The sequence below is a fragment of the Pelobates fuscus genome, chromosome 3, assembly GCF_036172605.1.
Source record: "Pelobates fuscus isolate aPelFus1 chromosome 3, aPelFus1.pri, whole genome shotgun sequence".
NCBI lineage: Eukaryota > Metazoa > Chordata > Amphibia > Anura > Pelobatidae > Pelobates > Pelobates fuscus.
Window position 1 is genome coordinate 277,336,589 of NC_086319.1, and position 288,358 is coordinate 277,624,946.

The 288,358-nt window shown below is 42.3% G+C and overlaps 2 protein-coding genes across 3 annotated transcripts; both read right to left on the reverse strand.

Moving 5' to 3' along the window:
* Positions 1–5,162: 5,162 nt before the first annotated feature.
* Positions 5,163–161,870, reverse strand: KCNIP3 (potassium voltage-gated channel interacting protein 3). Of its 2 annotated transcripts, XM_063445569.1 has the most exons (9): positions 161,796–161,870; positions 110,579–110,744; positions 37,757–37,881; positions 31,216–31,285; positions 23,497–23,567; positions 21,556–21,663; positions 7,222–7,326; positions 7,076–7,138; positions 5,163–6,976 (listed from the first exon to the last, which is right to left on the reverse strand). In XM_063445569.1, the coding sequence occupies exons 1-9, from the start codon at positions 161,799–161,801 to the stop codon at positions 6,929–6,931; spliced, it is 762 nt and encodes a 253-aa protein (XP_063301639.1). In that variant the 5' UTR covers positions 161,802–161,870; the 3' UTR covers positions 5,163–6,928. The 2 variants fall into 2 exon arrangements, with proteins under 2 accessions (XP_063301639.1, XP_063301640.1); XM_063445570.1 differs by lacking the exons at positions 110,579–110,744; positions 161,796–161,870 and adding an exon at positions 58,206–58,583.
* Positions 161,871–174,813: 12,943 nt separating this feature from the next.
* On the reverse strand, positions 174,814–247,173 carry PROM2 (prominin 2). Its single transcript, XM_063445571.1, has 23 exons — positions 246,822–247,173; positions 243,677–243,726; positions 241,421–241,614; positions 230,408–230,528; positions 222,443–222,506; positions 213,400–213,489; positions 212,338–212,537; positions 211,665–211,739; positions 210,545–210,608; positions 210,285–210,444; positions 209,232–209,384; positions 206,208–206,331; positions 206,022–206,113; positions 205,341–205,425; positions 204,373–204,519; positions 203,412–203,483; positions 200,270–200,362; positions 181,752–181,805; positions 179,720–179,800; positions 179,543–179,611; positions 179,187–179,276; positions 176,683–176,780; positions 174,814–175,100 (listed from the first exon to the last, which is right to left on the reverse strand). The coding sequence occupies exons 1-23, from the start codon at positions 247,102–247,104 to the stop codon at positions 175,043–175,045; spliced, it is 2,517 nt and encodes an 838-aa protein (XP_063301641.1). The 5' UTR covers positions 247,105–247,173; the 3' UTR covers positions 174,814–175,042.
* Between the last annotated feature and the right edge of the window lie 41,185 nt (positions 247,174–288,358).

The following is a 288,358-nucleotide window of genomic DNA, read 5'->3' on the forward strand; positions in this document are numbered from 1 at the left end:
GAAGTTTACATCTCCTGTTCTGTCAATTAATCCCACACAGTGTAGGCTCCTACAGGGCATAGGCTAACAATGCAGAAGATCAGAAATTCTAAATTAAATAGAATGTGCAATAAATAAAGTTAAAAACATTAGATCTCTCTTTACAGGAAGTGTTTAAGAAGGCTCTGTAAGTCACAGTCAGAAAGTTATGAATAGGGATGTAAAAACAAAGTGATTTAATTTCTAAATGGCACAGAATTGAGCAGTAAGACCGAAAATGCTTAATTAAGCTAAAGTTTTTTTGGTGTCCTTTTAATCACACACAAGAGGTTCATGTAGAGTTAAATAAACTATCAATAGAGCAGGAGATGCAAATTTCTAAATTAAACAAACAGTGCAATAAAGGAATTTGAAACATTAGAGCTCTCTTTACAGCAAGTGGTCACAAAGGCTGTGCAAGTCACATGCTAGGGCTGAAGAGATTTATCTCCTAAAAGGCAGATAATTGAGCAGTGAGACAGCAGGGACATGATCTATACACCAAAACTGCTTCATTAGGCTAAAGTTGTTTTGATGCCCTTTAAGTGTCCCTTTAATAAAACTGATAGTATAACGCAGGGGTAGGCAACCGTTTAACATCACGGTGCCAATACCACTATTTGACTTCCCATGGCATGCCAACCCTTTTTATTTTCAAGTGTGTGTGTTGCTAAATTCTGCTTGGGTTATATATGCATTCTGCAATTGATTTTTATGGTTGTATTTGTGTGTGTGTGGGCTGTGTTATATTGTGCATTTAAACAAACAGATTGCCATGTTGTGTGTGATACATATGTATGTGGGCTCTGTATCATGCTGTGTTTGGGGTGCTGCTTGTGGTATTGTGTATTGTTATGTGCAAGTGTGGGTGCTGCGTGAGTATTGCTTATGAGAATGAATGTACGTGTCTTGTCAGCTGTGTTATGTTAGTGGGTGTAGCATGTGTTTGCATGTGGGCTGTTAATGTGTGTGGCTTATTCTGCAGTTGTGTGTGGCTTCAGGAACAGGTCAAGGGCAATGGCTTCTGTGGGCTGGTCTCCTCCACTGTAAATTATTTTTCACTAGCACTGTGAGGAAGTGATCTATGAAACTCCTCCAAGCACTGCAATACGTAAATTGAGGACTGCCCCTCATAAGTTGCTGCAATCACTGCAGGTGCCGCACCTTGGCACAGGTAGTGATCTGAAATAGTCCCACTAAGACCCCTGATGGCCCAGCTCCAGGGGAAGTCCTAAGATATCTCCATCTGGTTTGGGCCTGACATTCTATCTATTGCCAGATGGACTGATTGCTAGTGTAAAAGGCCGGTTGTAAAACATTTAGATCGGTCATCTCCAGTTATCTCTAAGACTATCTAAAGCCCAGAGATTAATATCAAACAGCTCTTTGTTATACCCTTCAACAGATACATTAACTGTGAAGCTGTTAACTACATACACATATAAAATAAATTTTTGCCAAAATTAGTGTTGCAGATGTTTTTCCTCTTCCAAGCACCGAAGACTGCTTGCAGCTACTCTATTTAGCTTTGCCAAACTTGAGTTCTGATTGGATGTTGGAATTGTGTATTCAGACCCCATTTAGAATAAATACAATCACATTAAAAAGTACATGAAGATTTAAAACATGCACTACATAACTCGGCATCCCAAGCCTTCAAAGGAACTTAGTTAAAGGACCACTTTAGTGCCAGGAAAACAAACTAGTTTTCCTGGCACTATAGGGATATTAGGTCCCCCCCACCCTCAGCCACTTACCTTAACCTAGCGCCGAGCTCCCTCGGCGCTGGGGAACTCTCCTCCTCCTGCCGACGTCAGCCCTGCATGCGCGGCAAGAGCCACACACATTCAAACCACCCATAGGAAAGCATCACGCAATGCTTTCCACAGTGAGAAGACGCTGGACGTCCATAGGAAAGCATTGCTTTCCTATGGACGTCCAGCGTCTTCTCACTGTGATTTTCACACTAGAGGCTGGATTAACCCTCAGTGAAACATAGTTTCTATAAAAATGCTATGTTTACAGCTGCAGGGTTAAAACTAGAGGGACCTGGCACACAGGACGATAGGGACATCAGGGCGAAGCTTACTTTAACCAAATACAGTGTTTTATGAATACATTATTTTTTGGTTGGAATTATCCCTTAAAATGGATTAAACAGCGGCCCGGCGTGCTTCCGCCTGCCGGGCGCCCCAACGGGCACAGTACCCCCACCTCCCACTACCTCCCCCCCCCCCCCTCACCCGTAACTCCCAACCTACCCTATCCTACCCCCTTTCAGTACGACTGATCAGTACCGCAGAGGGCTTGACATACCAGACAAGTACGACTACCTCAACTGGGTAGAATAATGCACTACGACGCAAAAGGCGATTAGTAACTGTGTTAGTATACAGAGCACTACCTCGCAAACACAGACACTCCACGCCCACCAGCAGATTGCCAGACCCAAATAAAGTTAACTGGTAAACGTGATACGAAATGTGGTACAGAACTTTAATAACCATGTTAATAGACACTTAGTTTTATTTTTTCTTTTATGGTATGTTTCATTTTGATACTTGGGCTACCAACGCCCGGACTATGGAAAACCAGCGCCGAGCGGCATAACCCTTTATACTCATGTATAATGACACGATATACATCATGTTAAAACACTGTATTACATGTACATGAAAGACCCCTGCGTGGGTCATCTACTGTATTTTTTGATGCCGTTACGGATGCTGGAACAAAAATAAAGAATTAAAAAAAAAAAAAATGGATTAAACAGAGATCTGGCTGAGGAGGTCAGCTTTGCAAAACTAGAGTTGCTGCTGGATTCTAGCACTGAAAACAATCAAGCACAGTACACTAAAAATAAATGTATAGAAGAATGGTAGATAATATATATGTAACACGTGATCATCTCCATGTTAAAAAAAATAATATCCTCACCCTATCAAAATCACAAAATTTTACATAAAATGTTTAGTTAACAAGTAGTATAAATGTATTCAAAAATAATATATATAAAATAAAATGTCTAATAAATGTTTTGCATCAAGGACAGGCCTTGCTTCACAGTAAGTGATTCTGTAAGTGTAGAATTTTTTTACATTTTTTTTTTTACCTCTCCTTATCAATAAATAAAGACAACATTTTGAGTTCAGTGCATTTTCTCTTTATTTTAATAAAATATACAGTGACTGACCATCAGGTGGTGACACACAGACACATCCTGTAGTAGTGTGGTGAGTGCATATAAGAGAAACTCCTTACAACATGCATCCATTCCTATACATGCCCTCTGTGGGTCTAGTGCAAATTTCCTGAAGCTGTGTGGTTTGGAATTTGGTACTGGAGCCTGTCAGATCAAACACACTAACATGAAACGTAATATAATTTATTATATAACTCAACTGCTTCTAAAATAAAAAAATAAAAAATGAAAGGTATAAAGGGCTATAAGGGGAGATACATGCTATACTGACATACTGGGAACATAATGGAATTACCCCAGAGGTCTGAATTTGAAATCTGATTACTGAGTCTCGTGGACAGATTCTTAAACCCTGAGTGGATTGGTATTAATCTGGGACCTCGGTGCCAAGCTCATTTTGTGGGTTTCAAAACACATTTCTGAAAAGTCCTGCTATCTTCCAATTTACTCAGATTAGTCTCCTGTGTGGAACACTTGGCCTGCATCCAGCTCTTTGGAGCAATAGGAAAACACACAGATACAAACAGGCAATGTGGTGGAATTACATGAAGCAACAGGACTTATAGGTAACATTTATTTAGAACGCTTTACAGATTTGGAAATCCGATTTCTCTTTTTGATTAAAAGATATGATATATAGATCTGAATTAATATGAAAAGATTTAGAAAGAACGACACATCTATCACTTTATATTATCTCACTGTGTAGGCAAAGTTATGGAATAGTCATTTGGATCAACAGATAATAAAATTACAGAGAACAATAAATGAGTTAAATATGTTGAAATAGAAAAGGTTTAAAATAGGCATTGCCACTTGCTTTAGACTATTTTACTGTGTATTATCCCAATAAACATTATTCAAGTGCATTTGTGTTTGTTTGTTTTTACAATCCGCAAGCAGGTTTGGATATGACACATAGTTCAGTTTTCTGATGCGTGTTTATGTGCACCACGGTGTTCAAATTTTACTTTTTTTTTTTTTTTTATGATTCTTAATTTTGCAAGTTGTAACAAAATGATAAGATTGGCACATTTTGACATTGTCTAGATGAGCCCATGTAGTTTGTGGGAAACCAGTGTAATGTAAAGGAAATCCCATTGAGTAATCCTTACGTATGCTTGTACATAAATTTGGATGGTGGTGGGGGGATGGGGGAGTGTTGTCAAACTTACAATTGCAAGCACAAAGGAAGCATTCTGAGGATGAAACTACAAGATATACAACATGATTGGCCACACATTCAAACGGAGACATGGGCATAATGCTTAAGGATTTCCGAATACAGCCAGGGATGTTAACACTGATTTATATTCCATGTAGACGTTTGTCATTTAGATGCATGTATTTTTGTTAATACAATATGTTCTATTGTGTCTTGTCGTTATCGGTTTATTTTAAAGAATCCTTTCCCAAAGAATAGAATAAAAGTCCAGATAGATTTCAACAGAAATGTATTTGTGATTTACTGCAGTTTGTCTTATATGAGAGAGGAATCATAGAAATTAAAGGTGAACTTGCATTAAATGCCCTTGGATGTGCTAGTTAACAATTTCTTTCACCAAAGTGTGTACCAGGCAATGTATTGGCCCAGGGTCGATTGAGGTTGAAATGTTGCTTGGATCACACTCCAGTGTCTTAAAATATTCATAGATAACGTTGACTGTTGTTGTGGGTCTGTTACTATTTATGCTGACTTTTGGGACTTGAGACACCACTACCAGTGTTCACTGACGGAATGCTGACCTTTCATGTTTGCTTTAGGTGACTTTTAGAAGGTAGTTAAAATGTCACAAGGAAATTTTATTAATCTAAATATAAAAAAATAGAACCTTTAAAAAAGCACTTGTAATAGATACTTTTATATACTGGATTAAAAAGCTTATAGATTTAGTCAATATGATAATACATTATTTTTTTTTTTACAAAGTTGCAGATGTTCCCCTCTGAATGTCATTATTTTGCAGCAAATTCCCTGGATGTTCCTTCTCCACTGACATTCTCTCCATTGGCATTTTATGTGAGAGCAGTTCTATGAGCTTTTATGGAGTTCCTATAAACTACTGCACAGCAGGGGTTTATGAGAAAAAAAGGCAGAAGCCGCATGCATGTTCAACATACTGGTTGGTATTTCATTATAAAAGGATGAATAGAAATCTTTATATTTTGTTTGCAAACACCATTGTCTGTAGTGCCCTTTTATGTGACAATAGTAAAAAAAAACAAAAAAACAAATTTTTACAAACAATCCTAATAATAATAATCATCATCATAATGAAATGTTATTATAGAAGTAAGAAATCTAATGAGAGGGATTATTTATCTGTACCAGGCTCCATTGTACTGATCCATCACACTGGCCACCCCATGCCTTGATTTAGATTTGTGCTTTGATAAAAAGACTGTAAGGTAAACATGTCACCCTTATCCTATAGCCAATAACTAACCAATACTAACAGGTGTTTCCAGGAGTAGTGAAAAATTGCATTTTTGCAGAGCAGGAAGTATTAACAAAAGGTATGTCTTCTGACAAAAGTTACAGTGAGCAATCAATATACACACTTTATCCTCTCCATCAAAATCAGATTAAAGTATATGTGTCATCGCTAACAAAGGACCCCAAGCTCTTTGAACTTCTTTCATTGTCCCATTTTAAATTATAGATAGATTTGAAACACAATCTCATAATGAATGCTAAAATTTGTTTGTTTAAGGCATTCCCTTACTTCATTCTCCTTTATATTTTTAATGGTGACCTGGCATCTTCTTATAAGTTGCTGAAGTGAGCATAAACCATTTATTTTTACAAAGAGAAACCTGATCTACATTAAGCCTGGGCTTTCTCAAGAAATTGTCTTTTGAAGGTCATCTACAAAGACATTTCCTGTTTATGTGCAAAAGAATAGAACAAAGAATACAAATTCAGATCTTGATTAGAATGAACATCCCAGGTCATTGAAATAAAAAGGCTATATCATTCTTAGAATTATGCTTTAAAATGAGACAATAAAAGTCATGGTTTGAGGGCTTGGGGCCCTGTAGAACATAATTAACATCCAACAAATTACACAAGGAAGACTTGACTCGGTCTAATGGAAGCATTGTGTCCTGCACCTTATCTCATATATACCATTGCCGGTGCATTTGGTATGGTATGCATTGCTGTGTCCACAGCAAGTAGACGTAATTTCAATTTCAATTCTAAATTATGAGAACACCACTTTAAGGAGAATTTTGGCAGGTCTATGGGAACAGCATACCATGGACTTCTATGTACAGTGTACATACAGGCCCATGGCACATACACATACATACATACCTACACAGTTTCAACCACAGTGGGCTCAATGGCACCTCTTTTATTCAGCTCCCTCCTCAAATATGCTCTCATGTTGAGGCTTCAGGCAAGAGCAGTGTTCTGTAAAAATCCCTGATTAAGAATCCTGGCTCTTGCAGAGATATATGTGCTTTGTTCTTTATTATAATAGTATAAAACTGTCCTTATAAAGGTGAGTTTATGGTGACAAGAAGGGGTCAGTGCAAACAGGCAGGCAGTAAGTAGGATCCTCTGTTCCCTGGGAGAGTTATTACAACACCATCCATCATTTGTGACACCAGGAAAGCATGGTGGCGGTGATCTGAGTGTGGGGATATGCATTTGGATGGGTCCTTTCTAGTGCTGGCATGGGTGGAGTGTCTCATTCTCTTCTAGATGACATTCTCAAACAGCTGCATTGACTTCATGATATTTTCATCCTGAAGAAGGGAAAAAAACAAAAAAAAATTTTTGACACAACTGCTGTAAAGTAAAACCCCCCACCCCCCAAACTTAATACTTAGAAAATGTACCATTACCTTTTGACAGGTTTCCAAAAATTCATCAATGGTAACCACCCCATCATGATTCCTATCCATCTTCTGAAATAAGGAATGGAGTTAAAAAGTTGGGATAGGGAAGACTGTTGGTTAAAATCTATGTGCAATGCATTTAGTTTACTTACCTGGAAAAACCTCTCCACATGCTCTATAGGGGCATCATCCCTTAACATAGGGTAGGTATAACGTCCCATCATATCATAGATGGATTTCATTATCGCCAACATCTCCTGAAATGAATGTATAAATAGCATTAATGAAACCTATGCAGAGTACAAACATTGCATTTTGCAAAAATGGCATAGCAGCTCTATTACATATTTTTCATTGAAGATGTTTAGGGTTCCCTGCTAAAGTATTTGCAATGTTTTTTTTTTTTTAATTGAAACTCCAGGCTGGAAGTTTGCAGAAACAAATTTAAAAACAAACCACATCGTTTATGCATACACACGCAGCAGTAGAACGCCTATACCCATACCAAGAAGACGTTTCACTAATAAGGAGAATACATTTATTTTGGGGAGGGTATGGTACTTAAAACCAGACGATTAGCCATCTCCTGGTCCAGATACCTTGAGCGGAGTTGGTGCAGTGTCCATGCTGTGTGTCATGGTTTTCTTGAATATGTATTCCTGTCAGTGGTGGAACTAACAAGGAGATTGCCCTAGTGCAAGAATTTTTGTTTTGCTCCATCCAATAGCAAGGGTGGCCAAAAGGCTGGTCCCCATTGTCGTACAACTCCCACAATGCACTGCAGCTTGGAATCTACCATTTGTCCATCCATGCAGGGTATTATTTAGCACTGAGCGGTGTTTGTGTGTTTAAATGTAAGTTTGCTTTTGTATGGAGTATGTTTGTGTGAATGTAGGGATGTATTTCTGTACTGTTGGCATTTAAATGCAGTTATGTTTTATGTACTGTTGCTATTTGAAAACAACGGTGCACTTGTGTGTAGTTTGAATGTAGGTGTCTGCTTGTATGGCGTTTGAATGCAGGGGTGTTTTAAAATATAATGTTGGTATTTTAATACAGAGGTATGTTTGTATGTAGTGTTGACGTTTGAATGCTGAGATGTATGCACATATACACTGCAAAACACACACTGACAAACATGCATATACAAAGATACAAATAGAGAAGTAGACCTGGTGGGTCAGAAAAAATTGGGCGCCCCCTAGTGGAAATCCATGCATATATACAGAGGATAAAACATAACCTTTAATGAATGCTGTATAAAAAAGGTATAATGTACCTACAATAGGATCGCAAATCAGCGAAAAAAGAAACTAAAAATGAAAAAAAGGGAGGTTATAATTCAGAGAACACGTTGGATGGGGTAAAGTATCCTAAAATAGGTTCCCTGAAGGATACTTGAATAGTCCCCCCAACGTGTAAATTGAAACCAAAAAACCGGGATCAAAGAGGGTGAACAGAGTAGCAAAAAACTAGCATACTCGGGAGGGAACTGTAGCAACAGGAAATAACAGAACAAGGTCAGTATACCATGTAATTGAACACTGCGCAGATAGTGGCGCCGAAACACGTGTCAGGCAGGCAGGGAGGTTATCCGGTGACACTGTTCTCGGCAATGATCAGTTAGCAACTTAGGTGATTCTACGAGTTACACTAGATGTCTGGAATTTGAGCTAGTCGCATTAGAGGCAGAAGGAGGGTAGGGACGACTGGGTATGGGTGGGGAATTCTGTTCAGCACAGTTTGCTCTCTCTCCCACAAGTTCTATTCCCCTGGCCCCCTGAGGCTATGCTCCAGTAATCAGATCGCTGTTTCAGCAACATTGTATATATCCTGGACAGTGTTCAATTACATGGTATACTGACCTCGTTCTGTTATTTCCTGTTGCTACAGTTCCCTCCCGAGAATGCTAGTTTTTTGCTACTCTGTTCACCCTCTTTGATCCCGTTTTTTTGGTTTCAATTTATGGGTGCTGACTGTAGGGTTCCATATAGTGTAATTGCATCGAGTTACCAGTGCACTTGAGAGATATTATACACGTTGGGGGGACTATTCAAGTATCCTTCAGGGAACCTATTTTAGGATACTTTACCCCATCCAACGTGTTCTCTGAATTATAACCTCCCTTTTTTTCATTTTTAGTTTCTTTTTTCGCTTATTTGCGATCATATTGTAGGTTCATTATACCTTTTTTATACAGCATTCATTAAAGGTTATGTTTTATCCTCTGTATATATGCATGGATTTCCACTAGGGGGCGCCCAATTTTTTCTGACCCACCAGGTCTACTTCTCTATTTTCATACATTTGTGTAAGGGTTACCCCCTGGTCTGGTCGCCCCCGGACACACATGAAGTTGTTTCCTCTTGTTGGGAACCCAACTCATTCTTCCTCACCTACAAAGATACAAACACTAAGATACATAGAGACACATGCAAATACTGACGCATTTGAAAATACATACATATACACAGACACAATAACACACATGTAGATACACAGACACAATGAGACAAATACAGATACACAGAAACCTGCATCTACAGACACAAATATACACACAATAACACACATGCAGATACACACTGACAAACATTCAGAAACACAGATACAAGAACTGATATACATACAGATACTGACACACATGCAGATACATATAGATACAAACACTGACACACGAAGATACACAAAAAGACACACTGCAACACATACAGAAACACACATTGATTCACAAAGCCAATGCTACACTCTAAGACAAACATACAGATACACAAAAACACACAATGACACATGCAGATACAGACCCACACTGACACAAGTGCAGATACACAGACACAAGGATGCACACACTGACACATGCAGATACAGACACACGTACAGATATGCAGACACAAATATACACAGACAAACACTGACATAAATACAGATACAAACAATGACACACAAGCAGATACACACATACAGATACACAGGTACAAACACTGACATAAATACAGATACATAGACACAGATACAAACACTGCCATAAATACAGATACACAGACACTGATACAAACACTGACATAAATACAGATACATAGACACAGATACAAACACTGCCATAAATACAGATACACAGACACTGATACAAACACTGACATAAATACAGATACATAGACACAGATACAAACACTGCCATAAATACAGATACACAGACACTGATACAAACACTGACATAAATACAGATACATAGACACAGATACAAACACTGCCATAAATACAGATACACAGACACTGATACAAACACTGACACACATGTAGATACACAGGTATAAACATACTGACACACATGCAGATACACAGACACAAATACATATACACAGACCCAGATGCACACATTGACGAACATATGTATATAAAAGTATACAAGAAGACGCTTCTTATGGATCAAGTACTGATAATAGAAGTGAGGTCCCCAAAACCTAATTTTGTAACTGATATACAAAGTGCTTCCCCAAACAAACACAGAGTGACACATATAAATATAACAAGATATCGGTGTACATAGAGTCACCAGTATTAAAGTGTATGGTATAAAAACACAGAAAATACAACCACATCACTAGAATCCACTGGGATATCACAGAATACCTAAAACAAAATTAAAACAACATAGTGTGTACTGTATAAAAATATAAAACGTGGGGGGGCGGGGCCTGACAGCCAAAATGGCCGGACGTGCTCTCTAAGAGCTCTTGCACTGGAGGGCACAAAAACGACAATCCTGGCAAATCCAACCATGCCAACAGCCTACAGTATCCAGAAAACGATAGAGAACCACACGAGGAACAAAACGGTACCGGTCATGCACTACAACGATACACGAGCACATGAACCGGCCATGCGGCCTATACTGCAGCGGAACCCGAAGCCTGGGGGAGGCGGCCGATCGACCAGCAAGGGACCCGCTCGCAAGCGAGAATTGCAAGATGCCCAGCTACCCCCCCCTCTGGACCGGCGGGGGATATCCCGGTCCATGCTGGGGGTGCCCAACCCCGCAAAGCTACGCAAACAAGCAACAAAGACGGCGGTGAAACGAAACTGCCAGGGCCCAGGCAAGATGGCGCACACCCGTCTGAAGCCACCCAAGCATACCTTAAACTTCTTCGACCAATTCTGCGCGAGCCTTTGGACGAAGCTCAGTGCCAACGGTCATGCCTTCCGGCGAGCGAGGAGACTGGCAGCGGCATGGATTCGCCCAGCAACCCGGCGACACCTGTGTGGATCCCCGCCAGGCACCGCTAGGGCGGCCTCCCGATGGCATCGACAAACACGAGGGCGGGAAAGGGCAACATGTCCCGCGGGCGACAGCGTTCACTCCCGCTCACACCGGGGCGAGACCAGCCAGCATGCCCAAGCTGTCAACCGCACGGAGACTTCCGACCTCCACGCTAACCTCACCAGCCCCCGAACCCCAGCCTGCGACAACAAGACTCACCAGAACGGCGAACATCACCCAGGGACCTCGGGAAGGGCCCGACGAGAGGAACGATCACAAGCCTTAACCACTGGGGCGCTGGAACCCGAGCAGCCCCGCCAAGGCAGCCGTTCAGGATGCGACCAAACAAGGAGCTGTACGCCCACAGCACTCCGGAGAATACTTCCCAAAGAGTCCATACTGCCCTGCAAGCAGATGACCAAAGCAGCTCCCAGTCATGGACACAGCAAGTATCCACTACTGAGGCCTGACACAGGCATAGGCTGACAATCTCCCTAAAGGCAATCCATAGCCCCCATCTGGCTTGCATTGTTTGCTTTTATTTTTACTACAAGTTTTTTTTTTTTCTTTTCCAGTCACTCTGGCGATATTAAGTAACCTGCCCCACGTATTGCCACCTGGTGGACTCTTGCCTCATGTATCTGAGGATGTGGTGACACATCTTGTTTATTTTTATCACCAGCTTAAAATCTCTGCTCCATGATTCATAATTCTTAACGTTTATTATACCTTGTCTGTTATCACTACAACCTTACCTACTGTTGGTAACCATATTGTTATTACTTAAATACAAAGTTATGTTTAGTTCACATGTTCCCACCTCAGATGACTAGACAAGAATGTACCCTGCAACATGTTAGCTTACACATTAAACCTGTAATGATAAGACCGTCAACCTACACAGATCTCAAGTAGCCCACTGTGACAAAGGTAGTTATAACATATCCCTATAAATAAATTTATTTTTTAAATTTGAGTCCTTGACCTGCATCCACTTTTCCTGCTAACAAGAAGAGCAGTGCCCTCTTAAAGGCACATTGTCCATTTAACTGAGAGCCCAGTTCGGATTGGCTCATTTAAAGGTGAGCAAGTTTCTGTATTTGTTCAGATCCATTTTTTGTGTTGAGGATAATACACTAGGACTTTGGTCCATTGTCCTTCTTTCTCCCTTTCTCTGAGGATCGATATACAGCCATTGAAGAAGCTTGGTATTTGCTTTAAAATACCCCTGCGCCTATGATTTGAGCCTATCTCTTTCAGGCTCTGTACCATGTGAGTTTGTTATCATACGACTCTTCTCTCCTTATCCACCTAGTCCAGATATACTACACCATTATTTCCATTATATCTCATTCCCTTTAGATTTTTCTACAATTACATCCCTTTATAAAAGGGTGAGTTGATATATTTTTTAGCGCTCCACTGGGTCCTGTTTGTTGTGACCTTTCCACTCTCATCACCCCACTGTTTTGCATGTTATTGTGTTAAGGTTTGGAGGTACCTTCACGTGTGTTGAGCTGCTTAGTCACACTAGATTCTTCATTTTATCATTGTTTGAGCGCCTCTATAGCACGGTTTTTTTGTTACCATTTTCTATTGTTTAAATTACCTCCGTACCTGTGCAGGCTGCTAATTGTAAAATGTCGCTATTTGAAAACAGAAATAGATGCAGTAAAAATATTGATGCTCTATTTAACGATGAAGAACATGATACTATCAATATCAATCAATCTAAGAAAATACAACTACAAGATTGTAGATTTATGTTAGAAAAATCATTAGGTAAAGAGATTAAGAATAAATGGGAAATAGCAACCCTTGAAAAATACAATAGAGAGAAAATCACACCAAGGGGACTAAGGTTTTCAAAAGATCCATCCTTTGACCAAGAGGAGGAAGATTTTATGACCGAATGGAATAACAAATTAGAAAGTTTTTCCTTCGGATTAATGGACTTAATCATTGAGAGGCGCCGATACAATCTGGCGAAATTAGATAAAAAAATTGATGAATTACAGAATTATCTAATTAATAACACGTCCTCAGAAGAATATACTTCTATTACAGAGGATATAAAAAATAATCTTGAAAAAATGGAGAAAGCCGTAATTGACACCAAAAAAAGAAAATATTTGAGGGACAAAAACGACTATGCCAACAATAGAGTTAGAACATATTCCAAATATAACCATAACAACATAAATGATTCCCGAATAACCAAACATCCCAAAGGGAATAATTTTGACAGGAATAGACCCTACCATTCCAACACCTATAAAGATTTTTCTGGTAGGAAAGATCTTAATAGGGATCGTCCTCTTCACAAAGAACTTCGAACAACAACTATAAATAGATCCAGATATAGACCAAGTGAGAACCACAGTTATGGTAGAAACAATCCCGTTTCTCCTAAAAATAAAAGGAATTATCACCCTAATGAAAGGGATATGTATAGAGAGAAAAAAACAGGTACATATTTTGATAAACATCGATCAAATTCTAGTAGACCTAAGAGGAAAGAGGATGAGAGTGTTCCTCTATACAACAGATTCTCACATTTAGATCGGTCACCAAGACAGGAGGATTTTTGGGAACTCCAAGAGAGGGAGAGGTACAAATGCTCCCCACTGGGAAAAAGGAGGAGATCCCTAGAGGAAGGGGAACTAGAGGAGGAGTATCTTTTCAAAAGAGGAAAAAGAGATTAAAAACAATTAATAATGGCATATTCAATCTTACAAATAGAGTGCTTTCCAAACCACAATTATCACTACTCGAAAAGGGCCTTAAATTTGCCCCGACTAGAACATTAGATAAATTCAGCACCTATTTGGACCTAAACAGGTTTAAGAGAAAAATGTGTCTAAAAAAGTTCTTTCATAAAAAACCATCACCAACATTCACGTCAAGTGAAATAAGTGATGAATTTGTACATACGGAACTGAAAGATAAATCTCATTTTTTTCCCAAGTTTTGCATCTCTGATGAGATGTCAACATTTGAAAAAATGGTTATGAGGGACATCAAACATATCAGACCCATTGGGAAAAATGAATATAACCTGACTTTTCAAGAGAGAAACAGTCTTAAGGATTTCAAAAATGACAGCACATTGGTCATTAAACCTGCCGACAAGGGAGGGGGGATTGTCCTTATCGAGAGGAGTGATTATATTGTAGAGTCCAATAGGTTACTCGAAGACACCACAACATACACTGTTCTTAATAGGGACCCTACCAGCGAAATTAAGGTCAGTTACACTAGACTGATAGATAAAGGCAAATTAGAGGGTATCTTGAATAAAAAGGAATCAGAGTTCCTTAATATTCACCATCCTAGGATCCCCGTTTTCTATTATTTGCCAAAGATCCATAAACATCTTACTAAGCCCCCAGGACGTCCCATCATTTCGGGGATTGGATCTATATCGAGCAGGCTTTCCCAGTACATTGATCAATGTATACAGCCCATAGTCAAGAAATGTAGAGGTTATCTGAAAGATACCATCAATGTTCTTCAGGTCCTTAAAGATGTAGTATGGGATGAAGATTGCTGGCTAGTCACAGCTGACGTTCATTCCTTGTATACCATCATACAGCACAACAAAGGATGCGAAGCAACCAGGTTTTTTCTTGAGAAATCTGAACTTTTTCCGCAATCCCAGATTGATTTCATTCTGGAAGGAATCAATTGGATACTTCATAACAACTACTTTTGGTTTAATGAGACATTTTATCTGCAGATCTGTGGAACGGCGATGGGCACCAGGTTTGCACCCAGCTACGCCAATTTATTTATGTCATACTGGGAACATCTGTTTATATTTGGCGACTGTAGGTGGGGTGCAAGCCTGGTGTCCTATCATCGTTACATAGATGATATTTTTTTCGTTTGGAAGGGCAGCAGTGAATCCCTTAACCTTTTCTTTTCATCTATTGAAGATAATGATTGGGGTATTAAGCTCACCAAAAACAGCAGTAAAAATAAAGTTGAATTTCTAGATCTCAATATCTTCATCGAGAATAACACCATCAAAACCAGTACCTTTTTTAAAAAGGTCGATGTAAATAGTTACATCGAGGGCAATAGTTGCCATTATTCACCCTGGCTCCTCAACGCACCGAAGGCACAACTTCTCAGAATACGACGTAATTGTACTGATTTTACTGTGTTTCACAATCAATCACAGAAAATCATGAAAGACTTCTCGGATAAAGGTTATAATAAACAGCTGCTAGATAATGCCTATAAGGAGATAAGTCTCAGAGAACGAGAATCTCTCTTACAATATAAAGTAAAACCAACAGCTTCTACAGATAGGGAATTGGCCTTCATTTGTGATTTCAATACACAGAGCCAACAAGTTAAAAAAGTAATTCAGAAACACTGGCCTATCCTTAAAAATGATGAGATATTAAATACCCTCCTACCTGAACAACCTAAGATTATCTATAGGGGGGTTTCCAACTTAAGGAACAGTCTCTCCAATAACAATTCAACTAGAGCCAATGTAATTTCAAACCCCTTTAAGGAGTCTAAAGGTTTCTATGGCTGTGGAGTTTGTGGGGCTTGCAGGAACACCAGCAATCCCAAAAGAGTAATTAGGGAATTTACGGACCCTAATAATCCCAAAAGGAATTATAAAATAAGGGACATCATTACTTGCCATACCAAGAGAGTAATATACATGCTGACGTGCCCGTGTGGACTCCTGTACATCGGGCGGACAATACGCCCTTTGCAGGTGAGAATACAAGAGCACGTCAGAAATATAAGAAATGGATTTGTAAAGCACAATGTATCATTTCACTTTAAAAATACACATAACAGTGACCCGAAAGGTATACAATTTATGGGAATCCAACAAGTAGTCACAGACTGGAGAGGTGATGACTTAGTGAGAAAAATGGGTAAAGCTGAGATGAAATGGATTTTTGATTTAGATACTTTACACCCTAAAGGTCTTAATCAAGACTTTGAGCTTTGTCATTTTTTATAGGTTTATTTTTTATTTACTTTTTCTGCCTTTCATCTCAGCTATCCCATGATCTCCACCATGATGGGTTGCTATGTTGTTCACTATATTTACTGTTGTAAGATGCATAACTACTATTGTATCTCTTTAGGACAATGACACTACTGAATATTTTTTGTAAATATTGTATATATACGACTATCTACTTGATTATCTGATGTGTGTGTAATTTTTTCATGATTTATACACGTATATTTCAATGGCAAGGAATTGAGTGTATATCCCTTTAAAGTGGGAGTGATGTTGGGCAGCTACTTGCACACCTAACATCTGATGCAATAGGTTACAATGGTAATCAATCCACACAGCAAAGAGATGTTGCTGTTTAACTGAGGGGAATCCATTATATTCCCTTTGCACATTCATTCATTTTGTGTCATTGTCTTATTGAGTATATACATGGAGTCAAGATGCAAACTGATCTCCTTTTTTCCTTTTTCTTTATGTTCATCTATGTTATGCTGAATACACTGATACAATGAGTGAGTTCGTGGCTTGCCAATGACTAATATGGCGGCCACGATCTAAACGGAAGTGACGTTGCGGTAAACGCGATACGTCACTTCCGGTATCACGAACTTACACAACAGCTGATGGTAATATCCCTCGTTGTGTTCGGAAAACCGGAAGACATCATTAACCAATTGAAAAGGACTCTTTGGGTATTTAAACCAGCAGGAAACTCAAGCAGGACACCGATTGAAAAAGCCTTTTGTACAAGGTGAAACGCGTCTCGGGAGAGGACTCATTTCTGCACCATTTATTTATGGGAGCTTTTTATTTGATTTTTATGTAAGTGTTTTACAATAAATTTATTTTTTAAATTTGAGTCCTTGACCTGCATCCACTTTTCCTGCTAACAAGAAGAGCAGTGCCCTCTTAAAGGCACATTGTCCATTTAACTGAGAGCCCAGTTCGGATTGGCTCATTTAAAGGTGAGCAAGTTTCTGTATTTGTTCAGATCCATTTTTTGTGTTGAGGATAATACACTAGGACTTTGGTCCATTGTCCTTCTTTCTCCCTTTCTCTGAGGATCGATATACAGCCATTGAAGAAGCTTGGTATTTGCTTTAAAATACCCCTGCGCCTATGATTTGAGCCTATCTCTTTCAGGCTCTGTACCATGTGAGTTTGTTATCATACGACTCTTCTCTCCTTATCCACCTAGTCCAGATATACTACACCATTATTTCCATTATATCTCATTCCCTTTAGATTTTTCTACAATTACATCCCTTTATAAAAGGGTGAGTTGATATATTTTTTAGCGCTCCACTGGGTCCTGTTTGTTGTGACCTTTCCACTCTCATCACCCCACTGTTTTGCATGTTATTGTGTTAAGGTTTGGAGGTACCTTCACGTGTGTTGAGCTGCTTAGTCACACTAGATTCTTCATTTTATCATTGTTTGAGCGCCTCTATAGCACGGTTTTTTTGTTACCATAACATATCCCTAGCCTGTAAAAGTCTCATTAACATGTAACTTCTTTTGTAGCTACATGCCTGTGAACTTACATGCACAACACAGGAGCCTACTCTCACTAGTACCAGTAAAGCCACACACTCACAGAGGGAATGCTGCCACACTAGCAAAGCACAAACCATGGTGACCACAATGCAGTATATCCCGCGAAATCATATAGAATCGCCCAAGCGAGCACCCGCATATCTGTAAACACCGCACTACAACATTGAGCGAGATCACTCTTAACATGCACACATTTACCATGAATGTCTTATAGCTTGTTATCTTCACACAAAAAAAAAAGCGCTGTTTAACCTGTCACGATCTGTAATGTATATGAAACTGCTTGCAGCAGCTGTCGTGGCGCTGCACGCTTACTGTCATTTCATGCGCAAATAAAATAAAGAATCATAAAAAATAAAAAAAAATAAAAAATAAAAAAATATAAAACGTGGGATATAAAAATAGGACTACCACTCACATGGCCCGAAACCGTCACAGTCTCTGTATTGCAGGCTCGAGGGTGCCAATACTGGCTACAGGGTCCACGTTATCACAACAGGAGACTGGACATCAGATGCTTGGCAAAATAAAAACTTTATTCCAGGATACATAAACTTTAAATGTTTTAAAAGAAAATATTGGATACTTCAAACTCAGGTGGGTGTGAAACCTACTGGTAAAGTCACACTTACCATCGAGATCAGTAATCCTCCTAGTAATTAGTACAAAATATAAATAGCAAACCCATTTCGGCTCCAAATGCCTTCTTTAAGTGCTGTAAAAGTCTCCTTTTGATTTTCCTTTTATATAAATATATATATATATATATATATATATATATATATATTTTTTTTTTTTTTAATTCTTTATTTTTGCAGTGCATATGTATAGTACAAGCAGTCAAGAGGTGCCCCAAAAGCAGTCCTCAAGCATTTCCCACGCTCAACATGCGGGGCACAAGATGAACAAGCACATTTTTATGTTAAAGACAATTGTAAGCAGTCGATTGTAAGAGCAGATTTAAAGTATATTTAGGCTGGGTCAGTGCGTTGACTTTGCTATTAATGGTCTAAGTATTGCTGTTACATAACATTTACCATGGAAACAGGCTAATACATTAAGATGATAACGTGACATTCTGGCTAAAGCTAAGTAAGTCGCATTATTAGATTTTAACCCTGTTGTATCGGGGCTGTCCAAGCCGCCCCAGCAGGGGGGGCCGCCAGCATGGTCCCGAGCTCTCACCGGCATAGGAGTCCCATCGCGTCCGACACCCGCTCTGCTGTATCTGTGCAGCCAGGATTGAGCATCCGTCTGAGCGGGTATCAGAGCACAGTCCTTCCCCTGTACTTAAGGTGGTTTGCTGAAGTCTCTCGGGTTGTAGCTGCAGAGTGGCGTGCGTGCCTCTCATGGTTATATCTGGAGGCTGGTGTCAGCAATAGTAGGGGGCTTGATGTCGGCTGCACAGGCTTTCCGGTCCTTGGGAGGAGGAGGTTGGCTGGTGCGCCGGCATTTCTCGCTTGGCTGCAGGCTCTGTGTTTTCGGGCGGGATCGTTTGCCGTGCGGTGTTGTGCCATCCCCTCACTGCAGCCGCTGTCGAGGTTGGTTGGTATGGCTATGGGGGTATGTGAGTGATGTCCCGCTTTCCTGTATGGCACGATCGGAGTGTGGGAGCCACGGTGACCGCTGTGAGTGTGGGGAGGGAGCTGGTCTCCCCCTCTTCCCCCGCACACATGGCGCCCGCCATCTTAGACGCAGATGTCGGGCCCCCGGCCCCGCCAGAGGCAGTTCGGCCAGGGCCGCAGGGTGTGGACCGGGATCACCCTCACCGGTCCAAAGGGGGGGGAACAGGGCTGGGTCCACTCGGATTGGCACCGCTGGCTGGGAGCTTTGTTCCAGGATAGTGTGGCAGCGGCCGTCTGCCCCACTCACCGCCAGAGAAGGCCTCTGTTGGGGCAATGGAAGTTTCTCCTCCAGGGGACTGAAGCCCGATAGGCCAGCCTCTCCCTGGATCCAGTGGTCCCTCTGTTTTGGGCACCCTTGCTGTCAGTCTATTTTCGAGTGTGAAGGCATGTTATTTTGGTAGTATTTTGCTTTCTTTAGTTAAATGTTGCAGGAGCTTCTCATGCTTGCGACCGTCCAGCTCGGTGGTCCAGCCCCGCCCCCCTTTTACATTTCTTAATGTGCTGTGCATCTGTGTCCAATCTTCCGGTAATTCTACTTCAGCAATTATGTAACCGGGGCTCTGACGTAATTTCCGTAACAAAACGTGGTTGGAACGCAGCGTTGACAGCTGGAACGCAGAGTCTATTTTAATTACTAAGGAGGTGGTAACTTCATGAGGATACTCAGTCTGCATTCCTTCTTATTGTCATTGAGCAAAACGGCTAACAAGTGTAATGTCCTTATAGTCCACTTATAACATAAGACATAATAATATAAAATAAAATACATAATTAAAACATGAACCCCTTAAGGACGCAGGACGTTTTAGGGGGGTGGCTCTAAACGCCACAGGATGGCATAGAACGTCCTGGGCGACCTTGCCGCACGTTGCCGGCGGCATTACCCCGCTGCAGTTCTCGGGCGGGCCCCCCTCAGGCAGCCCCCCCTGTTCCCAGTGACCGCGGACTGCAGACTCTGATCGCAGTGACAGGCTGCGATCGGTATTTACCATGTGTCAGCCGATTTTTTAAAATCGGTTGACACATGGAGCCGCTGCATTTTCCGCTGCAGATCGCAGTCGGGGGACATGCCTGGCCCCCCAGGCAGTCCCCTGCGGTCAGGGACTGCGATCTGCTCAGCGTGATCGCAGTGACAGGATGTCTCTGTGATCTGATCGCAGAGACAGCCTGTCACTGCGATCAGAGTTACTATGTGTCAGCCAATAGTAACTGCAGGCAGGATCCCCCTGCAGATCGTGGTGGGGGGCATGCCTGGCCACCCAGGCACTCACCCTGTGGCCAATTACCGCGATCTGCAGGAGGTGATCACAGTGACAGCCAGTCACTGTGATCACTGATCCTGTGTGTCAGCCAGTGATGTGAAATCACTGGCTGACACTGTCTCTGCCCCTCTCCTCCCCTCTTAACCCCTTAGGTTAAAAATAAAATAAATTACAGTTACAAATAAAATATACTTAGATCATATATATATATATATATATATATATTAAAGGGCCACAGCACACGACTACGCCCCTTAAGACACTTGCTCATTGGGTGGCCCTAAGTGCATGGTCCACCCTATGGGTCCCCTCAGCATGCGTTCCCAAGTGCAGCCGCACTGGCAGTAGTTCCGCCACTGTTTCCTATAAAGGGGAGTTTGAGACAGAGCAGTTAAGGCTAGGCAAGCACATAGTTTGAGGCACAGCAGAAGGAGATTGTTTGATGTAGCGAATATAAAAGAATAAATGTGGATGAGTAAAAAAGGGATGCTAGCAGAAATCAATTGCAGCAAGCTGTAATAATAACTGAATGAACAAAATTCAGAAAGATTCAAGTGAAAGTTGTAAAAGTGGAGTAATCAGCAGATAACCACATACGGCTACAAATTTACCTCATGATCTTTTATGGTCCTCCTACCATTCAGCTACTAAATGTTAGATTACTTCTATTCTGACTGAAAGTGACATTGATATTATCTGGCAAAATATATTAGGTTTAAGTCAAGTTTGGGAATTTAGGGCAGATTTAACCAAAGTATAAAGCTACAAGTCAATTTTCATACCTCCTTAGTGATATATCCATCCTTATTAATATCATACAGATTGAAAGCCCATTTTAACTTTTCATGGACAGTTCCTCGCAGAAGGATAGACAGGCCCACCACAAAGTCCTGAAATACACAGAAAGAAGACACAGAATTGTGAGCTCAATCATGCACATTCTTCATTGGTTTATAACTATTACTGTGCAGTTCTTCTAATACAGCAATTCATGTAGGATTAGGAAGCTTTTAAAGAAAAAGCAAAAATAAATTGTGACAAAATCCCTATTTTGTGTGTGCCTTTGTATACTTGTATGGCCATACTTGGAGGCGGCCATCTTAAGCCGCAAGTATAATGAACGGTGTTTGGTCGTCGAGTTCACGGAACTCAAATCGGACACTCGACGGCAGGAACACTGCTAAAACGTTACCTTCCATGGAGGTTTGGCTATTCGAACGGGAGTCGAACGGCGTTCGGTAAAAAGAAACACACGAACAAGAGTCATACAATGACTATATCCACAAACTGCTTAGTTCGGTAATTCAAACGTTATTTTGAATCTTCGAAATAGACCGGCCGCACAGCCTGATTCTCTGGAACTGTTTTGGGCATGAAATCATGCGTGCGGTCAGTCAAAAAAAAGTCTGGGTGATTTTGGGATATGTTGGTCACCCAGATCAGGGCTATCAGGGATTTTATGTGTTTTGGGTTTTTTATAAAAATGTGTTTTTTCTGCCTGGAGCTAATTGGGTTAATGCAGTATCTGACTCAATTATCTCCCAGGCAGAGAGGAGGGATTGTATGGTTGTATTGGGAGTATCACACTTTGTGTCCCTGTCCCTAACAAGGTCCATGTGGGTGTCACCCTTGCATGGGGACTTGCATAAATGGCCAGTGTGGCAACCATTAAAACAGATTGCTTTACCCCTTCATGAAGTCTTGGCTCATGTTTGGGGGTTGGGAGTTATAATCACCATAACTTCTTCTATGCTTGGATGTCGGGAGATTGTACACGGATGTACTCAGCCGTAGTGTAGGTCATTTTCAGTTATTTTAAGTAAAACTGTCACTTGTTGGGTCTTTGAAGTTTCAAAGGAAAGACCATATCCCATGTATGTTTACATGAATGCTCTGGGAAGAGAAGGAGAAGGACTTATTCTTCCCATTATTTCTCCGTCTTCGTTACAATTCTAAACTTCTTTTTTATCTTCAGCCTGAGAGTACAAAAGGTCTACGGAAAGTCCTGGGAGATAGTACCTAACACACATCTTCTCATGTATTTTCAATGAGATGTCAGTACAGGCAAGCCGAGGTTTGTTAGAAGTTCACCCATTAGCAGGTTTTGCCAACACAAAATGTGTGCAAGAGCCGAGGTGTCCCTACACTGCCTTGGGAATATATCTTTGGATTTATAGGTACTTTCTAATATCGTGTATTGTTCCAGCATACCTAAATTGACAATTTTAGGTACTACATTACATTGAAATTAGATTTTTATTCAAATTCATCAGTAATTTAGCATATAAATTAACAGCCAAACTAGAAACATCAATTGCACTGCAGGCGTGGAACTGAACAGTTAACTTATTCTGGCAAGAAATTTCTTGAATGGTTTGACCCCTTGTGGTAAGAAACCATCAGGAACATCCTGGCAACATAACAACTTAATTGCTATGGTGCCCAAAGTGTTCCTCCAAGAGAGAATTCAATGTGAATTTCAGTTCAAATTTAAGACCAAATTAGCTAAACTGGAAACATTCTCTAAGTCATTTGTGCTACCAAATTTTTCTACTTTAGCCTCAAATTTGAAATTCACTTTTAATTCTCACTTTAGTGAATAATCCAGTGTGTATTATTACGTAACAAAAATAGCCAATTTCCCATTATATATGCATACAATATATGTTACACTGTCTACAATACCCACGGTGAGTCTTCTACTGTCAAAAGACTGCTGTTACCTCAAACCGAATGGCCCCAACTCTGTCCATGTCAAAGGCGTTGAAGAGAAAGTGTGCGTACATCGTGGCATCTGAAAGAACAGGAAGTGTGCAATTATATTCTGATTTTGTGTTTACTAAATGTGCCCATTTTTATTTAAAAAAAACTTTTATTTTAGATCAAGTAATACAGATAGCACAATACAAAATGAGTATTGCATGGGAATGGGCACACAGAAATCACTCACAAAATAGCTTATTCCAGTCAAATCTGACCATTTATTTAAAGAATCACTATAGGGTCAGGAACACAAACATGTATTCCTGACCCAATAGTGTTAAAACAACCATCTAGCCCCCCCTGGGCCCCTCATGCCTCCATAAATATAACAAAATATTACTGTATTCAAGCCAGAAGATGTAGCTCTGCATGCTGTTTGACTCAGAAAAAAACAAGCAGTCTGATCCAGTCACAGTACTTCTTCAAAGGATTGGCTGAGACTGACAAGGAGGCAGATCAGGGGCAGAGCCAGCATGATTCAAACACAGCCCTGGCCAATCAGCAAATCTCTATGAGGAAAGTTCAGTGTCTGCATGCAGAGGGAGGAGACACTCAATGTTTGGATGCATTTTAGGCAGCCATGACCCAGGAAGGATCTCTAACAGCCATCTGAGGAGTGGCCAGTGACGTTATCACTAGGCTGTAATGTAAACACTGCATTTTCTCGGAAAAGACAGTGTTTACAGCAAAAAGCCTGCAGGTAATAATTCTACTAACCAGAACAAATTCAATAAGCTGTAGTTGTTCTGGTGACTATAGTGTCCCTTTAAAATGTATATGTTAAAGAAACATTTTTCTAATAGTTAAAAATTGGTAAAGGTTGTCAGAATAAATCTTATACGGGTGCTATCCTAAAGTGGCATCCCTGTCATGCCAAATTACCATCTATCTATATACAAAAGGATGCAAACAAAATAAAATAACTTTATTATACAATCAAAAATATAGAAAAAAACAAAACAATACAATACTACAATCTATCAGTGATAGAGGCTATAAATAATCAACTACACAAAAAAAAAAAAAGGAATGAGAAGATAAAGCCTCAAAGTGCTAAACGCATTTAGTATTATTATTATTATGATATTTATAGAGCGCCATCAAATTCCGCAGCGCTTTGCAATGGGTGGATGAACAGACATGTAGTTGTAACCAGACAAGTTGGACACACAGGAACAGAGGGGTTGAGGGCCCTGCTCAATGAGCTTACATGCTAGAGGGAGTGGGGTAAAATGACACAAAAAGGTAAGGATAGTATTAGACTAGTGACAGTTGCAGAAGAGGAATCAGTTGGGAGCTATTAACAGTTTAATTGATACGCTTTTATGAAAAAGTGGGTTTTTAACGATTTTCTTAAGGAGTGGAGACTGGGTGAGCATCTAACGGAGGAGGGAAGCGAGTTCCACAGGAACGGTGCAGCCCTCGAGAAATCTTGAAGGCAAGCATCAGAGTTGGGAGTACGGACAGAAGATAAGACGTAAGTCTTCAGCAGATATTACAAGACTGTACTACAAGACCCCCAACATTTTGGCACCAGCAATCGTACATTTCTCAAGAGACAATATAAAGAAAAAAAAAGAAAATTCACAATGTTATGTGCCTCATTTAATATGCTGATGCCTCTAATAGGTCTGGTTTAATTTTGTTATGTAGATTCAAGCTATAAATATGCTAGTGCTGTAAGATGTGCATCTCATAGAACACGGGGCTCAATCCCAAAATGCATTTTCGGTAGCCGTCAAGTAAAGACCATGAAGTCTATGAATAATTGTATGCAGAAACACTTGTAAGCATCACAGGGCTGTCTGGAGTCCACTGTTATTCCAAATGGATCAATAAATGTTATGTTTAACTTCAGAGTCCAGCATGCAGCATTTAGTAGTGCCTAGAAATTTTGTTTTGCTTTTTTTTCTGATTAGCTTCTGATATAACTGCAGTAGGAGAATCTGACTGTCGACCTTGAGCCCTGCTACTCCATTTATATATAGATCACATAGAGGATATGTAAGGTAGAACTGTACAGATGTGCTGGAGGAAGTCATAAACCACAAGAAATGGTTTACAGGGGTCTCCAAACTATTGATTTCATAATTTTACCTTAACTATTCATACAATTTTCTTCTTACAACAGGTTTTCTATTTTTGCAAATCAACATGAGTGTCAGAGTTAGTCACTCCACTCACTGTGAAATTATACTACATTACACTACCACAATAATAATCTTCCCATAGTTCCTCAGGGTGGAAAAGGAGCCTATAACAGGTTAAAGAACTATAATACCTGCCTAGAATTCTGGGACTCATGAGAAAGTGAGTCATAGTGGAAGGAAGATTGGGTGGAGGTACATCAAAAATAAACAGCCATATATATTGCGGTACGTTACTTTACTTTATGTACAGTAACATTCTAACATTAAAAATAAATATGCCCTAAACCCATGTAACATAAAACAAAGAAAAAGGCACACATATGCCTTTTCAGTGAAAATCATCAAGATTGATCTCCGCCAAGCCAGTGGAGCATGGGCGCTGCCAACCACGACCGGACCTGTGTGGTGCTGAAAAAAGGTGAGTAAATCACCTTTTTAACCGAAGGTTAAGGGATTGCCAGGGGCCTAAACTGTTGTTCAGACCTATAGTGTCAGGCATACACATTTGTATTCCTGACACTATAGTGTTCCTATAAGTATGGCTGTAAAGAGACTAGGTAGCTGCTGTGACCTAATATATAGGTCTGATAATTTAATATGAAGCTGCTAACTAGACACTCCCTTTAGGGTACCTAAACTAAAGAGGTAAATGCATAGGCGTGCACATGTGGTGTGCCTGGGCACACCCTAATCCCCACGGCACGCGTATGGAGTGAGACCTACATAAGGTAAGAAGGGAGGGGGGATATTTATTAACTAATCTGCCCCCACCTCCACCCCCACAAATACCCCAAACATACAGCACACACATCACCCACACACATACAGCACCCACACACACACAGCATCCTCACAAATACAACACACATACAGCACCCACACACATACATCACCCACACACATAGCACCCTCACAAACACACACACAGCACCCTCACACACAGCACACTAACAGTACCCTCACAAACACACAGCACCCTCACACACACACACAGCACGCAAACAGCACCCTCACACACACACAGCACCATCACACATTCACACAGCACCCTCACACAGCACAATAACAGGACCCTAACAAACACACACACAGCACACTACCAGTACCCTCACACACAAACAGCACCCTCACACACAGTACATTAACAGCACCCTCACAAGCGCACACACACACACAAACAGCACCCTCACACACAGTACATTAACAGCACCCTCACAAGCGCAAACAAACACACAAACACCCTCACCCACATAGCACACTACCAGCACCCTCACACAGCACACACACAGCAATGTATGTGTGTGTGTGTATATGTGCGTGTGTGTGTGTATATGTATATATATATACATACATATATATACGCAGCGTGTGCTTGTGCTTTAGGGTGCACACCCTAATGCAATAGGCTGCGCACGCCTATGGGTAAATGTAACTGATCTAAACTGTGCCTTCGTGGGCATCTAAATTGCAGGTATATAACTACTGCAAACTAAAGTATCTAAAAACTAAGAGAAGGCTCCCATTCCTTAACCGGCAAACATTTCAAGACAAAATATATTGCTGCAAGAGGATTGCTATCTAACGATATTGGCTAAACATCTCCATTAAACTATTACACTGCCAAGGCTAAAGAGTAAACTGAGCCTTGATGCGCGTTTCGCTGGTCAGACAGCTCTTCATCCTATATATGAGGTCAGCTACCTATTCTCTTTACATTGATACTTTAGTTACCCTTCAAGGGTTGATTGGATGTATTACACAAACATGATGCTGTATACTTTTGACTAAACTTAATTATACAGTTCCATACCAACCATAGACACCTTTCTTTCATTTAGGTCTCCTGACTGCAATTTATGTTAATACACATGATTAACTGATGTGTGTAGTTTTTTGTTGTTGTTGTGATTGAGTTTAAGGGATTTTTTATTACATCTTATTAAAAGTAAAAAAAAAAAATTAATTCCAATTTTTCACTACCAGCATTTCTGGATAGCTTAGTTATCTCTTGCTTATGTAAATACTTACTTTGTTAATTTCACATGAATTAAGCTCTCTTTTTTATTTTCTTAAAAATAAATATATTTATTTTATTTACATTTTTTGTTGTTGTAGTGTTCATTAACAGTCAGAGTGTGCCATCCCCCCCCCCTTTTTTTTTTTTTTTTTTTAAATGCAGCTTTTAGTACACCGAAACCACTTTATTTTGATTAAGTTGATTTGGTGCTTAGATTGTCCCTATAAACTTTTTTCCATGATCTAGAATCATGCAATATTTTACAATGCTAAAATAATTATACTAACTCATAATACAGCTATTCCCAGAAAAATAGGACTGAGATTAGGCTGTGACAGTATTTGATAAGATGTCAGAATTCATCAGGAACATCGTGGCTAGCTGAATTGCGATCTTGAACATGTCGGTTTTTTTCTGAAATAAAATGCACCTATTTATACTTTTATGACTAAAAATGAAGACTATAGCATTAGTAATCATATTCTGTATAGTGTCCTTCTCCCTACTGCTTTCAAGGTGTGTAGCCTCCCCCCAATGCCATTAAAATGTATTAAATAAAAGATATCTCCATCTCCAAAGCTCTCTCAGCACTGGTCACCTCTCCTCCTCATTTGTACTAACATTCACTAGAGGAAGACTAAACTAGGCATATGCATGGGAAAATTTTTCGTTTCGGTTCGGCATTCCGAAATTCGGGACTTCGACACTTCAGAAATGCAGTAAAAATTACTTAGTATTAGTAAATTGCGCCCCAACTCGCTATACTGAGCCTAATTGCAGGGCGGGGATTATTTTTGGGGGCGCTCGTTTTTTTGGGGGTTTTTTTGTGCGTCGGTTATTATGGCTTTTTATTTGCCCTTTTTTGGATTTTAGAGGAAAGAAAACATCAAATGTTTTTTTTTTTTCAGGTACTTAATTAAATGGTCCACTCTCATTATTTTTAGGGTGAGGGGGGTAGGTAGGGGTTAATTTTTTTGGGGAGGGGGGTGACTAGGGGTTTGGGGACCCCTAGTCACCAGGGGAGGGGCGGTTATTTTTATTATTTAGGGCCCCCACCCACCGCTCAGGGGTGGGGGCCAGGGGGGAGGACATTAGGTCCCCCCCTAATTAATATTTTAGGGCCCCCACCCACCGCTCAAGGGTGGGGGCCAGGGGGGAGGACATTAGGTCCCCCCCTAATTAGTATTTTAGGGCCCCCACCCACCGCTTAGGGGTGGGGGCCAGGGGGGAGGATATTAGGTCCTCCCCCCTCATTCTAATTTAGGGCCCCCACCCACCGCTCAGGGGTGGGGGCCAGGGGGGAGGAAATTAGGTCCCCCCCTAATTAGTATTTTAGGGCCCCCACCCGCCGCTCAGGGGTGGGGGCCAGGGTGGAGGACATTAGGTCCCCCCCTAATTAGTTTTTTAGGGCCCCCACCCACCGCTCAGGGGCAGGGGCCAGGGGGGAGGACATTAGGTCCCCCCCTAATTAGTATTTTAGGGCCCCCACCCACCGCTCAGGGGTGGGGGGAAGGGGGGAGGACTTTAGGTCCCCCCCTAATTAGTTTTTTAGGGCCCGCACCCACCGCTCAGGGGTGGGGGCCAGGGGGGAGGACATTAGGCCCCCCCTAATTAGTATTTTAGGGCCCCCACCCACCGCTCAGGGGTGGGGGCCAGGGGGAAGGACATTAGGTCCCCCCCTAATTAGTATTTTAGGGCCCCCACCCACCGCTCAGGGGTGGGGGCCAGGGGAGAGGACATCTCCCCCCTCATTCTAATTTAGGGCCCCCACCCACCGCTCAGGGGTGGGGGCAGGGGGAGGACATTAGGTCTCCCCCATTAGTATTTAGGGCCCCCACCTACCGCTCAGGGGTGGGGGCCAGGGGGAGGACATTAGGTCCCCCCCATTAGTTTACTTTAGGGCCCCCACCCACCGTTCAGAGGTGGGGGCCAGGGGGGGCAATAGGTCCCCCCTTCAGGTTAGGAGGGAGAGGGGGGACTTTTTTTTTAACAGTGAGCAGCCACAGGCTGCTCACTGTTTAATAGACATGCCCCTACTCGCGGTATAGCGAGTAGGGGCATAATTTACTAATACTAAGTAATCTTTACTTAGTATTAGTAAATTTGGCTGAAAGACCAACTTTTAGTGGATAGCTCCCTAATACCGTGGGAATTAGGTAGTTATCTACTTATTCATTCCTGTCATTACTTTGACTGGCCAAGTAACTTACATTTTATATGAATGTATGTTACTTGATTGTTGTAAGTGTTGCAAATGCTTACAGGTGAATCCTGGCTATGTTTGTATACTTTTTATTTAAAATTGTATACAATGTAACATTCTTCTTCTTCCACTGGATAAGTATATTAGTACTTAGGCAATACTGTGCTTCGGAACTTTGGCAACTTCGGAACTTCGGTACTTTAGCACTTCGGAACTTCGGCACTTCGGAAATTCGGTAATTTCAGAACTACGGGGCCTCGGTAATTCAGCACTTCGGCAATTCGGCACTTCGGCTATTCGGAAGTACCCGAATGTCCGAATTGCCCGAAATTCGTCTGAATTCATATTTGGCCCGAAACGAATTGCACATGTCTAGACTGAACCCTCATTGCAGTATCTCAAAAACTGCAATGTTTTACATTGCAGGATTAAGGGGACAGATACACTTCACCCAGACCACATCATTAACATGACGTGGTCTGGGTGACTGTGGTGTTCCTCCAATAGCTCTTGTGTTGTACATACCATGTTAAAATATATTAACGCAAGTGTATTTTGATGTACATATTAAAATGAATATTATTTGTGAAAGAAGTCATTACCTCCTATTTAATGTTACATAAAGTGGTAAATGGATGCCAATATTAATTCTGAAAAAGTATATGAAACTTTAAATCTGGAAATTGTACTCAATGAGTTGTGTGTGTTGTGGGACACAGAAGAAAGTGAGTATGCTATAAATGTTTTTTATTTATTATGTGCAAACTTTTCAAGCCATATCATTGAGTGCCCACTGAGTGAGGACTTTGTATTTTGTTACATGCTAGCCACATTGTCTTTTGCTTTTTGACCATACTGACGCAGCAAAACCCTTTATTAATTATGTTTTCAACTCTTGTTTTTTTTAAATTTATTTAATGTCTGGGTTTTAATAGCTTATTGTAGAGGATATGGTGCTTAAAAAGGCTTTAGGCAGCATCTCACGACTTTAAGTCAAATTGTTTCCCCATGTTTTTACGGTGGTTTAACTCTCCTAACCAATCCAAATAGGGTCAAACATTGCTATTGATAAAGCAGAACGGAGGCGTCTACTTCAGCATTCTCCAGAAGACTGGAAGGACCATGGGTCTCATGAAAGCCAATCCACTCAAACCTGGATGGCATTTAAGTAGCCTTAAGTCGTAAGTTGCAAAAAAGAATACATTTGTTATATATTATTATTAGAATTAACTGGATGTTTAACATGTGGAATATTTTATAGAAAATAATTGGAAAGCATAGGGATTGTTAAAGTTGTTCAGTTACTTACCTCCTTGTGGGAAAAACTGAGAATAAATTAACTTGAATGTTTCTTCATCGACCAACCCACTTGGACATTCCTGGAAAAAAAGAGAGATATCAGCATATCAAGCAGGCAAAAATAATGAGTAAGAAGAATTACTGTGAATAAACAATGAATGTGTAAAAAAATAGCAACAAGAAAACTAATATTTGTTAGTTGTGTAAGTATTTAGCTTTCTGAATGATTACTTCATAGAAACACCTTTGGAAAAAATTACAATTTATCTAGAATGCAGTTGTTTAAAGGATCACTATAGTGTCAGGAAAACAAACCCGTTTTCCTGACACTATATAACCCTTAGGTTCCCCCAACCCTAAGGGTCCTCCTCCCGCTGGGCTGAAGGGGTTAAAACCCCTTCAGCCACTTACCTTTATCCAGCGCCGGGCTTCCTCGGCGCTGGTGACCTATCCTGCCTCCTCCGACGTCGGCTCCCGAGTGGAGCGGAATGCGCAAGCATTCAAACAGTCCATAGGAAAGCATTTCTCAATGCTTTCCTATGGACGTTCTGCACGCTGGATGCGAATTTTCACACCCAGCGTCGCAGATGCACCTCTAGTGGCTGTTAGGAACACAGCCACTAGAGGTTGGATTAACCCTGCAATGTAAACATAGCAGTTTCTTTAAAACTGCTATGTTTGCATCTGAAGGGTTAAAACCTGGGGGACCTGGCACCCAGACCACTTCGGGTGACTATAGTGTCCCTTTAACATGTTTCTAAAAAATGGATTGAGCTCTGTGTACTTGGGTTGGCAAAATTTTTTCCCTTTGTTATTGTAAACAAATGTTTATTGAGACTTGCCCGGTACATAAAACAATAAGAATCTTTCTTATATGGCATTTAGTATGCAGATGACATCTAATCACAGAACAGCTAATAATACTTATAAAATCTGGTCACATGGAGAAACATTATTTTAATCATTCCAGATGCTCACTCAGATCTAGGTTTTGGCTTTGGCTACGTCATCCTAAGACACTCTCAGGGCTATTCACAGAACTCTTAATTCTTACAAATGAAATCCAATAGTAAACCAGATTATATTTTTCCCGCAGTTTTTTTTCAATTTAGATTACATTTGTGAAAATTCTGAGTTTAGTAAATAACCCTGCCCGATTCTTGGTTTTAAACATTGTCAGTGTGTTTATGTCAATCACCTGTTGAAATAAGAACCTCACCTCATTCACAGTCCCAAGTCATCTACAGACTAAACTTTTCACACTGTCTATAGAGACCAGACACAGAATCTGGATGTTTTGTACCTTGCAGTGCTGCGTACCGAAGTAACCTATTTTCTTGCCGAGTTTATTTAACCTGCCGTCCATTTCGGCAATATATTATGTAACTATAACTATAATACCACTCCAAGCCCCAGCATGTTTTCCAAGGCACATATCAATTCACGTTCATCAACCCTGGTCCAGTCAGAAACTTCTCATGGAGAATCGTAGCAGACCTAAATTTCATAGGCAGCAATCACCTTGATCTGCCAATTTATTGCTTTTCACAGAGAAGCATTACATTCAGTGCTTCTCTATAAGAATTAACCACGTTTTGTGTCTTCTTGCTATGTGTAGTTGGATACCCAAAAAAAAGGGGAAGCAACTGGGTGTGTGTCTGGGGGCGACCAAGACAGGGGGTGACCCTCACATACATGTGTTAGTTGAGAAGTAGACCTGGGTAGGTCAAACGAGGTAGGGCGCCCCCTAGTGCATAGCTATACATATGTACAGTGAATTATAAAACGTAACCTTTAATGGTGGCTGTTGGATAAAAAAACCCCTTTGTGAAGAGTTTTAAACACAAGAAAATAATAATAAACTTAAAATAGGAGGATAAGTGTCTGGATTGGGGATAAATATCCTAGGGGTGTTGCCCACAGGATGTAAAGCTCAGTACAGCTACAGATCCCCCCAACCTGTATATTCCGTCTCACAGGAGCAATCCTTCACGGGATTGTATAATGTAGAAATGAAGAAGTTAAACCAATCCTGTAGTCACTATGTACAGTTCCAGTGTGGTGCTTGCTTATAACACCAAGTATATATACACATGGGAAAACCTGTGACAAAAAATAGTGACAGAAGCGGTTTTATCAACAATGTACTCGAAGGCTAGTCAGAGTTTAGCAGATCGATGGATACAATGTAACAATCTGTATACCATCTACTGCACTGCTGTTGCTGGAGGACGGGAACAAACAATGGGAGGGGAAAACTTCAGATCTATTGGTCAATTCTCCACAGAGATAAACCAGCATGGAGAATGACGAGATCTGACAAAAATATATATCAAACAACCCCATCACCCACGATTTCCCCGTCCCCTTATTCAAATCGTTCAAAGGTGCATAGCCCAGAAAAAACTGACTAGCTAATCTTCCAAGGAAACTATACAGGTCGGTTACCAGACTAAAACTATCCTTCCTACTGCTACCTAACACGTGTTTCGGCGCTACAGAACGCGCCTTCTTCTGAGGCTAAACTAGTCAGTTTTTTCTGGGCTATGCACCTTTGAACGATTTGAATAAGGGGACGGGGAAATCGTGGGTGATGGGGTTGTTTGATATATATTTTTCCATAATAAAGATATTGCATATTGTTCTGAAATTATTACATTATTATGCATTAAGATGCATGGTGTAACGGTGGTCCAAGATACCTATTTCAGCTCGTACACAGACCCTAATTTAGTGCCCTATATGACCTCTCCCTCCTCCAGCTCACATTACACAGCTGCCTGTGAGTGTTTTTGTTCACCTCCACAACAAAAGAACTCACACAAATAATCATAAAGGATATTATAATATGACTGTCATGATCTTGTGCAGGTCAGATAGGAGACTTATGCCAGGGCTGACTTCAGGAACTTTATTAGTGATTTTAGACAGATTATGAAACTTGAGGCAAAACAGAATTTAGGTAATATGCCACAAAACAGGATGCTTGCAAATAATAAAGAATGTCTGTAATTTCCAGGTAGGGTTGTTTGGCCCTTGAGAAAGGCGGTTAGACCGCCGAAACGCGCGTCAGGCTTTTACCGATGTTGCCATCGTTGTTTTTATCACCCTAGCAAACTTATTTTGCAGTCTCTATTGTGCTATAATGAGACTTTGGTCGGCCAGTTTCTGTGGCATGAGGGGCATTGGGCTATATATTAAGGGTTGTTGGAAGTTACTCTCTCACTTTATCTTTTCCACTATATGCTCTTCCCTGTCCTTTCGATTTCTGGTATACTTTTGCAGCACAATATACTGATTCTGTTGTTTTTTAGTGATTATCTGCATGGCTCAGTATACATTGTTTCATGTATCTCCATTATTAACAACTCTGTTATGAGTTGGATTGCTACATTCTTAGGAAATTGATACAAACTATTACAGTCCAATCTCTGCAGTAATCAAGAACCTACTCATTTATGAGTTTCTAGCTTTTTAATTTATTTTTTTCAATAAAGTTTATTCATTATTTTGGTTAAGTTCTTAGACGCTCCTGGGGTGGTTTTTGAGGGGGATCAGCCCGGTTGGTTACGGGGTGATCTTGCCTCATTTTCTCTCTTTATTTGTAACAAAGGCAGGCTGGTAACAGAGAAAGGCTGGTTACAGAGGCAGGCTGGTTTGAAGTATAGGTAAGGGTGGAGCAGGTTATTGTTGGGAGCAGGTTTGAAGATAAATCTGGAGCAGGTTCACAGGAGCCAGGATATGAAGTGATTCAGGAAAATCACCAACTTCAATGTAAAGGCCACTGGTATTCTCGGGTGTGGCCTTTTGTAGGATCTGTAATTAGTCCAAGGCAGGTGAGGACTGAGGTGACTAGTGGCTAGGGAGGCCTCTAGTGGTGGAGAGCTGGAACTTTATTTAAAGGAACATAAAAAAGAGGCGATATCTGTCGTGACAACCTCTGACAAAGCATTACACTCTCAACCAATATACCCCTAGGGAATTTATATGCTGTGTTTACAACCATACTCCAAATTAGGCACTTACTCTCCAGCCTGGCCACTTAATGATCATGAAGTAATGATCTTTCAAGATATTTCACTTTTTGTCCTCTCTATGACTGAGGAAGCCCTAACACCTGCAACCAAGTTTCTATACAAATATAATTTTGGGGCCTTCTCCTTCTCTCTACAAGTACACCAATAAAGGATAGCTCCACCTATTTAAACTTCCATCTGATGTCACCATCTTCCTAAAGGATATGGAATAGACATGTCCTGTGGACACATTTGTGTAGTATGCTAAAGGTTTAGTCGGGGATCCTTGCTCACTTAGATATCATTGCTCCTCTTCAGCACGTAGGGATCCAAGGACACCACAACTATAGCACCACACACCAACATATTGGATACCGGACATCTAAAATTGACTGCTATACAGGGATAGCGACTTCTTGTCAAGGTACCTGTCCAGTATTGCCAGACTGGGTCACAGCCTGGGAACCTAATCATGTGGAGGTGGATCGTCCTCAAGGTCCTCAACTATATAATGCAGTATAGGGAACTATAAGTTTGAACCACAACAGGGCAATGATCTAAACCCTATGAGCCTTTTTAAATATTGTGGCTCTTTAATTTTGCCACCAAAGTGTTCGAATGTAAGCATTTTGGTGGTTTGTGATGTCATCAACGTCATGAAGTTGGTGCACATGTGCAGTGTCATGAAAAAGGTTGTAGGTAGTAGGATCAGGGAGCAGCGCCTGTGAAGGATAGTTGGTGATATATAAAAAGGTTGGTGATATATAAAAAGGATAAAAACACAAAATAGTGCTCTCTGGATAATACAAAATAAAATTATTTTTAAAAAAACACCAACGTGTTGCTCCTGCAAAGAGGATTTATAGGAGAAACGCATTAGTGTTTTTTTTAAAGCTGTTTTATGTTACTATTTTTTTTATCTCCAATAAAGATAGCTCATTTATGCTATTGGAGCCTCCAAGCCTATCCTTTATTTATAATATAATTCCTCTTACTCTCTCTAACATCCCCACTGGAGGACTCGAAGAGTGATATCCTTGGTGGCAGGGCCGGATTAACATAGGGGCTGATGGAGCTGCAGCTCCAGGCCCAGGCCCATGGAATAGGCTCATTTAAAAAAAACAAAAAAAAAACAAAACATTTTTTTTACTCTTTTTTTTTTTTTACACACTACTCTTGGGTTTGGCACCTGACTGGTATTTTACCAGCACAGCCAGTATTTGGGGCTGCGTGGCTGTGCCGGTATTGCAGTAATACGGGCAATACAAATGCAGATATTTTTCTCAGTATAAATGGAGATTACTCTGCAATACCAGCACCAGCCAGTAGGGGGTCACTGTGTGTGGAGAGAGGCAGGGTTAGGAAGTTACAGCATATCCCTCCCTGCCTCTCTCTACTCACTGATCCACCGGGGAGCAGCTACACAGCACAGAGAGTTCAGACAGCAGATCCCAGTTTGCAGACAGACTACAGCTCAGGGAAGTGAAGGATGGGGGGGAACTGATGGGGTGGAAAGGCATCAGGGAAACATGGGGACACTGAGAAACTTGGGGACACTGAGACACTTGGGGACACTGAGACACTAGGGGACACTGTGAGACATAGGGACATTGGGAGACACATTGGGACATGGAAACACTAGGGACACAGTGTCTCCATGTCTCCCAGCCAATGTCCCTAGTGTCTCAGTGTCCCCAGAAAATTGTAAGTGCAATTCCTTTCCCTTCATTTACCATCACTTAAGATCTCAATACACAACACTATATCCGTGTCTTTTTTTCCCCTCCTCCATATCGCTCTGAGCATGGGAATTGCTTCACAGGCGCTGCTCCTTGATCCTACTACCTACAACCGTTTTCATGACACTGCACATGTGCACCAACTTCATGATGTTGATGACATCACAGACCACCAAAACGCTTACATTCTAACACTTTGGTGGCAAAATTAAAGAGCCATAAAAACGAAGTCACAAGGAAAAAGAGAGAGGAGAAAAAGAGAGAGAGAGGAGAATAGTCAAAACACAGTCAGAACCAGCAATAAATCAACTATATAATGCAGTATAGGGAACTATAATTTTGAACCACAACAGGGCAATGATCTAAACCCTATGAGCCTTTTTTTAATATTGTGGCTCTTTAATTTTGCCACCAAAGTGTTAGAATGTAAGCGTTTTGGTGGTCTGTGATTTTTTGACTATCACCTGTATATATGGTGCATGGGGTTGAGAGCAAGGCAGTATTGCTGCAAGTGTTACGTCAAATAATGTCAGTATCACTTGTAAAAGTAGTGTTATTGGCCATGTTACCTACATCACTGTCACCTGCCAGCTTTAGTACATACGAAGACACTCTGTCAGTTACATTGAGGACAGCAGGTTGACATCTATGTATTTGACGAAGAGGTAGTGTCAGAGAGCAGGTGTCTGTCACCAATTACAGAAAAAGGTAGTGCCACTTATCAAGGGTGAAATTATACCTATCTCAGCTTCATCTCTGCAGTACAATGATGGTTTATGATTTCATTGATGCTCACATTTTTGAAGCCTCTGTATAAGGATTGAAGCTCCTTCTTTGTAAACTTGGTGACAGCTTGAAGCTGCTCCAGTCCCTCTGGCTGATGACGTACAGTTGATAACTCCAGGTCACTTTCGCTGCTATCTGTAAGACAGATACAATCAATTACACTCTGAAATGTAATGGAATATGTCTAAATGTCCTTTAAATATCATACCAATCACACTATGAATATTAATGGACCAACAATAGCAACAACCACTTCAACAGTATACTTGGAAACATTAAATATACAATAAAATAATTTCCATGAATAAGGGAAACACTGTTGTGTAACCAGAGACAGACATATGTGCAAGCGGCAGAATCTCTGAATTCTTTACAAAACAAAACCACCCTGAAAACGAACTATCTTGGAACTAAGTGAAACAAAGTATTTCATAAGAATAGCCAATTAGGATCTTAGCTACTAAGCAACAACCATTCAAGTTTAGTAGATAGCATCCTAATTTGGTAACCTTGTGTGGGATTGTCAATTTACGTATACCAAATTATGGAACTGTCTACTAAACACAACAGCTCCCAAGTTTGGTATCCTTTAGTGAGATTACTATATTCAAGGATTTCAAGTTAGAGTGCTGTTTGGCAGATAGCTCCCTAAATTGGTATCTTCATGTGGGATTATCTTATTTAAGGGTACCATATTTGGGAACCCCCATGTGGGATTGCCATGTTTAAGGATAATAAATTAGGACTCTGTTTAGCAGGTAGCTCCCTTATTAGGTATCATTAAATATGCCAATCCCCCACATAAGGATAGCAATTTAGGGAGATAACTACTAAACATATGAAAGAAATTAAGAGAAAAAAAGCCCTTTTTATTAATATAGATCGTTCAGCTGTGTTTAGTAGATAGTTCCCAAACTATCTAGTTTCCTAATTTCCCTTATGTGGGATTACAATTTTTAAGGATATTAAATTACAGAGCTATCTGCTAAACAGCGACCTAAATTTGTGCCTCGATTTAAAAAGCTTCCAAAATGATTCAATACTGTTGGAAAAACGTTCCAAATTATTTATCTACAGAATTCCCCATTAAGGGCTTTGGGAATTTTTGTAGATAAATCATTTGAAACGTTTTTCCGAACAATACTAAATAATTTGAAAAGCTTATTAAATTGAGACCTTGGTGGTAGTAGTCTTTGGAACAATGGCACAATGGAACAATGGTAAGTTTTCTTCATTCGAATCGACAATTTCCAAATTTCAGACAACCCCAAATTTGAATATTAATTAAACGAATCACAACAATTCTTTCACCTGTGCACATCTCTAAGCGACATTGAAAAATCCATAGTCTACCCTCATTTCAATATATGGGTCTCTCCCAAAGTTTTGGTGCTGTTGTTGGATATGTAGGTAGGCATGTAAGACACAATTAAGAAGGTTTTATGAATATCTCTAGATGATGTGCAGCAGAGCAAAACATAACATGAGGGAATAACTACCAAAAAGGACAACAGAATAGGAATAACATGTAAATTTTGGGGATAAAGAACAAAAAAAAAAAAAAAAAAATCTCTAAAATTCAATGGGGGAACAGATAGAATATAGAAATTGTGAGGAGAACAAAAAGATTACAGTGGGATAAACCCCCACAAAGGCAACATACTTTAACCCCTTAAGCCCTTAAGGACACAGCTTCATTTTTGCATTTTTTGCTGTTTGTGTTCAAACGCAGTTTGCATCTCTGTCATTTATTGCACCAACACATATTATACATCATTTTTTAGAGGGCAAACAGGGCTTTAATTTGATGTCACATAGAGATAGATACATTCTCATTAATCATAAAAAAAAGGCCCCAAGTAATAAAAAATATTTTTTTTTCACAGTATTGGCAAGAATAGCGTGTGCATAATATGTTCATCTTAGAAAATGTAATTCAAAGTAAATTCATTTATGTGGATTTATATGGATTTATAGAGTACATCATATGTATAGGATTTCAGCTTATTTTGAAAGTTACAGGTCACAAAATACAAGGACTAAAATAAAATTTCAATTTGCAACAATGTTAGAAGTTGGTATGTTTGTCTTGTAGGTTTAGTAGCCATCACAGAAAAAAAAACTGCCACACAAAAGTATATATTTATATAAAGTAGACATCACAGGCTATTTGCCTAAGGTTAGTTTGACACTTTTTAAGTAGCCATTTCATCGCCAATCTCTGCTAAATATTGGAGTAAAATTGTGTTTTTTATTTATTTTGGCATGTACACATATAACAAGGTTTTTGTAATGTGTATGTCGTAAAGCTGGAGTGTGCTATTCCTGCAAAGAACCCCATATTGTGTTCAGCTACACCTGCTGATTATAACAATACCCCCATTGTATGCCTTTGGCACTTTTCTGTATAGCTACAATGCCATATAAGAGACAAGGCTATTTCTGTTGCTATAGTTAGCATTTTCGTAGATGGATTTGACGGGTCTATGTCTAATTTTAGGGTATTATAGCAATGTGACTGTTCAAATAACCCCACAAAGGACTTTTATTTGATACAGCAGACACGCCAGGGTATCTTATATGGTGTATATTGTGCCCTAACTTGTCACCATTTTTTCAACAATTTATGTCAATGTTTATGGTGAGGGGGGGGGAAAAATGCATTTTTACATATATGGTGCATTTTTGCTGGGTATTTCTTACACTTAATATGTACCACTGTCCTAAAAATCCCCAAATTATGCTCAGTTATATTTTCTGAGCAAAACAATATGTCCAATGTATGACCTAGACACTATTTTGTGAAGTTACAGTGCTGTAAAAGAGATGTGACATGTTCAAAGTTTGAATTTTCATGGAGGGTTTTGATGCGTCCGTGTCCCACTTTGGAGCACTTGAGCAGGCTACATATTACAACTACACACTAAAGGCATACCATTTCTTAAAGAAGACATCCCAGGATATTTCAAAAGGCATATTTTGAACCTTAGCGTGGGATCATTTTTCCGCTAGCTTGTACCAAGTGTAGTGGTAATAAGCATTTTTTCTGTCTTGACACACAAAGTGAGTTTGCACAGTATATTTTCCAAATAGTTTGTGTTCTACGACTGTATAATACTTCATATGTTGCTCAGCTATGTCGGCTGAGTACAGCAATACCCACCGTATATACCTTTGCCAGGTATGTGTGGATGTTCAAGGGGCACATTTGAGATGCAGGCATTCAGTTTTTTTTCTAACTAAAGTTTTACGCTGTGTCCATGTTCCATTTTGGAGTAGTTTAGCTGGTTGGTTATTCAAACTTCCCCATAAACACATACTATTTATTAAAGAATACACCCTGGGGTAATTCAAAAGGCGTATTTTGAACCTTAGCGTGGGATACATTTTTCTCTAGTTTGTTCCAGGTGTAGTGGTAATTAGCATTTTTAAATGTATTTTTTAAAACTTTTGTAAACTTTTTTACAGATTTAACATTTTTATAAACTTTTTTTTTTACCATTAACCCCTAACTAGCAGTAAGCAGCACTAACCGTAAATTCCCCAATTTCCCATAACTCCCACCCCAGCTAGCGAAATATATAATTGTAAAATATTTAAATTAATTAATTAAATTAATTGAACCCCTGAGGGTTCAAAAAATAAATAAAAGTTAACCCTAAAGGGTTAAAAAAAAATTGGATCACAGTATAATACTGTGAGCTGTATTTTGATCACTTTAAGTAGTGATCAACTGGCAGGGAATGGGGTTACTTTTTATTAGGACTGAGTAAAGGGGGGTGGGATTTTTTTTACTTTTTTAAAAACGTTATTCAAACTTTTTTTACTTTTTAAAACTTTTTTAAAACTTTTAACGTTAACCCCTAGCTAGTCTAACACCCAATTCCCCACTAACTTCCACCCACCCCATCTAGCTAAATATATCATTTTAATATATTTAAATTAATAAAATAAAGGGGGTTAAAAAAAAAAATCAGATCACAGTAAAATGTAGTCCCTGCCAATTGATCACAGGTAGTCAGTGATCAATTGGCAGGGAAGGGGCTAATTTTATTAGAGCGGTGAAAAGGGGTGGGAGGGTGGGATTTTACTTAAACTTTTTTTTTTTTTTTTAACAGGGAGAAGATCAGCAGTGATCCGTCTCCCTGCACTTCACACTGACCGCGGAAGAACAGGGAGGCGGATCCTGAGTCCCTGCAGCTCATGTGCTCGCTTTGACAGCCTGTCAGAGCGATCACTGCTGCAGGGGTAGCGCGATCGGGTGCTCCCGGTCTGCCTCTCGCCGATTGCGGCTATCTGGGGATAACTTTACCACATGACGGACCCGGTCCGTTGTTCGGCGTTAACTGTTTCCCCGCCATGATGGACCGGGTTAAGGACTGATCAAAACAAAACGTAAACAAAACCTGGAATTTGACTATATGTCTGTTCAACCGTAATTCACCTCTTTCATATTAAGTGCACCCACACTATATATCATTTTATTCAGGGGAAACAGGGCTTTCATTTAACATCAAATATTTAGCTATGAAACATAATTTAATATGAATAAACTATAAAAGAAAATGGGAAAAAATAAGAAAAAACTTTCTTTCTACATGACATTTTAACTGTGAATGTCATAATACTGTTTGCTTTTACTGCATACCCCATATGTACAGGATTTATGATGTTTTAGTCAAAGTTAGTGTTAATATTTGTTTGTGTGTGAAAAATGCAAAAAACTAATTTGAACGCCAATTTTGACCAGTGTAAGTGGCTTCTAAAAAAGATTGGACATTGGACCCCATTTGCAATACCTTAAGTTGTCTACTATTGCAAATGGTATGCCATCGTGGGGGTAATTTTCATTCCTGGGCTACCATACGGTCTCAAAGGCAACGTAACCAATCTGGCGAATTTCAATGTGAAAAAAAGCCTTATATTTGACTCTGTAACTTTTGAAAACACCATAAAACCTGTACATGAGGTGTACTGTTATACCAGGGTGACTTCGCTGAACACAAATATTAGTGTTTCAAAACAGTAAAACATATCACAACAATTATATCGTCAGTGTAAGTGCCATTTGTGTGTGAAAAATGCACAAAATGTCACATTCACTGATGATATCATCGTTGTAATACATTTTACTGTTTTGAAACACTAATATTTGTGTTCAGCGAAGTCTTCCCAGTAAAACAATACCACCCATGTACAGGTTTTATGGTGTCTTGGTAAGTTACAGTGTTATATATAGTGCTAGCAAATGAAATTCCATGGCCTTTCGGCCTGGGTTGTCAGGCAGGTCCCGCAAATTGTAATTATTAAAATGACCTAATTATGTAACATTATTACATAAATATGGAAATACTGGGACTCACTATAGGAGGCCTATGGGGATATAGAGGAGAGTCACGCTGATGGGGTACAAGACCTTCAAACGGGAACCTACCACGGCTAGCAGCCCAAATCGGAATACAGGGCACCGCCCAGGGGGTCTGTGGGAAGGGGAGAACACAATGAGTACCGAAACCTAAGGGGCGGGCAAGAATAGGGGGTAGGGGGCAAATGAAGAAGGAACGTAATCCCAGTTTACCGCATTTTTACGATCTCACACAGTCATATAGTGGGCATAGGGCCTACGAACCGCGGTTGGATCACCGGATTGAGGGAACAAGCAGGCCGTACTAATGTATACAGGTGTCTGCTTACTGTAATGACTTGTGGAAGGTAACACAATGAAATCTGCAACCAGCTGGACATGTTCAGTATAACCACACGTGTTCCACTCTACCCATGTCTATGCGGATGTGTTGTCGATATGTATATGGTACAGTGTGCAGACTGTTGGTGTTGGTCAAAGGATATATGAACTGTAATGTGACATGTTTAATGAAAATTCCAATAAAAATTAATTCAAGGAATATAAAAAATATTACATAAATATATACGTAGAATTATACATATGGAAGGCTTGGCCTGTAATTGTGGGAGGGACTATTAGTCCTATTTAAACCAGGTAATATATTGAAGGCTTTTACGTTCATACAATCACTAAAGTACTTTTATTGTAAGCCTGTTCGGCTAAATCCTGCAGGGTCATTCCCTTAAAGCGGTAGCTAATGTATTTTACATAGTAACATAAGTATACTAATTAGGAAACTGTTTCACGCTCCAGTTTTTCTGTCTTATGCATCTTATGCACAATTATGGTCATGTTCCCCTAATGCATTTCATGTTTTACATTTTGTTATTTGATCCATACAAGCTATGCAGTATATAAATAATATAGCAATTAAATGATGTTTTATTTTCCCTCCTATTTTAAGATTATACAATTACTGACATTAGTTACAGCGGTTCTTTCTTGATAAAATACAACTGCATTATTTAAAGAGGTAGGCCTCTAAATTACCTACCTACTAGTATTTTCCCATGAAATCCTTTCTGGTAACCAGGACTATAAATTAAATAAGTCACAATTTGTCTCCCCAAACATTAGTTCAAGTTACCGCCTGGGGGCATTCAGAAACTAACAGTTCATAATCCCATTAAAAGACTTCCAATACATAGTATCCTGTTTAGGAACATCTCCGATTTACTAGACGAGACCCCATTTGAGAAGGTCACTAACCTCATAATCAAATCTGCAGCCTACATAGCTTTCTACAGTTTATTAAGACCTAAAGAATTTTCTGTGGAGAAGGCATCTGACTTTAAATCATGCCTTAAGAAACCTGGGGTTAGGTTCTAACTCAATCATTATGACATGTTTTAGGAACAAGTAGGGGTCATTCTTACCATTACCGAATACGTCATACCGGACAACAGCAGGTAAAAACAAACAAAAAAAAACAGTTACGTAGTACGTAAGGTTAAATAAACCCTCGCCAATTATGTATAATCCCGTAGTCCTCGCTATAGTTGAGTGGTCCCGCAAGGCCAACAATCATTCCTTCGATCAGAGGTACAAGACCAATCCACCCAACGCATAGTTATAGCCTTGCATCAAGTCATAGTTAGGGCCTCACTCGTCACGGCCAATCGATATTAAAATCTTATACGTGTCACCGAGAGGCCAACACCCCGCCACTCACCTCAGTGGCACAAAGGCCCCACAAGCCAAATCATAGGTAGAGCCTCTCTAAGCCACTTGGCAAGTAGTTAGGGCGTCATCCGTCACCTAAGATAGTGAGTATAATACAATTTCGCCTTAGGGCACTAATCTAGTAAACTGGGTTACTGCAGATCTACACGACTACCATACTAACCAAGCCATCTGCCTTGCACCCATAGCATGTCTAACGCTTCCATACAAGGAGACGACCTATCGGTTACCAGCACCCCGGCCAGATCAGGCTAGCAGAGAAGGCAAACCGCACTGGACAGCCCAGCGTCCAGCTATAGATCCTGGACAATTCCAAAAATCAATATGGAACTTAAAAAGAGAAATATCCCTTTCCCGGCCACAGCCAGGAAAGCCAAACTTTTTCGCCTATTAAACACAAACGAGGACAATGAAAGACCTTGCCCTAGTTCTGAATTTAATGTTCAAAACAGCCGGTCAGAACTGCACATTATGATGGCCTTCCTAGTGTCTTCCGTAGCCACAATAAATAATAGGTTGGATAATCTGGAGTCAAATAATAGACCAACCATTCCTGAGGTTCCAGTGCCTATAGCCCAGCCAGAGCCTAACTCAGGAGGTAACAATAACCCTCTACCCGCTAAAAGTACCAATATTATAAACCCTATTCACCTAATACCACAAAATCTTAAGCGTGACATAATAGAGGGGAAAGACATTAATCTGGCTTCACTACTCATAGCTTCTCAAGACGTAATCGAGAACAGGTCATACACGTTTGATGACTTGTCAGTAGTTATGAAGTCTAGAGACCCAAGACTGAACAGGAAACTAAATATCCCTGAATTTGTCCTGGCTTTCGGCCTGTATAGAGACGTAATTTGTACTGCTCTTCCCCTCCGTAGAGAAGAACTTGATTTATATTTACATAAAATTATTGTCTTGGCATATAAATACGGAGGCTACGCCTTTTATAACTACCACAAGTCTTTCGCATCAAGATCAGCTGCGTCACTGGCTCAATATAACACGCCTACCGACTGGGGACAGTTAGACACTGAACTATTTTTAAGGCATTTTGCGGGTCTCAAAACACCTTCTTGGGCAATATGTTCTTCAGCAGCTCATACTGTTAACTTTTGTCCCGACAACATAGCAATTCCCTCAACCAGCAATGCATCCCCGAATATCAACCCAACACGACCCAAAGAGAATTGAGAGACAAATTAGGCAGGCCAATCGTTTTTCTGGGTAAAGTTCAAGTCTGTAACAATTTCAATGCCGAAGGTTGTAGTTACAGTGCTTGCAGACTCCTTCACGTGTGCTCCCTTTGTTACAGAGCACATGCTAAAACCATGTGCCCAAACAGGTTGTACCCTAAAAGATCTTCCACACCAATAAACATTCCTAATTTGCAACATTACCTGTCTAATTATCCTTCTTTACATCTGGTACAATTTCTCACATCTGGGTTTTCTAATGGGTTTCACACAGGTTTTGTTGCACTTCCCACAGGAATTCTGGAATGCCCCAACCTACAGTCAGCACTCACAGACCCTAGTAGTCTACAAGAATTCCTACATAAAGAAATCAACAATGGTTTCATGATAGGGCCTTTCACAACCCCACCTTTCACCTCCTGGAGAACAAACCCCCTAGGCATAGCTACAGGGAAATTTAATAATAAAAAGAGACTCATAACTGATTTTTCAGCACCTCACTCTTCCACTACACTTAGCTTAAATGCACTAATTCCGTCCGAGGATTTCTCTCTTCAATATGCAAGAATAGACGATGCCATACAAGCTATCATTCACTCCGGCAAGGCTGCATGGTTAAGTAAAACAGATATCACTAATGCATTCAAACTACTACCTATACATCAGTCACTCTGGCACCTGCATGGCGTTAAGTGGGAAGACAAGTACTATTTCGCTACCAGACTAACTTTCGGCTCAAAAAGCAGCCCCAAGATTTTTGATATTTCCGCCAACACTTTGACCTGGCTCCTACTTAAAGGATCACTATAGAGTCAGGAACACAAACATGTATTCCTGACCCTATAGTGTTAAAACCACCATCTAGCCCCCCTGTGCCCCTCATGCCTCCATAAATATAGTGAAAATCTTACTGTATTCAAGCCAGAGCTGTAACTCTGCATGCTGTTAGACTCAGAAAAGCAAGCAGTCTGATGACATCATCAGAAGTGGTAGCCTGATCCAATCAAAATGCTTCCGCATAGGATTGGCTGAGACTGACAAAGAGGCAGATCAGGGGCAGAGCCAGCATGATTCAAACACAGCCCTGGCAATCAGCAACTCCTCATAGAGATGAATTGAATCAATGAATCTCTATGAGGAAAGTTCAGAGGGAGGAGACACAGAATGTTTGGATGGATTTTAGGCAGCCATGACCCAGGAAGGATCTCTAACAGCCATCTGAGGAGTGGCAATTGAAGTTATCACTAGGCTGTAATGTAAACACTGCATTTTCTCTGAAAAGACAGTGTTTACAGCAAAAAGCCTGAAGGTAATGATTCTACTCACCAGAACAAATTCAATAAGCTGTAGTTGTTCTGGTGACTATAGTGTCCCTTTAACAAATGCAGATGTCCTGTAATCATTCACTATTTCTACGATTTCCTCTCTATTGAACCATGTGACAGACCCCTTTTGGAGTGACAGATACCATCTCGGAGAATTGCAGTTGTATTTGGATTATTGTGGATTTCGGGTACTTGTGGATCCGTACGGTACACGCCGCCACGTGGAAAGAACAATGGGTCGCGGCCATTTTGACCGCATGAACTAATGACCGAACACTCCCGAACTTTCCACACGACGAATTTCAACCTTACCGGTAACGTACGCCCATACTGGTCGACAGATCCACAGTACCGAAATAGAGACACCGGATCCAAGAGAGAGTTTTTGTTTATGTTATATGGTTCCTGAATAAATGGTGCAAACGTGTATTTCGCGAACGGCCCAACCGATCTAGGGGATTTTCACGTATATTGTTCCCTTAGATCTCCGTTCCCTAATACACGTAGCACATTGCATTTTCGTTATATATTGTGTGTGTTATTAAACCTGTAATATTTGTGAAATATTCTGCTCGGTACAGTGGGAGTGACTCCCACTGTAAATGTATTATCTCCTCCGGATACGGGGAGGAGTTGTTGTACGGCATAAAAGCCCGAGTTGCAGAATAAACATTATTCCTACTTTGACCCTCAACACAGAGTCTCGTCTCGTGCTTGGAGGGGATGGTTATTACTTGGATGTCGTAATTATGGGGAACCTGTTATGCTTTAGCTGACTTCGTGCTTGGGGGAAAGGACACCTTCTCAGCGGCGTAAACCCCTACTACACCGGGGTGCCGCTACAATTGGTGGCAGCGGCGGGATCGTTCTTTCACCCCAGAAGGACAGCTACCGAGAGCAATCAGGATGGAGGCCTACTACGGAAGGTTGAAACGATCTACCCTAAAAGACTTGTTGGAGAGCCGTGGTCGTTCGGCTAGCAACAAAAAGAAAAGAGACATTTTGGCAGAATTGGTCGCATTGGACTTAGCTGAACAGAATGGCGAACTGGGTGTCGAACCAAACCCAGAACCGGAGATCGCATTGGTCCGAACCCCGGAAGACGAACAATTCGACCACGAGGTGAGGGTAAGGCTGGCTCACTACGGACCAAACCCCTCACCTAGGATCGTGACTCAAGTAATTGCGGCGGTCGATGCCAACCGGCGCCAGACTTCAACCAGCGCCAGTCCAATTGCTGGGACTTTTCAAACTCCCGAGGAAAAGAGGAAAGTACACTTTGCCGCTTTTAAAAATTTCGTCGAAACAGAAGGGGAGATTGACCAGTACTTAGCGGATTTTGAGCGGCAATGTGCCTTGCATAAAGTACCCTCCGAGGAGTGGGTTAAAATTTTGTCTGGCAAATTATCCGGACGAGCCAGTGATGCTTTCCGGGCGATCCCGGACCATGAGGTGGGAAATTATCGATTGGTCAAGGAAGCTCTATTGTCCCGATATGCGGTAACCCCCGAAGCATATCGGAGACGCTTCCGGGAATCCCGAAAGCAAACCGGTGACTCCTACACCGAATGGGCCTGCCGACTACAACGCACGGCTGGCCACTGGATGGATGGGTGCCAAGCTACCACCGCGGAGGAGGTATTACAATTGTTTTTGTTGGAGCATTTTTTTGAAAAGGTGGACAAGGAGCTCAGAGAGTGGATTCGGGATAGGCGACCACTTACCCTACCCGAAGCCGCCCGGCTGGCCGACGAGTATGCAGACGCCCGCAAACCCGACCCCTCGGTCCAAAAGGCAGCTCCCCGAGTAGAAAGCCGCCCAGTCGGCCCTACTCCAACCACCCCCGCTAATCAACCTATCTACAACACTCCCTCCCGCTTCACCCAGTCCAGTGTCCCGGACCGCCGGCGGTGCCATAGGTGCCAACAGGTGGGCCACCTGAGAGACAAATGCCCACTAGATCCAGCTCGACAAGCTTCTTGGAGGAAGCCCGCTGAAGGGAACACCCGGCCCTTTACCTCAGGGGCCCATTGCATTGAAGCCCAGCCCCTGGGGGAAGAGCAATGGGAAATTTTGCACGAGGCCAACCCCCTATATGCGGCTGCCGTAGACAACCGTCAACATCACCGACAAACAGTCCGAGTAAATGGACAAGTTGTCAGTGGATTACGAGACACTGGGGCCACCCTAACATTGATCCAACACGACCTGGTCCCAGAAAAAGAACATACTGGCCAAACGGTGGCCGTTAGAGTGGCCGGGGGTGCGGTGCATCGTCTCCCCACGGCCCGAGTGCATTTGGACTGGGGGGTGGGAGCTGGCCAAGTGAATGTGGGCCTGATGAAAGGGCTACCAGCGGAAGTACTCTTGGGAAATGATTTAGCCCCGCTGTTGTCCGCTTTTGCCCCTCAAGGCCCTGCTGGAGCCTGCCCTGTCACCACCCGGGCTCAGGCTCGTGCTATTGGAATCGGCCCGCCGGTCGCGGAGACCCAGGTAAGACCTAACCCTCCGACTGTGACCTTAGGACAGACCCCCTTAGACTGGGATACCCCTGAGACTTTTGGGAGGGAGACGCGGGAAGACGTCACTCTACGAAAGTATAGGGATAAGGCAGATAAAGGGGAACCGGGGACAGATGGGGAAAGCTACGAGTGGGTGGGGGATAGACTGTATAGGATCCCCAGGAGCCCGCAACAGATAAAAACCCCGTCCCGCAGAAGCAACTAGTGCTACCGAAAAAATACCGACAAGAGATCATGAGGATCGCTCACGATATACCCTTAGCTGGCCATTTAGGAGTACGTCGCACGGGCCATAGGATTACCCAGAATTTCTTCTGGCCAGGGTTTAACCGGGACGTGCGACAATACTGCAGAACCTGTGACACTTGCCAACGGGTGGGTAAGAGGGGAGATCGCCCAAAGGCTAAATTAATGTCGATGCCGATCATTGGGGAACCTTTCTATAGGGTCGCCGTCGACATTGTAGGCCCCCTAGCGCGACCTAGCCCATCCGGTAAGAAGTACATTCTTACTGTGGTGGACTATGGGACCCGGTACCCCGAGGCAGTACCCCTGCCAAATATTGAAGCTGAGACGGTAGCCGATGCATTGGTTAAGATATTCACTCGGGTGGGGTTCCCTAAAGAAATCCTATCCGACCCGGGAACCCAGTTCACTGCCTTACTCACACAGCAGTTATGGAAAGTGTGCCACATTAAACCCCTGCTCAGTTCCCCGTACCACCCCCAAACTAACGGTCTCTGTGAGCGCTTTAATGGGACTCTCAAACAAATGTTGAGGACCTTTACGGACGGTTGCAGAGACTGGGAGAGATTCTTACCCCACCTGTTATTTGCGTATAGGGAGGTCCCCCAAGAATCTACGGGTTTTTCTCCCTTTGAGGTATTGTATGGGAGGAGGGTGCGAGGACCCCTCGATCTCATTCGGGACCACTGGGAAGGGGAAACCGAACAGGCAGGGACGCCTATTGTGCCATATGTCCTGGAACTCCGGGACCGCATGGAGCAACTCTCCCTATTGGTAAGGGAGAATCTCCAGGCGGCCCAGGGGCGACAGAAACGATGGTACGATAGGGGTGCCCGGCAACGACTATTCCACATAGGGCAGAAGGTATTGGTGCTAAAACCGGTGAAGGACAACAAACTGCAAGCTGCGTGGCAGGGTCCTTACAAGGTTCTAGCCCAACTCTGTGATACCACCTACCTTATTGCCAGCTGTGCAGATGAAAGGATCCAACGATCCTTTCATGTGAACATGTTGAAGGAATACCAAGAACGACAGGAAGATATTAACGCTGTTTGTGCCCCAGCTACGGATGACCCCGAAAATTTACCCCTACCTGACCTGCTAGAAAGGGAGACTCACCCCGACCCAGTTAGCCTAGTGAAGCTGGGAGAGCGACTGAACCCTACTGAGCTAGAGCAAGCTAGACAGCTCCTATGGGAAAAACAGAGTACCTTCTCCCAGGAGCCAGGATACACCACCCTGGCCATGCACAAAGTAGAAACCCCAGGGCAGGCCCCCCTCCGACAACCCCCTTACCGTATTCCGGAAGCCGTCCGGGACGGGATGCTAAAGGAAATACGGGAAATGACCCAGCTGGGGGTCATTGAGCCATCAGACAGTCCCTGGGCCTCTCCCGTAGTCCTAGTCCCCAAGAAAGACGGAACCACTCGGTTCTGCGTCGACTACAGACGACTGAATGAAAAGACTACCACTGACGCTTACCCCATGCCCCGGGTAGACGAATTATTAGATCGCATAGCCAGGGGTAACTATCTCTCTACCATAGACCTCTGCAAGGGTTATTGGCAGATTCCCCTGGCCGAGGATGCCGTCCCCAAGTCGGCATTTGTCACCCCGTTTGGCTTATACCAATTTAAGGTCATGCCATTCGGGATGAAAAATGCCCCGGCTACGTTCCAGCGAATGGTGGATCGGCTCCTCGATGGATTCCAGGAGTTTGCGTGTGCATACCTGGATGACATTGCGATCTACAGTGAGTCTTGGGAAGAACATTTAGTCCACGTAGGGGTAGTACTAGATAAGATTCGGGCCGCGGGCCTGACACTAAAACCCGAGAAGTGCCATTTAGGAATGGCCGAGGTCCAATACCTGGGTCACCGAGTAGGGTGTGGAAACCAGAGGCCGGAGCCTGCCAAGGTTGAAGCAGTAGCGAACTGGCCCACACCTAATACCAAGACCCAAGTATTGGCCTTCTTAGGGACCGCCGGGTATTATAGGCGCTTTGTCCCTGATTATAGTACGGTAGCCAAGCCCCTGACTGACTTGACCAAAAAGAATTTACCCAGACAGGTCCTGTGGTCTCCCGCTTGCGAAGCCGCATTCCAATCCCTCAAACATGCTCTTGTTAATGCTCCTGTCTTGGCTGCCCCAGTACCTAACAAACGTTTCCTTGTACATACAGACGCTTCCATGTATGGACTGGGGGCTGTGCTGAGCCAAATCGGGGAAGATGGAAAAGAGCATCCGGTCGCATACCTCAGCCGAAAGTTGTTACCGAGGGAAGTGAGCTATGCGGCCGTAGAGAAAGAGTGCCTGGCCCTGGTATGGGCATTGAAAAAACTAACTCCTTATCTGTATGGACAGGAATTTTCCTTGGTAACCGACCACAACCCATTGGTATGGCTTAACCGGGTCGCAGGAGACAATGGCCGATTGTTAAGATGGAGCTTGGCCCTGCAAACGTACAATTTCACCATCAGCTATCGACCCGGTAAGCTAAATGGCAACGCCGATGGGCTGTCTCGACAACTTGACAATTCTCCGGATAAGTGAATTCCGGTCATCCCTAAGTTAATCCGAAAGGATCAAGCCAGGTCTGCCGGAGTGTACCACTAGGAGGGAGCCGTGTGACAGACCCCTTTTGGAGTGACAGATACCATCTCGGAGAATTGCCGTTGTATTTGGATTATTGTGGATTTCGGGTACTTGTGGATCCGTACGGTACACGCCGCCACGTGGAAAGAACAATGGGTCGCGGCCATTTTGACCGCATGAACTAATGACCGAACACTCCCGAACTTTCCACACGACGAATTTCAACCTTACCGGTAACGTACGCCCATACTGGTCGACAGATCCACAGTACCGAAATAGAGACACCGGATCCAAGAGAGAGTTTTTGTTTATGTTATATGGTTCCTGAATAAATGGTGCAAACGTGTATTTCGCGAACGGCCCAACCGATCTAGGGGATTTTCACGTATATTGTTCCCTTAGATCTCCGTTCCCTAATACACGTAGCACATTGCATTTTCGTTATATATTGTGTGTGTTATTAAACCTGTAATATTTGTGAAATATTCTGCTCGGTACAGTGGGAGTGACTCCCACTGTAAATGTATTATCTCCTCCGGATACGGGGAGGAGTTGTTGTACGGCATAAAAGCCCGAGTTGCAGAATAAACATTATTCCTACTTTGACCCTCAACACAGAGTCTCGTCTCGTGCTTGGAGGGGATGGTTATTACTTGGATGTCGTAATTATGGGGAACCTGTTATGCTTTAGCTGACTTCGTGCTTGGGGGAAAGGACACCTTCTCAGCGGCGTAAACCCCTACTACACCGGGGTGCCGCTACAAACCACACCACTTCACACCAAGCAGCCTACATCACATGCTGTCTCTGTTTAGGATTTAGGAGTCCCAGTAGCCCCAGACAAAACAGAAGGTCCCAACACTGAGATTACCTTCCTGGGGATAACACGTAATTCAGTTTCTATGCAAGCTAGCCTGCCTCAAAAGAAAGTAGACAGAATTCTTACATACATCGATATCTGCACCTCACAAGGCTCTTGCACCAGGAAAGAGCTACAGTCACTCAATTTCACGATGAGGATAATTCCACAGGGGAGGTCATTTATTTACAGAATTCTCTCTCTCTTACATGGTCTCCCCGACGACGATTCCACAACTAACTTAGACGAACCAGCTAGAGCAGATTTAAAAATGTGGCATCTTTTTCTGTCCTCTTGGAATGGCAGGTCATTATTCGTTCCCACCATTTCTGACGATTCCCTGGTAGTTTGGACTGACACATCATGTGCCATAGGTTATGCAGCGATATTTGGTAATGACTGGGTATATGACTCTTGGTCACTAGAGACTACCTCACTAGAGAATTTCAACACCACCTCAGCACTATTTGAAATCTTTCCGATTGAAGCTGCTGCACACATATGGGGTAAAGAATGGAGAGGTCAATCAGTCAGGTGTTTTTTTTCAAGACAAAGGTAACTAAGGCTAATACTGAATGAAAATGAAGTGCAGTTGTAGACAGAATTTCGGTTTGCATTGGACTGTATGATTTCTGTTGGCCTTTTTTCACATGTAGAAGTAATGTGATTTGTATTTCACTGAGTGAAAATGCAAGGTATAAATGTAATTTTTGACAAGGCACTTCTTTTTTATTTCTTTTTAGAATATTACATGCAAAATGGTTGCAGTCCTTCCTGCATCAATAAACAACATACATGTTTATATATAGAATCACTAAGTGTGCAAATAGCCTCTCCTACAGAAGCAAGATGTGAGTAGCCCGAGCTCCTTAATAACTGGTAGTTTCAATCCAAACATGCCCATCAACAAGCCTGGAGCATCCTCTTGCTCTTCAGCTTATCAGACTACAGCACCCATCACTCCAAATCAGACTTTGGACAAGGCTGCAGTCTACCAAAGGCTGGAGGGCTCACTTTGCCCTTGGGAGAAGCAAACTGTTAATTGTAGATATCTCTTTACCAACAATCTAAAATAAGACAAGATGGTTACAGTTTCTTCACATAAGAAAATATTATCTTTCCTAATAAACAGAGTGGCAGTATGATACCGTGACATGCAGAACACCCCCTGTAACCTAGTGCTCACTGCAGAGTGTCATCTTTCAGCGCTCTGCCTCCTCTCCCCCCCCCCCCACCGCAGGTTCTCCACCTTCCTGCAAATCCGCATCCCCCCCATCCTAAAAATAGCCCCAGCTACAGGCAGGGGATAGAAATATACAGCACATACAGCATCCAGATAGAGTTTCTTTTGTAAAATGACGCATTGTTAGAGGAGGTAAATGCAGAGGGGGATACCCTCTTTGGCTTAACTATTTTATCCCCGTCTCACTTTTAATGAACCAGATGTTGGTAAGAGAAGCCTGGGACTTGCTGAATTGTGCTAAAGATGCTGTGATTGCATTAACATGGAAATACAGACCCAGCCTTTATAAATGGCCAGGATGTGGTGGAATTGGGCCATATACGATCAGATAGGCAGTCTGTCTATATTGCACATACAGTAAACAAATACAGATAATACATTAATAATTGTAGACGTTATAACAACGATACATGTTAAACAAAAAACAATGAATTAATACAACTGTCAGGGTTATTTACAAGTGTTAGAATTTCAAGTGAATTCAAACTTAAAGCCAAAATAGCTGAATTAGAAAATATCATATTCAATATTCAATATTCTCTTGTTATTTTGGCCTAAAATTTGAAATTCACTTTAAATTGTCATTTTATTGAATAACCGGTTAGACCTTCCTAGACTCTGCATGCAGGGCCCTCTTCACCACGTGTTTGTCAACATTCTTTCTCTATGTCAATGACTTGCTGATAATTGTAAAACACTGCTGAAAATGTTGGAGCTATATAAAGGCTAATAATATTGCTATAAAAATAAAATTTGCTATAGATTCATGGAATAATCTTCCAGTTGAGGAGGCTATAATTAAATCAGCCTGGGATAAATCTATCCTTAGTTTAAAGATTAGCATGGAAAAAAAAAAATGACATGGATTTATAAAATGGGAATTTTAAATTTTAGGTAAAAAAAAAAAAACATCTTTGACTTGAATAACTTTGACTTTCGAATGTGGCCTAAAATATCACTCTGACGCCACTTTATTCACTAAACTGTAACAAATTGAAATCCCAGTGGGAAAATGAAGGCAGGAATAGCTAATCTGGAAACATTCTCCAACTATCTACTGTCACAGCTTGCCTGCTTTAGTCTAGGTTTTTCCTTTCGGTTTCCAATTCGCTGTTTTCCAATGTTTGATGTTTTGTGAATACATTTCTTTGAATTAGAGACAATTCACAATTTAGTGAATAACCCTGTTTGGGTGTTGATGGACCTTTTAAAGAGTTACCTCTCTCATATTCCTAAGACAAATTGCTTGACTCTCTTGTTGCAGAGCTTTGGTCACTATGCGATGATGGCCACATGCCCCACATAGTAGAGGCAGCCTATGGAAATGGTATTCTACAGGATATTGGTGTCACACATGGTGGGTAAGAAAAGTATTTCCTATTAATTTACTGGTTTAAAATGATGGTCTTAACAGTCCTGAAGCATTATTACCAGGTTTTTGTCTTGTGCACATGCAGTCAGATCCACGTAGTCTGTCTGCTCAAGGGTGATCTGTCCAAAAATCTAATGCATTGTTTATACCTGTGGATGTGAAACTGTAGTAAGTGCACACTTAGCAGACCCAATCGTCCTACAGGAAATCCAGCTTCCATGAAATGTGATGCACCCACAGGTGCACATGGAAATTGACAGCTGGGCATGGGGAAATCCTAACCAGTCAATGAAATTCAGTAGAAGGGAATGGAGCAATGCAATGACTACTGATAGGAACAAACCAGTTATTATCCGCATGTCCACAATATATCAATAAAAATCACAACTATTGTGTATCTGCCTGCTAATACAGACACTACGAGCCTGCATATGGGCCTTATTGAATGTTTTGTGTTTGTATTTATCTAGGCTAAACTTGATATACTCTTACACATATGTATCATCTCCTAATTTTACTAAACATTGCAGTGTTTGTTTGAGGGTGTTTTCACTAAATCAGGAGTCGCAGAGTATTGACAAGAGAATTGCAAATTGTAGATAAAATAAATTAACTTGAAAGATTCTACAGCTTGGCTATTTTTTCAGTTTAGCTTTTTTTTTTTAGTCTTTTTGCAAAAATATGCAATTCCTTCGCTAATTCTTCACAATCCCCTGTTTAGCAAATAAATCACTGCCTCATTTTATCAGCAGCTAATATCAAGAATAAGAGGTACTCCGTAAGTATACATAGATCACTATTACAGGCCGATGTGCAGGATTGCATTGTATATTACTAGGAAGATAGGTAACATGACTGTAACTCAAACAAGCTTTACACCAGTTTTTAATGAGTCAGTCCTCCTGCACAAGCATTCGTTTACCAATCTCTATCCACACACACATACCAGTCTCCCTAATAGCTAAATCCTGAGCGGGTGGTATTTAGTGGTACATGATGGAGAACTGATTTTGGATGTATTTTGTTACACCACATCTGGCTCACATTCCAGGTAGAAACCCGGTCTAGTGTAGACTACCTTTGGATATTGGAATACAACTCTCATCATGCCAGGTTAATGATGAGGGAATCTGCAAATCAGCATATAATGGCAATCATTTGTCCATGCCTGCATTACATTGTACTCATTATGTTTTGGAGGCCACACTCCATAAAACCCATTTTCAGACAGGGTGGATTTCAAAGTGACACTGAAACAGGACTAGCTTTATTATATTAACACAGATACCTTGTGGAATGGTGAACTCCTGTGTTTTTTCAGCCTGCTTCCCCCTGCTGTATAAGCCACAGTGTATCCTCTCCATTAGTCTCTGCAGCTTAATGTTCACATCTCCCATCCTAATAGATTTATCTATATAAAGCTATATTCAGATCCGCCTGCACTCACTGATATCATGTCTGCTTCACTTATTGAAGTTATTACAGCTGGTTTTATACTGCAGCTTGCAAGGAACGGATGTTAAATATACTTATATTATTACTTATATTAATATATATTTATATATTATAGATTTTATTTCTCATCAAATCAGAGAGACAAAAACACACACATACAACTGTCAATTAATACAAGAATATATAATCCTAGGTGTGTATATATATATATATATATATATATATATATATATATATATATATATATATACACATACACAGACATACAAACACATACACACACACACACTGGGAAATTAAGAGTGTTAAGAATCAAGTTTACAAAGAATAAGCAATCAAGGTTAATTTGGAGAGACAGACAGGGCAACCTCTTGAGATATTAGGTCTCTACAAGTGCACACAAACAACAGATAATGACCAATTTTATTATTTAACAGGAATAGATCTACAAATTGACTTTCTACCTGATAAAAGTTCCCCAGAGTGATTGAGAGCTAATGAGCAAATATGGACTAACAAGGCAGGAAGAGGTGATTAAGAATTCATTAATTACCTTCCATTGACATGGGTTCCAGAATCCCAAACTGCTTGAGAACAGCTACAAACAGTGCAATAACCACTGCGATTGCACACAGTTCCATGCCATGGATCCCCATGATTGGCCAGCTTTCCCCTCTGCGGGGTCCCAGGCTCTGAGCATGTAATCACCCAAGACTCCAGCTCTTCCTTGCCAAGGCCGAGAATCCTACATAACAAAAACTTACAAAACTCACTTCTCCAGGATCACCGGCTAAAAAAAAATCACAGAGGAAGACAAAAAAAAAGGTCCACAGTGGGTCAACAGACCATCCAAACACTCGAGCTGTAAGGGTGAAACTTCAAAGTGCAAGTCTACAACTTGGATAACTGCTGAGGTGGTTTTAGGCAAACATCCTTGTCGATGGATGTATTGGTTACATTTGTGTAGAATGTTCTCAAGTAACCACAAATGGTCACTTCTGCTGGGTCACATAGAGGTAATGTGGCATCATTACCTATGATGTTTTGCAGTCCTTGGGTGTCCGCCCAGAAATGTCCCATTGGATGCAGAAAAACTATCTGGCTCTAGCCAACTTCTCCCCCTCCATCCCTCCCTCCTCTCTTCATATCATCACTTTCTCCTCTGTGGGATGGGGAGGAGCCTCTGAGGAGTACCACTCTCTCATTACATACATTGATTGAGATAACGGTTTCCATAGAGACAGCAGAGTGATGTGGTGTTCTGGAGGAAAAAAGTCTTACCTCAGCAAGCCCGCGGTTTTGAAAAGTGAGCCGGAGGGTTTCTCAGTCCTGCACGTGAAGTAATGTGTGTGTGTGTACAAAGGTGACACACAATGTAAAAAAAGAAAAAAAAAAGAAAACGTAGGGGATAAAAAAGGTAGTCGTTAAAACTCATCCTGTAAGGTCATACACAATCAATGCACGCAGTATTATGAAAAGCACATTAATCTTTGCTATTCTCTCTGATCCTAGATGTGTTTATTTGTTTCGTTGCCACGTTAAGTGCTCATGTAATGATTATTGTGGTTTCAAAAAAATGACTGCCCCTGTGGGAACTTGGGATGGTTCATCCCCTGGTCTATGCAGTATTGGAATCGGTGCAAGGTTGCGGGCTGAATGTCTGAGAGCAATTATTGTAGCTATGACTGTGCTGTTTTAAAATTCTATTGCTTGTGTTTCTCGGTCACTCTTCTAGCCTTACTCCAGTTTCTATTATTGACAAATGATGCATCAACTCATCTATCCGTATGTTTTAGGTATGATTGCATACCCACTGCTAAAATATAATTATACCTCCTACAAAGCAGTGGCTGTCAGTCATCTCTCTAAAACTCATTCACTGTCACCTTCCCTTAAAGGGAACCTATAGTCACCAGAAAAACTACAGCTTATTGAATTTGTTCTGGTTAGTAGAATCATTACCTTTTTGCTGTAAACACTGTCTTTTCAGATAAAATGCAGTGTTTACATTACAGCCTAGTGATAACTTCACTGGCCACTCCTCAGATCCTTCCTGGGTCATGGCTGCCTAAAATGCATCCAAACATTCAGTGCCTCCTCCCTCTGCATGCAGACACTGAACTTTTCTCATAGAGATTCATTGATTCAATTCATCTCTATGAGGAGATGCTGATTGGCCAGGGCTGTGTTTGAATCATGCTGGCTCTGCCCCTGATCTGCCTCCTTGTCAGTCTCAACCAATCCTATGGGGAAGCACTGTGATTGGATCAGGTCACCACTTCTGATGATGTCAGCAAACAGCTTTTTTTTCTAAAGCAAACAGCATGCAGAGTTACAGCTTCAGGGTTGAATACAAGTAAGATTTTGCTATATTTATGGAGGCATGAGGGGCCCAGGGGGGCTAGATGGTGGTTTTAACACTATAGGGTCAGGAATACATGTCTGTGTTCCTGATCCTATAGTGTTCCTTTAACCACGTGATATTTCTCAAATCCTCGCATCTGCCTTCTTAAATAAAAGTGTGTAGCTTTATCCTATCTCTCTATATCTTATTAAATACCCCATTTCTTTTTTTAGCATTGCTCTGTTTCTCTCACTCACTAGAACAGGGGTTCTCAACCCAGTCCTCAAGGACCCCCTACCAATCCAGGATTTAGGGATTACCTGGGTGTGTCTAAGGTGTTTAGAAAAAGGAGTAAAAAAACACCTTAGAGTGTAAGGTGTTTTTTTCTCTTTTTTCTAAACACCTTAGACACACCCAGGTAATCCCTAAATCCTGGACTGGTAAGGAGTCCTTGAGGACTGGGTTGAGAACCCCTGCACTAGAGAAATGCAATTTGGCTGAATTTGGGCAGATCGTGTGTTCTACAGAATTACCATATTCTGATCAGAAATTTACCCAAACTATGGACTAGCTGAAATACCAAACTTGGTGTGAAAAGGGGGAGTGAGGGTGTCAATATTATAATTTCTGTCTGTGGAGACATGATTGATGGGAAAAAAGGATGACTGATGGCAAGGGGACAGTCACTTGATTTTATTCACAAATCAAGTGAGAATTTAGCAATAAAGGGAAAAACAGGACGAGCAATAACAAATAATAAATAAATCTGTATTTTTAAGGTATATCTTTAATGAAAAATATACATTATATTTTATAAATATATAATATAGATGGATTTTCTGCCTCTCCTGTTTTTCTTTCTTTTGGTTACTTGCTCTCACCAGATCTGTAAACCAAATGACATCTGAATGCTTCTCAGTACTGAGAATCAGCGTACTGCAAAATATACTGTATACATAATCTTACATTATGTATATAGTTTGCAGCACACCAATTCAATGTTCACACCTTTTTGGCTTGCTCTTCTGATTCAGTTCCCAAATTGACATTTTGCGGCGCTAAACAGACATCCGACCAAATATCGGGTGTCCCAAAAAATGAACTATCTTCTGAAAAATGATTTGGTAGAAACAACATTTCTTGTTGTGCACAAGTTACGGTAAGTGTTTAATATTTTAGGAGTTATACTTAGGTTTAAGGTAAATAGTGTTTTTTCAAATTTAGGAGGTTTCAATTTGAAATGGTTACATTTGTTATTAAAACCACTCTGGGCTCCATTACAACTTCATTGTAAACTTGGTGAATCTGGTCAACCTGGGTATAATGTATAGGCTAGTTGACATAGTATTTTTTTTTATTTTTTTTTTATATTCTTTATTTTTGTTGTGCAAAGGCTTGACAGACAGGTTTACTATGCCACGATAATAGTTACAGGCATTTCAAGAGACATAGTACTGTGGCAATACTGTGGCAGTACTGTGGCAAAAAAAAAAAAAAAAAAAAAAGGAAATTTTTTTTTCAAGAGTAATAAACAAGCAGAAACACGGTATGTCAGATAATGAGATGGCAATAAGCAGATGTTAAACATACCGAGAAGACTAGCGATAACAGTGTCTAAAAGAAGGAAATCTATTGACATGTTAAACTATATCTATTTCTGTAGCTTAGTAGCCGCTGGGTGCTATTCATAAAATTTAGGCAGGTTTTCATCATAGTGTCAGGCACTCTACTATCGCATAAGATACATCTTATAAATGTTTATGCTCTAAACCACCCAGACCAGGGCTTTTGGGACGACTTGACAACCACACTCCAAACACTAAACCACGGACTTATCATTTAGGGGGGTGATCTGAACGCGGTGATGAACCCGGCGGTGGATAGGAGCACACAACGAAACACCCCAGGGTCGGGGAGGACAAGATAGGCAGCTCCACAAGTTTATCATGGACACCGGGTTGGAGGATATTTGGAGAGCACATCATCCGAGTACGAGGGATTTCCCCTTCTACTCGGCTCCACATGGTACTTACTCCAGACTTGACATGTTCTTGATTAATGAGCGATCGCTTGCGCGGGTTACGGGATCAGATATAGGATCTATCTCGTGGTCGGACCACGGGGATGTCCATATCACAATAGGGAATCTTTGCAACGCTTCCTCATGGACGTGGAAACTAAACTCATCCCTACTGAAGGACCCAGAGATTGTGGAGCAGATCTGCACAGACATTCTGGAGTTTTTCGACTCCAATGACACACATAAAACGGTTATAAGAGGATCGCTCATTAAGATAGCGACGGCCAAAAAGAAAATAAAAGCTCAAAGCCTGCAGAGACTCTTGACAGAATTGCGGTCATTAGAACAAACACACAAAGGACATCCAGATGAGGACACATATAGACGGTTAGAAGCGACACGCCATGCCATACGCACAATGTTAGTAGACAATACAGCTAGAGCCATGACCTGGACCAAAAGAACCTTCTACGAGCGAGCAAATAAAATGGACACTCTATTAGCCCGAGTTCTTAGAACCAGAGCAAAACGAGGACACATAACTTCCATCCGTCATACTGACAAGTCGGTCAAAACGCTGCCTAACGACATCGTTGAAGTGTTTACTGACTATTATAAGTCCCTCTATAATCACTCCCCAAACTCAGACACTCGGACGTTACGTAACGACGAGGCAACCCTTCGGTTCGTGCAGGACCTCGGACTCCCTAAATTGTCCCAAGAAGCAGTGGACACTTTGGCAGCTGAAATCACCCCTGACGAAATAGACCGAGCAATGACGTCATTAAAAGGGAACAAAGCCCCAGGACCCGACGGGTTTGACGGTAGTTATTACCAAACCTTTCGAGAGGAACTAGTCCCCCACTTAGCAACGGTATTCCAGGGGTTTCAGAAGGAAGGCACCCCAAACCCGGATATATCCCTAGCCACCATCATATTACTGCAAAAACCAGATAAGGATCCCATGTCCCCTGAGAGTTATAGATCCATCTCCCTCATAAACCACGATATGAAAATCCTAGCAAAAATTCAGGCAGAACGCCTTAACCCATTCCTCGCGTCTCTGATTGATGCTGACCAAGTCGGCTTTATACCAAATAGACAGCTATTCGAAAACACCCGCAGAAATAGAGACTTGATATGGAGACAGGTGGCCACGAAAACCCCGACGCTATTCGTGTCGCTCAACGCGGAAAAAGCATTTGATAGGGTGACATGGCCATACCTGTTCACTCTACTGACCCACCTAGGGTTCTCTGAACAGTTCATGACCTTATTAAGAGCGATGTATACTAATGTCAGAGCGCAGGTGAAGATCTCGGGGGCCCCGCTCCAACCTTTCCAGCTTTCCAACGGTACGAGGCAGGGGTGTCCCCTTCCCCTCTGCTGTTTGTTCTCTCACTAGAACCTCTGTTACAGGCGCTACGGCGTCATCCGGGCGTAAAGGGAGTAGTGGTGGGAGGTCGAGAATTCCTGGTATCAGCCTGTGCATATGATGTGCTCTTGGCTCTGACCGACCCGGTGAAGTCAATTGGGGCCTTACAAGAGGTACTGGGTACCTTCGGGACCATTTCCGGATACAAAGCGAATATGGCAAAATCGGGCGCCCTCCCAATAGGGGTAACAGCAGCAACCGCAGCCTTCATACATGACACATACCACTTAAAAATAGAACAACAGGCACTCAAATATTTAGGTATTTGCCTAACAGCTAAACCAGAAAAACTTTACAATCAAAACTACACGCCCTTAATAAAACAACTAGTGCGGGAGATGGAGACATGGGTGGATAGGCCTATCTCATGGATGGGTTGAATCCATGCCGTTAAAATGAATATCTTGCCTAGAATATTATTTGTGTTCCATGCGCTCCCCATCCGCATCACTAAAGCCTCCCTGCAGCCCCTACAGTGGGCAATTGGAGCCTTCATATGGCAAAACAAAAGACATAGAATATCCAGATATATTTTATATAGACCACGTTCGAGAGGGGGACTGGGACTCACAAGCATATATTACTATTACATAGCGACACAACTGACACAGGCGGCAATGTGGCACTCTCCGCCAGGGGACCGCAAATGGGCAGACGTAGAATCCCTCATGACAGGTGCCGACCTCCCGCAGCTTCTCATGTGGGTACCCAAAGAACACAGACCCGAGATCAAGGTCACATGCTCGTCTATAATTAATTCCCTACAGATATGGGACACCTTGAAACTGAAATTCCAGTTGGCATCGGACCCATCCCCTATTATGCCATGCTTACGCAATAAAGCCTTCATCCCAGGCATGATAGCTAGAGACTTCAAAAACTTAGAGAGGATAGGATTACAACGCATCTGCCAACTATACGAGGGAACAGGGGTCAGCACCTCTGACACACTAAGACAGCGGGCCATCTCACCCCCGCAGATTTTTTTAGATACATACAAATTAGAGATTTCGCGAATTTGGCACACATAAAAAGGGCGGCCCGGAAACAGATGACGTTCTTCGAACGCATCTGCCTCCAAGAAATAATACCCAAAGGCATGATAACGCTCATGTACGCCCACCTCTGTTCAGAAGCTAGGGACTGGGGCAAATTAGCCTATACGGATCATTGGGAGAGAGACCTAGGGGACACGCTGGAAGGCATAGAGTGGCAAGAGATCTGGGAGGCAAACCATACCTCGTCGGTGTGCGTTACACTCCAGGAGCAATCTATCAAAACAATGCTTCGCTGGTACACTACACCAGTTAAACTATATCAAATGCACAAGACTCCTACAGATGAGTACTGGAGGGGGTGCGGCCTGAGGGGGACGTACGTCCACATGTGGTGGGAATGCCCACAGATGATCACATTTTGGAAACAGATACAGGCACTGCTGACACAGGTCTTTGGCAGATCACCAGACCTCGACCCATGGCTATTTCTATTAAGCAGGACTCTAGACGGCTGGACTAGGCAGGAACAAAAGCTTCTCCATATGATTACCTTAGCAGCCAGGAGGGCCGTAGCCTCAGACTGGCTTAAGCCAGGCACACCGCCCATCGCAGGGGTCATCAATAGAATAAAAAAGTCCATTTGATGGACGACCTGACAGCTAGGATAAGGGGCACCTTAAAAACATTTCAAAAGACCTGGCAACCCTGGGAAAACTCCAACTCGAGTAACTAATATATAACCAGGCCCCGATAGCAACTCATCGGCCCCGGCAGCGGGTCCCCCTCCACCCCCCCCCCCTCTCCTCCTTTCTCCACCGCCCCTCTCTTTCAACCTGTCTACTATCTCTTTCTTTTTCTCCAATTTTATCTAGAACTATCAAAATATTTGACCAACGTAATGCATTCACGGGAGCAGACACATGGGGCACACAGACAACCGAAACATCGGAAGAGGGAAACAGCTGTACAGTCTTTAACAACACATGGGACTTGCCATAGGCAGGGCGAAAACATTACCTAACACTAACAAGACAATGATTGGGTCGCAAAGACCAGAGATACAGCTATGTATGTTAATGTGTAACAGCGTCATAATAATTAACTCTATGAGAATGTTTGTACAATGTGATTCCAGCGACCCATGTTGAACCATGTTAACCCATGTTAAACCGTGCTAGTCCATGTATGCAACTAGTCATGTCAAAACAAAATAAAGAATTTAAAAAAAAAAGAGAAAAAATTGAGGCAGGTTTTAAGTTGTCGTTATCTTAATATGCCCAACGTGAGTTGGAAATGAGATAGTCTCCGTGTCTGGGCCATCTCGGCTTGTTAACTAAAAAGAGGCAAAGCAGGCAGAACAGTTTCACAAAAGGACATACTATTCGTTATATTATGCAGGCAAAAGCATCAGTGGCATGCTAGAATAGCCTGACTGGCATGTAGACATTAAGGCTAAGGTGGGCAAGGTGGTATAAGCAGTTGTAAGCGTGAAAAAAGTCCTCTGTGTATTTATCCTAACACATAGTGTCCATAGCTGGTAACGCAGAGGTCTAATTTCGAGTCCAGCCACAGGATCAGCCGATCCCCGTCAGTGTTAGTGATGATACCTGTTTAGGCAAGTCCAGTACCCCTGCCATCTTGGTGCTTCGGGTGTTTCCACAGTGATAGAGCTGTGGCCGCTCCTCTGCCCCAACCCAAGCTGAGACGAGGGTCATTCCCTTGTGTTGATGGGTCCCTCCGCGATGTGCGGTAGGACCGTGGGTCCTCGGGAGCGCCAATCTCTGGATGATTTTGTGGGTACATGGTCGGTGGGTAGGGCGCTTTTCCTTGTGGCTTCCCAGCCCAGAAAAGGACCAGGTGGTCTCGGCTGCAATCCGCTGTATGCCACTGGGGGTTGGACGGTGAGGTTGGCTGTGAGGGAGCAGGAGACCAGGCGCAGCGGGCATTTTGCGTGTACCTCGTGGGCTTTGAGGTGAGCTGTCATCCTGTTTAGATTTCACTTGCTGCCTTTGGCGCAGGGCCAGTTTTCTCCAAAACTCGTCGAATATCGCGTCCAGCCTGGCGGATACATCTGCTTGCTCAGTGAGGTAGTTGGTGAGACTGTGGCTGCTAATTTTGGTGCCTTCTGTAGCTGCTTGGATTCATTCAGCTGTGTTGCAGTAAGTAACCCCAGCGGGAACTGGGATAACCCCCACCGGTCCACAGGAGGGGTGTTGCAGGGCTGTTGTGAGCCTTCTGTCAGGCGCCGGTTCTGTGCCGGGGGATCGGCCGCCTCCACCATACACATGGCCCCGTTCAGAGCTAGGCCGCATGGCTGGCCCGGGCGGTATTATGGCTTGTTCGTAAGGGACGGGTTTCCCCATGGTCCCAGTTAGTTTCTGCTTTGTTTTCTGGTCAGCCCGAGCTTCTTTGAGTGTCGATTCCATCATTTATTGCTTATTTTTGCTCGTTTGTGCTGGAGCTCTTAGAAAGTGTTGCCGGCCATCTTGGCTGTCAGGCCCCGCCCCCTAGTATTTTTAAATCTGTAAAATAATTCTCTGTGCAGGAGGCTAGGTATCAGGCTTCTCCATAGGCCATCAAGTTTTCTCACCGCAGGTTGTTCCTGATAATATGATCAACCCATCAGTAAAAAAAGGTGAGGGAGCTTTTGTCACAGTCTATGTACCCCATGAGTCTGCAAAGAAAGAATGAGTGAAATAATGACAAACAAACATGATAAAAAAAATCAATTAACACATATATGTAGTAAATATTTAGATATCCTGGAATAGAAGCTATAAAAACAAGCAATTTACACTTATTGCATACTATGTTTAAAGTACGGTAAATGTTGGGGTTTATTAAACAATTTAAATAACTGTTTAGTTAAAAGTTTAATATGGTGCAGATATTTTTTTCACCAACACCCAGGTTCCGATGATACATGTGCCTAAAGAGTAGTGTCATTCCATGGTCAGATTCCATGTTAAAATGGGATGTTTTGGGGCAGGGATTTTATTAATTTGCTTTCAGTGAATCTGCTGAAGTAAAGAGAATTATTCAAGTGCCCTTATACATTCTGGCTTTAGTAAATAAACCTGTAAGTATGTTGCTGCTTACCTAAGCATATTCCATTGATATATTGTCTAGAGATCTTGAAATCCATTTCTTATTGTTCTAAAAACTATGATACCATTTCTACATTGCAACCTATTATACAAAGCACTTTACCTCCTGCTAGAAAAAAATGCATTAAAGCGGCACTGTCATGCCGAATTCCGTTTTTTTTTTAACCCCCCTCCCGCCTCAACTACATCCAATCGACCCCCTAGTCACCCCCAAATGCCCCTATGCCCCCCACATTACCTATTTTTTATTCTTTATTTTCTGCCCGATCTTTATTCAGGGCGCCGCCATCTTTGTGTGGGTAGGTGAAGTCCCTATGGGACACGTCATCTACCCACACTACACAGACTGTGAGATTCCCGCACATGCCCAGTGAAACACCTGGACATGCGAACGGGAATTTCACCTATTCATTCATTCATCAGACAGACGAATGAATGAATAGAAAAAATCAGACGAACAAACTAACACTGTGTATCCGTGTTAGTTTGTTCGTTCAGTTTATTACAAGGAGGGAGCTACCGGCGTGCAGCTCCCTCCTTGTAATATGTAACTATAGAAGCGGCAGGGAGCAGAGCTCCCCACCACTTCATAAGCCCCCCAGGTCCCCCCCTCACTCTATGGGGGTCAATATGACCCCCATAATAGCACAAGGGAGATTAAAATCTCCCCAATGCCCCTACTCGCTATATCGCGAGTAGGGGCATGTCCACTAAACAGTGAGCAGCCTGTGGCTGCTCACTGTAAAAAAAAAAAAAAAAAAGGGTAATAAGGGGGGGACGGGGGGCCTACTGTCCTCCCCCGCCGGCCCCCACCCCTGGACGGCGGGTGGGGGCCATAATGGGAATGAGGGGGGACCTACTGTCCTCCCCTCAGGCCCCCACCCCTGGGCGGCGGGTGGGGGCCATAATAGTAATAAGGGGGGGGGACCTACTGTCCTCCACCCCCCGGCCCCCACCCCTGGGCGGCGGGTGGGGGCCATAATAGTAATAGGGGGGGGGGGGGACCTACTGTCCTCCACCCCCCGGCCCCCACCCCTGGGCGGCGGGTGGGGGCCATAATAGTAATAAGGGGGGGGGACCTACTGTCCTCCAGCCCCCGGCCCCCACCCCTGGGCGGCGGGTGGGGGCCATAATAGTAATAAGGGGGGGGACCTACTGTCCTCCAGCCCCCGGCCCCCACCCCTGGGCGGCGGGTGGGGGCCCTAATGGAAAAAAGGGGGGGGGGACCTACTGTCCTCCCCCCGGCCCCCACCCCTGGGCGGCGGGTGGGGGCCATAATAGTAATAAGGGGGGGGGGGGGGGGGTCTACTGTCCTTCCCCCCCCCCGGCCCCCACCCCTGGGCGGCGGGTGGGGGCCATAACGATAATGGGGGGGGACCTACTGTCCTCCCCCCGCCCCCACCCCTGGGCGGCGGGTGGGGGCACTAAGTAAATTCCCCCCCCCCCCCCCCCATCAAGGTGACTAGGGGTGCCCAAGCCCCTAGTCACCCACCCCCCACCCAAATAAAAAATGCCCCTTCCTACCCCCCTCACCCTAAAAAATAGTGAGGGGGGAATAAAATTGCTAACCTGTAAAGTAAAATTAAACTTACCATTCGACGTCTTCTTTTTTCTAAAATCTTCATTTTTCAGCCCCAAAAAAGGCCAAATAAAAAACCATCATAGCCGTCGAACTAAAAATAAAATAAAAAACCCGTGCGCAAAAAAAAAACCCGACGAAAAAGAAAAAACCCGAGCGCACACAAAAATAATCCATCTTCACCCATGGAGGGCTCCGCGCAGACTGAGCTCCGCAGGGCGGGGCAAGGCTTATAAAGCCTTGCCCCGCCCTGCAATTAGCCTAAGAACACTCTGATTGGTGGGTTTAAGCCAATCAGAGTGCTCTTTGTCATTTTACAAGCGTGGGAAAGTTCTTTGGAATTTTCCCACGCTTGTAAAGTGTCACAGAGCACTGTGATTGGATGGCTTGAAATCCATCCAATCACAGTGCTCTGTGTCATTTTACAAGCGTGGGAAAGTTCTTTGGAATTTTCCCACGCTTGTAAAATGACACAGAGCACTGTGATTGGATGGATTTCAAGCCATCCAATCACAGTGCTCTGTGTCATTTTACAAGCGTGGGAAAGTTCTTTGGAATTTTCCCACGCTTGTAAAATGACACAGAGCACTGTGATTGGATGGCTTTAAATCCATCCAATCACAGTGCTCTGTGTCATTTTACAAGCGTGGGAAAGTTCTTTGGAATTTTCCCACGCTTGTAAAATGACACAGAGCACTGTGATTGGATGGATTTCAAGCCATCCAATCACAGTGCTCTGTGTCATTTTACAAGCGTGGGAAAGTTCTTTGGAATTTTCCCACGCTTGTAAAATGACACAGAGCACTGTGATTGGATGGCTTTAAATCCATCCAATCACAGTGCTCTGTGTCATTTTACAAGCGTGGGAAAGTTCCAAAGAACTTTCCCACGCTTGTAAAATGACACAGAGCACTGTGATTGGATGGCTTTCAAGCCATCCAATCACAGTGCTCTGTGTCATTTTACAAGCGTGGGAAAATTCCAAAGAACTTTCCCACGCTTGTAAAATGACAAAGAGCACTCTGATTGGCTTAAACCCACCAATCAGAGTGTTCTTAGGCTAATTGCAGGGCGGGGCAAGGCTTTATAAGCCTTGCCCCGCCCTGCGGAGCTCAGTCTGCGCGGAGCCCTCCATGGGTGAAGATGGATTATTTTTTTGTGCGCTCGGGTTTTTTCTTTTCGTCGGGTTTTTTTTTTGCGCTCGGGTTTTTTATTTTATTTTTAGTTCGACGGCTATGATGGTTTTTTATTTGGCCTTTTTTGGGGCTGAAAAATGAAGATTTTAGAAAAAAGAAGACGTCGAATGGTAAGTTTAATTTTACTTTACAGGTTAGCAATTTTATTCCCCCCTCACTATTTTTTAGGGTGAGGGGGGTAGGTAGGGGCATTTTTTATTTGGGTGGGGGGTGGGTGACTAGGGGCTTGGGCACCCCTAGTCACCTTGATGGGGGGGGGGGGGGGGATTTACTTAGTGCCCCCACCCGCCGCCCAGGGGTGGGGGCGGGGGGGGAGGACAGTAGGTCCCCCCCCCCATTATCGTTATGGCCCCCACCCGCCGCCCAGGGGTGGGGGCCGGGGGGGGGGAGGACAGTAGATTCCCCCCCCCCTTATTACTATTATGGCCCCCACCCGCCGCCCAGGGGTGGGGGCCGGGGGGGAGGACAGTAGGTCCCCCCCCCCTTTTTTCCATTAGGGCCCCCACCCGCCGCCCAGGGGTGGGGGCCGGGGGCTGGAGGACAGTAGGTCCCCCCCCCTTATTACTATTATGGCCCCCACCCGCCGCCCAGGGGTGGGGGCCGGGGGGGGAGGACAGTAGGTCCCCCCCTATTACTATTATGGCCCCCACCCGCCGCCCAGGGGTGGGGGCCGGGGGGTGGAGGACAGTAGGTCCCCCCCCCCCCTTATTACTATTATGGCCCCCACCCGCCGCCCAGGGGTGGGGGCCGGGGGGGAGGACAGTAGGTCCCCCCCCCCCTTTATTACTATGATGGCCCCCACCCGCCGGCCAGGGGTGGGGGCCGGGGGGTGGAGGACAGTAGGTCCCCCCCCCCCTTATTACTATTATGGCCCCCACCCGCCGCCCAGGGGTGGGGGCCGGGGGGGAGGACAGTAGGTCCCCCCCCCCTTTATTACTATGATGGCCCCCACCCGCCGGCCAGGGGTGGGGGCCGGGGGGTGGAGGACAGTAGGTCCCCCCCCCCCCTTATTACTATTATGGCCCCCACCCGCCGCCCAGGGGTGGGGGCCGGGGGGGAGGACAGTAGGTCCCCCCCCCCCTTTATTACTATGATGGCCCCCACCCGCCGGCCAGGGGTGGGGGCCGGGGGGGAGGACAGTAGGTCCCCCCCCCCTACTACTATTATGGCCCCCATCCGCCGCCCAGGGGTGGGGGCCGGGGGGGAGGACAGTAGGTCCCCCCCCCCCTTATTACTATTATGGCCCCCACCCGCCGCCCAGGGGTGGGGGCCGGGGGGGAGGACAGTAGGTCCCCCCCCCCTTTATTACTATTATGGCCCCCACCCGCCGGCCAGGGGTGGGGGCCGGGGGGGGGGGACAGTAGGTCCCCCCCCTACTACTATTATGGCCCCCACCCGCCGCCCAGGGGTGGGGGCCGGGGGGGAGGACAGTAGGTCCCCCCCCCTCATTATCTTTATGGCCCCCACCCACCGCTCAGGGGTGGGGGCCGGGGGGGGGGACAATAGGTCTCCCTCCCTTATTTTACTTTACGGCCCCCACCCGTCATTTAGGGGTGGGGGGCAATATTTTTTTTATTTTTTTTCTACAGTGAGCAGCCACAGGCTGCTCACTGCTTACTAGACATGCCCCTACTCGCGGTATAGCGAGTAGGGGCATATTATTTACTAATACCAAGTCATTTTTACTTGGTGTTAGTAAATTTGGCTGAAAGACCAATTTAGGTCTTTCAGCCTTTTAGTAGATAGCTCCCTGATACCGTGGGAATTAGGGAGTTATCTACTAAGCGGCTGCAAGATGCAGCCACAGCAATGAATAGGATCGGAGTTTCATTCATTTGAATGAAATTCCGATCCGAACAAAGTACCGAATTGCATCCTAACACCAATGGAGAAACGGTGCTCATTCTGTTAGGATGCAATTCGGCAGTTTTGCCGGCGTTCTGTCTAAGTGACAGGACTTTCGGCAATACTGACAGGAAGTATTGTGGGAACTGGGAGGAAAGCTAGGGATCATGGGAAAATTGCTCTGACCAGCGGAAATGAAGCACACTTTGCTCCTCCGCTGGTCAGAGCTGGTCAAGCGGAGGAATCCCATAAGACAAAGAGTCCCTACTTTGTCTTATGGTTTTAAAGAAAACTAAAGAAGACAGGAAGAAAAGAATAACAGATCCTGAGAGAGGGGGAGAAGAGGAAGAGATTGAGGAAAGGTAAGTTCGGCATGACAGTGCCGCTTTAAATAAGCAAATTCTCTCCTTATCCGTGCTCCTATTGCATTATCATATCTCTGTTCTTCAATCCTGCAGCTTCATTAGCCTTGACTAAAAGTGTGTATTTAAGTAAACATCTTTCCCGCTCACTGCTGTAACAATGACCATTCTCATCACCTCCTGCTATGATGTATTGGGATTGGAGTCTTAATATACCATTAGTGAATATGAACAACTTCTAGGTCTTTAACTATGAGGTGCGACACAGACCTTCACTGCTACCCAAATCGGATGATGCAACACAGAGCCCAAAAAGTGTTGTCCAATCGACTTGATACCTACACTGCACTCATTCCTCATGAACCCAATGGGAATACACAGAACACAACATGAAATTGCAGTAGGCCTCTTCCATAGTTAAAACAAAATTAGTTCATATTTGACAATTGACCAAATATAATCCACTAGATAAATATATCTAAATAATAATAAAACTAAAAGAAAAATCGTGCTTGCATAGTGGGTATTCTATTTCAACAATAGAGGATGGATAAATAATCTTTACGTAAGAGATGTGCAGTTTAGAGTTTTTTTGTAACTTTATAACAGTGCAAATAAATCTATTAATCTGTATATAGCCTTCAAAGCACAATGTATAGCATAGAAATATTTAAAAGTGAACGTTACAATGTGTCACTTTGTAGCACTTGTATTTTTTTTTAGTGAAATCTACAATGTCTCTGACACCTTTGTTGAGTAACCGCATTTCAAACAATTACACATTAAGAGAAACCTGGTGAGGATCTGCCACCCTTATGGAATCATGACACCATCTAACCCCTATAGAATCATGTCATCATTTAACTTCTATGGATTTATGATACTCTCTAACCCCTATAGAATCAAGACATCATCTAACTACTATGGAATCATGACACTTTCTCACCTATGTGGAATAATGACACCATCTAACTCCTATAGAATCATGACATCATCTAACCCCTATGGAATCATGACATCATCTAAGCCCTATGCAATCATGAAACTACATAGCCACTATAGAATCATGACATCATCTAACCCCTATAGAATCATGACATCATCTAACCCCTATGGAATCATGACATCATCTAAGCCCTATACAAAGCCACTATAGCCACATCAGCTAAACCCTATTGAACCATGAAACGATCTAACCCCTATATAATGATGACATCAACTGGACTCTATGGAATCATGACATCATTTAACTCCTATGGAATCATGACACTATTACACCGGTATAAAAACATGACCTTATATCACCACTAGTGAATCGGGAATAACACCATCTCACTCCTATAGAACATTTACCCCACTTCACTAATATATCATATCTATACATTCATTATTCCCTCTCACATATTCATAGGGAACTGTCACTCTAGTTCACTATCCATCACCTACAAAGAAGCCATGCCCCATCTTGTGCAATCGCACAATAATTGCCCTTTTTCCACATTTTGCTTAGCTGTCAATCTTTCATTTACTATTCTTTAATGTATCTCTGTCTCTGGTACTCTTGTTGCATTAGTCAATCTCTAGCTCTCTCATTCTTCCTAGACCCCTCTCTAAAGCCCCCCTCCCATCCGTGTTACTATATATTTGCCTCCTCTGATTCTCTCTCTCAGCATTTCTGCCAGTGCTGTTATTTGAGCCCCAGAATGAGAGCAGAGATACAGAGGAGATTGATTCCTTGTTCTTTCAATGTAAAATATTAAAGATGTTTAAATGGATAAGAGCTCTACACTGTGGAATCTATTCTGCATTATCCAAATAGGATCCCTGCTCCATTAAAAGCTGAAGACATAATGCTGAGACAATAAAACAGTTTACTGGGGGACAAACAAGTTACGATATTAATGTTTCTGAACCCTTAGAAGGTTTATCTAAATCAGGAAAAAGATAATGACAAGATATTGGGGTAACACACTCCTAATTGACAATTAGAATTCTTACACTATTTACCGCATAACTTTCAATGAGCAATAGAGGATGTCTATGAAAAGCCGAAGAGCAACTCCCCTTCTGAGATCTATATTAATATTACTATTTCATTATCTGTATCAATAGCTACAGTGTTGAGCCTCTGTAGATCTTTCCTCGCAACATTGAAAACCTTCTTACTTCTTTTCAAATCAATATCAACAGAAAGCATACAGCTCAAGTGGCCCAGTACCCAGGATCAAGTCCTGAGGCTTGTTCGCTGCAGTCCTGCTCCCCCTATAGTTTCTATTTGGTACATGAATAAATAGGAATGAATAAGCCAAACATTGTGCACAATAAACAATACTGGCTACTATGCACATTAATAAACAGGGTATTTTATTATTAAAGCACTAATTATTTTGCAGAGGTGTACAGTGGAAAGACAAGACTGACATGTGAATGAGACACCTAGAGGGGCCTGCTGATTGATCAAAGTCTTGAGCAAATCTTTAATCTTTGACTGGCATACAGCTATGTAACTGCCTGAAACATCCATACAACAGGGGTGACACCCTGTGTGATGACCATACAAATTTTAGGAGCAGATGCTGAACTTTCATCTCCTTGTCTCAAGCCTTCTGCCAGGAAGCAAAGTGTACATATTGTCACTCAGTAGATTCCCTATAGACATATATGATGTCTTGCTGTAGACTACCACTAGTCTGTACAGCCACCTACATGCATGCCCTACTGTAGGTCAATTAAATATCTAGCCTTGAACAGGGATTATCATAACCTGTCACTGACAGTAAAGATTGCACAGCATCAGATTCAGTATCAGCACCCTGACATGAGCGAGACTAGCCTGCGAAAGCCTGTATGTTATCCACTGTTTATACTGTGCTCAATAACTCAGCTAATATAACTAAACTAAATGAACATGCTATGTTTATGCCTCAATAATCTTAATTTCGCCCATTAATCTTGTTTCCGTACTAACAAATACCAAGCGAGGTCTTCATCGTTACTTGATTTATGCCTGCACCTAATTTTACGTATGTGACTTCTACTCAGACAAACACAACTAGCCTGTGTATTAATATACTTAAAAATTGTGCCACTTTCTCATGCCATGTATATGCTCTACATTGTTATCACTGTTTGCTTATGCTGTCGTGGCATCGTGAACCTCTGTATTATCTTGTGCACAGAAAAAATAAAGAATTTAAAAAAAGAAAACATGCCCAGGAGTTTGTTTAAACTAATTATCTCCCAGGCACTAGAGGTATAAAATATAAAATACCTCAAAATACATATAACATACATAGGAACCCCCGTAAACATGATATCCCCAGATAGCCTGGATCTGAGCGCCCAACATATCCAAATAGCGCTCAGATCCCATGAACACAGGCGAATCGCACACGTGGCGTCTGCTCAAATCAGTTCCAGAGGATCAGGGGTAGCGGTCGGTCACCTCTGGGAGTTCCAAAAGGAATCAAAATTCGAATGATTCTCCAGGCTCATAGGTAGCCTTGTTCGTGCGAACAATCCTACCGAACAACGCTCTCCTGGCTTGTTGTGCAAAGAAGCAGGTGTTCGTACCAAACCACCGCTGTTTGCGGGGTCGAGTGTCCACTTTAGAGTCCCAGACACTCAACGACCAGGTACCACTGCCTGCTTATGGGAGAAAAGATGGCCACCGTTTTAGAAAATACAGAGTTTTGTCACAATACTGTATACACACCCACCTCAAATCCTCTTACATTAGCTTGTTTGAGCAGCGCTTTAAATATCCCCTTTCTATAATTGTAAAGCACGGTGGAATAAGCCAGCTTTATGTAAATGCTAATTATAATAATAATCAACTTAATGGCTAATGGATTTACCAGCCTTTAAAATATACTCACAAAATGTACGGGAAAGGAAAAAAAATACAGCTTTATTTACATGGTTACTCACTAAAGCGAGAATTCCGAGTGAATTCAAAGATAATTTAAAATGTAAAGTCAAAACAGCCAAACTGGAAATATTCTCTTGATACTTTCAGTCCAGCTACCCTGGCCTTAAATGTGAAATCCACCTTGAATTCCCACTTTATTAAATAACCCTGTTAGAGCAAAAAGCACAGGCTGTGAAAAACTACAATAAGAAAATGTCTTAGTTTTTTTTGGTCATGCCTATGTTTCAAAATCGCAACAGTGATTTATTGCAACTGTGTTTCATTGCCCTTGTATGTATATGGTACAGTGACAATAAAGTTGAATCTGAATTTTGCCGTTTTCATGGATTTCTAAAGAAAAATTACACAGATTGCTCCAAAAGGAAATATGATGCAAATGATGATCAATCTTGAATAGCTTAGAGCTGTAGGGACATATAATGATCATTTATCAAAGTACCCATTTAGTATCCCATAGTACCAGGCAAGTGTGTAGTGGCTTACAAATTATCCTTGTTCAAATAAATTGTCATGGCACAAGATGAGCTAAAACCAGCTTGAGATCTGAGTGGGACCCTCCGATGGGCAGGCTACTTAAGTTGTTGTGCATTCTCAGTACTCTCTTGCACCTTGTATTTTTTTTAATTAAAATATATATCACTGCCCTACTATATGTAGTCTTGCTCTCTGAGAATATGCAGTGCCAAACAAGTGCAGCATGGCACATCATAAATAGTTAACAAGTATGACATTTAGTGCAGTGTGCCCAGAAAAATGTGCCGTTACAGCTGCATTTAGCAATGTACAAACTCCTCCAAAATGTGCTATGGAAATGACGAGGACTCTACACCAAACGTTAAGCTTAAAAACATTAAATTGAGAATTCTTCCAACTTTTTTGCCCCAATTTCTCCAATATTATTTTTTCAGTTTAGTGTTTAGTGAATAAATCACAAAGAGTTTTTTTTTCCCCAAGCATGGAACTGTCAAGAATATACATGGGATTGTAAATTCTAGGCCAGCATAGGCCACTATCAAATTGTGCACAATGTAGTTCAGTTGCCGGTTTAGTGACTAACTATGATAAATGCAACTGATTGAGAGAATACAATATTGGCTTTTTCATACAGCACCTATTTTAACATCAAAGAAGTAATTTGCATCTAGACACATTTTTCTTTTTAGCAAAATCACACTTGTGTGCCATTTATTTTGCTACTTTTTTTTTTTTAAATTCTTTATTTTTTCACTCAATAGCATGTACAGGTGCACATCAGTTTATGGTCTAACGCAGAAGCCAACTTTATCGACATTGTGGCAAAATACAGCGTGACAATCACAGTATTATGAGCCTCAGCTTTCTTTTCAAAACCGATGGCGCCTGCCGGCCATTGAGGTATTTTGTAAACAGTACCCCTTGCTAGTATTTACATCATTTTACATTCGGCTCGACAATTAAACAATCTCTGTTAGGCTAAGGAGGAGGCCAAGTAAATTACAAACCCTTAGTCCTCTTTAACAGTGTAAACGTGGGTCAGAACCTAGATTTGGCGCTCGCCGTTTGTTGGGGAATTTTATGTTAGGTGAATACGCAGGCTAGTGGGCTAAAAGTAAGTAGCTATCATATGTGCCAGTTAATCCCCTAACTTTGCTACCTAGTTCCTCCGTTCGCTAGATCTAGCCTGAGGAAACAGTGCGAAGCGTAGAGAAGAAGGAAAATGAAAATAGAGATGAATAAAGAAAGAACGTAAGAAGTATGTAGTCAGGTCAGAAAGAGGGGAAGGAGGGGACAAAAAGTGGGGGGAGGGGGGTGAGGGAGAGCGGTAGGTCCTCAATCTCTCAATTTGCAGCGGAGCTTAGTCCAGCGAGACAACACGCCGGTCCAGAACCACCGAGGTACGCCTTCAAGTGCCGCTCGAGCCTATTGTGCTATCGTCCCAAGGCTCCCAGATTTTCCGAAATGACGCGGTCGTCCCTCTCACCCTTGCCGTAAGATCATCCATAATTCTACATTCTTTAATTCTAGATATAACTCCAGTGAACTCTGGACCCTCCGGAGTGAGCCACACCGTCGCTATCACTCGGCGTGCACACAGAGTAACCTTGTGTACCAATTTCTGTTCCTGTGTTGTCCATCCTTCCACCGATCTGTTTAATAAGTATATCCACGGATCTAATCTCAAAGGTCTACCAAATAACTGCAGCATTAGGTCCTCCACTGCCTTCCAGAATCCGTGTATCTTAGCGCATTCCCACCACATGTGAATATACGTACCTTGGGTCCCGCATCCCCTCCAGCAATCGTCGTTCTCTAGTTTGTGCATCCTATGTAATTGGATCGGGGTAGTATACCAACGGAACATAGTTTTCCAGGCCTGCTCTTGTAAAGTGACGCACATTGAGACCTTAAAATTAGCCTCCCATATCTCCCGCCACTCTATCCCCTCCAGTGTCTCCCCGAGGTCGCTCTCCCATTGAGTAGTATACGTCAATCCCCCCCATTCTCTGTTTTCTTCACTGATATGGGCGTACAAGAGCGTGATCAACCCCTTGGGGGCAACTCCGTCAGAACATATTCTCTCGTAGAAGGTAAGCGTCTCCAGGGCAGCTTTTTTAATGTGTGGCTTTTAAGCGAAGTCCCTCAATTGGATATACCAGAAGAAATCCGCTGGCGTTAGGTGGTTACCCGACTGTAGATCCGCAAATTGGACAACCTCTCCATTACGAAACAGCTGATGTAACCGTTGCAATCCAGTTCGTTCGATGTTGCGGAAGTCCTGGGGGGTCATACCTGGCGGGAATTCCTTGTTGCCATAAAGAGGGGACAAGGGGGACGGGGATGATGCCAGCTTATATTTGGTGTTACACAAGTCCCATATCCTAATTGAATTGAGAATCGCTGGGCTTGCACTCCGTATCACTGGTCTGTGTTCCCTAGGGACCCACATCGTAAACTGGGGGAGGACGCCGTCCACCATCAGGGATTCTATGTCCACCCAACGCCTCTCCTCGGGGGTAGAGTGCCACAAGGCCACCTGCGACAATTGCGCCGCTAAGTAATAGAAGAAGAGGTTTGGCAGGCCCAGCCCCCCCCTATCTTTACGTCTGTATAAAATCTGTCTAGAAGTTCTGTGCCTCTTGTTCTGCCAGACAAAATTCCCTATCGACCTTTGCAAGGGGAGCAATTGCGTCTTCGTGACTCTAATGGGTAACGCCTGGAAAAGAAACAATAGGCGCAGGAGGATATTCATTTTTACCGAGTGTATCCTCCCGATCCAGGATATGGGAATATCAGTCCATCTGTCCAGATCCCTCATCAGTACTCTAAGCATATGGGCGTAGTTAGCGTCATATAATCGCTCCGGGTCAGCCGTTATATTAATCCCTAGGTATTTCAGGGAGTCTGATTCCATTCGAATGTGGTATACCGCGCGCAACCTGTCCGCGTCATCTTGTGACATGCAGATCGGGAGCGCACTGGACTTTTGAATGTTCGCTTTATATCCCGATAACCCGCCGTATTCTAAAATGACTTCTTGAAGCGCCGACATCGATGCAAGCGGATTTGTGATGGCTAAAAGAACGTCATCTGCGTAAGCCGACACCTTAAAGCTTTTGTCTCCCACTCTGACTCCCGCAATATTCGGATGTTGGCGTATCACGTGTAGCGGGGTTCCAAGGCCAAGACGAACAAAAGGGGCGAGAGCGGGCAGCCCTGCCTCGTTCCATTATACAGCTGGAAAGGGTGCAATGGGGCACCCGATATCCGTATCTGCGCCCGCACGTTGTTATACATTGCTTTCGTTGTAGTTATGTATTCTTCAGGGAAGCCCATGCACTTGAGCACTGGAAATATAAATTGCCACCGGACTCGATCGAAGGCTTTTTCAGCGTCTAAGGATACCACTAATGTTGGGATCTTTGATGTCACCTGTTTCCATATTAAATCCACATTCCTCCTGGTATTTTCGAACAATTGTCTAGTAGGGATAAACCCAACTTGATCTGCATGGATGAGAGAAATCAGCAGTGGGTTGAGTCTGTCGGCCTGTATTTTCGCCAATATCTTCAGGTCGTGGTTCATCAGCGAGATAGGCCTGTAGTTTTCAGGGTAAAGAGGGTCTTTTCCGGGCTTCGGTAAGAGTACTATAGTCGCCAGTGACATGTCGGGTTCCAGCTGTCCGCCCTGCCGTAAGCTGTCAAAAAGTCGGACCAGTTGTGGTGTGAGTTCCTCCCTGAAAGCTTTGTAATAAGAGCCATCAAAACCATCTGGTCCCGGCGCTTTGTTGCCGTGTAGATTTGTAATAGCCCTGTCTACCTCCTCTTCCGAGATGTTGGCCGCCAGGGTGCGTTCTGCCTCTCCACTCAGTTTAGCCAACCCGAGTCCGTCCAGGTATCGTAGAATATGGTCCTCTTCGTGCACTCCGTGCGGACTTCCCTCCGGAGAGTGATTGTATAGCCGCTCGTAAAACTCCTCAAAAATCTTTGCAATCTCTGCTGGTGCCGTTCTTGTCGTGCCGTCAGTATGTTTCAATGCTGTTATATGGGTCCTTCCTTGCCGTGGCCTAAGAGTCCTCGCTAAGAGGGTGTCCATTTTGTTCGCCTTTTCGAAAAAGGTCAGTTTTGACCAGGTCATGGCTTTAGCCGCATCATCCAACATTAGAGTGCGGATGTCCCTTCTTACTGCCTCCAGTTGTGCAAAGACGCTAGCCGATGGCGCCATTTGATGTTTGTGCTCGAGGGTTCTAAGTTGACCCATCAGAGATTCAAGTGCCTGGTATTTCACTTTCTTTTTTCTGGTGGCCAATTTAATTAAGGTCCCTCTAATGACCACTTTATGTGCCGCCCAAACTGTACTTGCGCTCACATCTGGGGTGGTGTTCAATGCAAAGTATTCAACGATTCCTTACCTGGTCTTTTCTAAGATCTCCGGGTCCTGAAGCAGGGACGTGTTTAGTTTCCACGTCCACGGTGAAGCAACGCATAGGTTTCCCAGCGCGATGGAAACGTCCGCGTGGTCCGACCAGGAGATGTTGCACACCTGCGATCCGGTTGTTCAGGACATGCCTGCCGCATTAGTCAGGAAAAGGTCTATCCTAGAGTACGTCCCATGGGGGGCCGAGTAAAAGGTGTAGTCCTTAACCCCTGGGTGCTGAGCTCTCCATATGTCCACTAGACCCGTGTCCGCCATGAAATCCTGAAGCAGACGGTCCTGACCGCCCCTACCCTGCGACCTAGGGATACCCGTCCGCGAGCTCCTATCTACGGCCGGGCACGGTGCTGCGTTGAAGTCACCTCCCATAAAAACCATTCCGTGTGGTAGCGCTGATATTTTCTCCTTGATCCCTTTCCAGAACTCTTTATCTGGCTGGTTAGGTGCGTAGATGTTTATCAAGTGTATGTTATGGGAATGTAGGATGCCAGAGACAATAACGAACCGTCCGTCCGTGTACGCCTCGTAATGCGTTTCGCGGAAGGGGCAACTACTTCTAATAAGTATCTCCACCCCATTGCGTTTGTGAAGGGTCCTAGCTTCATAGGAACCGGCAAAGGCGTGGTCTTTCAACCTGAACTTGGCCTGTTTGGGCAAATGAGTTTCCTGTATAAATGCAATGTCCGATTTGGTTCGTCTCAGTTCCTTAAATAGGAGTCTGCGCTTCCTTGGGGCATTCAGGCCCTTAACGTTCAGAGAGAGTATCTTAATCTCCATCATGTCGTCTGGTTAGGGCCATATGGAAGCCCCCGATGCCTCTCGTTGTGGCACGTCCCCCATCGGGGCTCCATGAGAGACCTTGTGGTAGAACCCCGCCCTCGCCGCCCCCCCGGGGAAGAAGACAAATAAAAGGAATGGAAAGAGGGGTAAGAAGGAAGTAAAGTGTAAGAAGAAGAAGACTGCATCTGGACACAGTCCGATGCGAAGAGGTTCTGGTCTTATCAAATGCCAGAACGATATGGGGAACGTCGTCCCATTTCCCTGCCACGATCAACGTTGGGAGGAACAATGGATTCCCGAGCCCCACCACCTAGGCACCGCATACGTGATATTTGGACCTCTATATCAGCGGTTAATGCAATCGTATTGATCTGTCTGTAAGTAATCCCTACTATCCACCATCTTTAGCTCTAGTCTGATGCCTCAGCGCCATCCCGTCACCTACTCTGAGCCCAAAAATGGTTCAATAGGTGTCTACCCCCGCTGCCCTTCGGTATTAAATTACCGCCCCCCTAGACATACCCCTCTCCCCCCCCACAGCCTCATGTGGAAAACGTTGGACAAGTCACAACCTGTCACAAACAGGTAATTGCTATATGGCGGTAGGACATTGCCCCCAAAACACTCAGAACGGAACTCTCAGCAAAAGGTAAACGACAGTTTGTCAAAGATTGTTGCATCTGTATGCTTTAAACAGTACATTTACAAACGTAGATGTTCTACAATATTGTTCGTGTTATTTTAAGCGTATAACCATTAGAAAATGTAGGTGTGACATGTGAAGTCCCGCTCAGTAGCCCTATCCCCGTATTTGAGCTTTATTGGGATTGGTCTCTGTTTCTTTTTTGTCTGTTTTAGTTTTTCTGGGGGTTTTTAGTAGTTTGTTGTTTGTTTTTGCGTTTCTTAATCATAATTTTTGGTAATTCCTTACACGTTGGATTATGGTTACTTGTTATTATTAATATTAATATTAAGATTTTTTTTTTTTTTTTTTAATTTTCACATTTTTAAACATCTAAATACGTTTGTTGCAAATTTCTAAACCTTGAAACATGCAATAATACAGTACTGGTTTGATTTCAGCAATCTTCCACGCCGTCTAAGGATATACAGCCCCGCCCATGTCCCCAATCCCCACCACATCCTCCCCACAGTGAAATCCTATCTGAATCTCAGGACGGCCCAACATCCCCAGCAGCGGCAGTCTAGCCACACGGAGTACATGGCCTTCTCTGTCCACTACCCGCCATCTTAGGTTCTGCTGGGAGGGGGGGGGGGGAAAGAAATTCGCCAAACCCACCCACGCCTTCTGTCATAGAACCCAGGAGACATAGAAGACTCCATGTAAAACACAAATATATATAACTAATCGCGCCACTAACTCACGGCTTTGCCCCCCAGGTGCACCCCATTCCTCCCTCCTCCGCAGAGGCCGCCCACTCGGGCGGGCAGTCACCCCCACCGCCCGGCCCCCGGTGGGGAATACTCCAGACCGGCCGGCGGGGGCAAGTGACTGCACAGGAAACGACCCCGCGGAAATCGAGCCACCCGGGGCAGGCCCCACCCGCGGCACTCAACTTGGACACGTGGGGAAGTGTACAGGGCCAACAGTGTTCCATGCTAGGTGCTCTCTCGAAGTGGGTTACATTGGCTCAAAATCTGCAAACAACATGCTTCCCTTCACAAACTAACCACATTGGCGTGGGTTACTTAACAGGAGTAGTGTAGTGGCAGTATCTAACGTGGGTTGTACATGACTTCCCCGTCCCCAGCTTACCAACCCCCCCTATGAAAGCAATAACAAACTGTCCCGCCACCCACTCATTACCACTGCACCCTACAAGTCTCTCAATGAAAGTTGTTAATTCAACATTTTACAGTGTGCGTTGTTTCCACATTTAGTTCTCGCTTTGTTAAACGTTATTTCGTACTTTAGATTATATTTAAATACCTATTATGGCATCACAGTTTTGTCAATAGATTTGTTACAGTACCTTGCATTCCAAAATTGCTAAATAGTTGTTTAAATGTTAAATCTCATTTTTTTTTATTTTTATTTTGTTTTTTTGTTTTGCAACAAAGGTTAACCCTTATGGGAGGGGCAAACGGGTGACTTACCCTGGTATCCCCATGAAATAACAAAAAACATGTGGTACAAATACTATAACGAAATGTCATTGTCCGTGAACATCGGAGGACGTCCCGGGCCACCCACGTTCCGCAGGTCGACCCCCCAAACATACCCCATCTGAGGTAAACCCTGAATGCTAGAGGCCTAGCTCTGGGTGTAGGAGCCTCGACTCCTGTAGGTAGAAGCTGCCAACCATCAGGGCAGTTCGGCTGAGGGAGACAAGGGCCTCCAGGGGGCCCATTTGTGGGCCACCAACTCGTGGCGAAAGCCAGGAAACAGAGGCAAAGGGAACAATCAAATTCGGGGGCACAATTCACAGTGGGGGAGCCCACAAAATGGCTGTTTAGGGAAGGAAGGCCCTATGATAAACCCCGCGATCCCGGACCCCCACCCAACCAAAACCACTGCTCCTGGAGCCCCAAACAAAAAAGGGTCCCATTCTAAACGCTCGAGGGCAGGAGGCCTTCAAAGTGGGTGACAAAAAAAAAATAGATAAAGATAAATTGACGAAAAATCCCTGGTGCAGCATAACCTTTAGAAAACCCCCAGGCCCGTACCCCCCGCCTAACAAACCGCAGGACCTTCCACCAGCCGTGGAGAGGAGGAAAAAGACGGAGAGACATGAAGGCATACGATACCACAGGGAATCATTGCTGGCTCCTGGTTCCCGCACCACGCCATTCCTTCAAGGTGTGGAAGCTCCTCCGGTCCCATTGCCAGGTCTGGTAGGTCCGAGGGTGGTGATACTCCCAGGCCCTGGAACAGGCGCTTCGGGTCACCTCCCGGTGTCAAGATGTGGGTTCTGCCGTCGCGGAAGACCATAAGTTTAAATGGGAAGCCCCAGGTATACTTCAGGCCTGCACCTCGCAGAGCCCCTGTGATGGGCCGCCAGTCCCTCCTCTTCTGAAGCGTCGAGGGTGCCAGGTCCTGATATAGGGAAATCATGGCTCCGTCGTGCCGGATAGGCCCGTCTCTGCCCTTCTTCATCAATGCTTCTTTCGTCCTGAAATATAGGAAGTTTATTATAACATCCCTCGGGGTGTTTGCGTCGGTCCTTTGGGTTTTCATCGCCCTATGAGCCCTCTCGATGTGCCACTGTTCTTCCGGGATATCAGGAAGGAGAGGCTTAAGGATCGAAAGCACGAGCTCTAGCAGGTTTTCGTCCGGGCCTTCAGGTAAGCCCCTCAAACGGAGGTTGTTCCTCCTAGAGCGGTTGGTGATGTCCTCCAGGGCCAGGTCCATGTCGACCACGTGTGTAGTTAGGCGGTTAACTCTGTCAGTTACCCCATTGTGGGCCTGAGTGGTCGCCTCCATGCGGTCTTCTAATTTGGCCATGTGCTCTCCCAGGGTGCTTATGTCGGCCTGCAGTATGGCTGTGAATCTGGTGATTTCCCCCGCGAGGAAAGTTTTCACCTCCGCCAGCTTGGCCAGGACTGTGTGCTGGTCTGCAGATGAGGGTACCCTGTCAGCACCGGGTGAGGAGTGCGTGGATCCCCCGTCGCCATCTTGGCTGCCAGCTCTGCCATGCCGGGGCGCGGTAAGGAGGTCCAGAACGGAGCCCCCAGATTCCGTAACCCTCTTGGTCTGTTTCTTGGGGGTCTCCTCTCCATAATTCCGTGTTAGGGGAGAGGGATTCGGCTGAATAAAGGTCGCTTTTGTAGTTTAAGGTGCCGGTGGAGCGGAGCTCTAGTAAAGCACGACCGGTCTCATCGGCTGTCAGGCCACGCCCCTATTTTGCTACTTTTAAAGAAAATTATTTACCAATTTAAATTGTTTCCCCTATAATCCATCCAGCTAATCATACAGATATTTCATTTTGATAACATTAATTGAAAATATATTTATTCAGGACTCAAAATTTCCAATAGCCACACACAGAAAAAGGAGTTATAAATGCATGGAACAGCGTTACAGTGGAGGTTATGCATACTAAAAGACAGGTAGGTAGAAGCTAACAAAGCTTGCAAAAGAATAATTAAGTGGGCAACAATGTGGAAAAAGATGCCTGCGTTTTTATACAGGGAAGCAGAAGGCTAGATGGGACATTATATTTGTATCTGTCATCGGAAACAATGCTTCTCCAATATAGCTCATTCTCCAATATATTAAAATATTTCTCTGGTAAAACAGTCTGCAGTGACAATCAAATGGTTTAGAAACCACTGTTAAGGGTCATAAAGAGAAAGAAAATTATTTATTTATTTCAGTGTGCTGAAAGTGATGAGTGACCTTTAACTATTCCCGAGAAGTCAATAAGAAGCTTGAAGTTTATGTATGCAGCCAATTGTACCACAGATCAATGTCAATGGATGGATAATTAGGGTTGGTGAATGGGGGCTGAGACTGACGCCTGTTAATAAGATTAGAGGTTATCATGCGAGGGTCTGTCACAGGAAGTATTCCTGGAATAGATAATGGAGGGAATCCCATACAGCAGAGTATCTTACTATTAAAAGAATCAAAGGGGGGAATCCTCTTAAAGGGAGATATCTATAACTATGAGATGGAATCATCTTAAAGAGAATATCTATAATCAGCTGCACTGGGAATATAATTCAGCCCAGGTGTGACGGTAGTTGCCATAATTGGGAGGATAGGTAAAATGTACAAATAAAAGAAAGAAATCTGGGTGCTATAAAAGCCTTATAGAGCCAAGTGTAAAAAAATGCTTCACGCTCTGGTGTAATCCCCAAGTTCACCAACAGAGAACAATGTGTAATAGTGAGTGGAGCAAAGGTAAACACAATATTAGAACAGTTATATTAAAAAAAATGTATACAATCTCATTGGGTATAAGATGATTCTTTATGTTTTTTCTCTTACATATTTCAACCATTTCTTGGAAGAATCATCTTATACCCAATGAGTTTGTATACATTTTTTTTTTTAATATAACTGTTCTAATATTGTGTTTAACTTTGCTCCACTCACTATTACACATTAGAAGGATAGGACTGACAGTTTATGTAGGATGACTCTTATGTTTAAGTCACCCTGTGCCCATTATAGGTGCAGCATGTGTATTGTTATATTATTTGAGGAATGTCTTGTATAATCACCTGTCTGGTTGTGGGGACTGTAGCAGCACCTGCTGGTTGTAAATGAGTCTGCAACAGTTTTGTGCAGCGCCACCTCTTGGTTGCAACAGCAATGTGCATTCATTTACATATTGTGGCTTATACAGGTAAAACACATACCCAATCGTGTTTGTCTTCCCAAACCCTTGTATGAATATTTTACATTATTATTATTATTGTTCTGATGTTTATTACCTGTTATCTAAAACATTGTAGTACCTATTATTTATTTGTGTATTTCACCACATGTTTAAGGACAAGTCACTAAAGGCTAGTCCGTGTCCAAAATGAAGTATTGCATATTAGTTCCATTGGGAACTGTGTGTCCTGTCTAGTTTGTTCTGGGAATCCAGTAGCAGAGTTTTTGGACCTGCTTGCTGGCAGCACTATTCTCTGATTCCGGGAACGAATCAAGAAAAAGCTAGACCTGAGAGCCACAAATGCTTTTGTAAAGGCAGAGAGTGTCCCTTTAAACCCTCCATAAGGCTGGTTGTATCCACTTTTCTACGCAGTATATTATAGTCTGTGGAGATAGACACAAGTAGTAGGGGAGAACAATATGTATTATTGAGAACCATTTGCAATAAGGAATCAGTTTACCAGCGCTGTCTTTGCAATGTTACATGACAAGTTGTCATAAAAGACTAATGGCTTCCCAGTCCCAGATCACTGCTGTCCAAAATAGCACTAGAAAGGCAACCCACTGGGAAGCTTGATGACTCTTTCAAAAAACTTTATTATATCTAAAGTGCATAAGATGCAGAGTGCTGGCAGAAAAAGCAGGGAAAGGTTAGACAGCCATATGCGCTTTGATTGATCACTGCGCCTTTGATGGAACTCACTGCCTAAGAAATGCACAAAGCTATTTTCTACTCATCCATATTTCTGCTGATACTTTGTATCTGATGGACTTATGATGTTTTGAAAGGTTCTGTTTAAAGAAAAGTCAAGCTACAGTACTTTCCAGAACTTTCTGATTCATGAATTGGACTCTATGCCTTACGGAACTCTACCTGTTAACAAAAACAGAACACACACAAAACTTTATTATCCGTTCATACATGCATTTGTGTTATTGGGTGTCTGTAGCATCTGTCACCGTATAAAGAGAGCATGGCGATTAGAATGATAATAAGAATGTATATAAATAACTATGCAATGGATGTATAAACAACTATGATAATAATAATAATAATGTTTTTCCATTTATTGATAAAATTCTGCTGCTCCATCCTATGAAGGCCCCAGTATTCTTCTGTAAGCAGTAAGTACCTCTTGAAAGAACTGCTGAAGGGCTTACATAATTAAAATGTGCATGATTTTAGGATTAAACCATATTTTTATCTCTGAAAGAGGGAATAGCCATAATGTTGTAGTTTGGTATGTATTTAAAATGTTGATATGTTGTAGATGTCTTTTAAGCTGTAGTTTAGGTGTACCTATAATCATGAAGATGGGGACTATAAGCCCCATGATTCTGAATGCCCCAAATCTATTGTATGGGGGTACTCTGCGCTATAATAATACACATCATTCTATATGAACCTATAATAATGCTGTGCTATAATCAAATGCTATAGAACTGATTGTTTAATCCAAAGAAAAGTCTGCTGAAGAATTTACATTACTAAAATTTGCAGGGGATATACGGTAAGTAACAACAAAATGAGCAAAGATTTGTGAGACAAAAAATGTGTTAAAAGAAATGAACTTAGCTAAATGTTGGTTTGTAAGAACGTGTTGGTGTAAGAATATGCTTGAGCCGGATATGCATAAAATAGTCAAGCACAATGTCTGGGCATGTTTTCAGGGAGAACAAAGCATCTAGCATCAATGTATACCTGTCATGGCTTACAAAAGTCTATTAAATTAAAAAAGTACATTAATTAATCTATACATCATGCAGGTCCAAAATAGCAAGAAAAAATATAGTTAGAGAGAAAAAAAACACTATTAGGCCCCTCTCATTATTTCAGGAGGGGAGATGTATAGACTGGGGGTCCACTCGAAGGCACAAGCGGCCTGTTTAGGTATTTTTCCTTCCTCGTATAGGTGTAGCACCACATTGGTTTAGTTTACTTAGATCGTTTGTTTGCAGCTGTCAGAGTGTTAGGCCAGACTGTAAGCTCCAGACTGTACCGTGTATACTACCCTGTTGCTACTCTTGCTAATTAACCCCTTCCCGACACTAGACGGAGATTTTCCGTCATGCTTGTCCTAGCAGTAAGGACCGATGATGGACAATTTCAGTCATTTACTAAAGTAAACACCAGATTGCAGCGATCGCGGGGGTTTAACGTTCCTCCCGATCGCTCTGTTCATGCAGAGCGGCCACATGTGCTGCAGGGACTCCTGGTCTGCCTCCCTGCGCTTCCGCGTTCAGTGTGAAGTGCAGGGAGACAAATCAGCAGTGATCTTCTCCCTGTAAAAAAAAATTAAGAAAGTTACCCACATAAAATAAAAATGACCCCCCTCCCTGCCAATTGATCACTGACTACAGTGGTCAATTGACAGGGACTACATTTTACTGTGATCTGATTTTTTTTTTTTTTTACTTTTGTGGGTTAACGTTTCTTTTTTTTGAATCCTCAGGGGTTACATTTATTTAATTAATTAAAGTATTTTACAATTCTATAATTAGCTAGCTGTGGTGGGGGGAAGGTGAGGGGTGGAGTAGAAGTCAGAGTCAAAGAGAACACCTAGGCAGCGAGCTAGCGAGATAGAGGCGATGGTTGCGCAGTTGACTTGGAGGGGACAGACACGGAAGTAGCAACACTTGAGGGAGGAAAGACCAGTAGCTCTGTTTTGAACAGGTTGAGTTTAAGGAAGTTAGCAGCCATCCAGTTAGAAAATTGCAAAGAGGCATTTCTCTCTTTTTTTAAAAAATGAGATTCTGCACACTTTTAAGGTAACAGTTTTATTGTTTTTGATGTACTGACACTTTGGATGATTCATGTTGCACTAATTTACATTTATTGGACAAATATTTTCACCAAAGATACATTTGGTTTGTTAGAGGTAGAGATAGGTCAAGGTAAGTCATAACAATACAGTGGAACCTCGGAACTCGAATGTTCCTGTTCACGAACAATTTAATATGCATACTAAAATTTAGAGTAAAAAATGTCTCGGTACGCGAACGATCTTCGGTACCTGAAAATCAAAGAGCCGGTCACCGGGACCATGTGACCCCTCCAGCCAGCTCTCTCATGGAGTTAAGACGTGGCTGAAAAGTAAGTTTGGAAGTTTCTCTCGCCCAGCTGTTACAGGATGAGTTTGTTCTACTGACCTTGCTCCCTAGCAGTCCCTACCTATAGCAGCAGCACGCAGGGCAGCCCTCTAGCTACCTACACCACCCAGGGCACCTCCCTACCTACCTTCACCACCCAGGGCAGCCCTCCAACACACAGTGCACCCTACTAGCATCCAGTGGGAGCAAGGACACCCATATACCCACCAGCAGCTCCCAGGACAGCCCGGTACCCAGGGGCAGCAGTTCCCCTATCCCCCCCTGTGCTTCCTGCTGGCAGCCAGTCCTGGCAGAGATGGTTAGACCATCCTCAGTGGGAGCACAATACACTTTCACTTGGTAAATGCCGGATCCAGGGCCGGCTTTAGGCCATTAGGCGCCCTGTGCAAAAAATCTTTGTAGCCCTTAAAGGCACAGTTACAGTCACACACAGGCAGACAGTCACACACACACAGTACAGTCACACACAGCTACAGTCACACACAGTTAAAGTCACAAACAGGCAGACAGTCACACACACACACAGTCACACACACACACACACATGCAGACAGTCACACACACACACACACACACAGTCACACACACACACATGCAGACAGTCACACACACACATGCAGACAGTCAGTCTCTCACACAAATACTTACCATTATGGGCTGGCAGGGAGGAATGGAGGCAGTGCAGTTCCTGTATTCTAGTTGACTCCTTCCTGCTTCCCCCATCCTGTGCAGCAGTTATTACCAGGGGCTTCGGGTAGGTTTTAGCCCCATCTCGCTGGCATATTAGCCTTGCCTCTTCCTATCATTAAGTTCCATCCCCACCGCTCGGTAAGCCCCGCCCCCCACTGCCTCGCTATTTTTTCATATACCCTGGTGGAGAATAGTGAAATCCTCCACCGGGTACCTACTTTAGCTCCCCCTGCACAGCAGTCACCCGGCCATGTGTGAGCCTAGTCCATGGCGCCCTGTGCGGCTGCACAGCTCGCACACCACTAAGGCCGGCCCTGGCCGGATCACTCTCACCAAGAGGCAACATGTGGCCCCGGACCGGCTTGCTGGGCTTCTAAGTGCACTTACTGCTTCTGCAAGAGACCCTGAGCAGGTGGATCCCTGTGGACACCGGTCAGTGCACCTTCCCCAAAGCGGTTAGTACTGGAGCCAGACAGGTACGTGTGCAGTGTGTGTACTATGTCAGCTATGTGTGTGTGTGCAGTGCGTGTACTATGTCAGCTATATGTGTGTGTGTGTGTGTGTGTGTGTGTGTTCAATGTCAGCTATGTGTATGCAGTGTGTGTACGAACAGTGGTAACGTTTACAATGTAAAATGCTGTAATTTTGGGGGTCTGGAACTGATTAATCAAATTTATATTCATTCTTATGGGAAATGTTGATTTGGTTCTCGAACGAAATGGAACTCAAACAGCCTTCTGGAATGGATTAAGTTCCAGTTCCGAGGTTCCACTGTATATAGAAATTGTACAATAAATAATATATTTAATTGTAATTGTACAGTAGTGGGTGTTTGAGTGCAGGGTTATTAGGATTCACTTTTGTATCACACAGCTATTTTGCAATGCTGCCGCCCATCCCATGTGTTCCCTTTTTAGGGTTAATAAGTATGTAGGGGTGGATATAAAAAATACCCCTCTCTGTCTCATTAGAGATATCTTTGCCAGAAGCTCAAGGAAGCACGGTGAATGGTTAGTGTAGGACCACCTGGAAGGGCATTCCAGGTGAAGGACCACCTGGGAGGGCATTCCCTACAATGGCTATTGGACTAACTAAATAACCTCTATTTGTTTAAATACACATAGGGATTTGGACAAATGGGAGAAAGCATAGGTAACTTTTTTACATTTGTTTTTTACAATAAATAATATAAATAATATAATTATCTCTATAACAAATAATACAGTAAATAATAATACAGTAAAAACGCCTTTGCGTGATTACAGTTAAAGTGGAGTTGTCACTTTTTTTAAAGTGGAGTTTCACTTTAACTCCATAAGTGGGCTTCTACCATATCTGGACAGCTGAATCCAAAGTGGCTAGAATACAATGAGCATTAAAGGGACACTATAGTCACCTGAACAACTTTAGCTTAATGAAGCAGTTTTGGTGTATAGAACATGCCCCTGCAGCCTCACTGCTCAATCCTCTGCCATTTAGGAGTTAAATCCCTTTGTTTATGAACCCTAGTCACACCTCCCTGCATGTGACTTGCACAGCCTTCCATAAACACTTCCTGTATAGAGAGCCCTATTTAGGCTTTCTTTATTGCAAGTTCTGTTTAATTAAGATTTTCTTATCCCCTGCTATGTTAATAGCTTGCTAGAGCCTCCTGTATGTGATTAAAGTTCAATTTAGAGATTGAGATACAATTATTTAAGGTAAATTACATCTGTTTGAAAGTGAAACCAGTTTTTTTTTTCATGCAGGCTCTGTCAATCATAGCCAGGGGAGGTGTGGCTAGGGCTGCATAAACAGAAACAAAGTGATTTAACTCCTAAATGACAGTGAATTGAGCAGTGAAATTGCAGGGGAATGATCTATACACTAAAACTGCTTTATTTAGCTAAAGTAATTTAGGTGACTATAGTGTTCCTTTAAGATTATCTCAGTCCTATAGTTGTAACCAATAGTATCCAAATGTAATTAGTATTTTAACACAATTTCAGTGAATAAATGCCTTTGAAACACACAAACATAGATAAAACATGTATCAGCTCATAATACCACATTGACTAATTCCACATTTATTTTTGTTCCGATGGGATCAATGTCACACTTGTAATTTATTTTAATGCATGATCTGCTCTAGGGGCATAAGGCAAGGGACGGATATGGGATGAGTAGGAAGGACAAACCGCCTGCCTTGCCATTTCAAATTCAGTATTTTAAGACAATTAGTGCTGTGAATTATTAAAGACAAAATAAGCCAGCCTGTAATAAAGTATGAGTAAGCAAGTGCCTTATCGCTGTGGTAAGCAGGAGCCAAATCAATAAATCCACCTGATTTAGGCCCCTTTTTAATGGCTGTAAATATTTTCATTTTATTGTTGTGTATTTGGCTTTATCACTGGGCCTAGGCCAACCATGTACTTAGCATTGGGATCAATAATCATGGTAGCACGTAAACTTGTAAACACAAGGACCTTCTTATTCAGAGCAGCTCCTTCCATTGATCAATTATCAGTGGATTTGGAATGAATACATACACATGGCAACACAGAGCAGAAAGCCTGTGCTACTTATTGCCATGTGTATGTATTCATTCCAAATTCAGAGATAATTGATTAATGGAAGGGGCTGCTCTGAATAACAAAGTGTGTTAAGGAGGGGTGAGAGCTCATATCTGGAGGATTTAGAAGGACTTAGTGGAAAAGGGGTGGATAGGTATGGGAGCAATGAAGATAGTGTCAGCAGGAACAGGTAAGAAGAAGGATAGAGAGACTTTAACATTAAGAAGAAAATAGGGAGTTTATTTTATAGAGAAGGAGATTACATGGGAAAGTAAAATCATATATATAGCAGAACTTATAATGTATGCATGTTCAGGTGAGTGCAGCCATCTTGGTTACATTTACTTGCACCAACACATTTATTTTGCATTAATTATAGTGTGTTGTTTTTTTGTTTTTTTTTTAAATAAATAAATATACACAAACACACTATTAATTTATTTAAAAAAAACACCATTGTTAATGCAAAAAAAATATTTTGGTGCAAGTGTATGAGGGTAACAGCAACATGGGAGTCCTTATTTATAACTATTTCAAAAAATCTCTTGGTGCTTTCACATCATGCGTTTTATTTTTACCTAAAATGTAGTATTCTGGGAGGACAGATAAAACAGCCATTGGCAGCAGACACATCTTCATTGAGATCAGTGTGGTTGACAAACCCAATTATATAGCACCATTTCAGTCTGTACACATAGCTATAATGCAAGGAAAGTAAGTTTGTTTTCCTGGCACTATAGTTTCCCTTTAAAGTCCCAAAAAAGACTTAAGATGGAGCCAGCACAAGATTGCTGAAAACGATCTACAGAAGAAGACGTGCTGATAATAAATAGGGATAAGGATTCCTTTGGACACATTAGATAGATGTTTCCATTTTTATAGTAGTCTGCTGTCCATGAAACCAGGGAATGAAACCCAATGCTGGAAAGGGAGGTCTCCTCTCTATGTTTGATATGAGTTGTAAGTGTGCCCTTCATCCTTCTTTTTTGTTCCTGGGGTAGGTGTTTTCCATTTCGAAGATGATCACTTGTAGATTGTAGGGGCATGTGACTTCTCATTCAAGAGAAGGAAATCCCCTGTTTGTGCCTCTGTAAACTGAACAGATTGGGTAGAGAGGTAAGGGCTCTCTAAGATTACTCATTCCCCTCTATAAAATATTGCCCTGAAGCACATTGTGGCAGTGATCACCATTTGGAATGCGTCTTAGAGGGACGAAACATCCCTAATTTCATCATTATTTTCTATGCCTTAACTTAACCAATATACATTGTGCGGCCAGTTAGCCAAGATTATATTGCTTGCTACCGTACTTAGCTTTTTGTTTGACACGCACATGTCTACTTTACTATACTCTAAAAAAAGGAAAAAAGGTGCGGTACTCTTGTTATTTAATGTGTCCTATTGACATTTACTCTGTCAGATATCAATACATGCCTGTCTGTTTAACCCTGCACCACAAAAATAAAGAATGTTTAAAAAAATACCCCTCATTTGAAAAGGCAGAGTCTGTAGGTTAAAAAGACGAGGAGAAAAGGGCTCTATTAGATATCATCTTCCCCAAATCAAAGCATAATGTTTTGCAGTTGTTTCTGATGATAACCTGTAAATTGGGGGAATGAGAGACTCCCCTTCCACTTTTAATAGGTGGAGGACAGCTATATGGGTGGCAGATGAGAGCCACTCCAAAGCTTTACATTTTACTTCCATCTTTTCTTCCTTTCTATTCTTCTGCTCCTGGCAGCTGGTAATATCTCTCCAAACCCTGGTCCCTCCTCCGCTAACGTACCTTATGCACACCAGAAACCACTCCGATCTTATACCCATCCAAAGTAACTCTCCCATTAAATCCTCCTAGCGCAATGCTCTCTGGAATGCATGCTCTGTGTGCAGCATCACTAAATCGACTTCTATCCATGACTTATTCACGTTCCCTAAACTTACTTGCCCTAACTGAAACATGGCTCTCTCCCTCTGACGCTGCTACCCCTGTCTCATTATCTTCTGCTGGTCTTCACTTTACTCACAACCCAACTACGTTCTGACAGTAAAGGTGGTAGTGTAGGGTTTCTGCTTTCACCTCACTGCTCCTTCAAACCTCTACCCTCCCGCCCTTCCCTCTCATTCTCCTCATTTGAAATTCACTTATTTTGCCTATTCAAACACATCTCTGCGCACATTGCTGTTATTTATCACCCACCCCAGCCCCCCCCTTATCTTCCTTTACCATTTTGTTGTCTGGCTTTACTACTTCCTTTCAAGTAATATTCCACTCCTCATTCTTAGTGATTTCATAATTCCAATTAACCAAACCCTTGACCTCAGTATACTTAAAATGGGCTATCACAGTGGGCTTATTCTCCTACAGCATGTAGCTGTCTATACCCTCAATCCTGTTTTTTATGATGCATGAAAAGTCTCTGACACACTCCATTTCCTCTCTAAAATCACCACCTTCTATTATTTGTTCTTGAGAGCCTTCACACCCAACTTATTCAGCCTATCTCCTTTTCACTTTGAAGGAATCTGAATTCTCTCAACCTCCAGCAACTTTCAGCTAAAATCCATGCTCAACTCTCCTCTACCTCTACCTTTATCTGCCCCTTTCTGGCTATCTCTTGATATCGCTGCAGAATTTGTTGGCACTTTATAAATAATAATAATCTACACTCACCTAAGCCCTGGATGCTCTCCTAACATGCACCTTAAGGAGGACGCACCTCCAACCATGGTACAAATCGACCTGCTACCTGCAGAGATTATCCCGTTCAACCTAACACCACTGAAGGAAGTCTTACCTTTTCAAACTTTCTCCATTTATAAAGTCATCTTGCGTTCATACCTTTGCTAAACAGTAATACTTTGCCTCTCTCATTAGTTCATGCTCTCGCAATCCCAGACGTCTTCAACTCTCTTCTTTGCCCTGCTGTGGTCACTCTCCAAACTTTACTTGTAAGGAGAGGGACTGACATGTTGACTGTACCACCTTTGCACAAATAAAGGAATTATTATTACCTGTACAACTTAATATAGTGGATTATTCAATGCGTCTCTAATAGAAGATGCTGTTTGGCGCAGTGCAACATTTTGCTTTGGCAAAGCATTGGACTAGTTGGGACCATCAAGATTGAGGCCATGGAGGCGGAGTCAGTCATAGCGAGACAGGCGTGGTGTGGTAGAAAAGGAGAGTAAAATTCCCTTTTCAGTGCGATCGGAGCACAGCTGGCTAGCTAAACAGCCACACCAGCACTATAGTGTACATGTGAAATTATAGTGTTCCTTTAAGCAGACTAAAATGCTAAATATTTGCAGAAAAACATGATCACAGTCAAATTAGTATTGTTGTAAAAACAACTACCAAATAATCACATGCACTGTGCAGTTCAGTTACAAATACCATAAACATGTATATAAATCATGGGTCGTCCACCTGGTCCCTACCGCCCACTAGTGGGCGTTTCAGGATTCCAGGTGGGCGGTAGGGATTTTCTAACTTTGTGGGTGGGGGGGTGCGAGCCGGCGGTACCCCTGCGACCGGGTCCCGCCATCACCACTTGCGGCCCCGGCCCGCGCGGCAAACCACCGGGGCCGCATATTGAGGGGTCCATCGGGTGGCCCTGACAGCATGGATGTGGATTGTAAGGGGGCCCGGTCAGCGCTGGGCACTTTAACAGCGCGACCGGGCCCCCTGTGATTACATCACAGAGCTGGGAGGAAGTGATTCCCCGGTCACTCCTCCCAGCTAACACACAGACCGTGCGGGAGGAAGGAGGAGGGAGTCAGAGTGGGAACTCTGACTCCCATCCACCTGAGCCACCACTGGACCCCATGGAAAGTCACCCTCCTGCACCTTAAAGGTAGGAAACAGGAGGGTGACTTAAATAGAATGTTTGTGTTTGTTTGTGTATGTGTCTTTGTATGTATGTCTTGTGTGTGTCTGTATGTATGTGTCTTTGTATGTGTCTTGTGTGTGTGTGTCTGTCTGTATATACATGTGTGTCTTGTCTTTGTATGTATGTGTTGTGCGTGTGTATGTGTCTTTGTATGTATGTGTGTCGTATGTATGTGTGTCTGTATGTATGTGTGTATCTTTGTATGTGTCTTGTGTGTGTGTCTGTCTGTATATATGTGTGTATGTATGTGTGTCTTGTCTTTGTATGTATGTGTTGTGTGTGTATGTGTCTTTGTATGTATGTGTGTTGTATGTATGTGTGTCTTGTGTCTGTCTGTATGTGTGTATGTATGTCTGATGTGTGTGTCTTTGTATGTGTGTGTCTGTATGTATGTGTGCCTGTCTGTATGTATGTGTCTTGTGTGTGTGTCTGTATGTGTGCCTGTCTGTATGTATGTGTGTGCCTGTCTGCCTGTATGTGTGTCTTGTGTGTGTGTGTGTCTGTATGTGTGTATGTGTGTCTTGTGTGTGTGTGTCTGTATGTATGTCTTATGTGTGCCTGTCTGTTATAGTGGGCTATAGTAAGTAATAGTAAGTGGGATACCTAGCTCAGCCTTCCTACTGGGCATTGCTATAAGGAAGGTTAAAAAAAAAAAAAAAAAAGTGGGGAGGGGAATTGAGGAGGGAGAGGAGGGGAGCTGACGCACAGATGAGAAATCATATTATGCGCAAACAGAGAAGTCGTCTGAATATCACCGAAAGAGGAGACCTTAGTTTGTTCCTTACGAAAATCAAACCAGATGTCAAATATTTAGTCTTGCAGCATCAACCTCAAGGATCTCATAAATCACTAGTAAAGGTAATTTTAATGTACTTTATTGTTTTCTCATTAAAATTGATAAAGTAAAAAACATTATAAACATGCATTAAGTAAGTACATTTATTTTTTTAAAAACACCCTCCTTTCTAAAAAATATTCCGCACTTGCGCGAAAACTGGTGGGCGGTAAGGACATTTTTTCAACCAAAAAGATGCATTAGTGGGCGGTAGGTAGAAAAGGGTTGACTACCACTGATCTAAATGACAACCTATATAAATATAAAATGTGTGACAACCTGATTAACGCAAGTTAAATCAGGGGGTGACAATTTCAATGTGGCAAACAGTGTTAGTAAGATTTCTGTATAATGTAAACTCTGCTCTATATATTCTGCAGGATATAACATGGGGGACCAGAAATCTACAGAAAACCTAACCATAAGGATTAATAGCTTATGCCTTAAAGCATCATTTTAAAGTGGAATATGACGGTGGCACAACTTATAATATCACCGACTAGGTGTAGAGATGTCCAGTAATTGATGTTAATGGCTAATTAAACAGAAAGAAAAGAGAAAATAAAAAAATATGTTGATATAAAGCAAAATGTTTAACAAAAAAGTAGAAAAACAGGAGATGATCAGTTGATGTAAAAGATGCAAACAAGGTGTAAGGCAGTCATTTGAAAGGTAACCTTGCGAGTCTGCGAGTCATCTTACGTCTAAGAAAAGAGTATGTATACCACTTATGTAAAAAAAACAGAAGATTAAGGCATGAACCATGATGGCCTAAAAGTTCATATAAATCACATGTTAATAGGTAACATGGCTACGAGATGAAGGTAATTTCAGGGATGTCTGCGATAAAAATAGAACAATTGTTCTTGTTGGAAATACAATTTGGAGAACACACTAGAACGTATCTTGGCAAAGTAGTCCGTCCATGTAGAACATCAAAGCAACTTAAGCAAAGCTACCTTGTACTAAGCTTCTATACTAAGGAGACTTGTGGGACATGTGATAATGTTAAAGGTGACTCAGGGGAATAGATGCTATTTAGTATGTAATGTAGAGACTTAACATTATATTAAACCATAGGAACTGATACAATGTAATCGTTCATTATTACAGTAATATACATTATAAATCTGGAAGGGACAGACATGACGTTGGAAAAGAGAACACAAACAAATTCACATATTTGTTACTTAAATATAGAAAGATAGATAGATAGATATACACATGCACACATTACAATTAGACCTGCTTGGAATACATATAACAAACATAACAGTCATAGGCAACACACATGGAAGCATAGTATATAGACATGCAGTATATAAAGCCACATGTTTGTCACCTGACACATTATGTCCTATCTCACTTGTTCTAAACGTCAGAACCTTCTGTCTCCTGCAATTAATCTTCCTCTGCATCTTCAGGCTGCTCATCATTGTCCCCATGGCACAGAGTAACCAGGCCTCAGTGTTATGTATGAAGACTAAACGGTCATGTTATAGAGTATCGCATTTATAAATCGCCCTCTTTGAAGACCCTAAAACTCCTCCCTGCAACAGAGAGATCTGAAAACACTTTGTGTTTATGTTCTCTCTTAGAACTTCAAAGATAGAAAAACTTCAAACGCAGAACAAACCCCATCACACGGACTGACCTGAGAGCTTTATAAACATTAATAAACAACTTAGTCTGAACAACATTTTGTAGTGGGTTTTGTCTACCGGTCTTATCCTGGGTTTATAGGTTCGGGATGAACAAAAAAAACACAAAGACAGAAAAACTAATACATAATTGCACTATTGCCCAGCTTGCAACATATATATAAATCAAAGAACCCTATTGGCATATGTGACTAAATACTCTTTACCCTTAAAGATGTAAGTTGTGGTGGAAGTTACAGCTGCAGTCCATTTTGAAGATGTGTGTTATTTTTGCATGATCCCGCACTCGCTGATTGAAATTACAGTAAAGGTTAGTAGAATTTTCCATCTATCTATCCTCCCTTATACACAAGTATGTCCCTTCTAGGCCCTTACGATCTGCTGAAGACTTACGTCTATCTTCTGTCCAAACTCCCACCTCTGATGCTCGCCTTCAAGATTTCTCGAGGGCTGCACCGTTCCTGTGGAACTCGCTTCCCTCCTCCGTTAGATGCTCACCCAGTCTCCACTCGTTCAAAAAATCGTTGAAAACCCACTTCTTCATAAAAGCGTATCAATTAAACTGTTAATAGCTCCCAAATGATTCTTCTTCTGAACTGTCACTAGTCTAATACTATCCTTACCTTTTTGTGTCATTTTACCCCACTCCCTCTAGCATGTAAGCTCATTGAGCAGGGCCATCAACCCCTCTGTTCCTGTGTGTCCAACTTGTCTGGTTACAACTACATGTCTGTTCCTCCACCCATTGTAAAGCGCTGCGGAAGTTGACGGCGCTCTATAAATATCATAATAATAATAATAATAATAAATATAAATAAAAAGGAACACATGTGTAATCACTAAATTATCCAGTATAACAGATACAAATACATATAAACACAACATACTTATATAAATATTGGCATTAAATATTAGCAATAACTTTTAAAAATAATTGTATAACACAAATCATTGTATAACTGCTAGCATCTATCAAAAATCTACACATAACAGGGGCGGCATCCAACTACGTTATCATATAAAAGCTAAAACATATAGTACAGTGCTTTTTTATTGCAAAAAACAAATCCATTATAAGTACTAAAGATGACAAATGTCAACAGTCAGTCAAGTATCGAACCATTTGTCGGTCAAAATCTATAGGAAATGTATATTAAGTTGTGTAAAAATAGCATGCACTACCTCGAAAATAAATGAAATGTCATGCATGCTTCCAATGATAAGCAAATGGTAATCGGTGTAAGCATGCTCTTCACATTTCCTCTGGGTTTTAGTAAGATATTTTACATAGCAAATCAAGTCCCAAAAAGAAAGTAAATTGAAGAGCAAACATAAAAATATAGTTCATCTTAACAGAATAAGAAATAAGACCCAGTGTTAGAAAAAAAGGTCCAGGACTCCAGGCACTCCAATGTCTCCAGGCAGCTTTATCAGAACATGTGGAACTCTGCAACGTTTTGACTCCCAATGGAGTTTTTGTCAAGCAGAGCATAAAAACAATCTAGCATACTTGCTACAGATCTTCACTAGATATACCAATTCCAGCTCCTCTCACTGAGTCTAGTCGCTGAATGATGATATCATCATATAGCTCCAGCTCACCAGCTGATGTTTAGCAGGGGCAAAAAGGTATTTTTCTTAAAACTAACTTGTCCGCTTTCTTTTTTATAATTGGAAACCCATTTTAAGAACAAGTCTTATCTAATCAATAATTTTTTTGGTTTTATTTGATTGGATTCTTCATGTTTATATGTAGGTAGGGTAGTACAAATATACATGTGTGCTGCTATGGGGCTGAAGCCCTGTATGTGAGGAAACTTAACCCCACAGATCTCTACAGTTGGAAGCTGTGGCTGGGAAGTATTAGTGTTCTTTTTATTTTTAAATTAACATCAGGAGCTGCTTCTGAAAGCAGTGCACCTGCCTATTATAAAACCAAAGATCAGTAACACTGGCGGCACTACTAGGGTCGCAGTTGTAGTTATTGTGACCGGGCCCAGGCCATTCTGACAATATATTAGATACCTGTTCAAGTTTATGAGGGTCCACTTGGTAAGTGCTCCCTCATGATTCAGTGCTCTGAGCATGAATCAGAGTGCAGAGACAGGATTACCGTGGCAACGTTCTGACTCAATAATGAGCATCAGACAACATGCTCCGCCAACGATGCAGCCAGCAGCACCCTGGGCCTAACAAGTATCATACCCCCACTGGACCACAGGGATTAGGTGAGAAGGCGGTAAATAACCTTTATTGATTTAATGTTACATGTTACCCACACAACCCACACAATGACGGAGGTACGTTCTTTGATTCTCTCCCCTGGGGACCAGCCGTTCTTATAAATGCTCTGTGGCGGAACCCACCTCGCCACTGGACATTGGAGGGGCCTGGCTGCCTACCTCTTACCCGCTGACTATGGCCCCTGCAAAACTGGTACATTTAAAGATTTATATTTGGGCTTGTTATACTGTATATTGCTGCTACTGGCCCTTTTAACAGCATCTATGGACACATTGGGACTTTTGGGACTACTGTCCCTTTAAGACTGTGAAGCATATTCGAGTGTACTGCCTGTAATATTATATATGTATTTATATATGTGTTAAGTTTATCCTGGGTGATTTGTATGCAGCATTCTTCTGATTGTTCGGTAGAATCACTCCATTCAGTATATTGAGTGAAACTACCGAACAACCAGACCACCCAGGAATGAGTGTGCCTCCAATTACCGTTTGCAACAATGTTGCAAACGGGTAATTGGCAATCAGTGCAGTGTGGTCTGTGTCCTCTGGGTGGCCGCCATTCGGGAGCCGAACACGTGGCGGCGGCCATCTTAAACTACCGAACAGCGGTGTTTTGCCGTCGAGCGTCTGGAACTAAAATCGGACACTCGACTAGGCAAACACCGCTGAGACCTCCAGACTTCCAGGATTTCGTGGGGAAACTACCGAACGGCCCGCCGTTCGGTAGAAAGAAACTCACGAACTAGGGGATTCATGCGAATCCCCCTTAGTCTCTATAACACCAGTAATTCGTCTGTTTCATTCACTTGTTTGTGACCGACCGCAGGGCCAAAATGCATGGAACTGTTTTCGGATACTTTACCCATGCGGTCGGTCAAATCTTTGGAACCTCATATCTCCCGAACCATTCATCCGAATGACTTGAATTTTGGAAATGTTGTCCCCCTGAATAAGGGCTATCCAGCGATGCTGGATTTAAAGGTGTACCCCCGGTTTTTGGGGTACATCCAGAACTTGGCTGGAAAAGTGTACCGGATAATTGGGTTTAATGTTATCTGAGGGGAGGGGATGTGTGGGCTGAACCATGTATGTGATTGGTTAATTTCATCCTCCCCCTGGGAGTGTCCTGTATGTATCTGTTTGTAATAAAAGCCAGGCTGGATGTGCCAGTGAGGAGTTCCTGTTTTACCCTCAAAGTGATGTGTCGTCTCATTATTGGGGGAAGGATTTATTGCATGCTGTTCCAGTTGACTGCTAGGAGTACAAGCCTATTCGTATGGTTCCTATTCAATGGTCTACAGCATTCATATGCTTGGGAGAATTTAAAAGGTTTCTCGGATTCGGTGATTGTGGTGTCTGCCAGAGTGCTTGGAGTCCTCAGGAAGCACTAGGAGCATCCATTAACGGAGGTACCAAGTCGGGGTGCCAGGCGATCCGTTACATGCTCCTAATAAGTAGTATAGTGCTCTGCCTGGCTTATTAGAAGGTGGTGTGGTACTCCCTAAAGTAACTAACAGTAGAGGGGTGCTACTACCAGGAAGAGAAAGGCTACTATGATGATCTCTCTGAATACCTGACTATGCAACAATGTGCTTGTTTCTATGCTTTCATTGAGATAATAGAGTGCACCAATAAAGTGGTGATTCTGGTTAGAGAGGAAGAAGGATATCATGAAATATCCCAAATATCCCCACCTCCCTGTTAGTGTATGTGTTCATCAAGATTTCCATTGGGAAGTTTTTCTGGAACCTAGCAACACCCCTGCAAATTTATAAGGTCACACTATAAATCTTTTTCAATTGTAATAGATTATGTCATTCTCTCTTTGGAGTTTTTTTTTAATTTTGTTCCTTTGAGATATACACTAAAATAGAAAAATGTGATATAGTCTACCTTAAAATTCAACATGGGCATGTTAAATAATGCTTACACAGTGCCACCTTGTGACTAATTTCATGTATGAGTAAAATTAAGTATATTTATTGAAAATCTACTTTTAAAATATTGAGGAAATATGCATCATCACACGCCTATTAACCCACTGTTTGAATTTCTTACCCCTTTTTGCTTGTTTTGTGTCTTACACCCTTCTTTAGTGTATCTTATAAATCTTTTTGCCCATTATTGTGTCTTACACACCCTTTAATTTATCTTCTCCTCCCCCCTTTTTTAATTTAAAGTTTATTAAGTTGAAAGGTACATACAATGAAAATAATGCAATCTATCTAAGAATGTATAAGTATCAAAAAGCAATAATCAAAAGGTGATACATAAAAAGAGATATTACATAATCATCGAAGAGAGACATCCACATGGAGTATACTACACATTTATATAACAGCATCAACAGAATAACACTAGGCTTGTTATTGCCAAACAGACAGGACCGTGGTAAAGTACCCGGGGTAGCATGGTAAAGTGAGGCCTGTATACCCAAGAGGTACACAGGGTGGATGTGGCATTGCATAGCTTAGGGCAGGAATTTATGCCAGTAGTGCATTGCACCAATGGGACAGTGTAGGATTGCGTAATATGACTTAGCTGGTTAGAGTGTCACAAAGCCTATGATCTAGTTATTGAGAGGTACATCAAGTATCCGTCAGGACCATTTTTTTTTATTGCTATTTGAGACCCTTAGGTCTGATGGCCGAGGCCTATAGGGACTAAGTTAGATGGTTATACACTTTGCTCGTAGGCGGTCCCAGGTGCCTTTAGCAGGGCCGGACTGGGGATACAAAGCAGCCCTGGAAAAAAAAAATCTATGCCAGACCCATAAGTCACTGCACCATGTATCGTCACATGTAATACGTACGGCTATGTGTTGCCACCCTAGATGATTGAGTAATATATAAACACATTATATATATATATATATATATGTGTGTGTGTGTGTGTGTGTGTGTGTGTGTGTGTGTGTTATAGATTACTCAGTCATCTGGGGTGGCAAGACATGCATACATATACGCCTTACATATTATTGATATATATTTATTTTTCTAATATGGTGGGTAGGGGGACTGTGAGGTGTTTAGGAGTTCTGTATAGTGGATAGGGTAGCTGTAGGGGGGCTGTGAGTGGGTAGGGGTTCTGTATGGTGGGTAGGGGGACTGTGAGTGGGTAGGGGAGCTGTAAGGTGGGTAGGGGGACTGTGAGTAGGTAGGAGTTCTGTATGATGGGTAGGGGTTCTGTAAGGTGGGTAGGGGGACTGTAAGGTGGGCTGTGAGGTTGGTAGGGGGCTGTGAGGTGGGTAAGGGGGCTGTAAGGCGGGTAGGGGGGCTGTAAGGGGGCCTGTGAGGTGGGTAGGGGGCCTGTGAGGTGGGTAAGGGGGCCTGTGAGGTGGGTAAGTGGGCCTGTGAGGTGGGTAGGAGGCTTAAAGGGGGTTGTGAGGTGGGTAGGGGGCCTGTGGGGTGGGTAAGGGGGCCTGTGGCTTGTGGGGTAGGTAAGGGGGCATGTGAGGTGGGTAAGGGGGCTTAAAGGGGGTTGTGAGGTGGGAAGGGGGCCTGTGGGGTGGGTAAGGGGGCTGTAAGGTGGGTAAGGGGGCCTGTGACTTCTGGGGTGGGTAAGGTGGCCTGTGAGGTGGGTAAGGGGGCAGTAAGGGGGCTGTAAGGGGGCCTGTGAGGTGGGTAAGGGGGCCTGTGAGGTGGGTAGGGGGCCTGTGGGGTTGGTAAGGTGACCTGTGAGGTGGGTAGGGGGCTGTAAGGTGGGTAAGGAGCTGTAAGGTGGGTAGAAGGCCTGTGAGGTGAGTAAGGGGCCTGTGAGGTGGGTAAGGGGCCTGCGAGGTGGGTAGGGGGACTGTGAGGTGGGTAAGGGGGACTGTGAGGTGGGTAAGGGGGCTGTAAGGTGGGTAAGGGGGCTGTAAGGTGGGTAGGGGGGCTGTAAGGGGGCCTGTGAGGTGGGTAGGGGGCCTGTGAGGTGGGTAAGGGGGCTGTAAGGTGGGTAAGGGGGGTTGTAAGGTGGGTAGGGGGCCTGTGGCTTTTGGGGTGGGTAAGGGGGCCTGTGAGGTGGGTAAGGGGGCTTAAAGGGGGTTGTGAGGTGGGTAAGGTGGGTAAGGGGGCCTGTGGCTTCTGGGGTGGGTAAGGTGGCCTGTGAGGTGGGTAAGGGGGCTGTGAGGTGGGTAGGGGGCCTGTGAGGTGGGTAGGGGGCCTGTGGGGTTTATAAGGTGGCTTGTGAGGTGGGTAGGGGGCTGTAAGGTGGGTAAGGAGCTGTAAGGTGGGTAGAAGGCCTGTGAGGTGGGTAGGAGGCCTGTAAGGTGGGTAGGGGGCCTGTAAGGTGGGTAAGGGGGCCTGTGAGGTGGGTAAGGGGGCCTGTAAGGTGGGTAAGGTGGCCTGTGAGGTGGGTAAGGGGGCTGTAAGGGGGCCTGTGAGGTGGGTAAGGGGGCTTAAAGGGGACTGTGGGGTGGGTAGGGGGCCTGTGGGGTGGGTAGGGGTCCTGTGGGGTGGGTAGGGGGCCTGTGGGGTTGGTAAGGTGGCCTGTGAGGTGGGTAAGGGGGCTGTGAGGTGGGTAAAGGGACTGTGAGGTGGGTAGGGGCTGTAAGGTGGGTAGGGGGGCTGTAAGGGGGCCTGTGAGGTGGGTAGAGGGCCTGTGAGGTGGGTAGGGGGCCTGTAAGGTGGGTAGGGGGCTTGTGGGGTGGGTAAGGAGGCCTGTGAGGTGGGTAAGGGGGCTTAAAGGGGGCTGTGAGGTGGGTAGGTGGCCTGTGGGGTGGGTAGGGGACCTGTTGGGGTGGGTAGGGGGCCTGTTGGGGTGGGTAGGGGGCTGTGATGTGGGTAGGGGGCCTGTTGGGGTGGGTAGGGGGCCTGTTGGGGTGGGTAAGGGGGCTGTAAGGTGGGTAAGGGGGTGGGTAAGGGGGCTGTGAGGTGGGTTAGGCGCCTGTGAGGTGGGTAAGGGGGCAGTAAGGGGGTTGTGAGGTGGCTAGGGGAAGCTGTTAAAAGGTAAATATAGATACCTTTCCTGCTGGTCCGGTGAGCAGCTTTCCAGCATCATCAATGTGTGTGGGGGCGGGGCTTTCGTGCAGGGGCGGAGCTTCCGGGCAGGGGCGTGGCTTTTGGGGGCGGGGCATGCCTGCAACATTGATTTTCCCTGTGCAGGGAGACTGACAGGTCTCTCTGCAGACTGCCTGGCCCCAGCTTGCTGCGGCCCACCGCAAAATTTCCCGGTATCTCGGTGGTCCAGTCCGGCCCTGGCCTTTAGGTGTAATGGTGTTTGGTGGTCCACTCTCACTCGGGAGAGGGAGAGTGTATGTGGACCCCTCTGAGAGAGTAGGTGGCGCATTTGAAATATGAAGGCAGTGTATAAGTTAGAAGGAAGGACACATGGTCATCTAAGGAAGAGAGAGGCGTGAAATAGAGAAGAGGAAGAAGGGGAGCACAGGGTCAGGGAAGGGACAGAACGGGGTGGGGGGGAGGTATGGAAGGTTTAGGTCAAGACGGAGAAAATGTAAGGTGAGGGTCGAAGAGGAAAAGTGGGGAGGCCAGACCTCGGATCCCATCCCACTTCCCCCACCCCCGAGCCAGGCTCCACACTCCTCGGCCACCAGCCGGGCTATGTAGCGTGCGGACATTGTGGGACTAAATTGCAGATTGTGTGAAATAGGGCAATGGAGATACTGCCAGAGCCAGGTCCCTGTGGGAAGACATCCTTCTCCAGAGTGTCATAGTGGTCTTCAGTATCGGGTGTTTACCTGGAAGCCTCCCTGACGTCTCTCTTGGTAACCATGGGAGAAGGGGCAGGGGCACCCTTGTGAAACTCGCCTCCATGGCGATCCAGAGGTTGTCTTTCGGAGCATGTGTCCACTCAGTTATTCTCTGGAGGTGAACAGCTTGTTGATAGTTAGGTCTGGCAGCCCCAGGCCTCCGTGTTGTTTAGGTTTGGTAAGGGTGCTGAAATTCAGCCTCGCTTTCCTGTGTTGCCAGACATAGACATTTGCGGATTTGTAAAAGGAATGTCTTAGGGATGTGGACCAGTAGGGTTTGCAAGAGATACAAGAACCGTTTATTCTCCCAAAACATTCCTTTGCCTTAAACCAAATCTTTATTCTTCCAGTCTAAACGCATGACCTCGTGTCCTAAGTATCGTCCTGTTTGTGAACTGTTTTACTCCCCCCCATTTTATGTCTCTAACATCCCCAGCCCTTTTTGTTTGTCTTACATCCTCACACCCCTTTGTGTGTCTTACTTCCCCTTAACCCCATTGTGTTTTATTTACTTCTCACCATTCATTTTGTCTCAAAACACTGTCTTTTCAGAGAAAATGCAGTATTTACATTATAGCCTAGTGATAACTTCACTAGCCACTCCTCAGATGGCTGTTAGAGATCCTTCCTGGGTCATGGCTGCCTGGGTCATGGCTTCCATTGTAAGACGTCTAACCACTTGAGAACGTTTGGACTTTTGACCCCTAGCTCCCCAAGTTTTCTGTCTGAAATATAGCTCAGGACAGTTTAACTGTAATTTCCATAAGTATAGTGATTTAAGAATACAAACATGGCTTCCACAGACTGTTACACATGCAGCCATTTGCAAACTCATGATCTCACCAGTTCCAGTTCACCTCTGATTGCCCCGCTGTTGTTCTCTCTTTCACCTTGTAAAAGTTCCTTTCCTGGAGACCAACCCATCCTCCAGTTATCTTTTTCTCTCCTTCACCTGTCATTATGGACTTTGATGTTATATTTTTGGACAGTTTAAACTCAAAATTCCTTGTTACATCTTGCTTTATTTATTTGTGTAATAACATAATTCACCAAATGATGTCCACAGGTTGTGCTATTCTTCATAATATGTCCATTTTTAGGTTATTGGCGTGTAACTGTACAGACTGGTTGACCTTCTGGTCATTCTTTCTGAAAGTTCACCTAAAGTAGCAGCACTGTCACTTTTAAGCTTTTTATAGAAATGGAATCTTTATGAAAGACTTTTACCATGTTAGGAATTTCCCTACATACTCATCCATGAGGACCACCATACAAGCAGACATGTCGTCTTGGGGACTTTTTGCATAATATACATAAACACTACAAGTTGCAGAGACATTTAAATTACTAATATAAACTTACAGGGTTACTTCAACCACCATGACCACTTCAAATCACTAAGGAGTCAGTATGTGCAGTGTTTCTGCTTGAATCATGATCAGATAGGCCATTAGCAACTGCTTTCTGAAGATACTCAGACAGACTTATGAGATATTCAAACTAGTAGAGCAGCAAACAATCAAATGTTTATGAAATAGACGCATTACCAACAAGAATGTATGGGCCTTAAAATTCCTGTTTAAATTTTCATTTTTTTAGTAAACATTTTTTTATGAGGACTGTGGCTCAGTGAGGCCTTCATGTTGCTTTTTTAACTTTAATTTTTTTTTGTCTGTAGTCCTAGTTGCTGGCAAGAGAGTAGGTAATTCCAATGTCTTTGCAACTTCTCAAATACCATCAATACTTTGTTGAACGGTAATGATAAGAAGTCAAGTTCGTTCCGAACGCATCTTTACTAATCAGAGCTCATAATTCATTCAAACTACCTCGTAAGCTCTGTCTCCATCCCATGTGTCCGAACCATCCCATAACTCTCCAGTATGTGTATCTTTCACACTGTAGATATTTTCGGAATGTGCAATTGTTTAAGAGACTTCTGACAATGATAAAACTGGATTAGCAGGAATTATGGTCTCTTTCAAAACGTGGCCCCCTCCACTCTGCAATACGAATTGCCACTCTATCTGTAATCAGGGCCGGTGCAAGGATTTTTGACTACACAGGCGAAGATGCATTTTGCCTCCCCCCCCCCAAAAGAAAAATGCATCTTCACCTCTGTGTGCCGTAGCCCCCCTTTTGAATTTCTTACCCCCATTTCTTATCCCCTTTCTTAAATGTCTTACTCCTTTTGCCTCTTTGTGCCTTGAACCCCTTTTAGTGTGTCTCTTGATTTAATGTACATGATGGCATGCAGACAGCACCCATAGTGAGCCTCAAGCAATAGGCAGGAAATCTTGTTAATAATCCATCTCTGTCCTTAGTTTCTAAAGGAGATATGTCAGAGATGGCTATAAATTTCACCCCACACTGGATGATACAAATGTCAAGTTGATGTACCTAGGCCTTGTGGTGAAGTGCTGGAAAGTATCCATTTTACCAAGCAGCATTTCATCAGGGTCCGGCGAGTAAGACGAGGTTTCTGCCACTTCACCCCATCCTTCTTTTCAGGAGACGTCTGGCTTTGGTCTCCAAACAAACTGCCGTCGTTCTCTTTGATGTCATCCTATGAAAGAGAGAAAGAAACAATATAAGATTCTGAAATATTATTTACTAAATTCTTTTTTTTTTATATATTATGTGTAATCTCTATATACTATTTTAATGTATAAATAGAATTGTCATTTTAAATAGAATTGGCTTTTACCAAACATCTTTGAATTCTTTTAACCCCCTTCCCGACCGCGGACGTATCAGATACATTCGACAAAAAAACGGTCCTTAAGGACTAATGGGGCTAATTTGAGGGCTGGAAGCGATCATGATCACTTCTTGCCGCTCTGATGGTATTGCAACAATGTCGACGTATCGTGCAATACCTCTTCTTACTGCCGGCCGCCAGGGTGTTGGCTTCCCCCGTAACTATCACTTACGGGTTGCTCCACGTGGCACCCGGCAGTTAAGCAGAGCATCGGAAGCCATCGGCAGAGGTCAAGGGGTTGAGGCACTCAGTGAAGATAATAAAATAAATAAATAAATAAAAATAAATTAATCAACCAATCTATTACCCCACCCCCCACCATTTCTAAAGGCAGTGCATCATGGGGCTTCTGGGGGTGTCCCCAGCCTGCTTCATAATAGAGTAAATGCAATGGGTGTCTACGTTTCAAATATATACACTTTCATGACAATAAATAAAACTGGGGTACATGATAAGCCCCAAACTAAAGATAGGCCTATCAGAAGAAATACTCTCAATTTTAACTCAAATTACAAGTCATACAATTGTAACTGAACCTTCCCCAAATCCTTGCAAACCTATGCATAGTTGTACTCAGGAGGCCTTGCAGAAAACAACCCGGAGTGTTTTCTTGCAATAACCAACAACAGATTCCTCTAAATCACACACAAATGTGTGTGAAAAAATGAAAATTTAAAAATTACCACCACGCATTTTCTTTAATTATTTGATTAAAAGGATTGCATCAAAGGCATTAAAACACTCCATATACAATATATGCACGCTCATGGCAAGAAAATACATTGGGATATCTAAAAAGGCCCCCAAAAAGAAGATAGGCAAATAATATATGTCAAATTTGAAAAACACATGTCAAAACAGAAGTTTGGAATTGCGCCCCTCAAACAACCTAGCAAACCTATGCATAGGTGGTATCATTGTACTCAGGAGATGTTGCTGAACACATATTGGGGTGTTCTTACCTAACAGGAGCTGAGAATCCATGCCTAAAGTCATAGGCGTGCGCAGCCTGTTGCATTAGGGTGTGTACCCTAAAGCACAAACACACACGTTGCATGTATATGTATTTTTATATACACATACACACACATACATATACATACATACACACACACACATTATATATACATATTAAAATACAAATATACGTAGGTGCAGTGTGGTGTAATTGTGAAGGGTGCAGTGTGTGTAATTGTAAGGGGTACAGTTTGTGTAATTGTGAGGGATTCAGTGTGTGTGGGGTACAGTGTGTATGATTGTGAGGGATGCACTGTGTGGGCGACAGGGGTTAGGAGGGTGGAGGGGCAGCGACAGGGGTTTTGGGGTAGAGGTACAGGAGGTAAGGGGTGGAGGGGCAGTGACAGGAGGTAGCGGGGGTAGACGGTTAGTGACAGGGGTTAGGGGTAGAGGGGTAGTAACAGGTTAGGGGGATAGAGGGGTAGTGACAGGGGATAGGGGGATAGAGGGGTAGTGACAGGGGTTGGGGTAGAGGGGCGGTGACAGGGGGTGGGGGAGTGGAAGGGCAGTAACAGGGGTTAAGGGGGTGGAGAGGCAGTGACATGGGTTAGGGAGGTAGAGGGGCAGTGACAGGGGTTAGGGGGTAGTGACAGGGCATAGAGGGTTAGTGACAGGGGTAAGGGGGGGGTAGTGACAGGGGTTAGGGTGGTAGAGGGGCAGTGACATGGGTTAGGGTGGTGGAGGGGCAGTGAGAGGGGTTAGGGGTAGAGGGGTAGTGACAGGGGTTAGGAGGGTAAAGGGGTAGTGGCAGGGGTTGGGGGGTAGAGGGGCAGTGACAGGGGGTGGGGGAGTGGAGGGGCAGTGACAGGGGGTGGAGGGGCAGTAACAGGGGTTAAGGGGGTGGAGAGGCAGTGACATGGGTTAGGGGGGTAAATGGGCAGTGACAGGGGTCAGGGGGGTAGAGTTGTAGTGACAGGGGTTGGGGTAGAGGGAGGGGTAAGGGGGCAGTGATGGGAGTTAGGGGGTAGTGACAGGGGTTGGGGGGTAGTGACAGGGGTTAGTGGGGTAGAGGGGTAGTGACAGGGGATAGGGGGTAGTGACAGGAGTTAGGGGGGTAGAGGGGCAGTGACAGGGGTTGGGAGGGTGGAGAGGCAGTGACATGGGTTAGGGGGGTAGAGGGGCAGTGACAGGGGTTAGGGGGTAGTGGGGTAGTGACAGGGGTTAGGGGGGTAGTGACAGGGGTTGGGGTAGTGACAGGGGTTGGGGGGTAGAGGGGTAGTGACAGGGGTTAGGGGAGGTAGTGACAGGAGTTAGGGGGGTAGAGGGGCAGTGACAGGGGTTGGGGTGGTGGAGAGGCAGTGACATGGGTTAAGGGGGTAGAGGGGCAGTGACATGGGTTAAGGGGGTAGTGACAGGGGTTAGAGGGGTAGTGACAGGGGTTAGGGGGTTATAGGGGTAGTGACAGGGGTTAGGGAGTTAGAGGGGTAGTGACAGGGGTTAGGGGGGTAGTGACAGGGGTTAGGGGGTTAGAGGGGTAGTGACAGGGGTTAGGGGGGTAGTGACAGGGATTAGGGGGGTAGTGACAAGGGTTAGGGGGGTAATGACAAGGGTTAGGGGGTTAGAGGGGTAGTGACAGGGGTTAGGGGGGTAGTGACAGGGGTTAGGGGGGTAGTGACAGGGGTTAGAGGGGTAGTGACAGGGGTTAGAGGGGTAGTGACAGGGGTTAGGGGTTAAAGGGGTAGTGACAGGGGTTTGGGGGGGTAGAGGGGTAGTGACAGGGGTTAGGGGGGTAGTGACAGGGGTTAGGGGGGTAGATGGGTAGTGACAGGGGGTAGACGGCTAGGGACAGGGGTTATGGGGGGTATGGGGGCAGAGGCAGGGTGGGGGGGCAGTGAGTGACAGGGGACAGAGGGGGGTTTAAATACCTGCCCTGGTGGTCCAGTGGGTGCCCCCTCTCTTCAGTCTGCAGCTCCACCGGGAGTGAGCTGCAGACCACATGGTGAGTCTCGCGATCTCCAGTCAGAGCGTTGCCGCGGCAACGCTCTCACAGGCTGGAGATTGCGAGACACCTCAGTCTGCAGCTCACTCCCGGCGGAGCTACAGACTGAGGCTGGATCTCCATCAGGGCAGATGGACAGGAGGGGCCTCTCACCCGGCGGCATTGTGGGCAAGTCTGCCCAGTCTGCCCAGAGGTAGTGCAGCACGGAGGTGTGATTAGGGTGTGCCCAGGCACACCCGGCACACCCCGTGCGCACGCCTATGCCTAAAGTACAATGTGAGAGAAAAATAACACAAAAAAATGACTACCCAAACGTTTGACAAAGACTGGTAGTTGAAGTAGTTCATGGAAAGTGTTAAAATACCACCATTTAAAAGACCCCAGGGTGTCTACTATTAAAAAATATATGGTTTGATGGGGGTAAATTACACTTGGGGCGGCTTCAAAAATGTCCCAAATAGGATATGGGTGCATGATGGCCAACTGTGAAAATTCCAAGTTGGAAAACTGGAATGCGCACCCTCCAAATAAGGTATTTTAGCCCCCAGAGAACTCGACAGACCTATACATGGGTGGTATCACTGTACTCAGGAGATGTTGCGGAACACATATTGGGGTGTTATGTGGCAGTAACACCTAACAGGAGCTGAGAATCCATGCCTAGAGTAGAATGTGTGTGAAAAATAACACAAAAAAATGACTACCCAAAAGTTTGACAAAGCCTGGTGGTAGAATTAGTGCATGAAAATTGTTAAAATACCACCATTTGAAATACACTAGGGTGTCTACTTTTCAAAAATATATGGTTTGATGGGGGTAAACTATATTGGCCGGCTGTAAACTATAAAATGTAGCGAAAGAAAATACAACATTTTGGCAAGTTGGCTATAATCACAACTTGTCACTTTCAATTTGCTGTGATTTGGAGTTTAGGCAGTAAATCCATGTGCGTTTTTAGTCACCAAACTGGGAATAGTGCAAAATTTGTGTGGGAATTACAAAAGTAAAAAAAATAAATAAAAAAAGTAAGGAAAGAAACAAAGTTGTATGTCCTGTATTTATAATGTCAATTATGTTGTTTCCATGGCAATCACGTTTGGGTAAAGCCCTGTACAGATAATACACTGTGCCCCCCTCAGAAAAGGCAATTCCTCCAATGGAATACATAGGGTCAAATACAAAACTAGGAGCCTCTCATCCTGTAAAGCAAAGTCAACCTTCATTTAAAAAACATGTCATTTAGACTAGGCGGTGTGCATGTTCATTTAATAAATTGTCATGTTTGTGGATGTACAGTAATTTGATATTTTTTTTTATAGGTTAATAGAAATATATATATATATATTGAACATACACTCTGACTCCAGGTGGTTTACATGGTGAGAGGAGCCTTCAATTTTTGTATTTGACCTCAATTTCCCATTATGTTAAAATCTAAAAAAAAGACAAGCATCAGACACTGAGAAAATGTTTTGTGCGCAAAATGTGGCCATAGCTAATCACGACTTCTGTTCTGCCTGGTATCTTCTTCATCTTTTTAAACAAAATGCTATTACAGAATTAATTGGCAGTAGAGAAATCCACCTGAAAAATCGCCTTGCTTTTACATTTGGTAGCAAGAAGCAAGAATGATTCTGTCTGGAGCCTTTGCTATTACGGCATAAAAATGATATAGTCACGTATTAACCACTCATTGATACACCTTAAAAAAAGAATTCCTTGTAATTGGAACCTTTAGGACTGAGTAGCATGACAACTTCTTACTGCTACACAGTGCTTATTCATTAAACAGTGAAATATCACGGACTGGAAACAACATGAGCATTTTAGACTAAATAGCCAATATAAGCTATGACTATAATTAAGTAGGAAATAATAGTTAACATAGCCATTTGGTCTACACTTTAACTATTCCAGTTTCAATTTCAGGTATATTTAAGAAGCACCTTTTATGGTATATTTAGTAATCAGGAATTGGATTTAGGTCCTAAATCAGGACTGTCATCCTTAAATAGGAACACTTGGGAGTTATTAATTTGACTAGAGAATTATCCTATAACCCCAGAGTAATTCCTGGTGACTGGCATGTAACAGCCAAGTATACACGTTTCAGTTTTAGTAGCTGTCTTTAAGAAACCGGTTTCTATATAGCGAATCAGTTATATACCTTTGCATATATTATATAGAAAACAACATAGAACAAGTTCAATGCACCACAAATTGACTCTTTGTCTTTTTATATGCGTCCACAATAAACTGCAATATGATGTGCACAGCACCCTCTAGTGGAAACAGTCAGCCTAGCAAAGTGAAAAATGCAAACTATAGTACTGGTGTACAGCATCCACACACTGAGAGGCATGTATCAGTACAGTGTTAAAAAATACACTAACAGGTAATTATTTATACATTCAGCAGTACTTATTTCTACTTAAGCAGTACATTCCATTAATTCTCTCATATATTCACAAATTAAAAGCATTTCAATACGTTTTAGCGATTGTTATCGTGCAAATTCTTATTCGCTATTTAACACAGTAATGCAATTATTTTTACAATCTTCATTTTGGATGCAAAGAAAATGAAATAGAATGTTGATTCCCCCCCCCCCCCCCCCCCCCCCTGCACATTGTTTATTTTTACTTTTTCAGTTTCGGCTGGAAATTGTACATGCTTCTATCATCCTGTAAATGTTAACATTTTATGCTGTACATGTCGCGTCTTAATACATAGATTGTAACATACATAGACACCCACAGAATTAGTATTTTTTTTTTCGGTTTCCAAAGGAAATGCTTTTAAATGAACCAATGGCATACTTGGCAAAATTGTGAAGTATGAAGTGAGGAGGCATTTGTTGATCAAGTTGAGTAGGGAGCCGTTCAGGGCAGCTAATCAGAATTGCCCATATGTAGAATGCTGCTAACAAGCTCTTGTATGGGTGGGAATGGCCTAGATATGTATCATATGGTGCAAGTGGATTTAACAACATGCTCATCCTATGCTCTATGGACACATTTTCACTGGAGTGCCCAGTAGCTGAACAACACAGAATTTTTTTTTAACCAGAGTGCTCTCGGCCCCAGGATCATCAATCAGGGCGCTTTTTTGAGGGCTAACAGAGGGGGTGGCAAGGCATCGAATGACACCCTGGACTTGGGGGAGCTCCACGCAGGGGCGGACTGACCACTCGGGCAATTCGGTCACTGACCGAGGGCCTGTGGCAGTCAGGGGCCCGGATGCATAGACAGGTCCTTGGATCTCCCATCTAGCCCAGCATTAATTCTTGTGCCTGCCTGTGGGGAGTCTGCAACTATCGCAAAATATCACCTCCTAACTACCTCCGCAGTGTGAGACCTGGCAGCACGCGTGTTCCCCCTCTCAGGGCTCCTCACTCTCCCAGCGCTGTGCAGGCACTCTGTGTTGAGCGAGAGGAAGGGAAAGCATGTGACATCACATCCTCTGCTCTCATTCCACACATGCAGAGCAGCCTTAACACAGCTACAAGAGGAGCAGCACCTGGGAGACAGAGAGAGGGAGAGCTGAATGCATGCAGCCAACCAAGAGGATACAGACACAAAAGGTGGGTTGGGGTGAAATAGGACATAGATATGTGGGTCTGTGGGTGTAAATAGGGTGAGGTGGGACATAGATATGTGGGTCTGTGGGTGTAAATAGGGTGGCATAGGACATAGATATGTGGGTCTGTGGGTGTAAATAGGGTGGCATAGGACATAGATATGTGGTTCTGTGGGTGTAAATAGGGTGAGGTGGGACATAGATACGTGGGTCTGTGGGTGTAAATAGGGTGGCATAGGACATAGATATGTGGGTCTGTGGGTGTAAATAGGGTGAGGTGGGAGAGATAAATGTGGGTCTGTGGGTGTAAATAGGGTGAGGTGGGAGAGATAAATGTGGGTCTGTGGGTGTAAATAGGGTGAGGTGGGAGAGATAAATGTGGGTGTAAATAGGGTGAGGTAGGAGAGATAAATGTGGGTCTGTGGGTGTAGATAGGATGAGGTGGGAGAGATAAATGTGGATTTAAATAGGGTGAGGTAGGAGAGATAAATGTGGGTCTGTGGGTGTAAATAGGGTGAGGTGGGGCATATATATGTGGGTCTGTGGGTGTAAATAGGGTGAGGTAGGAGAGAGAAATGTGGGTCTGTGGGTGTAAATAGGGTGAGGTGGGACATAAATAGGTTGAGGTGGGAGAGAGAAAGGTGGGTCTGTGGGTGTAAATAGGGTGAGGTAGGAGAGAGAAATGTGGGTCTGTGGGTGTACAATTGGGATGAGTGTAAGGTGTCAGAAAAAAAGAGAGGAGAGACAGATCACACATTAGGGAAGATAGAGAGTCAGAGACACACAATGAATATAAAATCGTATTTAAAAGAAAGAAATTGCATGCAAACACACCACTGAAGTCATGCACATGGTGACACACTGCTTATTTGTTTTTACAGACTGATAATCTACAGGCATATAGTTTTGCATTCACACACACATACTGACACTCCTCACAAATAGAGTACTACAGTCACACACTGATACTGACTGCTCAAATAAATACATGAACATTCTGAACATTAATACACACAAACATTCACACACCAACAATCCTCTTAATTTACACACACAGCTTCTTCCACACAAATACATTTGAGATCCCTACATATACATAGACACAAACACTACACACAAGTGCACCCACTCCACACTGACACTTCATACAAATATACTCCTGCATTCACACAACTAATTTGAATACTAATATACCCCTGCATCCACGTGCCATAATTCCCTATGAATCATGGCTGTCAAACTTGGGGAGCCGCATGCGGCCCACAACTAATATGTTTGCAGCCCGCGGCGAGGTTGTGCTGAGTGTAAGCTCTCCCTGCTCAGCTTCCCGGAGTGACGTCGGGAGCCGGAATGTGACGTCACATTCCAGCTCCCGGCATCACTCTGCGGCGCGCGAGGGAGCTGAGCAGGGAGAGCTCAATATCAATGCTCCCTTGCTGCCTGTTTGCCCCGCGCTTGCCTGAATGTACACCTGCCCAGAAGTCCCACTAGACCCCAGGTAGGAAATCCACCCAGCTCTCCCAAAGTTAGGGAGCTATAATAATAATATAATAATAATAAAATAATAAAAAGTGTTGGGGGGAAATGTGTGTATTGGTGTATGGCTGCCTATTTGTGTGTGGCTGTGTGTATTCCTGTCTGTGCGTGTGCATGGCTGTCTGTGTGTATGTGTATATGGCTGTATGTCTGTGTGTATTGCTGTATGTGTGTGTATTGCTGTATATATGGCTGTCTGTGAGTGTATATATGGATGTGTGTGTGTCTCTGTCAGTGAGTCTGTCTGTGTGTGTGTGTGTCAGTGTGTGTCTGTGAGGAAGCCTGTGTGTCTGAGTGATTGTGTGTGTCTGTCAGTGAATGTGTGTGTCTGTGAGTGCATTTGTGTGTTTGAGTGAATCTGTGTGTCTGTGTATGTCTGTTAGTGAGTGTGTCTCAGTGAGATTGAGTGAGAACAGGGGCAGGGGTAGACAGAGGGACTAGGATTTAGTAGACAAAGGGGTCTGGGATTTAGTAGACGAGGGTGTACTGGGATTTAGTAGACGAGGGGGTACTAAGATTTAGTAGACGAGGGGGTACTAAGGTTTAGTAGACGAGGGGGGGACTGGGATTTAGTAGAAGGGATCGCTGTTTGTTTTTTTAATAGTGTACTTTTCAAAATAAACCTACGTTTCTATGAAAATGTACATTTTTGTTTTTTAGCGGCCCACTTAAACTTAAACCTTGTTTATTTGGCCCTTGCTAGCCTTTTAGTTTGACATGCTTGCTATAAATAAACTCTTGAATTCACAGATATGTTTTACATTCTAATAAACTTCCTGTTTTCATACACAAACACTACATGCTCCTGCATTTTATACTCTCTGGGTTTCACATATATCAGCATTACACAAATACATACTTTGACTCATACAATTGTACTTTGATACTACATAAATATTCTTGCAGTAGACATAATTCATCCCTCCATTTACACACAGTTTTTCACTAAACTCAAATATATCCTTGAAATCACACCTATTGATATTCTACAAACACACATGCATTCATACTGGCACAATAAACAGAAACGACCATTCACAATGATTTTAAATGCTCAATGCAAACATGCATTGATAATCATATGCATCAAAAGTAATACACAACATTATATGAAAGTTATATTTAAAATTAATCAAATACATATGTACTTTCAGGACCTAATTTTGCCCGGGGGCCCAAATGGCTGTCAGTCCGTCCCTGGCTCCACGTACCCACAGTGTTTTTCGGTGGCCGGGGAACTCTACCAAGCATTCTGGAGCTCCGTGCCAGATCAGAGGCTGGCCGCGTCCCACTGCACTTTGGACTTCCATCTAAATTGCTTTTTAAACAGAATGGGTGCTCCATAAAGTCCTTTGCAGGTATATATATGTAGGGGTGCTCGGTTATATTGTATATGTATTAGAGTGTTTTTTGTATTGCACTTCTTGTGTCCAGGAGATAATTAGTTTAAAAGAGAGCCGACTCAATTATCTCCCAGACACACAGGCGCCTCTGGCGGGCTTGTGTTACAATGAATGGAGACCCCATGCTGGGAGTCTGGGTATAAATTCTTGTGCTTTTCTCAAAACATCAGTTCATCTTCACCCTTCACTAAGTCTTGGCTAGTGCTTGGGTGAGACAGCAATACTTTCATGATTGGCACCGTGACATTCAGACAGACAGGCGTAGCCATTCCACAGGTACCAAAAAGGATTTGAACTCTGAACTCTTGCTGCCTTAGTCCTGCTGTCTTGTCTCTGAGCCACAATTCAGTTCATGTTTCTGCCTGATATCCTATCCTGCCATGTCTGGAGCACTAGGGGTGTGGATTTTACCTGGGGCTGCATCTATCAATCTCAGCCCACCTGAAGCTGATGCCCATTTAGCCAGGTATAAGACACTGCCTCTCCTTGAGGGCAGTGTCAGTTCATTGACTCTGGTTTCTGCTCGTGATCCAGTGTTCTCCAGTCGGCTCCTGACCTTGGCTTATTCTTATCGTGTGTCCTGACCTCTGGCATCCTCTGACTTTGGCTTACCCTCGTTCATCCTGACTTCTGGCACCCTCTGACTTTTGGCTTATCCTCGAAAATTCTCCTGATTGTGTCCTTACCTGTACTGCGACTTGGAGCAATATCCTGCACAGCCCCCGTGCACAGACTCACAGGCCACGTGGTTCCTTATCTGGTCACCTTGGTCTGTGTTTATTTGCAAGGGTGAGTGTATATCTCTGTATACCGGACTACCAACTAAGGTAAGCCCTGACAGGTACATTCTGCAGGAGAGCTTAATCACTCTAAATCTTTTACGCTAAGGGAAAGGACAACCTAGGTGGGAGTAACTTAGCTACTTGTGGGTATACCACCACAGAAAGCTACTTACAAGCTGCCCTATCTTTATTCATATAAGTCTACTATGTTTTAGCTGGTTTTCTCACTCTGCATTGGGTTTATCTTCATGGTATGAGTATTTACTAATTATAGAAGAAAAGGGGGTGGGTGAAGAGTGGATTGAGTAACTGTAGGTGGAAAGGGAGGTGTTAGGTAGGAATGGGTAAAGTGTCTGGAACACTTATCTGGCTTACTCCTATGTGATTTAACACTAGGCTATTGCTGTTATTTTCTTTTCCCTATGGTGTTCATTGGCAAGATGTCACTTCTTGCCTTGGTCTTTTAGAAATATAGTATACCCATGGGAACCACAGTCTGGAGTGTTTTTCAGATAAGCCCTGTAGATATTCCCTCATGGCCTCTGATGCTTCAGTTTCAGCCAACCAACCGAGTGGATCAAACCAGACAACATGTTAAACTTAACAAATAGTTTAACATCTAAATTCAGAAGGGAGATGCATCTCTAGCTGGCAAGTAATTCAAGATCTTTACCCTCTTTGGGCAGTATGGTAACATGGACCAAAAGAGAATCTGGGTGAAAAGCTCCTCCCTCCACAATGGAGATCATGGCTACTATGATTCGGAGCAGTACGAGATTCTGGAAGTTTTTGTAGCACAAGAGTGTGAACCCGTCAGGAGACTTACAATTTTTTGCTGCTTTGACTTGAGCTGCTATCTCCTCTAGGGTTTCCACCATGTCCATGTGTAGTGTTTCTGAGACTTTATCTCGGAAGTAGTTCTTAACTCGGTCAAGGTTTTTGGCTTCAGGAGCACTCCTATGTATGTTATAGAGAGTGGAATAATATGTGTGTAACTCTGCTACAATTGATTCCAGGAAGGGAGTTGATCTACCCGAAGCTTGGTTTATGCAGTGAATTTGTATAATTTTCCGCTTCTCCCTAAGCATTCGTGCTATTAATCCTCTGGAGCGTTGCAGGGTGCAATGAAACCTGTGGATGAGGAGTCGAGTCAACTATCTGCAAGCTTCCAAGTGTTCCCTGTATGTAGCTTTAATTTGCAATTGTGTGTGCAACAACTCCAGGTCTCATATTTTCTTAGTGACGTCTGTCACTTGGATTTGGCGTTTTTTTTTTATTTATTCAATCCCCAATTCAATAAACTTACCTCTGATTAAACATCTGTGTGCTTCCATTAGTAAGGGGAGCAAAATATTGCTGTAAAGCATTAGACATTTGAGTAATAACCTCTGGGTCGTCCAGCAAGGTCTTGTTTAGCTCCCATGACCAATCTGGGGATCGGAACATGCTTAGGCCATTTAAATTGTTACTGGATTGTGGTCAGAACACAAAATCGGTTCTATTTCTGCCAACATGAGGTCACCTAGTCTATCCTGTTGCATAAATATGTAGTCGATTCTGGAGTATCTGTTATAAAGGGTGGAGTAGAAGGTATAGTGTCTACTGTTAGGGTGAAAATTCCACCAGCCTCAGACGGATGAGTGCCCTCCTAATTCTCTTAAAACTTTGTTGTGGGTGACTACTCTGAACTGTAGGTGCATCTAAAGAAACATTAAGGTCTCCCCGAGGATTAGAATGCCTTCAGTGATATTGGCTAGTTCACAAAGAACCTTTAACCCCTTAAGGACCAAACTTCTGGAATAAAATGGGATCATGACATGCCACACACGTCATGTGTCCTTAAGGGGTTAAGATAACATTGGTTTAACCTGTATTAAGGGCATATAATTGCATGATTTTGCTATTACATGACGAAAAGTCATGATTTTATTAAAGACACGGAGGCGAGTATTGCATATCCCTTTCTTTACTGTTGACAAATAGCAGCAAAGGAAACATACAGAATGAAAAAAGAATGAACATGTGATAACGTAGGCCCCTCCCCCTCAGGTCCCAGTATAACAGGCAGCACTTCCCTTCCATTTCCCTCTTTCTGCAGATGCGACCAAAGAACAATGTCCATAACTAGAGTAATGCGAGAATAAAGTCCCAAGGAATAACAGAAAAAACCGAGGAGGTATAACATCACAAACTGGGAAGTGTGGCCGTAGAATTCATAGGACCGATGGAGGACAGCAGGAGGAGACCAATAAACCGGACCCTTGCTAGACGTCTTGCCAGATTAAGCTGTGGAGACATAAAGGACAGGAGCCAACAGGTTAAAGTCGATACTTGTAACTAGTACAAGGTTACACCAGTGGGAACAAAGACCCTTGTATATACAATCCCACAAAACAATCAATGTTAACATATCCAGTAATATTGAAAACAACAATTATAAGGACGGCCCCACTTACCGTCCCAAACTATAACATAGGTGTATCGTGGTATGAGTAATATGGGTGGGGAGATATATACTTACCAGCGAGAGAGTAACAAAAAAGGGTGGGGCAATACTCGCCTCCGTGTCTTTAATAAAATCATGACTTTTCGTCATGTAATAGCAAAATCATGCAATTTTATAACAAGACACGGAGGCTCATATTGCAAGTTTAAAGCTGATCCATTATTACAGCGAATGTGTGTGGGGCCGGCCGAAAGTAGAATTCTCGGAAGGTAGATTCCCTAGACCAATCAGCTGTTCTCATAATGTCTTCCAGGCGGGCGCCCGCAGACATCATAGAAGAGGCCGAAGCCCCTCGTACTGAGTGGGCGCCGAACACTGTAGTGTCAATGCCCGCTTGGGCCAGCAGCCATTTCACCCAGCGTGATAAGGTAGTGCTGGAAACTGGGTGAAAAGGGGGGCGGAAAGATAAGAACAACTGACGGGAGGCAGTAGATCGGTGTGGTTCGGTGCGAGATTCGTATTCACGAAGGCAGGTCACTGGGCATAGCGAAGGAGAGGCAGGGAAACTAGGGTAGGATACCGCCTTGATGGAAGTCTTAGTGCGTCTGCTGATGTTAAAAGTTACCCCGTCCGGGGTGTATGACTTGGCATCGACATCCAGTGCACTGACATCCGAGACTCTCTTGCATGAGATGAGACAGAGCAGGCACACCAATTTGGCCGACAGCTGTTTGAGGGAGAGTCCTGCGTTAGCGGGCCAGGATGAGAGGAAAGTCAATACAACTGAAACATCCCAGGTCGTGGAGTAGCGGGGCCTGGGTGGCCTTGAAAATCTAGAGCCCTTGACGAGTCGGCACACTAGAGGGTGTTGTCCCGCGGGGCGGCCCTCGAAGCCTTGGTGAATCGCCGAGATAGCGGAACGGTAAAGGTTAATGGTCCTGTAAGCCTTACCGGCTTCGAAGAGAGACGTCAGGAACTGCAGGATCGTTGTTACAGGGGCCGAAACGGGATCCTCGTTCCGAGCCATGCACCAGCTAGCCCAAGCTCGCCAAGCTGACCCATATGCCCGTCTAGTGCCGGGAGCCCATGCTGCCGCCAATAAGAGTCTAGTTGCGTCCGAAACTCCTTGGATTTCCCAGGGTCCCCGGAGATTCGCCACGCCAGAAGTGGGAGAGAGCCCTCCAGCCGGAGGGGATGATAGCGACCCGTCGGGTCTTGTAGCAGGTCGTGGCGATCCGGCAGGAGTCGAGGGTAGTCCAACGTCATCTCGAGTATTTGGGGGAACCAAGACTGCGTCTCCCAGAATGGGGTGACCATGACTAGCTCCGCCCGGTGTTTGCGGGTCTGCAGGAGTGAGCGAGGGATCATGGAAAATGGGGGAAAGGCATAGAGGAGGCCTCCCTTCCACTCTTGTAGGAAGGCATCCGCTGCCTCCGCCATTGGGTCCGGCCTCCAGCTGAAGAAGCGTGGGAGTTGAGTATTGAGCCGGGAGGCGAAAAGGTCTATGGTAAATGGCCCCCAAAGAGATGATATGTTGGAGAACACCTTCCTGGCTAATCTCCAGTCGCTGGTGTCTGAAAGATAACGTGAACCCCAGTCCGCTTGGACGTTGTGCAGGCCAGGTAAGTACTCTGCGTAGACCATCAGGTTCCGCTCCAGGCAGAATTCCCAAAAATCTTTCGCCAACCTGGCCAGGACCGCCGACTGTGTACCACCCAGGTGGTTGACATATCTCACCGCCGAAACATTGTCCATGCGGAGCCGAATACATGATAGGGCACGGTCCTTGGCGAAGCTGCGGATGGCGAAGGAGCCTGCCAGAAGCTCCAGGGCATTGATATGTAGTCGGGTTTCGGACTCCGACCACCGGCCCCCAGTTGAGATGCCCTCGCAGTGGGCTCCCCAACCGTGTAGACTCGCATCCGAGTCGATCGTGAATTCCGGCGTTAAGCCGAAGATGGCTTTGCCATTCCACGCAGACAGGTTGAGAATCCACCATCGCAACTCGTCTTTCGTCTCGTTGTCCAGGGAGACTAGGTCTGCGTAGGATGCCCCGGCTCTTAGGTGAGCGATTTTTAGGCGCTGTAGCGCTCGGTAGTGGAGTGGGCCTGGGAACACGGCCTGGATTGAAGAGGCCAGTAGGCCTATGAGGCGTGCCAATTGGCGTAAGGTGAGCTGGGGTCGGATAAGGGCCCTGCGCAATTCTTTGCGGATGGAACGAATCTTGGATATCGGGAGACTCAGCGTCGCTGCCCCCGAATCCACTTGGAAACCTAGGAATTCCAAGCGGGTGGCGGGGGTCAGGCATGACTTCTCCCAGTTGATTATGAAACCTAAGCGTGACAGGAGGTTTATGGCTAGTCGTAGGTGTGAGAGGAGGGTGGAGCGCTCCTGAGCCATGAGTAGAATATCGTCTAGGTAGACGATTAGTCGAACTCCTCGACTGCGTAGCCAGGCCATAACGGGCCGTAGAAGTTTTGTGAAACACCACGGGGCTGAGGATAGGCCAAAGGGCAGACAGGTGAATCGCCATATTTCGTGTCGCCAGTAAAAGCGTAGGAGGTCCCGAGAGGCCTCCGCTATTGGCACTGTCAGGTACGCGTCTTTTAGGTCTAGTTTCGCTAGCCAGTCTCCGTGGAGGAGGAGATCCCTTAGCAGGTGAATACCCTCCATCTTGAAATGGCGGTACCTGACTACGGCATTGAGGGGGCGCAAATTTATGACTGGCCTCGATTGGCCGCCTTTCTTTTCCACTAGGAAGATATTGCTTATTACGCCCGCAGGGCTGGGGGGTGCTAGTTCGATAGCCCCTTTGAACTGGAGGGATGAAAGTTCTTCGTCGATCCGACCGCGATCCTGGATGGAAAAGCGGATCGGTCGAGGAGGGGGAATGTGTGTAGGGCGGCAGGTGAGTTCTATATGGAAGCCCTGAATAGTGGCCAGTACCCAGGGATCTGAAGTGATTTGTGACCAGGCTGGGAAAAAATGTTGGAGTCTGCCCCCTATGTAACCCGGAGAAGAAATGTGTGGTAGAAGGCAACTCACCGTATGGTCGTCTGGAGTTTGGGTTACTCCGAAGGCCTCTGGATCGCCATTGACGTCCACGGGATGGAAAAAACATGGGGCGGGAGGTCTCCTGGTATTGGTGATACTGTTGAAAGGAGCCTCTTCCCGTGCCACGGGATTGGGGATAGTTGCGGCCGGACAGACGGCTCCTGCTTCTGCCGGCCCTGGTAGAGACCCGCCCCTGGAATACTCGCCTCATGGAGGCCTGGGCCTTGTCTAGAGCCGTGAATGCCCCCACATAACGCCCCAAGTCTTTGATGAAGGAGTCTCCGAAGAGGAGTCCTTGGGCGTCTTTGCCCGCCTCCGTAAGGGCGAGGTTGGCTAGTTTTGGCTCAATTTTGAACAATATGGCTTTACGCCTTTCAATAGACAGGGAGGTATTTACGCTCCCAGCAATACAAATTGCTCTCTGGACCCAACCTCTAAGGTCTTCAGGGTCGACCATGCGGTTCTCCGCTCTGGCGTCTTCCGCCAAGTCAAATAATTTGGCCAAAGGCCCGAATATGTCCAGGTGCTTGTCCTGGCAGGACTTCAGAGCGGACTCTAGTCCTTTACGGGGGTTCCAGCCCAGTTTAGTGAGGAACTGGGTCATTTTTGGATCAACCTCTGGGGTGTCACACACCTTGTTAGGCACCAGAGGCCTAGGACACTCCGCCCTCAATTTGTTGCGGGCCGCCTTGCTTAAGGGTTTTCTGACCCAATTTTCCAGATATGTGGCAACGTGGTCGGCTGGGAGCCACTCCGCCGACCTCGGATGATGAAGGTCATCCGGATCGAAGAGTGGGACCCCCGAAGGATCCACGAGGGATGGCCCCGCAGCCGCAGGGTTCCTGGTCCCCGTCTCGCCTCCGGGCATCTCTGCCTGAGCAGAGGAAAGGAGGTCGAGAGCGCCATCGGCGGAATCCGCATCAGAGTCGGAATCTGACTCATTCATAGCCTCCTCATTTGACCCGATTTCTGAGTCGGTGCCGCTCTCAATCTGTGCTCTAGCACATTTCCAAAGCCGCGCCCGTTCTGCCTGGCGCGGAAAGGCTCTTTTGCGTGGATGGGACACGCTTTCTGGGGCGACCGAAGGTACGCCAGTCATGGTGTTTCTGGAGGCAGAGGAGTGTTTAGATTTACGGGCAGCCTTTTTGAAGTCCCCTTTAGATACCTCTCCCTGGGGTGTCGAGGTGCCCGAGAGTTGCTCGTCTGAAGGACGGGGCAAGAGGGCTTGTGAAATGGTGTGGGAGAGGGTGGAGGACATAGACCCCATAGCAGCCATAATGGCGTCTGTCACCGAGCGCTGTAGCGCCAGAAACTGTGGTCCATCGGGTTGGGTAGTCCCATCCGCCATAGAAGGCGAAATATCTGAGGTGACAGGGGCCTCAGTTCTGATTACTGGGGAATCCGACTCCCCAGAGTGAGCGGACCCAGTAGATAGTCTGGGTTTAGGCATGATCAAGGACGTATGGGTTAGTCACCCAAACAATCTAAGCAAAGGAAAAACGCTCTCACCAGGGCCCAGACCAGCGACACACTAAGAGGTAGGGACAGAATGACAGAAAATGGCCGCCGGGAATCTCGCGGGATTCGCGGCACCCGCAAGCTACGCGGAGGAATAATGAAACAAGAAGAAGTGCGCAGAGAGGCGCTCGAGCAGAAGAAACAGACAAGGTTACATAAGCAGGGGAGGTCTGGGCCCTGAGGCTAGTGTATAACGACACAATTACTAACCTTCGAAATAAAAGACTAAATAAATACAAATTAAATAAAAATCCATTAAATTATCAATGAATAGTATATAAGAGAAAATATGGCATGTACTTATCTTTGTGTCAGAGCAGCAAAGAAAGAGGGAAATGGAAGGGAAGTGCTGCCTGTTATACTGGGACCTGAGGGGGAGGGGCCTACGTTATCACATGTTCATTCTTTTTTCATTCTGTATGTTTCCTTTGCTGCTATTTGTCAACAGTAAAGAAAGGGATATGCAATATGAGCCTCCGTGTCTTGTTATAAAATCTGGTCTGCCACCCTACCCTTTATTGTGGCTGCTTCAATGTATTTTCAGGCCATTTAGGATGGATGAAAACATGTAAATTATTCATAACAATATAGAGGTGGTTTTGCAAATTATAGTATATTTGTTTGCATATAATTTCACAAAAATTGCACGTTTGCCGTTATTAACAGGAGTTGATAACCTCCAAAATGTTGCTCCTATTTCCCCCCCAATAATAAATCATCCTGCAAGTGCGTCTTTTTCCATTAGGCTGTAAAATGGCAACAGAGGGTGACATATTCTATACATAAACTGATACTCTATATCTGCTGGCAGATTACGTTTGGTGCTAGCTTATCCCTGGAGTGGGTATTGAAGGAATGTCTGTATCATCATTAATCTACATTTGCCACTTATGGCTGCTGCTTTTACTTGTGTGGAAAATGCACCAGACTATAGTCATAACACCTCTGCTAAATTTAAGTGCATTTTTTCACCTTTTCACACCATGGTCATAAATACAAGGATGGCATTATTACAGTCAGCATAAACACTGAATATTAATTTTAGTATTGCCACGGATACAGATCCTATATATTCCGCCAATTTTTTTTATTTTTTTTAACTTGTGATTTAAAGGATTACTGTGAGTTCATTGTGTTCAGTCATCTTCCCCTTACAGGGCAGAATGTGGACATTTCAGCTATATGAGTAGCTTGTATACACTCATCATGCTTTTCATGTAAAAGGGAGTTAGGGCTCAACTGCAATATTGAAAAACTAGGGTCGACAATATATTTTGAATTAAGACTGGTACTAACAGAACTAAGAAATATGCCAACAAGTATGGAAAGGTACACATTAAAGTTTCACTGCTCAATTCTCTGCCATTTAGTAGTTAAATCACTTTTGTGATTTGTGACGGACCGCCTGGCACCCCGACCGGGTACCTCAGTCAATCGCTGCTTCCTGGTACTTGCGAGCACCATAAGCACTCTACTGGAACACCATAACCACTGTACACCCCACAAAACGCCGCAGCTTGGTTGGGGTCTCGCCGTCCTCCACCCACCCTGGTCTCAAGACCAGGATCCAGCTTCCAGTGGGTGAACCTCTCCTAGTTCAGAGAGCGTAGCAGGAACAGCTCTTATAAGAGCTAGTGATTATACTCAGGGGAGTATTGTGATATAGCAATCCCCAGAGTGAATGTAGTTCTCCAATTACCCAAACATGAGTCAAGACTTCATGAAGGGGTAAACAAATCTCAATTTAATGGGAGCCACACTTGGCCTTATTTGTCAATCCCCAAGCAAGGGGTACGCCCACATGGACCTTGTTGGGGACTACAATACAAAATTATAAACCAATAACAGGGTTACAATGCATGACACTCCCATATACAATAAGCCTTCCCCTTTACTTAGGAGATAATTGAGTCAAGCACTATACTAAACTCAATTATTTCCTAACACAAAAAAATATTTTTTTACAAAAAAAACCCCAAATAACTTAAAACACATAAAATCCCCACAAAAGTTACATCCCCTGCTAAAAATCACCCAGATCAGTTCAGGGTTTCAGGAATTTCCTGGAAGTCACAGTTTTTACCGACCGCATGCATGGTCCCACAGAAACGCGGCTAAGTGCCACTGGCGACCGACCGGGAACAGCAAAGTCTTCATGCCGAAAATAGTTCCAGGTCATTCGCGACTAAGTCCCACTGAAGTCTATTCGCGGTTTTGGTCCATGCAAACTGCCACCAGGGAGCCAGCATTTGGTTCTATGGAAAGTGCCAAATCAGGGGGGATAAAATATGGGTCTTTACAGTCATTGACTTGGCCCGTAATTTTGGCAAGAGGCTGGCCAGCAGGCCCCATCTAGCACCCATGACGAAGTTCAGTTTGTCACATGATTTAACTACTAAATGCAGCCTTAGCCACAGCTCCCCTGGCTGTGAGTGACAGCCTGCATGAAAGCAAAATGGTTTAATTTTCAATCAGATGTAACTTAATTTAAAATGTTGTATCTCCTGCTCTGTAAATTGAACTTTAATAACACACAGGAGGTCCGTGCAGGGTCTAGTAAGCTATAAACAGAGCAAGAGATAAGAAATTCAAAATTAAATATAATTTGCAATAAAAGAAGTGTAAACATTAGACAACTCTTTACAGAAAGTTTTTAGGAAGGCTGTGTCACATGCAGGGAGGTACCTAGGGCTGCATAAACAAAGTGATTTACCTCTTAACCCCTTAAGGACACATGACATGTCTGACACGTCATGATTCCCTTTTATTCCAGAAGTTTGGTCCTTAAGGGGTTAATGTCAGGCAATTGAACAGTGAGATTGTAAGGATATGATATATACACCAAGACTGCTTCATTGATCTATACACCAACACTGCTTTATTAAGCTAAAGTAGTTTTGGTGACTATGATGTCCTTGAAGCAACTAGGTTAGTAGTTGACACACCAAGAATCCACTAAAAAGAAGCTATTGAAGCATTAACTGGCCATTTGTTTTAGATCACAAGGTGGAAAATAGGCTGTGACAAACTCCCCTTTCCAAGTGAGTTTGCCACGAGTTCCTGGAGGAGACTGCTTGCTAGCCTCCTGCCCACAGACTATGGACCCTGTAAAATGTGATGTAAAAGTCTCAGTTCATGTATTTGGTCTATATGGTTCGGGAACCGAACAGCCACACAAACCACCCTGGAGCTTGTTAAGCCTAATTGCTACTTTGTAGCAATTTCCACCTCAGTGTTCTAAGTGTTCATCTGGAAGACCATGAGGTGGCGGCCACCTTGTTTGCATGAACACAGGCAGCGGTGTTTGGTCGTCGAGTTCATGGAACTATTTTCGGATACTGAAACTCCCGAACACCGCTGGACTTCCATGATCACCTGCGTTTGGTTCTACAACGCTTAGAAAGGCGTTTTTTGGTGGAAACGTTCCCACAGACAAGGGGAACAAGCTCCAGGGTAAGAGTATTGACTATGTTCAGTAGTTTGCCCTGATTCTCTGTAACTGTTTTGGGATGGGACCATGCATGCGGTCGGTCAAATAAATGACTTCCAGGAAATTCCTGAACCCCTGAACTTATCTGGGTGATCTTTGGATATGTTGGTCACACAGATCAGGGCTATCAGGTGATGTAACCTTTGTGGCATTTTATGTATTTTTAAGGAACTTTTGGGGTGTTTGGGAAAAGGTGATTTTTTTTTTCGGTGCTTGAAGATGATTGGATTAGATTAGTACAGTTCCTGATCCAATTATCTCCCAGGCACAGAGGAGGGATTATCTGATTATGTATGGGAGCATCTTGCATCTAAAAGCCAATGTAATTGTGTATTTGTTTCTACTGTGGTTTACTCTCAGGTCCAGGGGGAGTGCCCCTTGCATTGGGACCTGCATATATGGCCAGTTGTGGCTGCCATTAAATGGTATACCAGCTTGTACTCCCAGAACTGTGTCTGGTTACTGGGAGGGGAAAGGGCTACTCTTTAATCACTGTTCCAGTGTGGAGGATTCAACAGGGAAAGTCCTTGTAAGGACTAGAGCTCTCAGGACTGGGTGTCTAGAGCGAATTCCCCATCCGGCTCCAGGAGAGCGGTTGCAGGGCTCCAGTCAAGCCACAGCGACTTTGGGCAGAAGTGCTGCGGCCTGTCCCCTGTTCCAGCTAGGAAGCTGTCCTTGGCGGAGGTACCCAGCCGGGGCACAGGGAGCTCCATTACATAGGCTACTTAGAAGTATGACTGCACGCGTCAGGTAAGGGGTCTTTAAACAGTATACTAGGCAGAATGCTGGGATGGTTAGCTTAAAACTGCAGATAGACTCTGTATTCCATGATGGTTAGCCAGAAACATATTGAAAATATTTATTTGTAAAGCGTTTTACAATGAGATTTCTTGTGATCTCTTTTAGAACACATATACAACGACATGTTTTCAATACACATTCAATATACAACATGCAATGCAAGTAAACATGAAAAATAACTTCAGCTGATTTTTGTTTGTAGATACAATAAGGCAGATATAGCTGGGATTTCAGATGGATACAATTGTTTGAGACATATACACTGATTAGCCACAACATTAAAACCACCTGCCTAATATCATGTAGGTCTTGCTCGTGCTGTCAATACAGTTCTAATGCGTTGAGGCATGGACTCCACAAGATGTGTCCTGTGGTATCTGGCACCAAGACATTAGCAGCAATTCCTGCAAGTTGCGAGGTGCGGTTTACATGGATCAAATTTTTTGCTCCAGCACATTCAACAGATGCTCAATTGGATTAAGATCTGGGAATTTTTTTTTTTTTTGTAAATATAATTTTTATTGAAGCAAAGCATTGGGATACAGAATAAAGAAAATTGGGATCAAGTGATTGTGTGGTAGCATACAGTGATTATGTCATTACATCACGGATCCCCGCCAAACAGTGCCTCCATTATCTTCTAACAATTTTCGTTTCTAATAGAAGTAACGTTGCAACATTATAATAACCAATCGAACTTTGACCATGCGAATGTAATCAAACAGGACAGACCGTATTCCACCGTGGGGGGGAGGGGGGTGTCAAACGGTGTGGAAGGTGGGCCTCGTCTGGTCTCTGTAAAATATGCCTGGTAGGAATGGCAATTCGTAATTGAGCCTTTCGGCAGTATAACGCTGAGCGTCCGTGTTGGCCCCCCTTGTCTGTGACAATGTGTTAGGGTGTCTGGTTTGTTGGAGAGTGTCGTGTACTTGAGTCCCCATGTCCGGTGAGCCTTTCTAAGCGGCCTGGGCTGGGTGTGCCTTGATCCTTTACTGTTATCTTGGTGTCAGGCAGCAGTTTCCCTGCCCGAGTCTGCCGTCTGTGTTTTCCAGCTTTAGGTTTAAGCGGTCTGTCAGGTGTTAGGTAGTATGGGTCATCATGTGTCTGAGGGAGTGGTCTCCTGTTTATACGCTGTTGGGGTGCAAGTTACTGTGTCTATTCTGTTGTTGTGTTGATTCGGGCGTATTGGGAGCTGTATTATAGCTGCCTTGTGTCGTCATCTGATAACGCGTGGGTGTGTGATTAAGTTTGATCGGTGTGTGTGTGAGGTTGCTTGGGTGTGTTAGGGCGGGGGGGGGAATGGAAAGGGGACCACAAGGTAAGGGAGGGGGGGGGGAAGGGGCGAGAGGAGGGGAGGGGGGGGAGGCTGCCAGGTCCCCCGACGACGGGTCCGAGCCCCCGTCCGTGTCTCCCGGGTCCTCTCCCCATAGTGGTCAAGGTCGCCCCTATCGCCGTTTAGGCCGTGTACAGTATCCAGGGTGTCCAGCTTGTAATGTGTTTTTCGTATCTCCCTTGCAGTTCTACTATTTTGGCTTCTGCCGTTCTGATGTCTTCTACTGTGCGTTTCCAGTGTTCCAGCGTGGGTGGAATCTCCGACTTCCAGTGGAGAGGGATGAGAGAGATCTGGGAAATTTTGAGGCCAAGACCTTGAACTCTTTATCATGTTCCTCAATCCACTCCTAAACAAATTTTACAATGTGCATTAATCTGCTGAAAGAGACCACTGCCACCAGGGAACACCATTATCATGAAGGGTTGTATGTAACAATCTCTAGGTAGGTTGTACGTGTCAACGTAACATCCGCATGAATGCCAGGTCCAAAGGTTTCCCAGCAGAACAGTACCCAGAACATAACACTTCCTCCACCTGCTAGCCTTCTTCCTATAGCACATCCTGCTGCCATCTCTTCTCCAGTTCTGATGCTTAGGTCTCCATTGAGGGCATTTTTGATGGATGACAGGGGTCATCATGGGCAGTCTGACAGGTCTGCGGCTACCCACTCCCATATGCAGCAAACTGCGATGCACTGTGTGTTGTGAAACACAGTGGCCAGCATTAGACATTTAAGCAATCTGACCTACAGTAGATCTTTGTGTGATCAGACCAGACAGGCTGGCATTCACTTCCCCTGTGCATCAATGAGCCTTGTGTGGTATGAACTGACACCGATTCACCAGTTGTTATTCCTTGTGCCACTTTTGGTAGGCACTAACCACTGCATACCAGAAAACCTCACAAGACTTGCCATTGTGGAGATGCTTCGACCCAGTGACCTACCAATCACTATGGCCCTAGTCAAAGTCATTCAGATCTTTTTGTTTGCCCATTTTCTTGCTTCCAATACCTGAAATTCAAGAACTGACTGTTCACTTGTTGCTGAATATATTTCATTCCTTGTCATTGTAACGATATAATCAATATTATTAACTTCACCCGTGGTTTTAATGTTGTGGATGATCAATGTATTTCACAGTTGTGGGTCTCTGAATGAGAAAGCTGCTTGACCTACTTCCTTGTGGTTAGAAACACGGAGTAAAGTGTTGGCAGTGGACTGGCAGTTATATCCTGTGTGGAGAAATATACCTTGAGGTTTGAATAATTAGCTTTTACAGTTAACATAATTTGGTTAACATTAGAATTATTATTAATGTTTATTAGATGCCAACATATTCAGTAGTGCTGTAAAATTTGGGAAAACAGGCAGAACAATATACACATCAAATACAAAAGGAACAGATGTCTCTGTTCCTGACCTACAAACAATCTAGTGGTTACAGAACTTTTATAGAAAGCACTTTGCTAATTGGCTTATAAATAAACAATTTAAAAGTAAAATTACAGATTATATTTTGCAGGGGGAGAAGTTGATAGTTGGAGGGTATAGCAATAACTCCTAGAGTGTGAAGTGGTTAAAGAGGTCATTCAGAATCCAGTGCTTAAAGAATTACTACAAATTTCAGGCACCTGAAGTATGTTAGAAAGACTGAGAACGGGGTGGTGGGTTAAGTTAGGGCTTGAAGAAAGAGTGGGGTTCATTACAATTGAGAAAATTGAAGGAGATACAAAGCTGCCCTGAATATGCAAATTGAAGGAGCATAGGGTAGGGAGAAAGGGAGAAAGGGAAGGGAACCAGCTCTTTCTATTAGAACCATAATGAGGGTTAATATGCTTACAGGTCAACCAAGTGAGACAAAAGATTATGTACAGTGAACTTCAGACTAAATAGGATGTGAATGGAAAGAACAAAACCCAGGAGAGTTCCTGTACTACATGTTCACCGAAGTGTGCCAAAAATGCTCATGTTTTTCGGCCCAGATAAATAAGGCCAAGCTCCTCCCTGCTGTCACTTTCTGTTCCCATCCTAGTATTCAGGATTAGATGCAGAGCAACGAAAGAAGAACAGTATAAATGTCCCTTGTGCAGAAAAAGCTCATTTTTAAATCAGGCTTACGAAATTAATATTTTAGGTACTTTTACTTAAGACAAATTTGTTTTAGCCATTCAGCTATAGCTGGATAAAAACTGCTCTTCAGTGCATGTAACATTGAACCCACATAGGAACACAATAGCGGGAGGCCCTAGTTAGTTTTTTTTTTTTTTCTAAAATGGGTCAAGTTGGCTTTGTTGTTGCAACTTTACTAAATCACGCACAAATTGTCATTGATTGCACTACAGATTGTGTCTTAGTCTGTTCTTAATCTGCTTTGAAGAGACAGTCTTTCGTTCGAGCACCATAACCTGCGTTTTTCTATGTTCTGGAAAAATTTCCCTGAAAATAGATTATAGGGGTTCCCTGCTGTTGTGCGCTTGTCTATGTTCGGGGAAATTTACATCCGCACCAGAGCAGGAAATCCCTCTAATCTATATTCGGGGGAAATTCTCCATACATAGACCAGCTCTCTAACGTGGGGAATCCCTTGAATCCCCACGCTAGAGAGCTGGTCGTAAGTGCGAGCCGTTGTAAAACAGGTAGGTCGTAAAGTGAGGACCACTTGTATTTATATTGCTGCCTCGTAAAACACCTCTAGTGGCAGTCACTCAGATGGCTCCTAAAGGTGTTTCCTATTTCAGTGCTGCACTGTGTGTAGCATCTACATTCAGCGACTTCAAGCTCTGCATGGAAACACTGAATAGAGATGCATTGATTCAATGATTCTGTATAAGGAGATTGCTGATTGGTGCAGCACTGCGTTTTGCCGCACATGCCCAATAGCGTCCCAATGTTTTTCATTGGGAAAGCATTCGATTGGCTGTGATCATTAAGACTGCTGATCTCAGCCATGGAGGCGGGGTCAGCCCCAGCAAGACTGGTGCTGATGGATTAAAGGTAAGTTAAAGGGATACTATATGCATCTAAACAACATCGGCTTAATGAAGCAATTTTTGTGTATAGATCATATCCCTGCAGCCTCACTGCTCAATTCTCTGCCATTTAAGAGTTAAATCACTTTGTTTATACAGCCATAGTAACACATCCCCTGGCTGTGACTCACACAGCATGCATGAGAATGTTTCATTACATGCTAGTTTGCTTTAGAAGTTTTTATTTTCTACTCTGTAAATTCGACTTCAATCACATACAAGACTCCCCTGCATGGTCTAAAAGGATATTAAGAGGACATGAGATAGGGAACTAAAAAGAATGTGCAATAAAGGAAGTTTAAACAATAGATGTCTCTTTACAAGAAGTGTTTAGGGAAGCTGTGCAAGTCGTATGGAAGGAGGTGTTACTAGGGCTGTTTAAAGAAAGCAATTAAACTCCTAAATGGTATAGAGTTGAGCAGTGAGACTGCATGGGGCATAAACTGTACACAAAAACTGCTTAATTAAGGTAAAGTTGTTTTAGTGTCTATAGTGTCCCTTTAACTACCTTTTATTTCCACATAGAGGGGGGCAGACACCTGAATATTCCTAACTAGAGATGTCCCGAACAGTTCGCTGGCGAATAGTTCCTGGCGAACATCGCTTGTACTCGTTCGCCACGGCGGGTGAACATATGCAATGTTCGGTCCGCCCCCTATTCCATATCATTGAGTAAACTTTGACAACCCCCCCCCACCCGGGGGTGGGGGTTGTCAAAGTATACTCAATGATATGGGGGAGGACCTACTGTCCTCCCCCCGGCCCCCACCCCTGAGCGGTGGGTGGGGGCCCTAAAAAAAACAATAGGGGGAACTTCTCTCCCCCCCGGCCCCCACCCCTGAGTGGTGGGTGGGGGCCCTAAATACTAAGAAGGGGGGGACCTAATGTCCTCCCCCCTGGCCCCCACCCCTGAGCGGCGGGTGGGGGCCCTAAATACTAAAAAGGGGGGGACCTACGGTCCTCCCCCCAGGCCCCCACCCCTGCGCAGTGGGTGGGGGCCATAAATCACAATGGGGGGACCTAATGTCCTCCCCCTGGCCCCCACCCCTGAGCGGCGGGTGGGGGCCCTAAATACTAAAAAGGGGGGGACCTAATGTCCTCCCCCTGGCCCCCATTCCTGAGCGGCGGGTGGGGGCCCTAAATACTAAAAAGGGCCTAAGGTCCTCCCCCCTGGCCCCACCCCTGAGCGGTGGGTGGGGGCCCTAAAAAAAAATGTGTCCCCCCCAGGTGACTAGGGGTCCCCAAACCCCTAGTCACCCCCTCCCCCCCAAAAAAAATTAACCCCTACCTACCCCCCTCACCCTAAAAATAATGAGGGGGGGACCTTTAACTAAGTACCTGTAAAAAATTAAATAAAACTTACCATTCAATGTTTTCTTTCTTCTAAATCTTCTTTTTTCAGCCCCATAAAAGGCCAAATCAAAAAACATAATAACCGACGCAATTAAAAAAAAAAAAAAAACGAGCGCAAAAAAAATAATTCATGTTCACCCGGCGAGGGCTCCGCGCAGACTGAGCTCTGCAGGGCGGGGGAAGGCTTATAAAGCCTTGCCCCGCCCTGCAATTAGGCTCAGAGCACTGATTGGTGGGTTTAAGCCATCTAATCAGAGTGCTCTGACAGGTAAATGAAGAGACTGACAGGTAAGTCTCTACATTTACCTGTCACAGCACTCTGATTGGTTGGTTTGAAATCCACCAATCAGAGTGCTCTGTGTCATTTTACACAGCGTGGGAAAGTTCTTTGGAATTTTCCCACGCTGTGTAATTTGACTCATAACTCTCTGATTGGTTACTTAATACACCAATCAGAGTGTTATGAGTCAAATTACACAGAACTTTCCCACGCTGTGTAAAATGACACAGAGCACTCTGATTGGTGGATTTCAAACCAACCAATCAGAGTGCTGTGACAGGTAAATGTAGAGACTTACCTGTCAGAGCACTCTGATTGGATGGCTTAAACCCACTAATCAGTATGCTCTGAGCCTAATTGCAGGGCGGGGCAAGGCTTTATAAGCCTTGCCCCGCCCTGCAGAGCTCAGTCTGCGCGGAGCCCTCGCCGGGTGAACATGGATTATTTTTTTTTGCGCTCGTTTTTTTTAAATTCTTTTTATTGCGTCGGTTATTATGGTTTTTTATTTGCCCTTTTTTGGGGCTGAAAAAAGAAGATTTAGAAGAAAGAAAACATCGAATGGTAAGTTTTTTTTTTTTTTTTTTTTACAGGTACTTAGTTAAAGGTCCCCCCATCATTATTTTTAGGGTGAGGGGGGTAGGTAGGGGGTTAATTTTTTTTTGGAGGGGGGAGGGGGTGACTAGGGGTTTGGGGACCCCAAGTGACCTGGGGGGGGCATTTTTTTTAGGGCCCCCACCCGCCGCTCAGGGGTGGGGGCCGGGGGGAGGACATTAGGTCCCCCCCTTTTTAGTATTTAGGGCCCCCACCCGCCGCTCAGGGGTGGGGGCCAGGGGGAGGACATTAGGTCCCCCCTTTTTAGTATTTAGGGCCCCCACCTGCCGCTCAGGGGTGGGGGCCAAGGGGGGAGGACCTTAGGTCCCCCCTTTTTAGTATTTAGGGCCCCCACCCGCCGCTCAGGCGTGGTGCCAGGGGGGAGGACATTAGGTCCCCCCCATTGTGATTTATGGCCCCCACCCACCGCGCAGGGGTGGGGGCCGGGGAGGAGGACAGTACGTCCCCCCCCTCATTATTTTTATGGCCCCCACCCACCGTGCAGGGCTGGGGGCGGGGGGGAGCACAGTAGGTCCCCCCCATTATCTTTATGGCCCCCACCAGCCGCCCACGGGTGGGGGCCGGGAGGGAGGACAGTAGGTCCCCCCCTCATTATCTTTATGGCCCCCACCCGCCGCCTAGGGGTGGGGGCCAGGGGGGAGGACAGTAGGTCCTCCCCCCCCATTGTAATTTATGACCCCCACCCGTCGCACAGGGGTGGGAGCCAATAGGTTGTTTTTTTGTGTGTGTTTTTTTTACAGTGAGCAGCCAGTGGCTGCTCACTGCTTACTAGACATGCCCCTACTCGCGGTATAGCGAGTAGGGGCAGATCATTTACTAATACTAAGTAATTTTTACTTAGTATTAGTAAATGTGGCTGAAAGACCAATTTAGGTATTTCAGCCTTTTAGTAGATAACTCCCTAAGATCCAGGTGTTAGTCCTCTTGAAACAAGTTGTGGGTTTTAAAATTCGCGTGCCTATTGAAGTCTATGGCGGTTCGCCCGGATCACGGGTTCGCGAACATTTGCCGAAATTCGCGTTCGCCGTTCACGAACCGAAAATTTTATGTTCGCGACATCACTATTCCTAACACTATAGCGTTCCTAAGATTATTTTAGGATTGTTGTTAGTGTTGCATATATTTAAACCCAATTCTACCTCGTTCTCTTGGCCATTAAAAAAAATCTCAAGAGGGCTCATAAATAATAGAGGAGATCTTTGTTTTTAGTTTTACGCTGTCATTAATTATTAAAGAAGAAACGCAAGTTAGAGCAAATAAGTGTGAGTGGCTTTATAATTTACCATGTGAAAGTGGCTACACTAGCAGAGCTAAAAAAAACTTGAAATAGTTCATTAGAGTACAACCTAAAAGAAAATGATCAGAAGATATATGGATATACATGGTGTATAGAGCCTGAGGAATGACATTTACTTCACATGGGACCAATTTGCCCAGCTCAGATAAGTTTAACCCTTTGCCATCTAAGGAAATTAGCTTTGTAAGGGAAAAAAACAATTCTGGCATGTGGCAAAAACATTTATTGGTCGCCAGAAAGTTTATCTAAATAGGACAAAACTATTCTCCACAGAAAATTAGACTCCACATTACCTTAACCCCTTCAAGACAAGTGGTTAGGAATCCTGTGATATTGTGTCAGTCTTGGCACATCCTCTATCTTGAAGGGTGAATGCTTATAATCTATTAGGTTTATTCAGTAAATGTAAATGAATGTTTACATTGCAGGGTTAAGTCTACCTTACAGACATCAACTAGGGGCACATCTTGCATTGTCACAGAGCTTAACTCCTTGAAATGACGTTGGACACCTCACATTTTACATGGCAACGTCTAGCGTCTTCAAAATTCCCATAGGAAAACACTGATTGAATTCACGTGCATTAAGGTCCCCCCATCGGCGTGACGTCACTGGAAGAGGAGACCAATCTAGCGCCGAGGGACCTCAGTGCTGGAAACAGGTAAGTGGAAAAAAGGTTTCTAACCCTTTAATCACGGATGTGTGGCAGCGGAGGCAGATGGACTCTATAGCGTTAGGAATACTGTTTTTTATTCCTAAAGCTATAGTGTTAATTGAAGGGAACACTTCAGACTCCTAGAGCATTTAAGCTGGTCCTGTTACTTTGTGGTAGTTTCTCAGTGGAGCTAGACTCAAGAGGCAGCCAATTGCCCAGAGCATTTGTCTTGCATAAATTTCTCATAGAGCTGCTATGGGAAGTCAATGATTGGACGGCCACAGAAAGTTTGAGCGGGGTGAGGAGGTGAGGGCTTAAAAAGACTGCAGACAAAATATCTGCAACTTGTGCAAGCTGCAATGCATAATAAAAGGCATGCATGTTTTCAATAGGGGTATATCTTCTAAACAATGCTTTGAAATGAAAAAAAAAATATTTAGACAGTGGAGTGTGCCTTTAAATTTGAAATGCACTTTCAGGACAGATTTACTTGTCAGTTGTCGGTAGGCAATAAATACAGTAAATGGCAAATAAAGTGATATGAATATATTAACTGAACATTGTCGGAATAAAAATTTCTAAAACAAATATTGAAGTTTGCTAAATATAGATATTTCTGCTTGCAACGTATTGTGTTTGAATCTGTGAGTGTATGCAGCTCTGTTAATGTTAGAAGTGGGTTAGGTAAAGGGGTATTTACAGTTGGAGAGGGGTTAACATCACAGTTTGCAAACTGTGTTTAGTGTTAAAAGGATTACAATCTTAAAATGACTTATAGTTGTGGTATAAGGAGTGTTTAGAATTATTCAGTTTAAGGTAAAGCATCAGCATCAGCAAGCGTCCAGCATCAGGCGACCAATAGTTGCCTAACAGCCTGGACGGAAGTCCCTCTAATGGCTGTCTGGTAGAAGGCAACTTGAGGTGGCGTTACCTCACAAAGTTAATTTTTGCAGTTTATAAAAAACTTCAATAATTAGCTTTCCAGGGTTAAGGGACCTGGGACACTGCACCCAGACCTCTTCAATAAGCTGAAGTGGTCTGGGTGACTATAGTGTCCCTTTAACTGCCATACAAACTAACCAAGTGATGAGTTATATGCTTGTCTACAACAAGTCACAACAGATATAGCAATTATTTGCAGATGTTAGAAATGCACTCAGAACCCCAGTGAACATTTCAGCAGTCAACTTTTGTCCAATCCCAGCAGCTGTCACAAGGATCCTCAATGATTTATTTTGCGCATGCACCACTGACACGGCTCATGGTAGATGAAGCCAAGAGTTGAGGAGGATGCACAGAGCGAAGATGGTGGGAAGGAACAGCTTTAAGTAAGTAAAACTACCTTCCTCTGCACTCATCGTTAAAGGGACACTATAGTCAACACAACTACTATTTTATTTATATAGCCCAAGAAAATACTACAGCTTATTGTAGTTGTTCTGATGAGTATAGTAAGTCCATGCAGGCTTTTTGCTGTAAACACTGTTTTTTCAGAGAATAGGACACCGCTAGTGGCCACTCAAGGTGCTTCCTGGGTCAGTGCAGCACAGTGTGCTATACTGACATTCAGTGTCTCCACCCTTCTCACTGAACTATCCTCATAGAGATTAATTGGTTCAATGCATCCCCAAGCTGGCGTTTGTTCCTGCCCAGCCTCCTTGACATTTTAAGCCAATCCAATGCTGTTCCTACAGAAAAGCATTGGATTGGCTGTGATCATCAATTTTGATTGTCCGCCATGGAGGCAGATTGCAGCAGGGCCAGCACCTGAGGATGCTGCGCTGGAAATAAAGTGTGTTTTATTACCTTTTAATGGGGGCAAAGAAGGGCAAGCAACCTAAATAGTGATTTTAACGCTATGGGGTCAGGAATACATGTTTGTTTTCCTGACACTTTAGTGTTCCTCTAAGCTTATTTAATGTCCCAATTGGTCTGGTGGCCAATAGGCACCCATTGAGATCAGACACCTCCTGCTTAGTCCTTCCTAATACTGAATAGTCTTAAAAACTTGTGATAGAGGGCACTAAAAAATACCAAATCACACAATTATAAAACCATGTAATAAAAACGAATATGTTTTATGTAGAAAAGAGAGTAGCCCACCTAAATAGTTTGTAATACTGCACTAAAGAGAGGAACAGAAGCTAGGAGGCAGAAGCGCCGGGTACTCAAGTCCGATACTTCCAAAATATAGAAGAGGCAAGGATTCAATGAATATGTCATGTTCGGGAAACTGACATACTAAAGGCTCGATGTCAAATGTCCTCGGGTTTTTTAGGTACCCTTAATTAGCAGATTTTGCCCGAAAACTTGATATTTGGCAGGCAACTGCAACCCCCAAACAGGGCTTATGCTAAAGCATTTACGTCCTCGTACATCTCCTAATCAGAGGTGGACTTAAGGGGAATATTGGAGAATGGCTATATCTGGAAGGCCGTGTCTAAAGTGTCAGTCAGACACCTACAGGAATAAGTGTACAAAATACTATTAAGAGGGTATATTACCCCAGTAAAACTAAAGCAGATGGGATGTACATAGAGAGGTTTACATGCTAAGATATAGATCCCTGGATCTTTCTGTTCTGTTAAGCCTATCGAGGGGTTTACGGTTCCTCAGCAAAGGCTCTTCAACAGAATAATTTTGGCGGCCTGTAGGGCATTGACAGCAGCTTGTTTACAAGATGCTTCTTTCTCACTGAATTTAAATATAACAATAATTCAAGACAACAAAATAAAGGATGAATTTAATGCCATGATTCACAATAGTATAGTAACATTTGGGATCCCTGCTCTGAATATATTGGTACGTAAAGTGATTGGACAGAACGTGAATCCCCTTACCTTTTTGTTTTTCTTCTCTGCTCCCTCTCTTAATTTGGGTTTATTTTCATATTCTGCATATACGTTGGTGATTTTTATTACTATGAACTATTAGCACGTATTTCGGAGTAAAATGTAAAACCTTCCTCGTGGCCAGAGAACTTTGATGTTCATGTATGCAATACATTTTTATGTGACCCCATGCTACACCCCTGACCTATGAATGCCTATCTTTAAAGGGACACTCCACTGACCAAATACAAACAACATAAACTTTACTGTATAGTAGATATACCCCAATAAAAAGATGCATGCATTTTATAATGTATTTTTTCGTTGAGGGTATATCTAAAAACAACTTGCACAAGCTGCAAATTTCATGTCTACTGCCTTTGCAACCCTCCCCTTCTAATTTTTAAACTTTATGTGGCTCTCCAGCCATAGACTTTCTAATGCAGATCAATGTGAAGTAATTGCCTACCTCTTGAATTTAGCTTCACTGACCTAACCAAACCAGGAAGTAATAGGACCAGTTGTCTGATTGACAGCCAGGGAGGTGTAACAAAACAAATTAATGAACGTGATGATTTCTATTGACACTCTTCACACATAAGGCAATTTAGCAAGCTGAAGCTGAGGTGCTTTAGGGGTTTGCAGTATTCTTCCAAATAATGTTTTTTTGGTTTTTTTTTAAATGCTGGACGATGAACTCTTTCCCCCCATAACAGCTTAAATAAAATTAAAAGAACACTATAGGAACCTAGACCACTTCAACTCAATGTAGTGGTCTAGGTATTATTTGCCCCAGCCCCCTTTAAACCTGGCAGTTGAAAACATTGCAATTCTGAGGGAACAATATGACAGCCACTAGAGGTGCTAATGTAAAATAGCAGAGTAAAACTGTGATATTTTAGTCAAATGGTCTCAGAGTGATCTGATCTGGTGCAGAATGACGTTTTTGTGGTGTATGTGCACTAGCCTCATTTTATTCATTTTGTTAACTTGTTAATACTATTGATGGTTTAAATATTGAATGCATTGGGGATGATTATTTTGTTGAGGGAGTTATACACCTGCTATATCAAATATTCTCTGTTATCTCAGTGAAGGCTAAAGTGGGAAAGACTTCTGGAACTCTTGTGGACTTCACCCTAGAGCAGGGATAGGCAACCTTCAGCACTCCAGATGTTGTGGACTACATCCCCCCATAAAACTGGCAAGAGATAGATGTAGACTGTGCGAAAAGTACCACCCATGCCATTCGATTATCTGACCCTACACTCTGTCGGGAAAGATCTCGATGCATTCCACCCCATAACAGAAGATGTCAGTGATATTCTCCATCAGATTGAAGGGGCAAGGATCATCAGAGTTTTGAAGGCCGCATGCCTCCACAATTGTAATAGTACGAAAGAAAAAAGGGATCCAAATGTCTGTGCATAGATTACAGGACATTAAACAAACGCACAAAACCTGACCAATATACGTTGGCCCGGATAGATCTGTTGAATGCCCTGTCTGGGAGCCAGTTGATTTGAGGTCTGGGTATTAGGGATGTGCATGGGCAAATGAAAAAATTGGTTCAGAAATTCGGGTAAGTCAAAAAAATTTGTCTGCTTTGGCAATTCAGACCAATGGCATTCGGTTCGGCACTTCAATAAATCGGAACTTTGGCACTTTGGTAATTCAGACCCTAACCTTAAACCCTAATCCCTAACCCTAACCACTTGTTTTGCCACTTTTCAGAAATCCGAAGCACTTCAGAAAATCAGAAATTTGGCAACTCAACTATTCGAACTTCGGACATTCGTAAACATCCGAATGTCTGAATTACACGAAATTCGTCCGAATGTACATTCGGATCCAAACTAATTGCACATGTATACTGGGTATCACCAGATGGCCATGAAGGCAGATGATCAGGAAAAGACAACCTTTATTTGTCTTCTGGGGTTCTACCAATTCACGCAGGTGCCGCAAGGGGTCACCGGAGCCCCAGCCACCTTTCGAATGTTGCATGGAGAATACCATTGGGGACATGAATCCTTAAGAATGCCTGGTATACTTGGATGATCTTATAGTGTTTGGAAAGACTCCAGAGGAGCATGAGCATAGATTATTTAAAGTCTTGGATAGACTTCAAGCATAAGAATTAAAATTGTCCTTAGACAGGTGCAAGTTCACCAGAAACTGTCACTTGTGTAGAGCACACAGTTTCTCCCCAGGGAGTTGCTACAGGCCCAGCCAAGATATATATACACTGCTCAAAAAAAATAAAGGGAACACAAAAATAACACATCCTAGATCTGAATGAATTAAATATTATTCTGAAATACTTTGTTCTTTACATAGTTGAATGTGCTGACAACAAAATCACACACAAAAAAATGGAAATCACATTTTTCAACCCATGGAGGTCTGGATTTGGATTCACACTCAAAATTAAAGTGGAAAAACACACTACAGGCTGATCCAACTTTGATGTAATATCCTTAAAACAAGTCAAAATGAGGCTCAGTAGTGTGTGTGGCCTCCACGTGCCTGTATGACCGCCCTACAACGCCTGTGCATGCTCCTGAGGAATCTCCTCCCAGACCTGGACTAAAGCATCTTCCAACTCCTGGATAGTCTGTGGTGCAACGCGTGGTTGGTGGATGGAGCGAGACATGATGTCCCAGATGTGCTCAACTGGATTCAGGTCTGGGGAACGGGGATGGGGGGAGGGATAAGAGGGGGGGGGGGGCAGTCCATAGCATCAATGCCTTCGTCTTGCAGGAACTGCTGACACTCCAGCCACATGAGGTCTAGCATTGTCTTGCATTAGGAGGAACCCAGGGCCAACTGCACCAGCATATGGTCTCACAAGGGGTCTGAGGATCTCATCTCGGTACCTAATGGCAGTCAAGCTACCTCTGGCGAGCACATGGAGGGCTGTGCGGCTCCCCCAAAGAAATGCCACCCCACACCATTACTGACCCACTGCCAAACCGGTCATGCTGGAGGATGTTGCAGGCAGAAGAACGTTCTCCACGGCGTCTCCAAACTCTGTCACGTCTGTCACATGGGCTCAGTATGAACCTGCTTTCATCTGTGAAGAGCACAGGGCACCAGTGGCGAATTTGCCAATCTTGGTGTTCTCTGGCAAATGCCAAACGTTCTTCACAGTGTTGGGCTGTAAGCACAACCCCCACCTGTGGACGTTGGGCCCTCATACCACCCTCATGGAGTCTGTTTCTGGCCATTTGAGCAAACACATGCACATTTGTGGCCTGCTGGAGGTCGTTTTGCAGGGCTCTGGCAGTGCTCCTCCTGTTCCTCCTTGCACAAAGGTGGAGGTAGCGGTCCTGCTGCTGGGTTGTTGCCCTCCTACGGCCTCCTCAACGTCTCCTGGTAGCGCCTCCATGCTCTGGACATTGATGTGCCAGCCTGGATGAGCTGAACTACCTGAGCCACTTGTGTGAATTGTAGACTAGGTCTCATGCTACCACTAGAGTGAAAGCACCGCCAGCATTCAAAAGTGACCAAAACATCAGCCAGGAAGCACAGGAACTGAGAAGTGGTCTGTGGTCACCACCTGCAGAACCACTCCTTTATTGGGAGTGTCTTGCTTGTTGTGTATAATGTCCACCTATTGTCTATCCCATTTGCTCAACAGCATGTGAAATTGATTGTCACTCAGTGTTGCTTCCTAAGTGGACAGTTTGATTTCACAGAAGTGTGATTGACTTGGAGTTACATTGTGTTGTTTAAGTGTTCCCTTTATTTTTTTTAGGAGTAAATATACCTTCATACATATACACACACACAATAATTTTTGCTTTCCCATACGTTACAGCATAAACACACACACATGGAGATTAACTGTTTTGGGAGACTGAGAACTGATTAACAGGTATAATAAGCAGCTCCTGATGTTCTCAGAAGCTCCAGAGTATAAAACAAGTATGAGTTCTGCCATTTTGTTAAATTAATGTGCCACAAGTGCTCCATCATTAAACATTACGCAATAAATACAAGAGTAGACATTAAATGGAAGTACCTCCCTATATACAAATTAGCCTAATATGAATATAATGTTGAATGTAATTAGCTTGATTAAATGACGTCTTTAGTTTTGCTTATTATATTGAAGAATATTAGTTTCTGGATATTAAATAGAAGGGATGAGAGGAGAGAAAATGAATTAACAATCTACAAAAATATGTCATGTGCAAATACCATTTTGGACTTATTGATTGCCATGCCCTTGCTCAAATATATTAAAGGAGCACTATAGGGCCAGGAACACAAACATGTATTCCTGACCCTATAGTGTTAGATCCACCATCTAGCCCCCCTGGGCCCCTCATAACTCCATAAATATAGCAACATCTTACTGTATTCAAGCCAGAAGCTGTAGATCTGCAGGCATGTTTGCCTTAAAAAAAACCCAAAAAACAAGCAGTCTGCTGACATCATCAGAAGCGGTGGCCTGATCCAATCACAATGCTTCCCCATAGGATTGGCTGAGACTGACAAGGAGGCAGATCAGGGGCAGAGCCAGCATGATTCAAACACAGCCCTAGCCAATCAGCATCTCCTCATAGAGATGAATTGAATCAATGAATCTCTATGAGGAGAGTTCAGTGTCTGCAATCATAGGGTGGAGAAACTATGTTGTGATGCACACTAGGCAAGACAGCTTAAGGAAGCACCTCTAGCAGCCATTGGAGGAGTGGCCAGTGAAGTTATCACTAGGCTGTAATGTAAACACTGCATTTTCTCTGAAAAGACAATGCTTACAGCAAAAAGTCTGAAGGTAATGATGCTACTCACCAACAAATTCAATAAGCTGTATTTGTTCTGGTGACTATAGTGTCCCTTTAAGGGGACATATTAGCCTAGACTGCTGTTTATATTGGGATTTCTTGTGTGATTTGTCACTTTGTTTTTATTTATTTTTGTTGCTGCAAATGTTTGAGCGTCCCTGAGGAAGTCCTTTGGGACGAAACATGTAGGACCATACCTAGCAACAATTTATATACTTTTTTTTTATACAATTGTGTCTTTAAACATTGATTTTAATAATAAAGCAGAAGTTACTTTATACTTTTCAACTTGAGTCTGACTCTTCATACTGCAGTGCTGTTGAAAGGAGAGGAGGGGATTCAGATCAGCCCCGCACCTTCATCAGGGGCGCACCCTAACACAATGTAACATTCTACATCCTGTGAGTGCAACCCTATCAGAGCATTTTATATTTTCTATACAGTGTTACACTATTGTTGTTTTTTATGTAGATTTATTCTCCATTTTGTCGGCTGTACTTATATTGTATGTAAAGGAATACATTATGGGATATTCCTGGAGGAAGCTGTCACCACTATCCATTGAGATAAGTGTATTTTTCATCACAGTATTGATTTTTGGTTGTAGATGAAATTTTTCTAATATTCATGAGCATAGATTATTTAAAGTCTTGGATAGATAATAGATAGTCTTTGATAGATAAAAGACATGCCCCTACTCGAGGTATAGCGAGTGGGGGCATTATTTACTAATATTAAGTAATCTTTACTTAGTATTAGTAAATTTGGCCGAAAGACCAATTTAGGTCTTTCAGCCTTTTGGTAGATTACTCCCTAATACAGTGGGAATTAAGGAGTTATCTACCAAGCGGCTGCAAGAGAAGTTCCGAAGTTGACGAAGATCCGAAGTGCCGAATTGCTGAATTGCCGAAGTCCCGAATTTCAGAAAGCCGAAACGAACTGAAATAGTTTCCCATGCACATGCCTTAAAAAATAGCACTTTTACTACAATCTTATGTAGTGAAATCAATGACACAACAAAAAGCATTAACACCATACCCAAAATGCCAACTTTGGACATGCTTAAAAGGAACACACACATATATCAATGCCCATGACTTTGTGTAGGTGGGGCTTTTATAGTGCCATTCACAGCTACCAAGATGCATTGATGCCAATTAATTGGATGTCTATACCGTTTATAATGTTACTGTTATGTCGAAGATCCCCTGATTTATCCATGTCGACTGGTTTATCAATCTAAAGATAGAGTTATTAACAATAGAATGTGACGGCAGATAAGAACCATTCGGCCCATCTAGTCTGCCCAGTTTTCTAAATACTTTCATTAGTCCCTGGCCTTATCTTATAGTTAGGATAGCCTTATGCCTATCCCACGCATGCTTAAACTCCTTTACTGTGTTAACCTCTACCACTTCAGCTGGAAGGCTATTCCATGCATCCACTACCCTCTCAGTAAAGTAATACTTCCTGATATTATTTTTAAACCTTTGTCCCTCTAATTTAAGACTATGTCCTCTTGTTGTGGTAGTTTTTCTTCTTTTAAATATAGTCTCCTCCTTTACTGTGTTGATTCCCTTTATGTATTTAAATGTTTCTATCATATCCCCCCTGTCTCGTCTTTCCTCCAAGCTATACATGTTAAGATCATTTAACCTTTCCTGGTAAGTTTTATCCTGCAATCCATGAACCCGTTTAATAGCCCTTCTTTGAACTCTCTCTAAGGTATCAATATCCTTCTGAAGATAGGGTCTCCAGTACTGTGTACAGTACTCCAAATGAGGTCTCACCAGTGTTCTGTACAATGGCATGAGCACTTCCCTCTTTCTACTGCTAATACCTCTCCCTATACAACCAAGCATTCTGCTAGCATTTCCTGCTGCTCTATTACATTGTCTGCCTACCTTTAAGTCATCAGAAATAATCACCTCTAAATCCCTTTCCTCAGATGTTGAGGTTAGGACTCTATCAAATATTCTGTACTCTGCCCTTGGGTTTTTACGTCCAAGATTAATGATAACAGACATAAAGCAAGATATTAAAGGAACACTCCACTATGCAAATAGGCAAAAAAAATGAGAATAAATCACTGTTTAGTAGATAGGCCCACAGTGAATACATGCATGTATTCATTGGGCCTATATATTAAAATAGCTTGCAAAGGCTGCAGATCTTATGAACTGCAGCCTTAGCAGGCCCTCCACTTTTTTTTCTAGAAGAGACTTTCAGTCTCCATTGGGAAATACCCAATCAGATGATGGCCATTGAACGCACATGTCATATCTGAGTTCTGTGGAGCTGAGGAACTGGTCTAAAGTCTGTGTGGCAGGAAGCAGCTACACACAAGGAGAGCGTACTTGCCACTTCTGTTAGCTCAGGGTGTTACCTAGCTAATTCTTCCTTAAAGGGACATTATTGTCACCAAAACAACTTTAGCTTATTAAAGCAGTTTTGGTGTATACATCACACCCCTGAAGTTTCACTGCTCATTTCACTGTCATTTAGGAGGTAAATCACTTTGTTTCTGTTCATGCAGCCCCAGGCACTCCTCTCCTGATGGTGATTAACACAGCCTGTATGAAAAAAAATAAAAATAAACTTGCTTTAAATGTTTTTATCTTCTGATCTACAAATTGAACTTTAATTACATGCAGGAGGCTCCTGCAAGGTATAGCAAGCTAGCATAGCTGGAGATAAGAAATTCTAAATTAGATAGAATTTGAAATAAAGGAAGTGTAAACATTATATTACTCTTTACAGGGAGTGTTTAGGATGAGTATGTGGGTCACATGCAGAGAGGTGTGACTAGGGTGCATAAAAAGTGATTTAACTCCTAAATTGCAGAGATTTGAGCAGTGAGACTGCAGGGGCATGATTTATACACCAAAACTGCTTCATTAAGCTAAAGTTATTTTGCTGACTATAGTGCACCTCGCGGCCAATCACTTTGAGTTATGGGCTGCTAGGATATATGACATGATATATGACAGGGCAATTGCCCCCCCCCCCCCCCGAGATTCTCCCCTGCCGGGTAATGCAGGGCTGGCATTGTCCAAGTGCCAGCCCTGCAATGTGCCTGTGGACCGGGGAGATCAGAGATCTCCCTCCCTGGTCCGCAGGCACCATGCTCGCAGCCGTCAGGGGAGGGAGTGAGAGAGGACCCGGGAGCTCCTACCTGCAGCTCCTCCGGGTCCTCCTCTCGCGAGCATGGAGTGTTGCCGCGGTTACCACGTCAACGCTCCAAATCTCGCTAGAGTGAACTCTAGCCCTGGAGCTATGGGCTAGAGTTCAGTCCTACCACTGGGGCCACCAATAAATCCCCACTGGACCACCAGGGATCGAAATATGTCCCCCCTCCTCCCAGTAAAGGTAAGAAGGGAGGGGGCGACATAACTATATATAATTTTGTACATTCTTTATTTATTTATTTTTATCAAAAAGCCCCCCCCTACCCTCCTCACCACACATTCACACATTGCCCCCCATAAACAGCCCCCCCCACACACACACACTGCCCCCATACACACACTGCCCCACACACACACACACTGCCCCCCACACACACACACTGCCCCCCACACACACACACTGCCCCCCATACACACACACTGCCCCCCCACACACACACTGCCCCCCACACACACACTGCCCCCCCACACACACTGCCCCCCCACACACACACTGCCCCCCATACACACACTGCCCCCATACACACACACTGCCCCCCCATAAACATACACTGCCCCATACACATACACTGCCCCCCTATACACACACTGCCCCCCCCACACATACACTGCCCTACATACACATACACTGCTACCCATACACACACTGCCCCCCATACACATACACTGCCCACCCATACACACACTGCCCCCCATACACATACACTGCCCCCCCACACACATACCCTGCCTCCCATACACACACTGCCACCCTCACACACACACACTGCCCCCCCCACACACATACATTGCCCCCCCATACACACACTGCCCCCCACACACATACACTGCCCCCACACACATACATTGCCCCCCCATACACACACTGCCCCGCCACACACATACACTGCCCCCCCACACACATACACTGCCCCCCCACACACACACATTGCCCCCCCCACACACACACTGCACCCCTCACATTACACCACTGCTCCTATGCCCTACTACAGCCCCATATCCCAGCAGATCCCAGGTAAGTTGTCAAACTGTTCTTAAATGGTTTGACTACTTACTCTGGGAGGGGGTCCCCGGCACCATATACAACTACACAAAGCTGTAGTGGTTATTGTGCATGGATTATTTCTTTAAATAATATAAAAGTGCCCCTCCCGAGATCAGTCTCTGTATCCGCCACTGGGAACACAAACATGTATTCCTGACCCTATAGTGTTAACACCACCACCTAGCCCCCCTGGGCCCCTCATGCCTCCATAAATATAGAAAAAAATCTTACTGTATTTAAGCCTGAAGCTGTAAATCTGCATGCTGTTAGACTCAGAAAAACAAGCAGTCTGCTGACATGTGGTAGCCTGATCCAATCGCAGTGCTTCCCTATAGGATTGGCTGACACTGACAAAGAGGCAGATCAGGGGCAGAGCCAGCATGAATCAAACACAGCCCTGGCCAATCAGCATCTCCTCATAGAGATGAATTGAATCAATTAATCTCTATGAGGAAAGTTCAGTGTCTGCATGCAGAGGGAGGAGATACTGAATCACAGGATGCTGTGCACAGTGCTGCCCTGTGCTCTGCTGGCAGCAGATCTGAGTGGATGGAGGCATATTATGCCTCCATCAACTCCGAAGTCCCTCTGGTTCACTCTGAGTGACTGCAACTGGAGGTGTTCCTAGCTTTCAATGTAAACACTGTATTTTCTCAGAAAATCGCAGTGTTTACTTGAGAAAGGCTGCAGGGAGCTAAAGGTTCTCACCTGAACAACCTCATTAAGCTGAAGTTGTTCAGGTGACTATAGTGTAAGTAGTTAAGTAGTTTAACAATGTATAATAAACAATAAGTGAGTCAGAGCCAGTGTGTGTGTTTGTGTGTAAGAGCCAGTGCATTAGTGTGTAAGAGCCAGTGTGTGTATGTATTGTGATAGAGTGCAGGGCATTGTTACAGATGGAGTGTATGTTCCTCCAAAAGTTTTGTAAAATGTGATCTAATAGCCCCAGGAAGAATGTTTGTCTGGCCAGTGCTGCACTCCACAATTTACATGCAGCACAACAGGTGAGGAATCCTGTCCAGGAGTTCTGGATCATCCGGGTAGTTGCTCACCTGCTAGCAATGATCAGCACAAGGCTGCTATAAAAGTTCCCAGCAGCTGACCCGATCAGATGCTTATCTTGTGAGCTCCGGTGTAAATAGCTGGTAATCGTCCAAATTCAGCCCCAAAACCTGCACAATCGGACAGAAACTTACTCTGGATCAGCGTACACAGTCATGAGCTAAAAAAAAACAAAAAAACCCCAAGGCGGATAGAGCGACCAACAGCTGAGATATCGTCAATCTCCCACAGCGCTCACACCAAGCCACATGGCCCAATATGGCGCCACAGGATAATGCATCCTCTGATTCCTCCAAGGACTTCCATGCAGATTTGGATGAAGGAGCCTTGCTAGGAACAGTGCCAAAGGCACCACCTGCTGTCCAAGAGCCGAACACTAAGGCAATGCTGCAATCCATGCTGGCAGAGCTGCGCTCCAATATAGCAGCAGTCATCATGCAATTTAAAGCGGCAGTAGATGGTGCACTCACCTGACTTACTCTCCTAGAAGCCACCTCAAGCAATCAAGACTCCAGGGTAACCACCATGGAGCAGAGGCTGGAGATCCACTTGACTCAGAGAGGCCTGGAGGCCAGGGTTGATACTCTGGAAGACCAGAGATGACTATATAATCTCAAGCTGAGGGGCATCCCTGAAACAGTGGGCACCGAGGAAGCACTGCACTACATTCGGCGGCTTATCTCAACCCTACTACCACCAAAACAGGCAAAGGCACTAAAATTGGATGGCATGTTCCACTTACCAAAGCCGAAAAATGCTCCAACCACTGTCACGGCAGCCCTTATTTTTCATTTTCAAACAATGCAAGATAAAGTTTTAATCTTATCGGCGGTGAGAGGGAAAACCCCAATCTGATTTGAGGACTCATCACTACTTCTGTTCCCTGACCTAATGAAAACGGTCCTACTCTGGCAAGGATACATGAAGCCTCTGCTACAAACTCTGCGATCTCAGGAAGTAGCATACCGCTGGGGAATCCCCAGACTACTCATATTCACCTACCAAGGAAGCACCTACAGAGCCAGGAGCCCACAAGAACTAGAGGCCAGTATGCGCAGCTTGAAGATACTACCGGAACCGGACGCCTCCACCTCTCATCTTCAGAACATAGATCCATCCAAGATCCCAGCTTTCACACCTGACTGACCCGATACACACGGTCCTCCTGCTGGAGGTATCTCCATCAACAAGCCAGAAGGACTATATGCAAATCAATTTATAACAGTTTTTTTGTTCTGCCTCTCACTGTTGAAATACACCTACCATTAAAATTATAGACTGATCATTTCTTTGTCAGTGGGCAAACGTTCAAAATCAGCAGGGGATCGAATACTTTTATCCCTCACTATGTCTGTGTATGTATGTGTGTGTATATATATATTGCCTTGTGCCCTGCACTCACAGCTCCCAGTCTTGTCCTCGCCTTGGTGAAAACTCCAGCCACTGCATAAACTTACCAGACAGAGTTTATTGTGCGTTTATTCAGTAAAAATCAGTGTCCATATATCATACATAGTCAATGTTTCAGTCCATCTGGATTCTTATCATATGTTTTGTTTATATATATATATATTCCCTTGGAGGAGTAACTATGCAAGAAGGCTTCACAAGTCTGGTGAGGATTGGATCAGGGCACAAGGTGACAGTTGCCCCCACAGGCGGCATCCAGGGCATGAAATGGGTATTGACAGGGAATGCACTGCCACCGGAAGGGTACTCTGAGTCCTGCTGGTGCTCCCTAATGCATTGCAGTCTTGTGGGGAAAAAATAATTATCTCCCCTATCAGATCCACTTTAACCCCTTAAGGACCAAACTTCTGGAATAAAAGGGAATCATGACATGTCACACGTCACGTGTCCTTAAGGGGTATAGGAACTCCAGCAGGTCCATTACCAGATTGGGTGGCTGACCCTCAATCAGTGAAAGTGGTGCATTATATGGGAGCAGTGCAAGAACAATGGGAAAGCCCAGGCTGAGCCCAGACCTGCTCAGACCATCATTCTTCTGCAAAATGGTATTAAAACAAGCAGACAGCTAGAAATAACATTTATTTTAATATTTTTGATTTAATAATCTGTAAGTGTGCTTTTTAACCTATGTGTGTACCTGACAGTGTATATGTGTGTACATGTATTTTTGTCCGTCAGTGTAAATCTATGTGTGAAGTTGTGTATTTGACAGTATGTATATTGTATGTGAGCGAGTGTATTTAGCATAATGTGTGTTTGTATGTGGGTGCCAGTGTGTATCTGTGTGTATGGGCATTGTTTATGTGTGAGTATGTCCCACACTGTTTATCTGTTCGTGTCGAATAATGTCTCTCTGTGAGTTTGTGTTGACAGCACAACTGTGCAAAGAGTCTTGCCCATGTTCGGCCCAAATTATGCTAATTCAGATTTTAATTCACCACTATTCAATCATTGCATCATTTTGTAAATTGAAATCTGAATGTGTTACATTTATTGAACTCCTATTGTGGATTTTTTTTTATTTTTTATTAGTTTGTCACATATTTATAAAAATATTTAATTGCTACATCATAATCTTACCTAAAGGTGAGATGGAGACTTATTTCCCCAAATCAGCAGTTTTGGATTGAATTTTGCAGTTTGGTTTTCAGACTGCTACAATTGACTACACAATAATCCCTATCGTGTTTAAATATGATTTTTAAAATCAGATTTTCTTAATATCAACTATAAAGTGCTAAATAAGTTAAGTTGCTGTATTGGGGATTACTTTGTTTTTCTTGCTTTCTGGGCCAAAGGTTGCCACTACTCTACTGTCAAGTGATTGTGTTGCTTTAAAGCAGATCTGGTATTTTTTTTTTTTTTTACCACCGTTGGTAAGCGATCACCTGTCCTAGATATCTGCTAGGTACCTCATGAGTGTTACTTGAAGAAAGGTAGAATTGTTAAGTTACATTTGTAATGGATCCAACAAATATACCATAATTAAGTCTGAAATGGAGTCTTGGTGGTACATTATTTCAAGGAAGCATCCCCTTTCTCTGAGCTCATATAGCCAGTTGAGTCCAAGTACATCTTCCCTACATCTTCTACTAGTATGAACAGTACAACAGTAACCTCAGAGAAATGTCATGTAACATTATTGTTTGGAGATTAGATGGCTGTCGAGTATGATAATTTTCAATGGGAGGGATAGAGGGTCTCCAAGATGAGGGTTTTTACAATGCTCTACATGAAAAACAATAACTCCTGGATGAAGTTTATTTTACTCAATGACAATGTTCTCTGTGAAATCTCTTCTGTTATTAAGGTTGACCTATGCTTATTCAGAGTTTGTATCATTCTGTAGCTAATGAAAAATACAGGGCATTAAATTAAACTCTGTTTTAAACACTATAAACCCTGCTTGGTATAAATGTTTTAGAACATACTGCATTTCACCTGACATCACAGTTGAAATGAAAGCATTAAAAAGAAGCAAGCTTTAAGAATAAATAGCTTAAACACACTAACAGGTTTATTTACAAAATTGGAAACTGTCACCAGGGAGTGTCTGATTTAAATATCCAAATTAGTAATTCTCTAGCTCAGCTAATGTGACATATTATATCAGATTCCCATGGCCATCGCTGACAATCCCCGTTTCCTTTACTAACCAAGAGTTCAAATTAATACCATAATTACATATCCATTTTTTTTTCGTTATCTACAAGATTATGTAAGACTAGGACCGTTACAGGTCTGATTTATGAGAAGTGTTTTATAACATCAAGGAAGCTTTTACACAGTTTAATGAATAGTGTTATAGTGGACATTAAATCAATGGTCTCCATACTGCTTTAACCCCTTAAGGACCAAACTTCTGGAATAAAAGGGAATCATGACATGTCACACATGTCATGTGTCCTTAAGGGGTTAAAGATCCCATAGGTTCTTGGTCATTATAAGAGGCAGCCATCCTCCCCCACCAACCTGTGACACTGAAAGATATATGACCTGCTTAATAACAAAAACAGCCATCCAGTGAAAGAGCATGATTTTGAAGTATACATTGTGTCAGCTAAATTAGCAGCAAATATATTGATTCAAAGATGTTCAAAGATGCGTTTGGAACTGCCTGTGAGTAGGGTGTTGTGGAAATGCACAAACATACAAATGTATTCCCAGTATACAAAGTGACTGGTGTGTTCAGATTTGCCATGAGACATTTCATGGCCCAGTTAAAGATGTAAAACCAAGATTTGTTTAGCTATATCTATGACAAATGCATATGTCGGTTCTGCATTTGTTTTAAAACTAGCTACAAATTGAAAATACGACTGCTCATATGTAATCAAATATTTTCCACTTGTTTCTGTTATGTATTTTGTCTATACATCTATATGTGTGCATTAATGGTACTCTTAGACATAGTTTCTGGTTGGACTCTAATCCCTTTTATGTCTTTCTCATAACTGTTATATGTGCAAATGTATGCACCAATGCACACACTGCACAATTGATGTATCGTCTTACGTTTGGCCTCCAAAGCATAATCTCTTAAACCTCGTGTTTTAAGCCTATCCCATGATCTTCTATAACTGACTAGATAATTGTAAACTCTTAAACTAGTCATCTAAACTTGTATTCCTCTGTCTAACCCCTCAAGCAGGGGCGTATTAGCCGCGAGGCAAACAAGGCATTTGCCTTGGGCGGCATTTTCCAGGGGGCGGCAAAAAAAGCCGCCCCCAAATGCCCAAGGCAAATGCCTTGTTAGCCTTGCGGCTAACAGACATGCCGGCGGGCTGCTGGGCGATCGGGCGGCACTGCTGGGCGGGCGGCGAGGGAGCACTTCCTCTGAGCTGTCTGCTCAGCTCCCTCGCGCGCCGCAGAGTGAGGCTGGGAGCCGGAATATGACGTCATATTCCGGCTCCGCCTCCCAGCCTCACTGTGCGGCGCGCGAGGGAGCTGAGCAGACAGCTCAGAGGAAGTGCTCCCTCGCCAGCCGCCCATCAGCGCCGCCCGACCGCCCAGCAGCCACTGGACCACCAGGGAGAAAGATGGACACCCCCCCCCCCAGCATTCCCAAAGGTAAGGAGGCTGGGGGGGGTTAAAGTAAATTTTTTTTTTAAAAAAGTGTTAATGTGAGTGAGTGAGTGTGTGTGTGTGTGTCTGTTAGTGAGTGTGAGTGTGTGTGTCTGTTAGTGTGAGTGTGTGTGTCTGTTAGTGAGTGTGTGTGTGTCTGTCTGTTAGTGTGAGTGTGTGTGTCTGTTAGTGAGTGTGAGTGTGTGTGTGTGTGTTAGTGAGTGTGAGTGTGTGTCTTAGTGTGTGTGTGTCTGTTAGTGTGTGTGTGTGTGTCTGTTAGTGTGTGTGTGTCTGTTAGTGTGTGTGTGTCTGTTAGTGTGTGTGTGTGTGTCTGTTAGTGTGTGTGTGTGTCTGTTAGTGTGTGTGTGTCTGTTAGTGTCTGTGTCTGTTAGTGTGTTTGCCTGTGAGTGTGTGTGTCTTTTAGTGAGTGTGTGTCTGACTGTGTGTGTCTGTTAGTGTGTGTGTTTGCCTGTGAGTGTGTGTGTGTGTATGTTAGTGAGTGTGTGTGTCTGCTAGTTTGTGTCTGCTAGTGAGTGAGTGTGTGTCTGTTAGTGTGTGTGTTTCTGTTAGCTAGTGTATGCGTATCTGTCAGTGAATGTGTGTGTATTTAGGATGCGGGGCGGGGTAAAGATTGGGTGGGGGTGGCGCGCGCGGGGGGGGGGAGGGGAGTGCCTGAGTTTTGTCCTGCCTTGGGCAGCACAAAACCAGGATTCACCACTGCCCTCAAGCTCTTATTTTTGGCTTTGTAACCTAATCCTAAACTCCTAATCCTAAACTCCTAATCCTAATCCTAAACACCTGCTCTTAAAACCTAAAGTAGAGTTGAAGCAACTCTCTCACCTTTCTTGGGTCTTTGCATATTTTGCAAAGACCCCCAATGGTGACACTGCTGCATGGGTTGTGGTCAGCAAGGGTGCAGTAGAGGTGAGTTCTTTTTACCTAATGCTGTTCCCTGTGGGTGCTGCCATCTTCAGTCTTCTGCTCCTGGTGCTTCCTTGGACATGCGCAAGAGTACAACACTGATGTCAATGGAGGATCACACAAGACTGCTGGACCCTCCATAGAAATTATCTTGCGATAATTGAGACCATGTATTTTTTCCCCACAGCTATTACGGTCAGGTTTGTCAGGTTACAGATCTACCATATAACAAAGTGGTCACTATTTTGTGTTTTGATATCTTTTAACTGTGTTAGAATTTCAATAAAATTCCAACACAGTCTTTATGAGCTTTTAAAAAAGATTTTGTCTTCACAAAATCTTCAAAATATATATTTTTGGTGACAGTCATTTTAACCTCAAGAATTAAACATTATATCAGTATTGTTCTAACCTTAACAGCAAGAAAGCATCTCATTCTGATGTACCCTCTTCTAGAGCACTGCTGACTAAGCTCAGACAATGTGGCGGTCATGGGCTACATTTCCAATAAAGTTCAGTCTTTTACTTAACTAAACATTGTGGGGAAAGTAGTCCACAAGAGATAGCCATAACACTTCCAAGCAGTCAGCAATGCTTAATTTAAAAAAAAAAAAAAAAAAGGCACGTGATGTCTTCACAACTGCCATACTTACAAGTGATCAATAACAAGTCAAAAAGAAAAAGGGATAAGCGGAAAAACAATTAACCTCTGAATGCCTGAGCCATGTGAATTGCCTTGGAACACGAAAGATATTTCATCTTTCTACATCCTGCCAATAGTTTGAAATAATGAAACTGCCGACATGTCATGATCTGTTGCATTGTGGGTAATGATTCAGATGTGTTAAACCATAATACAGCATCACTGAAAGGTGATGTACCTCTTTAGTGGTGCTGGTGTGTGTCTGTCCCTAGGATTTACTGTAATAATAATAATAATGTACATCTCCAACAGAGTGAATACACTGCCTCATTACACTGAGCTAATGCCCTTTCACTTTTAGTAAAATAGCTAAAGAATTGTACCCTCCCCTCCATGCAGAGAGAGGAAGAGTGAGGATGAATTGACGAGAACAGCTGCTGACAGGAAACAATCTGCTTCTCTCTGATCAGTAGAGAATAGATTCAGCTGGATAAATTAAACGAGTTAAACCCATAAGATGAAAGAATGGGTGGGGGGGAAATGAAGGCAATGTGTGAAAGACTCTATTCTATGTATCTGTGTATGGTATGATGGTGTTAATGTGTGTGGGAGTGTTTCATGTGTGGATGTGTGTGAATGTTTACGCATGTATGTATGTATGTGTGTATGTATATGTGTGAGTGTTTATGTGTGTATGTGTACACATCTGTATGTAATGAACATACAGTTCAGTAGAAAGTAAAAGAAGGAAATGATGTAGCGATGGGATAGAAAAAGGTTAAAGAAGGACAAATGAACTAGATTGCAAAGGGAACTGGAAAAAGAATTTAGGAGAATTAAAAGAAAAAGAATAATAAACATAGCAATGAAAGTGGTATAGAGTGTGAGAAGAAGAGAAAAAAAAAGAATGAGGATACTGGAAACCGAAAGAGTGGAGAAGAGAGGGGAAAACAGAGGGAGAGCTCGGCTATAGAAAGAGTGTGGAAACAGAGAGTGATAAAGGTTAAAATAAATAAAGACGTTGTAGAAATGTAAACAAAAATTAGGACCTCTATGGAGGGAAAGGGGTGACAGTGAGCTGTAAAAGAGACAGAAGCCAGACCCACATTTCTAATAAAAAACAAAACAAAAAAACACCATAACACTACAAGTGAAGGACATAATACAACTCTAGCACCCCTGTAACCCTATAATCTGTGCCCCTCTCTTACCTGCATGGCCACTGGAGATGCAGTTGTCAGAGATGCTGAGAACCCGCTAAAGGTTTGATTGTGTGACAATGTGAACTCACAACAGCATCTCTCTTTTCTCCTCCCAACCTCTTATTATAGTGTCTCGAAGAAAAAAAAGTGTCTTCAGAATTAACTGTTTCCTCACCACATCCCTTGGCCAATTCTGTATCTCAACAGTCCACTGTGCTACTACAGGGTGGAGAATAAGAGATCAGCCAACTTGAAACAAACGGTTTAAATTTAATAACTTGAAAATGAAAAAAAAAAAAAAAAAATTAAGAATGGTTTGAAAATAGTATTTCTTGACTGTTGCTTAAAGGGGGTACACTGATAATTAAATAAATCATTAAATAATGGAAAAATAGACACATGCAAACTTAGTCTTACATAAATACAAGCAATTTACACATGTTGGCTTTTACGTGAAAATATATATTTAATTTGGGCGTAATTGCAATTAACTAACAAGGCCATGCTTTAACGACATTAAATATTAATTATCCCAGCTAGAGCTATGCTAACAATTAGTGAGTGTGTGGAGTTTGCAAATGTTACTGTTATATACAGACAGTGAACAGGTAGATTGTATGCCTCACCTGTTCAGGGTCAGAGTTCACAAGTCACAAGTGTGACTGTCCCTTAGACTGTATACAGAAAATCGTAACATTAAATCTATATATATATATATATATATATATATATATATATATATATAATCTGCAGCATCCTAAACCCACCCCCACATCTCCATGGTAACAGAACCCAAGTACTGATACACAGAATGAGCAGAGGGGGAGGGCATTATGTGCAGAACATCATATTAACCCTAAAAGATCCACATGAGTGCAATACAGAGGGAGCACAGGCTCAATTCACACTCAGCTATTTATAAAATGTTATAAAGAGACTAAAATAGATCAGGCTCTGGGAGCAGAGTTAGCACACCATTCACACACAGAACGGAGAACTCATTATTCTATTCTCAGCTTATACAATGTCAGCGAAGAGGGCCAAGCTGGAATTGTTCACACAAATTCAGAGAAAATAATTTGGAATAATTCAGCAGCAACAGTGTGCAAGAAAGTCACTAAACGTAACATCCTTTCAATTCAGCAGACCTAACTATAAACTTATCTGATATACCCCAAATCTATCTGTGTTATAATTAGCGATGTCCTAACAGATTGCTTGGGACATTTATTACCTACTTAAATCATGAATAATTGAAAAAAATAGAATCTCTGAAGAAAAATGCAATAACCAATTAATTAATACATTAAGCAATACACTAAAATAATATGATTATCGAGCTGATTATATACTACTGATGTTTACTGTGACCCTTGTCAGAGACACGGGCCGGCATGTCCTTGCTAATTACCCCTTTTTGTATCCCTTGTATGAAAATATTAAAATAAAAACGTATATCTACCTAAAATACCGGTAATAATATTGTAACAATAATACATTCATAAATCATCTTCAAAGTGTAAAAAAATGCATAAATGCCTTTATCATACTTCACAAAAGTTCATGAAGGCAATGAGGGACACTTTAATTTTAGGGGTATGACTGGGGGATGTGGCCAGGATTGGTTGGATACATTTTAGGTGTCTTACTAAAAATGTATGCGACACATTTAACATAAGAAGTTTAAATGTCATTTAAAATAATAAACCATGTATCTTATTTACACAAGCTGAAGTCTAAACACATTTGTTGTAGTGCTAAGATAAATTACTGTGAGAATTATCTCTGTAGAGCTCTGGTATCCATTCAGACACACACACAACATGGAGCTCCTAAGAAAGAAGGAAATCAGGAAGACAAAGAGGGACATAGGGATTTGGACCCTAAATAGAGACACTTGGGAGCTTTGGGTTATTGCTAAATTGAAAGAAACGTTTCTGACACTTTGCAACAACCAAACATGCTCAACGCCAGTTTGTTTACGTTCCGTTTTTAGACCTCTCGTATGACCAAGTAGAAAATAACAAATGGAACTTTTAGGCATGTGATCAGCTTAACCACACATCCTTTCTTCAAGATGAAAATAAAATAAAAGGCTACGGTCCAAAAAGAAGGGATTAGTCTATTATCGTTACTGAAATCTTGACCTACATTTGATATCAAACTCTCATATTTTTATTTTTTTATTTAAAACTGGAGAAACACGTCATATAGTCACTTCACCTGTGTTTTATTTTTCCTAACAGTCACCCACAGTAGCAAATTAAAAAAATGTTACATATAAATACATGGACCTAAAAGCCAATGGTAAAACTTGGTAATCTTGTGTATTTTATTATAAGACACATTGGCAGTTGAATATATATATATATATATATATATATATATATATATATATATATATATATATTATAGAAATAAAAGTTACAGGAAAAGGGAAGTTTTGTAAAAAATTGATAACTTACATAACATAAGTCCATAGACAGTTGTCAACAGTTGTCAACAAGGAAACGTTCAAAGGGGACCTGTAAATTTAGAAAGATGGAAACAGCGCTTTAAAATCTTTATTACTTTCATCCTCAGGAACTTTCAAACAGGACAAAAAAATAGGAATGTCTCAAAATGTAACACATCACTGGATGGCTTTTCCACTTTATTATCTTCTTCTTCAACCGTACAGTCTTTCTTTGCATTAAAATGAAACAGAAATTGGGGCGGGGGGAGCCTGATTTAATCATCAACCTATGTGACCGCTTGAGCTTGGAGTTCCTTCATAATTACAGAGTCAAGAGCATCTGTCAAGAGCATCACACGCACAAAATCTGAATTACTTACCTTCTGTCTCTCTCCTGTGATGCCAACACCTTGAAACGTCATTTGAATAAAGTTTGAATTGCAAATAGTTAAGGGAAGAGGACTTCATGGAGGACTGTATGTACTGGTAACTATACACTGTTGTATGCTGATGACCCTCTTCTGGTATAAATACGTCTGCACAGCTGCAGAGAATTCAATATAAACTCTACATGTAGTGTCGACTTATGGTGTGGGGTTAAGGCTATAATAACTGCTATAGTCACTCAGTACATTTCAACTTCAAATTGCTGGTTAGATTACTTCAAGATGGGCACTGAGCACTCCCAATTGCACAGAGTACTTAGACTCAACTGGATGGTCCAGAAATAGCGAAGGAAGCAAAGGAAACTGAGGTTGCCAGCCTGAGTAGCAACAAAGTGGAAACCACCTTCACATAGAATTAAAATACAACCTGAGGAATATATCCAAAATGGAATATTCTATATAAGAATGCAATAAAATCTGAAATGATAAAAAGTGTATATCATAGTGTAACACAGTAGAGATATAATAATAAGATATGGAGTAAGTAATGCACTCACAAACAAAAGTGTAAATCAGGCCTCTCACCACCCTGGGGTATATGTAGTATTGGACTTGATAGTAGATCCAAATATCAAAATGTCTTCAAAGAAATGGGAAAAAAGAGCCATACATGGTGAAGTATGTATAAAAATATCAAAAGGAAATTTATTGGTTACACTTACATACATAAAGTAGTGGTAAGCATGTCTCCACTCTCAGTGGAACTGGAAGGCAGAGTAGAAATACCGGGCACAGATCCAATTGGAGCAGCAGAGTACAGGAACAATAAATGATAATAAAACAAATAAAAGCAAGAAACAGTCCGAAAAGTTCAATATCCGACAGTAACTGCAGGCTGTTACATACACATTTACAAATGTTTTTCTTTCTACAACCATTCCTCCTAACAAAAAAAGGTGAAGGGGGAGGCGGTGCCACAGGCAGTGGTGTATCCTGGTTTTGTGCTGCCCTAGGCAGGACAAAACTCAGGCCCCCCCCCCCCATCCCCACCTAACCCTTCCACGCGCCACCCCCACCCAACCCTTCCACCCTGCCCCGCATTCTAAATACACACACACACATGCACTGACAAACACATACTCACTAACAGACACTCATTCACTAACAGGCAAACACACTCACTCACACTCACTAACAGACACACACTAACAGACAGGCACACACTGACAGACAGACACAAACACTTACAGACACACACACTTACAGACACACACACTAACAGACAGACACACACTAACAGACAGACACTAAGAGACAGACACTAACAGACACACACTAAGAGACACACACTAACAGACACACACTAACACTAAGAGACAGACACTAAGAGACAGACACTAAGAGACAGACAGTAACAGACACACACTAACACTAAGAGAAAGACACAAACAGGCAGACACTAACAGACGCTCACTAACAGACGCTCACTAACAGACAGACACTAAGAGACAGACACTAAGAGACAGACACTAACACTAAGAGACAGACACTAAGAGACAGACACTAACACTAAGAGACAGACACTAAGAGACAGACACTAACAGACACACACTAACAGGTGCACACTAACAGACGCACACTAACAGACGCACACTAACAGACAGACACTAAGAGACAGACACTAACACTAAGAGACAGACACTAAGAGACAGATACTAAGAGACAGACACTAAGAGACAGACACTAAGAGACAGACACTAACAGCCGCACACTAACAGCCGCACACTAACAGCCGCACACTAACAGATGCACACTAACAGGCGCACACTAACAGGCGCACACTAACAGGCGCACACTAATAGGCGCACACTAACAGACGCACACTAACAGATGCACACTAACAGACGCACACTAACAGACAGACACTAAGAGACAGACACTAACACTAAGAGACAGACACTAAGAGACAGATACTAACACTAAGAGACAGACACTAAGAGACAGACACTAACACTAAGAGACAGACACTAAGAGACAGATACTAACACTAAGAGACAGACACTAAGAGACAGACTAACAGACAGACACACACACTAACAGACAGACACTAAGAGACAGACACACACACTAAGAGACACACACACTAGCAGACAAACACACTCACTCACATAACACTCACTTTTTTTATTTTATTTATTTAACAACCCCCCGAGCCTCCTTACCTTTAGGAATGCTGGGGGGGGGGGGTTTCTCCCTCTTCCTGGGGCTGTCAGTCGGGCTGCTGGGATGGCTGTTAGACGCGGGCGGCACCGGCGAGGGAGCACTTTCCCCTGAGCTCTCTGCTCAGCTCCCTCGCGCGCCGCCCGCAGAGTGAGGCAGGGAGCCGGAATACGACGTCATATTCTGGCTCCGCCTCCCAGCCTCACTCTGCGGGCGGCGCGCGAGGGAGCTGAGCAGAGAGCTCAGGGGAAAGTGCTCCCTCGCCGGTGCCGCCCGCGCCTAACAGCCAGCCCATCCAGCATGTCTGTTAGTCGCAAGGCTAACAAGACATTTGCCCTGGGCGTTTGGGGGCGGCTTTTTTTGCCGCCCCCTGGAAAATGCCGCCCAAGGCAAATGCCTTGTTTGCCTCGCGGCTAATACGCCCCTGGCCACAGGTGAAAAAAAAAACCTAATTATAAACTATACAAGCACATATACATTTACATGTAAACATCTAAAATGTATTGGAATTCAAAAATGTAAACTACTCTGGAGGGGAGGTGATTTAAAAAAAACTTTGGGTCAGAAAGAAATGTATTGGGAGTTCCAGTTATAAACGCTTGACCCTGAAGGTTTAAATGTTGATTTTGATCTTTTTAACTTTTTTCTATAAATTTGCATATTTTGTTTTGTTTATAATGTGATACAAGTATACTAAAATTATTTTATTTTATTCTTACCTTATATTTACATATGTTCTTTTAAATCTTCATATATATTTTTCTGTGACATTTGCAATTTACTGTGACCTTTTTATATCTACATTTATTATAATTTTCTACTATCATATTTTAAAATGTATGCCAAAAAAAAAAAACCCTGGTCTGAGTAACCATATTTGCACTTGCTACTTGTCACATATATGTTTTATTCATTCATTCCCTCCTTCCACTTTCTTTCATTGCCCTCCCTAAAATGGCTGACACATGTATCATTGCCCTCCCTAATATGGCTGAAACATGTTCTAGAATAAAGTTATATATATATATTTTTTTTTTTTAAATGGTCACGTGACCATGATGTCATTTAGGACAAAAATCAATTAATCTGAGGCCTATATAAAGCCAGTGTTGGCAGGTACATGTTTTTATCCACTTAAAGCCTTAAAGGGGAGAAACGCGTTGTGGTATTTTAATTGCTGTATTTTATTAAAGGTATTTGGGCCACTTTCAACTTGTGAGTCAGCTATTTTACTCTTTTATTTATTTTTACCTGGCACCAGAGTTTTTATTGTTCCAGTGACAATTTTACTCCAAAGAATCCTTGGTGAGGATTATACCACTCAAGCTTTATCCATTGAGCAGTCTACCTGCAATAAAATGTGAGTACCACTTGGTATTTTATTATTTCACCTCTGGCTTTTATACAATGAGCACTATTATTGTTTCTTTTATATTTCATATGGTCCTTATACCAAAAAGATCTACTACAAAACTTCACGTATCCCATAAGTGGGGATTATGACATCCACACTAGAGCTAGTCTTATAGCTCTGGAAAACATGAGTAGGACCATGTAGACCTCTTACAAAATAGTACTTAATACCTGTTGGGATATACTGCACCATTATTTGCTGTCTTCTAATTTTTTTCATATGGATCTCACGAATATCCCATGCCCATACCTTACTCCAAAGGTGCATGGGATTGGAGCTTCTGCCATAGCCCTTTAATATTTTTTTCCCTTTTTTTGGTCTACCTGAGGTAGAGGGGTAAAACTATTCACTGATATTACTGCTAAAAAGTATATATGAATTTTTAAAATGTATTTATTTATTTTTGGTTGGAGTTTAGACTCATTTTCCAACAAACACTTGCAAGCTGCAGGTCAGTCCTCTCACAGAAAACAGCTTGAGATGTAAGCAATAAAATTAAAAAAGTCTTAAAAAAATTAAAAAGTCTGAACAAATAGCCTTTTATAGAAGTTACCTCTTCTAATTTCATGGTAACCCAATATATAAGAAACTATTTTCTCCTCTTTTGGATAAACCTAGGGTGCTAAAGGTATATGGAGTCACTCTCAAAGGTATATAGAGTCACTCTTAAACTTGAAAAAAATAACAAAAAAACTAGTAATAGTTGATCATATTATTCACACAAGTATTAAGATATAGCAGGATCATGATTTCTATATTTCAAAATTAGTAACTTGGCTTTGAGTTCCTCAGAGAACCAGATATCATGTGACCCTGGGTGATTCTGTAAAATCAAACATCTCCCTACAAAAGTGTTAATTACAGTAATTTCTCTGTGCCCCAACTACCGAGTCCACCTAATCACTTCTAAATGCTTCCCGCAGAAGGCAACAGCATTTCCTGTGGGCCACACTCTGCTGAAATATACATTCTTGCTAGTTTCACACTCTGCAAGTACATGTTTCCAGCAGTGAGACACATGAACATACTAAGTCCAATGGGAAATGGTGGCATATAGAATTATTACATAAATATTATGACAGGTAATAAGTTGACTAATAGGGAAGTGTATTCCCTAACTGGCTAAAATAATAAAATAATCAAGTTGTTAAAATCAAATCACCAGTATCTAAGAGACATTTTTCTTTCCTTGTCACACAGATTCTTAATGCAAATCACAAGTGCACAGACCCATGGACACATTCCCGTCTCTCATTAAATAGTCGTCAGTATTGACGCAAGTTACAGATGTCATTATTGATCTACAAATTCTAGGAAGCCTGTCAGGTACTTGTAGTGTATGCAGACCTGGGAGTGTTGTGGAATTTGTAGTACAATAAAAGATGAAGATCCATATTTGACTACCTATTTAGTACAGTACAGGAGCTTCAGTGCTCCTGGTTGCAGATGCAGTTCCCTTTAAGACTGTTCAGTTTTTCTTCCTCCATCAATGGAATGGGGATTAATAGGACAGATGAGAGGTTCTCTTTAGACCTGTATGGATGATTCTTGCTTCTGTAGTGAGGAATCTCTCCTCTAATCTTTTCCCATAGTTGCTCCTTATGCAGATCCTATTAAACCGTTCTGATAATAAACATTGTCTGCTCCAACTCAGGACATCTTTACAAAAATTACCAATTAATGCTTTGGAATATGAGACAATTTTCATTGTTATACAACCCTGGGACAATCACCGTCTAGTCTCTCATGCTGCTTTCAATAATATAATGATGGTACTAAGGTGGAAGTGGAACAAAGATGTAATTTGTTGAAGGAGTCCTCCAAATTTCTTCATTTGGAGGAATGTCATAAAATGACAGTCTGCTAATCTTTAAGAGGTGGACTTTCTCATTCATCAGCCATTCCAGCCGAGAAAGAGGAGATTCCTCCTGCCTGTATTTCCCAAGATAGTGGATCAGTGAACTGAAGAAGAGATCTCAAAACATCTCATTTGTGTAGAAGAAAAGGCTGTGCATGCATAATGACTGTCTCCAAATGCTTTATGGTAAAGAAACAACTGCCAAATGCTGAAGACATGCACTGAGACACTGAGGCACTGAGGCACTGAGACATGCACATACTCCCGTTATTGATGGCTGACAGTGGGCAATCTACTTCCTATTCTGGACAGAACTCACTGAGCAGAAGATCATGTAGACTTCCATCAACTGCAAGATTTGAATGTATCATCACTCTGTATATATTGCATTCAAAAATGTGGGCCAAAGCCAGTCACTCTACTTTCTCTTAAATTAATACAGTACTTCAGTGCAGTCATTAATAACCAGCAAGAGAGCCAAACTTCCTCATATCTCCTCATTATTATTATTATTATTTTATTATTTATAAAGCGCCAGCTAATTCCGTAGCTCTGTACAATGGGTGGACTACCAGACACGTAATTGTAACCAGACAAATGGACGCACAGGAACAGGGAGTGGGGTATAGTGACACAAAAGGTATAAGTAGGGGTAATGAAAAAGGTTGCTAGAAAAGTATTCACTGAGAACTTAGGTTATTTTTGACAGTTGCAGGAGAGGACACATGGGGTGATAGGGATGAAAACCCACTAACAGTTTAAATTATATGCTTTCATGAAGACGTGTGTTTTCAAAGATTTTTTGAAGGAGTGGAGACTGATTGAAAGTCTAACAGAGAAGGGAAGGGAGTTCCACAGAAAATGTGCAGCCCTGGAGAAGTCTTGGAGGTGAGCATCAGATGTGGAAGTACTGACAGAGGATAGACGTAGGTTTTTGGCAGAGCATAGGGGCCTCAACGGGATATACTTGTGTATTAGGGAGGATAGGTAGGTTGGAGCAGCATAATGTAGGGACTTGTAAGCAAGAACCAGAATCTTAAATTGAGCCCTATATCTAACTGGAAGCCAATGTAGGGACTGACAGAGGGGGAGGCGTGGGAGCTGCGGGCAGACAGGAAAATGAGCCTCGCTGCCGCATCCATTATAGATTGCAGCAGTGCAATCTGAACACATTAGACCACCGAGAAGTGGATTGCAGTAGTCAAGGCAAGAAAGAACAACTGCATGGACTAGCACCATAGTCACGTCTGGTGTTACATAGGGGCGGATGCAAGCTATGTTTTTGAGATGGAAGCGGCAGGATATAATCACCTGGGTTGATTATATAACACTCATTGCCCACTCATTAAAATGTGTTGTTGTTTTTTACATCATTGATGCAACATTTAAGAAAAAGCATTATAAAACTGGAAACTAAACATTTTATTTTATTTTGAAAGAAAACAGGTGCCAAATTAACAAAAAAAACTTTATTTTTTACCCTTCTAAAATATCATTACATTCAGGGCTGCCATCAGAAATTTTGGGGCCCCTGACACAGTTCAAAGTCTGGGCCCCCGGTCCTGCCCCCGAGTCTGCCCACGGGGCCCATTCTGAGTCCGCCCACAAGGATGCCCTGTCTGTGTGGTGTGTAAAATGGATACAGAGTGCAAATTTGTATACTGGTGTGTTTTAGATAAAGTGTGTGTTTGTGTAGTAAATGCAGAGTGTGTATGTGTTGTAGTTTTAGTGTGTGTATGGTGAATGCTGTGTGTGTTTGTGTTGTGGTTTTAAGTGTGTGTATGGTGAATGCAGTGTGTTTGTGTTGTGGTTTTAGTGTGTGTATGGTGAATGCAGTGTGTGTTTGTGTTGTGGTTTTAGTGTGTGTATGGTGAATGCAGTATGTGTTGTACTTTTAGTGTGTGTATAGTGTATGCAGTGTGTTTGTGTTGTGGTTTTAGTGTGTGTATGGTGAATGCAGTGTGTGTTTGTGTTGTGGTTTTAGTGTGTGTATGATGAATACAGTGTGTGTGTGTGTATAGTGTATGCAGTGTGTGTTTGTGTTGTGGTTATAGAGTGTGTAAATGTGTAAAATAGGGGGCTGCATGGGGGGGAGCCTTTTTGTATATGACCCACATTTATTTGACACACTATTTTATCCCCCCTCCCTGCTTCTTACCTGACTAGGGAGGGGGGAGATTGCATCCCTGGTGGTCTGGTGGAGGGAGTCAGACGCTGTACAATGTAGATGGGGGCCAGCCAGCACCATCTTAACTCTCCAGCAGCTCCTGTACCTGTAACTCTCGCGAGCTGTGCTTGTTTGCCACGCGGAGCGTTGCCATGGTAAGCCGTGACAACGCTTGCAAACTCCAACTCACATAATACCCAAGTTGCCATTTATTGTACACTGTATATGATTTTGGGAGGTGTGCTGTTTTTTGTTGTGTTTCTTCTTTTCCTTTAATGTGATAATTCTTATATTAAGATGCAGGAGCGACTGTCAACGTTCACATGGCAAGCCATAAAACTAAAACATAAACTACTGATATACCTAGGAGAGGAAGCAGCTTGAGAGGCAAAAAGTGCCATGTAAGCCAATCAAAATGTGTACACTAAGGACTAGCAAGCAGTTGCTCAAGTAAGGAGAGTGAGGTTCAAACTTACAGGAAAGAATGGACAAGAGATGGATGGAATTAAACTTACATTGGTGCACTTGTCCTATTTAACAGGTGGGTGGGCCAAAAGTGGTCCAGTGATGGGACCTGTGTCTCTCGTACCGTCCACAAAGTGGACATGCCTGGCTGAAGAATAGTTAGTACATCTAAATGTGTGCCAAATTTGCTGCCACTCACATTGGCCGACCCCATTGGATCATGCAAAGAGAGCTCTTATAGCAATTTCTGGGGACAGTTCCCTGGTGTCACCAAAAGTGACACAAACCTGACATAGCGGGACAGAAGCCTGAAATGAGTGATGTTGTGTCATATTGAGGGCAGTTGGGAGTTCTGCATTGAATGTAAACAAACTACAAAGGCATTATGCACAGTTAGTATGGCAGGGTTTAACAATGGATTAAAATAGATTAGCTACATTGCTACTTCTTCCAAAGTGTTAGGCCCTGCTCAGGGGTACAGTAATACCTGGTGTAAGTGTGGAGAATCCAGAGATTACGTTGCTTACCAGTAATACAGTTCTTTTATTTGTGGTATACTCAAGTCCCAAGCAGTTTTACTGCTCTAAGACATCATCATTAATTATAATTCAACACATACTATCCCACAACATCATACTTTATTTCTTTATCAATCGAGCTGCTCAATTTATACTGTGCAATAAATATACTCTATATCCCACAACAGTCTACAATCATTTAAGACATTTTTTGAAACAAACATCAAAACCATACTAAACACATCAATCCCCTACATTTATAATGTATAATCCTCTACATTTTGTGAAATCACATCCACTTTAAGATTTACCACGCCACTTATGTATGTTTACACAGTAAAGAGTTTTAGTATGTATAAAATAGTTTTTTAAATGACCTATTTTACAATAGTTTTTCAAAAATAAGTATATTCATAAATTAACATTCAAGTGCTGTCTAACGGGTGGCTATTGAGTATGACCTATACTGAAATTGCTTCACATTTTTTTCCTGATTAATGTTGTATACAATAAATAGCCCACTTAAAGACATATCGACCCCATTTAAATTTGCAGGTTAAAAAAGTACTTTAAGTCTGTCATACTGAGGAGAAACAATCAACTAAAAAATATGTTGCATAATAAAATTAGCACTGGCCGTTTCTCATGTAAAAAAGTTTTTTTGTTTTATGTGTAAATTGTACTTCTAGATAAAAGCACATAGGAGACATTTTCCGACCACTGCTCCTCTGGCTGAATTTTATATGTGCTACATCTATCGCGAGCCTAAGAATCTTTTCAAGGGACCATAAAAATGTTTCAAGTGGCTTACCAAAGTACTCTGAGCTGTATTTAATTTTGTCTATGTCATATGTTACATGGTCCACTTATTAATGGATCACCTGGTTGACAATGGGTCTAATTAGCTGCACAATAGCTGTCATTATTGGCCAGAGCCCTAGTATAAGCATGTTAAAGTAATTTTCTAATAAGCATCCAAGGAATTATGTATGATCACATACTTTAACGAAGTAACACCAATTATGTGTGTACATGCTTTTGGTAAAACCCTTGTCAGCCCTTAAGCTGAAGGATCACTTTCTTAATATATTTCAGTTCTGACATAAAAATGATCTCATTAAAGATACAAAGTTCTAAATTTCATCCTGAGGTACTTGTGCCAGGTCACCTGAACTGAAGATCAGCACCGTTAAGATTATTACGTTTTTTTTTTAAAACACATGAAATTACTGTGCTTGCACAGCAGAACATCAGTAAAAGGTAGACACGCAACTTGTGGAAATCAAAGTCCTTGTTCATTTAACAAATGGTCTTCTTTTAGCAGCAACGTGTTTAGAACTTTATACAGACAACTGACATTGAGCTGTATGATAATCAGCTGCAAGTAAGAATGAAAATTCAAAGGGACTTTTAACAAACGTGTTTCTTGCAGTTTAAAAGAAAGTCAGAGTTCTGCTTATCCCAAGAGATTCCAAGTTGAAATACATAAGTCATCAATATTACTGCTGATTAAGCCAAGGGTAGACAACCTCCATTACTGCAGACCCCATTTCAAGGGTCCTACAGGCCAACTGAGGAAAGGTAGAATTCAGAATTTGTTTGGAGTACACCTTTTTGGCTTACAACATGATGGGTGAGAGATGCCAGATGTTGTTTGCATCTCGCTATTAGTCAAAAACCCACCGTGGCTAGAAACCAGAGGTTTGCGTTTTTTTCACATATCTTCTTTATGACTCATTTCCATAAAACTGAGACAACATAGAACCATGTTTCCTAAGATGCTGGATTCTCTGTCATGAGATAAGAATTCTCTTCTTCATATGGTATCCTTCTGCAGGCAGAAGAGAGAGATGGTGACTCCAAGTATGGACTAGAGTGTCATAGAAAGGCTGTAGAATACAGACAAAGACAAGAGAAAAGAATGTTGGAAACAAGTTAATATGAGAATGATTAACAAGGAGAAAATTACTGCAGCTGTGTAAATAAAATAAAATTATGGATTGTGAAGCTATCTGTAAGTATATAAAATACATCATGAAAGAAACTTTGTATTATAATACAGTGGAACCTCGGAACTCGAATGGTCCCGTTCTCAAACCATTCGGAAGTCAAAACATTTTGAGTAAAAAATGTCTTGGTACGCAAACGATCTCCGGTACCCGAAAATGCATCAAATAGCCATGAGTAAAAAATGATTCGGTACCTGAACATACAACAAAGAGCCAAATGTCTTGATATGCGAACGATCTTCGGTACCCAAACATACAACAAAGAGCCATGTCTCATTTTCAAGTCAGATAATTATTATAAATAATTGTAATAATGGCCAACAGTGAATTCTTAGCAAGTTGAAAGGCAGGAACCACTCAAATAAATGTAAGGTGCTTATTATTAGAGTGATCATTGCATTTTTAATGCATACATATAAATGTAAAATGCTGTAATTTTTGGGGATTAATAAATTTTACATTATTTCTTAGGAGAAATGGTGATTTGGTTCTCGAACACTTTGGGACTTGAACAGCCTTCGGGAACAGATTACGTTCGAGTTCCGAGGTTCCACTGTATTTTATTACCCATAACTATTGCTGTGTTTATTGAATTATTATATAATGTATATTGCTTTTATGTTTTGGAACCCACTGTAATTTTTCTGTAATCTAAGTATACATAGACTAGTAAAAGACATAATGGTATAATAAAACAGTGATATGATGACCCATTTTTTTCCACACATTGGCGTCACTAGTTGTAATCTGAAATATCTGCTATCAATAATAGTACATATATTGAGCACAATAGTACAGGGTAAAATATTAAATATTAATTCCTATTACCTAGACCAATACCTCAGGGCAATAGGGAGATAAAGTATCTTTCATTCCACTGAATGCATCCCCCAAGGTATGTGTCAACGAAAGCATACAGTTAAAATGTATTATGTAATAATATCTCTGCAAAGGTGATATAAAACTATGGTTTCTGTGAATGAAGTCTCTGTGTATTTTTTTATTTTTTTTTAAGTTGGCCTGTTGTCAGCAAAAATCCCAACCTTTGCGAGTGGACGGAGATTAAAAAGGGCTGCTAATGATGCAATTCACATACCAAAGTAGAGGGGTCATGTCAGCATACGAGGTTCTCAGATACCTCCTAGTTTAGAAACTCTGAAAAGCTCCATATTTGCCTGCTTTAATATGAAAAGGGCTCCCTCTACTTTAGAACCACTTTCTACTTTTTGGTGTGTGTGTTAATCATGCTAATTCTTCTGAATTGTCCCACAATGCCCTTTTTGGACAGTTTGAGATTCAATGAACAATCTCAAAGGAACACACTAACATGTGCAATTACATTGAGCGCTGTGGAAATATACCAAATATTTGTATGATGGATTAGAGCAATAAAACTGTACTCACCGAGGTCTGGGTTCAATATGTTCAGATGATTTAATACTTAAAATGATATTGGGAATCAGGAAAAATGTGCACCAACCAAGGCAGAACCAGAAAGCATTCTAGAACGAAGATAAATCCATTAATATGAGGGGAGTTGCAGGGAGAAGTTTCATGAAGTAATATAATGGTAAATAGAGAGGTTATATGGAGTAATAGGAGGAGTTACATGGCGAGGTCATATGGAGTAATAGGAGGGGTTATAAGGAGAGGTTATATGATGTTAAAGAAAGGGGTTATATGGAGTAGTAGAAGGGGTTACTGGGAGCTTATTTGAAGAATTTGGAAGTGTTTGAGGGAGAGGTTATATGGAATAATAAGAGGGTTAGTATGGAATAATCGGAGAGGTTATACTAAGAGATTAGATGAAAAAGTAAGAGGGTTTTATGTAGATGTCAAATGGAGTAAAAGGGAGCGATTATATGTAGTAATATCAGAAGATGCGATTGTTTGTTTAATGAATGTATGATTTTTTTTATCCTGATTTGGTATATTTCTGTCTCTCTTGAGGACAAGTGAGCCACAACATAGGAATAGCGTTGTGAAGGGTGCTGTAAAAATATTTTAGTTTTTATTTAGCTCAGTACTTATGCAGTGTTCATGTTACCTTCAGTTAACAGATAATATTTATATTTATGTCTGTGAATATGTAAGATGCCTGGCACCAGCTCTCATAATTGTATCTATGTGACTGTGCACAGCATTCTGGGATTTTTCCATGTATCTTGTACATTATGTGGATGCTTAAATGGGAAAGGAAATTTAATCTAATACTACCGTATATACTCGAGTATAAGCCGACCCGAATATAAGCCGAGGCCTCTAATTTTACCCCCCAAAATGGGAAAACTTATTGACTGGAGTATAAGACTAGGGTGGGAAATGCAGCAGCTACTGGTAAATTTCTAAATAAAATTAGATCCTAAAAAAATTATATTAATTGAATATTTATTTACAGTGTGTGTATTTAATGAATGCACTGTGTGTGTATGAATGCACTGTGTGTGTATGAATGCAGTGTGTGTATGAATGCAGTGTGTGTATGAGTGCAGCGTGTGTATATGAGTGCAGCGTGTGTATATGAGTGCAGCGTGTGTATATGAGTGCAGCGTGTGTGTGAGTGCAGCGTGTGTGAGTGCAGCGTGTGTGTGAGTGCAGTGTGTGTGTATGAGTGCAGTGTGTGTGTGTGTGTGTGTGTGTGTGTTGCAGAGCCTTGGTGGGGGGTGGGCAATTTTATTATTATTTTTTAAAATTATTTTAATGATTTTTTTATTATTATTTTTTATTATTATTTTTTATTTCATTTAATTATTATTTTTTATTATTATTTTGTATTATTTTTTTTTTTCGTCCCCCCTCCCTGCTTGATACATGGCAGGGAGGGGGGCTCTCACTCCCTGGTAGTCCAGTGGATGGGCACTGTGTAGGAGGGGGGCTGGCAGGGAGCTCTTACTTACCTCTCCTGCAGCTCCTGTCAGCTCCCTCCTCCTCCGCGCCGGTCCGTGCAGCTCCCCTGTCAACTCACAGTGTAAGTCTTGCGAGAGCCGCACTATGACCCCGCGGCTCTCGCGAGATTTACACTGGGAGCTGGCAGAGGTGCTGAACGGACCGGCGCGGAGGAGGAGGAAGCTGACAGGAGCTGCAGGAGAAGTAAGTAAACGCTCTGCAGCCCCCACAGCCCCCAGTCTGTATTATGGCAATGTAAATTGCCATAATACAGACAATTGACTCGAGTATAAGCTGAGTTGGGGTTTTTCAGCACAAAAAATGTGCTGAAAAACTCGACTTATACTCGAGTATATACGATACCTTATTGCAACTCTGGCATTAAAGTGGAATAATCACCTCATATACAGTACATGGTCATGCACAAAGTGTAGATAAAAAGAACACTTCACGCACTGTAGTGATTATGGTGCCAGGAGTGCTGTTGTGCCACCCATTGTAAAGAGTCAAACAGATTCCGGTGGTATGACTTCTTACGCAGTATTTACCAGGTGCTGCTCCTCTCCTCCTCTACAGCTCCAGGGGAGCAAGAAGATTCAGCCCAGGAGGCTCTATGTCCTGTGTCTTGCGTTACAGGAGAGCTATGACCTGTAGTGCAGGGCTAGTGCATTGACTGAGAGTGAAAGTTCTTGATCATCAGTCTTAGTTCAGCGAAGAGTGTTTGCCGCTTTCACTGAGCTGTAGTTGAGGTAGAAAAAGAGGCACCTGGCGAACCCCAGGTAGGGAGTCAAACTGTTTTAAAATTAAAATAGGAAAGCACAAGGGCACAGCTGGTACCATAACCTCTACAGTGTACCGTAGTGATTATGGTGCTTATAATGTCCTTAAAGCATTGTTATTTACATGGAGGGGACCTTTTCATGACCACGTATGTTAGGTGACGAGCCCACTTTAATGCCGGAGCTGAATAAGAATATGAGTTTAGGTATGAAGAAGACAGCGAGTTAAGGCAGGATACTTACCCAAGGCATAGTCACATCATGACACACTACAACACGAACTCTGTCCAGAGTTAAAGGAAATGCACGGCAAGAAGCGATATCCTCCATGACCTGTAACAGTACAGCATATTGTCAGCTTTGCAGGCACAGTTTAAATCTCAGGTAACTGCAGTTGCGAAAATGTCTGACGGTCTCCGTTTGATCTAATATTTGGAAGCCCCGGAAGTACATCTCAAATTCAATAAACAAATTAAAGAAATATATACACTATAAATAGTATTTTATTTTCACAAAGTTAATATACCTATTTATTGAATGTATGCTTACTGCACAGTCTTACTGTTCATTTTATATGTCAAATAATATAGATTGCTTACTGTCTTTTTAACCCACTCCATGTATTGGGTAAAGTATCCAAGAGATTCATTGAGAAGGCATCTGCTTTCCTGATAAAATAAATTGGAATATGTAACATTAAAAACACATTTCCTTATTAAAATCATATTTAAAGAAACATACCAGAGATACACAATATTTTAATTCCTTTGACTTACCATTTTCAGTTCTTCAATGAAATCTGTTATTAGTGGTGTTTGCAGGGTTTGGACATTCTTTATAGCACGGTCTATCCCTGTCTATTTGAATAATAATAATAAAGATATTCAATGGTTAGTGCAGGGCATCATGCCGAAAATGTACAAATACACATATGGTTCACTAACTCTGTCACTTTTTCAAGTCTTTGACGCAATGGATGAGTGAGGGGAGTCGTTTTTGATTGGCGTTTCATTCAGTCTTTTGTTCTGTCCCATGTTAACGTTATTGCTTAAATATAGTCAGTACCTTACTGTAATGGGTACTGTTTGTGGCTGCAATAGCAAAATTGTTAACTGGCTTTCCCTGACATCCGATTGATTGATGACTGAGTTCAACCTGAGCTTAGCCAACAATCAATGTTAATATACTGAGTTCAAGAAAAGGATTCTTACAGAAATATATACACACAGTTTAGGTGTCTCACACCTCTTGCCCCATTTAAAAATATGTTTTTACTCACATTATTTCCAGCATCGGTCTCTGCGCAGCTGGCCCTACCATGCTTTACCTCTTTGGCTGAGATCTTCAGATTTGATGATCTCAGCCAATCCAATGCTTTTCCATAGGAAAGCATTGGGTGGCTATTATTATTTTCATCTTGTTATTTATATAGCGCCAGCTAATTCCGTAGCGCTGTACTATTGGGGCTAATGCATCATCAGTAAAATCTGTTCAACCCTCGGGTTGCAGGTTCAAATGCTGGCTGGGATTGACTCAGACATTCATCCTTCCAAGGTAGATAAAATGAGTACTATTAAATTGCTAGAGTAACATCCCCAGGATGTACTTGAGAAAACCAGAGTAATCTGAATGTTAAATACTTTGTTATTATTATTTAATCAATGCATCTCTATGGGGAGCTTTCAATGTCACTGACACAAGAAGCACCTCTGTAGGGACAGGCTGTAGACACCAGAACTACTACATTACGCTTATTGAATATGTTCTGGTGAATAGAACCATTACCTTTAGGCTTTTTGCTGTAAACACTGTCTTTTCAGATAAAATGCAGTGTTTACATTACAGCCTAGTGATAACTTCACTGGCCACTCCTCAGATGGCTGTTAGAGATCCTTCCTGGGTCATGGCTGCCTAAAATGCATCCAAGCATTCAGTGTCTCCTCCCACTGAAGGCAGACACTGAACTTTCCTCAAAGAGATTCATTGATTCAATTCATCTCTATGAGGAGATGCTGATTGGCCAGTGCTGTGTTTGAATTGTGCTGGCTCTGCCCCTGATCTGCCTCTTTGTCAGTCACAGCCAATCATATGAGGAAGCATTGTGATTGGCTCAGGCCACCACTTCTGATGATGTCAGCAGGCAGTGGGCAGGTCTAAAGGAAACAGGGACAAACTATGCAGCTGCAGGCTTGAATTCAAGTAAGAGTTTACTTTATTTTTAGAGGCATGAGGGGACCAGGGTAACTAGATGGTGGGTTTAACCCTATAGGGTCAGGAATACATGTTTGTGTTCCTGACCCTATAGTGCTCATTTAAGCATTAGAAATTTATTATATTTGAAATATGAAAACTATACATTTTTAAAAAACAAATTATAGTCATAATTAGGTGAAAATTATTAAAATTAAAATAGAAAAACAATAGAAAAAAACCAAACAATCTAAAAAAATAAATAAAAAAATTCATACATATACATAATATACATAAATATACAAAATATAGTGACAAAGCTGTACAGAGTTTTTTCACACTAATGGGTCAAAATAGAAAAGAAAAGTAAGATGGAAGAATTACAGAGAATATAAATGTATAAAAATGAGGGGGGAGAAAGGTTCAGACAGGCACTAAAAGACTGAGAGATAGAGACTGTGATGAGATGAGTCCTTGTATATTCTAATTCACTGATATTACTAAAAATATACATACGTTTTAATAACTTCCACTACACAGAGGCAGGTAAAAAAGAAAAGGAAGGAAAAAACTAAATCAACCAAACCAGTCTTTATACTGACAGTGTATATAGCTCACCTGCAAAGGTACAATCAGTAGACTCAGGGACCTTAAACTGTCATTAAGCTTCTTCTGCAGGGCAATACAAAATATTATGGTCAAACATTTCATGATGGTTTACAAAATTTAAAACAGAAACAGCTCTTTGCTACCAATTTGCAATCTCTTCAAGTGCATTGACCTAAATAAAATTAATTATACTTTTATAGTTGATTTGCAAAGTAATTACATGCATTGTTATTACAAATTGTTAAAGTCTACAGGGGCTCTCTCATAAACATGGTCTAACTTTGGCTAACAAGCTATTGTTGTTCTACATTTCCCAGAATTCTTTGTAATTACAATTATTTATATAGCGCCAACATGTTCTGCAGCACTGTACAATAAAAGATAAACATTTACTTCTAACAAAACTCATACGGAATCAGTAGGTGAAGAGATCCATGTCCAGAAGAGCTTACAACTAGCGCCATTTCTTATTAACACATTAGGAGCTGAATGCATGTTATAATTTGCCCATGTCTTTGATGTTGAATCTTGTCAGACAGGCTTGGTTGCTTGGCAGCAAACACCAGTGACTATAAAATGTGTGCTTCCTCTGAAATAATTTGTACATAGTGGTGATTTTTCTAAAGTATAATATATGTCGCAATATGGCAGACAGTTTATATAGTGTGGTATTTTCAGTTTCATGTCAGCACTAAATGTCGTATAGTCAAAAACACAATGCTACTGGAATTTCCAATTACCTTCATTAATACGGACTTAAAATTCTTCTTGTGTAACTCACTTGCAATTTAGATGTATGTTTCACACCCCAATCAATTACTTTTATTGAAACTGAGCTTTTTAAGGAGTGCGATAGACAGCATATTAGAGAAAGAGCTTTAGCATTGTTCTGATCATGCTGTACGGCTGAGTACATCAAAAGAATTAAGGGTTGCTAGGGATAAACTTAATTACTCTGATTATAAAACAACCCCAATGGGGTCTGGTTATTAAAGTAGCAAAGACGGGAAGGAACAATACGCTTTCATCTGCTGTGGGCTCTTCTATTTTTAGCTGTATTCCTTTTTTTTCCTTCCATAATAAAGACTTAATTACCTTTAGAAAATGTGGAACATCTCCAGGCAGTAGCCGTTTTGAAGTGTGTAGTTGCACTATTTTGATGAATTAGAAAAAAAGAGTTTGCTGGGAGGCAGAACCATATTTTAATATTCTGACCTCTGAACCAGTATGTCTGAAATCACACCTATTTCTCAAAATTCTAACCTTATTACATTCCTTAACATCATCCTAATCTTACCCTTTAATCTGGTACATATGCCATATTTGATGTCAGAATCAAAGGCTGACATTTTTCTTTCAGCATTGAAAAGTAACTGATATGGGTCTGTACATATGGGAACTGGATTTGCACTGACCACAGCAACTGCTTAAAGGAACCTGGGTTATGGAAATCGTTTTTAGGGGTATTTTACAAAAAAATGCATGCAGCGCAGATACATAAATATTCATGTAAATGTTTTTTCTACACAAGCAAAATGTTGGCAAATCCAATTTTCACTTTAAGCACCATAACCACTACAGTCCGCTTTAGTGCATATAGTGCCAGGAGTCCATTGGTGCCATCCGCTGGTACAGAGTTTAAACCTGTAGGAACTGTTTGACAGTTATCTGTTCCCTGATGCCCACAGTTCTCAATTGGCTTTAGCTATACCATTTTTGTAAAAACACTCAAAAATTGGGTAAGATGGCGCTTAACGATATGCAATTTCAAGATTAAAACCTTTAAATCCCAAACCAGTGTTTTTGTCACCCTTAAAACACTTACATGTACAAAATTGGATAAAAGAAGAGGAGGTTTTGCGCACACGATGGATGAGTAATAATATGATTTTAGAGAGCCATATAAGTCGGCTCTCTACTGTAAAGGCATGTAGAATATATCCAGAAAGATGCAGTATAAAAGATGGTCCCCCAGAAACGGATATCAAATTTCGTCTGGATGCAATCAGGAACCAAAATAAACGTAAAAGTAAAATACCGGTGAGAACTGGAAGTGATGTCCAAAATAAACTTAAAAGTAAAATACCGGTGAGAACCTAGGGCAGCACAAAACCAGGATACACCCCTGGTTGCACATAATTGATATAGCTGTATCATGAAGAAAAGAACCTTGGAGCCCGAAACTGAGTATCAAACTGTTCACAAACAGTTTGACTACTTACTGTGTGGACTGCATCAGGGGAAGCCAGGCACCATAACCAACACATCATGATGTAGTGGTTATGGTGCTTACAAGTGACATTATAAACAATATGACAATGAAAAATACTCATCACAAAGTATACTTTGAAGCAAGATGGCTGCATTATATCTAACATGCATCATAAATAGTGATGTCGCGAACATAAAATTTTCGGTTCGCGAACGCGAACTTCCGCAAATGTTCGCGAACGGGCGAACCGCCATAGACTTCAATAGGCAGGTGAATTTTAAAACCCACAGGGACTCTTTCTGGCCACAATAGTGATGGAAAAGTTGTTTCAAGGGGACTAACACCTGGACTGTGGCATGCCGGAGGGGGATCCATGGCAAAACTCCCATGGAAAATTACATAGTTGATGCAGAGACTGGTTTTAATCCATAAAGGGCATAAATCACCTAACATTCCTAAATTGTTTGGAATAACGTGCTTTAAAGCACGTAAAATAAGGGGGGGTGGACCTACTAAATAACAATAGGGGGGTGGCTACTGTCCTCCCCCCTGGCCCCCACCCCTGAGCGGTGGGTGGGGGCCCTAAATAAAGATAGGGGGGGGGACCTACTGTCCTCCCCCCCGGCCACCACCCCTGAGCGGAGGGTGGGGGCCCTAGATAAGAATGGTGAGGGGAGGACCTACCATCCTACCCCCCGGCCCCCACCCCTGAGCGGTGGGTGGGGGCCCTAAAAAAACAATAAGGGGGGACCTACTGTCCCCCCCGGCCCCCACCCCTGAGCGGTGGGTGGGGGCCCTAAGTAAAGAGAGGGGGGGACCTACTGTCCTCCCCCCGGCCCCCACCCCTGAGTAGTGGGTGGGGGCCCTAGATAATAATGGTGGGGGGGACCTACCATCCTCCCCCCCGGCCCCCACCCCTGAGCGGTGATGGGGGCCCTAAAAAAACAATAAGGGGGGACCTACTGTCCCCCCCGGCCCCCACCCCTGAGCGGCAGGTGGGGGCCCTAAATGAAAATCCCCCCCAATCACGGTGACTAGGGGTCCCAAGCTCCTAGTCACCCCCCCCCACCCAAATCAAGCTATCCCCTACCTACCCCCCTTACCCTAAAAATAGTGAGGGGGGAATAAAATAACTAACCTGTAAAAAAAAATTAAACTTACCATTTGACGTCTTCTTTTTTCTAAAATCTTAATTTTTCAGCCCCAAAAAGGCCAAATAAAAAGCCACCATACCCGACGAACTTAAAATAAAATAAAAAACCTGAGCGCAAAAAAAAAACTAACGAAAAACAAAAAACCAGAGCGCAAAAAAATAATCCATCTTCACCCATGGAGGGCTCCGCGCAGACTGAGCTACGCAGGGCGGGGGAAGGCTTATAAAGCCTTGCCCCGCCCTGCAATTAGGCTAAGAACACTCTGATTGGTGGGTTTAAGCCAATCAGAGTGCTCTGTGTCATTTTACACAGCGTGGGAAAGTTCTTTGGAATTTTCCCAAGCTGTGTAAAATGACACAGAGCACTGTGATTGGATGGAGTTCAAGCCATCCAATCACAGTGCTCTGTGTCATTTTACACAGCGTGGGAAAGTTCTTTGGAATTTTCATTTAGGGCCCCCACCACCATTATTATCTAGGGCCCCCACCCACTGCTCAAGGGTGGGGGCCGGGGGGAGGACAGTAGGTACTCCCCCTTCTGTATTTAGGGCCCCCACCCACCGCTCAGGGGTGAGGGCCGGGGGGGACAGCAGGTCCCCCCTTATTGTTTTTTTAGGACCCCCACCCACCGCTAAGGGGTGGGGGCCGGGGGGGAGGACGGTAGGTCCCCCCCACCATTATTATCTAGGGCCCCCACACACCGCTCAGGGGTGGGGGCCGGGGGGGAGGACAGTAGGTCCCCCCCTCTCTTTATTTAGGGCCCCCACCCACCGCTCAGGGGTGGGGGCCTGGGGAAGGACAGTAGGTCCCCCCCCATATCTTTATTTAATGTATAATAAACACAGGTTACTGGCTATGGGAGGGATAATGTATAATAAACACAGGTTACTGGCTATGGGGAGAATAATGTATAATAAACACAGGTTACTGGCTACGGGGGGATAATGTATAATAAACACAGGTTACTGGCTATGGGGGGATAATGTATAATAAACACAGGTTACTGGCTATGGGAGGATAATGTATAATAAACACAGGTTACTGGCTATGGGAGGATAATGTATAATAAACACAGGTTACTGGCTATGGGAGGATAATGTATAATAAACACAGGTTACTGGCTATGGGGAGGATAATGTATAATAAACACAGGTTACTGGCTATGGGAGGATAATGTATAATAAACACAGGTTACTGGTTATGGGGGATAATGTATAATAAACACAGGTTACTGGCCATGGGGGGATAATGTATAATAAACACAGGTTACTGGCTATGGGGGTAATGTATAATAAAGACAGGTTATTGGCTATGGAGGATAATGTATAATAAACACAAACACAAAATAAATAAATAAATAAATAAATAAATAATACAAAAAAATAAAATAAAAAATGAATGCAGCTTCAGAATTAATCTAAATTGTATGCTGTCTAGGAGGTGGGAAGTTTGGGAGGGAGGGTCTGCTGCTGATTCGCTGGAATGTGTCTGCTGACTGTGAGGTACAGGGTCAAAGTTTACTCAATGATGACGAATAGGGGGCGGACCGAACACGCGAACATGCTATGTTCGCGGGGAACTATTCGCCAGCGAACCGTTCGGGACTTCCCTAATCATAAATAATAATGTTATGAGGTTACATGTCACAGTAGCTACAACTTATGCTCTCTTAACAAAGCATTACATTTAATCTATACATTGTGTTAGCAGATTTGCTAGCAAATGTATAGATTGGGAGAAAAACCTAGATTCTATGCCAAAGGATTGACTGAAAAGAGAGAGCCTTCTCCACACATAGGAACTACCGAGCATGTGCAACTCTCTAGCTGATGCTGCTTGCACTGGTAGGAGAATATAGGAACGGAGCAACTAACATCACTCTGCTCAGATGCTGGCCATGAAGTCAGTAGAAGTGAGAATGCAAGGGGTGTGTGATGACGTGAGCGCACGCATGCCGTGAGGGGAGGGGAACGCTACCACGAGATTATGGAGACAAAAGAGAGTCCATTGCATGAAGATTGGGTGAGCAGATGCCGTAAATAACGTGCATGTTATTGCCGGGATACGAGCGGCAGGACATCAAGGACCGCAAACAGCATGGACGCCAAAGACAGGCAAGCACCAAACTGCTTAGTAAGATACAAGCTGGTATTGATATTTTTCGATTACAAGGCATATAGCCAATGGCGTTGTAACTTTTTTACATTTGTATGTCTTTTACATAAGCTTGGACTAAGTAGGTGAAACAACTGCAGTACAATTTTGAGGCTGTAAAAGTTAAAATTAAATGTGGACTATTGACAATAATATATAAATAGACAATTTATTCCTACCTAAAAATACAACTGGCTGAGAGACACCTATAGGCAAATCTGCCGATAATTTATTCCTCAAGGTCTGGTTAAACAGGAGGTGAGAGGGAAGGACGCATAGTAAAGGAAAAAAAAGTAATTTTGCTAACCTTAATAACAACACGGAAATAAGTGGAACAATTGAGCATACAAGACTTCGTTTAGGGTTTAGGACCAGCAGGCCCAAACTGAACCAAAGCTTATTATTAACAGAGACAGAATACAAAGTCTCAGAGTGCCAGCTAAGACGATTGACTAACGTACCCAGCTGGGACATCAAGGAAATTCAGATCAACAAATATATCATCACAAACTTTAAATACAGAAAATAAGCAAAACAAATACGTATATTTCCAGCTATATTTGCAGTAGCCAACGGGGCTTATTGTCTAAACAGTTTTTTCCCCCCCTGTCTTTGTTATATTCGGAAATTTGGCAAGGTCTCTGTATAAACAACACTACTCAATGCAGCTATAACCAATTTGATAATACTGGATATAGAGAACTACAATAAGAGAATATACCAATACACCAAAGAAGATTTAGTTTTACACCCTTCTTCCACTATGACTTTGAAACGCACACAGGACAACAAACAAACCAATACAAATGTCTAAAAATGGAATAAACAGGAAAAGAGATTATCTGCTTTTTTCACCTCATGAAACAGCAGATAACACAGAAAAAAGCACGACAGAAACTTTGATGCTATCTACACATACGTCGACAGAGCAAGAGACGGAGAGCAGCATTGTCACTCCCAGCCTCCTAAAATCTAGCTTAGATGAAGTCTTTAAAGAGATAAAGAGTGACATAAATGACAAAAACTCTCAGATTTGAAAACAGACCTATCGACTTTAATGCTGAGAATCCAAAAGATAGAGGAAGGGAAAGAGGCAAGAGGTTTTTCAACTCAGCGATCTAAAAGGGAAGCAGGATAACATAGAGGCAAAAATGTTATATTTGGAGGAAGAAATCTGCGATCTGGAAGGCCGATCTAGGAGAGCCAACTTGAGATTCAGGAACATCCCTGAATAATTTGCAGATAATAATTTCCAAGAGTCCTTAGTTGACTTCTTCAGGTGTTGGGATCTACCTACTGATACCCATAGTATACAAATTGATTGCTGCCATAGAATATTTCACCTTAAGACAAACACAAATGAATACCCACATGACATAATAGTGGCATTTCATTCCTAGGAATTCAAGACCCAGATTCTGCAATCATATAAAAGTATAACAATTACTAATGAGAAATGTAACACTATTAACATCTTACCAGACACTTCCTACTACACAAGATCAAAGAGAAGAACATTTTCTCATATTTTCCCTCTTTTGAAACAACGCAATCTGAAATTTAAATGGGGGTCCACCATTATCACTACGAATTTTCTTCAACAACAGTTGGTGGTCTTTTAATACACATGAAAAAGTGAGAGACTGGCTTAAAGATAATAAAATTAAGTAATTTCAGGAGGGGAATAGGGTATAACACTAAGTGATTTAAACCCATCTCCTACTTGCAAGTTATTTATTATTAATATTAGTTTATTTATTTATTTTTTTCTATGGGTCGATCATGTATAACTAACATGGATATGTGCATTTTAACTTCTGTCTCTATTTGGTATGTGACAATCCCAGCGTTGAGAGATAAATGGTCCTATTTATAATACAAAGTTGACTATCAATCTGATAGATATAGAGTCTAATTGACACTGAGACACTACATGCTTACACACTGTTTTGCTAAGGGCAATCAATAGCACTGAGAGATAAATGGGTATCCACATAATGTAGAAGGGGTTATTAGAAATTGATATGGTATTGGTATTGATATTCACAGAATTTGATGCAGTGTCCAAAATGGATAATTAACAAGGATACGAGCATTTTAACTTTTGTCACCTATGTATGTTAATTCCAGTATTGAGGGTTAATAGGTCATATATATGTAACACAAAGTTATTTTTTTAGCATTGATAGGGGATATTCACTAAATTAGAATTACAGATCAAAAGGGATGTTTCACATAATGAAGAACTCACCATAGATAAAGAGTCTGACAGACTCACAAAGGGGTAATTCACTACTCTGTTAGTACAATTCTCACCACTGAGAGATAAATGGTTATATATATAGCGCAGAAGGGGTTATTAGAAATTGATATGGTATAGTCACAGAATTGGATACCCTGACCAGTATTGAGCCTTTTAGCTGATGTACCACTCTTTACCAATAGAGTTTAACCTTAAACTAAAGATCAATCTATAAGCCACGACAGTTAGGAAGTATTAATTAATAAGCGATTAATAGATTTATCATAAGTTGGGGGAATATTTATAAGCCCCAATTGCTACAGGGCCATAGATACAAATAGGAGAGAAATACGCCTAGGAAAACAAAATCCATAGAGAGAAATACACATGTAAGATAATGATAATGATTAAAGGAAATTAATTATTTTATTTTTCTCTCATCCCAAGGACTGATAATGTATAACTAATATGGAAAACAGCATTCTAAAATATGTCACTTTTCGTACATTTTGTAAATGGTATTGAAGGATAACTAGTAATGTACATATTACATAGTTGGATAGCATAATTAATAAGGGTATACTCTCTAAAATTGATAGACTAAAAAAGAAGGTACCATACAATGAATGATTCTCTATATAATGAGGAAAAAAGTTATTGATTTGTGCAATTAAACATTTTGTCATTACGTTGTGTATGTGAAGTCCATCACTGAGAGTTAAAGGGCTATAGGATTTAAGAAGCTATCTATTGAATAACTCTAAGATCGGGAGGAGGAAGGAAAAGGAAAGGGGAAAGAAAAGGGAAAAGAAAATTACCACTTCCAATCACAATAGGAGTATAAGTACAAATAGGAGAGACATGTATGGGAAAGTTAGATTAATGTGAAAAAAATATTGAGAGAAAATACACGTTTATGTTACTGACACTTAATCATTTCAATCATTACAAGGGAACGAAGAAAGGATATTTGGGAAACAATTTGTAAATTAACATCTAAGCCAATAATGACCCATCAAAAGGTTAGCCCCTTAATTATTATTAACTATTTAATTTTATGATTTACTCACCTAGTTAGTGGAATGGCATCTGTTTCAAAAGAGAAATAGGGGATATAGGGGCAGGGCCAGATGTTTGGTCTCTCCCTACCTCTCCCCTCTCCTTCTCTCCTCTTACTTAACTATTTAAGATATTTTAGGCACTATTTCATTTGAAGTGGAATGAGAGTTTCTAAAGGGAGAGTTCCCCTCCCTATGGGTACTAAGAAGGTACTCAGGACTTGAAGATAGAGTAGGTCTTCAAGAGATATATTAGTCAGGAGTGATAGGAAGTATGTATTGTCTTTTTATTGTGTATGTTGGTTGTTGTTTTTTAAGACGTCAAGGCTGTGGTGCTTACTAGGGGTCATATGGAGTAATGCTTAGGGTAATCAATAAATGCCCAGGGTCTTATTTCTCCTGGTAAAAGGGGTTTCCTGTATTATACCTTATGAGAGAAAAAGCACAAGTGGGTTTTATACAGGAGAAGCATTGAGTTAAGGGGCATAGGCAATTATGGAAATTCAACAAATTTCCTATAGTTTATTCCACTTCAAAGGAAAAAAAAATGCTGAGTAGCAATAATTTTTTCCCACAGAAGTACATTTTCAGTGTCAATATAAGAAATTAGATCAGGAAGGGAGATTTATTATTTTAATAGGGCAAATGAATGGGGTAGATTATACGCTAGTCAATGTCTATCTACCAAATAAGACACCTACAAGACTACTAGCAAAAGTCATCAAATTGATAGAACGAATCCGTAAAGGAACCTTGTTGATCGCGGGAGATTTTAATTGTGTGGCAGACCCTGTCTGGGATAAGTTTGTGAGTTCCGGCTAGACCATAGACAGCAATGTAGTAAGACAAGCAGCATCGTTGAATATCATGTTAAGAAACATGATTAATATGATTGCTGGCGACTTTTTCACCAAGGAGAAAATAATTTTACCCATAGATCTATTCCTCATGGGTCAGCGGCCAGAACTGATATGGTAATGGGGAATAATGATTTGGTGAACTCTATCAAAAATATTGTTATTAGAGATACTACTTGGTCTGATCATGATTTTATAATAGTTGAATTAAAATAAATATATAGACGTTTACCTCGAGCATGGAGGTTGAATGATACTCTATTAGATTCAAAAGATAATACGGAGTATATGGAGCAGATGTCAGATCTATTTTTCAAAGAAAATGCTTCAGAGGAAATCTCTTCTGAATGCCTATGGAATGCGTATAATGTAGTAACTAGAGGATATTGGACTAAATTGTCGAGTCAGGAAAGACGCAAGAGAGGTGCTAGCTTATCTGACCTCTATATAAAATATTTTAATCTTTCAACTGAAAATAAAAAAAAAAATCTATAGAAAATATTGGTCTGTTAAAAGAATACAGAGACAGGATTAATCAAAAGATATCGGCTAGAATAGAATATAATCAACGTAAATTAAAAATTGAATTCTATGATGGAAACAACAAAGTAGATCGAATGCTGTCGAATAAATTGAAAAAACAAAAAATAGATAACACAGTTTTACAAAATAGTTAAAGGAGATGAGATTTTTTCCAAACCAGAAGAAATAGGAATTCAATTTAAATTATACTATGAAAGGTTATATAATTTGGCAGCTGAAATCCAAGAGGATTTAATTATAAACTATCTCAATAATTCTTAAACACCAAAAATGTCAAAAGATCAATTGAAATCGCTAAATAGAGAAATTAGCCAAGAAGAGGTTATTAACGTAATTCATAGATTAGACAATATTAAAGCACCAGATCCAGATGGTTTCTCTAATGCATTTTATAAATATTTTGGAAAAAGTATTATCCCCCATTTAACAGCGATGTTTAATAAAATCGCTGGTAAAAGTAAGGCATCAGAGGCAGGGGCGTATTAGCCGCGAGGCAAACAAGGCATTTGCCTTGGGCGGCATTTTCCAGGGGGCGGCAAAAAACGCCGCCCCCAAATGCCCAAGGCAAATGTCTTGTTAGCCTTGCGGCTAACAGACATGCTGGGCTGGTTGCTGGGCGGCCGGCGAGGGAGCTCTTCCCCTGAGCTCTCTGCTCAGCTCCCTCGCACGCCGCCCGCAGAGTGAGACTGGGAGCCGGAATATGACGTCATATTCCGGCTCCGCCTCCCAGCCTCACTCTGCGGGCGGCGCGCGAGGGAGCTGAGCAGAGAGCTCAGGGGAAGAGCTCCCTCGCCGGCCGCCCAGCCTGCCCGCCAGTGCCTCCCTGCAGCCACTGGACCACCAGGGAATGGGAGAACCCCCCCACCCCCAGCATTCCCAAAGGTAAGGAGGCGGGGGGGGGGGGGGGGAGTAAATTAAAAAAAAAAATGTGTTAATGTGAGTGTGTGTGTCTCTGACTGTGTGTGTCTGATAGTGTGTGTGTGTGTGTGTCTGTTAGTGTGTGTGTGTCTGTTAGTGTGTGTGTGTCTCACTGTGTGTGTCTGTTAGTGTATGTGTGTCCGACTGTGTGTGTCTGTTAGTGTGTGTGTGTCCGACTGTGTGTGTTTGTTAGTGTGTGTGTGTCCGACTGTGTGTGTCTGTTAGCTAGTGTATGCGTATCTGTCAGTGAATGTGTGTGTATTTAGAAGGCGGGGCAGGGTTGGGTGGGGGTGGCGCGCACGTGCGCGGGGGGGGGGGGTCTGAGTTTTGTCCTGCCTAGGGCAGCACAAAACCAAGATACACCACTGATCAGAGGACCTACTGAGGGCAAATAGTCTGCCGATTTTAAAGCAAGATAAATCCCCTACTGAACTAGCCAACTGTCGCCAATCTCTCTAATTAACTCGGATGTAAAATTATACGCATCTATTTTGGCAGAGAGAATCAAACGAGTGCTTCCATCAGTAATTTACAAGGATCAAATTGGTTTCCTGTTGGGTAGACAATCATACAATAATACAAGGAGAGTGATTGAGTCACTGGACTGGGCTCAGTCCAAGAAGGATCCCCTTTCTGACCCTGTCGGTGGATGCAGAAAATGGTATGTGATAGAATCTAATAAAGTAGATATAGATAATTTAGCATCTCTCCTATGGTGTGATATAGGCAAATCTAAATAGGCACTATCAAAGAATAACTCTCTCATTATTCATCAAACTATGAGTGAATGGTATAAGATGTAAAAAGTTCGACATATTTCTAATAGAATCTTTGAAGGAGCTAGTACCATAGAATTAATTATTCCCGACATCAGCTTGAGGAGTTGGCAAAGACAGAATGTTTCAATAGTAAAAGATTTATACAAGGGTTTCCAGTTACTCTCTTTTCAGGAATTAAAAGTAAAGTCTGATTTATCAAATAAAGAAATGTTTAACTGTATGCGACTACATAGCTTCTTGAAATAACACTGACTACATGCAGATAATGGAATAGGTAATTTACTAAGTAAAATATTTAAGGGACATCATATTAAGGCAATTCACTCGAAACAAAAGAGTTAATGAAAAATGAAATAATATTAGAGACCCCCTCTCCTTTTAAAGAAATGGGAGCGAGACTGTCTGATAAATACACAATTCAAGTATTGGGGATTAGCCTATATGAAATTGAAAAAATCAGTACACTGTCTAAATTTATTAGAAACACAGATAAAAATTAAAAAAATATGGATGGGGCGGGGCCTGACCGCTGAGCAGGCTGGTCGCACTGAACAGGAGCTCCGGGAGAAAACCCTGCTAACAAGTGACTTTTAATCTCTAACTCACACCGAGCCCTCTAATCTGGCACAGCAGAGCAGCGGTGGCACCCGGGGACTTACCTGGCCGGACCACCGGACTCAGAGAGGCACTCTGAAGCAGACGCTGATTTGCGGCCTACCTGTGCGCACTGGCGTGGGAGAGGTGGACGACCTCCCCGTCGACGGACCAGTGGGAATTGACTGCAACGCTTAAGACCCCGATCACCCCCCCTTGCCGGTGAGGGATATCCCGGCACAAGCAACCGACCAAGCGACAAGCACACTAGCAGACCCCACATGGGGATGAATAAGCTGTCGACCAAACGAGAACTACTGGGCCCAGCCAAAATGGCGGCAGGGACGACGACAAGACCCTCAACCAAGCGAGACCTACAGGGCCCAGCCAAGATGGCGGCTCAGAAGCAGCTTAGGAACAAACAAACACTCACTAAACCACCCAAGCACGCACTGGAGTACATCGACCGACTGCGCACCTACCTATGGGCAAAGCTCAAGGCCCAGAGACAGCTTTACAGGCTGGCGATGAGAGAGGTGGCAGCCTGGATCCGCCCAGCTATCCGGCGCAACCTGCAGATGAATCCCCCTCACAAATCCAGAGTAGCATCCAGTCTGGAACGGAGTCGACATCCAAAAAGGCGGGAAACGGTGCAGGGCTCCTCAAACGTCGACACTCACGACCTCAAGCCACAGAACAGGACCCGACTTCCCTATCACTCTGCGGTCCTAGCATCCAACGACCGGCACCCAGCGGCAGAATAGCCTTACACTCCCACACACAGCAGATCGCAGCTGGAAACCTGTCAGCTCCAACAGGACCAACGACCGCCCCAGAGACAGGGCATCGGCTGAGGAAAGGAGTCGACCCGATCAGCCGGATGGCACCCTCATGGGTCCCCGCCGATTTCATATCAACCTGAAATTCAAGGATGGGACTGCACTGCACTTCATTTTTATTTTCAGTTATGATTATTGCCCTGATTTTTAATGTGACTACGGTAACTGTGAATTTAACGCTCCTTAGTCTGCCCGCTTTACTTTAAGTGCCTTTGTATGTAAGATGAGGTTGCAAACAGGGTGCATTTTCCTTTGCCCGTTTTATAAGTAGTTAGCAGTCCAAAGACAAGGAAATATGAGGTGTTACAATATCGCTCCCTTCAGAAAAGAAGTAGAGCAGTACAGAAAAGGGGGTTCATTTGCTAAACTGTGTATAGCGAGTTGAAATCCAAATTGTAATATTCAGGACCATATAGTTGTGAAAATATTCTCCCGCTCAAGTCACAGCTTGATATTTTTGCCTACTTTTGGAAATCAGTTTTGAGTTTACGACAGATAGTTTTTGTTTTTCTTTCTTATTGTGTAAACCCCAACGGTTTTTTAAAGTACTGTATTCAATAAGATACTTGAGAATCAATCAGTTAATTATGGCAGTTAGAGGATAAGAGATTTCGCAACAGATAGATAACATAACTGTAAATCTCATCTGGCATTGGTCAGGCATGTTACAAATTTTGCACAGCATGTCTGACCTATGACTAGCTTACTTAACACCCCTGCACTAGCCTGCTTAACTCACTAGCACACTGAACTTCTTATACTCTAATTAGAGCAGATTGGGTGTTAGGAATTGTCTAGCATATTGTTTAAGCCACTTCAACCTATATAAGGATCTCAAATGTATTGCTCAGTGTGCAGTCTACACTTGTTCATCTACTAATATAGAGCCTTGTACTTCAGACAGTGGAGCATACTATTGTTAAGCATATTTTTCTTAAACTGTGACCAAATTGCTTACTTACAAGGCTTTGTTTTATGTTATAATTTCTTTTTTTTTTTCTCTTTCTTTCTCTTTCTTTTCTTTCATGATATATCTTGTGTGCCAGCATCAGGGCTGCCACCAGAAATTTTGGGGCCCCTGACACAGCCTGCGGTCTGGGCGCCCCGGGGCCCGCCCCCACGTCAGTCCACATGACCCGCCCCAGGTCCGCCCACATAACCCGCCCCTAAATGCACCCACAGGGCCCATCTTAAGTCCACCCACAAGGATGAAGTGTCTGTGTACTGAATTTGTTTGTGTGTGTGTATAGTGGCTATAAAATGTGTGTAGTGGATACAAAGTGCGTGAGTAAAGTGGATACGCTGTTTATAGTGGATTTAGATTGTATGTTTGTGTAGTGGACAGTGTGTGTGTATAGTGAATGCAGAGTGTGTGTTTGTGTACTGGATGTAGTATGTGAATAGTGAATGCAGAGTGTGTGTTTGTGTAGTGGATGTAGTGTGTGTGTGTGTAGTTAATGCAGAGTGTGTGTTTGTGTAGTGTAAGTAGTGTGTGTATAGTGAATGCAGAGTGTGTGTTTGTGTAGTAGATGCTGTGTGTGTAGTCGATTATGTGTGTAGTGAATGCAGTGTGTATTTGTGTAGTGGATACTGTGTGTGTGTGTGTAGTGGATGATGTGTGTAGTGGATGCAGTTTGTGTGTTTATGTAGTGGATGATGTGTGTGGTTGTGTAGTGGATGATGTTTGTGGTTGTGTAGTGGATGCAGTTAGTGTGGTTGTGTAGTGGATGATGTGTGTGGTTGTGTAGTGGATGCAGTGTGTGTGTTTATGTGGTGGATGATGTGTGTGGTTGTGTAGTGGATGCAGTGTGTGTATGGTTGTGTAGTGGATGATGTGTATGGTTGTATAGTGTATGGTTGTGTAGTTGATGATGTGTACGGTTGTGTAGTGGATGCAGTTTGTCTGTTTTATGTAGTGGATGATGTGTGTGGTTGTGTAGTGGATGATGTGTATGGTTGTGTAGTGGATGCAGTTTGTCTGTTTTATGTAGTGGATGATGTGTGTGGTTGTGTAGTGGATGATGTGTATGGTTGTGTAGTGGATGATGTGTGTGGTTGTGTAGTGGATGATGTGTGTGTTTATGTAGTGGATGATGTGTGTGGTTGTGTAGTGGATGATGTGTGTGTTTATGTAGTGGATGATGTGTGTGGTTGTGTAGTGGATGATGTGTATGGTTGTGTAGTGGATGCAGTTTGTCTGTTTGATATGTGTGTGTGTGTGTGTGGTGTATGTGTGACAAATGCTTCTGGGATTTTTTTATTTATTTATTTTTTAAGAATTTGTATAATTAAAAAATATGTATTCCCCCCTCCCTGCCTCTTACCTGTAGCCAGGAAGGGGGGACACTGGATTCCCTGGTGGTCCGGTGGCTCCGCTTGTTGGGGCAGCAAGGAGGAGCCCAGCAGACTCCCTCCATGTTCTCCCTCCTGCCAGCCACTGCTCTATGCGAGCCCAGCATGCATTGCGTGCCGCGGAGCGTTGTCATGACAACCCGCGGCAACGCTTTACTGCTGTGGCTCGCGAGAGTGCTGGAGGGGAAGGTAAGTATATCCTGGGCCCTGCCAGCAGTGCCCGCAGAGGCATATATACATAGCGGTACTCGCTACGTATATATGCAGATTGAAGGGCTGGGGGCCCGGGCATGCAGAGGATTACCTGTGCACTCCGGGCCCCCCAGGACCGCCGGGCCCGTGACAACCGTCATGGTTGTCACCCCCTGATGGCGGCCCTGGCCAGCATTGTTTAGTGATTTACAGCATAGTAACTAACAGTATTCTACTGCTAATCGATGCATGCTTAATGCCTACTCATAATGCGTTACTCTACTCAAGCAAAATACGTTGTGTAACGTAATTGTTCACTAATAGCACTAAAGCGATGTAACTAACGTTTAGATAGCAAAAGCATAGCCACCGCAATGATTTAACTTGAATTAACTACCTAGCTACCTACACAAGCGACTGTCTCTACTTGTTAATATTATATTATAAAATGTGCCTGTTCATCTAGTGCCCCGCATGTTGAGCGGGGGATATGTTGGAGGACTGCTTTTGGTGCACCTCTTACCTGCCTGTGATATATATGTGCACAACAAAAATAAAGAATTAAAAAAAAAAATGTTATATAGATGGTACTTAGTGGCAACTAGATTATCCAAGATATCACAGATTAATCTGGGTATTTGTTGGAGATGTATTCAATCAGAGGGCAAGATGAAACATATTTGGTGTTGTTGTTCTAGGATTAGAAACATGCTTTTGATTTAATCAAAGATGTAACCGGTGTAACCTTAGAAAGGAAACCAGAAGTGGCACTGCTACATCTCAATTGGCAGCTACATTCTAAATATTATACCACTTTGGCAATTTATTGTTTTATGGCAATTAACCCCTTAAGGACACATGACATGTGTGACATGTCATGATTCCCTTTTATTCCAGAAGTTCGGTCCTTATGGGGTTAAAGCTCTTATTGCCAGACCCAGGAAACAAAGAAGTTCCATCTAAAGATCATTTATAAATCAATTGCTTTACCAGCTCGAAATGGAGAAAAGGATTAGTATATCAAACCCAAGAGTAAACCGTAATCAAATATCGAAATATGAAAACTATCTAAAATTGGTCATCAGAACAGATTAACTCCTGGGCAGGATCTAGACCCATAAGTATTACAGTGATATATATCAAAGTAAGGAAATTTAACTCCACAGCCTGGAAGGGAAAGTTCATTATAATTCAATTTTAAACTTATAAGAAGACATAAACCACCCTTCCATAGAATGATTGTATTTGTCTTATGTATGATGCGTGTATGTATTCAATGTTTTGATGGGTTTGTTATTTATTCAATTGTGAAAAGAAATAAAGAATATATAAATACAATTTTAAAAAATAAGTCACTAGAGGTGCTTCCTCCACAATGTGAGGTTGCAGCTTATAGGAAAGCATTGAATTAAATAATTTTCTATGAGAAACAGTTGGATGCCCATATGTCTCCAATTTTCCAGGTTTGTATTTGTAATGCATGCTTTTCAACCAACCTTCCCTGGTGTCCTGCTTTTGGGAATACCAGGAAACTGGCACCAACAATCATAGCACAAGTGAATCAAAAGATGTGCTTGCGCTATATTCAGTGTACAAGGACAGTGCAGGGAGTACTGAAACTGTGTTCCCTCCAGGGTCAGATCTCTGCGCTCCGGCCTGCATGATGGACAGGCAGCCTGTCATGCATTCACACCAGACTCACCTTCCACTAACTTGTGCGCCCCGCCTCCTTTCCAGATGATTCCACCTCTTTGGGGACAGAGCTAGTGACACAACCAAATCACTGGCCCGTCCCATTTACCTCCCTCCCACTGGCATCCCAATTTGCAGGACACCGGAGTTGGGAGCTATGCTACCACTTCATTGTTCCTTTAAGCCAGGCTTCACCAAACTTCGGCTGAACTACAACTCCCATGATTCTCAGCCTATCTATTTAATTCGTAGACTCATGGGAGTTGTAGTTCAGCAACATCTGGAGCGCCGGAGTTTGAGGAAGCCTGCTTTAAGCTTTAGCTGCAGTTCTTGTCTATGCTGACTAATACACTCTATATTGCAATGGCCTTATTTAACTAGAAGATACATTCTATATATAATCTCTAAGTACTTGATTGTTCGTAAACGTAAATCCAGGTGCAGGTAAGGAACTGGGAATCTGAGATTCAACCCCACCTCGCCACTCCCTAGCCTTTACATTCTATTGAATGTGGCTGCTTTTCAAAGGAACCTACCAATCTAGACTGTAGAACAGGGTTGCCCAACAGGTAGATCCCCAGATGTTGTAGAACTACAACTCCCATGATGCTTTGCATGCCTTTAGAATGCATTTAGAATGACAAAGCATCATGGGAGTTGTAGTTCTACAACATCCGGGGATCTACCTGTTGGGCAGTCCTGACCAAGATAATATTGAGCCCAAGAGAGACTGAACTCAACAAGATATGAATCATCAGCATCTATTGTGAATTATTAGCATTACATCAGTTGTTTTGTATGCAAACTGCCCCGAGGTTGGTATGCTAGTGCTTGAACATTTGCATTAAGTGGAATATACCTCTACAACAATTAAAACGTTAGCTCTCTGATGGAAACAGAAATTTTCACATGTCACGTTACACATTGTAGCAAGATTCTCACCGTATAATTTTCTTGATCTTGTAGTAAGGAAGTCTGAAACTTTTTGAGAGAAGCTATTTCATTTAGCAACTGACTCTTTATACTTGGATCACTCTGAGTTGGGAAAATAAAGAGATGGTTTTAATATGTTTGTGGCATAAGTCTCAACAGTTAGATATCGGTAAAACAGTAGCCAAAATGTTGGGGAAGCTTGGTCTCCAGCCCTAGGTCAGAACATATGTTTACACATTTAATGGGTAATCTTATTGCACTTTATTTATGTAGGTTGTAGGTGTATATGCTTGCTTACGTTACACTTTATGTCTATGCACTTTATATTGTATACTGACTGATTGGTGTATTGAATGTACCAAAAAATAACTTTTTTTAGGCATAGATTGGTGTGCAGTGGGTTTTTGCTATTTCTAACAGTAAACCAACCTGCTCTAATCCTGCTGTAAATCAAGTAAAAGTAATTTATTTGCATAAAAATGATAAATTATTTGTTTAGTGCCCTAATTTCAGTGGTATACCGGAAGAGCAGTTATGGAGAAGCCAATGACAGGGCTGATGCTGGGAAGGGGTTACGAAGAGGAGACACCGACTGTGAAATTCAGACTACAGAAAGGGTGGAACAGACATATTTTACTGTAAGACATCTATGTCTTATTTTATCTCACAATTATCTATTATGCAATTGTTATATGAAATCAGCAGCGCATTTAGCTCAATGACTACAATGCAAATCAATGAATGAAGGATATTATTAAAGGGACTGAACAATTAAGAAAATATGTGACAGCAACTAATAAGAGGAAAGGGTAGCATTAGCGAAAGAAAGAGGTTGAGAGCAAGAATAGATATAAGAGGTAGAATACTGAAACAGAATGATAGTGGAGAAACATGACAGATAATGAATACTCAATACGAGAGTGAGAATGATAGAAAATAAAATAATTTATGAAATTCTTGAAATATACTTCAAAGAAAGAATAAAAAATGAATGAGTAAGAGTGCCACAAAGCCAAAGAGAGTATGAATGAGAGAGCCACTGGGCCAGAGAGAATATAAATGAGAGAGTCACTGGTCCAGAGAGAGTATGAATGAGCGAGCCACTGAACCAGAGAGAGTATGAATGAGAGAGCCACTGAGCCAGTGAGAGTATGAATGAGAGAGTCACTGAGCCAGTGAGAGTATGAATCAGAGAGTCACTGAGCCAGTGAGAGTATGAATGAGAGAGTCACTGAGCCAGTGAGAGTATGAATGAGAGAGTCACTGAGCCAGTGAGAGTATGAATGAGAGAGTCACTGAGCCAGTGAGAGTATGAATAAGAGAGTCACTGAGCAACAGGGAGTATGAATGAGAGAGCCACTGAGCCAGTGAGAGTATGAATGAGAGAGTCACTGAGCCAGTGAGAGTATGAATAAGAGAGTCACTGAGCAACAGGGAGTATGAATGAGAGAGCCACTGAACCAAAGCGAGTAGGAATGAGAGAGCCACTGAGCCAGTGAGAGTATGAATGAGAGAGTCACTGAGACAGTGAGAGTATGAATAAGAGAGTCACTGAGCAACAGGGAGTATGAATGAGAGAGCCACTGAACCAGAGAGGGTATGAATGAAAGAGTCACTGAGCCAGGGAGAGTATGAATGAGAGAGTCATTGAGCCAGAGGGAGTATGAACAAGAAGGCCACTGGTCCAGAGAGAGTATGAATGAGAGAGCCACTGAACCTGAGAGAGTAAGAAGGAGAGAACATCTGAGCCACAGAAGGGAACGAATCATTGAGCAAGAATGAGTAAGAGGAAAAAGAAATAGGCTATGTGTACTGACTTAGTGACTGTAAGGAGGAGAGTCACTTCACCAAAGAGTGTTAGAATGAGAGAGCCACTGAGCCACGGAGAATAAGGAGAGAACCATTGAGCCACATAGGGTGAAAAGCAAAGAATCACTGAGCAAAACAGAGTTTGAAGAAAATAAAAGGCTATGTGTAGTGAGCTAGAGAGAGTCAATGCACCAAGGATAGTCAGAATGAGAGGGCCATAGTGAAGAAGGATATTAGTATCACTAAAAGACTTCCCAGACCCAGGGAAAGTATGAGTGAGACAGCCCTGAGCCAGGGAGACAATAAGAAGCACTGAATCAGAAAGAGTGAAAAGAGAGAACCACACAGAACCATAGAAAGCAAGAATGAAAGAGCCATGGAGCCAGAGACTGTAATAATGACAGAGGCACAATAGCAAAGAGAAAGGAAGAAAAAAATCAGATACAGAATTTAAGATGAAGAGAGAGCACAACAGAGTAAAAGAATCAGAGCCATTGAGCCAGAATTAGTATAAAGATTATGGCCAGTGAGCAAGAGGGAGTTAGGAGGAGAGAGCCAAGGGGCCAGAACCACTGAGCTAGAGATGGTAAGAATGCCAGATTTTGCCAAAGAGAGATATGAGAGAACCACTGAGCAGGAGAGAGTAGAGAGGAAAGTGTCACTGAGCTGTAAAAGAGAGTAAAATGTAGAGAGATACAGAGCCAGACAGAGTAAGAAGGAAAACCTCTGAATTACAGGATCTTTAAGAAAGACAAAATAAAAAAAAACAACAGAGCGACGGAGTTAGAGGTAATGAGGGTTTTTTACATAATATTATTTATGATTATTTATATGAATAAACTTTACATATATATTGCAAACTAGACATATGCAGGCCAAATTGATTCATTCGGGGAAAAAAAAAAAAGAAAATTGTCTGGGTGGTCCGAAATTTGTTTCTGTTTAGACTATTTTCGTCCATTATTTGGGAAAAAAAACTATTCAAACGAAGCAAAAAGGCATGAAAATGGGCCAATCAGTGTATTGCAAAATATGTACAGATCAAGTGAGAAGAAGAAGCCAATAAAGGAGTTGTAAAGGAGCCATGGTGGATTGGGAGATTCCCTTTGATGTACATAGAGCTTGTCTGGCATATCTAAACATTGCTCCTTTGAAGGCTTCAAGCTTTATTACAGTTGAGCTGTACTTTTACGCTACTTTGCAATACTGTGAGTCAGACTAGTAAATCTCACTGATGTTTTAAAGGAAATAACGTAAATATTTCTCTTGTTTGCGCTAGTTTTTACGTGCACTAATAAATCAATCCCCATATGAGTAGATCTGGTTTATATCTCTGGCTTACCTGGATGGTGGCGAGAGTCTCCAAAGCTGATACAAACTGCTCCATGTCCACTTTCAGCAGAGGTTCTTGTATCTAAGTAAATTACACAGGTTTACTCACGTCTTCAAAATTACCAGTAGTTTAAATATCATAATATTTCAAATGGTAAGAATTTGAAACAAGGCATTTTTAAAGAGATACTAATCTGTGTGCCATGAATACGTCAAATGCCTGTTACGTTAGAATGTGGACTCCAAATCTAAAGCTTAAGCTAAATAATAAAGGAAATCCATCACTTGAGTAACAATTTAATTTATCCAACCCTAGCATAGTTTACATCGTAACGAAAGAGAACAGCCTATTGAAACATTTCATTCATCCACTGAGTTTGGTTACAGAAATAACAATTAAAAAAGGTTTAAAAAAAAAAACCAAAACATATATTTTAAAGATCTTTCAGGTCCGAAAGAGTATTTTTTAGGAGATACAAAGTAATGTTTTTGAGCTGCAAACATAGAATCTTGCAGAGTTCCTCTACAGGTTCTTAAATGATTCTGTACACATTTATAAACACCTTTGAATATTCAAGTATTTTAGTTCATATGTGGGGTAACAGTTTGTTGATCCAAGAAAAAATTTGCCTGCCATTTGACTATATGACTAATTTACAATGTGCCCATTGTTGTATACTAATACAATCCTTTTGTTATTAAAACCCCACAGTAATATAAATAAGTGATTATCAGTGACAACCACTAAACCTAAAGAAAAGTTATTTGTACCATAAAAACCTAGAACAGAAAACAGGAGCTTATTCAATATCCATTGTCATCTAAAGTAGAATCTCCAACACATACATTAGATTGCATTCTGCCTTTAACGCGAGACAGTAACATAAACCTAAAGCCTACTAGCATTTGCTAGTTTTCCCAATTTCTAGCTAGTAAATATTCAGTTGTTCTCCCTCCACTCCCAGAGTCACCTGCTCCATGATGCTGCTGGCAGGGATTCGATCCAGCCCACTGTTTTTATAGTCCAACAGTACTAATACTGCAATGTTCACAAAAAGATCTAGTGCATCCATGTCCACTGGAATGTCTTCTATCTTGCTTTGGAGATCGCCTGTGTACTGGGAAGAGGAAAATAAGGATGGAAATAAAAATTTGCTACAGCAATTAGATGTTGGCCTTACACAGCTCGTTGGAGCACATTACTCATTAATCATTAAAACAGAAGTCACACCGTGACTCAGCTTTTATACATTTTTTTTTAAAACCCTTATAAACAGTCTTGGCATTGATCTGAGTTCAATAATATCTTAAATCATAGCATAGGGTGATGCTAAGCGTACACAATGCAATGTAAATGGTACCACCCAAATGAAACGTGCAGTTTTAATACTTGCACTGCGATGGTTGATTCTCTGCATTCCACTTTCTGGTGGTCACTGATAGTACAGATGGTATTATCCAAGTACAGATGGTATTATGCTCCATTTGTACCAATAGTTACACCTCAGGAGACACCAGGTAATAGGTATTGGTAAAGTACCATTTAATGGGCACTTGCTACAATTCTACGTGACCTAGAGAACTTGTTTATTTAGAAGCTTCACATTGACCAGTTTAATGGAAGCCCACTGTCAGCCAGACCTGGGTCCCTAATCCTGAAAACTAAAGCTACACTCGTAAATATGGACTAGATGATACATCTACAACAACAACATATAAAATAACCATAAAACAGAAAGTTTTATTGTGACTGAACAAAAGGCTAATAACACATTTTTACTAAACCAACAATGCTATTTTACTCCTAGCTCACTGACTCATAGTAATGACATATCATAAATAATATTACACATACACATAGTGTAATTAATGCTTATAGTTACTGCTGGTGTTCAGTATCACATGACTAGACATACGAGGCCTCTGGATAGGTATTTACCTTAGAGATGTTAAATAGACTATCAAAATCAATTGTAGAATTAAACTGAAGAACATCCCATATTGGTGCTCCTCTGTAGCATTCTCTGGAAGAAAGAATAATTGATTAAAAATAGGAAGAACCTTAATGGATGCATTTAGGAAAGGTATGGCATACACATAGCTACAGTATGTCCTATTGCAAGGCCCTATTGTGTGCTACTTAACTAATGAAAACAGTTGTTGGTTTGAACTACGGGGCAATGTATGGTACACAAAAAGTTATTCAGCAATTTTAGAATAATAAAGCAAAATATTTTTTCTTGTATAGTTTTTTTCACCTATTTCAGTTTGTTAATATATGATGACATATTAATATACATTTTAAGCTGAACAAATCTCAGCAAGGAAAGCTGCTCCCTAATTTGGTATTCTTAAATATGGCAATCCCACATAAGGACAGCAAAATGCCCTTTTCTTAATTCAGGTCTTAGTAGATAACTCCCTAACTTGCTATCCTTGTCAAAATTAATGGATCCAAAATTAATTAATTTGTTGTGGATCTGTTTGTTTTAGTTTTCAGTTGATTTGGAAATTTGGAAGTTTCTGCCGAATTTGGATGAAATTCGATTGGGAACTAAACTAGCTGCACATGTCTAATATATATCACAGTTAGGTCCTAATTCAGTTCAGCGATACTCACTGATACAGGTCACTCAGATTCGAACTTTCTTTGAGTCCAAAAAGACGCTTCAAGTTTAAATTCGGTGGTAGGTTCTCAGGTTTATCCAGAAACTGTAAATAATACATACGTTTTCTTATACACGATCACTGTGTATAAAAGTTTACTTTCCAATCCAGCTTCATTCATACAGTGTGAATTACTCACCCTATAGAGGTCACCATTAGCCCAGTGTTTACAAATTAGTGTTTGCAAGTTTCCTCCGACCAGAAATATTATAAACACAAATATTACGAGCAGCCAGGAGAAAGAGAATGATAGGTAGATCTCACTGTGGAGAAAGAAAGATCATGTTAACACTGCAGAAGGTGTACATCAACTTACTAATATACAGACCAGGCATACTAATGGAGCACCGGCCAAGAGGCACAATGATGTCCGTGTGACCGGTGGGGGGTGGGATTCGTGGGAGCACATTAAACCACTCTCCCTCCAATCACTCTCTCTTTAATAATTACCCCTTCCGATGCGCTGGCCGAATGAGGCAAAGTGAAAGCCTTTGCCTCAGAGGGGATGTGAGCTGCGAGGAGCAGCAGCGGCTCGTGGCCAATCACTTTGTGTTAAGAGCTGCTGGGATAGATGACATCATATCCCAGCAACCAAGGGTTGTGAAGAGAGAAGGCTTGTCAGTTTCACTTGAACAGCAACAACTGGCCACTGGTGGGAACTTGTTTAAGTTACATTATACCAATATAATAGTATATCAATTATAAAAAAAAACAACAATAAGTGTATATAAGCTAGTGAGTTTGTGTAAGAGCCCCAGTGTGTTAGTGTCAGTGTGTGTGTGTGTGTATGTATGTATGTTTGTTTCTTTGTTTCAGTAAGTGTGTATTTGTTTCAGTGTGTGTCTGTCAGTGAATGTTTGTCTCAGTGAGTGTGTGTTTGTTTGTCTGTCAGTGAGTGTGTGTGTGTTTGTCAGTAAGTGTGTATGTCAGTTAATATGTAGGTGGTTGTCTCTCAGTGAATGTGTGTGTTTCTGTTAGTGAATGTGTGTTTCTGTCAGTGAGTGTGTGTGTTTCTGTCAGTGAATGTGTGTTTCCGTCAGTGAGTGTGTGTGTGTGTGTGTGTCAGTGAATGTGTGTGTGTGTAAGAGTCAGTGAGTATTCCTGACCTTATAGTGATAAAAGTACATGTAGGGTCCCTGGCCCCCTCTTGCCCCCCTTAATGCCGTTAAGGTGTACTATGCCGCCCGGCACACTATGGGCTTAAACACTGTTAGGGCAGCATGGTTCACGCCAACGACCGTTAGTCCCGCTGGCCAGAAAAACAATGATCCTCGTTGCTCCCGCCTGGGTGGACTGCCTAATATGCCAGTCCGGCCCTTGCGGGCCATGTGATCGCAAGGGCCTCGCATTTACATGGCTGTCTGCAGCTCTGCCTTCAGGAGGGACTACCTGAGATGTCAGGCAGTGACCCAAAGTGGAAAAACTTTTTAAGATTTAAGAATAAAGTTTTTTTAAAATATATTATAAATGTAATATATATGTATAATATATTATAAGTTCATTAAAGCATGTAATTAATATATTCTACATATATAATACATATATCATTTCATTGTTAATGTATTTTGACATTAATACATATAAATGTCAGAATACACTTAGACGTTTTGTAATATTTTCGTTGTGTATTGAGAGGGGGGCGGCAAAATCAGAGTCCGGTACATCGAACTAAAGAAGATTAAGGGGACAATATAAGCAACCAGACCATTTCATCTCAGTGAAGTGGTCTGGGTGGAGTGACCCTGTCTCCTTAACCCTGAAATATAAAAGACAGCCACTAGAGGACCTTCCTTGATTCACATGGTCTTTAACTCCATGAAACAATGCTGGACGTCCTCAAGCTTTATATAACGATGTCCAGCGTCTTAAAAATACCCATATAATTTTTAAGTTTTGTATTCCTAACACTACAGTATTCTTTTAAATTGACACTCATGTCTTCTAAAGCAATACAGCTTCTGCATCATATTGGACACAAACCATCAGTAATGATGACAGGAGGAATAAAGCCATGTATATTGTTTTTTTTAATCCTTTTGGTGACAAAATGGGGGCAAGAAATCTAAACACAAATAGGAATTCTCCAAAACAATAAAATAATAATAAAATAAATTATATATATATATATATATATATATATATATATATATATATATATATATATATATATATATACTCACAGGACTCAGTAGATGACTATTCAGCAGACTTTTATTGTGAAATTTAATACACTAAAATATATAGTAGAGACTGTAGTCATATTGTTCTCTGGAGTGCTCATTTAGGCATTTCAGAACATAAGACTCTATTACTACAGTAGCAAGTGTCAGAGAACTGGTTTAATCTTCTACAATGTAGCAGAACTTTCTGCAATACAGGTGGTCCTCGTTTTGCGACCTTCCTGTTTTACGACGGCTCACACCTACAACCAGTGGTAAGTGCGAGCCGTCGTGGGGATTCCCTGCTCTGGTGCATTCTTCTATGTTCGGGGAAACTTCCCCGAACATAAACAAATGCACCAGAGCAGGGAATCCCTCTAATCTATGTTCGGGGAAATTTCCCGGAACATAGATTAGAAGGATTCCCTGCTCTGGTGCGTTTGTCTATGCTCGGGGACATTTCTCCGAACATAGTCATGCGCACTAGAGCAGGGAATTCCTTTAAATCTATGTTCGGGGAAACTTCCCCGAACATAAACGAACGCATCCAAGCAGGGAATCCCTCTAATCTTTGTTCAGGGAAATTTCCCTTAACATAGATTTAAAGGAATTTCCCTGCTCTGGTGCGCATGTCTCTGTTAGGAGAAACGTCCCTGAACATAGACGAACGCACCAGAGCAGGGAATCCCTCTAATCTATGTTCCGGGAAATTTCCCCGAACATAGATTAGAGGGATTCCCTGCTCTGGTGCATTTGTTTATGTTCAGGGAAGTTTTCCTGAACGTAGACGAACGCATCATAGCAGGGAATCCCTTAACGCCTCACTTACCAACCAATTCGTTCTACGACCGGGTAAGTGAGGAGTGTCTGTATATGGGAGCCAAATGTATGAATGTTGAATGCATGCTTACTGTAATGCAAAAAAGGTAACTAAAAATCGAAAGATAAAATGGTGGCCTTAGAAAAAAAAACATAATACACCAGTTGTTGTATAGACACCTTACACTATAAGGGCTCGATATCCAGCTGTCCGTCTGACTGTTGCTGCTGAAGGATCACTCCGTGTATAAAGACCATAAATGCCAAGAAACAGCCCCAGGAAAGTACAGACAACAATCAGGAGAACCATGGTGCACAGGACAATTCCAATCACCCATCTTTATGAAGGCATAACAAAAAATATGGTTAGATGATGAACAGTAATTCCATTAAGCAATTATAAATTAGAAAGAGATTTAACGGAAGTGCCTGAGTGCTTTAGTCAGCGGTTGCATTTGGATATCATACATTAGTATGTCTAACAATGTGCTTCTGCTGCATTAATTGGGGACATGTCTTTGGTGTCCTCAAATGTTACAAAATAACCTGGGTTAACAAGAAAGAATCACAAATACGCAGAGGGTAAGAGAAGGTAATAAGATATACCCAAGGGTTAAAAGGGATTCAGAGACATACAAGGAGTAAAGCGAGCTAAAAAGCATCACAAGAGGTAAGAGTGAGTTAAGAGACACACAATGACTATTAGAGTGGATCAAGGTGGATTACAAAAGACACATGAGGATAAGGGGGGTTTTGAGAGATATATGGGGTAAGAGGGGTTAAACTAGACAAAAAAGACACACAGTAGAGTAATGGGGAGAAGAGAGGCACAACATGGATACAGTGACACAATCAACATTTACAATTCAGGGGTGCCAACAAACATTTCTTCCCGAGTGCCAAATAACAAAGGTATGCCTTGAAGGACATATGCAATGGAATGTTGTTCTTGATTTTTAAACATTTAGAAAGTTAGCTTCTAATTCATTTTAATTTATAATTGTGGTGGAGTACCAATGCAGACCCTATTTTATATTTTAAAGTTCTTGCAACGACCAGTTCTCTTAGACAAAACACCTTTTTCATTCTTAAAAGTTTTAAAAGTATATTGCCTTTCGTTTTAAAGATGAATTACAATCATTAGAATGGTTGTAAAGGCAAGTTGGACATACAGAAACACAAGGTGCTAAGGGCACAAAAGAGCTTACATTTTAACATTCTTACGGAAGTAATTTCACCTGTAATATTCATAGCGTTCCACCTCATTCCCATATCTATCACTCGTCTCTTCCAAATTTAGTAATGCCTTGTTTACAGGGTCCATGTATTTCTGTAAGGAAAGTTTGGATACATAATCTTTGATTTCCTTCTCAGTCCTGATAATGGATATCCTAGTTTCTGAAATCAAAAGAATTAAGAAGAAGAAGAATGTAAACATTAGTATAAATGAATAAATCTAACATATGGGATACGTTGAACTTTTGGATCTAGAACTCACCTTTAACACTTTCCACAGTCTTATCTTTCACTAAGGTTGGCACTTTATTCATAGCTTGGAATCCCTGAAAGGAAGATAGAAAATACAATGCAGATTCAAAGAGAGCAAAGACAAGAGAAGGAGATATAAAAGTATAAGGAGATACAATTTTCAATGGTCAAATCAAAAGATAGGACAATATAACAGCAATGGTGGGCTGTAGTTTGGAATACTATAGAAGCGCTATTATAGTTAAGGTAGTTAATACTGATCAGTGGGTAAACAGAGAGGATATCCGAACATGTATTTGTTGGATGGAAGAATGGGATATTCCAAAAGTACTTTGGTAAAATTACATAACATGACAGCATCCTGTTTAAACAGGACACATCTTATATGTCTCTACTGAAGAGGGACAGCCCTTGTTTTGGGCAAATCCCTCTGTCCCTCTTTTTATCAAAATGTCCCTCTTTTCTAGGAGCGTCATATTTTAGGTGTGTTCTATCTATCCATCTATCTATACATCCATCCATCCATTATCTATCTATCTATCTATCTATCTATCTATCTATCTATCTATCTATCTATCCATACATCTATCCATCCATCTATCCATCTATCTATCCATACATCTATCCATCCATCTATCCATCTATACATCCATACATCTATCATCTATCTATCTATCTATCTATTATCTATCTATTATCTATCTATTATCTATCTATCTATCCATTATCCATCTATCTATCCATCTATCTATCCATTATCTATCTATCTATCTATCTATCCATATATCTATCTATCCATATATCTATCTATCTATCTATCTATCTATCTATCTATCTTCTTTTAAAACACAATAGAGTACCCACCCATCTTTGTCAATTTGAAATGTTGGGATTTAAGACGTTGTGTGGATGATAGGGCCAAAAGAAAGAGAGGTAGTGAAAGGCCAAACAAACAAGATACTTTTAAAGGAGAATAATTAGGATAAAATAGAAAGCGGAAGTTGCTGCATGGGACACATAGTGTAGGAGGATGAAAGGCATCTAGGTGTCATAACTATGAAAACACTGGTGGATTAAAACCTTCTTGCACAGAGGGCAGTTTAAGAAGCAGAAACATTTTATTTAATTACCTGCTGAAAGACTCCTGTCAAATTGACTTTCCTCACGTTTTTTAATCTATTCACATATTCACTCACAGTAAGGATCTAAACAAAGAATAACAAGGATGATTTTAGAAACAGTTTTCATATTTTGTCCCATAGTTTGCTTATCTACGATGCTTTCATATTCTAATGCTTTTTACCCTCTGTTCAATCTGCAGATTATCGCTCTTAGTATTTTCTTATTTCCACACTACCCAATTTAAAACAGATGAACTGGAGTAATATAATGTCAAATACTCCAATATATTAATATGTACATGTTCACACTGTCACAACAGGCTGGCACTGTTTATAAATAACCCCAATATATATTGCAATGAAAAATTGGTATTCATATTAAAAATTAAATGGTGATCAAAAGGAAAAAAGACAACAGGAAATTCTATTGTTCCTTCGTGATTTCTCCACTTTCAAACCTTAGCCCCAGAACTACTCATTATAGCCCTTTCCCTTTGGGTACCCTGGTGGCCGTGCTTGGACTGACTAGCACCAGGCTGAAGCTCTTCTTTAGCACTGTGTCCTGCATTCCAGACTGGTGACCCATATGCCGTCTTGGCCTTTTCTCCATCCTTACACTCTCTGCATTTCATGTCATTTCTCATTCCAGTTATCCACTCTATATGTTTCCCTCTATATGTACCTGGCTGTAGTTCAGTCCGAGTTCCAAATTCTGTACGATCCCCGCAAGCTCACTGCAGTTTTTGCAGAGTGGGTCAGAAAGGACTTTTTGCAGGTTATGTTTATGGGTGCTGAGTTCATCCACCAGTTTACCTTGCCTCTGGTTCAGGTCAGTCATAGTCCTGTTCACATCCACTAAGAGTTGTGTTGCATTTAGCAATTCTATTAACAGACATTGGAAGGATTGATAAGCCTCAAAGGCAGGTAAGTTTCAAAATTCAGTTGGAATGAACAGTTACACAATCAATGACATAACCCCAGAAGCTGGAAGGAGGGTCATAAGCTCTATGGAAGGGCCCGACTAAACATTATATACTTCACCTCTTTAGTCAAGAAAATGTCCCCGTGTCCACAGCTGTTACACACCACTCATGAATTTGGCCGCAGGATACAGTATAACAACTACATGATACTGCTGGGAAACCTGCACAATCATGGTGCTCACAGAAACTATGTCATTTTTCATCTGATTGATACACTGCCAAGTGATATTTTTAGACAATTTCATTGATTGTTCAATTGTTATACAAGAGTACACAGAGAAGATCCAGTCGGTCAGAGCAGTAGTGAGGTTACTAAAGACACTCATCCAGTGAAGAGGACCTCGGATGTCCAGAATTTAAGAGAGTCTCACTTGGGTATGTAAAACGAAAGGAGTAACAATGTATTCACATACTGCATGCCATATATCCTACACCTAGGTGTTTAAGGGAAAGTGATTACGGGCCTTGTAAACATATCCTCTTGCCCATTGCACCATTTTGATTCTTGTGGAATATGTTTTTGTAATATGCGGGACTCATGTTTTACCCAGAGACTCTAGGTTTTGGCAGCTTTTTTGGATGGTGTCAGCATACCTACCTATGTAACGTTAGCATTACCCCTTACACAACTTTTTCACAAAACTAGCTCCTTCCTAGTTCTGCATGAGGCTCTACCAGTGATATATACAGTCTTAAAAGCAAGGCATTATGATGATGAACAGTGGAAAAAGTATATATTGAAGACTTGATGTCTTACTTACGTTTTGCTGTTGCAAGAGCATCGGTTAGAAGAGGAAAAATTTCACTGTTGAGTTTGGAATGTACTAGGTTGTCAATATGTTCGATAAACTCTGAAAGAAGAAAACAGATAAGGGTTAGCATTGAAATCTAAAATTCTCTACAGAAAGGTCAAGGACTCAGAAATGATTAAATTCTCAGTGCAACTTCTAGCTCTGCCTTGGCCTTTCAGTTAATGCTGGTAAAGAGGATGTGGCGGAACCCGCCTCGCCACTGGGCATTGGAGAGGCCTGGCTGCCCGCCTCCTACCTGCTGACTATGGCCCCTGGTAAAGTTGTACTTTTGAATGCAATATTTGGGCATGTGGTATTTTATATTGCTGTTACCTGCCCTTTAAGGGCCATCCGTGGACATATTATGACTTTTAGGAACAATGCCCCTTTAAGACTGTGTAGCAGACTGCATTCAGGCTGTCTTAAATATTATGTAAGTTATTATGTGTTCGGTAAATTGTATATGTTTATGCAGCATTCGTCTGATTGTTCGGTAGAATCACTCCATTCATTATATTGAGTGAAACTACCGAACAACCAGACCACCCAGGAATAAGTGTGCCTCCAATTACTGTTTGCAACAATGTTGCAAACGGGTAATTGGCCATTTATGTAATGTGTTCTTCGTCCTCTGGGTGGCCGCCATTCGGGAAACAAACACGTGGCGGTGGCCATCTTAAACTCCCGAACAGCGGTGTTTTGCAGTTGAGTGTCTGGAACTAAAATCGGACACTCGATTAGGCAAACACCGCTGAGACCTCCAGACTTCCAGCAATTCGTGTAGAAACTACCTAACGGCCCGCCGTTCGGTAGAAAGAACCCCACGAACAAGGGGATTCCTTTGAATCCTCCCCAGGACCCATAACCCAGGCAATTTGTGTGTTTTCATTCCCTTTTCTGTGACCGACTGCAGGGCCAAAATACATGGAACTATTTTCGGATACTTTTGCCATGCGGTCGGTCAAAACTTTAACCCTCCATAATTCCCGAACCCCTGGTCCGATCTGGGTGATTTTTGGATATGTGTCTCACCCAGATCAGGTCTACCAGGGGATGTAACATTTAAAGCGGTACCCCTATGTTTAGGGGTACATCCAGAAACCCAGGGAATTTGTGTCTGGAATAATGGGATTATGTGTCACACTAAGAGGAGGAGATGTGTGGGAGGTAACTGGTAAATTATTGGCTGTGGTACTAATTGTTGTGGATCCCTCCCTTGCATGGGAGAATGTCTTAAAAGGAGGTTGTGTGAATAAATCTGCAGTTCCTGCTTAACCCTCAAAGTGAAGTGTCGTCTCATTATTGGGGGAGGATTTATTGTATGCTGTTACAGTTTGACTGCTAGGAGTCTAAACCTATTTGTTTGGTTTTGCCTATTCAGCTGGTTATAGCATTCATATGCTTGAGAGAATTGATATGCTTCTCCGGTTCGGTGATTGTGGTGTCTGCCAGAGTGCTTGGAGTCCTCAGGAAACGCTAGGAGCATCCTTTAACTGAGGTACCCAGTCGGGGTGCCCGTCGATCCGTTACAGAGGACATGCATTCCATACTTAGACATTTTTTCTTTTTCTTTGCCTTATTTGTCTGATACTTTTTTAATTCATACTGGAATAAAACAAGATATTAACTTTTTTGGATGATTTTCTAATAATACTCGGTTGTGTTTGTTGCATATAGTTAATTAGGTCAAAATAAACCACTGATTTAATAATGTTCAACATTTCTCATTAAATCTCTCTTCTGAGGTCAATGACAAGACTTCCAATTATTTGTGACCTGATAAAGACTCCCTTTTGATGTTGCTCTTTTGAGTTGACCTAATAAGTGCCTTGTTCTTTACATATTACGTTTTACTAATTTGTCACCATGGGGTATACATAGTGTTTATCGAGGGCTGGATTAACATAGGGGCTGATGGAGCTGAAGCTCCAGGCCCAGGCCCAGGCCCAGGCCCATGGAATAGACCCATTAAAAAAAAATATATATATATATATTTTTATTTTTATTTATTTTTTTACACACTACTCTTATGTTTGCCACCTGGCTGGTATTTTACTGGCACAGCCGGTATTTGAGGCTGCCTGGCTGTGCAGGTATTGCAGTAATACCGGCAATACAAATGCAGGTATTTTTCTCAGTATAAATGGAGATTACTCTGCAATACCAGCCCCGGCCAGTAGGGGTCACTGTGTGTGGAGAAAGGCAGGGATAGGAAGTTACAGCATTTCCCTGCCTCTCTCTACTACTTACTGATCCGTGGGGGAGCAGCTACACAGCACAGAGAGTCCAGACAGCAGCTCGGGTAAGTGAGGGATGGGGGGAAAGGCAGCAGGGAGACATGGGGACACTGAGAAACTAGGGGACACATGGGGACACAGACACTAGGGGACACTGGGAGAACTGGGGACACTGAGACACTTGTGGACACTGGAAAACATGGGGACACTGAGACACTAGGGGACACTGTGAGACATGGGGATGCTGAGACACATGGGGACGCTGTGAGACATAGGGACATTGGGAGACACTGAGACATTGGGACATGGAGACACTAGGGACATGTCTCCCAGTGTCCCCATGTCCTCCAACCAGTGTCCCTAGTGGCTCAGTGTCCACATGGCTACCAGTTTTCCCTAGTCTCCCAGTGTCTGTGTTCCCATGTCTCTCAGTATCCATAGTGACTCAGAGTCCCCATGTCTCCCAGTGTCACCATGTCTCACAGTGTGTGTCCCCATGTCTCCCAGTGTGTGTCCCCATGTCTCCCAGTGTCCCCAAATGTCTGTGTCCCCATGTCTCCCAGTGTCCCCATGTTTATGTCCACAAGTGTCCCTAGTCTCCCAAGTGTACCCTGCCCATTGACTTCCTGCTTCACTGGGCACTACTATTAGGGGGTATGGATTTACTTGAAAGATGAAAGCATAAATTAGAAAGAGATTAGCATAGAGTATGTGTTTTCGTATAGCTGCATCCTTTCCCTCCAACACCATCTCCATCAGATACACGACGCTTGGGAGGTATGGTTGTTTTAGTGTTTTTGGTAGATAAGATTCTGTAATTAGTCCCTTCATGATTGTCAGCTCCAGGCCCACTGGGCTCTTAATCTGGCCCTGTGTTTATCAGATCCAGAGTCAGATTTGTTTGGGCATCGTAGTGACCCGCCGTGGATGATGTGGGATGTGTTGTCAAGGTAAGGGACATCTGCGGCTGGTGTATAGCTGGTCCGAAGTAACCAGGGGATGTGCATTGGGTAATAGACTGTGGTCCCGTTGCTAGCTATGTGAGTAAGGTTTATTGGGGTTGTCTCTTGGAGGCGTTGGCGTCTAGCCGCCTTTGTGTCCCCCCTGCTGGCCAGAGTAAGATATTTGGTGTTTGGGCAGCTAGGGTTTATTTATCCTGTTAGGGTCAGCGTCTGTAGGGTGATGTGTGGAATGTTGCTAGTTTTCTGCAATTAGGTCAGTGGGTGGGTAGTGCCCTCGTCTGGGGTAATAAGTCTGTCTGAGTAGTGGTGTGGTTGTCGGCCTAAGCCTGGTACTGGGCAGTGGGCTCTGTGGGGTATGCTCTTTGGAAGTTGTCACTATGTTACAGCACTATGCGTATCTTGCCCCCCGTTGTCCAGGGCCGGAAGCATGCTTACAAATTAAAAACAAAACAAAAAAAAAACGGTAAAACGATAAACCCTAGATGGGGTGCCTCTATGGCTAAATAGTCTCGTTTGTAGGCATACATTACTCATAGCAGATAATTCAGCCTGAGATGGGAACTGAGGCTGCACGAGTCCCATTAAATCAGATAGCAGGGCAGAGTCCATAATTCCCCCACAGTCCATGCAGTAGCTTGTTGGTGTGCAGGGCTACACATGTGTCATCGAGGGCTGTTCGACTCTCGGGTATACCAGTCTATGGAGGGTCTCGGGCTCTGTCTCGGGCCAGCTTTCCCGGTCCCAGGGACCTGCCATTCTCTGCCTCAGTTGTTCTTCGCGCTTGCGGTGTCGCGTGAGGTAGCTGCAACGCGCTGAGGAGTTTCGTTGGATCTTCTCCCGCGGACAGGATCAGCACTGACTCGCCGTGGGGTACTACCAAGGTTTCGGGTGCTCCCCATTTGTATTTGATGCTGTGGTCTCGCAGTTTCCTGGTAACCGGTTGGAACCGTCTTCGCTCTCCGCGGTCGTCTTGACCGCGATGTCTCGTGTCACCACAATGGTATCTCGTGGTGCATCCGCAGGGGCAGTGGGGGCCTTCCGAACCCTGAATGCCGATATCAGTGGCGGTGCTCCGTTGTCTCCCTGTACCCCCTTGGTGGCAAAGTCCATCAGGGCTTCTGGGGTCACAGTCTCTGGCACCCCATTTCTCTTGCGGTGCCTGGTCTCTAGTGTTGTGACCGTTCTAGTCAGACTCTGGATCTGCAGGGACATGGTTTGTATCTGGGCTTGGGTCTCTGTTAGCCGGTTGTCTCACTCCCCCTCTCGGGTTTCCACTTGTCCGATGCGGTGAGTCAGGACACCGACCTCTGCCTGCACTCCCGCGAGGTCAGCTTTCCACACTGCTCGGAGGTCCAGTAGCAGCCGTTTAATGTCCCCTTTGGTGGCTGGGGATGTGTCGGCATCAGAGTCTACCCTGTGGTGTACTCCGCTTTCCGCCTGCGAGGTCACTGATCTTTCGTCCCCTTCAGATTCCTCCGATGTGCTGGAGCCTCGTGGTCTGCTGGGGGCCATCTTGGATTGGGCCTGCGGCCGCGGCCCATCGAAGGACCTGCGGATGTCGGGCTAGTAAAGGTCCTCCGAGTGGGCTAATTTTCGATTTTTGCGTCCCATCTCATTAATGGAGGTAGTGAGTGTAAGCTGTCTTCTTTTTTGGGCCGTTTTCTTGGGTTTTTCACCTATGTATATTGTCTAGGTAGCAGGAGCTCTGCTTAACCCCTTAAGGACCAAACTTCTGGAATAAAAGGGAATCATGACATGTCACACATGTCATGTGTCCTTAAGGGGTTAAACGCGCCTGTTCGGTTGCTCCGCTGGCCATGTCCCCCCCCCCAACCAAGTTTATAAGCATTAATTACATACATTTCAACGTTTTTCTTGCTATATTTTGTTTACTTGTTTATAAATGTTTCTTTTCTGGTTTAAAAAATAATTGTCAAGTTATTCATGTTGCTTTAAAAGAGTACATCTGGCTGGATTATCCTACATGTTTTAGTAGATGAACTCTAATAGCGAAACAAAACTGTAGTTAAAGTGGCAACAGTAAACACAGAAAAGTAAAATTTAATGGGGGAGGTATAACAAAACAAGGTGCCACTTTGGGTGCAAAGTGCAAATTGCTGAGAGCCATGTAACGGTTTCCATGGTGACTGTTCTTTATTTAGTTCTTTGACCCCCAAAAGCAGCTGTTTAACCTTGAAGATTTTCATTCAATATATTATTTTCTCATAAATGAATTTTTCCGTTCTATGTTTTACATATTGACCAGCATTCAAAATGATCTTAGGTATTTATTTCAAGGCTGTCAAGATTTTGCATGCCAGGAAATTGATTGCCTGGAGCACCCTTTCAAGATTTAATTAATTATAGAGCCCAGTGTGCTTGTGCTTGCCAGAAGGAATGAACACTTTTTTTTTTTTTTGAATTATACACCAGACCCAATTCATTTGGCTGTGAACCTGATCTAAAAAAAAAACAAAGCTTCGTATGTGTCTTAGGCATGAATAAAAAAAACAAGGCATTGTTTTGACAAGAAAATAATTAAATCTATACATTGTACTTCCTGAATCATAAGTAAATATAAATATTTATAGACATGGCAAAACTTGTAGCTAACATGGGTGCTAACTTCTACCTATTGAGGTAATGTCTATTGGTGTCCATGGTGATTTGTCATTATTGTCCCATAATAGCACCGGTTTTTGCCTTGATAAATCAACCCTGACCTGTCCCAGAATGCTTTGCTTCCAGGACTGCTTAGAGAGAATTATGGGTGAGATAAGGGACACTCCCTGGATTTCAGTGCAACTACCTATACCCCAGCAATGGAACACATTTTTATTATATCAGCAAATCAGCTTTAATAATTGCTGTTTTAAAAATAAACACTACTATGCTAAGTATGAGAGTCCCTTTTACATAAACCTTCCTTCTATAATCCCACTTTGAAAAATGCCCAATTATTTTTGTTAGGTTATATGTATGATAAAGATCCAAGAAATACCTTTGTCTGTTTTAATAAGACTTTCTGGGTGAAAGCAACAGTGACACATCTTGTTTTATTTATGGATAAAGCACTCTCAAGTCAATATTTTTAAGGTAAGCACAATTTTAATGCTCCTAAGTGTCACTGATATATATTTCCAGACTAAAAATAATGTATCACAAGAGATCCTTTGACTCTTTTTACTACTTTAGAAGCAGGTTTCACGTTTGACCTTTTAAGCAAGCTATAGCACAGCCATTGTTTTGGACCCTGAAAAAATACAAATGAGTATAGCAGGTGAATCATTTTTTCATGACTAATAGAACCCATCAAAACAGAACATTCTTCACCAACAGTTGAGAACAAGTCTGGAAGATGTTTGACTTTTTCATAAACATAGAAGCAGGTATACAACCAGTCAGACTGCTCTGCACATTATAAAAACTAATATACTCTACCAATTTGTTCTTCAGATATGGATATATGCCCAAAAGCACCCTTAAACGACCCATTTTTTAAACAATTAATCATACCATGTGACTTGCATTTCCCACTGCTTCAGTACAATGTATGTACTGATCCTAATACTTATGATAGTTATATTTAATTTCAATAATGATTTCATTTTACAATTAAAACCTCCATATCAGGTGATGTCCAACTGACACCTATTACTAGACCAAGATGCCTAAAAGGTAGATCCCCAGATGTTGTAGAACTACATCTCCCATGATGCATTGCATTCCTTTAGAATGCCGTTAAATAGCAAAGCATCATGGAAGCTGTAGTATTAAAACAACTGGGGATCTACCTTTTGGGCACCCCTGGATTAGACCTACTATAAATTATTTTTCCTATTCTTTCTCAGGAAGGATTTCAAAGTGGAGAAATTGCTATGGAAACCAAAATAATTTTTTTGCTGATCATGCCACCATTGTTGCATTTTATCTACTTTTATTAAAATATAATAAAAGCACCATATTATAATAAGAAATATAAAGGTATAACAAGTGAAATGCATTATTTATGATTATTCAAAACTAATTTATATGTTTATTTAGTACTTCTGTTCTTTATTCCTTTAATATTCTCTGTTATATTTTACTTAAAATTTATTTTCTTGTTGCAGTCTTTCCAGTTCCCTTCATCACTCCTTATCTTTGCTATGTATGTATGCTTCATGGATTGCTAACAGAGCAATAGTAAAATAATGATGATGCGAAACAACTCGTCTTTGTGCTTGAGTTGAAAAGAGTTTGAAAACCACAACATTTAAAAATACTGGAAATCCTTAAACGGGAACTGTCACTTCTCAGGATTTTTAATATTTTGTTTAGTTATGCCTATATTTAACAAATATGTATTTACAAGATAAAAAAAATATTTAAAAAGTCACCACTCTCTATACCATGCAACTGCCTTGTCTAAATTAGATTATGATATACTTTGCTAAAACAGAGCACCTCTTGGAAAAAAAATGGTTAACACAAGTTAGAGGTGATTTCAATATTTATTCAGTGGAATAGATTCCAGAGAATCGACAGTTCTAATGACTCACCTAAACCCTCACCTAAACCATTGGTTTGTTCACGAGTGGACTTACTTTTTTTTTGGTAACTTTTGGGCATTTAGACAAATTCAAACTGATTCCGGGTAAATGACCCAATTAAGTCTCTTCTACAACAAACATTTTTCTTTTCAATGTCACCTTCCCTTCTCTGTAGGTCTCTGGCCATGGGTCCAACCTGACTTCTTGTTTCTTATAAACCCAAGACTTGGTCTGTATTTTATACTTTACTTACTGTACACTCATTGTGTTCTGTTTTTTTGACATTCAATACATAGTAACTTCATCCTACTCACTGTGTACGGTATACTGATTATTACTCCTTAAAAGTAATACTCCTTATATTGGCACAACTGTGGATACATTTCTGTTACTTCACAATTGTATTTTCTCCCCACAACCTTTTGTCTCAATGTACAATTCCCGTATAGACTATAAGCTCGCGGGCATGGTTCTTTTCTACTTTTGTTTTGGCGTGTCTTGTTTGTATTATCATCCATGTTATTTTTGCATAAATTGTAAAGCACTCTGGATAAGAGCAATATATAAGAACTGTTAAATAACCAAATTACAGTTAATTGTTATTATTAATATGATACATAGCATTTCTTTAAGGGAACACTATAGTCACCTAAATTACTTTTGCTAAATAAAGCAGTTTTAGTGTATAGATCATTCCCCTGCAATTTCACTGCTCAATCCACTGTCATTTAGGAGTTAAATCACTGTTTCTGTTTATGCAGCCCTAGCCACACCTCCCCTGGCTATGATTGACAGAGCCTGCATGAAAAAAAAACTGGTTTCACTTTCAAACAGATGTAATTTACCTTAAATAATTGTATCTCAATCTCTAAATTGAACTTTAATCACATACAGGAGGCTCTTGTAGGGTCTAGCAAGCTATTAACATAGCAGGGGATAAGACAATCTTAATTAAACAGAACTTGCAATAAAGAAAGCTTAAATAGGGCTCTCGTTACAGGAAGTGGTTATGGAAGGCTGTGCAAGTCACATGCACGGAGGTGTGACTAGGGTTTATAAACAAAGGGATCTAACTCCTAAATGGCAGAGGATTGGGCAGTGAGGCTGCAGGGGCATGTTCTATACACCAAAACTGCTTCATTAAGCTAAAGTTGTTGAGGTGACTATAGTGTCCCTTTAAAAATGCTTTTTTTTGTTTTTGTTTTTGTAACAGTGTACATCGGTAAATCTGGAGATTTATCATATTTGGTTTTCCATTTATATGAAATAATATTTTACTTACTCTGTAAATCATCAAAGACTTTTAGCTTGGGAACAGAGAATTCAGAAACCACATTTTCAAGAGCCTGAACAAAAAGTAAACAATGTTAACGTCAATCAATAAAAATCCTTCTAATTTGCAATGTGTTTTCCCTATCCAACATTTTGAATTGCTTAAGAGTGACATTTTTGTTACAAGGGAGTGACTGAGAGTGTGAATAATAGACTTGCAACAACCAAGAAATTTTACATGACTTAATAACTTATTAACATGTGCTTATGAAATTGGATAGCTTATTTAAAACAAGATCAAAACCAATTTTTTTTTTTATTTGTGCAACCTAATTAATAAACAAATTTACTGCAGTATAATTACACAATATTGTGAATGTTATTATCGGGAGATCTGTAATACCATCATACACATTCCTCTGTGTTTTATCACTGGGTGTATATGAGTGATACATTTGTTTACATCATACAGTGTTATGACTGCAGATCCCTGTGAACTTCTTATACACATTGAACAAAATGTATTTTTTTTTACTTACATACATACTGTACAATGGGGAAAACACACACATGCACACACGCTGCAAAACATTGAATTTATTACATTTTGTTAGTGGACCAGTTCATTGCCTGGTTCTCTAGTCTGGACACTGCTAAGCTGTGAATTGGTTCCCTTCCTCTAAACTAGATATGTTTTCTGGTGTTACCTGTGCCCACAATCCCTATGCATGGAGGTTATTTAGTAACTCCAATGGCGGTTAGATGTAAGCCCACCTGCCACATCAAGGCAAAACCTTTCAAGTGGGTCCTACACTATCAATTCACTTTGCTTCCTTCAGCTTCAGGCAAAGAAACCTGTAATGAGACAGAGAGGGGTATTTTTCTAAACCCCTATATACTTATTATATATTAATAGGGAACACATCGGGTGTGCTTCCCTCATGTTCAATTAACAGTGTTTGTTCTATCTAGAAGATATACCGTATATACTCGAGTATAAGCCGACCCGAATATAAGCCGAGGCCCCTAATTTTACCCCCAAAAACTGGGAAAACGTATTGACTCGAGTATAAGACTAAGGTGGGAAATGCAGCAGCTACTGGTAAATTTCTAAATAAAATTAGATCCTAAAAAAATTATATTAATTGAATATTTATTTACAGTGTGTGTATATAATTAATGCAGTGTGTGTGTATATGAATGCAGTGCGTGTGTATATGAATGCAGTGCGTTTGTATATAATGAATGCAGTGTGTGTGTGTGTTGTGATAAAGTGAAGGCAGAAAAGCCATTTAACCCCAGGGGGAGTATATGTAGTTTGCGTGTTGCACAACACAAAGCTTTGTTTAGTTATGGGCCCCTGGGGTGGAGCATTTGGAGAGAAGGGTGGGCCAATGCTCCACTCAACAGTTTAGTGGTTTTCTTGGGAGACGAAGATCCAGGCCAGGGTTTATTGGACTGTCTCCAACCCACTGCTCAGCTGCAGATAATCAGCTGTAGCAGTGGGAATAAACGAATAAAGCAGGTAGGAGAGAGGCTGTTCTCTCCAGTGAGAGAGTGAAGGAGACTAGGCACTGGGAGTGCAGTCAAGGAAGCAGTCAAGGCTGGCTTGGAGCACTAGGAGTGCGGAAGGAAGCAGTCAAGGCTGGTTTGGAGCACTGGGAGTGCAGAAAGGGAAGCAGTCAAGGCTGGCTTGGAGCACTGGGAGTGCTGAGAGCAGACAAAGAATTAGGTTGGTGAAACCAATATTGTTTTGTTTAGTTTAACCCCTGAGAGATAGGGAACCTAATGTTAGTTAGTGCTCAGACGAGCTAGGTTTTTGTTTATAGGGATTTGTGTTATATTTATGATTTCATTTACTGCTGTCTCTTCTGTGGATTTGCAAATAAAGTGCCTGGTTGATATGCAATTAAAAGGACTGTGCCTGTTGTTTACCCCGAGGACTGTGCTATCTACAAACAAGGATCACAGTGTGTGTATGAGTGCAGTGTGTGTGTGTGTGTGTGTGTATGAGTGCAGTGTGTGTATGAGTGCAGTGTGTGTATGAATTCAGTGTGTGTGTGTATGAGTGCAGTGTGTGTATGAATGCAGTGTGTGTGTGTGTGAGTGCAGCGTGTGTGAGTGCAGCGTGTGTGAGTGCAGCGTGTGTGAGTGCAGCGTGTGTGAGTGCAGTGTGTGTGCAGTGTGTGTGTGCAGTGTGTGTGTGTGTGTGCAGTGTGTGTATGTGAGTGCAGTGTGTGTATGTGAGTGCAGTGTGTGTATGAGAGTGCAGTGTGTGTATGAGAGTGCAGTGTGTGTATGAGAGTGCAGTGTGTGTATGAGTGCAGTGTGTGTATGAATGCAAGGTGTGTGTGTGTGTGTATGAGTGCAGTGTGTGTGTGTGTGATGCAGAGCCTTGGTGGGAGGTGGGAATTTTTAATATCTTTTTTTATTATTATTATTTTATTTTTATTTTTATATTTTTTTCATTATTATTATTTTTTTTAATATTATTATTTTATTATTAATTTTTTTTCCATCCCCCCCTCCCTGCTTGATACATGGCAGGGAGGGGGGCATTCACTCCCTGGTGGTCCAGTGGCATTGGCAGTGGGGGTGGGAGGGGGCTGGCAGAGCTCTTACTTACCTCTCCTGCAGCTCCTGTCTGCTCCCTTCTCCTCCGCGCCGGTCCGGTCAGCTCCCCTGTCAGCTCACACTGTAAGTCTCGCGAGAGCCGCACTATGACCCCGCGGCTCTCGCGAGACTTACACTGGGAACTGACCGAGGTGCTGAAAGGACCGGCGCGGAGGAGAAGGGAGCTGACAGGAGCTGCAGGAGAGGTAAGCGCTCGCTGCTAGCCCCATTGTCTGTATTATGGCAGATCCATCAATGTAAATAATACAGACAGTGACTCGAGTATATGCCGAATTGGGGTTTTTCAGCGCAAAAAATGTGCTGAAAAACTCGGCTTATACTCGAGTATATACGGTATGTGCCACCTTTTTCTGTCATGTATGTCACTGCGATTACGTATTAGTGATCTGAATGAAGTAATTATTTAATGGAGAACTGTCACTTTCTGTCACAATTTATGTTTACTTATCCCAACATTTAACAAATATGTACTTGTGAGATGTGAAAAATATAACTCATTGCAGAGTTCAACACCTTTTTATCCTGTATCTGGGGGCCTCCATATTAGCATCCTGTCAATCATTGTTATAACATCTATCCTTTGCACCTGGTAGTCAGCATAGACAAGGCATACAGAGAAGAGGAGGAAGGAAACAATGATTCTATTTCTCCTCTTCATTTACAGTATTTTCCCTGGCTTTGCTTAGTCTAAGCTGCATTATGATACATATGTGATACGTGTGATACATCTTTAACAGAGCGTCTCATGAAAAACAGAGCATCTCATGAAATAAAATGTCAACACAAGTTAGTGTAAATTCAAGAGAAGCGACATTTCCCCTTCAATCAGAACAAAACTTTAGTTAGACGGAATCATATCACCTTGTAAAAGGGCTTTGCAATTCTATGTTTACCTCTCTGGGACTCAAACAGAGAATTGCTCTTTTGAGTACTTTGAACTCCAACAGGTTTATGGAAGGTTTATGGAAATAATCTGCCTCAAAGTGGTTAAATAAGAGCTTAGCAGAATTAAATAAGAGGATGCATCTTCTTCTCTTCACTGTACATTTATTGGCATGAATGAGTACAGTCACATGATTGCTAAACTGGGACAAATTGTTGTGTTAAAAACATTGCCAGATTTGATTAAATAGAGTATTCTCCAGCAGCTCATAAAATGTATGTAGTGAATCATTGCATGTTTTCTTGTTTAACATATTTTGCCCAAGATGGTTCTTTTAGTCCAAAGAAAAAGAAATTGCTTGATATTGTCTGTGAATTGCTATAAAGAACTGCCATTGCGTGACATTTTTCATTTGTTTTGAGCATCTATGTCATTTAATAATAAGCAAAGATTTTTGAATGCCTGCAATCAATACCCTTTAGTACAAAGAATACACTTCAACAGCTAACAAAAAGAGAAACCAATTACAGATTTTATAGCCCACTACTTTTTTTTCAAAGCTTCTGAGATTTGTTTAGCGAAGAGGAATTAATTACACAGGCTATAACATTAAGACCTTAATTTCAGCGACCAATATGCACACAGCTATGCTAAAATACACACATTAGCTATTTCTTATGAACTAATTTAAAGTGTTTTCATTTGTAACACTTCTTTCTATTATGAACTTGTATTCCTATTGGTTAAGGATGCACTTATAATATGTCTTGCATGATCTGGAAGGTGATTTAAAAAATTCCAAGTGTATTCTATGTTTAGAAGGAAGAAGCAGCATTTAAAATACATCTTGAAATTGGACATTCCCAAAATTAAAGGGTTGCACCAAACACCAAGTCCACTTCAGTGATTTGAAGTGCTCATTGTGCCTGGAGTCTGTATTTCATAGCACAATGCTGCACAAATCTGTGTTTAACCCCACAGTTACTGACTGTGTAACTCCACTTCCATGAGCATCATTAGCCAGCCCAAAAACAAAATTCTAGGCTTGGTAATATCAATTCTGTGCAAAATTGCATGCTGTTGACAGACAGACAGACAATGGCGGCATGGCCTCTTCTCTGTGCTGCCCTTGTCCTCCTCTCAGTCCATTCTCTTGATCTTCCTCCGCATTCAGAAAGGGGAAGTGACATCAGTAGAGGGGAGACTCTCACAGAATGGGTTAGTACAACCAAAACTAGCATTTTATGAAAACACAGTTTTTTGGTTGGAGTAACCTTTTAAAGTTGTTCAGGGTTTAAGCCAAGTTCTATTCTAATCATACTACTTCAGTTGGAAGTACATCCAGAATAAAACTTTAGATTTTTATAAATGTAATAATAAAAAAGTCTGAAAAGTTAAGTGTCGGCTTTTATAACCATGTTATATCATTGATACAGGGGGAATCTTTCACCTAGACCACTTCCACATGTTGCTAGTCTTCCACCCATTAAAATGTCTTTAAAGCCCTTGATACCATTGTTGCCATTATTGGATTTATGGACCTCTTCTTGAATTTTGGGGGGAATCCTCTACTCAATATGCTTAATGGTCAAATTTCACCCTCTGGTTTTCATTAACAGCTTGTAAATGGTTCATGTGCCCACAACTGAGTAGTCTGTGTCATTAGACATTCTTACAGTGAAGGGTAACATTGTAGTTCCCTAACTTCTACATTTAATACACTGATTTAATTGCATGTGTATCCAGGAAGTCTAAAACTAATTATGAGGTCCTCGGACTCTCCTATTCAAGGGGAATTGATTCTGTGACACTCCTAAACATAGCAATAAAGTGCTCTAACACTCCAAATCTTGCAAGAAGAAATGTTTTTCACCCACCACAATGTATTTGGTTACTTCTAGCAATTCCTAGAATGGATGAAGGATTTGGTTATTTTCCAATACACCATTGGCTAGAGAATGTAATGTATTAATACAAAAATAATGTTCTGGCTCTCTTGCACATTATGATTTTAAAGTTCACACTATCTGCCTATTTAAGCCCACTGCTTTAAAGGAACACTATATGGTCTGGAACACAAATAAGTATTCCTGACCAGACAGTCTTAAAACCACCATTTAGGTGGCTTGCACTTCCTTAACTTCCTTAAAAGGTATGAAAACATACCTTATTGCCAGCGCCATGCGGGTTGCTGGTGCTGGTCCTGTGCCCAATCTGCCTCCTTGCTGACATCTTTGAATTTTTGATTTTATTCAATCCAATGTTTTCCCATAGTAGCGGCTTGGCCAATCAGCACCTCCTCATAAAGATGCATTGAATCAATTCAGCTGTATAAGAAAAAATCTGCGTCTCCATGCAGAGCTTGGAGGTGCTGAACGGCAATGCCTCAGGAAGCACCTCTAGTAGCCATCTGAGGAGGCCACTGGAGGTGTCCCTAGGGGGCAATGTAAACATTGCCTTTTCTATGAAAAGGCAGTGCTTACATGAAAAATGCTTGAAGGGAATGATTATACTGACCAGAACAAATACAATAAGCTATAGTTGTTCTGGTGACTTTAGCGTCCCTTTAAGAGTTGCTATAATTTCTCGTCCACCCCTGGCCAGCCTTCTCTCATCTTTAATATACAAATCAATACCCCGAGGAGATGTGACTTCTCTTTCTCTTTTGGCCTCATTCAATAGACTAATAATCAACTCAAACAATTGGAAACCCTCTTAATATCATCTTCATCAATCTCTTTACCACCTCTAATTTCTCCATTTCCTCCATCTGACCACCATCTGTTGACCTTTGATATCAACATGCCCCATACCCTAGATATCCATACCATATGTATCCATAATAAATGCTGCTGCAAGACTCATCTTCCTGTCCTCACATACCCTCTGGTCTTCGCTTACAAATCTATTCATAGCACTGCTCCTGTCCCACCCAGGCCCCTGCACTCTGCTGATTACCTGCAACTAACCTTTGTTCGTACTCACACTTCTGATTCTTGCCTTCAAGACTTTGCTAGGGCTGCACCGTTCCTTTGGTACTCCCTTCCTTGCTCCATTAGAATCTTACCCAGTGTCCATTGCAATCATTGGAAACTTACTTCTTCAAGAAGGCATATCAATTAAACTGTTTCCCTCCCTACATCACACTATCCCACCTTCTCTCCTGGAACTGCTAATAGCTAACAAACTAATCCTTCATTGTAAACTCTTCCTACCTATCCATTACATGAAATACATTGTATCCTTAACTCTTGTGTCACTTTACCCCACTCCCCCAGCTTGTTTGAGCAGGGCACTGAACACCTCTGATCTTGCATGTCCAACTTGTTTTGTTGCATATACATGTTTGTTATTCCTCCTGCTGTTCAGCGCTGCAGAATGTTTTGGTGCTTTATATAATAATAAAAAAAAGAGCTGCCAGGATTTAGTACTGGGAGAATCGTCAGCGAAAAGAAAAAGCCCAGAGCATGTAATGGTTGAAATCCCAGCTTAAATAAATGTAACTCAGTTTAGGACAGCTGGATTACCTTACATATCTTCCATAACTACATATAGTCTGTCAATGAAATTGTCACAGGTTATTAAGAGTTAATCATTTGAAAGGTTTCCAGGACAGCTCATTAGCAGTATTCCCAAGATTCCCTGTGACCTTCCTCCATGTAGCTTCAAGGTAGTTACTGTACACTCTTCATGTCCTTTAGTGCTTTATAAGTGCTGGATGTGCCTTATCTCCCTCCAAAGTAACCACTTTGCTGAACTCTTGCTATTTCCAGCTTGTCCCTTGCTTTGATTTCTTACCTCATTCCCAGGAGAATTGTTCTGTCTCCCCGTATTAGCGATGAAGCGTGTAGGCAAATCCCCTACATCTTCATTCTCTGTATTCATTCCCTAAGTATTAACCCTTATACCCCAAACAGCTATACTGAAACAAAAACGAAAGGTTAAAGACATTTCAAAGGGATAAGAATACCTTGGGTGAAATGTGCCACCAGTAATATATATGGATTATTAAAGGTAACATAATGAAACACTTTTTTGTGTTAACATTTTGCATTCAAGCTGCTTTGGATGCATTCTGGATACATTGTGGGTTGTGACCTGGAAACTCAAAACCTTTCATGTTTTGGGGTTTTAGCTATATACCACTTTTCCTTGCATTGGAACACAATGGGATATTGCATGTGTTTGCATGTGCACATAGTGGTAAAGGAGTCAAGGTTGGTTGACTAAGCATTATGGGAAATATAGTCCATAACAGTTAGAAAACCAAAAGTCAGTGCAGTAGAGTACACTTTGCTTTTCTCCAGTCACTACCAAGGGATGGGAGAAAGGAAGTCCTGCCTTTCCAAACCCTTGCTGAAGTCAGAGGTGACAGTCTAAAGTCTCCATAAGTACGTATATATAAAAATATGTGATTTATTTTTTTCCGGACGACCTGTGTTTGCCATGTTTACTCACCCGGGGGATGCTGTTTATAGAATAGCGGAAGTCCTGGATGCTCTGTTTTATTTCTTGAATTCCTGGACCCATCTCTTGTTGTACTTTTTCATTGAGGTAGAAGGAACACACCAGACCAGCACTTAAAAAAATATGGAAATGTTTGATTACTAAATTGTACACAGAAAATGGGAGAATATCTGCTAGTGTGAACTTAACTTAAAGGAGCACTATAGGGTCAGAAACACAAACATATTTCTGACCCTATAGTGTTAAAACCACCATCTAGCCCCCCTGGCCATATCTTACCTCCCTAAATATAGTAAAATCTTACTTGTATTCAAGCCTGAAGCTGTTGGCCCTGTCTGAATCAAACCTGCAAGCTGTCTGCTGACATCATCAGAAGTGTTGTTCTGCGCCAATCACAATGCTTCCCTGTAGGATTGCCTGAGACTGTGAAGGAGGCAGATCAGGGGCAGACCCAGCACAAGTCAAACATTAATGAACGCTCCAAAGATTATTAAATAGGAGACAAAGGGGGTGAAATATATCAGTACTTGTATTGAAAAAGTTCAAGCTGCCTGATAATTCCGAAGAGACTATTATTAAATGGAATAATGTGCATGAGGAAAATAAACAAACACTACCAAGATTATTCAGTGAGAATTCAGAGTGAATTTCAAATGTAAGAGCACAACAGTTAAGCTGAAAGTACAGCAGACTTACAAAATGTCTCCAGTTTGGCTATTTGGACATTTTGATTTTGAAATTCAATTTGAATTTGCACTTTAGAGAATACGCCCTTACATATACCTCAAATGTATTTCATTACACTCTGCATATTTTCATCACTACTTGTGTAACATGGTATTTAAAGTGTACCTGGCATGGTACACATATGTTATACTTGCTTTTAGTGAGCATAAAATTCCATCTATATATATTGCTTAAGCAGAAGTGCTAGCCAATGTATAACTTGTCAATCACTTGTAGACCTCTGACAAAGAATTGACTGACATGGAGAACAGCAGAGACCTTTCACCAAGTTTTGAAAAGAAATAGATTATTTGTTAAATAAAGGAGAAAACCTAATTTCTACATTTAGTATATGGCAGGATCCTTCAGCCATATACTTACACCTTGGGTCAGACAGTGTTTGATAACGGACAGTTACTCTCTGTTACACAGATGCAAGGAAAACCGTAGTCACTTAACTGTCTGATCAAAGGTGCATGGATGACTGAAAGATCTGGTTGTATACTAAACGTAGGGATGAGTTTCTAATTTATTTTCTGTATATCTCTCTAAAAAATTCCAATAAAAAAAAATCTATTTCCTATCAAAACTTGATGAAAGGTTTATTTTATTAAACAATTGTGAAATGTGCATCTCTTCCCAGTTAGTCCTCAAAATGTTACACCGTACTGTTTAAGGAATACAACTCATACATCCAATTAATTGATCTGCCATATATATATAAATTTATATATATATAAATATCTCATATTATAATTAAATAAAGAAGAAAGGGGAGGAGTCTGCAATGTTGTATAGAGAGAGAAAAACAATTGAACACGTTCATCATATCTTATATTTTGCACATTACTATTCATACACTCCTTGCAATATGTCCCATTATACATGAAGCTGTTTAGAAACTATGTAATGAATTATTTTTACACTGACATGAGTTTGTGTGTCACAGCCATCTGTTGCTGTGATAGAAAGTAACCATTTATGATACAGTATCACGGAATTCATCACACTCTGCATTCCTGGGATAATGCTACATTGATTGCCATCATTGTTAATGTACTTACTTTTGCTGTTAGGCAGGTAACTCTTTTTGGTTTATATACTATGTATTTGGGGGATGAATACTGTAGCCATTGCTGCCATCCAGGAGTAGTGGAAGTTTCAGCGCAGGGCTTAAGTTTTGTATATTTATATTTGCTTCTGTATTACACAGCTATGTTACAGTGCTGCCGTCCACCCTGTGTGTTCCCTATTAAGGGTTAATAAGTATGTAGGGGTTCAGACAATACCTCTATCTGTCTCATTAGATATCTTGCCTTTTAGCTGAGAGAAGCACTGTGAATTGTTAGTGTAGGACTCACTAAGAGCTTTGCCTTGACGGCACGTGAGCTTACACTTTTTGTTTTTCCAATTTGACAATTTTTATTGATTTTACAAGTCAAGACAATCATAAGAATAGTAGAGGAGAACATGCACAGTCCATACATGACTTATATACATCCATCTTTACATTTACACTGTAGTCAATCATGTACATATTTGGCAGGATAGTGATAACTAAGAAGCCAAACACAGCTATATTATTATTATTATATACTAATCTACACCTTTAGTGTGCATAGTGTGGTATCACTGCAGAGTGCCCAGCACAAGACAGGGTCAAAGTGGCAAACTCTATATTTGTTTGTCTAAATCAGAATGACAGGATCATGTGCGGAAACATTGATTTCTGCTGGATCTATTGCTGGGATTGACTCACAGCTATTGCAATTAAGTATTTGACCCCCAAATGTGGTAGATAGTAGACTGCCACATTCTTGGGGTACGTGTGCATCAGAAGAGGAGAATAGAGGAAGGACCGACAAGAAATGGGAAGAAAACTCATTAACAATAATTTACTTATTTGCATGTGGGATTTAGTGCTTTATCACATCTGGTGAATGCTATCTTTGTTTGAGTGTGATCTTGTTTGGGACGGCATCGTGGGAATGTTGTTGAAGAAAGCAGTGCTAAAGGATAATGGACAAGGTGAGGCGTTAGTCCCCCTGTACAGTGAGATCCATAGGTAAATTGACCACTAGTGAAAAAAACTCCATGCATGTAATGCCACCTCATGCCGTGTGTGTCGGCAGTTTGGAATATGTTTAGACAGATACATTTGTAGTTACATATTGATATTCGATTAGAATTTTGGTAATAACAACCCCCCCAAACTTGTTATATATGACATTTCGCGGCAGGTTATGTATTCTAAGTGTTCCCATCCACCCAGCAGTGCTTCCAGACTTCCCTTGCTCATTTAGTGGTATTTTCTGTTCTAATCTCTGTGTGTGTCATAGCTTCATAATTACAATTCACTGTGATTTGGTTTAACAATGTTTCTTCGGCAGGTATCGATGTGGATTTCCACCCTCAAGCTATCAGGGTGTTGGCAGCTATAAGTGTTTGGAATATCAACATGTGGAATATTTTGGGGTAATGTTTGAGTCTCATAAATAATAAACACATCTCAGGCGTAAGAGTTTTGTTAATTATGTCTCTCACTGTGTTGCAATAACTCCGAATGGTAGGGCATGTCCACAGTCCACCAGATATGGATCATAGTGCCCACCTCTTTATTACACCTCTAACATTTGTCCGAAGTCCCTGGATAAATAGGCACCAGTCCAGTTGGAACATAGTACCATCAATATTGTAATTTTCATAGAATTTCTATGTGTGATGCGCATGCAGTATTGCCTTTGTGCGCCATAAACGCCTCAGACCATTGCTTGTTGGTGAATGTAGCATTAAGATCTCTGTGTCAGCCACTAATAAATGTTTGAGAAGTTGTATTTTGCTGGAGTATTAGAGTATTGTAAATAGTCAAGAGGGTTTTTTTCTATTTATCAGCTTAAAGACACATGTTTTCGCATATAGACAGAGTAGGATTCGTTAGTGCGTATGAGGTGACCTGCAGGGCGGATTTAAGCTGCAGGTATAAGAATAGGGCCCTGAGTGATAGTTAAAATTGGGTTTAAAGGTCAGGGAAGGCCTTCATAGCGGTGATATGGAATAACGGATGGATGTTGGTGCATTTGCGGATAGAAAATGTGATATAATCTAAATTTGGAATTTACTATATGCAAACTATAAATTAGGGTGGCTAGAGAGTAGGGGTCTTCTATGCACAAGGATATACGATATTGGTCCCACATTTGCAGTGTCAATTTGGTACTATTGAGTAATGATTACATTTGTGGTCTGGCCTCTTTAAGAACCCAAAGTAAACGATGCACCCCAGGCTTACAAGACCAAAAGGCCTTTATTTCTACCCATTGGGGGAGCTTGTCGATTTTATGTGCTGTTATTAAGGTCACTATTATTGCCGCTTTATAGTATAGTTTTAAATTTGGCAGAGTTAGGCCTCCCTTTGAGAACAGCAGTTGGAGTATTGCAGATGCCACTCTAACACATTTGCCTGCCCAGACAAATGTAGTGATTACTTTCTGTAAATTAATTTAGTATTGTTTAGCAAGAGTGATTTGCAATGTGCATATAAGATATTGGAACTATTGGAACTGTGGAAGCAGTGACATTTTGAAAGCAGCCATGCGGCCATGCCACAATAGATACCCATCCTCCCAGGATTGGAGCTTTTGGATAAACTCTTGTAAATGTTCACCATAATTCAGGTCGAATAAGGACTATGGCGATTTGTTAATATGGATTCCAAAAAAAGGTAAGATGGTCCTCTCTCCAATCAAACGAGAATGATACATTAAAGTAGTCCACCAGATCTTGGTTTAATGCTAAGCTCAGCGCTTGGGTTTTGGATATATTGAGTTTATAATAGGAGTGGTTCACAAGAAAGAAAAGAAAAAAAGAAAGATGGATCTCGTAGTTGCAAAACCTCCTAGTTGGGGGTTAACCCCTGTGGATAAATACACAAAGAATGAGAATTGGAGGATGCAGCAAAAAACAAATGGAAATGGAATACTGAATGGTTCAAAAATCGGTATTAAAACAACATTTAATAGGTCTAAAAAAGTCCAACTAATGGGGACTAAGAAGAACAAGAACTGGCAACAAAGAAGAAATAGAAACAAAAATAATGCTACAATAAAAAGACAATAGATATACATGTAGAATATTAAAAATAATAATGTATATATATATTTTTTTATTATTCTAAGTGTATATCTATTATTTGTGTCTTTTTATTGTAGTATTATTTTTGTTTCTATTTCTTTTTACCTGTATATCTACTATTTGTTACCCTGGGAGTAGTGGGTTGGTTTTTATTTTCATAATTGATAGTCCACTTTATTTAATGCATATTGGTGTATCTTTTTAGTGATATCTGTTATTTGAGTTCTCAACTCTAAGGTTGGTTTTCGTTGATGTTGTGCAGTGAGGTGATACAGCTGAGTTTGCCATCTCAGCAGTTGAGTTTTTGAGCTTTTGTGTAGATAGGACGCAGGTCTTATCAATAGGCTGTATGTAACGGATTTGTGGGATTGCCATATAGTATGCTGTTGTAGGTCTTGTGTGGTATTTTAAGTAAAGTAATGGCAAAACATATTATAACTCTAAGGTACCCGGGTCGTGGTCTGACTAGACTATCGGCTCAATGTCACAGAGTAACACTTGATTAAGTGATGAGCCCATCATAAGAAATCCATCTATTTTAGAGTATGTATTGTGGACAGCGGAGAAAAGAGTGTTTTCCCTACCACCTGTGTGTAATATTCTCCAGACATCTGAGTAATTTAATCATAGAGTTACAGTGATATCGGAGTGTGCGGTCTCTAGTGCTGCTGGGTGGTAAGGTAGTATCCAGGACTGGGTTGAAAATGTGGTTAAAATCTCCACAAATCACTATCATACCCTATTGCACTGAATTCATCTTGTTTAGATTTTTTTGTATGAAATTCCAATGTTCGGTGTTGGGTACATATTGTTTACAGTCGTGTATGGAATGTTATTGAGCTTCCCTACTAGTATAATATATCTTCCTCCTGTATCAATGTCGCATGAGCTTAGTTGATGCTCTTGGATTTCGTGGGTGACATAGAGTGGTATTGATAAGGAGAGGGTGGTCATTGGGTGGTCATTAAGTTTGAAATAAGTTTCCTGTAGGCAGATAATGTCTGACCCCTGGGATCTAAGGTCTCTGTATAAGTGATGTCTCTGCACAGGGAGATTTGGTCCTCTGACATTGTAACTAAGTATCTTCATGGGGGTCTATAGGGGAAAACACTTAGGCTATGTATGTGTAAGTTATCCATAAGGGAGAAGCTGCCCTTCTCAGCCGGATCATGCCCGGCTTCCCCTCACTAAGACAATACTCTCTATCTGGATGGTATTTGTTTATGGTTTGCATCCACCCAAAAGTGGGCAGAAGCATGGCCAGTAGTTTTACATCCCATAATGAGGAGTGTGCATTAAGGCCACTCACTTGACCAGGAGAAAAATAAGTCAATGTGAATAATACCACTATAGGCATGGTATAGTGAAGAGGGATAGGAAACAGATAGTAAAGAGTATTTAAAAACTGAATATAAAAAGCCAGAACTATTGCTAAGCACCATCCTGTGCCACAGGGGTAGAAGCTCATGGCTTCGAACCTGGACATATGAGGATATTGGCTGTGAGGATATCGGCTCCCCCTTTCGTCCATTGACTGATAAACAAACATAATATGAAACATCCTGAATCAGACCAATCAGCATTTACCATAACAAATCTACAGTATACTCTAAAGTGACAGTGCCATACCTGGTTCTTTATATCAATAAAATTGTTTTCAGTATTGAAAGCATCATTTATGAGTGGGCTGTAGCTGCTGCAATTTGTAAAACATAATAGATGCTATAAGACAGACAATCAGACAGCTGGAACACTTCCTTACAGGTTGCTTATATCAATTTTGCCCATATTATTAATGTGCTGAGTGCTGGCGAGCAGCTTGTTTAGCATGTCTGACTCATATGTAAAATATTGATATATGAGATATGTCTGATATGCTGTCAGAGGAGTGATATACTGTCAACGAAGGGACATACTTTACATATACACCACTGTATCCCAGTGGGAAAATTGTCCCCCCCCCCATGTGTCTCATTCTCCCCACACAGCTTCCCCATGTGTCTCATTTCTCCCCCGGCCCCTCCATGTGTCTCATTCTCCCCAAGCCCCTTCATGTGTCCCAACCCCTACAACCTCTCCATGTGTCTCATCCCCCTCAGCCCCTCTATGTGTCTAATTCTCCCCCAGGCCCATCTATATGCCTCATTCCACCCCAGCCTTACCATGTGTCTCATTCTCCCCCCCCCAGTCCCCCATTTGTCTCATTATCTCCCGCAGCTCCTCCATGTGTCACATTCCCCCCAAATCCTCCATGTGTCTCATCCTCCCCCAAACCTTTTATGTGTCTCATCCCCCTGTGCATCCTGTTCCTGCTCATCTCCATGTAGTGTGGCGGAGCAGACCATAATACCCAATCTGACAGGAAGTACTTGCTGCTCTCAGTGAGCACTTCCAGTCAGTCAGGCCATGGTCCGTTCGATCATGCTACATGCAGTGACTGGCAAGAGAGGGAGCACTGAGCTGTGCGCTCCCCCCCTGCCAGTCACCGGATGACTGTGCACCCCAGGCTGGTGCGGCCGAGCACCGGCTGACCTGGAAATTTCCGTTATCTCAATGGGCCAGTGCATCAGCAGGTGTCCACAGGGCAGCCAGGCCCCCTGGATTGACAGGTCGATCGCAGCTGTAACTCCTGTGACCATGCTAGTTCCGTCACTGGTTGTCAGAGGAGTGATATGCTGTCACAGGAGTGATACACTGCCAGTGGACTGATATATTGTCAGTGGATTATATACTGCCAGAAGAGTTGGGAAGACAGAATCATGCTGTTCATGCATTATTATTATTTGTACAAAGCTGTATTAAAAATAGTAATAGCTGCAAATAGCAGTTTCTGCTCGAGTGAGTGACTTTTAGAAACAGACATGTCTCAACAATGCCAAGAGTGCAGTGTTATTCCAAGCATGCAATGAATCGTGTTCTTCACTTCATGGTATGAGATTTGAAAACATGATTTGGCAGTTGAACTATGGACAGATCATGTCATTTACTTGAGAATTTTCTCCATAACACCCAGTAAAATCCTGTTAAAGTGTTTCCTATGTTTTTGCTTGTTTGTAAGACCCTGCATCGTTTTACTGGGCCATACTTTCCATGAATGATATAAACAGGCTCATATCTACAAAATCATGTCCGACCCCACAATAGTCACTTAAAGGAGGCCTAATTGTTGGGTTTCGCTGACCTGCTGTGGGTTTAATCAATTAGTAATATTGAATATTAATTGCTGTTATGCATTAGTGCATTTAAGTATAGCATCACAATGCAAGTGACACAGTGTTGGACATAACCTTAATCTATTTCCTGCAGAAGCTGTTCACTCTTGCAGAAAAGGGGTTTTAAAAGATTCTAGTTCCACTGCGCAAATTCTGTTTCCAAAGTGCTTCAGGTGCATTAACATGCTCTAAATGGCTCTAAGGATCTTTGGAGGTAAGATGACATGACAGTAGGCTTGAAATGGAGTCAGGTGACAGATCGTATTGCCTCCCTTACAGCACCAGCTCTTTGTTGCAGGAGTAATGAGACTTGATGCTTACTTCCATGCCAGCTAAATCAGGAAGTTTATTCATAGTTCCAGGAGAAAGGAAAAGGAACAAAGTTCATACATATTACAAGTTTCTAGTTTTCGCTGCTGCTCAGTCTGTCTGTCTCTCGTTGTCTGTCTGGCCATTATAGTAGGGAACCACCAAATCTATTAACAAATGCAGTGGATGGAAGCAGTATATAAAAAGAAAATAGATGCATGGATAGACAGACAGATGTAGAGGGTCTCAAAATGGAAACTATAGTTAATTTGGCATTAGCACATACATCAAATGCAGTTCTACAAAACTAAAAAGTGGTGTTCAACAGTAGACCCTCATTCAAAAGGCACAGAGTGTCTACTAACCAATCAGAACTAGGGAAGCTGTAAATGTAATGCAGTACAAGTCTGCTGACCTTTAATGCTTTCCACATTAAGTACAAGTCTGCTTTCTAAGACCGGCCTTTTAAAATGAATTTTTGCTACAAAAAAATGCACTAGGGCTTATTTTGGGGAGGATGTCTTAATTTTCGGGGGGGAAATGGTAGCAAGCATGTGCATGAAAGCAGGTCTATGTAAGGGGAATTTCCCGAATATAGATTAGTTTACTAGCACATGGAATCCCGCGAATCTATGCTCAGGGAAAATTATATTACGAGCATCCCCTGAAATATCCTAGGGCTTGTTTTCGGGGGATGTCTTATTTCCGGGATGTGCCGATGAACACTTTCTCACAAAAATAAGCCGTATAGCACTGTGCAGCAGCATCTTTACAGGGAAACAGTAGTGCAGCAATAATCTCAAGAAAATCTCAAAGAAAATATACACTGACTGACAAAGTATTGCTCATTCAAACACTTTACCACGATATACAGACAACTCCAGTTAAAGGAACACTATAGTCACCTAAATTACTTTAGCTAAGTAAAGCAGTTTTAGTGTATAGATCATTCCCATGCAATTTCACTGCTCAATTCACTGTCATTTAGGAGTTAAAGGACCACTCTAGGCACCCAGACCACTTCAGCTTAATGAAGTGGTCTGGGTGCCAGGTCCAGCTAGGGTTAACCCATTTTTTTATAAACATAGCAGTTTCAGAGAAGCTGCTATGTTTATAAATTGGTTAAGCCTTCCCCCTAATCCTCTAGTGGCTGTCTCATTGACAGCCGCTAGAGGTGCTTGCGTGATTCTCACTGTGAAAATCACAGTGAGAGCACGCAAGCGTCCATAGGAAAGCATTATAAATGCTTTCCTATGCGACCGGCTGAATGCGCGCGCAGCTCTTGCCGCGCGTGCGCATTCAGCCGACGGGGCGGAGGAGGCGGAGAGGAGGAGGAGAGCTCCCCGCCCAGCGCTGGAAAAAGGTAAGTTTTACCCCTTTTCCCCTTTCCAGAGCCGGGCGGGAGGGGGACCCTGAGGGTGGGGGCACCCTCAGGGCACTCTAGTGCCAGGAAAATGAGTATGTTTTCCTGGCACTAGAGTGGTCCTTTAAATCACTTTGTTTCTGTTTATGCAGCCCTAGCCACACCTACCCTGGCTATGATTGACAGAGCCTGCAGGAAAATAAAAAACTGGTTTCACTTTCAAACAGATGTAATTTACCTTAAATAATTGTATCTCAGTCTCTAAATTGAACTTTAATCACATACAGGAGGCTCTTGCAGGGTCTAGCAAGCTATTAACATAGCAGGGGATAAGAAAATCTTAATTAAACAGAACTTGCAATAAAGAAAGCCTAAATAGGGCTCTCTTTACAGGAAGTGTTTATGGATGGCTGTGCAAGTCACATGCAGGGAGGTGTGACTAGGGTTCATAAACAAAGGGATTTAACTCCTAAATGGCAGAGGATTGAGCAGTGAGGCTGCAGGGGCATGTTCTATACACCAAAACTGCTTCATAAAGCAAAAGTTGTTCAGGTGACTATAGTGTCCCTTTAACAAACTAGTAATAAACTATATTTTAATGAGCACCACCGATGGTTTATGTCCTCACTAGCAGGTATCAAAATGAAAGTGCAATGTGTAAAATACTCCCAAAAATGTGAGCACCACCAAATTATCTGCAATATTACTGTGATTTAATTTGGTTGATTATATTGATTATTTGAGAGAAGCTCTGCAGAGAGCTTCAAATAATTCCTATTTTGTGATTTTTTTTTTTTTTTTACATTGATGACAAACATATTTATAACAAAAACATGTAACAATAAATTTTAGATTATTATCAAGTATTCACACAGCAAAGTTAAAGGCATTCAGAGAATGATAATCTCTTGAACTGTGGGTAGTTGAAAAGGAAATGTGTATAATTCTTCGATAGATGAAGAATGTGAAAATCTACTTCTAGGTCAGTTCTCCAGAACTTCTCATAACATTACAATTACTTTTAAATCTTGGGATTGGGGAGGACATAAAAAGCATATTACTTAATCCTGAACATTGAATATATATAAATATATGACTCTAATCACTGTTCCTAAAACACAAATGCCCCTCTTTATGACATTTGGGGAGGTAAGCTCTTTCTGTTTAACAACCAAATTGTGATTGACAATTCATATTCTGAAGAAGAAAAAGGCTAATAACTTGCTGGAAAGGACATTTTTGTAGGGCCAAGTGAAAACTTACAACAAAATACAGCAGGTCATAATGAGGCCCAGGAAAATTGGTGTACGCTGGCAGAACACTCCATCACAACTGGCGAAGATCCTTCTCCCTCGGCACTGGTATGTACAGTAAGTAATCCCGAATACCAGCATAAAGATTATGAAGATAACCGCAATCACAGCGCAGGTAACATACCCTGCCTCATATTTTACCACCTAGGGAGAGAACATCACAAATATCACCATGTGCTCTAAAGTTTTTACATTCCGGTAGATAGAGGTGCTAGTCAGTGTCATAGTTTGGTAGGAAAAAAGATACGCAATTTCGTTATTTCATCCATCTCCAAGATTTAATAAATATTGCAAAGAACAGCTTGCTCATAGTGAATTACCTAAGAAGAGCAATTCTGGGGGCAAAGTTGGAATAGTGGAACAATCAGTAGGAACATTTATTTTGTTTCCATGGTGATTTAATACGACACCATATCTTACAAAATGCCAAGAATTCTGCATCTAATTTCATCTTAATTCGTCAATTCGGAAGTGTTCGAATTTTTGAATCATGAAAAGCATAAAAAAACAAAAAAGGTACGGATTTGAAACAAATCAAAACAAATTATTTTTGATCTATTTGTTTTGATAAGGATTGTTAATTAGGGAGTTAATTATACCTACTAAACAACGAAAAGAGCAAAATTTAGAAAAGCCTTTTCTTAATATCGGTGTTTCAGAAGTTTAGAAGATAAATCCCTTAATTGGTAGCCTTATATGGGACTAATACCAAAAGAAACCAAACTAGTGAGCTATCTACTATAGAACTGAAAGAGCAAAATTAAGAACATTTTTAGTTTTTGTTTTTTTTAGTTTGCCCTGTTGGCAGTTTACCAGATAGCTCCCTATATTGGTACTTTTACGTGGGATTGCCATATTGAAGGATACCAAATTAGGGTACACATGAACAAATCTATAAAGAGGGCACAGCACTATAAAAATTCACCAAGCATAGTGGTATATAGTATAAGGTAAAAAGGAAAAATATATAAAACATACACAGATTCCACAAATCTTATAAAAGTATATAACATAAATAACAGGGCAAAAAGAGAGAGGGAAAAACACATAGCGTAATACTCATACCATATAACTAAATTAAGGTGCATTAGGGTAAAATAGGGTGGTGTTTAGCAGATAACTCCCTTATTTGGTAATTGGGATCTTTATGTTGATGCCCTGTAAGGATATCAAATTAGGGAGTTATCCACTATACAGCTGAAAGAGCAAAATGAGGAAAAGTTTTTTTTTCTTTCTATTTTAATCTTTCAGCAGTTTAACAGATAACTCCCTAAATTGGTACTGTGTGGCTGCCACCTTCATTAATTCTACATAGGGAATAATGAACTTCTGAATTTCGGAAATTAACACTTTTTTTTAATGAAATTCACTTTAAACAAATTGATGTTTTCTAAATTTCAGAAGAACCAAAATTAGAAAATTAATTCATTTTAAATTAAAATTAAACAAATATCCACATGCCTAATATTGACTTCTACCCTCTATTTCTATAGTTTTCTCAACTCTCCCGCATCCTCTGCATTCGTTCTTCTCCAGTAAAAGAAGCCCAGATTGATGTATAGAACAAAGCAGAACTATGCGGGAATGCACTCATTGGCTGAGAATGTCAGCAAAGAGCACTCAGCCAGCAAGGGTGGTCCTGCATTGGTTGTGCCTTACTCAACAGAGACATCCAGCTTGCTGCTGCAGGAGCCCAGCAGGATCCAGATAAGTTGTCAAATTGTGCTAAAATGGTGTGACATCTTACCGTGACACTCATTGCACCATAACCCCTACAGTGGGGTGTAGTGATTCTGAAAATTGGTTTGTTCCTTTAATGGTGTACAAAGGCCATAAGTGTGGACCTTCCGGAATCTTGTGACAAACTTGGTAAAACCAACAGACTTTCAGTGAGCTTGCTGTTTTATCTGCTCTTGGATCAGTTGGCTCCTTTCAATTGTGTTAATTCAGTTAGAGAATACTTATTTATAATGTGTTACTTAGGAGTGAAATATACTGATTCTAGCAGAAGTACTGAATTGTAATATAGTAATGAATTTACACGAGATGTACATTTATATTCTCCCGAGTCTAATGAGCCAGCATATTAACTGTGATACAGGACGCAGGGAATGAGATCCTAATTTAGAGAACCATTGTTTGTGTGGGCTTTACTGCAGGTCTCCTCTGGTTTTAGTAATGGGAACTTGTAGCATTCTTTACTCACCCTCGATGTTTGCAAAGATGAGGAATTTGTTAATGCCACACGCAGCATATCTGAAAAGAATGATAAGAGAAAAAGCATATATATATAGTCCTTAGTAAGCATACTGTGAATAATGAGCTTCAGGGTTTGGGTTTTGGCATAGATTGCGTAGACAAAGACAATATTACTCAATTTGTCATATACAAGAGGTACTGTTCCACATATTAAGGATTCACTATTTTTCTACACTCTTAGTAGATATTGCCAGATTACCAAGGTCACTGAAGCCTTCACACTAATTTAATGGTCCTCAAGATCCATATTTATGTTTCTGTACCGACTACTTGAGTACAAGAGCTGATGACATAGTTCCATAGACTGAAAAGAGACTTGTGTCCACCACGTTCAGTCTTTCTCGTATAAGTTTTTGCTGTTGAGTCAAAAGAAGGCCAAAAAAAAAAAGTTTGAAACTCCTTCAGTTTTGCAACACACTAGGAAACAATTCCTTCCTGACCTTCAGAATGGCAGTCAGATCTATCCTTGGATTATACTAGTGCAATATACCCTGATACCCACTAACACCATCAACAATATGCACCTATTAATCTCACATGGTAAACCTCCTTATTGACAGTCACAATAACCTATTTATTTTATTACTTGGCCAGGTACTAATGATCACTGAACAGCAACACCAGGCATTGATGTTCATGGTCCTCTTAACTATACAAGGATACACTATGAACCCCAATGGCCATGTTCACATGATAGATACATTGACATCTACTGTTCATACATTTCTGCATGATAAGTGATACAAAAAAAAGTTACACCACAATACAATACAGTGACCACCATAGAAAAGTGGGTAAAAATAATACAAAGATTTACCCTTAAAATTCTGAGATTTTAAGAAGACTCCTCATGTCTTCTTTAAAGCCATATACAAATACAATCTAAAAAATGTAAATGAGACAGAATGCAAATAGCGTAATAATGCAAAAACACCAATAAAAGAATGGGGTAAAAATTGCACTAACAAAAGTGAATTTGATTGCAGGCACGTACAAAAGACATAATCGTGGAAAACCTTCTTATTTTCTTTTTCTTTATGTTAAAAACATAAAAGGAAGGAATAGAGACAAATACATAGTGTAGTATTCCCAAATAAAATGACACAGCTTTATTAGATTGCACTCACTGGATAAAAATCCAAATCAGGCACATCAAAATCACTCTCTGGAACCAGGACCTTGGTTTCTTGGAGGAAATAATAGTGTGGCAGCAATTTGGACAAAAAGTTAGAAAAACACACTGATAAAAAAAATAAAATAATAAAGCACTAGTATAAAACAAACACTATAGATGTCTCAAGCCCTACGCAGGACTTCCTCAGGGGCATCTGTAAAATAGGTCTCTACGCTTTTCCAATTTAAATTTCCAGTTTCGCCCCTTTCCGAAATGCCATCAGTCAATCAAGGATACCTATTTTACAGATTTCCCTTAGGAAGTCCTGCATTGGATAAAACATGTAGGGCTTGAGACTTCTATAGAGTTTGTTTTGTATTAGTGTTTTATTATTTTATTTTGTACCAGTGTGTTTTTCTAACTTTTCGTCCAAATTGCTGCTACACTATTATTTTCTCCAAGAACCCCAGCAAGGTCCTGATTCCAGAGAATGGTTTTGATGTGCCTGATTTGGACTTTTCTCCTGCGAGTGCAATCTATATAACACTATGTATTTGTCTCTCTTTCTTCCTTTTATGTTTTGACTATAAAGAAAAAGAAAATAAGAAAGTTTCCCACGATTAAGTATTTTTTTATGTGCCTGCAATCAAATTCACTTTTGTGAGTGCAATTATTACCCCATCCTTTTATTGGTGTTTTTGCATTATTATTACGCTATTTGCGTTCTGTCTCATTTACATTTTTTAGATTGTATTTCTGCTTTATTAGATTGCACTCACTGGATAAAAATCCAAATCAGGCACATCAAAATCACTCTCTGGAACCAGGACCTTGGTTTCTTGGAGGAAATAATAGTAAGGCAGCAATTTGGACAAAAAGTTAGAAAAACACACTGATAAAAAAATAAAATAATAAAGCACTAGTATAAAACAAACACTATAGATGTCTCAAGCCCTACGCAGGACTTCCTCAGGGGCATCTGTAAAATAGGTCTCTACGCTTTTCCAATTTAAATTTCCAGTTTCGCCCCTTTCCGAAATGCCATCAGTCAATCAAGGATACCTATTTTACAGATTTCCCTTAGGAAGTCCTGCATTGGATAAAACATGTAGGGCTTGAGACTTCTATAGAGTTTGTTTTGTATTAGTGTTTTATTATTTTATTTTGTACCAGTGTGTTTTTCTAACTTTTCGTCCAAATTGCTGCTACACTATTATTTTCTCCAAGAACCCCAGCAAGGTCCTGATTCCAGAGAATGGTTTTGATGTGCCTGATTTGGACTTTTCTCCTGCGAGTGCAATCTATATTACACTATGTATTTGTCTCTCTTTCTTCCTTTTATGTTTTGACTATAAAGAAAAAGAAAATAAGAAAGTTTCCCACGATTAAGTATTTTTTTATGTGCCTGCAATCAAATTCACTTTTGTGAGTGCAATTATTACCCCATCATTTTATTGGTGTTTTTGCATTATTATTACGCTATTTGCGTTCTGTCTCATTTACATTTTTTAGATTGTATTTCTGCAGGATACTTGCTAGTATTGATAACTAAATAGCGATACCAACCCACTTTCCCTACATACCATTCAAGGTAAGTTACTGATAATGTGACTATATATAGTTCTGCATTTGGCTAAGCCCTACCATTTACTGCATGTACTCCCATTACAGCTAGGCACCACTGCTCTTTACATGTATAACTTTGCAAGGCCAGCTACCATCACTCACTGTTTGTACTTCTAGACCATTCTAGGTGCTGGCAGCCCTGACAGTCTGTTTACAAGATGACATTAAATCAACAATTTTTTGTTTATATCTTGTCCAATGTTTGCAGCTGCTCAATTAGATTTAAAGCTTTATGTGACAGTGGTAGATCTTCTAGCTAGAGTCAGAACAATTAATACATTTTTTGTAAGATCCGTGATTTATGCTATTATCCCATGTCATTATCTCACATTTTGATGTCAATTTGCCCTACCTTCTGGGAATTGGTGTGGCTGTACGGCATCCAGAAACAAGTTACTCATTCTAAAGAGGGGGGAGAGCGAGCCCCAGTCTTTTTCCTCAACTGTAATATTCCCTCCGGTATCCACTGCTTCAAATGTTAGCATCTCCATGTCTGTAGTAATCGGGCAGGTCTGAGCATTCCCCTGCCCTATGCCATAAAAGATAATGCATAGCATCGAGCAAATTACAAGGTCCATGATTCTTATCCTGATTTCTAGGAATCCAATTTTACCAGAAGCCCAATGCTGCCACATTAGCCACAATAATATTTGGCAGATTACAAAGACTGCATCCTACAGAGCTACCCAATGCTTTCTTCTATCTAGAGGCATTCCTCATAATACCAGCTGTTGCAGAGGAACTGGGAGAGATCATTAGTTCAAAGCAGAGTGACACTCCTACCCCATTTCTCAATGCAGCGACTATTAGTCAAAACCTGATGTACCTGTTTGTTAGTTCCACAAGCATCCCAGGCACATGTCTTCTGCTGAGTCAACGCTACTTGGAAAAAAAATTAGTCAGTAAAATGATTATTGTTCTAGAATGTTACTGCTGTAGGAACACATGTCCCTATGTCTTAATTCTTCCAGAAAGAGGAAACAATAACTTAAATGTTGTATTAAGAAGACATATTTGAGGATTAGAGGGCTAATGAGAAAGTAGTACTTGGGATTCACATACTCGGCCCTCTGGCGATACAAAGATTACACCTTGGGATAGCTAAGGCCTCAGTGTCTAGCTGATATGGAGTACAATTCTCAAGATGCTAAGTTATCCTATTGGCATAAACCACAGCAGTGGTTACATTATCCCGATTTAGCTTCCAGTAACTCATTTGCATCTACACGATGGCTATAGTGGAATGCCCTGTAGCTTCTATTTGAGGACACCTTAACTACAGTTGTAATCATAATTATTCAACACGCATTGAAAATCAGGTTAATTATTAAAATTTATAGGATTTCAACTGTTTGCAATAAACAAATGAAACTAAAGCAATTTAAATAACTCAACACCACGAATGCTTCAAGTGGTTTCACCAAATTTAACTGAAAATGTAAATTATGACTTCTCCAGTCTAAAAATGTAAACCTCTTGAAGCAGTCATTGCGTTGAACCATTTCAACTGCTCCTGTTTGATTTGTTCATTGCAAACAGCTGAAAGTCTGTACATTTTGATAATGAACCTGATTTTCAATGGGGGTTGAATAAGTCTGATTACAGCTGTGTATTATAAAAACATATAGTGTATTCATGTAATTGTTTCAGAGCAGATATGGTAAAAATGTGTTGTCAATGAGTTCTCCTTTTTACATTTAGTTGAAGATGCAGGGATAAGCTCCCACAGATATATTGATTTCTGTAACCTTATACTCTTGCTATTATTTATGCCATTTAAAAAAAAAAAAAAATAAAAAAAAAATTAGGTTTTAATAACTGGTATTTGTGGCTACGTTATACGTTGCAAATTGTAGGCCAATATTTACTGAGCTCAGTTACAAGGGTTTTATTTTCAAACTGACCGTAAATAAGAGGTGTAGAACTATGTCTCTGAATGGCAGAGAATTGTAGGAGTTGTACAGCCACAACATGTGAGTGGACACATGAAACCCCTTACTTATAGATTACATGGTTTGTGTCAACTTTTTGTTATTGTTTTATTTTCATGGTTGTTAACTCATCACAACTCTCTAAAAATCAGGGAAGTAAGACTTCAAAGTAACACGTAATGACAAGCAGGGCTGCAATAAAATAGCTGAAGCTCCGGACTCATGCCCATAGAATCGGCCCATTGATATTTTTTTTCTACTCTTCACATGATCTTGCTTTGTGTAGAAGGAATTAAGTATGGGAATTTAGGAGGGATGTAGGGGAACAAATCTTTGTGGACTGGCTAAATATAAAGTAGTTCAGATGTCAATCAAGGAACTACACTCATCCATGTATAAACTTGGGTGCAATCAATAAATAATAAATATAAATAATAACATAATAATAATAATAATAATAATAAAAACCCAACGAAGGGTCAGCAATCAGGGTAAAATAGTAATTTGTAATCAAAAGGAAAAAGGCCCAGGCCCTCCAAGACTTAGATAGGCATATTCATTGGAACCAAAATATCCAGCAACTGGATTTTGGTTATAATAAATATGCCTACCTAAGTCTTGGAGTTCCTGGACCTTTTTCCTTTTGATTACAAATATAAAATTGTTATCATAAAGCTGACTTCGCAATACTCTTGCTGCTTCCACTTTCTGCTACACTTACTACATCCACCTTTTTCTCTGTCCTAGACTGCATACCAGGAGCTTCTGCCTGCTAGTAAGAAGGGAAGGAAAGGAGCTGACACGTGAGTGGTAGAGGAGTGGTAGAGGTAACTATCCCAAGAAAGTGTAGATTTTGCATCATTCTAGGGGCTGTAACTTCCTTAGTTCATCGACCTGTTGACATTCCAGTTTTTTGGGCAGATTAGCATGGGATATATATTCTTGATATGTATCAATTAAAAAATAATATATGTACCCTTCCTCAAGAAGATTTCTTCATGTAGCCAGTCTGCACTTTAGGATTTCCAGCTATCCTCTAAACAAGGATTAAATTCAGTTACATTTATAAAATAAATTAAGTGCAAAATATCAAAACTAAAATAGAAACAAACCTTACTATCTAAAATGGAAGAAAGGGGGACTAACAGGCATGCAGTAAGCCAGATTTGTTTTTGTTTTCGTTTTTGATATATTGCACTTTTTTATTGTGTCTTAAATTTAATTGTTAAAAATTCTAAGTGAATTTAAAAAAGTGAGGCCAAAACAGATAAACTGATAATACAAGTCAGCCATGTTTTCAATTTGGTTGTTTTAGCCTTGCGGGATTATTTACTAAGGTGAAAATTTAAAGTAAATATCAAATTAAACTTAGCAGTACTGTTAGACTTAGCATAGCTGACTTTTTTTTTTTTCCAGTTTTGCTCTTTTCACCTCAAATTTAAAATTCACTTTGAATTCTCACTTTAGTGACTAACCTTGTAGAATTTGAAATCCACTACAAATTCAGTTTGAATTTTGGAAAATTCTCATAAAATAACTAAATTGAATGTTTAGTGAATAAAAATTGAATTAGTGGCTACATAATGACATCATATTATAATATTTATAATAAACTAAATTAAGCACATTTTGCTTATTTGGAAAACATACAGTATTTTTATTTCAACGCCATTGTATGAAGCTTTTTTTTTTTTTATGAAACATGTTTGTGTTCTACTGAAATGCGTAGCCTCTGATTCCTTAAACAAGGTCTGTTATTGTTGAATCATTCACTTGACATCATAGTTTGTGTAGGTTTATATTTTCATTGTACAGTGCTGCAGAACATGTTGGTGCTTGGTAGATATTTAAAACAATAATAACCAAGGGCAAGCTGTGCCTGGGGATGTTTTTACGGTAACACAAATGTTTTCATGGTAATACAGCAGGTTTTCCAGTACAGTATTTCACTCCTTAAAGGGACATCATAGCCACCAGAGCAGTTACGCATTTCAACAACCTTAATGTAGTCATTATGGTGTCTTTTTAATGTAAACACTGCTTTTTCAGAGAAAAGACAAGTGTTTACATTGCTGCCTAGTAACACAAGTAGAGGTACTTCCTGAATCAGCACTGACCTTCATTTGAGACACTGAATGCTCCCCATAGTAATGCATCACTATGAGGAGATGCTGATTGGAGCTGTGCTGCGGATTGCCACGCATTCACAATAGCCTCCAAGTGCTTCAAATTTGATGATCTCGACCACAGAGGTGGGGCAGTGCTGGAAAAAAGGAATAAAATCACCTTCTTAAAGGGAGGCAAGGGGACCTGGAACCTAAACAGTGGTTTTACCTGTTTACATCCCTGACACTATAGTATTCAGTGAAAGCTAGAATATAACTCACTCTTACAGTCACTGTCACGTGACCAACTCATTACTTTTATTGTAACCCAATTACATGATGTCACGGAGTTCCACCTCTAGGAGAGGGCACATGATGGGAAGAGGGCACTTAAGGTTAACATTATAATATTTCAAATTTAATTTACATAAAAAAAATAGCACAACATTAAGAAGGTTTAGTTACATTGTGTAACTAAACATTGTGTCTGTGTCTGTTTTATTCTACTTTTGCTGCTCCAGAAAACCTGCATTTTACAGCAAATAAGAGGTTATCATTACTTTACTGACATGTATCCAATAAAATGGAAACATGCCAATAAAGTAATGGTAACCTATCATTTTATTGTTCATATACAAACATAATAAAATCAAATAATTTGACTCGGAAAGATACACAGACAGAATTTCAAGAATGGCCTGGGGTGTGGATGTTAACTATAGGAACACTATAGTCACCTAAATTACTTTAGCTAAATGAAGCAGTTTTAGTGTATAGATCATTCCCCTGCAATTTCACTGCTCAATTCACTGTCATTTAGGAGTGAAATCACTTTGTTTCTGTTTATGCAGCCCTAGCCACACCTCCCCTGGCTATGATTGACAGAGCCTGCATGAAAAAAAAAAAAAAAAAACTGGTTTCACTTTCAAACAGATGTAATTTACCTTAAATAATTGGATCTCAATCTCTAAATTGAACTCTAATCACATACAGGAGGCTCTTGCAGGGTCTAGCAAGCTATTAACATAGCAGGGGATAAAAAAAATCTTATTTAAACAGAACTTGCAATAAAAGCCAAAATAGGGCTCTCTATATAGGAAGTGTTTATGGAAGGCTGTGCAAGTCACATGCAGGGAGGTGTGACTAGGGTTCATAAACAAAGGGATTTAACTCCTAAATGGCAGAGGATTGAGCAGTGAGGCTGCAGGGGCATGTTCTATACACCAAAACTGCTTCATTAAGCTAAAGTTGTTCAGGTGACTATAGTGTCCCTTTAATATCCAACATACTATTACTCATATTATGGACATTGGAGGAATGAAGAGAGAATTATGTTCAATTCCGAGCTTAGTAAATAACTCACATGATTATCTCTAAATAAAAGTGACAATGAGAAAAAAAAAATAGAAAATTTAGATCAGGAAAACGAGAGGAAAACATAACTATAGGTGATATAAAACATCTTATTCAGAGGAATAAAAAGTCTCTGTTTTAATCAGGATTAGGTATAAATCCACTGGGAATAATGAAGATAGGAGAGTACAGACACCTCACTGTTAGGGAGTGCTTGGTAGGAATCCAAAATGTTATGATGTGAGCAAGGTCATAGCAAAACCTCCAGTTTTTCCTTGTGTGAATGTTTTCAAACATCACTGTAAACCCCTTGTAATCCATATCCCTATTAACTTAATAGGAGTTGGCTGAAGGTTTCAAATTTTTTCAAATTTCTGCTCCTGTCAGTCTGTTTTTATTAACTTAATAGGAGCACAGAGTGCAAAGGGTTAATACAGGAGGCCTAAGGGTTAAGAGAGATGGGGGGAAAGCTTCATTGATGAACACGTCTGTATCTGTAAGCTACGGACATTCACCGATACAAAAATAGATTTGGCCATGACGTACTTCTGTAACTTAATAAAATAATTTAGGTTGAAAAAAAATTACTCAAGTCTATCAATTTCAAGCTTTCCCACATGACTGTTGCTACAACTAACATTGTGTAACATTTAATCTATTTTGGTCTAAAATTTTCAATTCACTTTGAATTCCCAACAATTCTTACTTCAGTAAATAACCCTGATATGCTCTGATGTTCTCATAGTATTTAATATATTGTACAGCAAGTAAAGCTTTACACAGTGAACTCCTCTCCATGCATGTCCTTAAACATGATTAATATGTATAACTATTATAGCCATTCATTATATCCACATGGATTATGACTTCCATGGCTTAGCTCGTGGTTAAAGGGAAACTATAGTGCCAGGAAAACAAACTCCTTTTCCTGGCACGATAGCTTCCCCTTCTGTCAAGGCCCCTTCCTGCGGTACTCAATGGGTTAATAACCCCTTCAGTCACTTACCTGGGCCCAGCGCCGATGTCCCTCGGCGCTGACTCAGCTCCGAACCTGCTCCTCCATGCCGCTGGCTGCTGGCGAGGGAGACCTAATGTGCATGTGCTGCATTAGACCTCCCCATAGGAAAGCATTAGTCAAAGCTTCCTAGGCAGATTCCGGCCATGCTCAACGTGCAGAGCGTGGGGACATCGAACGTCATTTAAAACACTTTTAGAACATGGAAGCACCATCTATCGGCTGTCTGAGAGACAGCAACTAGAGGTTGGATTAGCCCTGTAACCACAGTGTTTTGACTAACAGGGCTATGGGGAGAGGGGCAAGGCACCCAAACCGCTCCAATTGGCAGAAGTGATCTGGGTGCCTACAGTGTCCCTTTAATATAAGGAACACTATAGTCACCAGAACCACTACAACTTAATGTAGTGGTTCTGATGTCTATTGCTTGTTTCTGCAGTTTTAGCACTGTAAACACTACCTTTTCAGAGAAAAGGCAGTGTTTACATTGCTGCCTAGGAACACCTCTAGTGGCACACTCAGACAGCCACTAGGGGAGCTTCCGAGTCCAGTGCTGCACAGTGTTTTTGCCGCACATGCGCTATACCCTCCCAATGCTTTCCTGTGGGAAAGATACAGAATATAAATATCAGTTTATACACAAAAAAACCCCAGTGATAATAAATACTGTATATACTCGAGTATAAGATGAGTTTTTCAGCACATTTTTTGTGCTGAAAAACACTCACTCGTCTTATACTCGAGTCAGTTGTCTGTATTATGGCAATTTTCATTGCCATAATACAGACAAGGACCGGGGGCTGTCAGGAAGCTGTAACTTACCTTCACCGCAGCTCCTGTCAGCTCCCTTCTCTCTCCTCCGTCCGTGCAGCTCCCAGGTCAGCTTCCTCTGCAACTCTCGTGAGAGCCGCGGGGTCAGAGCGTTGCCACGGGTTACCGTGGCAACGCTCCGCGCGGCCGCGAGAGTTGCAGAGGAAGCTGACCTGGGAGCTGCACGGACAGAGGAGAGAGAAGGGAGCTGACAGGAGCTGCGGTGAAGGTAAGTTACAGCTACCTGGCAGCCCCCCTCCTACAGCCCATCCACTGGACCACCAGGGAGTGAGAGCCCCCCTCCCTGGCCAGCTAACAAGCAGGGAGGGGGGACGAAAAAATAAATTTAAAAAATAATATAAAAAAAAAAATAATAATAATAAAAAAAAAATAATAACAACATTAAAATATATATATATTACAGTAATAATTAAATAATAATAATTAATAAAATGCCCACCCCCACCAATGCTCTGCACTCACACACACACACACACACTGCACTCACACACACTGCATTCATACACACACTCATACACACACTGCACTGCATTCATTATATACACACACTGCACTGCATTCATTATATATACACACTGCATTCATACACACACGGCATACTCACTGCATTCATACATACACACATACACACACTGCATTCACACTGCACTCATACACACTGCACTGCATTCATTATATACACACTGCACTGCACTCATACACGCACACTGCACTGCATTCATTATAAACACACTGCATACACACTGCACTCATACACACACACTGCACTCATACACACACACTGCACTCATACACACACACACACTGCACTCATACACACACTGCACTCATACACACACTGCACTCATACACACACACTGCACTCATATACACACACTGTACTCCATTCATTATATACACACTGCATTCATACACACACTGCACTCATATACCCACACTGCACTGCATTCATTATATACACACTGCACTCATATACACACACTGCACTCCATTCATTATATACACACTGCATTCATACATACACACTGCACTAATACATACACACTGCATTCATTATATACACACTGCACTCACACACTGCACTCATATACACACACTGCACTGCACTCATACACACTGCACTGCATTCATTATACACACACTGCACTCATATACACGCACTGCACTCATATACACGCACTGCACTCCATTCATTATATACACACTGCATACACACACAGCATTCATATACACACTGCATTCATACACACACACACACACACTGCATTCATTATAAACACACACTGTAAATAAATATTCAGTTAATATAACTTTTTTAGGATCTAATTTTATTTAGAAATTTACCAGTAGCTGCTGCATTTTCCACCCTAGTCTTATACTCGAGTCAATAAGTTTTCCCAGTTTTTTTGGGTAAAATTAGGGGCCTCGGCTTATATTCGGGTCGGCTTATACTCGAGTATATACGGTATATACAAAATAAATAATACAATCATATATAAATTGCAGGTACTGGGATATAAAGTAATACCTAAAATAGAATAATAAAAAGCAACAACATAATGTGAACCATATAAAAAGAGAAAATATTAGGATCTTATTGTAGGACTATCACTCACATGGCTCAGAGTCGTGCCATAATAACAAGCTCTGAGGTGCCAATACTGGCTACACGATCCATTTGACAGCAGTAGGAGATGGGACATCAAATATTGATAACATTTATATTTATTTTAAATTCCAAATACAATCCACAAGAAAATCGCTTCAGGGTAATCAACTTGAATGGTGGTGGAACAAGTTAAAGTCAATTGATAAAACCTAAAAGTTCCACTTCTAAGATTAAAGTTTTAACAAAAGGTTTAAAGTTTGTCCCCTCCGATTATAACAAGTCCTTTGGTTAGGGTAGGGTTAGGGTTGGTTTAGGAGTAGGGTTAGAGGTAGGGTTTGGGTTAAGGTAGGATAACCCTAACCCTACACTACCCCAACCCCTACCCTAACCCTACCCCTAACCTAACCCTACCCCTAACTCTACCCTAACCCTTAACCCTACCCTAACCCTACCCTAACCTTACCTTTAACCCTACCCCTACCCTTAAACCTACCCCTAACCCTACACCTAACCCTACTCCTATCCCTAACCCTACTCCTATCCCTAACCCTACCCGTACCCTAACCCTACCTCTAACCCTACTCCTAAACCAACCCTAACCCTACCCCACCCTAACCCTACCGTTAATCCTACCTTAACCCTACCCTAACCCTACTCCTAAACCAACCCTAACCCTACCCTAAACCTACCTCTAACCCTACCCCTATCCCTAACCCTATCCTAACCCTACCCTTTCCCCTACCCTAACCCTACCTCTAACCCTACTATAACCCTACCCCTAACCCTAACCCTACACTTACCCAAAGTCCTGAAGTACTGAAGTTCCGAAGTCCCGAAGTTCTGAAGTGTTGAAGTTCTGAACTGAAGTGCAGAAGACCAGCTCAACGGAGTGGTGAGAGAAAGCACACAGTACCGCAACAATACAGACGACAGCCCAAGCCAAACCCTGCCATCCCTACCTACCATCCCTCGGGCCGCAAGATTCAGACCACGTTGCAGCAGGGCCGCTACCCGGCTACCCGGCAGAGAGCACAGCCAACAGGGGGGGGGGACCCGGAAGGGGCACCTACCTTGCCACACAAGCAAAGCCATCAGCACATCACCAAGTGAGCGGGCCGCGTTCAGGCCACAACCCGATGAACTGGCTACCAAATCTCACAGCACCATCTCACCCTGTGGTGTGGGCTGAACACTCATGTGGACTTTTGCAGTACCCACTACCCAGGTCTGGTGCAGGTAGTGGATGTGTCACACTGTTGAGGCTGGGGGGATGTGGGGCATCGCTTGGGACTGTTGTATGTAGACGCCCTGGTCTCACAAGAAGACTGATTGCCTTAAATGCAGGTTACCCAATCAACTGCTAATCAATCTCATTGCTAGCTAGTCCCCAGGGATGCCACGCCAATGTGTTCTTATCTATTGCCTGTATTATCAGTATATAACCATAGTATAGCTAAACCATGTACATGTAATGCCTTCCCCTTTTGGCACTCCTCTGCTTTCTGTTCTATGTCAAGCCCATCCTGACGACTAACAAAGCGAGAACCACAACTACCGTAATATAGCCTTAGGTACAAATGCTTCCCGCCTCAAAATGTATTGCTACAGACCCTTAAGCGTAACTGCCTCTGTCAACCGCGTACTTAACGTAGTAATTCTGGCGCAAACTACTGACCCTACATAGCCTGTTATATACATGTTGTACAAAACAAAAAATGCTGACACCTCATCTTACTTAATACTTAACACTATATTTACTTCTCTTATTTTTAGTTTTTAATGCGCTACGAAGACATACATTTAAACGACCAGCCTGCTCCATATCTTAAGCGCAACCAGCATTGTTCTATGCATGTCTAGCTATGCCTGTTATAACATGAAAATGATGTTTAATAGTTTGATATTCTCATTATTATAAAAAATGTGCTGTCTAAACTGTCACAATGTGAAATGTTAAGGAAATGCATGTAGACGCTGTCGTGGCGCTACACGCATGTTGTCAATCTATGCACAAGACAAAATAAAGAATTTAAAAATATATATATATAACTAAATATATATCTTTTATCAACATTTGATGTCCCATCTCTTACTGCTGTCAAGTGGATCGTGTAGCCAGTATTGGCACCTCTGAGCCTGTTATACAGAGCCTGGCAGAGCTCTGGGCCATGTGAGTGGTAATCCTACAATAAGATCCTAATATTTTCTCTTTTTATATGTCTCACACTGTGTTGTTGCTTTTTATTATTCTATTTTAGGTATTCCTTTACATCCCAGTACCTGCAATTTCTATATGGTTGTATTATTTATTTTGTGTATATTTATTCTCACTGGGTTTTTTGTGTATAAACTGATATATATATATATTATATATATGTATATATATAAACAAATTCGAAATCTGGCACTCTACCTTTAATGATTATCTCTTCAAAAAATGCCTCGGTGCTGCAGAGCGTAGATATGCAGGAAATAATAAATCAGAGCACTCCAAAGGACTTGATGAAAAAAGTTTTATCTGTGTGTAAGGAGATCGACGTTTCGACCCGCAGGTCTTTATCAAGATAACATCAAATATAAAATGGTGTCTTTATATAACAAGAGTAATTAACAGGAAATTACTTACCCCAATGTGACCGTGATGCCCCACCATCATGTGTAGCCGCTGTGTGGTGATTACAATGTGACGTGTAGCATGCGTCGCAAGGTGATGACGTGAAAAGTGTGTGTCCAATGAGAATTGTGAATGGGCGTCATGTACCTATGGCAACCGCCATTAAGTGCGCATGCGTGACAATGTGATATACGGAACATTTAAAAACATAGGAAGACGATCTAACAGCTATTAATGAATAAAAAGATATATAAAGTAGTTGTATCCCAGCCTGGATTTGATCAACTGATGCATGTCTAATATGTTAACGTAAAAAATGCGCCACCCGTAAAGATTGTGGAGGAGCGTCATGTAACCATGGAAACCTCCTTTGCGTGCGCATGCGTGGAGAGATATAAAGCTCTCAAAGGGACATAAAAGAAAAATCTAACATATATATACGAAAAATATACTAACAGTGTCCCGTCCTGCATTAATCAATAATACATACCGAAGTGATAATGGATCAAGTGAATGTGACTAATGTGGCGTGTTGAGAATATGTGAGAGTGACAAGAAGTGAGATGAGGGTGGGAAGGAGAAAGTGTGTGGGATCCTGACAATACAGGAAAATGAAAAGTGCTAAAGGTGAAGAACGGGCAAACTAAAATATGTGTAATAGTGGAACTCCACATAGTGACACCAAATCGTGTGTGTAAACAGAGTAGGGGAAAGAAGAGGACAAAAAAGAGGGCATGAGCAGTGAATGGGAGTGTGTGGACAAAGTAGTGAATCTATATACATATGTACAAAAATGTAAAGATCTAGAAAAACCAGGCATGGGAAGAATGTATTCATGCAAAATATAACATACAAGTCTGGGCGATGAACTGAAGTAGGACTATATATACCATATGGGTGAGCATAAGTATAAAAGAATAGCAGATGATTATTTCTAAAACTGGGTGTGAGAGACAACATTTAGCGATTGTCCAGAAAAGAATGGAAGGATATATATTCGTTGAGGCCTCTAGGGTGCACTGTGTCAAGCGTCCTTATCCAATACGTTTCACGTTGAAGCAGACTTTTGGAGCGATCGCCACCTCTGGACAGTGGGGGGATATGATCGATGGCAATAAATTTCAGAGTCGGGAGTCGATGATTAGCTTCTAAAAAATGTTTAGCCACCGGTTTCTCAGTTTTGCCGTCCCTAAAGGCGGTCCTAATGCCTGAGCGGTGTCCCCGCATTCTGTCTCGTAGTGTAAGGTCCGTCTTCCCCACATAGTAAAGACCACAGGGGCATGAGATTAGGTAAACCACGTGATCCGTAAGGCAGGTGATGTGATGTCTAATAAGATATCGTTTTCCTGAGTGTGGATGGGCGAATGATGGACCTGTAAGCATGTGTCCACAAGTGACACAGTTAGTGCATTTGAAGCAACCCATCTTCGTGTATCCTTTTTTGGTCTCGTATTGGTTGGTATAATCACTTTTTACCAGAATGTCCCTCAAGTTGCGGTTGCGTCTGAAAGCAATCCGGGGAGGGTGAGAGAATGTGGGGTGCAGTGTAGGGTCTGCAGCCAATAGGTCCCATCTATTTCGAATCACCTTCGCAATCTGATCGCTTGCTGTATGGTACAAGAATGGTAATGTGATGACTGCTGGATCTTGTGGAGACGTAGAGGTTTTAGGCAGAGATTGATGAAAGATCTCAGTGGCTCTCTGTAATGATCGTTTGAGTATATGGGGCGAGTACCCCCTCTGTAAAAAAGATTGTTGCATGGTTTCCATTTGGTCTTTGATGTTGTCTGGATCTGAATTGTTCCGCAATACTCTAAGGAACTGAGAGATCGGGAGAGATCTCTTAAGCGCACCTGGGTGGAAGCTGGTGGCGTGTAGCACTGTATTGCGATCGGACGTCTTTTTGTATAGGGTGTATCCTATAGAATTCTTTGTTCGATATAACTCTACGTCAAGAAATTGGATCCTGTTAGTGTCACTACAGTGACTCAGACGTACAGGAGAGTCTATTGTAGACGTTAAAAACCTCTACACTATAATACCCCATTCAGAGGGGTTAGAGGCTATGAGACAAATTTTGATCCATTCAGATCAATATCAGGGACCACCCATCGAGTATCTTTTGGAATGTTTAGAATTCACTTTGACCAACAATTATTTTCGCTTTGAGAAGAATTTTTATGTTCAACAAACGGGGACAGCCATGGGATCGGCCATAGCGCCCAATTACGCTAACAGCTACATGTATGCTTATGAGCAACAACATATTTTATCAAACTACCAGTCCAACATCATATCTTATTTTAGATATGTGGATGATATCTTGATATTGTGGTCAGGCTCCTCTTCATCTTTTGACAGCATGATCCAGGATCTAAACAATATAGACTCTCCTGTACGTCTGAGTCACTGTAGTGAGACTAACAGGATCCAATTTCTTGACGTAGAGTTATATCGAACACAGAATTCTATAGGATACACCCTATACAAAAAGACGTCCGATCGCAATACAGTGCTACACGCCACCAGCTTCCACCCAGGTACGCTTAAGCGATCTCTCCCGATCTCTCAATTCCTAAGAGTTTTGCGTAACAATTCAGATCCAGACAACATCAAAGACCAAATGGAAACCATGCAACAATCTTTTTTACAGAGGGGGTACTCGCCCCATATACTCAAACGATCATTACAGAGAGCCACTGAGATCTTTCATCAATCTCTGCCTAAAACCTCTACGTCTCCACAAGATCCAGCAGTCATCACATTACCATTCTTGTACCATACAGCAAGCGATCAGATTGCGAAGGTGATTCGAAATAGATGGGACCTATTGGCTGCAGACCCTACACTGCACCCCACATTCTCTCACCCTCCCCGGATTGCTTTCAGACGCAACCGCAACTTGAGAGACATTCTGGTAAAAAGTGATTATACCAACCAATACGAGACCAAAAAAGGATACACGAAGATGGGTTGCTTCAAATGCACTAACTGTGTCACTTGTGGACACATGCTTACAGGTCCATCATTCGCCCATCCACACTCAGGAAAACGATATCTTATTAGACATCACATCACCTGCCTTACGGATCACGTGGTTTACCTAATCTCATGCCCCTGTGGTCTTTACTATGTGGGGAAGAAGGACCTTACACTACGAGACAGAATGCGGGGACACCGCTCAGGCATTATGACCGCCTTTAGGGACGGCAAAACGGAGAAACCGGTGGCTAAACATTTTTTAGAAGCTAATCATCGACTCCCGACTCTGAAATTTATTGCCATCGATCATATCCCCCCACTGTCCAGAGGTGGTGATCGCTCCAAAAGTCTGCTTCAACGTGAAACGTATTGGATAAGGACGCTTGACACAGTGCACCCTAGAGGCCTCAACGAATATATATCCTTCCATTCTTTTCTGGACAATCGCTAAATGTTGTGTCTCACACCCAGTTTTAGAAATAATCATCTGCTATTCTTTTATACTTATGCTCACCCATATGGTATATATAGTCATACTTCAGTTCATCGCCCAGACTTGTATGTTATATTTTGCATGAATACATTCTTCCCATGCCTGGTTTTTCTAGATCTTTACATTTTTGTACATATGTATATAGATTCACTACTTTGTCCACACACTCCCATTCACTGCTCATGCCCTCTTTTTTGTCCTCTTCTTTCCCCTACTCTGTTTACACACACGATTTGGTGTCACTATGTGGAGTTCCACTATTACACATATTTTAGTTTGCCCGTTCTTCACCTTTAGCACTTTTCATTTTCCTGTATTGTCAGGATCCCACACACTTTCTCCTTCCCACCCTCATCTCACTTCTTGTCACTCTCACATATTCTCAACACGCCACATTAGTCACATTCACTTGATCCATTATCACTTCGGTATGTATTATTGATTAATGCAGGACGGGACACTGTTAGTATATTTTTCGTATATATATGTTAGATTTTTCTTTTATGTCCCTTTGAGAGCTTTATATCTCTCCACGCATGCGCACGCAAAGGAGGTTTCCATGGTTACATGACGCTCCTCCACAATCTTTACGGGTGGCGCATTTTTTACGTTAACATATTAGACATGCATCAGTTGATCAAATCCAGGCTGGGATACAACTACTTTATATATCTTTTTATTCATTAATAGCTGTTAGATCGTCTTCCTATGTTTTTAAATGTTCCGTATTTCACATTGTCACGCATGCGCACTTAATGGCGGTTGCCATAGGTACATGACGCCCATTCACAATTCTTATTGGACACACACTTTTCACGTCATCACCTTGCGACGCATGCTACACGTCACATTGTAATCACCACACAGCGGCTACACATGATGGTGGGGCATCACGGTCACATTGGGGTAAGTAATTTCCTGTTAATTACTCTTGTTATATAAAGACACCATTTTATATTTGATGTTATCTTGATAAAGACCTGCGGGTCGAAACGTCGATCTCCTTACACACAGATAAAACTTTTTTCATCAAGTCCTTTGGAGTGCTCTGATTTATTATTTCCTATGTGTATATATATATATATATATATATATATATATATTGTATCTAACTTTTGTTTAGAGTGTTGAAGAAGCACTTCTTATATTAGTTTTGTGTTCACTTATTTTTTACGCTAAGTGCCTTGCAAACTTTTTTGTTTGGTTGTCTTTCCTATGGGAAAGTATTGGATTGGCTGAGATCATCAATTTTGATGACCTCAGCCATGGAGGCCGAGACAAGCGGGGCTAGCCACTGCAAGATCAGTGAGGCATGGGAAAAAAACGTGAGTAAAAAAAAAGTGATCTAAAGGGAACTGGGGACTTAAATAGGTAGTTAAACACTATAGTTTCAGCAGGAATACATGTGTGTGTTCCTGACACTACAGTGTTCCTTTAAGTTAGTTATGCTGTTTTTTTTTTTTTTACTACGTTAGGTAGCAATTACAGCATTGTAGCCAGTTGGTCGGAGTGTTCCCTGTAGGACAAGGAGGAGAAACAAACGAGGATCGCAAAGGGGAGTAAAGCCATATTTAGTGGATTCACATTCAGATTAAAAGAAAAAGATTCCCTATATAAAATCTTAGTATCATCATCTTCCGACATACAAGTATGAAGCAATACCAGTTACACAGGTTTCTAAGAGAGCACGCAGTAAGTGACAGGTTGACAAAGGTTTTGCCTTAAATTTATTTAAGAAGCATTAATATTATCAGCCTTAACTGCATTATGGCTGGTTGAGTATAATGGGAGCCAAATATAAAACAATTCAATGTAAATCATGTTTTAACTTACATGAATAGTTATTCAATAAGCTAAGAAATGTCTGAAATTGAAAGTGAATTTCAAATTCAAGGACAAAATATCTGACCTTGAAATTTTTACATATTAGCTATGTATCTAGTTCAGCTATTTTGGTCTAAAATGTGAAATTCGCTTTGAATTCCCATCAATGCTCACTTCTGTAAATAACCCTGCTAAAATCCATCATATCACAAGTTCTCAGAGTACAGCCAGTAAACTGCTCATCGTGCATGTGCTTGAAACATGATTAATATTTATAACTATTCCATTATACCCATTCATTATATCCACGTGGGTTGTGACATACATGGCTTGGCACCTGATTAATTAACTTAGTTACCCTTTATTTTACAGTGTTATAGCTAGTTGGCCGGAGTGTTGCAACCGAAGATTACAAAATGGAGCAAAGTCATACTTACTGGATTTACATTCAGATTGAAAGACAGCGGTTCCCTATCTATGCCTTAGTAGCATATTCCTCCCAATTACCAGTTACACAGGTTTTTAAGAGAGCACGCAGTAAGTGACAGGGCGACAAAGGCGTTGCCTTAAATTCATTTTAGGAGCATTACTATTATCTGCCGGAACTGCATTATTGCTGGTTGAGTATTATGAAAGTTATTATAAAACAGTTCAATGTAAATCACTTTGTAACTCACATCCAGAGTTATTCACTAAACTGAGAGCCAACATAGTTAATCTGGAAACTTGGCTTACTTTTAAAATTTGGCTACTGATGGAGAATGAATTATTTTACCTATGCAATGCTTAGTGAATATTCCCCTAGACATACAGAGCTATAAATAAAAATGTACTGTAACCTATGGATGTATTGCATACTGAGACGTGGATTTAACAACATATATTATTCTGTAGCAACAGATATCTGCGCAAGCTTCCCTTGATGGTTCTTTTGGTGAGAATTGGCGAGGAAATCGAGATGAAGAATTAATAAAAGGCCCACAGGTGTAATTAGTACATCTGGAGATACCTTGCCTATCTCTCACCTGCAGTACTAGAGAAAAGGGGACTTGTCATAGATACAAGTAAATAAAGGGCGAAAAAGCCTTTTTGTCTTAGTTAAGTCTTTCCACGTCTGCAAGGGTTAAAGGCAAGAATTCTATCCCCTGTCTGCTATCTTGCAGGCACACATACTCCCTTTTTTCTCTCACAACATAATCCTGCATAGTTTTGAGAAGACGTGCTAGACATACGCAGTAGAATAATTGTAATACGTTATGTTATATGAGAAATTATACTTTTTGCACTGAACGTCTATGATTGGTTGATTTTGTCTTCTGTTGGATACACCCCTATGAAAACTGTATTTGTTTCATATATACGCTGTACCCACATTAAAAAAACACTATTTTTCTGGAACTCCAATGACTGGTGTACATGTACGTTCTCTGCAGTGAACATAAAAACGATTAAGGATAGCAGGATGTGTTACCAGCATAAGTCCATGGCAGCGTAAGGGTTACAGACCCTGCATATTTTTCAGCCCAACAGCTACCTTAGCCTTATATTTCACATTTTAGTGAATAACCCTTGTGATGTTTTAATCACACTTTTCCCTAAGGAATGCATAGGTAGCTGGTGAAGTTTTAAGATGTTGAGGCACTAGACTTCTTCTCTGGAATTAAACTCCTTACCTCTGTCTGTTTAACCTCATGTACACAACCTAATGGTAGGTCCTATACAATGAGCCTAACACAGAGATACTCATTCAATTCACAGAGCTAGACAGTACACCACAAACATAACCATACAGAACATGGAGGTAGGCACAATACAGAGATACCCATTCAACAGACAGAGCGGAGCAGGGCCGGACTGGGCATTAAAAGCAGCCCTGGAAAAAAATGTTTTACCAGCCCCATAATGCGTCGCGCCAGCATAGTGTGCAGATACAGAGTTGGAAAAGAGAACTTAAAATTAAAAATTATTACTCCAACGTAAAAAAAAAGCACTCATATGGTTCAAAATAAACAAAAGTGCTGATTTATTTTAAGCAGATGTGCCTTTGCATGTAATCAATGTTTCAGTCCATCTACCATGACATATTAAGGAAAGCTTGGTAATGGGACTGAAATGGTGAATGTATGTTGGGCACAACTGTAAAAAATTGACGTTATCTTGTTTACTTTGAAGTCCTTTGGGTGCGCTCTTCACTTTTAAATATGTTATTGTGCTGGAGTGTGCACCTACCTAGCAACAAGACTGGGCCAATATCTGCTCATTACATATGGTACATATTAATGACATTTCTCTGTGTATTATGCATATATAAATGTACATTAATATATGTGTAAATATAATAGACATAATTATCTATATATCTAATACACACATTAATATACATGTCATATACCAGTGGAGGATCCAGAGCCTGATCTCGGGAGGGGCACTTGTAGATTATTTAAAGAAAAAATCCATGCACAATAACCACTACTGCTCTGTGTAGTGGTTATGGTGCAAGGAGTGCCGGTGTTCTATCAGTCTGCTATACCTCGTCAGATTTCTATACCCTCGTCACTTCCGGGGAGGGGAAGCAGCTGGATCCTGTGCTGCACATGAGTGCTAGCACTCCTGCTACTCCTCCACAGCCAGGTCCTGGAAGGTAAGTAAAACTAGTGTTACACTTTCATTATAGTTAGTGCATTCACTAAGCTTAGGCACACGGGACATTTAGGGTTAAGTGAGGGTTCAAATTAGGGTTAGGTAAGTGCTTCTAACCTCTCTCACTCTCTATTCTTACCCTAACCCTTGGGGTAAGGGTTAAAATAGAGTGTGAGAAAACCCTATTTAGTGATATTCCCCTATTGTGAAATATCACTAAATGTGAACAAGTCCCTAATCCTAACTCTAATTTGAACCCTAACATTAACCCTAAATGTCCCATGTCCTAAGCTTAGTGAATGCACTAACTATAATGAAAGTGTAAAACTAGTTTTACTTACCTTCCAGGACCTGGCTGTGGAGGAGTAGCAGGAGTGCTAGCACGCATGTGCAGCACAGGATCCAGCTGCTTCCCCTCCCCGGAAGTGACGAGGGTATAGAAATCTGACAGGTATAGCAGAATGATAGAACACCGGGACCCCCTCACAGAGTAAGTAGTCAAACCGTTTAAGAACAGTTCGACAACTTACCTGGGTTTTGCTGTAGTAGGGTATAGGAGCAGTGGTACAATGTGTGAGGGGTGCAGTGTGTGTGAAAGGTTCAGTGTATGTGTGTGAATGCGTAGCGTGTGTGGGGAAATGTGTGTATGGAGGCACTGTGTGTGTGTATGAGGCAATGTGTGAATGTGTATGGTGTGTGTGTGGGGGCAGTGTGTGTATGGGGGGCAGTGTGTGAATGTGTATGGTGTGTGTGTGTGTGTGTGGGGGCAGTGTGTATATGGGGGGCAGTGTGTGAATGTGTATGGTGTGTGTGTGGGGGCAGTGTGTCTATGGGGCTAGAGTTCACTCTCAACACTGCGACCACCAGGAACTCGTGGTGAGAGTGAACTCTAGCCCATAGCTCCATAGCTCGTGAGAGCCGGAGCAGTGCCGTGGTAACCGCGGCAACGCTTTGTGCTCGTGCGAGGACGCAGAGGAGCTGCAGGCTGACCTCTCGGGTCCTTTCTCCCTCCCCTGCCGGCTCCACCCTTTCCCTTTGTCTCTCTCTCCCCCACATCTCTCTTCCTCTCTGTCTCTCTCTCCCCCTGTCTCTTTTTCCTCCCTCCACCATCTCTCTATCCCCCCTCTGTCTCTTTCCCCCATCCTTTCACTGTGCCCCTCTGTTTTATTTGCCCCCTCCCCTTGTGTCTCTTTATTCCCCTCCTCCCCTTGTGTCTCTTTATTTCCCCCTCCCCTTGTGTCTCTTTATTTCCCCCTCCCCTTGTGTCTCTTTATTTCCCCCCTCCCCTTGTGTTTATTTATTTCCCCCCTCCCCTTGTGTCTCTTTATTTCCCCCCTCCCCTTGTGTCTCTTTATTTCCCCCCTCCCCTTGTGTCTCTTTATTTCCCCCCTCCCCTTGTGTCTCTTTATCCCCCCCTTGTGTCTCTTTATCCCCTCCCCTTGTGTCTCTTTATCCCCTCCCCTTGTCTCTTTATCCCCTCCCCTTGTGTCTCTTTATCCCCTCCCCTTGTGTCTCTTTATCCCCTCCCCTTGTGTCTCTTTATCCCCTCCCCTTGTGTCTCTTTATTTCCCCCCCCTTGTGTCTCTTTATTCCCCCCCCCTTGTGTCTCTTTATTCCCCCCCCCCTTGTGTCTCTTTATTCCCGCCCCCCCCCTTGTGTCTATTTATTTCCGCCCCCCCCTTTGTCTCTTTATTCCCCCCCTTGTGTCTCTTTATTCCCCCCCCCCCCTTGTGTCTCTTTATTCCCCCCCCCTTGTGTCTCTTTATTCCCGCCCCCCCCCTTGTGTCTATTTATTCCCGCCCCCCCCCCCTTGTGTCTCTTTATTTCCCCCCTCCCCTCCTTTCCCTTCCACTCCCCTCCCCTCCCATTTACCTGATTGAGTGGGGCTGGGGTTGGGGCCGGCCGCATTCCGCGCTGGAGCCGCCGGACCGGGTGGCAGCCTCGCCGGTCCGGCGGCACTGCTTTCACTAATGCTGACTCGCTAGGGGCTGATGGAGGAGGGAGGAGCATGTCTCTGTACCATGCTCCCTCGCGGTTCCTGTGCTGGGAATTGTGGGAACCGCGAGGGAGCATGGTACAGAGACATGCTCCTCCCTCCTCCATCAGCCCCTAGCGAGTCAGCATTAGTGAAAGCAGTGCCGCCGGACCGGCGAGGCTGCCACCCGGTCCGGCGGCTCCAGCGCGGCCGCCGACCGGCCCCTTCAGAGTGTGTGCCACCGGACCGGCCACCCGGTGGCACATACTTGTTCAGAGCAGCCCCCAGGTGCCGCGGCCCACCGGGAAATTTCCCGGTATCCCGGTGGGCCAGTCCGGCCCTGGAGCGGAGTATAATACAGAGATGCAATACACAGAACTGGGCACAATAAGGAGTGTTATGTATTGAGGTTTATGCAGTCCACCTTCCAGTAGATGGCAGCATAGTGAAGTTATGCACTTGTTCTGTTGTGTTTAGTCTCTTTTGTGTTATGTCATTATGTGTGTGTACTGAAGTAAAGAGAAATTCTATTTTACTACAATGTCTGAGAGCCATTTGTAAATATATAACATGCTAATACACTAAAAGGAGATACCTAAAGCTATCCCACACAGCCAGGATCACTGTGATGGATACACACAGATCAATACTTAGATGCACACATAGTACAAAGTCTCTGTTTAATGCTTCAGCATTTCACTTTGTTCCCAGTCCATAATTTCAGTCAAATAAAATTCACATATTAACTAATTGAAACAAAACACTTTTTTTGCTCATGCAGATCTCTAATAGATATATATATTAATGATATATTTTAACTAACTTCCTGCTTAATTAAGCGTCAGGCAGACACTGATTTAATATTAAACACTTGCATTGGGCAGGAGCCGCTGCTGCTGTGCTATTTACAAGATGGCTGCTTCCTTCTCTCCAAATGGCAACTCAATAGGAGGCTGCTGAAATTCCTTCTCAAACGAGACTAGGCATGTGCAAAATCTGCTGAAAGGGGACAGATTTAAAATCTGTCCTATGTTTCTGACATGCCTACTTGTCTCAAGACAGTGTCTCCAGACATCCACCAATCAGTGGCTCTGCAGGACTGCAACCTATTGCAGAAATAAAGAGACACTGTTTTTTGTTTTGGTAATTTTAACCCACACATAAACATAGGCAATGACTAGAGTATGTTAATCTACACTTTCCCATTTTTTTTTTTATCCCAATCATTTTTTCCACTTGTGTAGCACTGCCTCAATGGGCTTTACAAACCTCTACATTGTCATGATTAGACGCCACTTCCAATATTTGTCCATCGAGAAATAGAAAGTGCAATTCTAGAACTAAACAATCAGTATTTAGAGTTTATTTTCCCCTTTTAGTTTGGAGGAAAAAAATAAACATTAGAGAAGAGATGACATTACCCCTTAGAGGAGGGAGTTTGACGTTGTAGTACCTTGTGATTCAGTTAGCACACTTGCTTGCAACACATTGGCCATCAGAACAATGAAAGGTAGATCAATCTGCAATATTTGAAAAACCTTGTTTAACCAAACAGAGTCTAGATTCTCTTCAATGATTCCTGTGACTGTTATTACATTTCCTGGGCAATGAGGCAAGGGATGCACCAATAGTGCAATTCAAGGTATTCATCATTCTTAGACTCTTCGTGACACTAAAAGGAAAGATGTCTAACTGGATGGGGAAATCCTTGGGTTCAGCCAGACACAAAACGTACAACATTCCTGTTTGCTAGTGAAGGCAGTCACAAATATAACTGTGCAGTGGGGATGTTTTCTGCTGGAAAACTTTTTAAAAGAATTTTTCACTGGCTTTTACAATGTATTTGTGACTAGTCAATCAATGTCAATGTCACTAGTATGCTCTTGTTAAGGTACACATTGTAATATATCGCTCCTATTTAACCCCTCAGTGACCAGACCGTTTTTCAATTTACTTACCGTTTAGGACCGGGGTTCTTTTTACATTTCTGCTGTGTTTGTGTTTAGCTGTAACTTTCCTCTTACTCATTTACTGTAACCACACATTTTATAGTGAAACCAAAATAAGTAAGTAGGAATGCAAAAGGATGCAATAATCACTTCTAAGGTGTAAATCAAAATATACAACCTTATAATAAAGCAGCGTGGTGGGCAATATCTACAGAGAAATATACAAATCGCACATAGTGTGATAAAAGAATGTATATAAAGACACCGCAGGACTTTTATGTTTAACTTACAAAATGTAAGTGACTATCAGGCCCATCATCCTACATCAGAAGTGATCTTCAGAATATTACAGAGATGATCTTCTTTAGCACTTGTGAATAGAAATAAACCAGATGATAGTGCAGATGAGACTTAAAACAGTGATATGTATGACAAATGCACTTACAAAAGGTCCAGGTAATAACAGCATATATCCACTACAAGGTGGAGCAAAGAAATACAGCACTGCAAGTCCCCAACATTGAAGGCAGAAGAAGGAGGAGATTCACCAGTGCCGAGGGAGCACGGCGCTGGAAAAAAGGTAAGGTATTAACCCCTTCCTCACCCTAGAGCCCGGCGGGAGGGAGACCCAGAGGGTGAGGGGGACCGAAGGACCCTATAGAGCCAGGAATATGAGTATGTTTTCCTTGCATTATAGTGGTCCTTTAAGTAAATTGCAACCTTTTGGTATCAGGCCCTTGTCTTCCATATAATTAGGTAGGGCTGCTGCAGCTGATCTGCCAGATCAACACCACCGATATGCCGGTTATAGGCCATGATGCACACTGGCTTCCTTGTGCTCTCAGCTCTGCCACGTACAGAGACCTTCACAGTCTTCTCAGTGCGGATGGTGGTAAGAAGGTACACATCCGGGGGCGGGGCCTGACCACGGAGCCGAGAGGACGTTAGCCTCCTGAGCTCCTGCACCAAGCTCTAAAACTAACAATCTCACACGACCCAAACGACGACTAATTGTGCCATAAAGGCCAGCAAACGTGAGGGGACATCGAACGGAGCAAAATGACACCCCTTAAGCGAAAATCCGAGACCTACTCACCCGACAAGCGCTCGAGGCCTACCCATGTGGCGTGCGCAGGAGAGGCAGCCGCTCTCCCACCGCCACAACCAACAGCCTCGGAGCATACGGGCCCTTGTCCCCCCCCCTATGGACCGGCGGGGGTCATCCCGGTCCGCCTGCCTACTGGGAGCACTCACCTATGGGTCGCTCTAGAGAGCGGCTCCGACCAACGGGACGCATATGGCCTAGCCAAGATGGCCGACAGCTGTGCAGCTCACCAGGGGCAACACAACACAAGCAACTGGGCAGCGACCTTTCGGGCCAAATTTGACGCCGTATGCCGGCGATTCTGGGAGAGACTGGAAGAGAAGAGTCGACTCCCTGCTCCGGCACCGACCAAACCGGCGGCTCCACAACCTGCGCCCCCTCACAGCCAGCTGTGTCACCCGGACGCACCCACAACACCGTGGAAGCGGGCAAACGCCGGGACTACGGCTCGGAGGAGACCTCACCGACCACAAGGTCGCCCGCACAAGCAGCCCAAACCAGCTATGACAGGCAAGCAGCACAGAGGGCGCTGCCAGCCGGCAACGCAGAGACCACCCAGCAGGACCCAAGCAAAGGCCTACCAGACACTCCGGAGAACTCCTCACAGACCCGCTACAGCAAGGCGCCCAAGACGCGACGGAACAGCCATAACCCTCCACCTCTCCACCCCATGTGCCGATCTACCGCAGCAGCCCAGAGGATATATCGGTGAGGTGCTGTCACATAAGCCTAAGGACACTGCTACGGTTCCTGCCTCGACGGATTACAGCACACCACACCAGCAGATCGCCACTATGGGCATTGGCTGACCCCGGGAGGCAAAGTGGACTTCCCCACACTATAACACCTAAGTACTGGGGACGGCTCCTGTGTCACTACTAGTCCATGATATGCATGCTCTATATGTGTTACAGGCAGCCAAGCAATTATTCTAAGCACGTACTGACTTGTTCCTTCATTGTATTATTATACTTTCAAACTCATCTTAGCTAAAATCTCCTATTCAGGACAAAATTCAGCTACAATAATCTAGACAGCAAGGAATACCTACCTAAGCAATGTATGATTACCTATAACTACTTCTGCGCTCTCACGATACGTTTGCTACTTAACGGCACTAGGAATACATGCTTAGCCGGTGCCTAGTCATATTGAGTATATACTTGCCTCCCAATCGCAGTACCGTTACATGCAGGATATTGCCATCTCATACCCAGCTAGCAAGCCTTACCAACCACGCATGTAAATCCCCTTTTTATTACCAGTCCACTTGGCCAGTTCTCCTGCACTCTCCCACGCTGCAATGCACGGCTCCTCACAGGCCACTAGATACACCAGACACTCAACTCCCTTAACTGTATAGCCAGGATTAACTTGATTAACACAAGCTCAAACATGATATTGAATCTCTGCCTGAAATCAATAGCCTAGCTTGTTTACTACTTGTTTAATATTATCGTTAATACTATAGCGACGCTCGCCTGTTTATTACTCCAATCTATGGTAGTATGCTTTAAGTTAAACTCTAATGTGTAACCTTTAGACGTTCATGCTTGGATTGTACATCTATATCCCAAAAATGTGCACTACGTAAATGCCATAATTGAAAATTGCTGTGTTATGACCATGCTTACGAACGCTATTATGGCAGAGTAAGCTGATTTGTTCACTCATGCACTCAAAAATAAAGAATTATAAAAAAAAAAAGAAGGTACACATCCTTTTTGTCTCTGTACTTAACTGACAACAGCTCCTCTTGGCGCAGCGCTGAGGTTTCCCCCCTTCGTAGCCGTGTGTGTGCAAGTTGTCCTAGGGCAGCACAAAACCAGGATACACCACTGACAGTGATCACTGGCAGGATAGAGGTTAATAGCTCTGAAAAGAGCCTTTGGGTCTCACAATTTTACAAATCCCTACCTAAAACTACCTAAATCTCTCTACCTAAAACACAGATCTCTCTCCCTCTCTCACTAAAACACAAGTAAAGAGAGGGTGGGAGATCCACACTGATCAGAGTCAATATTTACTAATCAGATATCAGTCAATATTTACTGATCAGACAAATGGGGATCATAGTTAGAATAACATTTTTATAGGGGCAAGCTCTGATTGGATGACCCTAGCCTGCCTCTATGATGAGGCAGACTAGGGACAGCCCCAGAAGTGCCCATGATGCCTTTATAAAGGCAGTGTCATCTTTGAAACCACATGGCAGGGGCTTGGGGGTGTTAATACATGTATTCTGGGTGTTTATTTAATTTTAAAAAAATTTATTTTCACTGAGTACCTTGACCCGTCGAGGCACTCAGCACAGGCAGAGTATTGGAACCCCGCCCGATGGCTTCCGATGCTCTGCTTTAATGCTGGGCGCCATGTGGAGTAACCCGGAAGTGATCGTTCTGAGGGGATCCATCACTCGGGTGCCCGGCAGTAAGGGGAAGTATTGCACGATGCCTCGAGGCATCGCTGCAATACCATCAGAGCGTCTGGAAGCGATCACGACCGCGTCCAGTGCTCAAATTTGCTCAAAGGTTTGAGCTCAAATTTGCTCAAAGTTTTTTGTCGGACCTATCTTAAACGTCCATGGTTGGGAAGGGGTTAATGAGCTAGCACTTGCACACACCAGCTAAAATATTTTAAAAGAAAAAGATTCCCCCCCCCCCCCTTTAAAATAAGCACTTTACACTCCCAATTTGTACAGCACAGTTTAGTAGAGTAGTTCTGTCTACACTGTAATTGAGAGCAAATGACGGATACCAATATGGACCCAAATTTAAAGGGATACTCCACTGCCCAAATATATATAAAAAAAAAATCACTTTTAGTGGATATAAGCAGATATACCCCAAATGAAAACATTTTTCATTGGAGTTATATCTAAAAATAGCTTGCAAAATCTGCAAATCTCTTGTGTGCCACCTTTGCAAACCCTTCTCATCTGTCTAATCACAGCTCAATGAGAAGTCCTTACAAATTACAAGGCAGGTGCTCTGGGCAATTGCTGCCTCTCGAGTTCAGTGCAAATGAGCTAAACAAACCAGGAAGTAACAGGACCTGCTGTCTGCTTGAAAGCCAGGGGGGTGTAACCAGTAAAAGTGTCAATTTCTATTGAAATCTACACTATTTCCAAAATAAAAGAAAATTGACACACAAAGTTTTTCAGTAGGGGTCTGGAGTGTCCCTTTAACTGACATGAGATCAAACATTACTTGTGTGCAACCACATCAACATAAGGCACAGGGCATGTTTCATACTCTTGATAAAAGTGTGAATATTCTCACAAGGAACATGAAAGAAAAAAAAAAGTATTTGGAGACTAGATTATGGTGGAACATTATGACTCTGAGTTTTGAGAAATACATTGCAGCTAACGATCCCTAGATGATTAACACTAATGACATGTCTTGATTTTATGTAGTGGTAGAGGATATTTGTGCAATACACCATGATGAGCAGTGTTTAGTAATTCTGGAAGGATCTTTGTGCTATATTTATAATCTATTGTGTTCCTGATTTGCATGGATTCTCTTTCGCATGTGATAATCTTTCTCTAACTTTAGCTTGTTTCGCCAGATTTTAGACTTGTTTTGTCTTGCCTTTCTTAAACTTGAAATGTCTGTTACTCCCTATAAAAGTCTATTAGTAGCATAATGAAGGAGTAGAAGTAACACATGGGCCTATGTGATTGAATCTGTGCAATACAATACAAGAAATGCACTAAGCAGGAAAAATAGAACAACAAAAAAGTAAAATAAATAACAGTTGACACATTAACAAACAAACATGAAAATCGCAAATATAATAATGGCGAAATATTCTAGAGTCCAATATATATTTACATTTGTTTATTTCAATTATTTTATTAGAAAAATGTATGGTTTGTGGATAATTGCTTTATTTACGTAGATATGTTAGGACAACATTTCTAATAAATGTTTTTCCGTCAAATGTGGTTATAGAATAAAGTGGGTTTTATTTCCATAAATATAATAGCAATACTGAGCACAGCTGTTTCTTTTTATTTAACGTATTTTTTTTAATAAAAGCCAATCTTTATTATAAAAGCAAAAACAAAAAAAAAATACTTGCCTACTATCCTATAAATAATTGGAGTGTAAGCTCACCTGCCACATCAAGGCAAAACCTGTTAGATGAGTGCCACACTAACAATTCCCCTGCTGCTTTTAGCTAAAATGTCACATTTCTAATGAGACTGTAGCGGTACTTACCTTATCCGGTGGTCACATTTCTAATGAGACTGTAGCGGTACTTACCTTATCCGGGAGACTGTAGCGGTACTTACCTTACCCGCCGCGTGCGGCTCGCTCGGGGCTTGAATGACGTCGGGCACTGACTGCGGGATGCGGTCACGTGTTCCGCCTAGCTCCAAGAGCGCGCCGCACGTCTCAGGCACACTCTTAAAGGGAAAGTGGGAGCCGAAAACTAAAACGGTCTCCCATTGGCCCAGGCCCGGACTGGCCATCGGGCATACCGGGCAAATGCCCGGTGGGCCGCGATGGCTGTGGGGCCGAGGCCGGCAGGGGAGATCACAGGATCTCCCCTGCCAGCCCCTGCAGGGCCAGCGCTACCCGATCGCTGGCCCTGCATAGTGCCTCCATGGGCCGGTGGGGAGATCAAAGATCTCCCTCACCGGCCCAGAGGCAGTTACAGGCGGCCACCGGCAGGAGAGTGTGTGAGGGAGGGAGGCAGAAGAGAGGACCGGCGGAGCTCTATCCAGCAGCATCTCGCGAGAGTGAACTCTAGCCTGCAGGCTAAAGTTCACTCTCACCACTGGACCACCTGGGAAGGATGGCAGCACGGAACCCCCCCACCCCCCAGGCAGAACGGATACCCCCTCCCCCCAGGCAGAACGGATCCCCCCCTCCTTCCAGGCTAAAGGTAAGAAGGGAGGAGGGGGGATCTAACTTTTTTTTTTATTAATAAAAAAATATATTTCAATTTAAATAAAATATACATTCACACTCACACACACAGCACCCCCAACACACACACAGCACCCTCAGACACACACAGCACCCTCAGACACACACAGCACCCCCAGACACACACAGCACCCTCAGACACACACAGCACCCCCAGACACACACAGCACCCCCAAACACACACAGCACCCAGACACACACAGCACCCAGACACACACAGCACCCAGACACACACAGCACCCCCAAACACACACAGCACCCAGACACACACAGCACCCACACACACAGCACCCAGACACACACAGCACCCAGACACACACAGCACCCTCAGACACACACAGCACCCTCAAACACACACAGCACCCTCAGACACACACAGCACCCTCAGACACACACACAGGGCCGGCGCTACCATTAAGGTGGACTAGGCAGCCGCCTAGGGGCCCCTTGGGAAGGGGCGCCGCCAGGAGCGCCGGCCCCCCTAATGCTGCAGCCGCCCGAGCGCTCTGTAGAGCGCCTCAGGCGGCTGCAGCTTCGCCCGGGCTGGTGCGTCCATGAGGGCGCACCGCCCGGGTGCAGCCAGAGGAGAGGGACTAACAGGAGGGAAGCGCTCAGCGCTCCCTCCTGTCACTCCCTCAATGCAGCGTGGCCGAGCCCTGTATGATCCGCCGGTACAGGGAGCATTTGTCTCCTGTACCCGGACGGACTAACAGGAAGTGAACACTGAGTGTTCACTGCCTTTTAGTCCGGCCGGGTACAGGGAGGGGGGGAGAAATAAATGGAGAGGGAGGGGGGAGAAATAAATGGACAGGGAGGGGGGGAGAAATAAATGGACAGGGAGGAAGGAATAAATGGACAGGGAGAATAAATGGACAGGGAGGGGGGAATAAATGGACAGGGGGGGAATAAATGGACAGGGGGGGAATAAATGGACAGGGAGGGGGGGAATAAGTGGACAGGGAGGGGGGATAAATGGACAGGGAGGGTGGGGGAATAAATGGACAGGCAGGGTGGGGGGAATAAATTGAAAGGGGGGGGAAATTAATTGACAAGGTGGGGGGGAAGTAATTGACAGGGAGTGGAATTGACGGGGTAAGGAGGGGGAATGAGAGTGGGGAGGGGAGAAGAGAGTGACAAGGGAGGGGGGAGAAAAGAGGGACACGCAGGGGAGAAGAGAGTGACAAGGGAGGGGGAGAAGAGAGGGACAAGAGGGGGAGAAGAGAGGGACACGGGGGGAGAAGAGAGGGACAAGGGGGGAGAAGAGAGGGACAAGGGGGGGAGAGTAGAGAGGGACAAGGGGGGGGGAGAGAAGAGAGTGACGAGGGGGGGAGAGAAGAGAGTGACGAGGGAGGGAGAGGGGGAGAAGAGAGTGACAAGGGAGGCGGGAGAGATTGACATCCATCACACACACACAATGCACCCCTTGCACACAGAAAAACACACAATGCATTACACACACAGACACACACACACAAGCAATTCAACCCTTACATACAATGCATCCCTTACACACACAGAAACACACAATGCATTCCTTACACACACTCAATGCACCCCTTACACACACTCAATGCACCCCTTACAGACGCACACACTGCATCCCGTACATACACAGAAACACACATTGCAGCCCTTACACATACAAACACAGATTCACACAATGCATTCCTTACACACATATCAGGACATCCCCTACTCCTGTGAACAAACTATTTGGTGGAACATGAAGGTGGACCCTGGGGCCCAGACCATGAGCTGTGTAAATGGCCTTTAAAAAAAATGGAGCTGCTTTCCGTTCTCCCAGAACACAAACAGCCTCCAGAGAGCCTGTTCTACACCAGACGAGTGGAGCCAGACTGCAGCTAGAGCCCATCACCATCCTCATCTGATTGTAAGTAGGCAATCTAGTATATTATTCGTGGCACTAATCTCTAATTTACCTCACATTAAAGGGACACTTTAGTCCCCAGAACCACTGCAGCTTAATGTAGTGGTTCTATTGTGTCTATAGCCTGTCCCTGCAGGCCTTTTAATGTAAACACGGCGGCACTGCAGCACTTTCGTTAGTTAACATGGGGCATTGTGATGTCATATGAGGGGGGGGGGGCAAACTTTACTTTTGCCTAGGGCGGCAAAAATCCTTGCACCGGCCCTGCACACACAGCACCCAGACACACACAGCACCCTCAGACACACACAGCACCCTCAGACACACACAGCACCCTCAGACACACACACAGGACCCTCAGACACACACACAGCACCCTCAGACACACACACAGCACCCTCAGACACACACACAGCACCCTCGCTCACACAAATACAGCACACTCCCACATATATATATATATATATATATATATATATAAAATAACCCTCAGTGAGTTAACAGACAAAGAAAATTAGAAACCTAGAATGTGACGGCACATAAAAACACCCTCACACACAGCACCCTTCTTACATACATACACACACTGCGCCCCTCAGACATACAATACGTCCAAATATATATATATTATACACACACACACACACACACACACTACAGCACCCCTCACACTACACCACTACACACATTACACTCCAGATACACGCTAGTTCCCTTACCATATATGCACTCGTAATCCTCTACACACACACACACACAATCTCCTATACACACTCTGGGTCCTATACACAGTAGATCTCCTACACACACACACTGCACCACCTACACACACTACATTCCTTGTCAGCAAACACATACAACATTCTCTAAACACACCCTCTCTACAACCCCTACACACACTACGTCCCCTATACACACACTACAACCCGTATGCACACACTCTCTAAATCCCCTATAACACTATGCCCCCTATACACACCCTCTCTACAACCCCTACACACACTACGTCACCTATACACACACTCTCTACAGCGCCTAGCCACACATATTACACCACAAACACAAATTAAATTGACCTATTTACACAATACCACACCACACTCTACACACACGCAATCCCACAAGCAGGCTCCAAACATATGCACCATGCACTTTCCTGGCCCTTTTGTCCTCTGGTATCCCACTTGTGGAGACAACAGAGACAATTTAAAAGCAAACACAGCGCAATCATGTTATTAAATTTGCTTGCGCTGCGCAGAACAAATTCAGGGCCTTTTTCTAATGCAAGAGCTCTTCAGCGGGGCTCTGCGCATTGAACTAACATGCTCACTTTGAGAGGGGGCGTGCTTGTCATTAGTGATGACAAAACACACCCTCTCTGGCCCCGCCCCCTTCTTAGGGGGCCGCTCTGATTAAAAATTGCCCGGGCCTAATTTTTTTTCCCAGTCCGGCCCTGCATTGGCCCATGTCATCCCACATACCCCATACACATTTTGGGGGCGTGGATATGACAGGGGCCAATCAAATTAAATGTTAGGGTATTTATACTTACCTCTCCCTTAACTCCCTGCCCTATCGTGGTTTCTGTTTCAGTTCCCTTTAGCGCTTGTTGTGTTCAGTTGTGATTTTTCGTACTTGACCTTGGCTTTGTATCTGACTCCGTTTATCTCTTTATCCCTGTTTTGTCCTGTTTGCCGGCTTACTGATTACTGTGTACCAGACCTTGGATAGTTCTTGTTTTCGCTGTCTCTTTGTACCCTTGACCTCGGATCGTTCCTGACTCTGTATTTCTCTCCTCTACGTCTAGTCCGGCCATTCTAAGGTCCGGTAAGACGTATCTCTGCTCTATATTGTCAATTGTTGGACTAAATCTTGCGAGTTGGGGTAAACTACCGTGACAGAGACAGAGAGGGGTGTTTTTTCTAAACCCCAACATACTTATTAACCCTTAAAAGGACACTATAGTCACCAGAACAATACGCTGTAGTCGAATTTGTTCTGGTGAGTAGCATCATTACCTTCAGGCTTTTTGCTGTAAGCACTGTCTTTTCAGAGAAAATGCAGTGTTTACATTACAGCCCAGTGATTACTTCACTGGCCACTCCTCAGATGGCTGTTAGAGATCCTTCCTGGCTAAAATGCATCCAAACATTCAGTATCTCCTCCCTCTGCATGCAGAAACTGAACTTTCCTCATAGAGATTCATTGATTCAATTCATTTCTATGAGGAGATGCTGATTGACCAGGGCTGTGTTTGAATCATGCTGGCTCTGCCCCTGATCTGCCTCTTTGTCAGTCTCAGCCAATCCTGTGGGGAAGCATTGTGATTGGATCAGGCTACTACTTCTGATGATGTCAGCAGACTGCTTGTTTTTCTGAGGCAAACAGCATGCAGATCTACAGCTTCAGGCTTGAATACAGTAAGATTTTGCTATATTTATGAAGGCATGAGCGGCCCAGGGGGGCTAGTTAGATGATGTTTTTAACACTATAGGGTCAGGAATACATGTTTGTGTTCCTGACCCTATAGTGATCCTTTAATAGGGAACACATGGGGTGGGTGGCAGCATTGTAACATGGCTGTGTGATACAAAACCAAACTAAAATATACAAAATTAAGTCCTTCACTCAAACTCCCACTACTCCTGGGGGGCTGCAATGGCTATAGTACACATCAGCCCCAACTCGTACAATAAAAGTACTAAGAAAAAAGTTACTTGCCCACTACCCCAAATCCCTATGAACGTTTAAATAACTGTAGTTTTTTTAGTATCACTCCAATGGCCATTCGAGTGTAAGCTCACCTGCCACGTCAAGGCAAACCTCTAAGGTAAAAGCTGTAATGAGACAGAGAGGAGTATTTTACTAAACCCTTACACTCAGGGCCGGATTTAGATGAAAAGAGGCCCTAGGCTATTCCACTTATGAGGCCCTTTCACCTCCCATTTTTAAGTTTGTAAATTACATGAGAGACAATAAAATACATCATTACTGTGATATATATCAATATGTTAAATGAAACATGTTGTGATTGGTACTAACCTTTATAAAAAATGTGGCACGGATAATAAATAAAAAAAAGTCGAGATGAGGAGAGGGGGGGGTGATGAGGAGAGGGGGGGGTGATTGTGAGGGGTGAGTGATTGTGAGAGGGAGGGGGTGATGAGGAGTAGTGATGCACCGAACTGTTCGCTGGCGAATAGTTCCCGGCGAACATAGCGTGTTCGCGTTCGCCACGGCGGGCGAACACATGCGCGGTTCGGTCCGCCCCCTATTCGTCATCATTGACTAAACGTTGACCCTGTACAGCATCCATTTTAGATTCATTCTGAAGCTGCATTCTTAGATAGAGGAGGGAAAGTGTAGCTGCTGCTAATTTGATAGGGAAATGTATAGCTAGGCTAGTGTATTCAGTGTCCACTACAGTTCTGAAGGACTCATCTGATCTCTGCTGTAAGGACAGCACCCCAAAAAGCCCTTTTTAGGGCTAGAACATCAGTCTGCTTTTTTTTTGTGTAATCTAATTGCAGTTGCCTGCCTGCCTGCCAGCTTCTGTGTCAGGCTCACAGTGGATACTGTGCCCACTTACCCAGTGCCACCACTCATATCTGGTGTCACAATAGCTTGCATTTAAAAACAAAACATTTTTTTTCACTGTAATAGATTAATTAGCAGTTAGTTGTCTGCAAGCATCTGTGTGTCAGGCCAACAGCGTGTACTCTGCCAGTGTTTACAGTGCCACTCATATCTGGTGGCACAATAGCGTGCATTTAAAAAACCCCAAACTTGTTTTCACTGTAATAGATTGAATAGCAGTTAGTTGTCTGCAAGTGTCTGTGTGTCAGGCTCACAGTGGATACTGTGCCCACTTGCCCAGTGCCACCACTCATATCTGGTGTCACAATATCGTGTATTTAAAAAACAAAAACTTTTTTCACTGTTATAGATTGAATAGCAGTTAGTTGTCTGCAAGCATCTGTGTGTCAGGCCAACAGCGTGTACTCTGCCAGTGTGCACAGTGCCACTCATATCTGGTGGCACAATAGCGTGCATTTAAAAACCCACAAACTTTTTTTCACTGTAATAGATTGAATAGCAGTTAGTTGTCTGCAAGCGTCTGTGTGTCAGGCTCACAGTGGATACTGTGCCCACTTGCCCAGTGCCACCACTCATATCTGGTGTCACAATAGCGTGCATTTAAAAACAAAAAACTTTTTTCACTGTTATAGATTGAATAGCAGTTGTCTGCAAGCGTCTGTGTGTCAGGCCAACAGCGTGTACTCTGCCAGTGTGCACAGTGCCACTCATATCTGGTGGCACAATAGTGTGCATTTAAAAACCCACAAACTTTTTTTTCACTGTAATAGATTGAAAAGCAGTTAGTTGTCTGCAAGCGTCTGTGTGTCAGGCCAACAGCGTGTACTCTGCCAGTGTGCACAGTGCCACTCATATCTGGTGGCACAATAGCGTGCATTTAAAAACCCACAAACTTTTTTTTCACTGTAATAGATTGAATAGCAGTTAGTTGTCTGCAAGCGTCTGTGTGTCAGGCTCACAGTGGATACTGTGACCACTTGCCCAGTGCCACCATTCATATCTGGTGTCACAATAGCTTGCATTTAAAAACACATTTTTTTTTTCACTGTAATAGATTAATTAGCAGTTAGTTCTCTCCAAGCGTCTGTGTGTCAGGCCAACAGCGTGTACTCTGCCAGTGTGCACAGTGCCACTCATATCTGGTGTCACAATAGCGTGCATTTAAAAACAATAAACCTTTTTCACTGTTATAGATTGAATAGCAGTTAGTTGTCTTCAAGCGGGTGTGTCAGGCATACAGCGTGTACTCTGCCAACCTCTGCCAGTGCACATTACCACTAATATCTGGTGTCACAATAGCGTGCATTTAAAACCCAAAAACCTTTTCACTGTTATAGATTGAATAGCAGTTAGTTGTCTTCAAGCGAGTGTGTCAGGCCTACAGCGTGTACTCTGCCAACCTCTGCCACTGCACAGTGCCACTCATATCTGGTCTCACAGTAGCTTGCACGCATAGTACCACTAATCCAAAAAAAAAATGACAGGCAGAGGCAGGCCACCCCGCAGGGGCCATCGTGGTCGTGGTGCTGTGATTCCCTTTTGCCCTAGAATAATGCCCAGTTTTCAGAGGCCACGTACCCTGAACTTGAAAAGTTCTGAGGACATAGTTGACTGGCTAACACAGGACACCCAATCTTCTACAGCTTCCGCTCGGAACCTTGACGCACCATCCTCCTCCAGCTTAGCTTCGGGCACCTCTCAAGATACCACTCACCCGCCTGCCGCCACCACCAACACTAGCAACACAGCCGCTTCACTTGGTATGTCAGAGGAGTTATTTACACATCCGTTTGAAGAAATGAGTGATGCGCAACCATTATTGCCAGAGGATGTAGATAACAGGGATATGTCTCAGGCAGGCAGCATTACACACATGGACGTACGGTGTGATGATGATGATGTTGTACCCGCTGCTGCTTCCTTTGCTGAGTTGTCAGATACAAGTGAAGCGGTTGATGATGACGATGCATCCATGGATGTCACGTGGCTGCCCGCTCGGCAAGAAGAAGAACAGGGCGAAAGTTCAGATGGGGAGACAGAGAGGAGGAGGAGGAGACGAGTTGGAAGCAGGGGGAGGTCGTCGCAAGGAGCTGGTGGCACAGTCAGACAGCATGCATCGGCACCCGGGGTCAGCCCGACAGCACGACAATCAACGCATGCTGTGTCCACCACCAGAATGCCGTCATTACAGAGCTCAGCAGTGTGGCATTTTTTTGTGTGTCTGCCTCTGACAACAGCGATGCCATTTGCAACCTGTGCCAAAAGAAACTGAGTCATGGAAAGTCCAACACCCACCTCGGTACAACTGCTTTGCGTAGGCACATGATTGCACATCACAAACGCCTATGGGATCAACACATGAGTACAAGCAGCACACAAACTCAAAGCCGCCATCCTCCTCCTGGTCCAGCATCTTCAGCCACGTCAACCACTGCTGTCCTACTTGCCCCCTCTCAACCATCCGCCACTCTGTCTCTCTCCTTGAGTAGTTCCTGCTCATCTGCCCACAGTCAGGTGTCTGTCAAGGACATGTTTGAGCGTAAGAAGCCAATGTCAGAAAGTCACCCCCTTGCCCAGCGTCTGACAGCTGGCTTGTCTGAACTATTAGCCCGCCAGCTTTTACCATACAAGCTGGTGGAGTCTGAGGCGTTCAAAAAATTTGTGGCTATTGGGATACCGCAGTGGAAGGTACCCGGACGAAAGTTCTTTGAACAAAAGGCAATCCCCAACCTGTACTCGATTGTGCAAAAGGAAGTAATGGCATGTCTGGCACACAGTGTTGGGGCAAGGGTCCATCTGACCACTGATACCTGGTCTACAAAGCATGGTCAGAGCAGGTATATCACCTACACTGCGCATTGGGTAAACCTGCTGACGGCTGCCAAGCATGGAATGCGTGGTTCTGCAGAGGAGTTGGTGACACCGCCACGACTTGCAGGCAGGCCTGCTGCCACCTCCTCTACTCCTCCTACTCCATACTCTTCCATAACTTCCTCGGCTGAGTCCTCTTCTGCTGCTGCGTCTTGCTCCACATCAACAGCACCCCCCCAGCTCCCCAGGTATTATTCCACATCCCGGATACGGCAGTGTCACGCCGTCTTGGGTTTGACTTGCTTGAAAGCAGAGAGTCACACCGGACAAGCACTCCTGTCTGCCCTGAACGCACAGGTGGAAAAGTGGCTGACTCCGCAGCAACTGGATATCGGCAAAGTGATTTGTGACAACGGAACAAATTTGTTGGCGGCATTGAAGTTGGGCAAGTTGACACATGTGCCGTGCATGGCACATGTGTGTAATCTGATCGTACAACGCTTTGTGGATAAGTACACAGGCTTACAGGACGTCCTGAAGCAGGCCAGGAAGGTGTGTGGCATTTCAGGCGTTCCTACACGGCCATGGCGCACTTTGCAGATATCCAGCGGCGAAACAACATGCCAGTGAGGCGCTTGATTTGCGACAGCCCGACACGTTGGAATTCAACACTCCTAATGTTCGACCACCTGCTCCAACAAGAAAAAGGATTTTTTTTGCCACGTTACTGGATGCTCATGCGCAATGCCTGTAGGCTCATGCGTCCTTTTGAGGAGGTGACAAACCTAGTCAGTCGCACCGAAGGCACCATCAGCGACATCATACCATTTGTTTTCTTCCTGGAGCGTGCCCTGCGAAGAGTGCTGGATCAGGCCGTAGATGAGCGTGAAGAGGAAGAGTTGTGGTCACCATCACCAACAGAAACAGCCTTATCAGCATCGCTTGCTGGACCTGCGGCAACGCTGGAAGAGGATTATGAGGAAGAGGAGTCAGAGGAGGAATGTGGCTTTGAGGAGGAAGAGGAAGACCAACCACAACAGGCATCCCAGGGTGCTCGTTGTCACCTATCTGGTACCCGTGGTGTTGTACGTGACTGGGGGGAAGAACATACCTTCAGAGAGATCACTGAGGACGAGGAATGGGAAATGAGTAGCTCGGCATCCAACCTTGTGCAAATGGGGTCTTTCATGCTGTCGTGCCTGTTGAGGGACCCTCATATAAAAAGGCTGAAGGAGAACGACCTGTACTGGGTGTCCACGCTACTAGACCCCCGGTATAAGCAGAAAGTGGCTGAAATGTTACCAAATTATAACAAGTCGGAAAGGATGCAGCATTTGCAAAATAAATTAAAAAGTATGCTTTACACAGCGTATAAGGGTGATGTCACAGCACAACGGGAATCTAACAGGGGAAGAGGTGAAAGTAATCCTCCTCCTCCCACGACCACGCCGGCAAGGACAGGACGCTTTAAAGACGTGTTGTTGATGGAGGACATGCGGAGCTTTTTAAGTCCTACGCATCGCCACAGCCCTTTGGGATCCACCCTCAGAGAACGACTCAACCGACAGGTAGCAGACTACCTTGCCTTAACTGCAGATATCGACACTCTGAGGATCGATGAACCCCTTGACTACTGGGTGTGCAGGCTTGACCTGTGGCGTGAGCTAGCCCAATTTGCGATAGAACTTCTGGCCTGCCCCGCTTCAAGTGTCCTGTCAGAAAGGACCTTCAGTGCAGCAGGAGGTATTGTCACTGAGAAGAGAAGTCGCCTAGGTCAAAAAAGTCTAGATTACCTCACCTTTATTAAGATGAATGAGGGATGGATCCCAAAGGGACTGGCAGTGGGCGATACATTCAACTAAAAAAGGCCTGATGAAATTAGCTGCCTTGGGCTAAAAATGGTGACCCTATGTAGGAGGAACAGTCCCTATTCTGCTCTGTGTCTGTGTGTATCAGGGTCCCTGAGGACAGGTGTCAATCCATATCTGCCAAGTGACCCTATGTAGGGGGAACAGTCCCTATTCTGCTCTGTGTCAGTGTGTATCAGGGTCTCTGAGGACAGGTGTCAATCTATATCTGCCAAGTGACCCTATGTAGGAGGAACAGTCCCTATTCTGCTCTGTGTCAGTGTGTATCAGGGTCCCTGAGGACAAGTGTCAATCCATATCTGCCAAGTGACCCTATGTAGGGGGAACAGTCCCTATTCTGCTCTGTGTCAGTGTGTATCAGTGATCCTTAGGATAGGTGTCAATCCATATCTGCCAAGTGACCCTATGTAGGAGGAACAGTCCCTATTCTGCTCTGCGTCAGTGTGTATCAGGGTCCCTGAGGACAGGTGTCAATCCATATCTGCCAAGTGACCCTGTGTAGGGGGAACAGTCCATATTCTGATCTGTGTCAGTGTGTATCAGGGTCTCTGAGGACAGGTGTCAATCCATATCTGCCAAGTGACCCTATGTAGGAGGAACAGTCCCTATTCTGCTCTGTGTCAGTGTGTATCACGGTCCCTGAGGACAGGTGTCAATCCATATCTGCCAAGCGACCCTATGTAGGGGGAACAGTCCCTATTCTGCTCTGTGTCAGTGTGTATCAGGATCCCTGAGGACAGGTGTCAATCCATATCTGCCAGGTGACCCTATGTAGGGGGAACAGTCCCTATTCTGCTCTGTGTCTGTATATCAGGGATCCTTAGGATAGGTGTCAATCCATATCTGCCAAGTGACCCTATGTAGGAGGAACAGTCCCTATTCTGCTCTGTGTCAGTGTGTATCAGGGTCCCTGAGGACAGGTGTCAATCCATATCTGCCAAGTGACCCTATTCTGCTCTGTGTCTGTGTGTATCAGGGTCCCTGAGGACAGGTGTCAATCTATATCTGCCAAGTGACCCTATGTAGGAGGAACAGTCCCTATTCTGCTCTGTGCCAGTGTGTATCAGGGTCCCTGAGGACAGGTGTCAATCCATATCTGCCAAGTGACCCTATGTAGGGGGAACAGTCCCTATTCTGCTCTGTGTCAGTGTGTATCAGGGATCCTTAGGATAGGTGTCAATCCATATCTGCCAAGTGACCCTATGTAGGAGGAACAGTCCCTATTCTGCTCTGCGTCAGTGTGTATCAGGGTCCCTGAGGACAGGTGTCAATCCATATTTGCCAAGTGACCCTGTGTAGGGGGAACAGTCCATATTCTGATCTGTGTCAGTGTGTATCAGGGTCTCTGAGGACAGGTGTCAATCCATATCTGCCAAGTGACCCTATGTAGGAGGAACAGTCCCTATTCTGCTCTGTGTCAGTGTGTATCACGGTCCCTGAGGACAGGTGTCAATCCATATCTGCCAAGTGACCCTATGTAGGGGTAACTGTCCCTATTCTGCTCTGCGTCAGTGTGTATCAGGATCCCTGAGGACAGGTGTCAATCCATATCTGCCAGGTGACCCTATGTAGGGGGAACAGTCCCTATTCTGCTCTGTGTCTGTGTATCAGGGATCCTTAGGATAGGTGTCAATCCATATCTGCCAAGTGACCCTATGTAGGAGGAACAGTCCCTATTCTGCTCTGTGTCAGTGTGTATCAGGGTCCCTGAGGACAGGTGTCAATCCATATCTGCCAAGTGACCCTATGTAGGGGGAACAGTCCCTATTCTGCTCTGTGTCAGTGTGTATCACAGTCCCTGAGGACAGGTGTCAATCCATACCTGCCAAGTGACCCTATGTAGGGGGAACAGTCCCTATTCTGCTCTGTGTCAGTGTGTATCAGGAATCCTTAGGATAGGTGTCAATCCATATCTGCCAAGTGACCCTATGTAGGAGGAACAGTCCCTATTCTGCTCTGTGTCAGTGTGTATCAGGGTCCCTGAGGACAGGTGTCAATCCATATCTGCCAAGTGACCCTATGTAGGGGGAACAGTCCCTATTCTGCTCTGTGTCAGTGTGTATTAGGGTCCCTGAGGACAGGTGTCAATCCATATCTGCCAAGTGACCCTATGTAGGAGGAACAGTCCCTATTCTGCTCTGTGTCAGTGTGTATCAGGGACCCCTAGGATAGGTGTCAATCCATATCTGCCAAGTGACCCTATGTAGGGGGAACAGTCCCTATTCTGCTCTGTGTCAGTTTGTATCAGGGTCCCTGAGGACAGGTGTCAATCCATATCTGCCAAGTGACCCTATGTAGGAGGAACAGTCCCTATTCTGCTCTGTGTCAGTGTGTATCAGGGATCCTTAGGATAGGT

What these genes read in the sequence shown, in the direction of transcription:
- KCNIP3 (XM_063445569.1), bottom strand. An exon ending in TCAGTTTTTCCCACAAGGAG is followed by an intron (nt 23,568 to 31,215) that starts GTAAGTAACTGA and finishes CTGTTCTTTCAG; the next exon opens with ATGCCACGATGTACGCACAC. An exon ending in TTTTGGAAACCTGTCAAAAG is followed by an intron (nt 6,977 to 7,075) that starts GTAATGGTACAT and finishes TCCCTTCTTCAG; the next exon opens with GATGAAAATATCATGAAGTC.
- PROM2 (XM_063445571.1), bottom strand. Translation starts at nt 247,104, where the DNA reads ATGTGGCAGCATTGGGCTTCTGGTAAAATTGGATTCCTAGAAATCAGG. An exon ending in CTATAAACAGCATCCCCCGG is followed by an intron (nt 222,507 to 230,407) that starts GTGAGTAAACAT and finishes CTTTTTGTTCAG; the next exon opens with GCTCTTGAAAATGTGGTTTC. An exon ending in AGTCTTTGATGATTTACAGA is followed by an intron (nt 213,490 to 222,442) that starts GTAAGTAAAATA and finishes TTCTTCTTTCAG; the next exon opens with AGTTTATCGAACATATTGAC.